The sequence below is a fragment of the Bombyx mori genome, chromosome 21 (assembly GCF_030269925.1).
Source record: "Bombyx mori chromosome 21, ASM3026992v2".
Lineage (NCBI taxonomy): Eukaryota > Metazoa > Arthropoda > Insecta > Lepidoptera > Bombycidae > Bombyx > Bombyx mori.
Window position 1 is genome coordinate 11,330,179 of NC_085127.1, and position 253,947 is coordinate 11,584,125.

Below are 253,947 nucleotides of genomic sequence, written 5' to 3' on the forward strand. Positions count from 1 at the left end.
TATCTTCGGTATTCTTAAAATTTTTGTTACTTCACGTACCGTAGTTTACTGTTGACTGTTGTAAGACTACTGGTGGTAGGGCCGCTTGTGAATCCGCGCGGGTGGGTACCACCACCCTGCCTATTTCTGCCGTGAAGCAGTAATGAGTTTCGGTTTGAAGGGTGGGGCAGCCGTTGTAACTAAACTTGAGACCTTAGAACTTATATCTCAATGTGGGTGACGCATTTACGTTGTAGATGTCTATGGGCTCCAGTAACCACTTAGCACCAGGTGGGCTGTGAGCTCATCCACCCATCTAAGCAATAAAAAAAAAGACTTATAGTGAACCCAGTGGCGTAGCGAGCTTAACGGTAGGCAGCGGCTTGGCTCTGCCCCTGGCATTGCTGAAGTCCATGGGCGACGGTAACCACTCACCATCAGGTGGGCCGTATGCTCGTCTGCCTACAAGGGCAATAAAAAAAAAATAAAAAAAAAACTCGCGCCGCGGCACAATACCTTTTTACCATTTCGACGTTCATGTAACTTCTTTATTTGTTGAATACATTTTACTCGTAAACAATATTGGAATAAACGATAGTCTTTAATTTGGAAAAAACCTACGTACGACGAAAGAAATTATTTAAAAATACACGCTGATTTGTTATCGTAAACGCGATAAAATAAATGTGTTTTTTAAATTTTTATTAAAATAATTTCTCCTCCAATCTTTTTTGTCACTCAACGTAATTTTTCGCTTAATCCTTGATAAGTGTATTTCAGATTTTTTTATCTGCACTAGATGTTTATGATGCTTGGCATTAAATAGTCACTGGCGTAGAAATATCATTACGTGTAATGCGACGAAGTGTCCAAATAGGAATGGTTATGACACTTATGGCACTCACTGTATTCGTGTTTTTTTTCTACCTATACTGATAGCCTTGATAGGCTATTTCAGCTTTACCCTAGCGTGAGCTCTCGAGGCAAAAACCGGGAGTGTTGCTAACACTGGCCCTAGCAAGAGCAGTGCTTCGCAGAATCTACCACCGGATCGGAAATGCGACCCACTGAGAAGATCCGGCGAGAAACTCAGTGGGCTGTGTCTGTGGGTTAATTTACTCGTCGAGCCCTTCGTCGCAAGCGACGGATACGGCTCCACCATCACTACAGTTCTGCCGACTCTATTATCTTGTTTGAATTTATATTAAACATCTCTATGCTTTTAGTAAGTATCTCTATCTCTCTCTGAAGAAATTATTGACGGACGATGAACGATTTGAGACCCGGACGAACTTACAATATCTTCCCGAGTTAAATAACTAGTCAGGTCATAAGTATTGTCACACAGTAAAAACTTTTCTTTTAGAATGCTGGCCACAAAAAAGTTTATTGAATTCGAATTTTGAATTGTTCATGAAAATAAAAATGTATACTTTTAGAATTTTACTCATTTTTAAATATGGAGTGGACGCTTAAAGAAGACCGTGTTGCAGTTATTGCGTTGCATCGTTGCGGTTACGCGCCAATTCAAATTTTCAACATACTGAAAAATTTGAATATAACCAAAAGATGCGTTTGTCGTACCATCAAACGATACAATGAAGACCCTAGTGTAGATGACAGGTCAAGAAGTGGTCGCCCTCGGTCTGTTAGGACTCCAGCAGTAATAAAAGCTGTGAAAGCGCGAATTCAAAGAAATCCCAAACGTAAGCAGAAACTGTTGGCCCTTCAGATGGGGTTAAGCAGAACCACGGTGAAAAGGGTGTTAAATGAAGACTTAGGGCTTCGGGCATATCGAAGAAAAACAGGACATCGTTTGAATGCTCGTCTAATGGACCTGAGACTGAAGAGATGCCGCGCTTTGTTGAAGCGGTACGCGGGAAAAAAATATCGGGAAATTCTTTTTTCGGATGAAAAATTTTTTACCCTAGAAGAGAGCTACAACAAACAAAATGATAAGGTATACGCACACAGTAGTGAAGAAGCGAGCTACCGTATTCCGCGTGTCCAACGAGGTCATTTTCCATCCTCGCTCATGGTATGGTTGGGAGTTTCTTATTGGGACTTAACAGAGGTACATTTTTGTGAGAAAGGTGTAAAAACGAATGCAGTTGTCTATCAAAATACAGTCCTGACGAACCTTGTGGAACCTGTTTCTCATACCATGTTCAATAACAGGCACTGGGTATTCCAACAAGATTCGGCGTCAGCTCATAGAGCGAAGAGCACACGAGACTGGCTGGCGGCGCGTGAAATCGACTTCATCCGGCACGAAGACTGTCCCTCCTCCAGTCCAGATTTGAATCCGTTAGATTACAAGATATGGCAACACTTGGAGGAAAAGGCGTGCTCAAAGCCTCATCCCAATTTGGAGTCACTCAAGACATCCTTGATTAAGGCAGCCGCCAATATTGACATGGACCTCGTTCGTGCTGCGATAGACGACTGGCCGCGCAGATTGAAGGCCTGTATTCAAAATCACGGAGGTCATTTTGAATAAACTTTAGTGTCATAAGAATCTATGTTTTGTTAAGTTCATTTTGGTATATGAATGGTTACATAATGAATAAACTTGTTTCAATTATTTTACATTAAACATGTGACAGAATTTATGACCTGACTAGGTATAAGTTTTCGCTTGGATTATTGGTAATCATAAATTAATAATGCGTAGTGTACTGGGAAATAATCGGGAACTGATACGTCCGGTCTATTTCATAATTATAGCGCAATCTTAACAAATTCTTACGAAAAAGTCTTATATACAAATTGAAATTATTGTTTCGAAGCCTCACTTTGTTTTACACTCTTGTGCAATACAATTTTAATGTGCATTTCATGATTTTCACATCGAATTGGAAACAAAATCGAATACTCTGTGTAACTTAGCTTCACTTAGCTCTACTAGTTCACATGGCTACGTTTACAAATTATGGTCTGCACAAAAGTATCAATAATTACTTCAACTATGCCAAGCTAAGCTAAACTAAGCATAGCATTTGAAATTAAAGCTTACAAATAAATTGAAATTTGATTTTTTTTTATTGCTTAGATGGGTGGACGAGCTCACAGCCCACCTGGTGTTAAGTGGTTACTGCAGCCCATAGACATCCACAACGTAAATGCGCCACCCATCTTGAGATATAAGTTCTAAGGTCTCAAGTATAGTTACAATGGCTGCCCCACCCTTCAAACCGAAATGCATTACTGCTTCACGGCAGAAATAGGCAGGGCGGTGGTACCCACCCGCGCGGACTCACAAGAGGTCCTACCACCAGTAATTACGCAAATTATAATTTTGCGGGTTTCATTTTTATTACACGATGTTGTTGATACTAACAGTGTTATTATTTAAGAATCCTTTGTATACATAATAACACCCTTTAGAGGCTAAGCCAGGAAATGTTGGAAAACTCAACTTGGAGTTCAATAAAACAACATTATTGTTATCAATTGTATATATTTGATATCAAATCTTATTATAGTATAACACAGCTAACAAAAAACATATACATACGTGTCTTTTATGATCGGTATTCTAGTTAATTTTTGAAACCGAGAAACTATACTTCTAATACATGGATGTCATATAAGTACTACATTTATTGAGGGATTTAACATACTCATTATTGAAAAACGATTCATTGTTGAAACATTCGATACAAAACGTGAATGCTTCTGAACGTTGTTTATTAAGATTACTCATAATAAATATTATTTTATTGCCTATTATTAATTTGTATAAAAAAAAATCATTTATTAGCAACACTTAATCATTGTTGAATTATATTTATTATGGGATTCCCCTGTGAATTTTATTACACATTATTTTATTATTACGCATTCAAATTTGGATAGGTGTAAAAGTACTGGATGTAGGTTGTAGGTGTTCTTGGAGGAGAATCCGATTCAAATAAAGTTACAAAAAAACGTGTCAATTTATCGTCACATAGTAGTTTCATTATTATTTCATTATATTGTATATATATATACTATATTTACGTGGAACATCAAAAATTCTAATCATTAACATTGTTAATACAACACACACATATACACATTAGTTTATCGTATTTAGACAAAAAAAAATCAACGCTACATAATTATATTGTCTTTTTTTAATAATACAATCCTTAGTTGGACGTCTTTTTTTATTAAAGATTACGATCTACCCGCGTTCCGCTTTATTCAACTAGAGATGTCAAAACAGTTTTACAACAGCGAAACTTTGATAATTCCATTTATTTTTAAAGATTTATTTGGTATTTTCGACAAGATTCCTTTTTGAAAGTGGACATTACGACAGGATTAGGATAACATTTTTAATATTCTTCATCACAATTCGATAAACAGAGAAGGGAGAACAAAGTCATCTCAGCCTAACCCCCAAAGAATTTCTGAATACAGATACAGTAACAAATCAGACAGAACTAAACGATAAACACAATCAGCATGTGTACAATTCAACTTGTTAGATTTTTTTTATTGCCCTTGTAGGCATAGGAGCATATGGCCCACCTGATGGTGAGTGGTTACCGTCGCCTATGGACTTCAACAATGCCAGGGGCAAGCCGCTGCCTACCGCTTAATACTCTCCACAAGTCTCTTTTAAAGAAGAACATGTCATAGCGCTCGGGAAACACCGTGGAGGGAAGCTCATTCCATAGCCGGATGGTACGTGGCAAAAAATACCTCTGGAAACGCACTGTCGATGAACGCAGCGGTTCCAGATGATATGGATGAACTCTGCTCTGGCGGGAGGTGCGATGATAAAAAGGAGATGTGGGTATCCAAATCCATCTCAAAAATCCATCTCAAACAATTCCTCAGAGTACTCCCCATGAAGCAAAATACAGAGGGAACCGAAGTCCCTCCGCAGACCCAGAGGTTCCAAACGATTCAAACAAGAACTTAGAATTGCGTTGTATGTATTTATTTATGTAGACGAACATTTTCCTATTGGGTACCCTTAACAAGTTTACAATTAACATTGAATTTACTCTTTACTTGTATTAGAACGTGATGTGTTACGCAACGGACTCGATGTGCTCGTGTCTTTGCTGATGTCCATGAGCGATAGTCACTACTGACCATCAGATAGGCCGTAAGCTCATCGTCTGCGAAACCAAATAAAAAACCCCGATTTTTCTGCAACATACAAGACTTACTGGTGGTAGGACCTGTTGTGAGTCCGCGCGGGTAGGTACCACCGCCCTGCCTATTTCTGCCGTGAAGCAGTAATGCGTTTCGGTTTGAAGGGTGGGGCAGCCGTTGTAACTATACTGAGACCTTACAACTTATATCTCAAGGTGGGTGGCGCATTTACGTTGTTGATGTCTATGGGCTCCAGTAACCACTTAACATCAGGTGGGCTGTGAGCTCGTCCATCCATCTAAGCAATAAAAAAAAATATATATATTGAAAAGGTGATACCAAGTTGATTAGTGATTTAACGTGATTCTTGAACACGAAACTCTTGGATAAGTAGTAGACACTAACAAAACGTTGCATAAGTTCCAGGAAAATTCATCAAGTTGTTTTATTTACAAACACACGCGCGTCTGTAAAAAGCAATTAACCCGTTTTGATCCTTGGAGACTGCGGACCGCCAGCGATAGTGGAGGTAACGCCCAGTAACAAGGTGGATGGAGACGAAAGAACCAAGTTTGGATCATGTCGCCAGCCTTTTTTTATTGCCGGATGCCTGATGGTGAGTGGTTACCATCGCTCATAGACGTCAGCAACGCAGCAGGGGCAGAGCCAAGCCGCTGCCTACCAAACAGAGGGCAGGGACAGGTCATGTCCGAGATTAGACTATAAGAGGCTGTTAATGATTGTGATGATGATCCTTCGAGCGAGTCTTCGTGATTGCCCAAAAATGGTTTTAAAATAAGGCATATCAAACGAATTGGGTACCAGCGAAAATACTTCAAAATAATTGCAAGAAATGAAACCTTATTTTTTATCGCCCTTGTAGGCAGACGAGCATACGGCCCAGCTATTGGTGAGTGGTTACCGTCGCCATATCAAACCTGTTTTAGAAACGGTCATAAAATTCACCATACGACTAAAGTGTAACGTGGTCCTTTTGAAGGTCTCTTTCGCACTTATTTTTAAACGCATATTGATATTGCGCGAAAAGGAGACAGCGTAAGTTTTACCTACACTAAAAATGTCTTCATGAATACAAGTTTTGTTCTTCGGCGTCTTTTATGACTGAGATTCTTTATTTACGCGCAAAAGACAAATGTCAATCATTAAAATTACATATTACTATGTCTAAACAAATATGTTTATTGCTAATAAAATGAAGATATGATCCAATATTCAGATATGTTTCAACCGATTCATTACATATAAAAGTTTTTGGTCCAAAGTTTTTAAGTTTTTTTTTTTTTAATTTAAGCGTTGACTAAGATTTCTTAAAAGTAAAAAAACTAAAAATTAAACGAAAAATGTAGGTTTCGATTTTATTGTCATTATGGCATTTGACTTGTATAATTAGGCTTTGGTTAATTTTTTATATACAAGTTTCCGAAACAATAAAAAAATATTGTAAAATTAAAAGCAGATTTTACACACACAAATACAAACAAAAGATCATAATATTATAAATAAAAAAAATAAGACTGATTATCTTACGGTAACTGTATTTGATACGAAAAAAAGATAATTCTAAAATAAACTAATCAAAATACATAATTACGTAAAATTCATAAATATTCCTAAATAACTTAATGTATTATTATATCGAATTTAATAGGCAAGATCCTTGAATCGACATACGATCTGTTTTTTTATAGATTAGGCAAGTTCGAATAGAATCAATACTCTGAAGAAAAATCTTCAAAAAAACAACGATATGAAGATAAAAGACAAACAAAACAGTCCAGAGCTTTTCTATCGGAACTGAACGTTTTTGATACTTGCTACGGGCTTACATGTACATTGATAAGATCATTAATTCTACTTAATAATACAACAATATATTATATACGAATTATCTACGGTTAGCCTTATAATTAGGATTATAGTTGAGTATCTACGTATAAGCGATCAGTGGTTTAGGACATCAAAATTACGAAAATTCGGTGTTACACAGTGTACTTAAACTTTAAATGAGTATAATAATATCTTATAAGTGTTATCTATGAAACGTGCCCGTGACATTGGCCCTTAACTATCCAACACAAACAATTTGTTGCATCGATAGATTCAATACCACCTTAAATATAAAGGACAAAAGAATTATGAGTTTTTTTTCAAACATTTCACAGCTACGTCATGGAAACGCGTATTCATTAAAGCTTCACACCGTAATAAATTTCGGTATACACAATCTACAAGTGACAAAAAATATTTAAGAAAAGCAAGTGAAATCTCCATTTGTGAAGATAACGATGTCTTGCAAGTGATCCCATTGTCAGTGCCTCAAGATTGGCCCAAATATTGGTGCGACGCTGGCCTCACAAGTAACGCTGGTATTGACAAGTGTGTGCTGCTTTGTGCGAGCTTTTTAACGTTCTCGATAGCGTGAAAGTTAACTCAAGTTTGTATGGAGTTGGAACAGCGCCCCTAGCGGCAAACATAGGCAAACATTCCAAGTCCATACAAATATGAGTTAACTTTTACGCTATCGAGAAAGTTAAAAAAAATCTCGTTCTAAGCACACTGCGGTTTGGAGTAGGACGGCACACGAGTTCCATATCGGTTGGATTAAAGCAGGCCCCGATCGAGTTCCTTGCGTAGCATCCTCGACAGTTTGAGGACGTCCTCGTCAACTTGGCCGGAGAAGAGCGAATCGAGCAACTCACCTCGGGATGCGAGAGCGAACACTCCAGCGAGCCTGGACACAGACTTGTCTGAGAGGTGACGTTCTACAACCGACCTGGAAATAATACGCGAGATAATTAATATTGACGGTATTTCTTTCTTTCTTTCTATGGGAAACCAACAGTAAATATATGAAGCACGGCATTCGTAAAAATCAATTATTATCATCGAATACAGCTACAGTTGTTTGTAACAAAAAAAAAAAAAAAAAATTTTTTTATACACCTATTAGGTTAAGTCAGCTAAATGTAATCTAAATAATAATATAAAAATAAATTGCTGTTCGTTAGTCTCACTAAAACTCGAGAACGGCTGGACCGATTTGGTTAATTTTGGTCTTGAATTATTTGTGGAAGTCCAGAGAAGGTTTAAAAGATAGATAAATATGAAAATGCTCTGAATTAAACAAAAATAACAATTTTTGGCCCCCGTCGGAAGGATTCCTTTTATTTGTTTTAAATTTATTTTATACAAAAGTATAAGTCTTTTATTTATCGATTGAGGCACTACGAAGTCTGCGGGTCAGCTAGTAAATATATAAATAATGTCGTTCTTAACATTAAATATTGGATCAGCCGAGTTCATTTAAAGTCGATCCTAACCGAATTTAGTGGCGTCGTTTTTTTTTTTTTTATTGCTAGATGGGTGGACGAACTCACAGCCCACCTGGTGTTAAGTGGTTACTGGAGCCCATAGACATCTACGACGTAAATGTGCCACCCACTTTGAGATATAAGTTCTAAGGTCTCAAGTATAGTTACAACGGCTGCCCCACCCTTCAAACCGAAACGCGTTACTGCTTCACGGCAGAAATAGGCAGGGCGGTGGTACCTACCCGCGGGACTCACAAGAGGTCCTACTACCAGTAGAAAACAAACAACACGTGTATTAATAAGTTTTAAGCTGCACATGAAATAGAACAGCTTACTTGAGCGATTGGTGTGAATCGCGCAGCGCGTCCTGCAGGAAGCCACGGTCGTACGAGAATTCCACTTCACAGAAAGACACCACCGCCATCAACACGGTCTGAAATAGTTACAACTCAAACTTCGGTACCTGTTTTATGTCTAAACTCAAAAACATTCCAATTTAGTTTAATTTTTCAGATTCTAATGATTTTAATTGAATATGCAATTTCGAAAAGGGCACACACTCTGAAAATGTAAAATGTTCAAGAAATGAAAAAAAAACTGATCATTTTCTATAGCGGTGTAAAATTTAAAATATTAACTTTTGAGATATATTTTAGTGTTAATTAGCAATTGAAAATTACTGGAATTATTATAAAATGGGTGTAGGTAAGCCTCAAAACTATATGTATATAAAAAACGTATTTGACAAAATATGCGACTTGTGCCCTTTTCGAAATTGCATATTCAATTGTAAAGGAATGTAATATAACACCTATGTACAATAAAAAAGCCTAAAGCGACCATTTGTTCCGGTTCGTATGGTAGGACAGTTATTGATCAAAGCAAACGCGGCCTTATGTCTTAAATCTCGAAAGTGCATTCCAGTAGTACTCAATAAATACATTCTTTTAAATAGCCAGTAAATTTAAAGAACACGATTTCCTATTTATGAAATAAAATCGAATAATACATATGCATTTGGGAAACTAAAGTACAAAACAAACATTTCTAATATAACTAAAACAAAAAACCAAATAAGCTTCCACAATCATAATCACATATAAGTAGAAAGTGAACAAAGAAAAGCAAATATAAGAAAATTTATAAATTTTAAGTATACTCGTTGTTGAGTTTGTTCTGTCTATATATGTATACATATAGCTTACGTGGAATTTGGATCTGAAAGCTTCAAGGGCTCGGTCGTCCGCTGCGGACAGCTGCGAGTGTCGCCGTAACACTCCCAGCTTAACTGCTGATTTGATGACGTGTTTTACCAGTTTTTCTGCTTCACGTTTTTCGACTCGCTCCCTCAGGACGATCAGAAACTAAAAAAAAAATTGTCTGCGGCTATTAAAGGAGTTACGTTTGGGTTTTAATCTATACATATAAATAAAATTGGAGTGTCTGTTTGTAATATTGAAATAACCGCTTTTTACTACATGCATATGAATATATATATGGTACATACTATAATATAATAAATAGCATATAGTATATAGCTCATAGCACAACAAATCAAATCAAATCAAAAATTTTTTTAATCAACATAAATGAAAGTACATGCTTGTTGAACGTCAAAAAGAACTACCGCCAATTCACAAAAACGAGCCTCAGTCCTGAGAGAACTGGCAAGAAACTCAGCGGACATGTTTTTTTTTTTAATACTATTATTATTATTATTTTAATTTTTTTTTAAATATTCATTTTTACAATAGCTATTATAACGTAACAATTATTGCAATACTGAAATGCCCGGAGCGAGCAACTCATTCCCAACAATGTCGCACACCATAATATATTGTTATAGACACGTTCACCCTGTACTGTACTATATATTATTGGCTAAGTATAGTCTGTCATACTATATGGCACTATAGTATAGCGTAGTCTGAGAGCAGCTTTAGGCAATATTGAATAGATAACCTTTTCTAACCTTCGTTACTTTTCTGTTCTTTTTTTAATTTTTGTATTTTATGATCGGAATAAATTATAATGATTATTATTATACTCGTGTACTCATAAAATTGCCGCATTGTGGATTTCAATAAATTATGTGAAACTGTTTAAAGATAATAACAATTTATTTCAACTAGAGGTCCCGCAGTAGTCGAAATTCGACTATAATTAATTGGAATTGTAAGTTTGTACACTATTATGATTGTGTTTTATACTTCTATAATCACAAATTTCGCCAAGACTACACTATAAAAAATATTAACAAAGACAAACAATATTTAATCTATTCTCAATTTGACAACAGACGCCAAGAACAAAAGTTTGACAATAAATAGTATGCATGCGTGTGTGCGTCAAATACATGGTATATAGTGTGTGTAATGTTTTCTTTATTGATTTAATGTATCTTTTATGCATTATTAAAAAAAAATATTAGCATTGTGCACTTCTTCTCCATATTCTCTATAAGTGTGGAAAATTTCACACTCCTCCGTCCGCGCAATTTTCGTAAAAAGGGATATAAAGTTTTTGCTTCACGTATTAATATATAGATAATCTTATTACATTAAATGAAACATAAGAAACGTCTCTATAATTAGTACGCAGTTACTTCTGTTTACGCGTCAGTAATTGTTGATGTGGTTGAAACATTATCCTGTTGTGTGTACGTTATTATTATATTTATATAAATATATATGTTATTTTATTATTATAACAGTTTTCTAAATTAAGAACGAGGAAAACTGTGCCAAGTTTCTAAAAGCAAATTATACTTGGTTAAATGTTACTAGTGAAGTCTTTTTCAATGAGAATCGTGCAATCGTGTGGCCACTTCAATTCTAAAATGAGCTACAAACATAATATCATCGCAATACATGTGTTGTCAGTCTCCTGTGAAGAACCGGCGAAACAAACTCAGCGGTTTTGTTTTCATAGTTTTTATTATTATTAATAAAATACAGTGCAACCTCTCTATGTAGCAAATCGGAAGGGGGCAAGTAAATATTCGTTGTATCAAGTAATACGGTAAACTGAGGTTTGTTATATTAAGTTTAGGTTAGTCTACCATTTGTTATAAGGAGGTAAATAAAATAGTTTTATTCACCTCAACATCACATACTCATCTTGTTATAGCGAACAACTTCTACTATTGTTTTTTTTATGTATTGCTTAGATGGGTGGACGAGCTCACAGCCCACCTGGTGTTAAGTGGTTACTGGAGCTCATAGACATCTACAACATAAATGCGCCACGCACCTTGAGATATACGTTATAAATGATAACACATTTTTATCAAATTAATGTATTGTATGTATTTTCTATTTAAAAACAATTTAGTAGTTGTAAATATTCGTTATATCAAGTAATTCGGTAAACTGAGGTGTTTTATATTAAGGTTAGGTTAGTCTACCATTTGTTATAAGGAGGTAAATAAAATAGTTTTATTCGCCTCAACATTACGTACTCATTTTGTTATAGCGAACAACTTCTACTAATAAATGATAACACATTTTTATCAAATTACTGTATGTATGTATTTTCTATTTAAAAATAATTAGATTGGTTACAATTTTTCTCAAATCTGTCGAGACTGATTCACATACTATGGGATTAGGGTCATATTAAGGGTCACAGTTACTGGTGGTAGGAGCTCTTGTAAGTCCGCACGGGTAAGTACCATAACCCTGCCTGTTTATGTCGTGAAGCAGTAATGGGTTTCGGTTTGAAGGGCGGGGCAGCTGTTGTAACTATACTGAGACCTTACAGTTTATATCTCAAGATGGGTGGCGCATTTACGTTGTAGATGTCTATGGGCTCCAATAACCACTTAACATCAGGTGGGCTGTGAGCTCGTCCACCCATATAAGGAATAAAAAAAATTTGGTGAGAACGTTATATAAAGGTTTTGGGTTGACAAAATTCGTTAATTGGAGATATTTACCTCTTTTTTTCATACCTAGTTAAAAATTCTTTACAAAGAGGTTGTTCGCAAAAATCTTCGCAATGTAAAGGTATATTTTACATTGACTCTTATGGACAATTCAAGGGGATAACGCAGAATTTGTTAAATCGAGGGCAACGGCCGTCTGGTGTAGTGGTAAGTGACATGGTCACTACACAAGGGGGTCGCGGGTTCGAATCCCGCCAAGGGAAGATATTTGTATGATAAATATAAATGTCTTTCCAGGGTTATGGGTGTATATTAAATATATGTATGTGTATAATAAAAATATTATATTTATTTCCGTTATCTGGTACTTTTAACACAAGTTCTTTACGAACTTAGCACGGGACCAGTTAACGTGGCGTGATTGTTAGTAAATATTTATATTTATATATTTATATTTATCGTTATATTGAGGTTCGTTATATTCAATAGCATTAATTTTATACGCTCTGAAGCAGACACACTGGTCCTATTAAGTAATTCATTTAGCGTATACATTTATGGTAATCACGTGTGTGGTAATCACGACCAAATAAACATAACCATTTGATATGTTACGAAGATAAGCTAAAGTTTGTTTACGCTAATAGGCGTGCAACTGTTTCGGAGGTTAGTTTAGGAACAGATTAGTAAACATAATGTATGTAAACATAATATATGTAATGAACCATTTAAATATTTATTTATACTTAGATAAAACTGATAACATATCGCTGCACATCCAATATTGAATCGTGCGACATCTACCATAATAATGTTGAATGACGATCCTTTTATCTGAATTTGTCATGTCAATTGAATTGTCAACTTCATGCAATTCGTTACTTACAAAATTAAGAAAAAAATATGTACGTAAATCGATATAATAATAATAATAAGGAACAAATCACGTACTGTCATCTGGCTTCAATTTAGAATAAACAAAAACACCCAGACAAAGAGCAAGCAAAGCTGTTCGGGAATCGAACCCACGACCCTCAGCACCACAGTCAGGAGCGCTAACTACAGCACCACCGAGTCAGTCAAAGAAAAACGATACGTTACGATAACCCTCAGACACAGCCCACTAAGTTTCGCGCCGGATCTTCTCAGTGGGTCGCGTTCCTATCCGGTGGTAGATGCGAAGCACGGCTCTTGCTCTTGCTAGGGTTCGTGTTAGCAACGTCGTCAAGTTTGAGCCCCGTGAGCTCACCTACTAGTCAAGGTTACGCTGAAATAGCCTCTCAAGGCTCTCAGCTAGGTAGGAAAAAAAAGAAGAAAAAAGCTACAATAAACATATTCATTATTTAAATATTTTCACGCACCTGATCGAGTAGTTTAGCGGCATGCTCGTCCAAGACCAGGGCACGCGCGCTGCTGTTCCCTCCGACCCTCGACAGGAACTTCTTCTGGGCGCGGAGGGAGATGTCGCGAGCGCACCACGCGCCGCCCTCCGTTGCTGAAACATAACAAATGACAAATGATAAGCCCATGAATAATACAACTACTACTACCGCGCTGGCGCTATAACCCTGAAGTGGGTGAACACCAATAAACTTTGTCATTCATCCCGGCGCTGCGCAGCTCCTTGCCAGTCCGACACCTGGAGCTCACGTAAATTTCCTTCCACAGCGTCAAACCAGCGGAACTTGGGCCTCCCTACGGGGCGGGGACCCTCCCGGTACACTCGTGTACAGTACCCGGCGATAAATATTGCACATCGATCGTGGGAAAAAGACGGTTAATTTTTGCTTCGTAGAGCGTTATATCTGTCGCACTAATTGACATTTAGTCTCCATAGATATCAGATCGTTGGTGTTTCGTCGCACACAGGTAACGCTCTACAACAAAAACAAAATTAGACAGACGACTGTCTCTTTCTAAATATCAATGTGCAATGTTTATTGTCTGGTACAGGTGTACAGTACAGCACCTGTTTCACAGCGTTTTGGTGAGCCAAATATTCTGGGGGAAATGAAAGGACGGAGGTCCGAATAGCTTGGGTATGTAGTGAGTATGAAGTAGGATCGGGCTGTGAAACTATGAATAATGCTAGCACTAAATCTAGAATAGCAGAAAGTGACGTTTTTAATGTCAATGGTTGTTTTCTAACGCTGATACAGTAAGTTTTTTTTTATTGCTTAGATGGGTGGACGAGCTCACAGCCCACCTGGTGTTAAGTGGTTACTGGAGCCCATAGACATCTACAACGCAAATGCGCCACCCACCTTGAGACATAAGTTCTAAGATCTCTGGTATAGTTACAACGGCTGCCCCCACCCTTCAAACCGAAACGCATTACTGCTTCACGGCAGAAATAAGCAGGGTGGTGGTGCCTACCCGCGCGGACTATCAAGAGGTCCTACCACCAGTAATTACGCAAATTATAAGTATAGAACAAAGACTTGGTTATACGTGTGAGAGAGAATATACCTTAAATCACTATACGGCTCCAACAATATCAATGTATTCTGTTTTTTTTTTTGTAAAACCTACGCTTTTTTGCACGTTCATAGTCGATTGCTATGCAAATGCTGTATCATGCTTAACATATTTACACACTAAATTTCTTTACTACATACGACTCACGACCAAGAGACTACACAAAGCAAGAAATATGTTTAATACGTAATGTTTTTAAACTATCTACTACTATCTAGTATAGTTTCAAGACGATATTTTCGTGTAAAACAGATGCAAAAGACACATGTTGGATTATTTTTCTTGTAATCAATTCATTTATTATATTATTTTATATATAATACTGTATTGTTTTGGATTATATTTAGGTATATTTATTTCACAACGGTAGATCAAATACATGGAAGGACTACCCTCGCTATGCCAAAATGAGGACTTATTAAAAGGACAATTATTATTATATTATAATACTTTGTATTAATTGTATATATATTTACGGAGATATGTATGTGTATATGTATGTGTACATATATGCATATGTATTTCACTGGAATGGTACACCGCGCGTAGTTCGTTTCCAAATGATTCTTGTCCACCTGATGGTTGTCTGGAAGAGATCGCTCTTAGCGATAAGACCGCCAATTGTACTTTTTTCTTTTTAATGTATCGCACTGTTTATTTGTTTTTTGGTGTACAATAAAGAATACTCTCTCTCTCTCTCACAAGTGTTTACTTCAGTAATTGAGTAATGTAAGCTTATTTTTTATTTATTGCTTAGATGGGTGGACGAGCTCACAGCCCACCTGATGTTAAGTGGTCACTGAAGCCCATAAACATCTACAACGTAAATGCGCCACCCACCTTGAGATATAAGTTCTAAGGTTTCAGTATAGTTACAACGGCTAACGGATACTAACGGCTTTTGTAGTTCCCTAGTTTTAGTAGTACCCTATCCTTATTCCAAAGCAGTCCTCTTTTACGCAGTCCCGGTTAGCGACACAATAAAAACACATATTCTATTCAAATGCGGAAAAAAAACACATCGAACACCGCCTAACATAGACTTAGATATACCTAGAATTCGCAATGAACTGAAATCCCTTAACGAGTAACCGAACCGGCACATAAAGCATTCAATACAGGATGGTCAAATTGATGTCGACGATATTTTTCCGTATTAGGTCTCTGTGCGAAGCGAGCTGAATTGATATGGCTAAAATTAAATGCTGTTTAATTGAAGTTAGCTTGGGAAAATAGACTTCTGAACTATCGTATGCTGTACGGAAAGGGTTTGATTTTTTTTTTATTGCTTAGATGGGTGGACGAGCTAACAGCCCACCTGGTGTTAAGTGGTTACTGGAGCCCATAGACATCTACGACGTAAATGCGCCACCCACCTTGAGATATAAGTTCTAAGATCTCAGTATAGTTACAACGGCTGCGCCACCCTTCAAAACGAAACGGATTACTGCTTCACGGCAGAAATAGGCAGGGTGGTGGTACCTACCCGTGCGAATTCCCAAGAGGTCCTACCACCAATTAAAAAAGTATCATCAAAATCGATTCACCCAGTCAACAGTTATGAGGTAAAATATGAAAAAAAGAAACATCCAGTCGAATTGAGAACCTCCTCCTTTTTTTAAGTCAAAAGTTATGAGGTACCAAATATAAAAAAAAACATACTGTCAAATTGAGAACCTCCTCCTTTATTGAAGTCGGTTAAAAATATAAAAATCTTAGCTTAAGAATCTAAATTCACAGATAAAAAGAAAACCGGCTTTTCTTAGCCACACGTAGTCAGTGCCATGTTTTGTTGTTGTTTACATTTTTTTTTTATTTATTTAATTTACTTCAGATTTTGCATCCATATTACACGTCTTAATTACATTGCATTAACATTTCATTTATACTACAATTAAATAAAAATAAAAACTAATCTCGGACTAAAACAAAAACAATAATAATAATAATAAAAACAAAAAATCAAATAATAATAATAATAATAAAAGGATGGGACGGTCGACATTTGTCGGGCATGCCACCGTCCGGGAGAGTCTATTAGACATATTGTTTCTGGCTGTTCTCGGTTTGCTAACGGCGAGTACTTGCATAGACATAACCAAGTGGCTAGGATTATCCATCAACAACTTGCTCTGAAATATGGTTTTCTTGATTCTGCTGTACCTTATTACCAATACCAACCTCAACTAGTTCTTGATAATGGTCATGTTACGCTCTACTGGGACCGATCTATTATCACGGATAGGTATATTGTTGCCAATAAACCTGATATTGTGATAATAGATCGATCTGCGCGTCGAGCAGTGTTGGTTGATGTCACCATTCCTCATGACGAGAACCTCGTGAAGGCAGAAAAGGACAAATTAATAAAATATTTAGACCTGGCCCACGAGACTACCGCCATGTGGCATGTTGATTCAACCATCATTGTTCCAATAGTTGTATCGGTACACGGCTTGATAGCGAAAAGTTTCGATCAACATCTTAAGAAACTTTCGTTATCCAGCTGGGTTAAGGGCCTAATACAGAAAGCAGTTATCCTCGATACTGCACGCATTGTGAGGAGGTTTCTCACTCTGGAGTCCTAACCACTGGTGGCTTGTGTCGTAGACACCGCCATCAGCGGCAATCTATTTTTATATAGTGTTTTTTAAAAATTGTATTTTTAATATATTTTTTAAAAAATATTATGTAATTAATAAGATTTTAAATAAATATAAATAAATAATAATAAAACAAAAACTCTAAATTAACATGTAAACTACCTTAACCTAAAGGCTGGTTTGGATCCAGAGTGCTCAAAATGCACACGTGTCCAGTGTTGCATTATTGGGCAGTCCAGATCCATCCGTGAGGCGAACAGCCGTAGGTAGCGGTTGCGACTGACCCGCACACGGCGAATTAGGGAAGCAATTCGCTTACGAATGATTGCTGCGAAGCTATCTATTCGCGCATCCGCAAACATCCCCGACGCACCGCAGTGACGCGGCAGCCACATCAGCGCTCTGAAAGCGTTATTATACTGGACACGCAGGGTGCTGTAGGATTTCTTGGTATACTTAACCCATAGGCTGCACGTGTAGAAAGACTGGCAGTATGCTCTAAAAAGAGTAGCTTTCACCTCTGCAGTACACCGCACGAACCTACGGGCCAGCATATTACCCCTGATTGACAACGCCCTGCGCTCCCTGTCCATGTCTACATCGTCTGCAAGCGTCTCAGTGACCCAGTGACCCAGATACTTGAATTGTGATACTTGTTTAAGGACACTGCCGTTGAGTATGACTGATGGGACATTTTCGTAGGTTTTTCTGCCTGATTTAAATACCATCAGTTCGCTTTTAACGGCATTATATCTGAGCCCATGTTCCTCCGCATAACACTCGCATATCCTAATCAGCTTTCTGAGAGCCCTGATCGATGGGCTCAGCAACACCATGTCGTCTGCATAACTGATATTATTAACACACACACCATCAATGGAACATCCGACATTGGAATTGCTGAGCCCACGAATCAGGCGGTCAATGTATAGGTTAAAAAGGCTTGGCGATGACAAGCCACCCTGTCTTACCCCACAATCCAGCCTATACATATCCGACTGCGACCCCGACCACTTCACAAAGTTGCTCTGATTACCATACCAGTATCTCAAGAGAGAAACAAACTCATGAGGCAAGTCTGTATCATTCGACAACTTATGCCACAACCTGTCATACGCCACCAGATCAAACGCTTTGGATAAGTCTAAAAAACAGGCGTATACAGGAGTGCCTCTGTCTGTGTAGTACCGGACGGTATGCTTGAGATTCAGTATAGCCGTTTCAGTCGAGAGTCCAGGTCGAAAGCCGAACTGGGCATCATGCAGCTTTACGTGTCTTCGTAACTGAATATCAATTATACCATCCAGTACCTTAGCGATGACTGTTGCGAGTGATATAGGTCTGTAGTTACCTAAACTGGATACATCCCCGGTTTTATTCTTAACTATCGGAACAACTACGGTCTTCATCATCGCTTTAGGCAAATATGAATGGCCTACACAGAAAGTGAAATATGAATGGCCTACACAGAAAGTGAACAACATGGCAAGCACTCTGGGCAAGTGAACACCTGCGTATTGTAGATGCTCAATACTCAATGAGTCATGACCAGGCGATTTTCCTCGCTTCATGTCACTCACCACCCGTGCAACCTGTTTCGCCGTGATTCGCGTAATTGTTTCTCCAAGCCGAATATCACTCGCACCAGCATTCGCTGTTACCGATGGAGACTTCACTCTAAAATGTTCCCTAAATGCATTGGCAATCTGACCGGAGTCGCTTATACCCTCAACGCTCCCTGGGACACTCGGCTTCGGATTCAACTTATTTGTTTCCTTCCAAAATTTCGAAAAATCTTTTTCTTCTTCAAAATTTTTTTCTTCTTCAATCAAAATCTTTCAGCTGAATGTTGTGTAGCAAGTATATCCATTTTAATTTGAGTCTGGTTCTTTTTGCACCACTTTACTTTGTCTTTAAAAGTTCTCCGTGCTTCCCGCATTTGCTGATACGCGTGACCAGATTTCGGTTTTCCAAGAGCGATCCAATTATGAAATCGAAGCCGAGCCTCCCTATGTGCATCTTTACAATGTTTGTTCCAACCCATAACATACATATTTCTCTTACGTCTGCGCTTCAAATTATAACTTGTGGAACATTCCGCAGCAGCACTACGAAGTATGCTTACTATTTTATCGTACATTTTATCGATAATCAGTCTATGTTCTAAGTTATTACAAGCTATATCTCCACACTTTTGCATATCGTTTGGAAAATCTATATCTCGCAAATTAGCCGAACATACTTCCCAATATTGATTAATCTGGGCCCTATCTCTGTCACCCCAAGTAGCACTATCAGGCACATAGCCTTGTTGTGCAAACTTGGGCACTAAAACTTGAAGATCACAGACCAATTCGACCGCGAAATGATCAGACCACGATACTTCGTATCTTATATTTACGCTGCTAACGCTTTTTGTAGCGACCTCAGTCGTGATTATGTGATCTAACCATGACGTAGTTCCCCACGCGTCACTCAAATAAGTGTATGAATTTGAAAGTACACCCAAACGTTCCACGTCAACGCATGTCCATTTTTGTTCAACACAAAAGTCAAGAAGTTCCGTACCAAACAGTGAACCCGGGTGGGCGTTAAAATCACCCAGTATATACGCAGAATCTACACTACAAGTTTCTATAACAGCATTTATCTCTGCAAGGCAGTCTATGAACTCGTCTAGATTATTCGCGCTGTCCGTCGGCATATAAACAGAAAAAACAAGAAACTCACGATCATCAAGAGCCACTTTAACTGCCGCAATACGTGAGTTTACACAGTCAATCACCGATACCGCGTGAAAAATATTTCTACGCCATAAAATTCCAAGTCCGCCGTGGCTTCGACCCTTCAGTGGTCCGGCTGTAACGTCTACTGAAGATTTTCCGATGTATGCGAAATCCTGATGAATATTTCCAAGATACGGGACTTCATCCGGAAGCAACCATGTCTCTTGCAGTGCTAAGAAGTCCGCCGTTTGACACAGTGTTCTCACGTAGTCAACGGCGCTTATTAGTGAGTGACAGTTAAAGCTAACAAATTTAATTTTATTTATTTTTCTGTGTGTGTTCAGATTCATAATTGTGTTTAAAGTTAACAAATTTTCTCACAGCCACTCCTTCTGGCCATAAGGCGTTGTCTAGAAACAGCGTTAATTTCGCATTAGGTACAAGCATTTTATATGCGCTGTACTGCCTCGGTACTTTAGATTTTATTTTGTGTAAGATGACACGAACTTGCGTTTTGTTATAAATATAATCTACAATGTCATTTTCTGATGTAGTCTTGTCCACATTATTGACAAACAAAGGCACGCGAATATCTGCCGCTTTAAATTTCTGATCTGCACTATTACGCGCCTTGCCCTCCACAGTACTAAATCGGTTTCTATATCTCTTTCGCTGTGCCAAAATCCACTGTTCGTTCGGTTCCTCAGCCTTCCATTCTCCTTCTGCAGTTACAACCTTCGCCAACAACTTATTTGTCGAACCGACGCCATTCGGCTCTGGCGTAGATGCCGCCTTATGCGAGTATTGCATGCACGAGCCGCGTTCTGCAGCGGGGTCCACCGTCTGCGCAGGCGCAAACTTATTCCCGTTCAAAGCCGCAGTACTGAAGTTTCCAACGACGAACTCCACGCGCCGATCGCCAGTATCGAGGCCAGTGGCGGCGACCGTGGCGGTGGCGGAGGAACGCTCATGCTCATGATTTGCAATGCTTACCTCCGCGTGTGAACAATAAGGTGGCTCGATCGGGCTACTGTCTAAGTAATAACTATTCGTTAGTATACCCCCGCCTCTCTTTGTATTAATGTGACCCTCGGTGTTATGTATATCGAAGTTATTATTCACTAAAAATGCACTTTTTAGATTATAAAGTTCATTTTTTATTTCATTTAACTTATCCTCCGTTACATATGATTCCTTAATTGTTTGTATCTCCTTTTGGATGACGAGTATGTCTTTTAAAAGCTTAGTCGCGTCAAGATGATCAAAATGTACAGGCGGTAACTTTTGCAAATCTCTAGCCACAAAAGTTGGAGTTAATTCCGGGTCAGTTTCTTTAAAAAGACTGGTAACATCAAAAAGATCGCGATGCATTCGGCCTTCCCTTCTACGTGTTCTCTTTCGTTTTGAAGTCGTCACAGATTCAAACAAAAGGCTTTTAGCATTTTCAATTTCTTCGACGGAGAAAGACGTTGAACATATACGCACCAAACTGTCTTCACTCATCACATCTATTTTATTTTGTATGAAAGCAAGCACTTCACAAATCACGATGTTGCAATTACTACATTTTAAAATGCGGGTCGTCATCTTTGTGCGATGAGTCACTAGACAACAACAACAACGATGCGTACACTCGCTGTCGCTAACGAGACCGGACTGTGAGACATTGATGTCTTCTTTAATGATAGCGTCTAATCTCGTTTCTGTGGGATTCGCATAGTATACGATTTTCTTGGGACATTGAACTAAAAAAATCCATAAATATAGGAAACTAAAAATATAGCATTCTAGAAATTGTACCTGAAGCTGCAACTTACGGTGAAGAAAAAATAAAAACAGTAATAATTATTGGAGCATCAGATCAGATATCGAAGACTTCAACTGTCCATATTGTAATTGATTGTATGTACATATATGCGATCAATAAAAAAGTGACTGATCTGAGAAAAAAAAATTTAATAATGTAAAATAAAGTTTTTTAGTTAGATTCAACATTGAGTTTCTGAGGTTCTCTTTAATTCAGTTGTTGCTCAGTTTAGCTTAGACTGAAGCAAAACCAAGAAGTTCACGTAAGATAGCCTTTTAACCGACCTCAAAAAATGAGGTTTTCATTTCGACTATACTGTTTTATCTGTTTAATATCGCAAATTTTTTTCAACGTAAACCGTTTCTGATGATTCTCTTTTATTTGTTGATAGAGTTCTTCTTGTGTGATCCTGTTTAAATTTCTATAGTTCTGACTAGTAGTTTTTGAGTTATTGAAATTTTTTGTATTATCCTTATACAAGTAAGTACATATAAGAACCTTAATGACTTTTTGGCGGGAACGCGAGGAGTGAAGTTGTTTTATTTCGTCTATTTAGAGTTTCTTCGGGTTTAAATGTGTAATAATAACCACCATTTTTAACTGTTTAATATCTGTGAAAGTGCACAAATGTGTGAAAATGAAACAAAGCCGCTGGACGTAACTTCTCGGGATCCTCCAAAAAGTCCACTGAAAAAATCTTAGTAAATGACCACCATTTTACTGAGATTATATTTTATCCCATTTCATTTCATTTAATTTCATCCCAGGTTGATTAATGTCTCAAATTAATCATCTTCATATCATCATTTCACTCCATAATATCATTTTTCATAAAAATATGAATATTAATTAAAATAAGACATGACTTAAAGGTCTCAGTTACCAGGTCATAAAATCCCTTAAAAAAAAAAAGAACCTTAATATCGTTATGACAAACGTGGCTTTATGCTAATGTAGAGTTGACGACAAACATAATAATAGTGTTTAAATTTTTGTACATTTTATCTTCTTTTTTTTCACTTAAGCGGCCAAAGATATCGAATACCCGTGTAATTTTTTTCTAACATAGATGCTTCTTCGCTACTAATCGATTATTAGTTTCAAAGTTTCTTGATATCTTTCGTTACGTGGATGAAAGAATACAAAGCGTAATTTTTTTTTTATATGATTCGTACTTTAGTAACTTAATGACTTTATGATTTTTTTTTATTGCTTAAATGGTTGGACGATCTCACGGTCCACCAGACTTTAATTGGTTACTAAAGCGCATAGACATCAACAAATGTCGCAGCCCACCTTGAGATATGAGTTCTAATCCTCATTTCTATATTACAATATCTGCCCCGCCCATCAAACCGAAACGAATTACTGCTTCATAGCAGAAATAGTCAGGATAGTGGTATCTATGCGTGCGGACCCACAAGACGTCCTACCAACAATATAATCAATGCTGACACACAGAAGATTACGATCGCATAACACATAACGCAAAAACAGCTTTACAAGAAGAAAATTTAGAACTGCATGCAAACTCGAGCGATTATCCTATCAAATTTTAAAGATCACCTATTATTCCAGTGCAATTCAAACATTGGTTCATCATCATCTTAGGCCTTACAGGCCAGGATAGGCCTTAGCCTGGTCTATATGTCGAGACGGCTCTGTTCAGGGCTTTCTTCTTCCAGTTCTTGACAACTATAACTTTGAGGTCGTGCTCTAGGCCATCTAATCATCGGAGTTTGAGTCTGCCACGACTTCTGCGGCGTTCTGGTTTGCGATAGAGCAGTTGTCTTGGCATTCTAGTCTCCTGCATTCCAACTACATGTCGTGCCCATCGTAGGCGTCCAATTTTTATATATTCAGATATTGATTACATAAAGTTAATATTGTATAGTGCCTACAGTTGTAGTTTATTGCTTTACACTAGGGGAGCGGTGAGAACGGTGCGCATCTACCCTTTAGCATCAACAGAAATCTTTATAGACAATTAAATATTTTCCGCACATTATTTAATTTAGTCAAATTTAACATTTTTCAATTCAGAGCGTATTATAAGCGCCCACGGTTGAATTGACCAACCGATAAATAATTATTTTTGCTGCTATACAATCATATACGATAAATTCTCAAATAAAGCAACTTACGATGGTTTCAAATATATATGTACATATTTATAATACAGTAAAAGGTCTTTATTCGCGGGATACATGTTCCGTGAATATGCCGCGAATACAGAAACCGTGACTATGGAAAAAGGCGTTTACAAAGAATATTCGGAATGACAAATTGAGAACCTTTTTATAAATGTGTAGTGTGTGTAGTGATGTATAATATTAGATCCGCGAATAAAGAAATCTTTGGCCGCGAATATAGGAATTGGGTCGCATTTTTTTTAATACGCGAATAATGAAAACGTGAAGGAACGAATAAGTATTATAGCTTTTACTATATTGTTTATTAATTGTTTATTCTCAAATGAGAATGCGTCAGCGGGAATGTCCACTGATGACTAAACAAGACATCAGCCCTACGCGTTCTCTGTACAGAATACAAAACGAGTTGGCTGAACTGAAATTGAAACTTTCCATTCGCAAGACACGAGCCAGCTAAGGTACCGTAGTCTATTGACTTGCTTAATTGATTAATGGCTCCGATAGATTCACTAGAAACAACTTTATTATTAAAATACTTTTGTTTCGAAGTGTTTCTGTATACTCACAGACGATTGATTAAGTCACTAAAGCGTAGGCTAAAAGGTACCACCACCCTGCCTATTTCAGCCGTGAAGCAGTAATGCGTTTCGGTTTGAAGGGCGGGGCAGCCGTTATAACTATACTTGAGACCTTAGAACTTATATCTCAAAGTGGGTGGCGACATTTACGTTGTAGATATCTATGGGCTCCATTAACCAGTTAACACCAGGTGGGCTTTGAGTTCGTTCACCCATCTAAGCAATAAATAAAAAAGTTAAAGATTACATTTTTATTACACGACGTTATTCCTTAATCATAGAAGTCAATTAGCATATAATAAGTAAGTAGTTCCTTAGAAATATTGGTACTTTTCTTGCTTGTGGGATTGGTGACAGCGGTGCGCACTTGCATTACTCAATACGAATATACCGGGCCTCTTACCTCTTGGAGCACGATGTAGACGACTTATATTAACGATACGTTACTTATTAGGGCTCTGTGTGCTTAGTGCGAGTTTTTTAACGTTCTCGATAGCGTAAAAGTTAATCCGACTTTGTATGCAGTTGGAACAGCGCCCCTAGCGGCAAACGTAGATAAACGATCCCATTCCATACAAATATGAGCTAACTTTTACGCTATCGAAAACGTTAAAAAACTCGCACTAAACACACTGATACCTTCCAAAGGACAATTAAATCGATGCTAAAACAAGGCCTGCCGTGTTAAAAAATTGGTCGACCAGGTAGCCGGTACTTTGCTAAAGTCAAATTAAACTACAACTTGGATAAGTGTTGACTGTACAGATATTAATACTTTAGTGGAGTCATTCCACAATTTTTCAATTAAAATAGGGCAAAACCCTTTTTTTGTAAATCTATATATATAAATAAAATTGGAGTGTCTGTTTGTAATATTGAAATAACCGCTTTTCACTACATGCATATGAATATATATACGGTACATACACCAAAATAATATTTTATACAATTTTTGTCTGTCTGTCTGTTTGTTCCGGCTAATTTCTGGAACGGCTGTACAGATTTTGACGAGACTTTCACTGATGGGTAGCTGATGATATAAGGAGCAAGTTAGGCTACTTTTTTTAGACTAGCTTCGCCCCACCTTCGCTCAGCTGTCATTAATAAAATTTAATGTTTCCGAAGCGAAGCGATGGCGGATCGCTAGTAATTAAATAAAATAGGGCGGTAAAGTCTCACATTATGTTTTCCGTTGACGCTATTTTCATATTCACCTTCGTTACATCAGTCGAAGGACGTTTGGGAAATCAGAACACTCTCCTCTCGTGTATAAATTTTCAGAGCGATCGGTCGGAAGTGAATTGCGTAAAACGAGCCCTTTTGATCATCGGCAAGTCATCGGTCGACTTGTTTAGGTTATTATTATAAATCGAATTTAAGGAAATGTGTGTTTTCGTTGCGTTTAAATATACTAGTGGTCGCCCGGTACTCGAAATTCGACTATAATCAAATTATTAATTTAAATTATAAGTTTGAACATTATCATGGTTCTATTGTCAAAGACTTTACTTCTATAATCACAGATTTCGCTGAGGCTACACTATAGACAAATAGTATTAAAGAAATCAATATTATTCTATTCTAAACTTGACCCCGGACTAACATTAAACAGAATATATAGTATATATGCGTGTGTGTGTGTGTGTGTCAAACACATGTTAGTGTGTGTAATATTTTCTTTATTGGTTTAATGTATTTTTTATGCATTATATAGAAAAAATATTAGAATTTTGCACTCCGTCTCTATGTTCTCTATGAGTGTGGGAAATTAAATACTCCTCCGTTCGCGCAATTTTCGTACAAAGGGATACAAAGTTTTTGCTTCACGTATTAATATATATAGATAGATTACGAAGAAAATGACTAAAATTTTTTATGATATAAAATAAAATCACTGCCGACTTGTTTTTTCTTCCAAACAACGCAACTAATATTTATACGATTGTTCACTAATTGAAAGAGAGATAGATACACGAGGAACATTTGAGTATATACATTTTTTAAGCGCTTTGGATCGAAAAGACTTTGGCGGTGTTCTATCAAAAAACTGTTTTCCTACGTTTACGTGGAGAACATTGGAAAAACCTTAAAGTGAAATCTACACAGACGAAACTGCAGGCTTAAATATACTAAAGTAATAAATAAAGAATAAAATGGAGTTAGTTTTTTCACAGTGAAAACGCCTAAGACCATTATATGCGTTCCTCACTGTATTGAAAGTTCTTTGTAATGCCATTTCATAGAAAATACAAGGTCGAAGGTCAAGGTAACAATTCAATATGTATTTATGAAACAGCTATAATAACTCTAACTAAATAGGAAGCCTAGTTTGACTAGGAAATGTAAAACATTCAAATAACTTTTGTGTTTAAAACAATCCGATACAATGTTTGTAGTAAAACAATAAGTTAAGGGTCAAACTTATTTAATTTGTTTCATCGACGTAATTACAAGTCGGGCTCAATTAACCAATTTAAAATTGGTATAATTGGTTATTATTTTATTTAATAACTAGCGACCCGCCCTCGCTTCGCTTCGGAAACATTGAAACACACATGAAACCAAAAAAATAAAATTAAAAAAAAATTAAAAAAAGTAGCCTATGTTCATCAGGGACAATGTCGGTTTCTAATGGAAAAATAATTTTTCAAATCGGTCCAGTAGTTTCGGAGCCTATTCGAAACAAATAAACAAACAAATCTTTCCTCTTTATAATATTAGTATAGATTTATCCCACTACATTTAAGGCCCAATTTGCTTGGTGTTCCATTTGTGTTTCTATCTCATTACTATTCGCAGTCAAACAATATTAAGAGCCAAAATATAATCTTTGTACCCATCGTAGACCTAGTCTATATTAGTGACTAGCTGACCCGGCAGTCTTCGTAGTGCCTCAATCGATAAATAAAAGATCTAAACTTTTGTATAAAATAAACTTAAAACAAACAAAAGGAATCGGTCCGACGGGGGGGACATCAAAGGGAAAACAAAATTGTACTGGTATTTTTATTGAATTCCGAGCATTTTCATATTTATGTACCTTTTAAACCTTCTCTGGACTTCCACAAATAATTCAAGACCAAAATTAGCCAAATCGGTCCAGCCGTTCTCGAGTTTTAGCGAGACTAACGAACGGCAATTCATTTTTATATATATGGATATGAAGATTCTGATGAGTGTTCTGCACAGATCATTAGTTAAATCATCAAATTCAAATTAACCGTGTCTGTTGCTCTAATTACGCTATTCAAATCTAGAAACGCAAAACATTTTTGTACGAGTTTGAATTTTAAAACAATCATTATCATTAACCTGTATGAGTCAGAGCATCAATTTACATACAACGTCAGCTAATATATCAAGTTTGGCCGGAATGAGATAACGGCGTATTACCGTGTAGCGTGCTGCCTTGAAGTTTGGAAGGACGCCAAATTGTACCAAAGCGGCCTCGGAGCTAGGGGCGCAATGTCAAGTTCCTAGGGTCGTGTCAATGATCTTGGATTTAGATTTCGATAAATCAACAATGGCCCAAATTGTTTTCATTTCAAGAAAGCCATTGTTATTACGTAATATACCTAAACCTGTGAAATGGCCAATAATTTCGGGCATAGATGCAAGAAGTAATGCGTTTCGGTTTGAAGGGTGTGGCAGCCGTTGTGACTATACTGAGACCTTAGAACTATATCTCAAGGTGTGTGGCGCATTTACGTTGTAGATGTCTATGGGCTCCAGTAACCACTTAACACCAGGTGGGCTGTGAGCTCGTCCACACATATAAGCAATAAAAAAAGCTGATTCAGATATTACGTTCAGATATTTTATTCTTATTTCCAATAGCCGCTTAATATTGGAGGAATCGTGCATTCGTCTTCTACTTCTACTTCTACTTTCCTTTAATTTCTTTCAAATTTAGTGTATTCATTATCCGCTGCTATAAAACTCGCCAACTTTCATTAATTACGTTAACTTAAGAGATGAAATAATTAAGAAAGTTCCCTCGTTGAAACGGTTAAAGAAAACTTTGTAACAAAAATAGATTAGCTACATTTCGTTGTTAATGCCTTTTGTTGTCTTTGAGATTCTTTCGAGTACTTATTTATTAATGCAATGCCTTTAGAAACCTTCAGACGTGAGTTTGAAAACTTTAAGCTAGAGATTCAAGTGAGGCATCCGCCGAAACACTTTACCCTCGGCTCATAACTTTCCGGTATGATTACATAGGTACGTGACAAAATATCGGCTGTCTGGATACTCGCAGGGCGTGTAGAACAGTCTGAGGCTCTTTTATAGATCATTTCAAAGATGTTGAACTGTCCCAATTTATTATCAACAGTAAGCGCGCTCAAGATAGAATTTTTCCCGTAATATGGAATCCGTTTGGATATAGAGCCCTTTTTTATTGCCCTTGTAGACAGACGAGCACACGGTCCACCTGATGGTGAGTGGTTACCGTCGCCCATGGACTTCAGCAATGCCAGGGGCAGAGCCAAGCCGCTGCCTACCGCTAAATATTTTTGGATATAGAGTTAGATAGAGATAGATAGTTTGGATATAGAGCCTACCCAAACCCTGTGGTACAGTATTCAGTATACCACCGACCAGACGAAAGCTACGATCAAATAAATCTGAATCTACGTTGCTACGTATACAATAAAAATCCTTAATGAAAATCTTAATAAGTCTAAAAATATTCTATTCAGTTAAGTGTTCTTTCAAATAAAATTTTTAATTTACTCTTTCTAGACGGCATCGTTATTGGCGATGTAGATAATAAATCGATGTACTGTATTTAACAAGTGTCTATACAACGATAGTTTAAAATCAGGTGTATCTGCATTTTTTTTTTATTTTTTTTTATTGCTTGGATTTTTTTTTTTATTGCTTTAGATTGGTGGACGAGCTCACATTATTAAAATGGTATAGACTAATAAGTTACACGGAGCGTTTGAGTGAAAGTTCATTGTGAACTTTCGTTTTTCATTATCATCTCTGTAATTATTTTTAGTGCGATTAACACACAATCCTCCACGAGAGCGGAACATAAAACACATTAATCGACCTACACTAACTAGACAAGGATCACACATATTAAGGAAATGAAACTTCGATGAGCCCTTTGTACAAAAAAAACTGTTAATTTTTGTGGCAAAATTTGATATTATTCATAGATTATAAGGAAACATAACATATACGTTAATCATTTGTGTTTTAAATATGTATGTACAATTAAAAACACTTTTACGATTTAATACTACGTTTTTATTGTCGTTTTATTATTTCCGAATTTCCGAATACTTTACGGCTTTCTTTACGGAATAGTTTACCTAAAGTGTGTAAGTTAATTTAAGACGTGTCCACGTCGTCCACGTGGTACGAGGTCGTTAGACGTAAAAATAGGTTTAATTATGTCCACTATTCGCGAAAATGTAAGAAAATACTATGGTAATTGTGAATCGGTTAATGAGACCGTTCCTGTACAATCTCAATTTGCAATAATGATGCGGGAATTCTCATTAGCAAAGTGAACTTGTGCAAAGAATCAACGTCGGATGTCTACCGAGTTATATTATTACTAGTGGTCAGAGTAGGTAGATTGATTTTATATACTTGCGTCAAGATATTATAATATGGACATGCCATTTTATACATAATGTGCGGGAAGTACCGGAAAAAGTTCCGGGATTTGAACTATGTTGAATAAAATAAAATAAAAAAACATACAGATAGGCTAACAAAATCCTTTTTTATTAATACAATGAACAATTATTATTATTATTTTTTTATTGCCTTTGTAGGCAGACGGGCATACGGCCCACCTGATGGTGAGTGGTTACCGTCGCCCATGGACTTCAGCAATGCCAGGGGCAGAGCCAAGCCGCTGCCTACCGCTTAATACTCTCCATAAGCCTCGTTTGAAGAAGGACATGTCATAGCGCTCGGGAAACACCGTGGAGGGGAGCTCATTCCATAGCCGGATGGTACGTGGCAAAAAAGATCTCTGGAAACGCACTGTGGATGACCGCAGTGGCTCCAGGTAGTATGGATGAACTCTACTCCGGTGGCGGGCGGGGCGATGGGCGATTATTTTTAATTAAACAAAAACAAATAAATTCTTTTTATCCTCATAGGATAAAATTTCTATATTTAAAAATGTTAGCATTATGCTTTAAAAAAAGGCCTAAAACATACTTACATAAGAAAATTATTAATATTGTATACCTGTATACAAATAGCTCAGAGAAAAAAAACATTTAGAGAGCAAAACTAGAAAGACCTTCAGAAATGTCAACAACTTCGTAGATTTAAATACCGTTAGATAGATCAAGTTGCCTGGACTTCATCATGCAGTGTGCCCCTGGCATTGCTGATGTCCATGAGCGATGGTGATGACTTACCGTCAATGCGGCGTATGATCGTGTGCCCAATAAAATTCCTTCTCTTTTCTACGGATTTTTCCTAAGGTTTGGATGTCTCAGTTCATCTTCAAACGTGGTTTAAAAAAATGTCTTTATATTCGACATTCCTCATTATTATGGACCGAAAGTTAGTTTTCATTCCATAGTAATAAAACATTTATTTTAATGAGCAAGTGTGACTAAGGTCGCTTTAGGCAGGCCACTATTTCTCTGTTGAAATGGTTTCGCTTCCCCGAATTTAGGACGATAGAAATCAAACAAATAAAACTTTAACAACACAAACTACCCTAAAGAAATATTTACAAACGGCGCACCGGTCTTTATTTAATACCGTTTATCGTAATGTTTTTATAATATTTTATAATCCAGTAGCCAAACAAACAAGCATATTTTTGTTAAGTTTAAATTTCCATATTATGTTTTTCGCATTGTGGATGGATATCGCTTTAGGAGGTAAATTCGCCAACCTTGTGTTTTCTGATAGTTTTTTTAGCTTTTTTATTAATAAAACACTTAAATGCTAAGTAGTGACGTTCGGGGTGGCGTAGAGATTTGCTCTCCGTTCGAAATGCCTTGTCCCCAAATCTGGCTCAGTATGCTTAGTGCGAGTTTTTTAACGTTCTCGATAGCGTAAAAGTTAACTCAAATTTGTATGGAGTTGGAACGTTTGCCTACGTTTGTCGCTAGGGGCGCTCTTCCAACTTTATACAAATTTCAGTTAACTTTTACGCTATTGAGAACGTTCATAAACTCGCACTAAGCACACTGATCAGTTCAGCGGACGCGAGTTCTTGAGCTCCATGGATTTTTAGTCGGTGCAACTCCGACATGATCCCTTTCCGTCCTCAACGTAAGGGCGAGATTCTTTTTTTATGATTAAGAGAGGTTGATTAGTATACGGCCCACGTGGTGCTAGATGGTTACTCAAGCACAGATACATTAACCATATAAATGCCGTCACCTACCTTGAGAGAGGTCAGGGGAATTTCTAAAGACAAAAAAAGTGACGTTAACAATTTTTTTTAAATATATAGATTGGTAAACGAACTCGCGCCACACTTATATAGGTATGACATAGTGACTATGTTCATTTTCAGATAGTTTCTTAATAGTGTACATACTTAAACTGCATTAGTTGATTTTCTAAAGTTATACTGCAATTAATAAAAAAACATACCACAGCAAAACTTAATAAAACCACCACGTCACTGTAAATAATAGTTCTCTCGTCTACTTACAAATTTTAGTTACTAGAATGTGGGTATTATGCGGCTCGCGGCCCGGCGTTCGTCGTCCGTTCAGGAAATTGCTCCCTAGGGGCGTCATTTACCCCATAATAACTCCACTATCTACCCAAATTGCTGTTACACCCTAGACAAAGGTCGGTTTTTTAACGTTTTACTTTAATTAAAAAACTTTTGTTCTGAATTGTATCGTATCATTCCACGGAGACTGCGTTTCTTTTGTCCCTGTAATGAGTTGAATATCAAGGGGTGGAATCTTTAATTCTAACTGAATCACATCATTACGAGTGCAACATATTCTAAATAGAGCCATTTCATTTGTTACAATATCTAGAATATTCTAGAATACCTTTTTTGTATTATACGATTTTTATTGAATAAAAAAAAAATCTCTAAATTGAACTTTTAGATCGCAAGAAACAGTGGGACACCAGAATATTTAAAATGAAAACAGAAACAAACAAATTTGACATCCGATCAATAGTTCTTCAATGACAAATTTCAATGTAATGTCACTAAGGTTTGTTCTAATCGACAAACAACACAAGTAAACATTCAATTAGATTGGAATATTTGTAATTGCATTCCAATCTCATATAGCCATATATGTAACGCTATAATAAAAGATAATTGTCGTCCCATTGCGGAAATTATGTGATTTAAACTTAGTCTCTGTGTAGGGCGGATGTTAAAACAAGATTTCCCGTGTGCGGGTTATAATTTTCCGAGTATAATCTCTACTAAAATTAGGGTTTACATCTTAATAAAAACAATTAAATTAAGTTTCCGATTTTATTTCTTATGTAGTCATATATAAAATTTAGAATGTAGGTGTTACTTCAGCGAGCTCTACATTGGAAGTTTAATTTGATAACTTCTAATAAACGTCCAGTATATTAGGGGTGACTCAACAAAATGGAACTGAAATAAGGAAATTAATAATGTACTAAAACATCAAAGCGTGTGTGATATGTTAAGATAGGAATTAATGATCTATTTAAATAAATTAAATTGTAATTGTATTTCGACAGTTCGTGAAATGTCCTATTCTAAATTAAAAAAACCGTTACCCTGTGATTTTCCTTATATCTAATTTAATATTTAATACGTGGCTGGATTTCGTCAACATTGCACGGAAATTATGCAAAAGATAAAAAATTAAAACCCTTACTCAATAGGTACGTGTGTAAAATTTAACTTCGTTCAGACAACCCTGAAGAATTGATTGCACTAGTGTGAGAAGCGGGGGCAACAACCTTGGCTTGCGTAAGACAATTAGGAGCGACTTTTGTTAATTGAAGTAAATAACAGTAAACTCCTGTCCTGATCCGAGGAATGAGCAATCAGATGAAACGGGTTCAATTGCTATTACCATTTAGCTGGTTTAGTTCGATTTCAATGTTCAGTTTATTTTTTTTATTTGCGGAAGATTTTTGGTATAAAATAAGCTAAATGGTATGGTAATTTTTGTAGCAGAACCAAAGAGTAGTCTACAGCTTGCTGATTATTGAATCTACATCTAGAATACTAAGTGTATATAGATAATAGAGGTTTGAAAAGGATAAGACGTCTGGTGCATTTGTATCTAGCGATGCACCGGTGTTCGACTCCCGCAGGCAAGTAGTACCAATTTCTCTAATGAAATACGTATTTGACAAATGTTCACGATTGACTTCCACGGTGAAGGAATAATAACATCGTGGAATAAAAATGAAACCCGCAAAATTATAATTTGCGTAATTACTGGCGGTAGGACCTCTTGTGAATCCGCACGGGTAGGTACCCCCATCCTGCCTATTTATAAAAAAAGAAAGTGTTTTAGATGGTTATATTGAAAATGCAATAGAAGGAAAACTTAAGTGTAAAATTTAACTATTCACAGAGAGCTAGTTTCAGTTGAAATCAAAAAGAAAAAACGAGAAACACTCGTTCGTGAACAGAAAAAGGTCTTATTCAATCGATTGGCGCGAAACAGAAAGCCTTTCTTTCAAGATAAGATGAGGAAGATAAACGAAATTGATTTTTTGTTTTTATATACACACAATAAGGTTTTCACACATAAAATAGGCCAAAAATAAGTTTTGCAATAAAGGAACACGCCTCAAGAATGGTTGCAATGCAACTAAGAGTTAGAGTTTAGTATGACCAATGCCTGCTAGTTTCTGCTATTACTAACGATATCCCTTGAATTTATTTTATAGCGAAATGCAAATTAGGTATATCGGATAAACAATATTACTTAAAATTAATTTATGAAATTTTAATTTTAATTTGGTATCAAAGATGGTTCGATTCAACAATTTGACTTATATATTATTATTATGTATTTTGACAACGATCAGCAATATTTTTTTAATTTTTAGTCCGACTTATAGTACTATTTAAGCGAGTTTTTCTTTAAGTTTTTACGCTACATTTATTATTAAAAACGCACTGTTGTTACACCCGCGTTAGATTTAAAAATAAATACGTTGAATTTTCCCTGCGATTAATTCCGTAAACTACCAGCCATGTTATATATCAGTTGTTACGTAAAATGCAAGGAACATGCAAAGACACTATCGTATTTATTATGACAAATAAGTACACAGCATTGCTCCGGTCGTGTCGTTTGTTATCTAAAAATGTTCTAAGTTCGTGAGAAATTTCATCCAAAAATGTTGAGCTGTTTTCGCGTGATCGAGTAACAAACATCTAAACATACAAATTTTCTTATTTATTATATTAATGTTGTTAATGAAATCAAGTAGCTTTTCCAATATGGACTATCAGTTTACCGTAAGCTTCGTTTGTACCTGTTTTCGACCTTCAAATAATAAACAACCTATAAACTACAAATATTCATAATCTAGTCTCCTATACATACGGTGACCATTCTTTTTGTATCAAAAAATAGGACAAAGAGCAAACAGAACCTAAAAAAATATCAATAAGTTTATTAAAACGAGATCGGTTATAACCAAACAATGACCATATAATATGGGATAAATGGTTAGTCCTTGTGCAATTCCGCATTGAACAAACATTTTCTTCTTGATATGGCCTAAAAATAAATATTATTAATGAAAAAATATTAGAATTTGTTTATAGAATGAGAAAGAAGAATGAAGTTTATTTAAGATCGATATTTACACTAGTCTACTAGCTTACTCTGTCGGAAAAAAGGTTGTGTTTCACGCTAAAGGTTCATCCAATATTTTTTTTAGTTACCTTGAGGAATTATTCTAGATTCACCGAACTAGTAGGTGAACTCACGGGGCTCAAACCGGGACTGTTGCTAGCACTGGCCCTAGCAAGAGCAGTGCTTCGCAGAATCTACCACCGGATCGGAAACGCGACCCACAGAGAAGATCCAGCGAGAAAGTCAGTGGGCTGTGTCTGTGGGTTAACTTACTCGTCGAGCTCTTCATCGCAAGCGACGGTTTCGACGAGGACGGTGACCGGTGCTAGTGGTGCTTAAAAGCACCGTTAATGTATCGGGAGGATCCGTAATGACGTGCTTAGGGCGACGTCGACTGTTTACCATTCGGTCCACCGGATCGGGTATGGTTCATCCAAAGTTACACATACACAGATTTTTTTTTTCTAAACGATTATATACTGTGGTGTCATCTCCCATGGGATGTTACCACAGTAATTCATAGTGATGTAAATATAACTACTAACATAGGTCTAAGTCTTATTAACAATTTATATGAGTCATGGTTACTTGAAATAAAAACATATTATTATTTATTTATATTTATTTAAATCTTATTAGTTACATAATATTTTTTAAAAAAGATATTAAAAATACAATTTAAAAAAAAAACTATATAAAAATAGATTGCCGCTGATGGCGGTGTCTATGACACAAGCCACCAGTGGTTAGGACTCCAGAGTTATTATTATTATTATTATGCTAACTTAATTCCATTCAAATATTAATTTGAATTTCATTAAAAACAAATAAAAATAGATAAAAAACAGGTCATTTATCTATACCTAAACAAAAGAGAACAGCGTCTTAAAAAAAATAATGTCCTGCCAAAAACAGTAATAATGGACACCCGCACCGTACCTATATAGTACCAATTCCTATTCGGATTTCAGTCAGAACATCAATAGTTACTACTCGACTTGTGGTACCATTCCGTTTGTATTATACCCGATGTTATGACATACGACGACGGCTACATACGGGAAAGTCAGGCAAAAGCAATGTATTCTTAAACTGTGACGTGTCGCGCACGACTTTTTATTATCTATTCACTATCGAAATGTGCGGTAGACACACCTCGTATCGCATTAAGGTCGTGAACTTTAATAATTTATGACCTACGAATCAATGACGTCTATTTTAGAACAGGCAGAACTTTCGAGAAAATATCGAATTACCACCGCCCTTGTATCGTTATCGAAGTGGACTTCATACTACCTGAAACATGTTATAAGAGTAGATCCAGAGGTGATTTTTGCCTCAGTCAGGCTTTGTCTCTTCCAAAATATTCCTGCTATTCATAGCATTGTTGAGGCTGTCAAATCGCGATTTAATGTAATTTTTGCTTTAACTGACTTTGACTTTTTTTATTGCTTAGATGGGTGGACGAGCTCACAGCCCACCTGGTGTTAAGTGGTTACGGGAGCCCATAGACATCTACAACGTAAATGCGCCACCCACCTTGAGATATAAGTTCTAAGGTCTCAAGTATAGTTACAACGGTTGTCCCACCCTTCAAACCGAAATGAATTACTGCTTCACGGCAGATATAGAAAGGGCGGTGGTACCTAACCGTGCAGACTCACCAGAGGTCCTACCACCAGTTAGGACATAAAGTTAAAATCCGCAAAACATATTTAATCTAATTATGTTGCAAAAAATAGTGTTAAAGAAACAAAGTTCACAATATTTAAATTTGAATAGCTACTTTGAAGTCGTAATTTTTTTTAAACGATTCTTGTTACAGACACGATCTCACTGCCTATCTGATACTACGTTAAATTATCTGATTTTTATTGCACAATTTTATTTATTTATCGTAAGGGTCGTTCGTAATTTCGTGTAATAAATAAGCTGGGACCTCAATATAAATTCACTCGATATAAAAATACCAGACGCCTTACTCATTGGGCTACGGACAATAAGACACGGGTAAAAAAGAATTTGAAAAAAATTTCAAAAAAGTTTAGCAATTTGGTTAAAGTAGATCGCTAGCTCGACTAAATTTATTGATGCATAAAATAAATTGTAGGGAGAAAATAGGAAAAAGTTTGAGAACGACTGGAGTTGTCGAGCCATGAATGATTCAGGCCTGTGTCCGTGACGTCCTCGCCCCCAGATGTTTATTATTCTCGGGTTCGACTACTAACACTTTTAGCTGCTTTTCGTTACAAATTACTTTTATTGAATTTCTTCTCGCCAAATAACAAGTATATTTGCGATGATCAGATATATATGTGTCGGGTTGAGCTCTTCCCGATCATCACCTGCGTCCTCGTGGTCAGTAGTTTGTAGGTTAGACTCTAAATAAGAACACTATTAAATAATAACAGACCGGACGCAGTGATCTCAGAGACGCGTGCGATCGCAATAGTGCTGCAAAGAGAATGCCTCCTCTCTCAAATTACTGTCTTTTTTTTTAAGGGATTTTATGACCTGGTAACTGAGACCTTTAAGTCATGAATTACTGTCTTGTAACCCCACCGTCATAGACTAACTTTTCAAATGTCACACGTCGATGTCATCCACAGATTCACTACATAGACCTATATAGTAGGAACACGACATATTGTTCTATACGTACAATTGCTTATATAAATAGCACCCCTTTTGAAGGCACATACATAAACATATATCTATCTCGTTCTTACTCAGCACTTTAACTCGCAGGAAAACAATATAACAGTATTTCAGTGCGTACATAAAATGAAACATGAATATACGTAAATATCTCCGTCTCCGTCTAATGAGGCCGAAAATCCGCCATGTTTAGCGCGCCAAATGTCATTGTCACGTCAGTTCGGCCGTCTGTTTTGGGTTGTACATTATTTATTGACTTTGATATCGATTTAATATGATTGATTATATAACATTTCATAATTTATCATGCTTAAAACATACAAAAATAATAATTAAATCGTATTTTATAGGATCTCAAGAAAGTCGATGCCCTAAAACTATTATCTATATGTATTTAAATTCATTATGGAGCCCTCATCCGAAAAATCCATTTTTCGGTCGGAATCTATTGATCATGACACTAATCATAAATACCACTTTAAAATATGTCATCAAAACATATTTAGACATTCTGTTTAGATATTTCGGGAAAAAGGCTACCGACAAAATCTCTTCGGAACTATTTAAATAAAATAGTTTTATTCCGCAGTGAGTAAAACACTACTGTAAATTTGTTAAATATTTAATAATTAAGTGATTTTAGAGAGGAAGTCACAAGGAATGACGTTCGTAATTAATGAATAAATGTTCTGTAGGTGTTTTTTTTTCACGCGGTCCCTTGATAAGTTTAAAATTTGAATCACTCTCAAGCGAAAGTGATTCAAATGGTGCGGCGCACCTTCCTTGGGGTGCGCTGCGGTAGTATGTTACGGACTTTAGAGTCAGCAAAACAATTAAAATAGATTGTTATAGTCTAAGAAAAACACGTACTCAAAATACGATAACATTTACCATGCTAGAAATGGGCTGATGGCTTTGAACTACGCCATATCTTTATGTTTTGCGACAAACGACAACTTTATAAAATCAGTGTAGCAACTTTTAAAAATCATCATATCGTTTACTTGGCAAATTCGAAGGACGAACTTGTCTTAGATTTCACCCATCTAAATCATATCATATTTGCACATAACAATATACCTACTTACTTCCCATTAAAGTATAAATTCTACAAATAAATAATACTCAACAATATTTAAAATAAAATGAGCCAAGAACGTTTATCGATAAAACCTGATAACATTGAAATCTTTTGTACAGCACTAAAGCCGCCATGTTTTGTGGCCAGATGACGTCACAGTGACACGAAATTATGGTTGACGTTTCATTTCCATAGGTTTCCTACTTCATTGATTCACTAACACTTGCCATAAGTCATTGTCTATTGAACGAGTCAATAACAAGTCTACCCATAAACAATTATGATCGCAGCGCCATCTCTGATTCCATCCAGGTAATTAACCTGACGTTTCCAATATTTCACAGCTATTTCCATTGATGCTCCCACATATATATCATAGAATCAAATTAAAATACATATTTTTCAAACAAATACTGGTACGAAAATCGCTGATTTTACATGTTACAGTTAACGAAGCATTGAATAGCATCAGCCTACTTTTGTCAGTGGGTGTCGTAAAGGCGATTAAGGGATTAACCGGAGAATAAGCAGCAGAGTTTTCGATTATTACACGAACATACTGCGATTTCCAACGAGACTTCAGTAACATTTTTGATGAATTAGACGATGCTAAGACTTTATCACGAATAAGAAACTGCAGTGTGAACGGTTTGTCTGTGTTATATTCGTACATAATAATAGTTGGTTAGATTATTATTATAAAAATACAAGTTTTGTGACCGGACGGACTGTGGACACGCATAGGTTGATACAACAGTTTTTACTACGATACAGTTGGAACTTCGATATTATCTCGAGGGTTATTTTTCTGACTTAAATGGGTGGACGAGCCCACGGCCCGCCGGAGCCCATAGACATCTACAACGTAAATACCGACCCACCTTGACACAAAAGTAAGGTTTTAGTTTCAACAGTGACTGCCCTACCTTGCTAACCGAAACGCATAACTGCTACACGGTCGATATAGGTAGGGTGGTGGTACCTACCTGTGCGGACTCACAAGACGTTCTACCACCAGTAACAATCGTGGCATCGTTTTGTAACTTTGAAGTTACGAGCCCATAAATCGTGTACATTAGAAATCCCAACAAACTGATTAACGTTGGCCGTTGCCTAGTGTAGTTAGAACGTTGCGTGACACACGCCACTATCGACCCGCGGCGGTCCTACTATAAACCTGTCTCCAGAATTTTTAAATGGTCTCTATTTTTTATTAGGTGCCCTCCGACTTACTGTAGTTTAAACGTAAAACTACTCACATAACAACGTGAATTGTTAATACATCCGACTTTCAAACTAGGGAAACGTATTATTTTAATTATATAGACTATAATTACATAGGACTTATGACAAGCCTGGTGTTAAGAGCCCATAAACTTCCCAACGTTAATTCCGCAACCCACTTTAAAGCATAGAACAGACCGTCTTTATTAAACTCTATAGTACTATTATTCCTAAACCTTAGAATCGGAACGCATGGTTGCTTCGTCGTAGGAAGGCAAGCTCCCAAAAATCTCTATTGCCCGTATCTTTAGACGTTTCGTAAAATAGTCCTCCACTCTTAACTCATCCGATGTTGCTCGAGAATTCCCTCCAAACTTACTCGAGTTTGGTATTTTTAGTCGACCATTACAATATTCCTCAACAGTCCTCGAGTGAGGTAATAATGATGAAAATTTGATCAAGCTAGCATCAAACCCATAGAGTTCTGTAGTCTATGGTCATTGTTTAATGTCAAACTTGTTTGGTTGCTGAGTTAATCGTAAATATGTGTGCGTGCGGGAAACCTGAAAGTGTATTATTTATTTTCTAACCTATTATTATTTTAGATTTCGGATCCGGCTTTGTATTTTTATTCGCCGCTTTTGTGTGATTTTGGTTGCATCGTGTTGTTGAAGTGCTTTTCCACAACCACCAGTTTATTATTATATAAATAAAACTTATAATCGCATTGACTTTATTTATCAGGTAGTAAGCAAAATATGTCTCTTATGTAGGTAAATAAAATAAAGAGTTTCAAATGTCTAACCTCGAACTATTTACTTTATTAATAAATATTATCAAACTTAAATTATCAAAATATGCGGGAATCATGCACAGATCTAGGCCATTGCACAACAATATCATATATTTCCATTTGCGGTCCACATACTATTTGGACATTGATAGAAAACCAGCCTTGAGGAACGTTCAAGGTACGTCGCGACGTACCTTGACTTAACAGTTCGCTTACTTCACTCCGGTTAGGAAATTTTTCCAAGGACGTTTGAGTGGAGTTTATTTTTACGACTAATCATACCAAAACGCGCGTTGGAGGTTGAGTCGAGTCGAGTTAAGCTCGTGTAAACGACTAAAGATACGGGTGTATATGTTAAAAAGATTCTATAAGAAACTATTTTGATTTATTTACACAATAACAAATTTGGTTTTGTTCAAGTATCCTCATCTTAAAATATATAAATTACGCGTCACGTTGTTTGTCCGCGATGGACACCTAAACTACTGAGCCGATTTTAACTTCTTTTTTAAATATGTGTTTTGTTCCAGCTTAGGCATAGCATGGTTTTTATTTCGATTAATGGTCGCAATATTTATTAATTAACAATAAAACGATTTATTATGTTGATTATTGTTATTAATTGTAATTTAAGTCTAAAACAGATGGCGTCTTAAATCAGTGCTTACAGATAATTGTAATACTGTCTGACATTAATATCTCATAATTGGCACTGTGTTAAAAATACCAACATTTCAGATAAGCTACAATTTAATAGCATAAACAGTAAACACCACATGTTGCTGAAGCTAAAGTATAAGTGAAATTCCGAAATAAGTTAAATGAAACGCAATACTGTTAAATTCAATTGTTATTTGGAAACAAAAATCTTAGCCACAGCAACGTGTGGCCGGCTCTGCTAATTGGAAATATAGCAAAAGCCTTTTTTAAATGATGCAACTCCGAAATTTCCAATTTTTTTATAGTTTAAGATTAGAATATTTAGACTGAAACCCTCACTGCCATCACTTAAGCCTACTAATAGCCATATGGCTCAAACACACTTAATTCGACAAGCCAAGAATCAGAATTACGTAAAATCGTTCTTGTACGATACAACATTTAACCTTATCCCAACAGATCTTCCATTAAGGCTTAGTTTATTATGATAGGATACGACGATAGTAATTGACCTTCTTAGGACTATCGTTTGAGATTCGTTTCATATATCGGCCTGTATAAAGCAAATATTTTAGAGGATCTTTAGGTAAAAGCGCAGATATTACCCATAGAAAAATAGATGAAAAAGTTCTAGGAACATTTTCCGTTTAGACCCTATAAGAATCTGTCAGAAAATAAATTTAAGTACTTCAATAGCATATATGAATATAGTCAGATTTCACCAAAATGCCTATGCTATAACCTTTTTTGCTATAGGTAAAGTAGCAACGACCACTTTTGAGCTGAATCATCATTAGCACAAGGCAGCTATATCTCGAAGTTAAATAAGTAATGCCCAATACAGCCATTGAGGGTCGTTTTCAAACCTTTGTGGAAGGTCGCACTCGACTCTTGGAGAACAAAAAGGAGGAGACTACATTTTGGGTCTGAATGGTATATGATATATGCAAATATGTACATAGTCTCTGGAAACGCAGTGAACATAGTTAGGAACAGGCTGTTGTTTTTCCAGTCCTAGGACTGGGACTAGGACCCCGCTGGTACATAAGGCCCTCACAAGTTGTCTCCATTTGACCCTGTCTTGCGCTTGCTTCTTGACATCACTCTAAGTCAGTCTTTCTCAAAGTGGGCGTTAACGCCCCCTTGGGGGCGTTTGAAACCTAGAGGGGGGCGTTAAGGGGCCTAGGAAAAAATGGGGGGCGTTGATGTGGGTTAGGGGGGCGCTGTAGAATTTGTAATTTCATTTACGTTATAGTATTTTAAATTTCACTAAAATTAAAACTCACCTACTACACAATAACGAATAATTAGTTCATATTTCTACCCTGTATGATGTTATAAAACTTAAAATAATTAACATAGATTTCGTAGGATAGCTCACACACCGTACGCAATCAAGTTGTAACAAGTTTCTGCTGATAAAGGAACATGATCGATGATAGTTAAGAAATTAGAGCAATTTTACCTTAATTACATTGCACCAGAAATTATTTTAAACATTAGAAAAAAAACTACCATGCAGAGTTTTGAAATATTACACATACGTAAACTAACACAAATTGAGGTTTTCTTTACTTTCTTTCTTGTTTTTAACATAAGGGCATTTTACAGCATTTTCCTAGCATTTTATAAGAAATTACTGATGTAAGAATCATAATTTTTATATAAAATGGAAATGCGTATATAATTATTGTTCAAAAAATTGTCTTAGATTATTATTTTTTACAATTTACCATTGCAGTCCAATGTCAAATAGTATAGTAAGCCTAAACAGTTCACTTATTGTAAACATTGTTTACTATTTTATTTCTATATAATAATAGGTTGGGGAAAAAGTTTCTTCGCATTTTTTAAGAAAATTCACAATTTTTTTTAATATAGTTTATTCACATTTAACTAAAGTATGTCGGTACCATTTTGTTCGATAACTTTTTGCCATCTTGTAGGTAGGGACATGATCCCATTGCTATAGAAATTTTGGGGCTTCTGATCAAAATACCGTGACAATCGGTTTTGGCAGTCCTCTCGTGATGTTAACCTGACACTGCCTAAAGAATTCTGAAGAGACCGAAACAGGTAGAAATCTGAAGGTGCAAAGTCAGGACTGTACGGCGGATGCATTAACACCTCCCAGCCAAGCTCTCTTAATTTTTGCTGAGTGGCTAAATATGTGTGAGGTCTAGCGTTATCGTGATGAAAAACCACACCCCTTCTGTTGATTAATTCCGGCCGCTTTCTCTCAACTTCTTGCTTTAATCTCATCAGTTGTTCGCAGTAGAGTTTAGAATCGATGGTCCTGCCTGGTGGTAACAGCTCATAATGTATAATGCCCTTCCAATCCCACCACACACACAGCATCACCTTGTTGCGAGTTAACCCGGGTTTCGCCAGAGTCTGTGAAGCATGACCGGCCTTTGACCACAACCTTTCTCATACGTTCTTGACGTACGTGATCCACTTTTTATCACCAGTTATCAGCTTCTTCAAAAATGGTTCGGTTTCATTACGTCGTAATAAAGAATCACAAATGAGTACACGGTTCATTAGGTTTCTTTCAGTGAGCTTTTTTGTGTACCCAGTTTTTTTCAAATGCGCCATAACTGTTTTGTGGTCAATTCCCAGTTCTTCAGTTACGTCGTAACTACTGATATGCCGATCTTGCCCCACTTTTTCAAAAATGGCATCGATTTTATCCGAAATAGCGCGACCAGAGCGACGTGCATTTTTGACATCAAAATTTACGGATTGAAAACGCTTAAACCAAAGTGCTACTCTCACAGACACTGCACTAGGTCCATAAGCATCGCAATTTTTTTTCACGGCTTGCGTTGCTTTTTTACCTTTTTTGTAGAAAATTTTTAAAATGTATCGAATGTCTTCATTAGGTTCACTCATCTTGATAATACGAAAAATAAATAAAAATCGCACATCTTCCTAATTTTAATTTGGAATTATCTGCTTTCGAATTTAAACTTTTAATGATACCAAAACCAGCCAGATACAAATAGTATAGCCAAAGAGATTTTATTACAAGTTCATACATTTTTAAGCTATTGCATAGCTTTTATCGCGGGCCTGGAGCGCGGCGGCGACCGAATCATGATATTACGTAACGGAAAAAACCTAACATCCCTCACTCCGCCTACCATGCAGCTCGCGTTCAACATATTCACACGTTGCGCTTGTGTAAAGTTTGAAAATAAGCGCGTGGCGTGACGTCACACTGCATGCGCATCATGAAAAGTCTGCCCATCTCTCTCTCGCGCGGTTTAGCTTATGAGTGTGAAGGGAACAGTTAAGGTTTTGCCTTTATTAAGGTTTAATATAGCGTGGTCTTGTTTTATTATTGTTTTAATATTAAGTTATCATTGTCTAATTATAATGTCATAAGTTGATAAAAAATGCTATGCAATAGCTTTACCGCCGCAGTTCCCGAGTTCCATAGGTTTTTTTTTTTTTGTCAGGAGGAAGTCGCCGGACTTTCGCCCTTCACTGGGGATGGAGGGCGGGGCATGTCGGAGTCGAACCGACTAAAACCTCCTGTCACTCAACAACCAGCATCCAAACCTCGCATGAGACAGAGCTCATGAAAAGGCAAAGGGGGGAAAGTGAAGCGATTAGTGCGGAGCACATCTCTCCCATCACCCTCCCCCTCGGGACGCCGGACTGGCGGTCGTCGGCGCCACGACCACAGGCCCTCTCGGTTGGCAGGCTGTCCGAAGCCCGCCTGGATGGCGCCGGTTAGAATGGTCTATCCTACGGAATATCCCGCTGGGTCAGAAACAGCGTGGGTTGAGGATAGCCGGTCTTCCATCACCCGGATGCTCATGCGTAAAACGTGTGCAGAGCAGCTTGCTCGTCGTCTTCTTAGGCCCCCTTCGCCGGTCCCCAGGCCGATATGTGAGGAAGACCCGAAACACTTAGAAGGCCAGGGCTTGGGCGAGATCCGCCTCCCTGGACCCCGCTCGACGGCGGCGGGCCTGTGCATCTCTCACACGCCCCGCCACTTTCTTTTGCGAGATGGTGCACTTGCAGAAATCGAGCATCGCCTTCCACGACTCGTCGTTACCGAGCATCGATGCCAGAACACTCGGCAACCACAAGTCGTTTCCTATTTTTGCGACGAGGACACGCCGCCACCCCTCCCATGCGGGACAGGCGACGAGCGTATGCTCTGCCGTGTCCAAATCGCAACCACAATGGTGGCACTCTGCCGTCGGCTCGGCTCCGATCCGGTGCAGGAACTCACCGAAGCAACCATGCCCAGTGAGTACCTGCGTGAACCGGAAAGTGAGGCGTCCTCTGTCACGATTCACCCAATTCACAAGAACCTGGCGAATCGCCTCGACGGTCCTACGACCAGCCGAAGGATCGGCCAGCCGCCTGGACCATGACTCCAGCACGGACCGCCGAGATTGGGCCCTCCACGCTCTGACCACACTGGGGCTGGAACGCGCCACGCCCCGGGCACGAAGGTTAGCCCGCCACTGATAGTCAGTGGCGAGCTAACCCAGTCATACCCGATATTCCACAAAAGGGGGCCGATCACCAACCCCTGTGGAACACCGCGCACGACTGGGAACCTGTGCACGATCCCACCGTGTCCAGTACACGTGACCGATCTGTCCTCCAAGTAGGAAGCCACCAGTCGGCGAAGGTAGGGAGGCACTCCGTGTTTTACCAGGGGAATTTTTTAAAATAAAAGAACACTTATTGCGGCATAACTATAATAATTCTTCTTCTTCTTTGTCGTTTCCTCATTACTGAGGGTCGTGACCACCTTGGTTCAGTTTTTGCACCAGCTTCCTCCAATGTTGCCTACATTCGGCCTGCTTAATGGCGCCCGGGACGCTGGTGTTTGTGGCCTCCTTGATAATGTCCGTCCACCTGGTTGGCAATCTTCCTCGACTTCTCTTTCCTTCCACGTGACCTACAACTATTATTTTTTCCAAGTTCTCAGGATTTTGTCGGGCCACGTGTCCGAAGTACTTGAAGAGACGCTGCATACAGATTGTAGATAGACGGGTCTTGACGTTTAGCTCCTCGAGAATTGACACATTTGTTCGGCGCTCCGTATAATAGTTGGACATATTATTATGCTGTCGCGATACTTTTTGTAAATAATAATGTTTTTTACAAAGTCGTAGTACATTATTTTATTCTATCATGAATAGTTTTCGTAGGGCACGCGACGTAAAGAATATTTTAGGTTATTTTTTTTACACCTTGGGTTAAATTATTGGAGTTTTAGTAAGGATACTTAATTTTTTTCAAAAAAGATTATAGCCTATGTCACTCGGAAATAGTGAAGCTTCCAAACAGTGAAAGAATTTTTCAAATCGGTTTAGTAGTTTCGGAGCCTATTGAATACAAACAAACAAACAAATCTTTCTTCTTTATAATATAGTATAGATATTAATTATTAAAAATAATAAAAACGCTGACTTAGGCGGCGGTTTTTATTTAAACCAGTTCTAAATTATAAACTAAAATTCTATGAAAAATTACCCATATTTTTCTATGATACGAAATGATATTAATTTATTTTTCGTAGTTTCCTTCCTTTGCGTCGATAATCCTCAGTGCTGAGGGTCGTGGCCTCCTCTAATAACTTTCTCCTGCATCATCTTGCCTCATTCCTGCCTGTCCTCGGCTGTGTGGATAGCAACGTGGACTGAGGTATTGAGAGTGGAGCGTATTTGGTCCGACCAGCGCATTGGATTTCTGCCTCTGTGCCTGCTCCCGCATACCTTGCCTGTTACCAGCAGCTTTTCCAGATTGTCACCTCTCTTTCTGGCGATATGTCCAAAGATCTCGAAACTCCTCCGCGCGCATGTAGTGCTGAAGCGCATTGGAATCTTGAGCTCGGTAAGAATGGATTCGTTGGTTCTGTGTTCTGTCCAACGAATCCCGAGCATTTTCCTCCAGCACCACATCTCAAACGCGTCGATGCGTAAGCGTTCGGCTTTCTTGAGGGTCCAAGTCTCTGCGCCGTAGAGAAAAATGGAAAAGACGAGGGAGGTGACGAGCTGCTTTTTGGTATTCCTCGAGATGTTTCTGTCCAGCCAAACACGGTCCATTTGGGACTTAGCTCATACTGATTCGCCTTCTGAGGTCCTTTTCGGAGGATCCATTACTAGCTATGACGGAGCCCAGATAAATGAAATCCTCTACAACTTCCAGGTTTAGCTTATTCGTGGTTAATAAATTATTATTGTTAGTAGTATTATTTACTAGTCGAAATATTAATTTTTAATTATCTTATGATGAGAATCTTATATTAATGAGAAAGATATTCAACAAAAATAGTTTCGTTCTAATAAATTAGCATAGTAATAGTACAGTGAACTAGCAATTTATTTTAGTAATTCTGAATTTAAACAAACATATTGATGAGAAGAATTCATTTTTACTTTGCAAATTTGTAAATACACGCTCTGTAGCAATGTACTGACATATGAAGAAACAATAATAGCATCTACAAATATATATTATGTACTACGTGGTACTACATTTACTAAAATAAATACAACATTTATTAATTAAATTAATGAAATTGTGGTTTTAAAGTTTTAGGGGTGTATAAAAAATGGGGGGCGCTGAAAAATAATTGATTTTCAAAGGGGGCGGTAAAAGAAATAAGTTTGATAATCACTGGTCTAAGTCATGCCGGCAGTCCTCAACGTGCTCTCCCCGGTACGTCGCCAAGTATGTACAGAAGAAGTTAGAAACAGGTAGACAAGAAAAACTATGCTCTTACGAAATAGTCTAAAGTTCTACACATTCAGAGCTCACGATTGTTTTTTCGTATATAATGAGTGTTAAACATGCCAAATATCTCTAACAAAATACTGACAAAACATTGAGTCTGGCTACCACTAGCAATTAAACTCATACCCCGAGTAACTGAACGTTAGACCAAAGTATAGTCCAAAGAAAACATATAATACACGGTTATTTTTCACATTGGCTATTTTTCAATGTAAATTATATTTTTGGTGTGCAACGAAATATACTCTGTGTATCTCTATTTATTCTCTTAAAAACAAACAAATATATTGTTATCTAGCCTTTGGTTAAAAATCAATATTAAAAAACTTGATAGAAAAATATTAAGTCAAACAGTTAAAATATTTTATTAAGTGACTACACAGTCCAATGAAGAATCCTTGAAGTCGTTGGAACCCAGAAACTTATTTTTCATAAAAGCCCTATAAAAAGGGAAAGTCGTTAAACAAAGTTCGGCGACAGCCCTAGAAAAAGCAGTAGTACTCGCCAATAAAACACCTGAAATACGTATTTTCATTCGAACAGAGGATCGTAAAAACGTAAACGAAGCTCGTATATAGGTCAGTTTTAATATTGAGACAAAAGGCTTTTTCTTTGTTCTTTCTTGAATCGCATCCCATGCAGGGTATACCATTTTAAGAATATCTATCTACTATATATATAAAAATGAATTGCTGTTCGTTAGTCTCGCTAAAACTTGAGAACGGCTGGAACGATTTGGCTAATTTTGGTCTTAAATTATTTGTGGAAGTCCAGAAGCTCGTATATAGGTCAGTTTTAATATTGAGACAAAAGGCTTTTTCTTTGTTCTTTCTTGAATCGCATCCCATGCAGGGTATACCATTTTAAGAATATCTATCTACTATATATATAAAAATGAATTGCTGTTCGTTAGTCTCGCTAAAACTTGAGAACGGCTGGAACGATTTGGCTAATTTTGGTCTTAAATTATTTGTGGAGTCCAGAGAAGGTTTAAAAGGTAGATAAATATGAAAATGCTCGGAATTAAATAAAAATAACAATTTTGTTTTTCCTTTCGTCCGTCGGATTCCTTTTGTTTGTTTTAAGTTTATTTTATACAAAAGTTTAGGTCTTTTATTTATCGATTCAGGCACTACGAAGTCTGCCGGGTCAGCTAGTATTCAATATAACCATTGAAATTGCAACACAACAGTCGTCTTCCCATTTAGACTAATAAAAATTTTGTTGTTCTGCTTTTAAAAATATTGTGGAATTAGTAACAATTTTCCGAGAATACTATTAATGTGGAAACATGATTCATAGGTAATAAAACCTGACGCACTCTTCAGTGTTGTGTAAATAAACGGTGTGTACAGCGTATCTAAGAATATATATCCATGTCCATGGATAATATTTGTACTCCTTATCAAGTTCAACAGGTGTAATCTTATTAAATATATTATTATTATTATAGTATTATGTGGTCAGGTTTAGGTTTTTTGTACTAAAGTAGAAGGACATTGATTAATTACAGTCTATCTAAAACTCCAAAAATTTTTTTTTTCTTTATTAAAGTCAACTTAAAAATAAGTTAAGAGGATTTTTCTCTTAAGAATTTGGAAGCTTTTTGTGAATATTATGTAAGTTCATCTATATACATATATAATCTTCAGATTTCCTGCTTTGAGGCTTCAAGGCGCTTTTCCTAGAGTAGCCTGGAAGGAATTACCAGGAAGCCCCAATTTTGCAAATTTAGAGTATTTACGTAATTAATTTGATACAGATGTATAAGTTAACCCGAAATGCTAAAGAACCGGTAATTGTATTACGGTCACGATGATTCATATGAATGTGACCAGTCTTGTATGCATGTTATTACTCATACAAGAAACTCAATAATTATTACTTGAGTGTTCACTATATATGCATAGTTTTTGCTTTACCGTCTCTATTATCTTACTTTGCAGATCATAGCTTTCTACATATGTCTATACTTTTTCTATACTAATATTATAAAGAGGAAAGATTTGTTTGTTTGTTTGTTTCGAATAGGCTCCGAAAATACTGGACCGATTTGAAAAATTATTTTTTCATTAGAAGCCGACATTGTCCCTGATGAACATAGGCTACTTTTTTTATTTATTTTTTTATTTTATTTTTTTGATTTCATGTGTTTTAATGTTTCCGAAGCGAAGCGAGGGCGGGTCGCTAGTAATATTATAAAGAGGAAAGATTTGTTTGTTTGTTTGTTTCGAATAGGCTCCGAAACTACTGGACCGATTTGAAAAATTATTTTTCCATTAGAAGCCGACATTGTCCCTGATGAACATAGGCTACTTTTTTTAATGTTTTTTTTATTATTATTTTTTGGTTTCATGTGTGTTTTAATGTTTCCGAAGCGAAGCGAGGACGGGTCGCTAGTATAATATAAGTAGGTACTACTAGTATGTAAGTAGCTCATGTTTTGTATATTCTTGTATTACATTTAATAAATTTTATTGCCCTCTTTTCTCTAATTGGAAGATTGTCTTTGATGTTTTTTGTTAGCACGTTAAAGGCGGTACTCAATTAAGCTCTCGAAATTTTTATTATTATTAAACCTCACAAGCCCAAAATTATTTGAAAACATTTTGTAATTAAATAGTTCGACCGCTGTTTATAAAAGACAATTACTTCGGAGCATGGACATATTAAATTTTAGTCCCGGACTGAGTTTATGTGAGGCGACTACATACGTGAGGTGATGTGACGAGGTCGTCATAAAACATTCAAACTACGATCTACCAACTGTCAGTATTCAAGGCTGTTTACCATAGTTCTTATATGGGCGACACGCTGTCTGGAATAGTATATTATTTTTTAAATTGTAACGAATAATGTTATATTTTTGTGATAAGCATTGAAATTTATTTATTAATTGACGAAGATGAATTGACAAGCTCAAATGAAATCACCCTATAGCAATAATGTAACCATCCAGCAAAGTTATGAAGAAATGTTTTCTAATTAACTAGGCCTAAACATTAGTCTCATTATTGCATTAATTATAATAATAATATTATTAATAATCATAATCTTATCATTAGTACGGGTACCGGCTAAGGCGAGACTTTCGGCGCGCACCGCGGTACCGTAAGTTTCGTCTAGTCGGTGTGGTGGAGCTCGATGGGGTTTAGTCGGTAGTCGTTCTGCGGGGCAAGTGCTTCGCGCGCCTTTTTCAAGGCGTAGTCTCTTGTGACAAATTGGGGGAGGTGAAGGACCTCGGCCCTTTTCTTCTCCCCTTCTTCGTCTCAGGAGTCGCCGGAGTCCGACATAACCCGGTCCGTTACCCCCCTCGACCGGGTATCCGTAAATGGATTCCCCAGCCTTAAAAAAAAAAGGCCTAAACATTAGTGTGATGAACAGGTTTGTTTGCTTTTCGGTTGAGTGTTTATGATTGTACATATTTAAACTAATATGAGTAGGTATGTATGTCAGTCTCTGGTATCTATAACAGAGGGATTCCTAATTTGGGACCGGACAACCAATCGTAAATTAAAAAAAATATTTCGACTAATAATATCATCACTAATCATCATCAATAATCTCATCGTAAACTTCTTAATAAATTGATAAAATTCAAAGAGATATTACTAATGTGTTATTTTTATATGAATATCGTTAAATCAGTGGCGAGATCTCCGTTGAGTATCTTTTATGAGATTTTAACGATCACCTTCCGACAATATACTGTAATAATATAAAATGCAATTTAATATATCCTCCTCAAACATTTATTATTATTCATATTTAATGTGTGCGGTACAGATTTTATTATCTTGCGTATTAAAGCGGACTCCGGTAATTAATGGTGGTAGGATGTAATAGCGTAACATCATCCTACCTATTTCTGCCGTGAAGCAGTAATGCGTTTCGGTGGGCGGCACTTACGTTGGACATGTCTATGAGTTCCGGTATGCGTACCAACATACCGCCCTATTTTGCTATAAAAAAATTTAAGCAATTAAAAAAAAGGTAATAACCCATCCCACCGGTCCATCCATGTAAGCAATAATAAAAAAAGTTAGTTACGGACGATACAACAAGAACAACAAACATGTCAACACAGTCCTCATTACCACGGGAACCTCTCGCTCCGCGCCTGGCCGGCACACCTGCGTGTTAACGAAGGACCTGACATTTACATCGCTACACCCGTCCAGTGTGCTTAGTGCGAGTTTTTTAACGTTCTCGATAACGTAAAAGTTAAGTCAAACTTGTATGCAGTTGGAACAGCGCCCCTAGCGGCAAATGTAGGAAATGTTAGAAGTTACGAGTTAACTTTTACGCTATCGAGAACGTTAAAAAACTCGCACTAAGCACACTGCTTGACCACTGTTTTTCTTTGTAGTAACACATTGAAAGAAACAAAAAAATGGACACTTTAAAAAAAAAAAAATCAAAGTTTTTTTGAGCAAATCGAATAGGGTTGTTGATGTTGTGTTAATATAGTTTGTTGTATTTTTTATTATTTTGGTAGGTTTACAAAACCGTAAGCCCCAATATGTAAGAACCGCTACCCTACCAATTTCTGCCGCGGAATCAGGAATTCGTTCCAGAAGGGTAGGAAGGTCGCTATACTGTAAAACAGAGAGTTCGACCTCATGTCTCATGACGGCTATCGCGTTTCGATGCCTATAAACTAAAACCACATAAAATTAGGCAAACTGTGAGGTCCTTTAACGATCAATGCAATAAATCATAATGTAATCACATCGGGCGAATGGCTAGGAAGAGAATGAATTTTTATTAATGTGGATTTGCGTCGTCTTTTATGAAATGAATTATTTTACAGCGCCATTCGGTAGTCCATTAGCTCGGCTAATGATATTAAAATCTATAAAACGGCAACAACGAAAATTTACTGCCTAATCCTTCCACGTTCATAAACCGGTTACAAACATACCCAAATTTATCACTCACGAATGGTGGTATACCAAGATGTTACTAAAATAAAGCATTACGAATATAACGTAAGAAAATATTGAGGTTTTAATTGATTCATATTGCTTCTCTCCTCCCTCCGGTAGAGAATGAAAGAGATAACCGTGGCACGGACAGAAAAGGTTTCAATTAAAGTCATAGTAATTTTGGGTTACAGCGCAAGTATCCGTAATAAAATGGAAGTAATTCCAATTTAAGAAGGTTCCCTCTTAGTACTTTTAATTTGTATTAAAAAAAAAACAAAGAGGCAGAGGTACTCATAATTAAAATTATTTTTACGATTTAATCTCGCTCTCTTTATAATATTAATTTTATTATTTCCGAAGTTGTGAATACTTTAAAGTTATTGTACAGTACTCGGCTATAAATATTGCACATCGATTTTTGTAACGATACAATCGGCTGATGTCGGTTCAGTAGAGCGCTATCTCTGTCGCACACTACGCACCGAAAGTTATCTCTGTCGCAAACATCAAAATTTCTACAAGAAATTATTAATTATGTCTCCGACTTGCGAAAGCCGGAGACTACACTAAACGATAAAATTTTAAATTTAGAATTTTTGAGCGGCTTATAATAATAATAATAATAATAATGTTTTTATGTTAGTAAGACTTAGACTTATGTTAGTAGTTATATTTACATCACAATGAATTACTGTCGTAACATCCCATGGGAGATGGCACCACAGCGACCCATGTATACATAGTCCAGCCTGCTTGCGATCATGCTCAGGATACTGTTGGAGCTGGCCCTCACTCTGCTTACCAGAGATGCACACCTCTTACGCATGGTAGCGTAAAAACAATCTATGTGCGCGTCTGCAAACATTCCTGATGCGCTACAAAAGTGGGGCAGCACCACCAGCACCCTAAACGCCATAATTATAATTAAACCATTTTTTTATTTAAACTCTAGCACTAGAGATTAATTTGAGACTTTTTTGAATGACACCATTTTACTAACAAACCCTATAAATTGAACGTTTGAATTCGTCTTTAGCTCGCACCATTTCCATAATGAATTTCAAAGTCTACGCTTGAAGAGTTCTATTTAATTTAATCAATAACGTACATATTACTGGTGGTAGGACAACGACTTTTGAGTCCGCACATGTAGATACCACCACCCCGCCTATTTCTGCCGTGAAGTAGTAATGCATTTCGCTTTGAAGGGTGGGGACCTTAGAACTCATGTATTAGGTGGGGGGCGGCTTTTACGTTGGAGTTGTCTATGGGTTCCGGTAACTACTCAAAACCAGGTAGTCCGTGGGCTCTTCCACCCATCTAAGCAATAAGTAAAAAATATAAAAAAAAAACATACGTGTAGATGCCCTTTTAAAATAGCAATGGTTGCAAAATGTAAATAAATGCCTTTATTGAGCAACCCTCGTCGGAGGCATTAGACTTTATATTGCAAATATTACTCATATTCATGTTGACTCATGTCTATTTTTAGAATCTTGTAGTCGTATAATAAAAGCTAATTTTGAAATGTTTTTTTTTTATATGGCGAATTAATACGCCGCAATTAGTACGTACAGGCAGATTTAAATTTTTGTATTTTAAATACAAATTAAGTAATGTAGCCAAACATTATGAGAGGTCAACCAATTACCGTATTTCCTGTTTGACTTCAGCCTAACTTATTCTTACTCTTAACGCATAAGGAGTATGAAATATGAACCCCATAAATATCTTTGAGTACACCGGTGTAATTACGTGACATTAAAAGTTTAAGCATACTGTGACTTAAGAAGATTTATTTAACGTAACAAAGCCGTAGGTAAAAACTTGAATGTTCCTATGGCGCCGCTGACGCCCATACAGCTGCTCTTGAGATGTTAGGTCTCCTTAGGAGGCGCTCGGGCAGCTGTTAGCAAATCCCACCCCTCCTGGCTGATCCTTTACTTGCCCACCTGTCCTGGTGAAACTAGAAAGGCCTCCGGGCCACTAGTAATCCTTCAATACTAAAATAAATAAAAAATATGGAGCCGCTGACGCCCATGATAAACGATGACTACCTACAATCAGCTGGGCCGTATGCTCGTGTGTCAATATAGAGGCATTACAAAAACTGTGTTTAACTGAGTGTAAAAGTATTTTATTTTCATGATTCATGAGTGTAACTTTGTATTTATTATTCGTTTTACTGACTGTCTCGACCTATAAACCCTTAGTAATTACTATCACCTAGCCTTAACACAATAACGTGGATAAATAATAAGCTGAACGAACCATCCTTGACACGATGCGACATGAGTGACCTGCCAAGCCTCGCCGCCATATGCGAGGGCCCATGGCAAACATTCTTTAATAAATATGTGGAAATTTTTGCACGAAACTGCTATGGCCCGAACAACTATTAATTGGCATACTTTTTGAGGATGTGATATACGGCTCATTTGTATTATGTAAATAAAAAGAGACTAGTTAGATGTAAATTGTTCAATAATAAATGAAACATTTTGTACTATTTTCAGAGTAACAGAAGTATGTATCTGTTTGTTGTTCATTCGAAGTTTAAATTAATATATGTATATATATTTTTTCTACCTAAGCTGATGGTTTTTTTTATGATTTAAGTATTACTGGTGGCTCGAAGGCCTTTCCAGTTTCACCAGGACAGGTGGGTGAGCAAAGGCTCAGCCAGCTAAGCTGATGGTATTGAGAGACCATTTCCACGTAACCCTAACAAGTAAGTGAGCTCACGGGGATTAAGCCTGACGTCGTTGCTAACACTAACCCTAGCAAGAGCAGTGCTTCGCAGAATCTACCACCGCATCGGAAACGCGAGCCACTGAGAAGATCCAGCGAGAAACTCAGTGAGCAGTAAATATACTGGACCAACGTACATTTATTAAGCAACTCGCCAACTATTTATTTGACGTTAATTTGTAAGAAATATTTTAAACTAGTACCTATAACTTGAAAGTAAATTGATTTAATGGCATGCGAATGCACCGAAGACACATATGCAAACAATATTTAAATTTGAAGACTGTTTAAACATAGCATGATACGACTGGATGTTCTATCATAACTATTAGTAGACAGGGGAGGTTTTGTTTTTGAAGCAAATAACCGCCATTGTTGAGTTAGCGTTCCAAACGTAGCATACGATTCAGAAGAGTGAACATAATTAAACTGTTCTTTTGGGAGAATAAATTGGGACGGCTTATCAAGTTATTTCATTAAAAATTCCCCGAATTTCCTAATAAAATCCTCATTCAGTCAACCCGTTTTTTTTTTTTGCAGAGTCAAAAGCTTCAGACTCTTTCTGAATTTATATTTGCCATTATATACTGGGCCGTACTGAGCCGAGTTTGTTTTAATTGAGAGAGGCAACGGAGGAGACCTTTAAAGCTCGTCTGAAAATTACATACAAAATTATTGAACAGATTTTCGTATTTCATGAAGCCATAAGAATTCATCGTAATTAATTTGGTAATAATCACTAATAATCATTAGCATTATTACTAACGGGATCGTTGTACTTATGGGGGCACGGAACGAGTCTCGGAGCGAACCCCACAACCTGGGCAGAAGCTCCCTGTCGCTCAGGCAGGGGGAGGGTAGCAATGGGGGAAGGAGGGGGGAGGTAATTATTAGTAAATAAACGGGTAACTTATAACCATGGACGCGAGTGCAGCTGACAAACCCGTATTATTATGAGTCAAGATATCAGCCGTCTGTTTCAAACCATCAACGGACAAACTTTTTATTTATGGCATAGATGGGTGGACGAGCTCACAGCCATCAGGTGGGCTGTGAGCTCGTCTACCCATATATTAAGTGGTTACTGGAACCCAAAGACATCTACAATGTAAATGCCGCCACCAACCTTGAGATATGAGTTCTAAGGTCTCAGTAAAGTTACAACGGCTGCCCCACCTTTCAAACCGAATCGCATTACTGCTTCACGGCAGAAATAGGCAGGATTGTGGCACCTACCCGTGTGGACTCGCAAGAGGTCCTACCACCAGTAAAGTTACTTATCAAAAAACTTACACTAAAAAAAAGTTGGCGAAACAAAACTCACGATATGTTGCACTTTTGAAAAACAAAACTCGCATTTCGTTTTTGATTGTCTGTCTGTAATCAAAGTAAAATCTTTAAAACCACAGAACCGATTCTACATTACGAAAACAAATTTAGCCTGGTAAGATTTAGGGTTTCCGCTTAAGCATTCTAAAACTAAAGGTCTGTAACAAGAGTCTTATAAGAAGTTACGATGTAACTTTTTTAATAAAAGAAGAAAAATTTAAATCAAAATAAATTTTCCCATTCGGGGTGTAGGTTTGTTATATTTCATACTAGTGGACCCGGCGAACTTTGTTCCGCCACACGGTTTGTTTCAAACACATCAACTGGTCAACTTTAAAATTCGACTCTAATTAACCATAGAATATATTACGTTTAGCTGTCAGTTGCGTTTTGTTATTCCATATCAGTTGCGTTTTGTTTTAACATGTTTTATGTAACGTCCCACGGGAACGTGATAAAAAGTATAGTAAGTAAATCCTATGTCCTTCTCCTGGTTCTAAGCTACCTCCTCACCAATTTTCAGCCAAATCAGTTCAGCCGTTCTTGAGTAATAAATAGTGTAACTAACACGACTTTCTTTTATATACCTAGTCAGGTCATAAATTCTGTCACATGTTTAATGTAAAATTCTAAAAGTATACATTTTTATTTTCATGAACAATTCGAAATTCGAATTCAATAAACTTTTTTGTGGCCAGCATTCTAAAAGAAAAGTTTTTACTGTGTGACAATACTTATGACCTGACTAGTTATATAAGATTGACAGCGGGGAACCTCTAGCCAATGACAATCAGTGTCGCCAAATTGCTTTCCAATGACATTCGTATCGCAATAAACGTTGAACGATCTCAATATTGCCAGCTGTTATCTTCTTCATGGATACAGGTGCGTACGTTGACACATACAATAAAAAATCATATTACTATGGCGTTCAGTTGTTGAAATATATTTTATGCTTGTTTTTTTTTAGCATAACGGCTTTAGGCGAAAGCGTCCGATGATTTGTCGCGAGTTACGTAATATACGATCAGTTTGGTTTGGTTTATGGTATTTTTTTCGGTTATCGCGAGTCATGAAAGAATAATAAAATTACTTTTACGCTTTAGTCTCTCGTTTTTTGGTTGGCGCTTTTGTAACATCTGGGAACTTCTTTATCTTCTTCATGTTTTAAGTATGGTAATTGGCTTCAGACCAAGTTCATGGTAGTTTCAAGAAACCCGGATTTGAGTTCAAGCGTATCTGTAGCTGGGAAACAACTAGAGCGGGTACGACAGTACAAGTATTTAGGAGCTTGGGTAAATGAAGCATGGGAATCTGATCAAGAAATCAAGACCCGGATAGAAACTGCTCAAGCCTCTTTTAATAAAATGAGGAAAGTTCTTTGCTGTCTTCAACTGAATATAAAGCTCCGAGTCAGGCTACTCATGTGCTATATCTGGCCTATCGTCATGTATGGTTGCGAAACGTGGACCCTGAAAGAGGACACTACAAGACGCCTACAGGCATTCGAGATGTGGTGCTACCGTCGCATGTTACGCATTAGTTGGACGCAGAGGGTCAGGAACGAAACCGTGCTTCAGCGCGTTCATATGTCCCGGAAAATGTTGCCTTCTATCAAAAAGCGCAAGACAGAGTATCTCGGCCACGTGCTCAGGAACGATCGATACATGCTGCTGCAGCTGATAATTATGGGCAAAATGGACGGAAAGAGACGTGCTGGGCGAAGAAAAAAGTCATGGCTCCGGAATATCCGGGAGTGGACCGGTATTGCATCCGTCGAACAGCTGTTCCAGCTGGCTGCTGACAGAAAAGAATACAGGAAGCTAACGGCCAACCTTCAGGATTGAAGAGGCACAGGAAGAAGAAGAAGAATTGGCTTCTTGCGATCTTGCGTTGCTACCAGTATCAAGTTCATAAAATCGATATTTTTGTTTTTTTTTTTCAAAATTAATTTTGGTGAACGAGCTCACTCAATAGCGCAAGGAGCTCTAGAATTTGTAATACTCGGTCTAGTTACGTTTTGCCTTAATTATCAACCAACGGTTTTTTATCGCATAACATATTATTTCCCACGATTCGAATACACAATTTTCGTGGTCACAGACAAATAATGTCGTGTTGTAAGTAATACGTCGACACTTGAATTGTATGTGCCAACCACCTATCTATACTTAATCTATACTAATATTATAAAAACGAAAGATTTGTTTGTTTGTTTGTATTGAATAGGCTCCGAAACTACTGAACCGATTTGAAAAATTCTCTCACTGTTTGGAAGCTACACTATTCCCGAGTGACATACATAATCTTTTTTGGAAAAAATTAGGGATCCTTACTAAAACTCAAATAATGTAACGCAAGGTGTAAAAAAAATACCTAAAATATTCTTTACATTGCGTGCCCTGCGAAAACGATTGATGATAGAATAAAATAAAGTACTACGACTTTGTAGAACAAATTATTATGTACAAAAAGTATCGCGACAGCGTATGCCGCAATAAGTGTTTTTTATTTAAAAAAATAAAACAACATCAAATATCGTTGAAATTTTTGTTAAAGACCCGAGCAGAGCCGGAGCGGGCCGCTAGTTTTTCTATAAAATGATTTCTAGATGTTTCTTTCATACTGTTCGAACTGATAGTACCTTGTGGTCTGACTGTTGGTTAGACTCTCGTTTTCATCTTAAAGACTTTTTGGCGGGTACACGAGGAGCGAAGTTGTGCAAATTGATTTATTTTGTTAATGTATTACTTGTACCACCGTTGCAGCATAGAAACTGAGACTTAGAACTCATGTCTCAAGGAGGTTGGCGGAATCAACGTTGTTGATGTCTATGGGCTCCAGTAACCACTTAACACCAGGTGGGCGTGAGCTCGTCCACCCATATAAGCAATAAAAAAACATAATAAAAATTATTTACTTTTCTCAAACGGACTGAAAAAAATACATTACTAAAAAGATATAATACGCCCGTCGTGTTCGGATTTCGTGTCGAGACAAGATATTTCGTAGTTGACAACCAATCCTGGGCATTTCTCAAATAAAAAAACGTCGTACAGAAAAAAACATAACAATATTATCTAAATAAGGTTTGTTGTATGTTCGTTTTGATTCTTAATCTTGTAATAAATATTACATTTATTTATTTATTTATGTACACATAGAAAAGAAGACATAGTACAGAGTAATAGGAAAATTATGTACAAAGGCGTACATCTTATTATTACGCAATTAAATACGATGGATCGATCAAATAAAAGCAGCTCTGAACGGTTCCGTCAAGGAGTGCACAAGAAGGGTGGCGATACGCGAGGAATGGCGTCGTCTGGTGAAGCGCACCAACACCCGAAATAATAACCACGACATACGACTAAGAAGAACAATTATTACGCAAGTTTACAAAGTTGGTTTTGATCTGAATTTTACAGATATTTAATGTGGTGCTGGCGAAAGATGCTAGGAATTCCCTGGACAGCACATCGCAACAACGTGTCGATCCTCCAAGAACTCCAGATAAAGACTAGGCTTTCTACCGTCTGCCTACGTAGAGTTCTGGAATACTTTGGCCACATTGCAAGAAAGGATCACGGCAGCTTGGAGAAGCTAATGGTGACTGGCAAGGTGAACGGAAGAAGACCACGAGGTAGAGGCCCGATACGTTGGACTGACCAGATCCGCACTACCCTCGACACCACGGTTTACGATGCTCTACACTCGGCGGCAGATAGGAGGCAAATGGCGTGGAATAGTCCGTAATAAACTCTTGTTGCGAGGAGGTGGTCACGACCCTCAGTATTGAGGAAACCGAAGCAAGAAGAAGAATGATGAGTGTCGCTGAGTCACGCGCGTCCTAAGCGAGGGTACTTAAGTATTTGAAAATCCCATGAAATTTTTATCAGTTTTCTGCGAAATAGGTACTTTTTACTGAGGGTAGAGCGTTTTGTGAGCCCGCATGGATTGGTACCACCAACCTGCCTGTTTCTGCCGTGAAATAGTAATGCTTTACGACTTTAAGGATGAGGCCGTTTCAAGTTTCAAGATGGGTGGAGGAATTTATGTTGTTGATGTCCATGGGCTCCGGTAACCATTTAGTACCATACCATTTAGTACCGTGGACCGTGAGCTCCTCGAGCCGTTAGACGGCAATAAAAAACAGAGTTCTAAAAATGAACACGTTAATTAAAGAAGATGACACTTTTATTGTTTATTTCCAAATGTAAGACTGATGATATAGCGGGGCCCACATTTAAGATTTACTAAGAATTTTCTCGTATTTTCGTGAACGCTAATGAAATAAACTCAACGCCACAACGTTTCGCACTATTCTGACAAATTGTCTTAACCCATCACAGGGTTCAATGTAATATAATTTATGATCTTTTCGAAACACGAGTTAGGTACCTCGCCGGTTTTGATGCGATGCCAATGATCTCTGATCGCGTTAACCTTACCATAGACAAACGATTTATGTTTATCACTGCTATAACAATGAATTATTGGATTATTTAATTCTATAATATGGAATTAGTATTAAAGCAGTAGCTTATTATTATATAAATCGGTAATCGATTTTGAAGCTTGCAGTACGGATAGCCTAACACGCAACTGTGTGCTTAGTGCGAGTTTTTTAACGTTCTCGATAGCGTAAAAGTTAACTCATATTGTCCGGGTTCTGACCTCGGAGGGGATCGGGCGTCGGGTGTAAGAGTTCAGGGGAGTCGTTTAGTGGGTGGGCCCTAAAATCCTTGGGCCCGCGGTCTGCTCACAACACCATGCACTTTTGCGCGGGGACCTCGTAGGAGATTCGGAAACCTACACGAAAAAAAAAAAAAAAAATTGTATAAAGTTGGATTAGCGGCAAACGTAGACAAACATTCCAACTCCATACAAATATGAGTTAACTTTTACGCTATCGAGAACGTTAAAAAACTCGCACTAAACACACTAAATGTACACATATCGTATGTCGAATTCGTTATAAAACTTGAATCGAATAAAAAAATTAAACTCGTTTCTTCACTTGCATAATATTACTGGAACAAATCCGGTTTTTTGGCATTTATATTTAGGTACATGACATTTCGATATTCGAAGTAATCGATTATTATAATGTTTCAATTTTAAAACGTTAATTGTTTAAAAGAGGCATTAACTCGCAGTCTTAATCGAGTTTTTTTAATGATTATTGAGAAAGAATGAAACATGATGCATTTTTCCGGGTCAATTAGTTGCTTGTGTTTACTCTCTGGCCCATAAACTACGAGTCAATGAATCAATCAATCAATCAAAAAAATTTTATTCAACATAAATGAAAGTACATACTTGTTGAACGTCAAAAGAACTACCACCAATTCACAAGAACTAGCCTCCGGCCTGAGAAGAATTGGCAAGAAACTCAGCGGGCATGCCTTTTTTTTTGTTTTTAATATTAGATTTTTTTTAAATATTCAGATATATCAGTCGATTTGTGGATCCGTTTGTATGTAAAATCACGAACAAGCGTATTCATTATCGTATTTATTAAAGTAGATACAATTACACAGCGTATTTTGTGTAAAATTTCATCGTATTTTCAGTATATTTTTTTTGTTATTTAATAACAAACATCCAATCATAAAAACTTTCATAGTATTAGTTTTGATAAAATGTTATTGTACTGAAAAGTAAGCGTTGAAGTGAATTCCTTACAGTGCCATTTCCCTTGCGTCATTTCCTCATTTCCGGGGATCGAGGCCGTATAATATAATCGCCTTTCATCTTATGATTTTTCTTCATTCATGTCGTTTGATTATCACGTAGGTTTTCGTGACGTCGCAATTGAGAGTGACAAGGTTTTATTTCTTAATATCATCCCCAGATACTCGGATAGAACAGGAAAATCTTAATTTAAATGGTTGGTCATCATGTGAGCATCGACAATTCCAAACCAAATATCAACCAACAGCTAAATCCTAAGTTACTTCATGAAATAAGGTAGCGTTATTATAATCTTCTATCTTCTTCTTCTATATATATAAAAATGAATTGCTATTCGTTAGTATCGCTAAAACTCGAGAACAGCTGGACCGATTTGGCTAATTTTGGTCTTGAATTATTTGTGGAAGTCCAGAGAAGGTTTAAAAGATGTAAATGCTCGGAATTAAATAAAAATAACAATTTTGTTTTTCCTTTGATGTGTCCCCCGTCGGACGGATTCCTTTTATTTGTTTTAAGTTTATTTTATACAAAAGTTTAGGTCTTTTATTTATCCATTGAGGCCATACGAAGTCTGCCGGGTCAGCTAGATTGTTATAAAAAAAATCAGACATAATTATGTTACTATTAACGTGATTGTACAACTGACGACTAATAACTGTCTGAGTAACTGTTTTAATCCCAAAGGTATTAGTTACGTTCACAATTGAATCAGGACAGTTCCATAACCGACGGTTCGTGCAGCTTAATTAGTTTAATCTCGTTATGGCGGTTATTTGAAATATTTAGCTTTTGGGAGGTACTAGTTTGTTACTAGTTTGTAAGTACTAGTTTGATTTATTATCGCATTTAAGAACTACTGTAATCTACTGTATCTGATGATCTTGAGAGACCATATCAGTGTCACCGTGCTTCGCAGAATCTACCACCGGATCGGAAACGCGACCCACTGAGAAGATCCGGCGAGAAACTCAGTGGACTGTGTCTGTGGGTTTACTCGCCGAGACCTTCGTCGCAAACGACGGGTTCGACGAGAACGATGACCGGTGCTTGAGGTACCTAAAAGCACCGTTAGTCGATCGGGAGGATCCGAAATGACGTGTTTGTAAACTGTATAGGTTCGTGTCAAGCAAAATGAGAATTTTTATTCTTGTGCCTCGTCTATTTGTTGATAAACGATTACAAGAGAAACTTGAATTCTAAATCCTAATTGATATTTCGGTGAACAATTACTGTCTATTATAACCGTAATTTCTAAAAACCGAATATATTCCAGAGATGACATATAAAGCTGAAAGCTAATAAGACATACAGTGAATGTCTTCTTACGCGAAACTTTATTACCGAGAGCATTCTTTCAAAAGAAATATTTTCTGCGTCCAAAGAAACAAAACTGACATAAAAGCTTTGTCTTAATCAAAAGGAAAATTACAAAAGGCCTTCATATTTCTGTTTGTTATGTCATATTAGAGTCGTAGTACCTTGAGTACAATATTTCCATATTGATTAAGGATTCAGGAACGCTCGTAAAATTTTTAGATTCAACGCCGATGAGAACAGAGCCGAACGTATAGTAAGGTAGCTAAATTATACTTAGTTCCGGAAGTGACGTGACGTCCACATTGACTGCCACGTAAGCCGCTAGTGTCCTACATGGCCGCGGCACACTGAAGTAATTATGTCGATCTCTTTTACCTGGATTGCCTAACTTTGCCTTATTTCGATTGTTAATGTATGTTTAGTCTTTTAGATCTCTTAGAAATAGATTAATTATCAGTATCTTCGGATTCGTCTACTCTTGAGTCTAATAGATGTACCGTTTGTTACCTTACTTAGTAAGAAGATCGAAAAATGTTTACAAAAGATATTCGGTTGGATATATTGATGGATGGTTGTTGGATCATATTGGTATCTTTTTTATCAATGTGTATTTACTGATGTACCGATTAAATTCGCGAATAAAGAAATCTCTAGCCGGGAATATAGGAATTGAGTTGCATTTTTTTAATCCGTGAATACTGAAAACCCGAATGAAGGAAGAACGAATAAGGAGGTTTTACTGCACTTTTTTTTTTTTAAATGATTACCTGAGCCCCTGGACGACATGAGCTCTAAGTATCAGTGTTAAATCTAGTACGGCGGTGGTCTCACCCTTAAATCCGAAATGCATTACTGGTGGTACTTATCCATGCGGTTCAGATCAGAAGGTTGCGTTCATATCACGTCGGGGTCACCAGTAGACTGACACCGGTCCGATTGTTGTTGTTCGGAACTTGTATATACGTAAGCTTATCTTGAAAATATCGTAAACAAGATTCAGGCATCTCTCAAATATCTTCGTATTCTGTGATGGCTACAACCACATCCCCTAAAACACCAATGATATATGAATAACCAAACCAACCTAATTTATTCTATTGAGAAGTTCGTATCGTGATTCTCCAGCCATAACAGAACGGATCGGCCAAGTGAGCGTTGAAGTTAATATCGGCATCAGAGCGTCGCGTTGCTCGGTATGTAAGGAACACGGTCGTTGTCTTGGCGACCGGTTTTTGAACGGAAGTATGAAGGTCGAGCCTTATTGCAATTTATACGACCTAGACTCGTTACTTTTATACGTATTACGGACAATGAGTCATTATTGTGTCTGCAGTAGAACAGTACATTTGAGTCGACTATTATCAAAGCCGGCAATGTGACTTTTGGACAATTATTGGTAAATCAGAAAAACTAATTATTGACTTTGTATTCCATTGGCAGTCACAAAACTCTTCTGAACGACATCTTAGATAAATAACAGGTTAAGTATTAACCTTTATTTAATGCAGGTTTTGAACCGTATTCTTTGAAGGAGACGATTATATTCAAATCAATCTGTATTGACATATCAATAACATTTTTTTTTCCAAATGCACAGATTGCCACCTTTGATAATAGACGACTCATTTGATTTAGTAAAAACGATATGTGTAATAGTACATGATCCGGCTGGAGGATTAGTGCGCTCATCGTTTTTTTTGCTAAAATCCAAATTTTTATTTATGTTTATAATTAGGGGAATAGATATCTACCAGATTGCCTATCAAAATTTGGCCGCTACTATATTTAATTAAAATATTTTAATTTTATTTTTGGGAATCAATTTAGTTCACTTGCTTTTTAAATAAAAGCTCGTCTACATCACGACAATTGATATAAAGATCCTAAAAAATCACGGTTGCCGTTACGCAACTGGCCGCACCTCTTCGCAGCCAGGTGTAAGCAGGTATGATTTCGATTCATTTATATGTTCATAACGTACATCTCTAAATTATATATCAAATTAAAGCTATTTTTTATTCATTATTAAATCATATATGGTTGCCTAATTAAATCCGGCCGCAAACAAGGGTTGTTGGCTGTTAAAGATGATAAATATTTTAGGTAGAGAGAAAGAGAGTTAGCGCGTAATATCATTTATCAGACGAAGACAGCGATTCCCAACTGTGCGACTCATAGACTGTAAGAGGGGAATGAGCGAAGTAATGGTAAATGATAGTGTAGTATTGGAAGGAGAAAATATGTTGCGCCGACTCCAGGTGATTGAGAGAAGGACATGAGAATGATGATGAGTAGAATAGTAAATTTCAATGATTTAGGGCCGGAGAAGTGAAATTATGTAATAATTGAGTATAGATGAGATTCCAAATAGATTAAAAACTTGGGGTTCACGAACCCGGAATTGTTTTATTTTGAACTAATCAAATGTAAAATGCTTCCATAATAACGATTCTTTCTTTCAATCATTTTATGTAGTATCGAATCTAAAATTATTTTTTGCCGAAAGATTGAATGATACGGCGAGTGACAAGTTCTACATTTCGTCTTCTCGCATTAAAACTGTATAATCTCAAAACTTACAAATTTTACAGGAGAGTGTTTTAAAGCTTTCACATGTAATATTTTTAATACTAATCATATCTGCAACATTTATTTTTTATTTTTTATCAGTTATATGATCTGTCTTTTAAAGTAAGATAAAATGATGTATTATATTAATTTTGTTAATAGTTGTCAAAACATAGGTAAACAAAATAAAACTAAACTAAGTACTTGACAGTATTTATGAGAAAAATACTGGTGATACCAAATGTTTACGCATATTAACTCAATTTCGAATATTTGTGTAAATTGTACACTTTTAATGCGAATAGGCGATTTTACCTTTTATAACAGCCATTAAATTTTACAATCAGCAAATATAGTACTTTTTTTATTACTTAATGGAGTCCACTGTCATCTGAAATAACTTACGTATTGTAAACACATTACTACACAGCGTAACGAACATGCTGACTCAATTTCTGTTTAATATAGATTACGACAGTTTACAATCAACTCTTACCTTGTTAGATCTGTGAAAGGAATAGAATTTATCCGACATATCGCATTTTCAGAATGGAAGCGGCTTAATCCAAAATTATTGTTTTTTGGTAAACGCCAAAAATGTAATTTTCCAGTTTTGATTTTAATACTTTAAGCCTTAAAGCGCATACCTTAAGGTTTAAGGTATATTTTAATACTTTAAGCCTTAAGGTAATAACCTTAAGGTATGCGATTGATTTTAAAAGTGACGGAAAGTGTACTTTGTCCTTTTCAAAACAAAATTTTAATTTCATTTTTAATGTAAAATAAATAAAGTTGTAAACTAATATAATACATGTTTATAAATCGTTCCAAGTAATAAAACACGTTTTGTAAAAAAAATTAGTTAAGCCATTTCAATTCTAAATGTACATACCCCGATAAATATTTTTCAATCAGCGCAGATTTCTTAAGATTCTTGTTATATTGAAGGTAGATGTTATTTACGATGGGATCATATCCGGAAAATATAGTCAGATTCAATTTCTATCGCCTACCGGTCGTGTTGATGTGATATACATATTTTATATTGAAGATTTACAAAATCCTAGGTGAGACATTACAAAATTTCTTCGTTTTTCATAACAGTGGCGAAGGTACACACAATTACGGTTTCCCTTTACAATTTAATCATGTCAATTAAAAGTCAGTAAAAATTAAAGAATTTTTTAAATTTCCGTTTTTCTAATCCTTCTCACACCCCGACCCACTCCCTCACCTGTTTTGTGTACAGTATCAAAATTTAATAAAAAAGAAAAAGAAAAGAAAGAAAAAGAAAAAGAAACAGAAAAGAAAAATAAAAAAGCACTTACAACTCGAAACCATGAAGATAACTTAAAATAAACTGGCAGTGCAAAAGTAACAAAGCGTCTCCGACTCCTGAAAAGAAACAAAATAAAAACTTAAATAAAAGATACAAAGGAATAAGAAATGTGCACAGTTATAATTTGTGAGTTATAAAACAAACAACGTTATGTGTATTTATAATTTGTGAGTTATTTAAAAAAAAAAAAAAAAAATTAACGGCAATAGTGGGTAACTTCACTAACTTCAAATGCTATCAATCGTGACCACTCCAACGCATTTCATGTTAACTACGTAAATAGGCTGCAGGAGAGCCTCATTCGAAGCCAGAACGCAAATAAACCAATAACCTAAGGTAAACAGTGAATACATATTACTTTAATTTTAATTATTTCATTCTTTGTGAATGCGTAATGTAAGAATGGGAGGCTTGGAAAGTCAATCAGTCAACCAGAGTCGTCGACACCGCGCACTTTTGATCTGTTTTTATTTATTGATTAGATGGGTGGACGAGCTCACAGTCTACCTGGTGTTAAGTGGTTACTGGAGCCCATATACATCTATGACGTAAATGCGCCAACCACCTTGAGTTCTAAGGTCTCAGTATAGTTACAATGATGTTACATGTACATAGATGTACATAGTTACAATATGATTATATTGTCAAAGACTACTTCTATAATCACAGATTTCTCCAAGACTACACTTTAGACAAATATTAATAAAGACAAACAATATTTAATCTATTATCAATTTCAAGCACAGACTATAAGCAATAAGAAAAATTTGACAATTAACAAATAGTATGCATGTGTTTGTGTCAAATACATGCTAGTGTAATGGTTTTATTTATTTATTTAATGTATATGCATAATTTAAAAAAATATTAACATTCTGCACTCCTTCTCTATATTCTCTATAAGTGTGGGAAATTTCATACTCCTCCGTCCGCGCAATTTTCGTAAAAAGGGGTACAAAGTTTTTGCTTCACATATTAATGTATAGATTTATCCAAAACCCAAAAAAAATATGACACCCCCGCAGTTCGAAACTCATCAAAAACTTCGTATATAAACAAACCCGTATTAAAATCTTCTCGTTTCGACTAACACGGACGTTCAAATATACCATTAAATTACCTTCAAATATTACGTTACTTACTAGAAATACAAATTTGAAATTGAAATATCGTGATTCGTTTACGCTGTAAAGTTAACATAGGACTAAACAAGAGCTAGTTGACTTTTTTTTTCCTACCTAAGCTGATAGCCTTGAGAGGCTATATCAGCGTCACCTTAACTAGTAGGTGAGCTCACGGGGCTCAAACCTGATGACGTTGCTAAAACGAACCCTAGCAAGAGCCGTGCTTCGCAGAATCTACCACCGGATCGGAAACGCGACCCACTGAGAAGATCCGGCGAGAAACTCAGTGGGCTGTGTCTGAGGGTTAATTTTCTCGTCGAGCCCTTTGTCGCAAGCGACAGGTTCGACGGGAACGATGACGGTGCTTGAGGTACCTAAAAGCACCGTTAGTGAATCGGGAGGAATTGACTTTATAAGATTTCAGTATAGGTATTATTTTTCCTCGTATACAAACAGTTTTATCTATAACCAATTGTGATTATGATTGCAGGGCTGTTTCGCGTGCGAGAGGTGATCGTTTTGAGATTGGGAAATGTGGCGTAATAAATCAGGATTTAAACGTAAAATTATTAAAATTACACACGTTTAGTGGTAGCCTCATTGGCTTGATGATTAGCAACCCTGACTAGTGTACTCCGGGATGCAGTCCGTATACCTAGTTAGACTCAGTGCCTTTGTTAAATATATCTAGTATTACATACCCATTCAATCATCCAGTTACGATTAAAACACAACAAACAAACGATGACAAAACGTGAACGCATGATTCATAGCTCGTTACAGTTCGTGAACAAAAATAGCCCAGAACTAATGATGATAAATAAATTCAGCTGTTACAATAATTGCCAGCGAAGTTTTAACTAAACAATTTCTCGACTATCGAATTTCCATGATTTAAACTTTACAGATTGAATATTTTGATGCCAATTTATCTATATAATATACAAAAATGAATTGCTGTTCGTTAGTATCGCTAAAACTCGAGAAGGCTGGACCGATTTGGCTAATTTTGGTTTTGAATTATTTGTGGAAGCCCAGAGAAGGTTTAAAAGGTAGATATCAACATAAAATTGCTCGAAATTAAATAAAATTTTTGTTTTTCTTTTGATGTGTCCCCCGTCGGACGAAATCCTTTTGTTTGTTTTAAGTTTATTTCATACAAAAGTTTAGGTCTTTTATTTATCGATTTAAGCATTACGAAATCTGCCGGGTCAGCTAGTTATAAATATTTATATACATACATATGTGACATAGGACAAAAAAAAAACTATCTATACTTCTGTTTTCAAACGACTGTAGCAACAAGTGGGTTTTATTGTAAAAGTTAAATGATAAGCCTATATAATATATGTTCGCAAGGTTTTATTTTAACGTTATTTAGGTACCCACTATAATTTCAATGAAGCCGTTGCTCACGGACGTGGCAATGCCAGGGACGCCTAGTTTTTACTATTACTTACTGTAAGTACAGTGGAGTACATTTAAAATCGTATCAACGACTTAATTACTTTGTTTTATTAGCTTAGCTTAGCTTGGCTAGCTGTATTCCGTAATGTCGTAACGCAACCGTTGTCGTTAACAATATAGCAATGTAATAAAATTGACAAACAACAAAGTGCTAACAAAGACTTTTATTGCTTAGATTGGTGAATTAAGGTAGTGAAGCCCGTATGTTGTTCAGTCGGTTTCAGAGTCTGTATGCTTTAGAAACTTTAGAAGTCCGAATTAGATAACGCTGTCTCCCTTCAAACCGAAACGCTTGGCCTTGTCATGGCAGACATGCATTTATGCAAGGTTATGGGTACCTATCCTTGCGTTTTTATATGACGCTCTGTTGTTGAACCACACGATTTTTCATTAATCTTTGTTTTTTATTGCTTAGATTGGTGTACGAGCTCACAGCCCTTCTGGTGGTGATTACCAGAATCTGTAGACATCTATAACGTCCATGAGTATCGTAGCGTTTATTTACAAATTGCGCTATTGAGTATGTTCGGGCCGACATATGTATGTTCGGTGATGTTCATCTTACATGTTTAATAATTTTTTTCCCGTGAAAAAAAATAATGGCATAAATTTCACATATCTACAACCAACTGTTTTTCTATGTGCAATAAAATACACATCGACAACATGTACTTTTGAATAATTATATTTAAAATAACACTTTTTTTAATTCGAACGCTTGATTAATTCGGCGGCACGATTTTTTATTTACAACAAAAAGAATGACCTTGCCTTTGCCCCATTTTGTCCTTGAATCACCAACAGTTACGGCTAAGTTAAACTATTGTTAATGCTAAAGCTATTTCCTTAATAATATTACCGCAATATCAATCATTGTTTTAATGGTGGCTTTTATAGCAAACACGTTTTGTTTTCGTGTTTGGCATTAGCAAAATACTATTGTTTTTTTTAAATTTTTTTATTGCTTAGATGTGTGGATGAGCTCACAGCCCACCTGGTGTTAAGTGGTTACTGGAGCCCATAGACATCTACAACGTAAATGCGCCACACACCTTGAGGTATGGTTCTAAGGTCTCAGTATAGTCACAACGGCTGCCCCACCCTTCAAACCGAAACGCATTACTGCTTCACGGCAAAAATAGGCGGGGCTGTGGTACCTACCCGCGCGGACTCACAAGAGGTCCTACAAATTATAATTTTGCGGGTTTGATTTTTATTGCACGATGTTATTCCTTCACCGTGGAAGTCAATCGTGAACATTTGTTAAGTACGTATTTCATTAGAAAAATTGGTACCCGCCTGCGGGATTCGAACACCGGTGCATCACTCGACACGAATGCACCGGACGTCTTGTCTGTGTCTTGGTGTATAATAACCATATGTGTAGGAAATTATAAATTACTAGCTGCTGTACCCGTCCGCTTCGCTGGGCATTTAAAATTAACATTATTATTTCTCACCCCCACAAAAATTCTTATCATTAACGCCCCCGCAACTGGTGTAGGGAGTCCAACACTCATATAAATATTTGCCTATCCATTAAGTACATGTATGTTCTACATGGATACCAAGTTTCAAGTCAATCGGATGCATAGCTCAGTAGTTATAACGGAACATAAAAACCACTGTAGATTTATATATTAGTATATACTAGAGGTCCCGCAGTAGTCGAAATTCGACTATAATTAATTGGAAATGTAAGTTTGTACACTATTATGATTGTATTTTATACTTCTATAATCACAAATTTCGCCAAGACTACACTATAAAAAATATTAACAAAGACACAATAATGAATCGCAATTTGACAACAGACGTCAAGAACAAAAGTTTGACAATAAAATAGTATGCATGCCTGTGTGTGCGTCAAATACATGGTATGTAGTGTGTGTAATGTTTTCTTTATTGATTTAATGTATCTTTTATGCATTACTTTAAAAAAATATTAGCATTGTGCACTTCTTCTGTATAGTCTCTTTAAGTGTGTGAAATTTCATACTCCTCCATCCGCGCAATTTTCGTAAAAAGGGATACAAAGTTTTTGCTTCACGTATTAATATATAGATGTAGAGGGAAAGGAGGTAAGTTAATACAAATTTGAATTAAAAACATGTAAATAGTGTTAATTTCGAGTGGACAAATGATAACGCGCGTACAAAATCACACAATACAGTGAGTATGTAGTTATGAACGATGAAACCGCAAGTTGACTCACGTATCGGCTGATGTTCTGTCCGTTGTTTACCCAACCCGCTTGGATTGAGGTCGGCTTAATAAATTAATTATTTAAACGTACAATATGTATTAATATGTCCCTAAGTCTGTCTACGTTGGTTCTATCTGGGTACTGTAAGTTAAATGGAGTTCGGTACCAGAAGTTGTTTGAGTTTATCCCGCCATTTTTACTGGTGGTAGGACCTCTTGTGAGTCCGCGCGGGTGGGTACCATCGCCCTGCCTATTTCTACCGTGAAGCAGTAATGCATTTCGGTTTCAAGGGTAGAGCAGCCGTTGTAACTATACTGAGATCTTAGAACTTATATCTCAAGGTGGGTGGCGCATTTACGTTGTAGATGTCTATGGGCTCCAGTAACCACTTAACACCAGGTGGACTGTGAGATCTTCCACTCAGCTAAGCAATAAAAAAATCCATGTATTAATATGTCCCTAAGTCTACGTTGGTTTTGTCTGCGTACTGTAAATTCAATGGAGTTCGCAACCAGAAATTCTCTGAGTTTATCCCGCTATCACCTTTTACCATTACATACCCGCCACGGTCGCGGAGTTCATCTCTATTACCGACATTCCCAGATTGTATGTTTGCAGCCGTATCCCTAGTTCATCATCAGCGGTAATCGATAACATAATAATGTTTTACACGTTATGTTTTCTAGTTACATCTATTTGACGTTAATTATGATGACGTTAAAATATGCATATAATTTTTTCTGCTGTGATCAGAGTCCGCGGACATCACAACGTAAGCTCCGTCGCCCAAGTTAATATCTCAATTGCTTTCAAATGAATTACCATGGATAAAGTGTAAAACAATAACTAAAGACCTGCAAAAACAAAGCAAGTTTGAATATAAATAAAAACAAATCAACTCGCTCTGAAACTAGAGGAAGAATCCTCGAAATGGCATATTACGTGCTTAGGAATCGGAAGGACGCGTCGGAATGAACCCTCGAGTCGTATTACCTTCATCTTACGATTCTTTTGTTCGCGTATTGCCTACTGTTTGACGCTTCGAATATGATTGAAGTGCATTCACGCCAATCAAAATCGTATAAACTATTAGGCGTTATAAAATTATACTAAACAGTCCCGTTATCTTCATTCGTAGTCGCTGAAATCAAAAAGCACTGGTAGAAATATAGAATTATCTTTTTTATGTGATGAGTATTCATTAGAAACTTAATACGTACATGAGACCAAAATACGTGGAATAAGAACAACAAAAATGCAGTAGGCACTGAGCCCGCCCGGATAGGTATCGCCACTGTACCTATTTCTACTGCGAAGCAATAATGTGTTCCGATTTGAAGGCTGGGATGGTCTGGAATTAGACCTCATGCCTCAAGGTGGATGACGGCATTTGCTTCGTTCTCTTTATAAGCTCCGATAACCACTTAATACTTGGCCTACCCCATGATTTGAAAGCGAAGTAAATTGTTCCTTTGTAATAATGTGACACTCAACAAAACTTGCATACGTTCCATCATGACCTATGCAATTGTAGTGGTACCTCACGCGGCCCGCACACACACAACTCTTCAGGTCACGAAATCCCGTATCTACAGGATATCCACCCATCGGAGCATCGTGGTACGTGAGGAATGTCGATCTTCACGACGACCTAAATATAAAAACGATTCATAAGTATCTCAAGGAAGCGTTAGAATGCTACTCTGAACAAGCGACGCTAAACGATAACAATTTTCACGTGACTGCCGCTAATTACATATCCGACACAGGCGACGGAATAACGCAAAGTCGCCGCCGCCGTGAACCTGTCTTGTCGAATCTCTCGGACCCGCTCTTGGAGCTTTTAAGCTCTTAAAGCACGGGCCACCGTCCTCGTCGAACTAGTCGATTACGACGAAGAGTTCGACATGCGAACTAGCCCACAGACACAACCCACCGAGTTTCTCGCCGGATGATCTCAGTAGATCGGGATTTCGTAGATTCTGCGAAACACTGCTCTTGCTAAGACCAATTTCTCTCAGATTGAGTCCCTGAGCTCACCTACCAGTCCGTCAATAGCTGGAATAGCCTGTTAAGCTACGCTACTGGCAGGCCGTGAGCTCGTTCCATGAATAACAAATAAATAGATTTTTTTATTGCCAACCACCATTTTACTGAGATTATATTTCATCCCATATCATCTCATCTCGTTTCATTTCATTCCAGTTGATTAATGTCTCAAATTAATCACCTTCATTTCATTTCATTTCACTCCAAACTATAATTTTTCATGAAAATAAGAATATAAATTAAAATAAGACATGACTTAAATAAGTTTTTTTTTATTGCCTTTGTAGGCAGACGGGCATACGGCCCACCTGATGGTGAGTGGTTACCGTCGCCCATGGACTTCAGCAATGCCAGGGGCAGAGCCAAGCCGCTGCCTACAACATGCCTAAGACATGGTCTTAGTTACCAAGTCATAAAATCCCTTAAAAAAACCATGTCGTTCGGTGAACCGAATAAAATATAGGGTGTGAAGTTGGGGTTGCCAGTTCATAGAAAATGATAAAAGAAAGATCTACCGGTTATGTTCTAGCTCGGTGAGTCGACGATTTGATTTTTTCCCCCCCCCATCTTGTAAATTTGAATTTGCCGTTGGAATCATTCAGAGAATTTAGCGAATGAATTCTATTTGGTTAACGACACCTATACAGAAGTATTATAAATGAACAGCTAATCTAAGGATAGTTGTTGTGTTATTTAGACAAAAAGCTTTGACAAATCTATATATTAATACGTGAAGCAAAAACTTTGTACTCCTTTTTACGAAAAATTTGCGTATAATAATATGCGTATAATTTGAGTATAAAATTTCTCACACTTATTAAGAATATAGAGAAGGAGTGCAGAACGTTATTTTTTTTTTATTATGCGTAAAAAAAGATTAAGCCAATAAAAACAACATTACACACACTGCCATTTATTTGACACACATACGCATGACACACATATATACAATATATATTATTTGTTTATTGTCAAACTTTTCTTATTGTTACAGTCTCTGGTCTAATTGAGAATAGATTAATATTGTTTGTCTTTAATATTTTTTGTTTATAGTGTGGTCTTGGTGAAATATTTGACAATAAATAATTATAATTTCAATTTACTATAGTCGAATTTCGACTACTGGGGGACTACTCTACTTAAATATCACTGCACATATGTATATGTACATAAATGCTACACATTTCTCAATTAGAATACTATAACAAACTTAATGTAATTTGTTATTTTAACGTTACCATCCGAAGTGTTTATCTATTATTATTTACTCACAATGAATACGCTCAAAATGATAATCATGTTATTTATTAAACATTTTATACACACAAAGTATTGTTATAGGTTTACTAAGCGACGATTTAAGTATCTACATATTTTATTGAAGTGAAACTTCCTTATCGGCGTTGGAAAAAAATTTACCGTCACATTTTTCGGTTACGCGTCACTTTTTTCCGTTACGCGCCATCTGTTTTGTATTCATGTCTATGATAATAAAATCCTTTTGTTTAAACTTTATCTAATTTAACTTTTTTGTATTCATGTCTATGATAATAAAATCCTTTTGTTTAAACTTTATCTAATTTAACTTTATTTAACCAATTTCTAGAAAGTTGCATGTAGATCATTTTTCGAAAAATAAGGCCATAAACAAGTTTCACTTCTTACGTGTGTACACTAGTACACGCACACATTTTTTTTTTGACTAGCGACCCGCCCTCGCTTCGCTTCGGAAACTGTAATTTATTATTGATTTCTTCACTATTTAATGTATGTTATTATACATATAAACCTTCCTCTTCAATCGCTCTATCTATTAAAAAAAACCGCATCAAAATCCGTTGCGTAGTTTTAAAGATTTAAGCATACATAGGGATGTAGGGACAGAGAAAGAGACTTTGTTTTATACTATGTAGTGAAGCGTGAGAAAATCGAACATCCCTCCGATCGGTCTAGAATAATTCCGGTTTGCGCCGTACACACATGTACCGATGTCACATATTGAAGGTGCAGTCGCTAGATTAAGCCGCATTCTTAATTAAAACATTAGTGCTCACAGCGGCATGCGGCAGCGAACCTCTTCGTTTAATTATCGTTTTCGTGTTATTTAACACAGTATGGATACAGTTTTACATTGTTATTCATTAAGTTATTCTATGGGTGAAAGGCTGTTTGGTTTAAGCAACATTTCGCTTATTAAATACTCGACGTTTATCTTTGTAATTAAAAGTCCGTTTTTTTAATTTTTTTTATTTTATTTTTTATTGCTTAGATGGTTGGACGAGCTCACAGCCCACCTGGTGTTAAGTGGTTACTGGAGCCCATAGACATCTACATCGTAGACGCGCCACCCGCCACGAGATACAAGTTCTAGTCTCAGTATAGTTACAACGCCTACTCCACCCTTTAAATCGAAACGCATTACTGCTTCACGGCAGAAATAGGCAGGGCGGTTGTACCTATCCGCGCGGACTCACAAGTGGTCCTACCACCAGTGCTCACAAGTGGTCCTACCACCAGTGCTCACAAGTGGTCCTACCACCAGTGCTCACAAGTGGTCCTACCACCAGTGGTTTGGTATTAGTAAGTATCAACAATTCAATGTTTTTAATTGAATTTCAATTAAGTTTACTCCGTTCAAATAGCCGCCGATGGTATGATATTTTTTCCAAATTTTAAACTTTAAAATGTCTCTCTTGTAAAGTTACAAAAATGATGCTTAAATAAAACATCCTTTCACCCCTCGATATAGTTTTATTGAACTATTTTTGACAGTCTTCCTATAACGTTCTCGTCAACTTTAGTTAATGGATAAACACCATCAACCTATTGAGCATTTTATTAAGATGCGAATTAACAAGCTAACAAATGGACTTTTGAGATCACGTAGTTTGACAAATGAGTTTTATTAACAAACAAATAAGTTTCGACTAAACAAACAATATTATCATAACTACACTGAGGCCTTAGAACTTATATCTCAAGGTGGGTGGCGCATTTACGTTATAGATGTCTATGGGCTCTAGTAACCACTTAACAACCAGCTGTGAGCTCGTCCACCCATCTAAGCAATAAAAAAAGGCACAACCAACGATAATCGCTGTACATGATTAAATAAAAAAAAACAATTAAATCAGCTAACAAACATCTGCATAAATCATAATGAATTCACCGACTTTCGCGGGGACAAGTAAAATCGTGAGAGAAACGGAACAATGAATGCTAATAAAGTTACTTATTGTATAGGTTACATTATACACAGTATTTTTTCTTTCTTTTCTTTGTAAACGTTTCATAAACCTAATCTTTTTTTTTTTATTGCCTCTGTAGGCAGACGAGCATACGGCCCACCTGATGGTGAGTGGTTACCGTCGCCCATGGACATCAGCAATGCCAGGGGCAGAGCCAAGCCGCTGCCTACCGGCTAATCATGCATTTAAGGTCACATTGCATGTATACTGTCTCGCGGTATTATTCAACTTCGTAAAATGAATTAACAAGGAACCGGTTATTAATTTAAATGTAGCTGGTAATAAAACTGTAATAAATGTTTATTTACATTCACTAAAAAAAATCGGTTGTCTGTAAAGTCGGTTTACTGACGATAGTTAAACGTGAGAACGTCATAAGAAAATACGGATGGAATGGTTTCATGTTTCAAAAGAATTTTTTTATTTTATTAGTTTGATAGATATTTTGTATGGACAATTGACACCACATTCACTTTTCACTGAATTTCATACTTGACGAAAACATGTAAATGTATTATTGTATAGCAGCTGTCCACGCGGACGCATCGCTTACTCAAGTAGGAGAGAGACAGATGTCGAACGCTGCCAAACGCAGAGGCCGATTGTGCCTCTTTGTCGCTCGTTGCGCGCTCTCGCTTGCACTTCCAAGCCTTAAATGGAACGCCTCAGAGCGAGGTAATGCCGCTTAAGTAATGTTTTTTCGTGCGTGCAGCCGGCTCCATGGAATTATAAGACGTTGTCACGTCAAAAATCGTAGGCGTGACAAAATATCTTTGGCACCAATAAAAGTATTATAGAAATTGCCGCGTTTAGTTAAATTAGGTTTTCAGATCTGTGGTACAAAAAAAAATGGTTTTTTAATTAATTTAAATTTTTAGTTTGTACGAACATCAATACGGGATGAATGAAAATAGTACTCGGGTATATAATAGTAATAGGGAGAGCTCCGAGGAAACATTTTCGCCCCAGCGATGTTATTGTTAGGAGAAAAATTGTTCAAAGAAAAACGTTTACTTTTGAGTGGACGGTTTGCTGTTGTTGCAACTGTAAATATTTTTTATTTTTTATTGCTTTGATGGGTGGACGAGCTCACAGTCCACCTGGTGTTAAGTGGTTACTGGAGCACATAGACATCTACGACGTAAATACGCCACCCACCTTGAGATATAAATTCTAAGGTCTCAAGTATAGTTAGAACGGCTGCCCCACCCCTCAAACCGAAACGCATTACTGCTTCACGGCAGAAATGGGCAGGGCGGTGGTACCCACCCGCGAGGACTCACAAGAGGTCCTACCACCAGTAATTACGCAAATTATAATTTTGCGGGTTTCATTTTTATTACACGATGTTATTCCTTCACCGTGGAAGTCAATCGTGAACATTTGTTGAGTACGTATTTCATTAGAATAATTGGTACCCGCCTGGTATTCGAACACCGGTGCATCGCTCAACACGAATTGACCGGACGTCTTAACCGTTAGGCCACGACGACTTCAATATCTATCTAAGATTGCTTTTTGGAATTGTTCGAAATGATCCCTCCGTCTTTTTCTACCAATACACCTCCAGCCACCGGGGCAGAGCTCATCGACGCTATCTGGACCGCTACGTTCATCCCCAGTACATTTCCAGATATCTTTTTTGCCATGTACCTTCCGGCTCTGGAATGAATTTCTCTTCAAAGTACTTTTGTAAGCGGTATGACATGTTCTTCTTCGAACGTGGTTTGTGAAGTGTATTCTGCGGCAGGCAGCGACTTAATTATGACCCTGGCATTGCTGACCTCCATGAGCGACGGTAAACATTCATCACTAGGTAGGGTGCATGTTGGTCTCTCTACAATGGTATCAAAGATTAGCCCCCTAAATATAGCAAATAGTGGCCATATTGACGATTTTCTATGGTACATTAAAAAAATAAAACTCTTTTCCTTCCTTTCCGTCTTGTAAAAAGATACCCTTCCGTAATTGGGATAACTTTAACGCCATATATAACAAAAAAGCGTCAAATTTATGCGTAAAATTGTAATTGAAGTGATTATACGTACGAAGATAGCGGCCAAGCTAAACATAAATTAATTTATATATTAAGACATTTCATCTAAAATCAACACGGAATTACTTTTTTATTTTTTTTATTTTATGATTGAAAGTTTACTGGTGGCCCGAAGGCCTTTCCAGTTTCACCAGGACAGGTGGGCGAGCAAAGGCTCAGCCAAGAGGGGTGGAATTTGCTAACAACTGCCCGAGCGCCTCCGAAGGAGACCTAACAACTCAAGAGCAATTGTTTCGCGAATGAATCTACTACCGGATCGGAATCGCGACCCGCTGAGAAGATCCGGCGAGAAACTCAGCGGGCTGATGCATGGGTTAGGTTGCACGTCGACCTCTTTGTCGAGTTCGACGAGTACGGTTACCGGGGTCCCTAAGCCTGCCCCTAGTATTAGAGCTGAAGGCATCTAATGCAAAGGTTATTGGATCTGATGGATCCGTAAGGACGTGTCTAGGGCGTCGACGGTGACTGGCTCCTGCATGATCAGGATTCGGGGAGTAGTCAGCGGCGGCAACGATAAGGCGATTATCATGACGCATAGCCTTATCGAAGTATCGTTCCGACGCTGACTTCATGTATTTCCGAATTGATTCGAGGCCCAGGTCGTCGTGTAGGTCAACGTTCCTCACGAACCACGGAGCCCCGACAGCTAACCTGCAAAAGCGGGATTGTAGGGATTGGAGGGTGTCTATGTGTGTGCGGGCCGCGTGAGCGAACACCACACTCGCGTAAGTCATGACGGGCCTTATGCAAGTTTTGTAAAGTGTCACCTTGTTCCGAAGGGACATTTTACTCCGCTTACAGATCATGGGGTAGAGTCTACCGAGAATAAACGCGGCACGGTCACGGACTGATTTTATATGCGGGCGGAATGTCATCGATGCATCCAGGGTAACGCCCAGGTACTTGACCTTCCTGGCCCAGGGTATGGGTTGTCTAAAGAGAGTAATCGGGGGTGTGAGATTCCTCCTCCTAATCCGGGAGGAAATCCGTGTGGAGCTTCCCCTCTGAAATAGCACCGCAGTACTTTTCGCTGGGTTGATGTCTATGCGCCATTTTCGGAACCACTGTCCTAGGGCTAGGGCTGCGCTCTGAAGCTTCTTCGCGATTAGGGACTTATTTCTACTAGAATAGTAAACAGTCGTGTCGTCGGCGAATAAAGCTAAATGGGTCGGCGGCGACCGGGGAATATCGTTGACGAATAAGCTAAATAGGAGGGGTGAGAGGACAGAGCCTTGCGGGACTCCAGCTGTGAGAGGTCGTGGGGAGGAGCGGGTTCCCTCGACTCGATATCGGAAAGAGCGGTTCGACAAGAAGTCCCGTATGATGAGCACGAGACTATCCGGCACGCCCATGTTGAATAGTTTGAAAATCAAACCATTGTGCCAGACTTTGTCGAACGCTTTTGCGACGTCGAAGAAGAGAGCTCCCGTGTATAACGGTTTTGGTCGATTAAGCCCCACAAGAATGTGCTCCGTGAGGCGGTGCACCTGTTGAACGCATGAGTGATTTGTACGGAATCCGAATTGTTCATCGATAAGAATGCCCTTGGATGAGACGAAGTCTCTGAGGCGTTTGTAGAGCAGACGCTCATACAGTTTGCCTAGAGACATGAGGAGGCTAATCGGGCGGTAGCTCGTCGGATGATTTTTTGGTTTACCGGGTTTATGTATGCCGATAACGTCCGCTTCTTTCCACACCGCGGGAAAGATACAGTTCGCCATAGCGGCATTGAAAATAGATGCCAACATCACGATGAGTTGGACGGGTAGAAGTTTAATAACGCGGTTGGATATACCGTCGGAACCGGGAGCCTTGCGAGGACGTAGGTCTTTGATCAAGTCTTTAACTTCCATCGGGGTGACGGGTGGTAACGCATCAGAGGGTGGCAAGGAGGCTCTGCGTTCTACCTCACAGTCTACTAATTCTACATGAACAGGGTCCACGGATTGAGTGCTGGGCGTGCACTGGGTTTGCAATGTATCGGCCAGCAGCTCTGCTTTTTCGTCATCATCGAACGCCGCGAGTCGGCCTGAGGGGCCTACGAGGGGGGGCATAGTTACTACCGTATCCGATTTGAGAGTACGAGCTAAGCGGTAGTAAGACCTTTGAGAGGGCGCGAGTCCTTCTAAGAAATCAGACCATCTGGCATCTCGGACTTCGGTGATGCGAGACTTTACGTCGCGTTGTAGGGCACGCATTCGAATACGATTTTCCGCGGTAGGATACCTATCGTACGCACGGATCGAGGCGTTCTTAGCTCTAAGGAGTTCCCTAATATCGTCGGGCAATTTGAAGCGGTGAAGGAAGTCCTCCGCTACAACTTGCTTCGATGACCTATCTAATGTCGAGGTGATGTGTGACGTTACGATGTCTATGGCTTCAGCGGTATCCTGAGGAGACGGGATAGAGTCCGGACTAAACGGAAGCGATGGTGGATCAGATTCAGCCAGGCTGATGCCCAGCGTGTGCCAATCCACCACAGTCCTCGTGACGGGAACGGAATCGGGAGCGCGACCGAGCTTCATAACGACGGGACGGTGGTCTGAATCTAACTCTGAAACTACTTCGATCGAGTGTAAGCGCAGAGTTACGTTTTTTAATAACGCTATGTCGAGTATATCCGGGCGATGCGCGATATTTAGCGGGTAGTGAGTCGGGGTTAGCGGAGCGACGATATCGAAGGCGAGATCATCGACTAACGCGTCAAGCCGCCTGCCATTCGGGGTTGTGGTGTGTGAGTTCCACCTGATGTGTTTACAATTTAGGTCGCCCGCCAGAATGACAGAGCTCCCCATACCGAGCAGCGCCTCGATATCACTGCTTAGAACGATCTTATCCGGTGGAAGATAAACGGACGCGATAACGATCGGCGCGTGTCCCGTCAGTGAGATTCGGCACACTGATGCTTCGATATTAGCGAGCGCGGGAGGATCGAGCGGGACGCAATGCAGGGCTCTTCTATAGTAAATGACGGTACCACCACCACGGGCAGAGAGCCTGTCGTTCCTGACCATGTTATAGTTCGCGATTTTAGGGTCACGGCGCGCGGGCTTAAGTAGGGTCTCCTGCACTAAAAATATATCAATTTGGTGGTCACGCAAAAAGTCAGAAACCTGATCACGTTGATTTGCGAGACCGTAAGCGTTAAAAAATCCTATCGTTACGGATAGGGGCTTTATTCTACTTATATACGCCATTGATTACCGGCGGAGTGAGGGGAGGACGTACGTATTTAATGACGCGTATACGTCGGCGTATTCCTGCACAACGGCGATAAAGTGTTGTGCAGTGGAGGCAGCGCGAATGGCGTCGCCCAAAGCGTTAACGCGCTCAAAGTTGATCGACTGAAAGAAGTCGATCGCTAAAGCGAGATTGTCGGACGCGGTCGGAGGGCAAGTCGCGGGAGAGGGACGAGTCGCGGGGGCGGGACGAATCGCGGAGGAGGGAGTTGTAGCCGTGTTCGTGTACGGCAGCGGTTTTGCCCAGGCCGAGACACTGGGCACCGCCGCCGGAACGAACGCTGGCTTAGCCTGCGACGCAGAGGGTGCCGAGGCTTTGATGTCTGGGCCGGAAGCTCGGAGGCGGTTTTGGCGGGCGACGCGGCGATTTATTTTAGGGGCTCGGGGGCAACCACGGTAATTCGCGGGGTGACCCTGTGTTCGACACAGGACGCAGCTAGGCGGTTCCGTCGCGGTTTTTTGGTCGCGAGCGCAGAGGGCCGTGGCGTGATCGCCCAAACACTTAACACATCGGGGGCGCGCGTGACAGTTACGGGAAGAGTGCCCGTACAATTGACAGTTATGGCACTGGCTAGGAGTGCCTTTTTTATGGGGGGCTTCGACAGCGATACCAGAGAGCCTACAGACGGTCTGTGTGTTAAAGATTTTCTTACCCTCGGGGGTAGGCTGGAGAGCGACTAGAACCATATTATATGGCTCCCTACCGCGACCGGTGTGCATACGGTGCACAGAATTCACTGGTAGGCCTTGTTCTAACAGGTCGGCTTTTACGAGCTCTACATCTAACTCTTTAGGGATTCCGCGTATTACAACGCGGAGTTCGCGCTCCTCCTGGAGCGTATACGTATGGAAACTTATACGCTCCTTACGGAGGTAAGAAGAGAGGGCCCTATGGTCGTCGGGTGTTTGAACCTTAATTTGAATGCCGTTCGCGAGGTTACGGGCATTCGTGAAATTTATATTTTTGGCCTTAAGGGCCAGGCAAACTCGATCCCAAGCTGCCTTCTCCTGAAGGATAACCGGGGGAGGGGTCTGGGTTTTATTTTGTGCCAACGGACGCGGCGACGGAGTGGCACGGGCTGGGGGCGCAACGGGAGTCTGAGGGCGGGGGCGCGACGCGTTCACGGCTTTGCTAATTTTAGCGGCCGCGGGAGCTCGAGACTCCGCGGCACGCTTCTTACCCTTCTGTACCAGGGTGAATCCATCCGTCGATGAGGCGGGGGCGAGGTCGACCTCCATGTCCGAGTCAGAGTCGGAGCACGAGGAGGCGGGTGCAGGCGACCTACGAGCAAGTGTAGGTGTTTTAGAGGGCGCGACGGAGGCCGCGGATGATCGCTCAGCTGAAACGATGGTCACGGCGGACGACGCAGCAGCTTTTCTCGCCAGTATAGGCGACACGGGAGCGGCAGGCACGACAGAGGCTGCGGTGCTCAATGCAGAAGCTCTGCACGCAGGTACAGGCGACGCAGGAGCAGCGAGCGCGGCGGAGTCCTCGAGAGGGCTCGCAGTGTGATTGGCCTTGAAGGCCAAAAACTCCGAGGCGAGCTGTGGGTGGCGAAGTCGGAGGAATTCCGCGAATACAGCGTCCATGATCGCTGAGTACCCAGGTGGGGCGGCCCCGGGTCTTGAAAACACTCGCCTTGCGGCGAGGCCCCAACTTCTCGGACCTGAGCGGTTCTATTGAACACAGGTGGCAATGCGGCGCGATTACTACAGGACAAAGAAAAAGCACAACAAAACAGAAATTACGAAAAGAAACAAAACAAATAAATACTTGCAGGAAACCACTTTGTCGGCAGATGTACCACAAACACAGAAACAACAAAAGGAAACAAAACAAATAAAAACTTCCAGAAAGAGCACTTAGTCGGCAGATGTACCACAAACACAGGCCGCGCGAACAATGGCCGGGCTAACAAAAGCCGGGCGAACAAAGACCGGGCGATCGAGTGGACGATGAGCACGTCCGCACGTGACGGGTGCCTCTATCGGAATCGACGGAATTACTATTAACTATTAACAATATCTCTTTTTGTAATATAAACCGGTGAGGCAAGGTAAACCTGTACTGTAGTTCGAAACCTCTTTGAATTTACGAGCTAAATGTATCATTTCGTGCCTCGATACAAATTGGAAACATAAGCCGGACTTGTGAACTGTCGCGTTGCGTCTAGTTCCCAGAACGTGTGAGAATACTCCGATTCTAGCACAGAATCTGTTAGTTTATTTACTAATCTTATTTAAATATACATTGTATTTAACTATATATTGATGTTTATAGTCGATTGCAAATGTATTACGCGGAGCAATTTTTTTATATTGTTTTTAATGCCTATTTACGTTGTAGATGTCTATGGGCTCCAGTAGCCACTTAGCACTAGGTGGGTTGTGAGCTCGTCCACCCATAAATAAGCTAAGCAATAAAATAAAAAAAATAAAATAAAAAACTATCTTTACTTCAAATGCGTGCAAGACTGCCCTTTCCACGCAATATACAAGCAGGCATACAAGCAAAACAAAACAAACCGTAAAGTCAAATCGTAAAGCATATTGTATAGTTGTCATGACGTGAAGGATAAGACGCCAATTGTACTCTCACCGAGCATTGCAACAATGCCGATGTTCTATGTTAACTTTTCAACTAAAACGTAACATTAACATTAAGAATCACCCGGAAAAGACTTGTTTAAAATATTAAATTACTTAATCATTTGAAAAGTGTCAATTAACAATTCTCATTTCCCGCTCATATTTCTTCATTTACGTACAACAACGGGCCACTGGAGAAGGGGACGTCGTTAAAGAAACGGAAACACTTTACGTTGAAGACAATTTAAAGAAATTTCCGACAAACAGAAGCGTCCTGTTGAATTAATTTTACTGGTGGTAGGACCTCTTGTGAGGACTCACGGGTAGGTGCCACCACCCTGCCTGTTTCTGCCGTGAAGCAGTAACGCGTTTCGGTTTGAAGGGCGGGGCAGCCGTTGTAACTATACTGAGACCTTAGAACTTATATCTCAAGGTGTGTGGCGCATTTACGTTGTAGATGTCTATGGGCTCCAGTAACCACTTAACACCAGGTGGACTGAGAGCTCTTCCACACATCTAAACAATAAAAAAATAAAAATAAAAATTGGGATGTAATAAAATCTGCCCGTAACAACCGTATTCACAACAAAACAAACCAGAGAAACGAAATACATACGTATAGAGCTCGACGGACTTTTTTTATCGGTCCGTGAGTTTGTGCAGATTAATCTCCAAAATGGCGGAACTAATTTGGATGTTGCTTCCAGTGATGTATTCGGATAATCTCCAAATAACGTTTACAATATTTCATTGGAAACCGTTAAAAAACGAATGCGCGTATGAAATCGCAGACGGTCGGTTCAAATAATGTATGACGTCATTTGAGTTCAACAGGAAAGAGCCACGGTGAAATATTTCTGCAAGCGTGCATCAAGAGTTCAATGCCCTCAAATATTAATTGCATTCAAACAAACTATTGATATTTTACGAATATGTTTATTAACTGATGCTCGTGAAAGAGCTAATTCTAAATTGCCCCGATGCTCTGGGAGGCTTAGTCTTGTTTTATTAGACATTTAAGAAAGAGTCGCCAAATTTATACGTTTATAACGTTACGAATATAGGCTAACTGTTTTGATGTTTTGAAATAGGTAACAAGCACTCAATAGCTGCGCGCATTAAGCCATGGCCATAATTCCTAAATTCGTTAAACCATTTACATTTTTAATTTTTTTTATTGCCATTGTAGGCAGACGAACATACGGCCCACATAATGGTGAGTGGTTACCATCGCCCATGGACGTCAACAATACCAGGGGCAGAGCCAAACCGCTGCCTACTGTTAAGTACTCTCCACAAGCCTCGTTTGAAGAAGGACATGTCATAGCGCTCGGGAAACACCGTGGAGGGGGGAGCTCATTCCAAAGCCGGATGGTACGTGGCAAAAAGATCTCTGGAAACGCACTGTGGATGAACGCAGTAACTCCAGGTAGTATGGATAAACTCTACACCGATGACGGGCAGTGCGATGGTAAAAACGAGATGATAGTATCATTTCAAATAATTCCTCAGAGCACACATGAAAATCCTTTTTCTGTTCTGGCTTGAAGGGTAAGACAGTTTTTAGTTATACCGATTTAATTGAAACGTCAGCTTTACGTCCTTAAATGACCTGAAATAGATCAACTAGGCAATCCATAAAAAAAAATTAAATGAATTTTGAATTCATGTCACAAAAGATCCCTATTCTAAATTCTAGTGATCAGGTTTGAAACACAATCTTCAGCGTAACAAAGGCCAACCTTGCGGTGACAATGGTCCTATCGAGTTTCTCACGCCGCCACGTAATATCGACTCCGGTTCAGTTGAATGATGCCTATAATACGCTTTTCATGAGAATCTCGAAAGGGTTGAACTCGCAACTGTTCCTACATAAAGCTATTTTATGACGGAACTCATATGAGCCGAGCCTTAGAATAAGTCGATCTTAGAACGGCGAAAGTTCGTGAAGAACATCATTGCAGATTAGTCTGAAAATTCTTTTGAAACATCCCTTGTTTTAGTTCTACGAAACCCAAGTTATTTGGCGGGAAGTTAGTTCAGTGCTGCACAACTTTAGTTCCAACTTTTACTGGTGGTAAGACCACCGACCCGCTGGACTGACCTAATAAAGAAGGCAACTGAGCCCACTATGGTCGAATGTACTCGAAACGCTTCGAACCGCTAGATCTGGAAGCGCATTGCCTGGAGGGCGGTCGTCGGGAGCCTGGGCGACCTAACAGGTCCTACTGCAAATACAGTGTCAGCGCAACCACGACACTCTGACAAGAGTGTACGACTGAGAAGAAGACCTCTTGCGAGTCCGCGCGGGTAGGTACCACCACTCTGTCTAATTCTGCCGTGAAGCAGTAATACATTTCGGTTTGAAGGGTGGGACAGCCGTTGTAACTATAATGAGACCTTAGAACTCATATCTCAAGGTGGGCGGCGCATTTACGTTGTAGATGTCTATGGGCTCCAGTAACCACTTAACACCAGGTGGGTTGTGAGCTCGTCCACCCATGTAAACAATAAAAAAAAAAAAAACGGCTATTACCGTAAATTTGAAAGAAACCGTCTGTCTGCCCATTCGACCAATGCCCGTTTAGAAGTGAAACGGTCAATTAAAAACGGCGCGCGCATCGCAAACCAAAAACGCATCGCCACCTACCGTTACTATTTACTGTTAACGCGCACATCTCGTTTATTACTGACACAATCGCGTTATCTTTGCTCTAATATGTGCGTAAACGAAAGGGAACTTCTAAATATTATTCATAACTTTTTTTTAATGCTTAGATAGGAAGGGAGGTAATTATTAGTAAACTAGCTGACCCGGCAGACTTCGTAGTGCCTCGATCAATAAATAAAATACTTAAACTTTTGTATTATCATATTTATCTACCTTTTAAACCTTCTCTGGACTTCCAGAAATAATTCAAGACCAAAATTAGCCAAATCGGTCCAGCCGTTCTCGAGTTTTAGCGAAACTTACGAACAGCAATTCGTTTTTATATATAGTAAATAAAGGGGTCTAACCACGGTCTAACTTATAACCAAGGACGCGAGCGCAGTTGACAAACCCGTATTATTTTGAATCAAGATATCAGCCATCTCTTTCAGACCATCAACGGACAAACTTTTTTGTTATTGCATAGATGGGTGGACGAGCTCACAGCCCACCTGGTGTTAAGTGGTTACTGGAGCCCATAGACATCTACAACGTAAATTCGCCACCCACCTTATAAGTTCTAAGGTCTCAAGTATTGTTACAACGGCTGCCTGTAATTGCATCAGAACATTTAAAGTATTTTAAAGTAACGGATAGTATAACACTTCATAATTAAAACCTACAATTCAATCCCACGGTCGATAGTGAAATAATATAATGACAACAATAAAAAAGCACTAGACAAAACCGCATGTAAACCACAATAACGCCAAAACCGAAGAAAATACTATAAGTGAGTCGACTATTATCAAAGCCGGCAATGTGACTTTCGGACAATTATTGGTAAATCAGAAAAACGAATTATTGACTTTGTATTCCATTGGCAGTCACAAAACTCTTCTGAACGACATCTTAGATAAAATACAGGTTAAGTATTAACCTTTATTTAATGCAGGTTTTGAACCGTATTCTTTGAAGGAGACGATTATATTCAAACCAATCTGTATTGACATATCAATAATTTTTTTTTATCCAAATGCACATATTGCCACCTTTGATAATAGACGACTCAAGTACTCTTTAGTGAATAATTATACTATATATGTATGTTGTGTATTTAGTTTTAAACTTTTGCTGCTTTTGTTGTTGCAAATATGTTTATACTAATTGAGTTTACGGCGCAAGCGTATCACAGGTATGATATTAAGAGCAGACCTGTCTGTCCTCTTTCTAGTGCACAGTTTTCACAGGTTGGTTTATAAAAACATCGATATTTCGACTTTATATACGGTTATTAGTTATTTAAATGTAAGCAATTGAAGGCTTAAAGGTCCTCTTACCAGCTTATAAAATTAATATACTAAATCCATTGATTTTACCATTGTAAGCTCGTGTATTTTCATAAGTTATCATTGAACAACATTCTCAATTTCTTCATCGTATCTGACTTCAACCCTTCATCAGAATCTGATTGTATACCCAGATCTGACTGACTATTACCGATACTATAAAACTATAAAAGACGGATTGCGAGAAATAGTAATAACAGTCCAAGAAACCAGATTAACTCTAATCTAATCCTGTGAATATTATCGTTTTAGGTAAACAGCACAAATTAATATTAAGTAAATCACGTCTCACGTCCGAATCACTTTTAAAGGTTTATTGAACATCGTGATTGAGCTGTGAAGTGTCTCTCAGATCTCACTTATCCGAATGTTCGGAACGTTATTACTTTTACGAGGTTTACACAGACCGACCGAATTACGTGAAGGGTTTTTGATCGGAAAAATATTTATATTCGTGACACGGTCTAAATATTCTTAAAGGGGGCGTTTATTTATTTTTGCGAATCACTTTAATAATAAAAACATCGTAAAAATATAGTGACACAAATCCGTAGATAGTCAGAGAGCACTTGTACCATTAGTAAGCTTTTGGCTTTCAAAGGCATTAAGTTGAAAGTCTTTGTAGTGGAAGTTCGGTCTGTCTTCAGTTCAGGGCAGTTAAATTTCAAGGTCAACTTAGTAATCTAGAAATTTTATACTCTAACGCATTTATCTGTATCTAGGCATTATTAAAGGCAAGCGACGCATAATTTAGTTTTGCTTGGGTAAATTCCGATGATATTTATAAAAAAAATATTATGTTACGTACATTTATTTGTTTGTTGTTATTAATCATTGCATTGAAAATATGCAGGGAAGGCGTACTGCGAGTATATTGTTCGGACGCATATGGATAACGCATTAATTACAATTGATATGTTAGTTAGTACATTAGGTGCTCGGTGGATTACGAATTGAAAGAACAATGCATTAATTTCATTTTGTTATAATGTACATCAGATTTACGTTTCGTCAATTTAAAAAAATCGAAGGTACGTGTAATTCCTATTACGAATTAGAAAGAAGCTGAAAGAAAGAAGAAATTAGCTACATTTCAAAATATCGGGTAGGGTCGATGATTTCAACAAGAAATGACTAAAACTCTATATTCAATCGTTGGTATTTGAGTTACGACGACCGAGCATGTGCCCGCGACAGCTGTCGTCACACCTGCCGTCTTGAGCCCTAAAGATAGGGGGAAATTTGAAACAGAATAACATTGTTGAACAACAAGTACACACACTAAGGAATAAACGACTTTTAATGTTTCGTGTTTTTTTTTGTTTTTTTATATAGAGTTCTGGAATACTTTGGCCACATTGCAAGAAAGGATCACGGCAGCTTGGAGAAGCTAATGGTGACTGGCAAGGTGAACGGAAGAAGACCTCGAGGTAGAGGCCTGACGCGTTGGAATGAACAGATCCGCGCTACCCTCGATACCACAGTTCACGATGCTCTACACTCGGCGGCAGATAGAGGCAAATGGCGTGGAATGATCCGTAATAAACTCTTGTTGCGAGGAGGTGGTCACGGCCCCCAATATTGAGGAAACCAAAGCAAGAAGAAGAATGTTTCGTGAACTATTTAAGGAGTTTAAAAGATATATAATCCCGAACACAAACCTTATTGGTGCCGATCACGAAAGAGTATTTTAAAATAGTTATCGTTCACAAAAAGGACTAACAATAAAGCCTTAAAACTCATTCTACACACGTTAATTATGAAGCCGTATTAGTCTTTCAAATTACCACAACGAAATTTTGGCCCTTCTATTAATCTGACCTTGGACTGCTTGAACTCACGTTCTTTCCTTTCAAGAATCCGTATTATGAAATAGCTCCGGATTATTGGAACCTCTATTATTAAAATAATCCCCAAATTGTAAGCACTCTTATATACCCAATCCCAGTAATAAAATTTGCTTTTGGCTTAAATTTGCCAGGAAAAACGGATTTTTTTGATAAAATCAAATTAAAAATTCATTTGAGTTAGCTTGACGATTAGATGGATCGCTAAAGATCCTATTAAGAGTTCGAAGAAAAATTTTAAAGCAAAATTAGGGATTACACTAAATGGGGAAAAAATATATTCTGTAACAAGGATGTGATGAGCGTTCATTATAAAACGAGGTCATCTTTCATGAAAGATTATTTTGGTCACATTAAAGACCACAGAATAGGTAACCAGAAGCGATTCAAACGATAATTATGAACATTTAAAAAAAAAAACGAATTTATCTCATAGCCGGGTTTCTTTCTATGAAACATATTTAATTAAATTTATTAGCACATGTTTTACATTACATTACTTTAAATTTTAGTTTAGTAGACGTGAAGACGATAATAAATTCATAACTGTGAAACTATAAAAACAACACAAAAGAATGTAGGTACATAGATAATTAAATTAAAACGCCTGGTAAAGTGTATTTATATAGTAACAAGATTATTTGAACGAACAAAATATTACCAGATTATTATTCAATATTTTTTCGGTAAATTTAGATCTCTTAAATCTTAAATCGCATAAATAGAAACCTAATACTGAACTGAATAACTTGATACACGAACACGCAGATATTGCTGTCAACTATAACGTAAATAACTTTGACTTCCTGTGGGATGGAGTTCCAACTGAACCGGGCAGACTTACGAGGCGAAATATCAAACGTGGGGAATGACGGTTTGCTCCTTTAGATACAAGGGTTCATTCAAACCAACATGTGTTCGAGAACGACTATCGCGATGAAGGAATAATACCGTGTTGTTGTTATATTTAACTCGCAAATTTTTTGTACTTGCACAGTGATTGGTGGACTTTTACAGATTGTATAGTGTAAAAATTAAATCGAATAGAATATCGATATAGAATATAATAGCGAACGTTGTAAATGGTTGGAACTGGACGAGTGCTTGTTGCACCCTAGCAATGTCGAATTTACTTACTAGGCATAGAGGACCAAAATCCAAATTCCAAAAATTATTCTTCCGTCTCCTACAATCAGAAATTTAAATAAATTAATTCATTTTTCCCCGCTTAACACGAATTCATGATGAAGTTTGCTTTAACCGTCTGCTTAAAGTCAATACAGCTTGAAAACTGTCGTCTGGGAACTGATAAATCGGTATATGATTTATCGGGTTATGCTAAAATGAATAGGGGGTTCTATTCTACGCTGCAAGCAGAACCTAATATCTGATACTAATATTAATATTCTAATGAAGAATAATGATCATCATGCAGAATTATCTTTCTTCTTTCAGCATGCGACATCCTGCGATGCCATTGTTGCCAAAATCAAGCTTATATGACTTGTACAGGTCTATTATACTTTGTTTTATGAGCAATGCAATAGAACGGAATGAAATGAATATTTATCTCCAACTGTAATAAATTGAGATGGAATTGAATAAAACGAGACGAGATGAAATTAGGTCTTTTAAATTTTTATATTACAGACATCATAAAATGGTTGAAATTTACTGAGACTTGAATGAACTTTTTTGAAGACTGCAGAGGCAATGTCGACCGTATGTTTCATTAACGCACGCTCGTGCAATTTCGTAGATCTTAAACGGTTAATAAAATACAATTGTTACATATAAGCCCGAAGATAATAAAACAAAGAAAACAATTGCCACTCCCCCTTGTTTTCGTCAAAAACCCTGGAAGTTTCTAAGATGAACAAAAAAAAAATCGTATTTTTTTCTAATTGGCATTGACAGAATAGAATCTCCCTCTTACTTTTCTTAACATTTGGATCGGATGGTCACGAATCAAGCTATTATTGTTACGCAAGACGCAAGTTTAGCTCTATTCGGTTTGAAATAGTTTCAAATTCGAAACGGTGACCCGAATGGATCAACTACTCCAACTTTAACTAGATTACAAGCTATGCTAACATAAATTGCTGACAAGAAGAGTTAGCTTGTCACAGAGGATAGAGACTCAGCTATACTTCGGAACTTGATTTATGAATCTTCAGCAGCATGTTTGTTTAACCGATTTCATCCTACTAAAAGGTATTATGTATTAGATATATTAAAAATATTTATAAAATTCATATATCTTATATCAATATGTATTTTAAATTTCTATGTATTTATTAACAAAATATTTTATCTATTTATATGCTTGTTTTATAAACGTAGTACATTATTTTGCCTATTTTTCCTTTAAGTAACTAGGTTTTTTTATCACTCTTGGTTAACTGGTAGATCATTTTTTAGAAATTTAATGTGCCAATTTATATCAATCGGTTTATAATAAATAAAATTAAGATACTATGTGTGTTTTTATTAAAGAGCCTTTCTCTACTTTACTGATCATCCTATTACGCCTTTTCTTAATCATCCTCCATCCATCCATCCTTATCCAACATCATGTGTGAAGATACTTGAATCTCTTTGGAATTGTTTTAGTATTCAAATTTGTGGATAGAACTTTTTGGTTTTGACAGCTTTCCGTATTTAAAATCAGACTCTTCGTCTTAGATATTAATAAAATCCACGAGCGACGCTAGGAGCCATTACGATCAGGAGTCCACAGGGTTATTGTCTGCCTTCCGTTCGTGGAATAAGGAAATTCTTTATAGCAATGAGTATTTTTTTCCTTATGTAGTATAATAATCGAATAAAAAACGAGATAAGAACGAAAAATCTAGTTAACCCGAAATATTATAATGGTTCTTTGCACGTGAAATTTATTTCAGCGGATTCGGTATTTGGATTATCATGCCAACGTATGCTACTACTGGTTGCCTAAGTTACATACACTGAAGATCTATGTTTTGTTTTTGTTTTTTAACCCAAAGAAATGGGCTTTGCAGCAAGCAATCCAACTGACTTTTTTAAAGGAAACGGACAAGTTAATATAAATTCATGCTGGTCAGGAGATCAGTACTTTACATAATGAAGTCAATGTTCAAATACTCGACGAACACTCTGTACTTAAACTCACATTATGGGAAAGGTACAGAGAATAAATAGTACCCTCTCAACTTCCAAAAAGGCGATCACAACTCACAAATTTAATAGCTGATTTCAATTATTTCTTCACTACATACTATTTCTTATTTCTTTATTTACTACGGCAATTTTTATAGTTTTTTAATTATATTCACTTAAAGACTTTTTGTTTAAATGAACACGTAATTAGTCAGTGACCTGCGTACAATCCACTTGATAATCATTCGCCAGACATCTATCAGACATCAATAAACCTCCAATCTGGATCAACGAAACAAAAATATATCATATCAGATTCAATTTGAAGTCTTAGCTTAATTTACCAAGCCAAACCTAGAATTCTCAAAAGATCTTTCTTAGATAGTTTGAAAATTGTCAAGATAAGCTTTCCTCTTAACAGCATTTGGTATCTAATGTAAAAAAACATGTCGCTTACAGAGCTTTGCACTTTAGTGCAGAAAAACTTTGAAAAATATTGTGTTTTCATTTAAAAGGGTTTTCGTGTCAGTTTTAAAATGCACTCTTTTTTCTTAGAAAAAAATAGCATTTAGCATTTAGTATCGGTACTTTAATATGTTTATTAAATGTCTTATTTACGATATAATCTTATTGTTCGTATAGATTGAAAATATCCATAGCATCTTAAGCCGATTTGGAAGGATTTACTTTCTGGACCTGTTTGTACAGAAATAGATACAGGCTGATAGCGGATTCCAATACCGTGGATCCAATTAAATCATAAGTATTTCATTTGCATATTTCTTATAACTGACTAAGTCTGCATTAATATTCCGATGAATTTGACAAATTATTAAATAGACCAAACTGAGATTAAAACGGATTACCAATAAAATAAAGACTGTGCATATTATGTATATGTGGAAGTAATAAATAGGAACCTTTATACCCGACATCGTGTTATTAAATGTAACTGTTTATAAACCAACAAAAAACAAAGCATATTTTGTATCAGTAAAACCTTAATTCTTCGTATAAAACGAATATTGGCAAATCATTTTCTGCTTACATAAATATATACTAAAATTTATAATCAAACCAAAAACTGACCATATAGTTTGGCATTGCCTTTTGCTGGGGTAATTTTAATTTTTTGGTAATTTATTTTCTCTGCTTTCTTCTAGACCGCGCCGTCATTAAGTTCACATCTACATGTATGTGTGGGACACATGTCTGATTTTAATTCAACAATTAATCTTTTTTCCTAAAAAAATTACATCTTTTGTATCCTTATATGAGTCGACTATTATCAAAGCCGGCAATGTGACTTTTGGACAATTATTGGTAAATCAGAAAGACGAATTATTGACTTTGTATTCCATTGGCAGTCACAAAACTCTTCTGAACGACATCTTAGATAAATAACAGGTTAAGTATTAACCTTTATTTAATGCAGGTTTTGAACCGTATTCTTTGAAGGAGACGGTTATATTCAAATCAATCTGTATTGACATATCAATAACTTTTTTTTGTCCAAATGCACAGATTGCCACCTTTGATAATAGACGACTCATATATTTGTTCGAATTCTGGACGAAAAACTTGCTCATGTTAAATTAACTTGGTAAGAGCTTTGTGTCGTGCTATAACTAAGTTTCCAGCTCTTTTAGCGACGTCCAATCGATCTATCTACCTTCCTACCTTTAATGTTGTTATGCGTCGCTAGCAAAACAACATTATAGGAAAGGAAATGCAATTAGTGAGCTTCGTCGAAGCAAATAGCAATTTAGCTCAATATTTTGTACGAATTTCTAGGAAATACACTACGTCGATAATAACGACGACAAGATGGTGAATGATAACACGGCCGTAACGATGAACTTCGATTGCTACTTGTTTCACGTGATATTGGGGGGTGAAGACGGTTTGTCGATTTGCAATGGTTCCGTATACAGAAATAATAATCAATCTTGATTTATTTCTGTGGTTCCGTAGCTTGGTGTCGGAATCGGAACCTTATAAGTTCGTACTGTTCATATGTCCTTGTGTTGTAACAGTTTTGCTCGGAGACTATTAGTTTTAGTACTATGTAAATACAATTTGAAAGATATGATATTGTACAAAGTGGCAATGAGCCGGTCACATCTGTCGAGCCAGCGACGCCAGGTGGGGGAGAAAAGTCCTCGAATGGAGGCCACGGATGGGTACCAGGAGCGTGGGGCGTCCTCTAACCAGGTGGACGACTTAGTGCGCACGGCGAAAAGTCGTTGGAAGCGGAAGGCGGAGGGCCGCATTCTGTGGAAGGCATTGGGAAAGGCCTATGTCCAGCAGTGGGTAGATAAAGGCTGATGATGATGATGATGATGATATTGTACAATGGATTTGGAGAATTGCAAAAAACAAAATGTATACAATGTAATTTAGGCACTGAAATAAAATCATGAGTTTTAACAAGAGTGATAATAGGTTTAAGTTTTGCCATAATATGGTTGTATTCACGTTTCGATCTGCACTAAGAAACCCCTCAATAATTTGTAGCATATAATGAAATGTTGTATATAACTTCAACTATGCTAGCCTATTCTAATGTTCACCAAGACAGTCGGAACCTTAAGATTTGATATTTTTTTAGGAGGATTTCTTATCTTTCGGGGGCCTTTTCAGCTTCACCAGGACAGGTGGGCGAGTACAGGCTCAACCAGGAGGGGTGAGATTTGCTAACAGCTCACGGAGCGCTTCCAAAGGAGATCTAACAGCTCAAGGACAACGGCTTCGCGACTGCATAAGATTGGATTCCGAGTGACGAAGGAAGCGTTTAACAATCAACACGGCCACAATATATAGTATTTTCAATCAATAGCCTTGATTAACTGCATGTATGATTTGTGTAATTTACATATCTAACTGTCGTCATTAAAATTAGTGTAATGTGTTCGGGAGCAGGAAATAATCCAAAATCAAGCCAGGTCCTGTTTTGAATAAATTTTAAGCAGAAATTCGTGACACATACCTCCTATTACCCAAGGTGAGACCGTGGCGAGGACTGGATGTCATCAAAGTATATCAAACCAGTTGTGGTGAACGCAACCACCTCAGAGTACTGAAGCGAATACTTCTTTATATTAACTCTTACGATTCTCAATGAAGATCGGGGATAGCAAAGACTTCGTCTCTATTCTGTGCTCTGGATTGTTTTAAATTAACGGGCAAACGATCATGCAACAGTGACGCATATCAATCGGAATATGTTGAATCGTATGTGTTGGAATTTCGATCCACTCGAACACTAGTACTCTACAGTAAACATAAACGAAAATAATAATTGATCAGTTTTTTTTTTTATTGCTTAGATGGGTGGACGAGCTCACAGCCCACCTGGTGTTAAGTGGTTACTGGAGCCCATAGACATCCATAACGTAAATGCGCCACCCACCTTGAGATATAAGTTTTAAGGTCTCAAGTATAGTTACAACGGCTGCCCCACCCTTCAAACCGAAACGCATTACTGCTTCACGGCAGAAATAGGCAGGGTGGTGGTACCCAACCGCGCGGACTCACAAGAGGTCCTACCACCAGTAAATTTATAAATTCATTATAAATATTCAGTTATAAATATTCAGTATTATAAATAAGAACATAAAAATATCTGAACGTCTTCATTCATGTTGAGATCTGGAAGATTCTGGTCTCCAATGACAATGGAAAAGCCGTGTGAGCTCCTTTCCCGTCTCACTTAATGTATACAACAATACAACTATATATTAAATTTAATACGACAAAATAACAACGTCAAGAACAAAAGATTGAGCTTCAAATTTTAAATGGCTCTTCGTTGTTATATTACTGGACTAATCATAAAGGCCTTGGACACATGTTCACTTATGAATAACGATGGTTATTAACATTAATTAACTGTGCACGAAATGTGTAAGTCTGGATGCATGTTATGTGATTCGAACCTAGCATAGAACAACTAATGCATTTGGTGAACGGAAGATTAAAGTTTTCATTGTATTTATTTATGAACTTTACAAAAAATCATAGAGTAATAACCGGTAATATAGTACTGCAAGGAGGCATAATAATATAACATCCTATTGCCGTTAGGATGTAAAAGTAGGTGTTTCTTTGCTTCCTGTTTTTTTTTTCTTGTTTTAAAATTGGGACAGCGGTTATTCTTATAAACCCATGTCTCAAGTTCATTATGTTTCGTATGTGTGTGTGTTTTTTTTCTACCAATCGTTGGTAGCCTAAGGGGCTATTCCAATTTGGCGCGGACCGGTAGGTGAGCTCACGGGCTTAACCTGAGAGCATTGCTAATACTAGCCCTAGCAAGAGCAGGGCTTCGCTGACTCTACTACCGGATCGGAATCGCGACCCACTGAGAAGATCCGGCGAGAAACTCAGTGGGTTCGTGTGTATGGGCTCTAAGTCCACCAGCCCAAATGCTAATAGAAGACTCCGATTAAAATTGCGAATCATTCATAAGCCTATTCCATTACTCACTCATACAGTATGTAAACACGAATTTCCAAGTTCAACCCTTGCTTCGAACACCCCATTGATCACGAAACTCATCAATAATAATTTGAGACTGATGTCCGGCAACTAATGAAATTGACTTTACATGTAGATAGTTTACAGGTGCACAGAATATTAAACTTTAAATGATGATACATACGTTATTTAGTTTGTCAAGCCAATTATATCTATTATTTACATACATATATCGTTGATGATGTTGGAGTACAATTGCTACGGCATGCGAAAAGAATAAAAAAAAGGGTGCGTGTACTTATGTACGCGCGTAAGAAATTATACTTTATTTTTATTAAATTTATTTCTTTTTTTTAATTGAAATTTTAATCAATTTGAAAAAAAATCGATTAAAAAACATCCTCAAACACGCATATCTTTTCCATCCCTTTTCTTGACATCGTATAAATTCGGTAATTCTCGGTACGGTTCGGAAAATTCACCTGCGGCTATATTCAGACTCGCCAAGTTACGTGGGTCGTATTGTAATGAGCGATTTAGTGGACAACTTCATTTCTGTTAATCTTGTGTCACGGTGCGCGCGCATCGTAAAGTTTCACTCTCATCAATTTTTCATAACGCGCCTAAAGAAGTATAACTTCAAAAATTGTTCACTCCTTTTGAAATCGTTTTGTGACGGATTTGAGAAATCTCGAATTTTGAGCATATAATATTTAAATACTTAACTCCGTGCGCGTTTCGTTTCTCAGTAACTTTGAAGTCGTCATCGTCGTCACCTAATGGGTTCCATTAGTTAATAGCAGATAAATAAAAATAACGGTAAATAAAAACTTACTCATCGTGATATTAGATGTGGGAATTTTGTCATTTTGCAATTGACTTTCAGGTGATTAAACGTGTTTTCGATTACAACTGTGATTTGAAATCTACATAATTGTAAAGAGTTGTAAATCCATTTGAACAGCAAGCGTTCGATTCATAATATCACTGTTATTATGATAAATGTATTGAATTTACACAAATTAATTGTTTCTTTCAATATTTATTTATTGGTGTTATTGTTAACAGAATAACAATGTCAAATTCGAATACAAAATTTAATAACACTAATAATTCCGGTATAGTTGATTCATTATTATTCTTCTAAAACATTAAGCATTGTTGTTGTAGATATATAATCGTATATAATCGTATATCGTCTAATAACTATAATACGTAATTAAAGAAATCGATCATTCTAGAGACACATTAGAGCTTTTAAAAATATCACTGTTGATACTAAAAAATATAGCAGTGGATGGGTAATTGGATACAGTAGGATACAAGTAGGTATTACGACGTGATTCAAAAAACGAAATAAAAATCGGCGTTTAATGTTATGGGTACCTACATATAGTTCCAAATTAGTACCTATATCGAAAATATAAATATGTTTTTTTTCCTAGATTTTGAACGTTTCTAAAGATATTAATTTTCCTAAAATTAGATACGTACATTAAGTACCCATTAGTGTTTCATTAACGTATTTTGTTGTTTGTTTAACGATATCGCGCATATTAATGATTATTATTATTATTGTTACCCACTATAGACTGAACAGGCTCTCACTCTTAATAAGCTTATAATAATTAAATTTTACTTACAGCTGCTGGATACATGACATTCATTCAGGACACATTGGTAAATTATCCACGATTCCAGTTCAATCATAGTGGACGCGGTCATTTTACACTAAATATTAATTAAAAACCAACAGTGCTCTTAAATTAGGTGTCTTGGATAATTACAGAAAATACTTGAGCTTTTTCACGTTCTATTTCGTAAAACCATGAGATTTTCATTCAATTTTTATACAACACACACGCAACTGTCCGTACATGCGAGTCTCTGTTGATAAATAACACCCACACAGAAGGCTGTCACGAATTGAATGATTTGATTGGGTCTGGCCGCTGAGCGGTACCGGTGCGCCCTCACAAGCGGGAATCCGGATATGCGTCCCAATGTTGCAAGCTTCTATTTAAATTTTACCAAGCTAAAATTTAAATTAAATTACAAAGAGGATGTTTACTTTTTCATATAGAAGTTCAATTCTGATAAATAATTTAATGTGGCAGTCTTATTTTTTACTGCTGACATTACATAGTGAAGCTGTGTGAAGCATAGTGTGTAATAAAAGTGAAACCCGCAAAATTATAATTTGCGTAATTACTGGTGGTAGGACCTCTAGTGAGTCCACGCGGGTAGGTACCACCGCCCTGCCTATTTCTGCCATGAAGCAGTAATGCGTTTCAGTTTGAAGGGTGGGGCAGCCGTTATAACTATACTGAGATCTTAGAACTTATATCTCAAGGTGGGTGGCGCATTTACGGTGTAGATGTCCATGGGCTCCAGAAACTACTTAACACCAGGTGGGCTGTGAGCTCGTCCACCCATCTGAGCAACAAAAAAAAAGTGATTCTGAACATTAACTAACTCATTCATAAAATAACTTGTGTCAACCTTGTTTACAAAGTAGGCGAACAATTTTAACAACTAAAAATGCTAATTAACGTCATGATCGAATTCTACAGTTTTCGTTTTTTTTTTTCTTAAAATCCCTTAAGTTTGCTGGTGTTTTTTAATTCTTGAAACATTGATATAGACAAAGTGAAGTGGTATAGAGTTTTTTATACAAGTATCGAATAAAAAATAATTTATCATCTCAGGTGGCATCATTGATGTTATGTCTATGGGATACAAACCTCGTCGTGAGCCGAGGCCGAGAGCTTGTATGTCAATAATCCTCAAGTGAAATTATATGTTCAATATTTTAATACCTGGGTGTAATATAAATTTTGTCAATTTTCATCAAGTTCCTAAGAGATTATCTCGTCAAACTCGTACTCTCTAACTTAAGAAGCAGAACGGATAAATGCACTGCCAAATATACTTTGATCAAACTTTCTACACAAAGTCAGCTTAAGGTAATCAAAATTTCCTTCAGGATCGCCTGTTAATCGAGTACCGACTGAACTTCGACAAGTTTTGAACTTAGCGATAGATAACAGTTGGCTGTGCTCTTTATATTACAAAAGTCTAGGAAAAATTTACCAAACACGGGTACTTAAATAAATTACTTAAATTTTCTTTCAAGTGAATAAAATTCGTTTAACTGTATCATTGTACCTTTAAACTGACGTTCGATAGTTCACAACTATAAATTCATAACTCGAATCGATACCACCACCTAACCATAGATGAATAAAATGGTGCAGGGCTTCACTATCTTATACACACTTCAGAGCGTAGTAGTTGTCAAAGTCTGTTTTGTCTACAGTTTTAGTATACAAAGTACTTCAGTTATTAGTGGACAGTGAATTATTTGTAAATATTGTTCAATATAAATAACTCTGAACACTGTGTTAAAATATTGAATGTTAAGTTTTTAAGGCTTTTTTGTGTTTGTTGTATCAAGTTATTCAAGAAAGCGACTATAGTTACTGAAAAGGTAATCTCTACTGTTTACGCTTGTACGCTTTTTATAAACACCTGTCGTGAAAATCAACATCAAACATATTATTCTCTCTGCCTAAATCAGTTAAGAATAAAAGATAGATGCTCGTAGCTTGTTATTTAGGTGCCGCGTGGTTTTTTTAATTTCGGAATATTTCGTGTTTTGATTTTATTCTGTAACTAGTAGTACTGCGCTATTTCGCCTAACCTTGAGTATAACGATGGAATGTCATCTTTTGATTTGGTATTACGTCCTTGCCTGCATACAAAGATAGAATTGTTCAATATTATAATTATTGATTTTAATATAACTTTTTCGAAATCAAACTACAAAATATATATTAAGTAGGGCTGTAATTTATAATGCTTTTGAAATTTGATACACATGTGTTGGTTTATATTTACACAGCAATTAACACTTAAAAGTTATAACACCTTCCTCACTTGTTGTTATATATTGCTATATATCATTACAATAGGCACATTATATAAATTTCTATTTTTCTATTATTCAAATTTCTATTAGTTTGAGGTTTAAATCTTACTATCTTTCTAATACTACATTTATACCTATGGTATAGCCAAACTTATAGTATTTTCTCTGTAAGGAAGATAATTCACAATAAATACATTGTGTTTTAATGCTATATAATTATTTTAGTATAGTTGTAGTCAATTTTATCTTTAAACGGAAATATATTTTAACAAATCTAATATGATAAGACACTGTAATCAGCCAATGATACCGTGAGTCATTTGTAAAAAAAACACAACAACCATTCAATATTGTGTGTGCACTGTATTATTGATCAAATTTATTTTAATTATAAAATGAAAAGTTTCATCTTTGTCTTGAATTATGCTGAACTATAGCATGCTTTTTTTGTTTCAATTCTCAAAAGATATTAATCCTCTTATACTGAAAATGATTAATTTAATTTAAAGGTAAAAAGGTCAATTAAATTTTTGACAAATAAAGCATTGAGTGATGTTTCCCAACTTTATTATTTAGTTTAGTTATTTGTATATTAATTGATAAGTCAAATATTGTAAGTATAATTGCAGGCAACATCATCACCATTAAAAAAACCATTACAATAAATATTAGAAAAAAATAAGAGAAAAAAATAATTTAAAATATCACTAAAACAATAATAAATGTTCCTAATTACAATCTGTAACGTATGTAGTATGTTAATCTAAAACTTAATAAAGGGGCTCCTGCCCAGTATGTATCTACAACTTATAATACATTATATATATATAAAAATGAATTGTTCGTTAGTCTCGCTAAAACTCGAGAACGGCTGGACCAATTTGGCTAATTTTGGTCTTGAATTATTTGTGAAAGTCCAGGGAAGGTTTCAAAGATTTAGATAAATATGAAAATGCTCGGAATTAAATAAAAATAACAATTTTGTTTTCCCTTTGATGTGTCCCCCGTCGAATGAATTCCTTTTGTTTGTTTTAAGTTTATTTTATACAAAAGTTTTTGTCTTTTATTTATCGATTGAGGCACTACGGAGTCTGCCGGGTCAGCTATTTCATCATAAAATTAACATACAAGCATGTTTGAATTTGAATTCTTAAATAATCTATTGGGCAGGCTTTATCCCATTATTATTTCAAATAAAATAATATTTTATAAACGTTGAAGCATCAGTGTAAGTATATAATATAAGATATATCAATTTCTCCTTTAAAAAAATCTGATGAATTGTGCACCTACAATTTTTTTTAATTAGCATCTTGTAGAACTATATGAAGGGACAATATCATGTGATAATTTAAAGTACAAAATTCTAAATGATTTGGTCAATTACCACTCTCCTACTTATTGCTATCATGAAGAAATCATAGCATTTCAGTTAGAAAGTTAGGATAGCCATGCTATTGAAAATTCATGAGACTGACTTCACATTGTTGTCACATTGTTGTAATCTAAATTACTTTAAACAACTTCTTGAATAGCATGTGGGTCTTGATGTAGTCCGCATAAGCATACCAACCCTACTTACTACCAAATATTATTAATACAAAAGTTGTGGGTCTTGATCTAGTCCGTATGAGCATACCAACCCTACTTACTACCAAATATTATAAATACAAAAGTTGAGGGTAGATCGAAATTTATTACACTAAGAATATGCAAAGATGGATTTTGATGAAACTTCACAATATCATACTTTATACATTAGGATATCACATAGACTATAATATAGCATGATCAACATATCATAGATTGCTCATGAATAGATCCAACAAATTGATGCTTTTCATATAATCAACAGTTGCAGAGATAACATATTAGTTAAGGTTAAAGTCTGGTACTGCTTATTTATTACTCCAATAATATTAATATAATACTCCTACAGAAATTAATCAAAATGAAAGCAACATATGTTTTCATAAATTATATGGTTCCAATATTATGAACAGACACGGGAAGTTCAATGAAGCATTGCATTTTACAACTTTCTCTTTTTAATGTCAACGACTACTGCATGGTGTGAATAGAATATCATCGACAGACTTAATGGCACTTTCTGTTGAACATAAATCAAGTTGTATATTAATTGAGCATTTCTGGTAGTGCAGATTATCATATTTTGTGTTGATGTGTAATAAACAAACAGAGGTAAACCATATTAACATTACTTTTGATTCATGTTGTGATCATATTTGACTTAATTAGTGATAAAATAATTGAAGAAAATTCTTTTAATGAAAAGCTATTAAAGATTTTTTATAGCAGTTTATTAGGTATTTAAATTCTAGTCAGCGAAAATAAATGTGATTGATTGATTTTTAACTGATGATAACACGGGTCAACGCCAAATTTGACTGATTGCAAAAAAATAAAAATAATAGAATTTCGATATTTTAGATCGTAATTAGACGAAAAAAAATACATGGCATGAAACAGTTTGCTTTTGAACTTTAATAAATTGACCACATATGAAACATATAAATCAGCATCGTATTTACACTTTCGTGACATTTTAAGTTTTTCTGGGCTTGTACAAAACACCTGACCGTTGTTTATGACTCGAGTGCCATCTAGTGGCACTGTGTAAACGTAAACACCCCACTCTCATAGCGCGGCTTTTTTGAAAGTATTAAAATTAATTAATTTTTTTAAAAAAATTGAAAAATGAGTATTATTACTATAACTATCACAAAAGCAAACTTTATACCAAAAAAAGATAATTTTCGTTTTTGTGAATAATTAACTGGGAAAACCTAGTAGAACAAATAACGAATTTTTTTTTGTAGAATTGCGTAATCTTAGTACATTAAATTTTAAATGTTATATATTTTATGATAATTCTAAAACTTTAATAAATGTACATCTCTTTTGACGTTTCACGCCCAAAGTTAATCTGTCTCCGGCCATGGCGTCTAACGACCTAGACCCCGCGCACCCTTCCAATATAACAAGGTTAAGGGTCGAAACGTTGCAGGTGCTCGGGGCGTAGCACTCCGTAAAGGTCATGTTGTTGACTATTAAATTTATTTAAAGGGTTTCCTTTAACGTAAATTGTCGTGAATAACACTCTTTAAAATAATATAACTCTATTTTGTACTATATGAATGGAAGGAGCTCACTGCCTGTCTCAGATATTAAATGGTTACCGCAAAGTACTTCACCACGTTAAAACCGCAATCCTTCTTGAGACTTGAGGTCTGTTGTAGTAATTGTATAGTAATTAAGCAATTTCCAATTTTCATTCCAATTTCGATCGTGGAAGTCATCATCATTCATGAACATGTATCAAGTACTTAATGTTTCAATATTAGTATCTGCCTACGGGATTTGAACGGTAGCACAGGCTTATCGCTCGATACGACTATTCCGGACGTCTTGCCCTTTAGGCTAAAACTTACGAGCGTGTTTTGATTTTTTCCTAAGCTGGTAGCCTTAAGAGGCTATGCCAACTTAACCTAACGAGTAGGTGAGCTCACGGCACTCAAACCTGAAAACGTTGCTAACACTAACCCTAGCAAGAGCAGCGCTTCGCAGAATCAACCACCGGATCGGACCCACTGAGAAGATTCGGCGAGAAACTCAGTGGGCTGTGTCTGTGGGTTAATTTACTTGCCGAGCCCTTCTTCGCAAGCGGCGGGCTCGACGAGGATGTCAGTTCAGATCCGGCCAACGTGGCCGGATCATACATATTAATATATGGAATTAAATCGGTTTTTTCATATTTTGTAACATAAAGTACATACAGGTACTAATAATAATGAAATTAAAAAAATACGAAGGAACTGGATTAAAACGTCGAAATAAAAACCTCATGAAAGTATTTCTTACACTTAATACTTGTAAAAATTAGAAAACTAACTAACTTGTGAAACACGTTAAATTGTATACAGGCTAATTAAAATTTATCAAAACTTTCAGTCAGATAAACCATCGCCTTTGTGTATTTAAAGAAAGCAGGACACAAAATCCCACAGATTATACAGATTAAATGACGTTTCATTAAATTTGGCGCCGAATCGCAAAATGGCTACGGCTGTCGCGTCGCAACCGTAAAAGGACAATGGTTATAACTCGTCGTTCGTCGGTTATGAGTTCTCAAGGCGATCGCCATTCAAGCAGAGCACTGCTTACGTATCCGTATGACACAAACTATAAACTTGTTCATTACGCAGAGAATATGAAGTACCATTACTATCTTGATATCGTATCGAGTGGAGGTTTTATTTTTGGATAAGTGGGTGAACGCACCGACGGCTTACCTGGCTCATTGAAGCTATAAACATAACTTTTACTATACTGCATATTTGGTGCAGTCCTGTGGGATAGTATGCTCTCGGACATGTGTTGACCGTCATAGCGTTCAATATGGTAATAAATTCGTACGTTTCATACAAATATAGGAACTACGATTTTCACAGAAACACACTCACGTTCTTACGGATCCATCAGATCCAATAACTTTTGCATTAGACGCCTTCAGCTCTGACACTGGGAGCAGGTTTATGGACTCCGGTAACCGTACTCGTCGAATTCGACAAAGAGTTCGACGTGCAACATAACTGATGCATCGGCTCGCTAAGTTTCTCGCCGGATCTTCTCAGCGGGTCGCGATTCCGATTCGGTAGTAGATTTATTCGCGAAGTAGCTGATCTTGAGTTGTTAGGCCTCCTTCGGAGGCGCTCGGGCAGCTGTTAGCAAATTCCACCCCTTCTGGCTGAGCCTTTGTGCCCACCTGTCCTGGTGAAACTGGAAAGGCCCCCGGGCCACCAGTAATCCTTCAATCCAAAAAGAAAAACAGCGTATCGACTAAGTGCCCACAACCCGTCTTGCTTATAGTAGGTACGTTGTTTGGAGCTTATATCGAACAAAAATTTAGAATATTTGTTAGATTAACTAAGTCATTAGTCGAGTTATTGACCTCAGTGTCTTGGCCTTTCATCGTCGATTTGCGGAAGATTCTTCTTCCTGCTGCTAAACAATTCATTTTTCGGATACTTAAAAACGCAATGTGTAACCTTTTGTCTTTTTGTGTAGTTTGTTTTTTTCTCAGAATTTAACCTTATTTACAGTTATTTATAGTTGCAAATCAGAGGTATTTACAAAAAAAACCTGATAATTTTGCTAGTGTTTATTTGTAGTCTATTCGAGTAGTACCAGACCAAATGTATTGGAAGCCTTTTGAGGTAAATATTTGTGTTTAGAAGTTAATGATTACATTCTTAAACACTATCTCGCTACTCAGTCTGGACCTGGTGGAACCGTTGGTATATAGATACTAATCTAAGTAATCTAAATAATAAATCAGATCTGAACAGATGTCTATTCTATTGATAGCGTGTGTTTGCCTACAGAAATCTTATCAAGCTGACTAATTATATTATTATTTTCATTTCTTCCTAATAATAAAGAGGCCATCGATTCTAGCGATTACCAATCAGTTTTTCTCAAACATTTATAGAGAACGCGGACTGTGTCCACGAATGTTCAATGTTCACGGCTGGCATCCCACGATGGAGGACCTTATAAATATTTACATTTATCTAAGTTACAGTCAATTAATTGTTAAAAGCTTAAAATTCGGTGATGGGTCCGACGCGGCGGAGATGGAGATTAGTATTGCGATTGCCAGAGCCTCTCGTGACATAAATGTCATTGTTTTGATGTAAAAAATATTTATTTGAATATCTATTAAGTGGTTCTAACAAAAACAGGCCGAATCCATTATGTATTCCGTAATTTCCGTTTTAAGACAAGCAAATAAAACCATTTGAAGTTATTTGCTTACTCGTGAATCATAATACTGTTTCGAGACAGTCTCGTACTGTTTTTGTTATCGGATCGTGTGGAATGCGACATTGAGGTAAATAATATGTTGATAATGTAACTCATAAAAACGCATACAAACAGATAAGGAGAGAACTCGTCGATATAATTAATAGAGTTGATGTGCATCAAAATATGTATCTCGCCCGCTGATTTTCTCGCCGGATCTTCTCAGTGGGTCGCGATTCCGAACCGTTAGCAGATGTATTCGCAAAGCAGTTGCCCTTGAGCTGTTAGGACTCCTTCGAAGGCACTCGGGCAACTGTTAGTACCTCTCACCCCTCCTGGCTGAGACCGTGCTCGCCCACCTGTCCTGGTGAAACTGGAAAGGCCCTCAGGTCACCAGTAATCCTTCCTTCGCAAAAACAACAATGTATCTCTTAAATGTATTATTTTCGAAGTATATTAGTAACACTTAAAATCGGTAGTGGTGAGGTTATAACAACCAAACCGATGATAAATTAAGTCAAATAATCATAACATGAAACTTCCTAACATTAATTTGATCATATTTATAATATACATACTGTTTTTAAAAAAACCAATATCAACATTTTTATGCAAATATAATTTTCGCGGTCATAATACGATACTGCGTAAATTTGTGACATATTTTTAGTATTCTCGTCGGATTTTTGCGAGTTGTGAGCATCAACTAAAAACTTACTGGTAGTAGGACCTCTTGTGAGTCCGTGCAGGTAGGTACCACCACCCTGCCTATTTCTGTCGTGAAGCAGTAATGCGTTTCGGTTTGAAGGGTGGGACAGTCGTTGTAACTAACTATATTTGAGACCTTAGAACTTATATCGCAATTAAGTATTATAGCGCATTTAAGTCGTAGATGTCTATGGGCTCCAGTAACCACTTAACACTAGGTGGGCTGCGAGCTCGTCCACCCATCTAAGCAATGAATTAAAAAACTTAAACAAAAAAAAAAACTAGGTAATTTTATGGTTTTATCACGCGTTTATTAATTTCATATTATTATTATTTCCGAACTGGCCACGGACGGTTAAGGTTCGAGGTTCGACGGTTGGTTTGTCGACTTCGACAAATTATGTCAATATTTTGGATAGGCGGTAGTTAACGTAATCTGTTTCTTGTTTTCACGTGAAAATAAATTTCATTTCTGCTATGAATATTTAGAAACGGTCAAGTGTTAGTCAACATTCCTTACCATTTTTATCATGCCTGTTACTATTTTAGTAAAAATTTGGTTGATTGAATATTGTTCTTAACGTTATATATAATGATATACAACTCAACTCAACTGACAATTAATTTGATAAAGCTAAAAATATAAATCCACATTTACAACTGCGCCAGAATTAGGAATATTAATTGCGTTTTATCAACAAGACGGACAGATTTTAGTAGAAAAAGCTTAAGAACGTATATAACACTCAGTAAACTTACTCATAAATATTTTTAATATTAATATAATATGACATATTAACGTTTTATAGAATTGTTAGAATAAGGATGCAAATTACTTTCGATTTGGTCACTTTGATCTGCTGTTTTTATATTTATTTCTGTGGAACATCCATCGGACTTAGCAGTTGACGCGAATTGATTCACTAGTGATGAAACAGAATATTGTTCTAATTGACTTTATTATCGTTCTGTCAGTAATAATTAACAGCCGGATAAAATGTTGAGCGACACAACGATTATCATCTAACTGAGAGATGTACATTCAGAATTTCTACATGTTCAAATTTATATGATAGAGAGTCTAAAGCTTAATTTGGTAATTTAAATTAAATATCCTTCCGGTACACACTGAGAAACTTTTCATTCTGATGACGAACATAGTCGAAACCTAAAAATGATATTCATTTCGTTTTATGAGTATGCCATCATGTAATGCGGTCATGTGAAAGACACAGCGAGCCTCTCTATTACCCACCCAATATAAAACGCTATATCAATCTACAGCTAATCTAGATTCTTCTTTTTTGCTATTTGGATACAGCGCGTTCCACTATTTTCTGTCTCTTATAATCGTTTGGTTACATTTGGCAGTGGGCCACACATTCGCAAGTTCAGTGATCTATAGGTCTCCTCCTGTGAACCCCGGTACCTTTCACATTTCCTAGCAGGAGTCGCTTGGTTGAACCACTTTGTGGCGAAAAATGCTCCAAAAACGCCTGATTTATTGGATAATGGAGACGAATTTTAGGCTGACTTGCCATATTTGGCCATTACCATTCATCAGATACAAAATATGTGGTGGTCCACCGACGACGAAGCTGGTTCATTTTCAATCACGATTCGCATAATCTATAACGCTTGCGTGTTGCATATAAAATGATGTACGAACGAAATATAGGAAGCAGCACCCCTATTCAGTTCACACATCGAATGCATACGGCAAGAACGTACCAGAAATATAAATGATGCACCAACTAATCAAGAACTTTATTTGCTTATGTGTTTGACTAAAATTCTATTGTGGTTTGTGTACAAATCGCGGACGATCACAGGTCCGCTGATTTTGGTCGTTCTAATGTTATTTCTGTTTTAAGAGATATGTGGGTGTTTATACGTATCATTATTGCTCATACAAGTATTCCTGATCTCAATTCGTCATTGCGAATGTTGGCAAGTCCCGCGTAAACAGTTTTCTTTTTGTGCAACGTAATTGAATATTGCGTTTTCACGTACATATTTAGAGATTATATGTAAATCTTTGGGAAGGATATGTATTTATATCATTCACGGTTATTCCAAATTTAGAATCACTACACAGTATAAAACAAAGTCGCTTTCTCTGTCCCTATATCTGTCTGTCCCTATGTATGCTTAAATCTTTAAAACTACGCAACGGATTTTGATGCGGTTTTTTTTTAATAGATAGAGTGATTGAAGAGGAAGGTTTATATGTATAATAACATCCATTAAATAGTGTAGAAATACTGTTATTTTTGAGGTTTCCAATGTGATGTCGTAAATAATCAACAATAAAATTTCATGTTTCCGAAGCGAAGCGAGGGCGGGTCGCTAGTAAGTAATAAGAAAAAGTGCACCTGAAAAACGCCCTTTGAGAAACGGCTTTCAAATTTTCGTGCAGGTTTCTTATATATCTTCTACTTATCATCAGCAGTCTATAGCAGTACACCGCTGGACATAGGCCTTTCCAATTGCACGCAATTGAGCACGATTTTCGGTTTCTCTCATCCAACTTTTGCCAGCCACCCTACATAGATCGTCACTTCACCGAGCCTGAGGGCTTCCCGCATTTCTATTTATAGACAGTTACAATTCATAACATATCATGCACCAGTTAAGCGGGCTCCAATCACAGTGTCACATCACCGCGACACATTGGTATGTCGCAAGCCCCTATCAGGTGTATCGCGAGATTTACAGAGACTATATTTTTTGTCTAAAGTGAGCCGGGGGAATTGCATCTCCAATTACACGTACCTTCAATCCATAATTATGCATGTAAGGCTACTGTGATGGTATCAAGGATCTAACGAAGCGCCGCTTAGTAAAAAAAGGTTGAGAGCCACTGCCCTATTAGAATTGCAATTTATAAATTACAATTTTGGTACCTACCTTCAAGAATATTACTATTGTCTTTGTTCGATATCTAGTGTAATATAATCTAATGTTCTAATGTCAAGTTTTCCCTACACTTAATACCCCCTTTAGTGAATAAACACTACAAGCATAATGTCATACAAAATGCATTTAATTTGATCTGTAATTAACGATGCTTATTGAATTGTTTCAGGTTAATTAATTCGTAATGGTGATGGAAGCAGATCCGATAGCCGAAAAACGAAATGACGGTAAGATAGACGCGTATATGTCTCTTATTATACCTAGTATAAACGTTTATTACGAAATTCAATATATTTTTTCTAGTTTTTTAGCCTCCGTGGACTGATAAGCACATAGTTCTCCGTATATTAAATCGTTACTTGAGTTATGTAGTTTTTTTTTTCTTCTTTTGGCAATAGCGTTTACTTTTTGCCAATGACGTAAATTAAAAGATTGGGAAACTAAGTTAAAAAAAGGATACGAAACACGGGAAACGATCAGATACGTAGGAAGAAGTTTGAAACGGATAATAACAATTTCATAAATATACATTTAAACACTTACAAATCAAATATTTAAACTTTAATATGGTTCTGAAGGATGAAAGATGACAATATTTTATAAAATATACATGGATACATAATTATACAGGATATACAGGTAGGAAAAGGAACATTAAGAGATATTAGATCATTCAGGAATGAGGAGCGGTCGTATAGAGGACATGAAAAGAAAATGTGATCTAGATCACATTTATCGGATTCACATTCACATATGCCAGTAGATACAATGCCTAATCTATTAAGATGAACAGCAGTGCAAACATGACCCAAACGCATTCTTATGATGGAAGAACATACTAGCTTATTGCATTTGGCACGAAAAAACCATGGTTGTGCGGTGTTAGAGTACGGGAAGTTAAATAGGGTTGTAAATGTTTTTCGATAAGTCCACGTTCTTATCGATAATCCCTTATACTATTATCATGCGATTCTGACCTGATATTATACAATCATTAAATAGGTAGGTACCTCAAAGCGATTTAACAGAAGGCCCTAAACGACGAATTTTTCGGGTGTTATGGAAAACAAACGAATAAAAGATTAGCTTAGATTAGCTTCCAAATGTATATATATATATATATATATATATCTTTAATAAAAATCGCCACATTCCTACTTCGTTCCGGCAATTGCAAACGAACCCTATGTGTCAATTTCGCAAGTCAGGTTCGCTAATCACAACGACTTTAGCAACAATGTACCCACGGAATGGTGTTTTCCATCTACCGTCAAATCTGTATAAATAAAATGTTAGAGGTATGTCTGCTTGTGTGCGTATATTTCGATCAAATTTTTATTTGCTTCTTCGTAAATTCGTCTTAATTTAAAAAAAAATACAATTGCGAGATCTTTGAAAAGTTAGTCTACCTTTTAGCTTATTACTTTTGAGATTATTATTAACATGGATTTTTACAAAAATTCAAAATTTTACAAAAACCAAATCTTTGTGTATTCGTCCTAATTAAAAAAATAACAATCTTTGAAAAGTAAGTCTACAAGAGCCTTTAGTTTATTACTTGTGAGATTATTATAAACATGGATTCATACAAAAATGCATTACCAAACGACCACCACTCAAGCGCACGCCGAGGAAATCTCGGTCGCGACTATTCTATTAATAATTACGATTATCGACTCGCAATAGTTGTGAATTTACGTGTGACATAATACTTTCTAGTTTTCGGTGGGTGATTGTCGTCTGCGACCACGAAGACTATAAATTAACTTTAGAAATAAGTTAATGGTAATAAAAAGGTTGCCCTTGCGATGTACCGACCAAATTAAAACGACAGTTGGCGGTTGTTTGCCTGAGTGTACTAGGCTCACCACAAACCGAGAGAAGTGGCGATTGCTCGTGAGCCGCATAACATCTGCCCACAGTAATGATACTGACCCCCGTATCTTTAGTCGTTCACACGAGCTTAACTCGACTCGACTCAACCTCCAACGCGCGTTTTGGTATGATTAGTCGTAAAAATAAACTCCACTCAAACGTCCTTGGAAAATTTTCCTAACCGGAGTGAAGTGATCGAACTGTCAAGTTAAGGTACGTCGCGACGTACCTTTAACGTTCCTCAAGGCTGGTTTTCTATCAATGTCCAAATAGTATGTGGACCGCAAATAGAAATATATGATATTGTTGTGCAATGGCCTGGATCTGTGCATGATTCCCGCATATTTTGATAATTTAATTTAGATAATATTTATTAATAAAGTAAATAGTTTGAGGTTAGACATTTGAAACTCTTTATTTTATTTACCTACATATGAGACATATTTTGCTTACTACCTGATAAATAAAGTCAATGCGATTATAAGTTTTATTTATATAATAATAAACTGGTGGTTGTGGAAAAGCACTTCAACAACACGATGCAACCAAAATCACACAAAAGCGGCGAATAAAAATACAAAGCCGGATCCGAAATCTAAAATAATAATAGGTTAGAAAATAAATAATACACTTTCAGATTTACCGCACGCACACATATTTATGATTAACTCAGCAACCAAAACATCAAACAAGTTCATCTAGTGTCAAACAGACAGCGGCAGCTTGACTTTGACATTAAACAATGACCATAGACTACAGAACTCTATGGGTTTGATGCTAGCTTGATCAAATTTTCATCATTATTACCTCACTCGAGGACAGTTGAGGAATATTGTAATGGTCGACTAAAAATACCAAACTCGAGTAAGTTTCGAGGGAATGCTCGAGCATCATCGGATGAGTTAAGAGTGGAGGACTATTTTACGAAACGTCTAAAGATACGGGCATGAATGACGATCACGACTGCTCTGACAAGAGTGATACGACAAAGGGAAGGAAAAAAAAAAAAAACGTGTAGCACTCGGGAACTGCCGCGGTAAAGCTATTGCATTGCATTTTTTATCAATTTATGCAATTATAATTAGACAATGATAATTTAATATTAAACCATTAATAAAATAAGACCACGCTATTTAAACGTTAATAAAAAAGCAAAACCTTAACTGTCCCCTTCACACTCATAAGTTAGACCGCGCGAGAGAGAGATGGGCAGACTTTTCATGATGCACATGCAGTGTGACGTCACGCCACGCGCTTATTCACAAACACTACACAAGCGCAACGTGTGAATGTGCTGAACGCGAGCTACATGGTAGGCGGAGTGAGGCGTGTAAGGTTTTTTTCGTTACGGAATTTCATGATTTCGGGCTCAAGGCCCGCGATAAAATCTATGCAATAGCTTAATAAATCTGAAAATCCGGATTAAATTTAGTAAAAACATTACGTGTCCAATCAATCATCAATTACCTTTTCTCAATACACATTTTACATCCAAATTCTTGACCTACTTAATTTCGAATACACGTAAACGAATTCGATTGTCTATGATACGGTTAATCGAGTGTGACGTCAGAATCCAATTTAGCGTGGTCGGTGCCTATATCGAATTGCTGAAAGCTGATTAAAACACTCCCAAAGGTCACTCTTCACTCACATTTGCCATTTCCGAAGTAATTGATTAGGATGAGGTTTTGGATTTTAGTAAATAATTTAAAAATGTCGTAAACGTAAATATTATACTACTAGTGGCCCGCCCCGGCTTCGCTTGGGAAGTACCGCACGCGATGTAAAGAATTTTAGGTACTTTTTTTACACATTGGGTTACATTATTGGAGTTTCAGTAAGAACCCTTAATTTTTTGGAAAATATAATAAATATAGCCTATGTCACCCGGGGATAGCGTAGCTTTCCAACAGTGAAATATTTTTTTAAATCGGTTCAGTAGTTTCGGAGCCTATTCAATACACACAAACAAACAAATCTTTCCTCTTTATAATATTAGTATAGATTAGTATAGATGTCACATTGGACATACTATTTCGACCCTAAAATTATAGTAGTACCGATCAAGGAATTTTCTAGAAAAGACATGCTTATCGTTTACTGCCTTGTTGAAGAATAGTCAAACAGACTAGTATTGTCTTTCTTGGCCAACTGCAGATCAAGACAAGACTGTCCACATTTTGCCTTCGCCGCGCATTCGAATAGGTACTTCGGTCATATTGCTCGGAAAACACCCGATAGCTTAGAGAGACTATTTGTGACCGGGAAGATCGAGGAAAAGAGACCACGCGGGCGCAGTTCACCTAGACGAATCGATTAAATCCGCAGATCCCTTTGCACAAAGCCCTTCATGTGGGCAATGATCGGAGGCGTTGGAGGGAGAGGACATTACAAGGAGTACAATCCTGTCGAAATATGACGGTCACGACCCTCAGCAGTGAGGAAACGACGCGAGGAGGAGTCAAACAGGCAGTATAGTACCTAAATCTGAATTCAAATTCAATACGATTTACCAATGTGTCCGCGAGCATTTTGCATAACATTCAAAACGAAACGGTCGGTAATTGTGATTGGGATTCAAAGAAACGTAACACTTATACTTGTAGGTGTAAAGCTGATTATTCCCCTTCCGCAAAATGACGCTTTCGATGTTCTGGTATTTGATTTCAAGATACAATACACTTTACGAGTATGTCATATACTACTAGTAACTGCTTTGTAACACAGTTCAATTTGTTATATTGCACTTTACAGTTTGTTAAATATACACTATTTTGTGATAAAGCACGTCTTTTCTTGCAACCTTGCTGGAACGAGAATTTCCTTAATTAAAAATAATAATTTTGATGGTAATCTTTAAGGTAATCTTAAAATATTTTATAGACGAATTCGTATATGTACATTTTTTACGGAATAATCTGGCTGAAATTTGATGTAGGTACCAACCAATAGCTGCAGAATACAATATGATATTTCCATACGTGATATTTTCCCGTGTTAGCTCTCATTTTTAACTAGACTAGCTACTGTTACATTAATTTGTAAAGCCAAATTTATTATTGAAATATTTGCATTTATTTAAAAATATGTTCTAGAAGATGAAAATAGATCAAACTTAACACATTACCGTTTACCTGTACTGACCCGCGTATTACATTAATGACCCATTTTCACTGCAAATGTTGTTCTTGCACTATTTTCTCAGAAATCATAAATTCTGTCCCATTCGTTATTTTAATAACGTGAATATTAGTATGTAGTTTTTATGGCATTAAAAAAAACAAGAACTTTAGTATATAAGAACTATACCTTCGATCAACTAATACATGCTTTCTAAAGTCAACATTCTTCGTGAGTATAGAGACCAGTATACACTTTGGAAAACATTTCGAAATCTAACTACAAAATCAGCTTCTCATTAACGCCTCAGTGAACACTAGAATTATAATTATCATAGCTACAATATGGTGCCTGTAACCTAAATAATTGTTTTTTTCTTTTCTTTTGGTGTATCGCTACCCGTAATGTCCCATATAACCCGCGGAGTCGTTGCCCTAATTTTAAACATGTAATGTTAATGTTGTGCTATAAATATTCCGGTCTGCTTTGCTTCAAGTTTCGGTACAAGTCATAGGAAATTATATCGACCAAAAGTATTTAAAGCGAATTTTATCTTGTAGTGGACTGTATGATTAGGATGGGCAAGGAACTTGATAAATAAAGTCGCGAGGATTGTACGTATAAAATTTGTATATTTTAGAAATTTTATAAATCGCGTACAATAGCACGGAAAAAAGAGAATGACAAAACTAAGACATTCCAAAATTCAAAATTCAAAATTCAAATGTAATGTCAAAAACCACAACCACAACAATAAAAAAGGTTTTAAACCAATTTGTTGGGTTTCCAACATATCTATCTCATTTATAGATTTTCGTAACTTTTCAATAAAACTTGAAAACTAAAACTATTATTGTTTCATTGAAATAAACATAAGAAATAAAATTAAATCGCTAATGAGATTGATTAATAAATATTAATTGTCGCGTATCGATGACGATTATCGCGACTCGCGAGTTATCGGCAAGCTTATCGCTATAATTATTATAACATAAAACAAAATTGATTATCATTACGGTTAGTGTATAAATAATCATGATCAGCGAAGTGGCACTTTGATGTTAGGACCAGACATTCTCTATTGACACCATATTATGAATAACAGTGTATCTTAAGAAATTCTTAGAATACTTATTTTCCGAGTGCAGTGCCCAATTTAAGCTCTTTAAACCGAAAATTTTATTATTGGATTTATACTAAAATTTTAACGAGGTAGGTGCCAACTCTTGCCAATTTTCTATGGGTTGGGATGACTATTGCTCGAATTAATAGCCCTTATAAATACTACAAAATTAGTTATTTAGTATTCTTTTAGATTAGTGTTTTCAGGGTCAAGTGTTGCTATGTTCCCCAATCTATAAATATAGTAAGTTATTAAAACCCAGTACATATGTATACAAATAGTATTCTATCTGATATATTTTATTAATTATATTCTATCTGATATATTTTATTAATTTATGTTCCTTTTCATAATGTAGTATTTTGTATTAGAAATAGTTTGTTATCCTGCTGATCCTATCTTTTATCCGATGTAAATTTCGTCCAATGTTAAATTCTTTTTCTTTACTATTCCGTTTCCTTACCTTTGTCTACGGCAATATACACTGCGTGATGCGATTTAAAAAAACACAGTTTTTTAATATTGTTTTTTATTTTTATTGCTTAGATGGATGGACGAGCTCACAGTCCACCTGATGTTAAGTGGTTACTGAAGTCCATAAACATCTACAACGTAAATGCGCCGCCCATCTTGAGATATAAGTTCTAAGGTCTCAGTATAGTTACAACGTCTACCCCACCCGAACCGAAACGCATCACGGCGAAAATAGGCGGGATGGTGGTACCTACCCGTGCGGACTCCCAAGAGGTCCTAGCACCAGTGAACCAATAGTGCAACCAATTCTTTTTTCCTAATTAATAAACTTAATTACAGAAATATATAATAATTGAATTCATAAATCATTGTACCAAACTGCAACATTTTAATGTATAGCATTGTACGAAGACAAATCGTCTGGACAAAATCACTGGACCGAAGCGATCTTGTTCGTTTGATGTTTTGATCACGTTTTAAATCTCCTCGTTCGCCTTTGAATGTTTCTTTCGTAAAAGAGGCTACAACAAATTATGTATTAGGTAGGAAAAACAACTCCTTTAAAAAACTCATGTTATGTTCATATTTAAAACAAAATGACACGCCGAGTTTACGTGATCTAGTTAATATTATGGGTTAAAGTATGAAATTGCCGATTTGTGCTTTTTCGTGTTTCGGTCAATTTTCTACGCGATAAAAAGTTTTCTTCCCAGGACGCAGTACAAAATGCTTTCACATAGTTTGTAGAATCTAAATCACCAGAGTTCTATCGCAAAGGCATAAATGACCTTCCTATTAGATGGCAGGAATGTATAGATGATAATGGTACATATTTTGATTAAATAAATATGTTATGAGAAAAAAAAACTACTTTCAGTTTTTCGGTACAAATCGGCAATTTCATACTTTAACCCCTAATATTACAAATTAACGTCAAAATCTCAAAAATATATTTTTAACAGTCCAACAGCTTTTTTTTACATTTATAAGTAAAGAATACAAACGGGCCTGATTAATACAATACGATCGGCAGGAAATCTATTCAATATTACCAATAGCGGCCATTGTCAATACCTCTGTCGTTGGAGCGTATCCAACGATGTCATTGTGTTGTTACGTTTTCATAACATTGCATGACTGACTGACGTTATTCTGTTTTGAATACCTTAAAATATTCTAGTAATATTAATACGTGAAGCAAAAACTTTGTATCCCTTTTTACGAAAATTGCGCGGACGGTGGAGTATGAAATGTCTCACACTTATAGAGAATATAGAGAAGAAGTGCACAATGATAAAAATTTTTTAAAAATAATGCATAAAATTTACATTAAATCAATAAAGAAAACATTACACACCCTGCCATGTATTTGACACACACACATATGTATATAATATACTCTTTGTTTATTGTCAAACTTTAGTTAATGCTTAAAGTCTGTGGTCAAATTGAAAATAGGTTTAATATTGTTTATCTTTAATATTATTTGTCTTAGCGAAATCTGTGATTATAGAAGTATAATAGTCTTCGACAATATAACCATAATAATGTTCAAACTTATAATTTCAATTAATTATGGTCGAATCTCGACTACTGCGGGACCTCTAGTTCTAGTAAATATAGATCTATGTAAATATTTCGTTATTCGGCAATTAGTTCGATATCTCAATGCTATATTCAGAAACAGTTGAATTTGTAGAGTGCAACCTTAATAATTCCGATGTCCTTAATCTGATTTTATTGTTCATTAAAATGTTAGAATAAGTATGTAAATATTAATAAATTAATACTAAAAAATTAAAACATGTACATTAATTAACGAAAGTTTTTGTTTTTTTTTCATTTTCTTTTGTACTGATATTTCTCATTGCAAACAATTCTTGAAATGCGTAATATACAAATTGTTTTAAACTTTCACGGTGCAGTAAATTATTATAAACACTATTAACTAACGGACTTTTAGCAATTTTTTTGTTTTAATAAGTGGCCAACATTTCGCGTTATGTCTTTAGGTGGAATCTAGTATTGAGTTTAGTTAAAAAAGGTTTTCTCAAAGTGTCCTGAAAAATTATTGATAGCTTAGCGCGTCATCGAGTTCCAACATTAAGATCCAAAAGCGGACTAGAAAGAGGGTAGACAGAATTTCCTATTCTTAGCAGCCTATCTTGCGTCATGGAACAGCGCCGAAATATCAGGAACTGATTGAAACTAAAATCGTGATAAGAACCCATAATCGTGTTTATACTGCACTAGTTTTCGCTCGCCACTTCGTCCGCGTGGAATAGTTACTTGAGCATAACGCTAAATTTTACCTGCGACTTCATTTGCGTGGAAAGAAAAAAAAACCCGATGCTGAAACATTCTTTATTGGTGCTCCGTTTGTATTGGTCTTAGCGTAATGTTATATAGTCTATAGCCTTCCTCAATAAATGGGCTATCTAACACTGAAAGAATTTTTCGAATCGAGCCAGTAGTTCCTGAGATTAGCGCGTTCAAAAAAACAAACTCTTCAGCTTTATAATATTAGTATAGATAGTATAGAAGTATAGATATGATAAATAAATCGAATTCTATTTATTACAAAAAAACACGCGAAGCATCATGTAAAACACTCTTAAAATATCACGGACATCTTTTAGCGAAGTCATAATTTATTTTAAGATATCAACGAATGTCGTATTAATATGAGTTCATCTTTTGTTCAGAGAGAGTGCACAGTGCGCCTTTGAAGGCAAGGGCGGGCGGTGACGTCATGGGAGAGCGTTCAGTCGATACTTTGGACATGGCCTTCACGGGACCTTCAAATTTAGTGCTCACACCAGCCCCGGAATGTAAGTGTGGCTTAAAGATATTTTTTCAAATGTAATCTCTGATAGTACTGAGCATTCCTGAACTGTCAGATTAAACGCTCATTTGTAGTCATCAAAAGCGACTAAAGTTGGATTGATTCGGAACAGAATTTTATTATATGTATATATTATTATATGTAATGTTTACTGTATGCACTAGGTTTGTGTTCCTAATTCTCCTTTCCTTTTGCGGGCCAACTGAAAGAGATTTCAACATGAAATAAGTAGTGCCCTTGTACTCTGTATCCTTATTGTCGTGTTTCTTCTAACAGCTATGTATACAAAATATATTAAATATATTAATTTTTTTATTATTTCGTAATATTTCAAATATTTTACGAATTCTTTTTTAATGTAACGCTTGTTACTTATTTCTTTACTGTTTCATTCTAACAGTGTTTGAAGTTTCGTTACAAATAAAATTTGCAATGTATGCGTATTCATATATTAATTTTATTTTTGTTAAAGGTCGGAAACTGTCCCGTGGCATTTCCCGGGCCACAGATAACGAAGGCCTGGTGTGGGCGTTACGTAACAACACAGACCCGGAGCCAAGCACGCTAAGCTCCGATCACATACTGCTCCTACCGGATATAACGGTTTACCCGCCGGATTTCAGGTATAAATCATCACTCGCACGGATGTTTTTATTTTATTTATTTATTAAACACCAATAACGCGGTGAATATGCTGTACTGATCTAAAATATTTTTATGGGTAATATAATATATTTATTTGAAGTAGCTGAGTATGCAGAATCATCCTCGGTCGTGAAACAGCATTCCGATCAGTAGAAAAGTCAGGGCGATATAAAAGCGCTTATAAAGGTTCAATTCAATGAAAAAAAAATTCAAATATCGAAGAGGTTGCTGGTTGTTTTTTTTTCTTTTTTCTCGAAAGCATTGGCAACATGGCCATCAGCTTAAACTAATTTTACAAAAAAATAGAAAATGAACTAGGATTAACAATAAAAACACAAATAAAAGAAACAAACCAAACCAAGAAACAATTACAAATCATTGAGAACAACAAATTAATTACAAAATGAATTAATTTAAAGAACTCACAATAAAAAATATTAACAAGTTTTCTTTCAACAAACAACGTATGCTATTTGACAGTGACAACACAGACCAACTTTTTTTATTAATAGATATGGCAATGTTTGTAGACTGTCAGTTTTAATGATACAAATAAGGACTGGCTAGTTTAAAATAATAATTTAATACAACGCTTACAAATATAGTTGGAGTATGAACGTTTAACGTTTTTGGCGATCTATATGCTTGCTCATTCGCTCAGAATATAAATTTCACCGTAGGTGGGGTAACATTTGAGTCGTCTATTATCAAAGGTGGCAATCTGTGCATTTGGACAAAAAAATTTTATTGATATGTCAATTCAGATTGATTTGAATATAATTGTCTCCTTCAAAGAATACGGTTCAAAACCTGCATTAAATAAAGGTTAATAGTTAACCTGTTATTTATCTAAGATGTCGTTTCGAAGAGTTTTGTAACTGCCAATGGAATACAAAGTCAATAATTCGTTTTTCTGATTTCCCATCATTGTCCAAAAATCAGATTGCCGGCTTTGATAATAGTCGACTCATTTGTTATATTTTTCCGTGCATAGTCGCACGTGCGGTTCGGGGTTTCGTGCCAACGTCTGCGGCACGCTACCTACGCTATTGCCGTTGAACCTTCTGTTGTGTTGTTTAGCGTACTTTAACCTTACGTCTGAACACGAATATTATTCCGTTTCGAATAATTGTGATATCACGTGTTTTCGTCGGTAAACGAATTAACTTTTCTGAAAAACGCAGACAACAGTTGCTTATAAATAAAATGTAAAAGTAAACAGGTTTTTTTTGATCGTCTGTATAAATTATATAATTTAGCAAGTTTTTTTTTAAATAATACGTGGTATTCGTCTCAAATTAAACTTAGATTGGCCTGCATGACCAGATAAGATGGTGACAATTTAGTAGGAGAGTATCAGATCGGAGTTGACTGAAAATCTGTGCATACACCTCAGATACCGTTAGCGTAGCTCTACGAATCCTCCCGATCCATAAACGGTGCTTTTTGGTACCACAAGCACCGTCCTCGTCGAACCTCGACGGCTCGACGAGCGAATTAACCCACAGACACAGCCCCCTGACTTTCTCGCCGGATCTTCTCAGTGGGTCGCGTTTCCGATCCGGTGGTAGATTCTGCGAAGCACTGCTCTTGCTAGGGTCAGTGTTAGCATCACTCCGGTTGAGCCCCGTGAACTCACCTACTAGTTAAGGTTACGCTGAAATAGCCTCTCAAGGCGATCAGCTTAAATAAAATAAAAAAAGCGTAGCTCCCTTGGTGTTTTCTTTTATTTATTTTTATTTACCTGTAAAATCCAAGTGTTTTCTGTGTGAAAACCAATAAATATCTTTTTTTATATTCTGATATTACACATTATTTTGCGGTGATTAACGATACCTTTGGGATCAGCCAGCCAGAACAAGTTCATATAAGGTCGTTTGCATTTGCGCAGTGATTTGAGCCAAGAAAGATTCAAAAAATATAGCTAAATCCGTTTTGAATTAAAATGAAAAGTAATATAACTGGAACGTTCGAAAAATGTATCGAATGCTGACGTCTAACAATAAAGATTTACTCCCCGAATCCTGATCACACAGGAGCCAGTCACCGTCGACGCCCTAGACACGTCCTTACGGATCCATCGATCCAATAACCTTTGCGTTAGACGCCTTCAGCTCTAACACTAAGAGCAGGCTTAGGGACCTCGGTAACCGTACTCGTCGAACTCGACAAAGAGTTCGACGTGCAACATAACCCATCCATCAGTTCGCTGAGTTTCTCGCCGGATCTTCTCAGCGGGTCGCGATTCCGATCCGGTAGTAGATTCATTCGCAAAGCAGCTGCTCTTGAGTTGTTAGGTCTCCTTCGGAGGCGCTCGGGTAGCTGTTAGCAAATCCCACCACTCCTGGCTGAGCCTTTGCTCGCCCACCTGTCCTGGTAAAACTGGAAAGAGCTCCGGGCCACCAGTAATCCTTCAATCATAAAAAAAAACAATAAAGATTATTGAATTCGTTCTAGAACATTCTTGGAGAAGGACTTACTAGAGACAGCCACTTTGGTCACATTAGAGACGGCAAATATATTGAACTGGTGGTGCCACGGCCGGGTGCCGGGTGCTCCTCGACTGCTGCCACTAGCGACGTCAGGAGACGGGAACTGCTTACCTCATGCGGCGTCATTAGCGGCCTACGGCTTCCACGACAGATTGCTCGCTTTGAGGACCAAAGTACAGGCTCTACTGTCCGGGGAATACGGCGAAACTATAACGAGTTAGTTGTTTTCAATTTGTAAATAGAACGGGAAAAAGTAAGAGACATAGTTCAATTTCTGAACTAATAAGGAATGATATAGTTATAGTTATTTCTTTTTCACGAAAATTGTTTCATAAGCTCATTTTGAGCCATCAATCCCGCCATTGACCTAGGATGACGGTACCTACCGTACTATCATTATTGTATTGGTTTAATTATAATCACACTCCTTTAAACCAAGAATCATGGTTGATCCAAAGCCGAATTGATTCCCCCTGAATTAAAGACTGTGACGTACGTTAGAATACGTATTTAGTATTTAGTTAGACATTGAGAAAGAATACACTGTTTCTCACAATACCGGTGTTGGTGTAGAATTTGGCCCACCTAGGGTTAAGCGGTTACCGGAGCCCATAGACATCTACAACGTAAATGCCGCCACCTACCTTAAGACACAAATTCTAAGGTCTCAGTATAGTTACAACGGCTGCCCCACCCTTCAAACCGAAACCCATTACTGCTTCACGGCAGAAATAGGCCGGGTGGTGGTACCTATCCGCGGTGGTCCTACCACCAGTAAAATTTAATTATTTTAATTGAGCTTTGAGATAGGAAATAATTAAAGATGAGACGCTGATCAGGTGACGCGGTATCGTTCCAGACGCGATCCGGCGTCGCTGGCGCTGGTCTGAGAGCGCGTCGCTGTGCGCGGCGGGGCTGGTCCCGTCGGAGGGCGAGTGGGCGCGCGAGTGGCGCGAGGCGGTGGCGGCGGCGGCCCCCACCCCCCGCGCCCCGCACCCGCAGCACGCGCCGCACTACACCGGGCTGGACGCGCTGCACGTGCTCGCGCTCGCGCACGTCATGCGGCGCCCGGTGCTCGTGTTCGCCGACGTCGCTCTCAGGGTACGTACGCGCACGCACTTACGACATGATCACCACAATGAAGCTACTTCTTACTAATATTATTAAAATTTGTGAGGTCTGATTTTTTCCGGTTTTACAATAAAAACATTTTTTCATACACTATTTTTAATTCAAATTTATTAAATTTTATTTTCTATTTTTTAGTTGGATTTTCTATAAAAGCGTATTTTGTTAGTTTCTTTAAACTATTACATTTATTTTTAATTTTTTTACTTTAATTTCAATTTTGTCAATATATTTTTTTAATATCAAATTGTCATCGGTCTTTAATAAGTATACCAAATTTCAAGTTAATCCGACGTTTTGAAGGGGGTCCAAATCATGTTCAAAGATTCCGTTTCAAACATACATACGTCTGAAGCTAATAAAAGCGTATTAAAAACCACATCTTGATACAGAACTACAAATCGCTCTTATTCAATTAACAAATCTTGAACAATTAATCAATAACTGGTGTGAGACTAGTACCTAGCAGCTTAGGGAACCTAAATAATTATTTACAACGAAGATCTGATACTAAATGAAGACCAAACAATTTATTTGGCCCAACCAACATTGACCAGGATTACCACGGTGACCCGATAGCGCCGATCCCGTTCGGGGGCGTCTATCTGCCGTTGGAACTGGACCCGGCGCAGTGCAGCCGCGCGCCCGTGCTGCTGGCCTACGACGCGGGACACTTCTCCGCGCTGGTCCCCTGCGAGCCCCTGCCCGCCGCCGGGGCCCGAGTGCCGCTCGAAGACAGCGCTGGCAACCCTATGCCGATCAGGTACCGCGACCCGACCACACCCGATTTCATTGACACTTCTGATAGACTTTTTGGCGGGAACGCGAGGAGCGAATTTGTATGATTTGTTTTATTTTGTGTATTTTCACTGGTGGTAGGACCTCTTGTGAGTCCGCGCGGGAGGTACTACCACCCTGCCTATTTCTGCCGTGAAACAGTAATGCGTTTCGGTTTGAAGGGTGGGGCAGCCGTTGTAACTATACTTGAGATCTTCGAACTTATATCTCAAGGTGGATGGCGCACTTACGTTGTAGATGTCTATGGGTTCCAGTAACCACTTAACACCATGTGGGCTGTGAGCTCGTCCATCCATCTAAGCCATAAAAAAAAAGTGTTTCTTCAGGTTTAAATGTGTAATAACGGTGGTTTATTAACTATTTAATATCTGTGAAAGTGCACATATGTGGGAAAATGAAACAAAGCCCCTGGACGTAACTTCTCGGGATCCTCCAAAAAGTCCACTGAAAAAAAAATCAGTAAACGACCACCATTTTACTGAGATTATATTTCATCCCATAACATCTCATCTGACTACATTTCATTTCACTCTATTTTATAATTTTTCATAAAAATAAAACTGTAAATTAAAATAAGACATGACCTAAATAAAGGTCAACCTTACCAGGTCATAAAATCCCTTTAAAAAAAAAGACACTTCTGATTTAAATTTAGAAGAAAAGTTTTCACTGCTTATCTTGTTACAGGTTCAGTGTAGATCCAGGCGAAGACTTCCGCTGGGACGTGGAGCACGATCAAAAAGTTATCAACAACCTCCTCCCGGATGAATACGAGAGATCCGCCATGCTGGCTGCTTATTTAGACCTCGAGAGGGTTGAATGCGTAACGCAGAATCAACCCCCCGAAGAGCTAAGACGATCGCTGGACGCACTGTCGACTAAAAGCTCGAAACAATTAAATTCTGTCGCCAAACAGTTTGGCAGCATCGGCAGGTCTATGAGCAGTAAGATAAAGAAGAATTTCGGGTCCATGGCCAAACTGACTGGCAAGAGCAGCGGCAGTCAAAGTAATCCTGAAGAGAGCTTGGTGCGGAGGCAGTCGACGTGCGAGGTGCTCTGTTGCAGGGTGCTAGCCGCAAGAGCACCTGTGCAAGAAGAAATGGTCAAAAACTATCTCAACGAAGCATGGACGGGGTGAGTTAGCTACTCGCAAGGCGGGTCTTTTCAATTTTACTACATATTCTTGTTTCACGGCACAAACAAAAGAAAAGATTAGAGAAATTTATTTGTGTGTCCTCTATGCGTTCCTAACCCACTGGTCCCATTGTGATCAAACTTAGTAAAATCTGTTATCGGTACAGTAGATTGGTGGGAATAGGGACATATCTGGGATGTCTTAATGCTTTTATCAGGTTGTTAGAGATTTCAGTTTGTTGAATTGAAAATGACTTAGTTTTTACGAATATTATTAGGTTGGGGAAAAAGTTTCTTCGCATTTTTTAAGAAAATTCACAATATTTTTTAATATAGTTTATTTACATTTAACTAAAGTATGTAGATACCATTTTGTTCGATAACTTTTTGCCATCTTGTAGATAGGGACATGATCTCCATGATTTTGTCTATTTAGTGTTTCTTCAGGTTTAAATGTGCAATAACGGTGGTTTATCAACTGTTTAATATCTGTGAAAGTGCACAAATGTGGGAAAATGAAACAAAACCCGCTGGACGTAACTTCTCGGGATCCTCCAAAAAGTTGACTGAAAAAATCGCAGTAAATGACCACCATTTTACTGAGATTATATATCATCCCATATCATCTCATTTCATTTAATTTCACTCCGTATTATCATTTTTCATAAAAATAAGAATATAAATTAAAAATAAGACATGACTTAAAGGTATTAGTTACCAGGTCATGAAATCTCTTTTAAAAAAAAAGTTTATTTAATTCAGGTACACCGCGGAAAAGAACCGCAAGGAAGCGTCGCCCTGCGAGCCCGGGCAGCCGCGGTACGGCACCGGCAAGTCGCAGTTCTACGCGGAGGCGGACCGCGCGGCGCACGAGCTGGCCCGCAGCCACGCCGCGCGCTCGGGCCGCCCCGCCGCCGACCGCACGCTCTACCTGTCCCGGTCAACGTTCTACGTCGACCGCCCGCCCTCCCCGCGCCCCTGCCGCGCGCCCCTCTGCGCCTACTACGGCAGCCCCGCCAACGACGACTACTGCTCGAGGTGTGCGAAACTGCAGTGAGCGCTTCCGAACTTCTACACTATCTTATTATTATTAGTCGATTAAGAGTCAAGCCGCTTTCAGACTACGCTATACTATAGTGCCATATAGTATAGCAGCGTATACTTAGCCAATAATATATATAGATGATGACCCAGCTTTGCTCGGTTTTTTTTTTATAACGCCATCTTGTGTCTTTAAAACGATTAGTTGCCCTCAATTAAGAAAAATAGTATTATTATTCGCCAATAGATGTCGGGAAGAGTTGATTATTGAAAACACGAATAAAACAACATTTTCTGAAAATAAATCGTAGCTAGATCGATTTATCGCCCCTGAAATTCCCTGTATACTAAATTTTATGAATATCGTTGGAGTCGTTTCCGAGATTCAAATTATATATATACAAGAATTACTCGTTTAAAGGTATAAGATAAGATATAAAATACAGTACAGACGTGTCCATAACAATGTATGGTATGCGATATTGCTGTGCTATGAGCTATATACTATAATATGCTATTATATTTTAGCGTAGTCTGAAAGCGGCTTAATATACTTAGTATTTAGTATATATATATGTAATTAGTCTATTAATAATTAATTAAAATTTGAGCGCGTTTGAATTTTTTTTTTCGATGCTGGCAACATTGTTTGCGTTGAGCGTAAGTTGGTTACACTCAAATTTTATGATCTGTTCCGATCTTTACTATAGATCTGTTTGCCAGCACGTTTGTTATACTTATCGTTATTCATTTAATTAAACTTTGGTTAATTTATGTCACTAATAAATATCATAAGTATTTAGATTGTTATTTAGTCGTAGCGTGTCACGGTTTGTGTTTTAACCCACCATTAACTTAACGTTTATAAAACTGCAGATGTGATCTGTGCGAACCGCGTACTTTACCTACTGAGCTTGTCCCTTTTGTCTTTGAAGGAACTTAAAAAGTGTGAAAGAAAAAAAAACGAAAGACTTTTGATTGTAAAAAAATCGATGTGTTCAAAATATGAAGTGCCAGGTGTATGTGGGGGCGTAAATTTTGGACAATTCCAAACGAGTTACAGAGCTATGATTGTATACATATAGTGTATGTATTTATGTATATAAAAAGTATTAAGTCGTAATATATCATTGGATACCTTACGTCAGGGTTTTGATAATAAATCATTGAATGATAAAAGAACGCTTTAGTTTTGTGAAGTTATTTCAAATAAAATTATGAAAGGCACGTTGGTAAGCGCTTTTAAAAGAACCAAAATATTTTATAGTTTCTCCCGACTACCCCCACAATGGAAGAATTTGTTAAACATTCATTATATATATATATATATAATTAAATTAATTGGTGTCAGGGTATGAATACACTAACATCAGTAATATAAATTTTCGTAAATCCTCATATCTATTATATTGAAATTATATTAAAAACGAGCTTAGAAGTTTTCGTCCTTGTTTTGCTTAAAATTTATGAAAAGATTAATGTTTTTATTATTCTAGTCCTAATATTGTAATAATCTATAATAGTTACTTAAACGAAATCAATGCAACATTGAGAATATGGTACTCTATTAAAATTATAACAGAACAGTTGTTTATTAAAGTTAAACTAATTTATTATAAAAAAAAGAAGAATTATTCCAATATTACATGTAATCTCATTGTTCACCATAGCTAGTATCAGACTAAGCAAGTACGAATGTATTTTTAGATATTCTACATACTGTTGGTAGTTAGAACTAAATTAACTTACAATTTCTCATGAGTCATTGCCACAATTAAATATCTCACGTTTGTGTTATTCAAAATTCATTATTAAATACAACCAGAATGTCGCAATGTCGTAAATTTTTTCAATAATCTATTGTATTATGACGTAAAATAACTGTCTACATCGTCTACATCTAACTGTCTACATATAGGTATAAATCGGCGTCCTATATTCAATTTCAGTTTAGTCGCTCATGATATTTTGTTTACCTTATGTTTTTCAGAACAGTTACTTATTTCTCAATGTTGCCTAAGATTTAGTATTTTAGTTTTTTTTTCTTAAATTAACCTAGATTTAGGTAAGTTGTTTAACTTTAGACCAGATATCTCTAGTAATTGATATTTGTCTTCTAAATAATCGGTCTTGAAAATAAATAAAAGGTTAGTGTGAAGATTGAGAAATATCACTGCACCGTTGAATCTGTTGCGGTCCAATGAATATTTTGTAAACTTGAAGCCTTTTATGTTATTACATTAAAATTATATAATTGTCTCCTCACACTTGCGTTCGTTTTCGCCAGGTTGAATGGGGATTAATAAATCACAGAGAACAGAAGAATATATTATCTTAATTAAAATTAAAATTAACAAAAGGCTATGTTCTTATGGTGATACTACTCATAGCTTGCTGCCACTCATATTCAGTACAAAATTTGTACGTTTGAAAACAGTTAATTAATTTTTGGAATTTAATGAATATTTTTTGTAAACTGACAAACTATGATAACACAAAATTGTTCCAAATAAATTAAACCAAATTTTAACTGGCATAAAGTTGATTTTGTATGGACGAACACAAGTAATACTTCTTTTTCTCCTACCTACGCCGAAAGTTCGGTTTTCCTCCCGCTGTACAGGGAAGAAAGTGTAACTTTTCCTCCCTGGGTACTGACAAGTGCGCATGCGCGTTAGTGTCTACGTCTGCTCTCACGCACCTAAAATTCTCCGCCATTGTTGTGCTCGGGTAATTTGCAATATTGTGTTTAGTGTAAAAGTGAAATAAACAAAAGGCAATAAAATTTAATAGTGAAGTATTAAATTTTATTGCATTAAACAAAGATGAGTTCATCAGACAGTTCTTATTCAATTAGTAGTAGTTTATTTCAAAATTAAAAAACAGTTAAATTGATTTTTTATGAGGGCTCCGCCCCCCGTGCCCCCCGCCAGGGCTTCGCCCCTGGTCCCCGGCTCGGTACTCCACGAACTTTCGGCCTAGTAGGAGAAAAATTAGTATGTGCACCGCGGGAAAAAAGTAGGACATCTCATTCCGCGTGTTTGTATGTTACACGCGGGAGGAAATGTTCTACTTTTCTCCCTTGGTGCACAATGTACTATTTTGTATATTTTTTGTTCTTTAATGTAGTAAAATATCTCTGCTTTAAATATACATACAATACTATATGTCACAAAAACTATTAGCTTTCTTTACTGGTCAGTGGAATAGAATTATTATAAATAACATTCTTTGTTCTCAGCTAAAATGAGCTAAATGCTTATACTATACTATACATATTTATTCAATAATAGATTCTAGTCCAATAAACAACATGAATGTCGTAACCCACTGATATTGAGCTTGGATATTTTAAAGAGAAATACTTGTCTATTACCCATGAGAGCTGAAAGTGATCGATATTATGTTAAAAAATATTCTTATACTTATTGTAATCCTAGTATACTTAGATACGTACATACCTAACAAAATACCTGTTACTTATAAAATAATTATGCCAAAAGCAAAAAGTTATTCATGTTTCTAATTTAATTAGTGACATGTATATAGATTTTAATGATCTGTGAGATAATATTTTTATAATTAAAAAAATATGCATGACAAAAATTTATTTTTTCAGGAAAAAATATTGGTAGATACCGCATATCATGTTTTATTTTATAGAAATACAAATGATTAATAATAAAAGGTTTTTTTTTAAAACGAGTACAGAAAGTATCTCCTTTTTTTAATGAACATGTAGGGGAATGATACCCCGCCCCGCTTAGCTTATTATGCAGTTATAGTAATAAGCAATCACTATTGTCAGCCCTACAGTTTTAGGGTGTGTGTCCACCGGAGCGGAGCGGAGAAGCGGAGAAATATTAACCAATAAGATGGCACAAAATGGTTTTGCAATCTTATGATTTTGATTTTGTGCAATCTTATTGGTTAATATTTCTCCGCTGCAGTTTTTTTCAAACATATCTACAGTTTTGCTCTATGCTGGGGTTGGCAACCCTGTAAGCAATATACGTTAGTCAGTGGATGACGTGCAGCGATCCACCGCGGTCGCTGTCGCGAATAAACATGTAATATTAAGTAGTGTTTTATAGACCGCACCAATGAGGTTTCTGGAGGACAACTCAACCAACGCACAACAAACCTCACACACTAAAATCTCACAAACATACATGACAACAATGAGATTGTGGTATATGTTGGATTAAGTATTCATTTGGCATACCAATGTAAACACAACCTTATGTACCTATACCTACGCACTAAGTTCGGTAAATGAATGACATTGGTTCAAAATTGATTATTCAACGACATTGCCGATGCTTTTAGCGAAAGTGACCTCTTTCCATGAGAATGGCAACACGGTCTGCTTTCGAAGACACAGCGTCAACCATGCAATAAGGTAAAATAATAGATACCTCGGACATGTGAGGATCGTGATATGCTAAATGCTAAACAAAATACATATTCCTATAAGTAATATAAGTAATCAAATTAAAATTAAAGTACTTAACGAGGAAGCGAAATTGACATGTACGAAATGCTTCAACATTCGCTGAACGAAACTTGTTATCACATACCACATCTATAGAACCTCAGGTTGTTTTTTTGCCAGAAAGTATGCAATCATAAGAAAATGATTTGCAGAACGTGGCTTCTCTAATTCTTTCAAAGGCTGCTGGCATAGCTATTACACTTAATACTTGTTGCTGCTGATGTACCACAATAGTGGTGCGAATTTCCTGATTCTTGTTTAGTTTCACTTAATTTAACCCCATAATCAATTTCAACTAAATTAACTAAACATTGCGCTTTACCTCACATCACAAACCTCAATAATTTTAAGTTACTTTAAAATAAAATTTATGTATCAGAATATTATGAAATATCAGGAACAGACTAATAAGAAATACCTAGAGTCGATTGGGATGTATAATTTCACACCTTCGTTTTTATGTATTTAAAAAAACTGTTATTGTCATTATTGTTACTGTCAGAACGGCTTGTCTCCAAACTACTAAATCTTTGGAAGATGCATTTTGTTATTGTATTGTTTATGAAGTGAAAAACCTCTAGGTTTCTTCATTAAATATGTCTGGTGGGCTCGTAGATAAAGTTTACATAGGCTTAGATAACGCACCTGCCGCATTTGACATAAAAGGAAGGATATTAGGTCCCGTAAGTTGAATAGTTCTTTAAACGTGATTTTCTCATTTCTAGTCCGTTTACACAATTACGTGAATTATTTTCAGAACGGGACTAATTTAGAGTACATAAGATCAGAAACTGGAGTAGTTGCGGTATTGAAAGGTGATAAACTTGAACCTTTACATTTGGCGCTACACCACACTAGATCAGATGCATTAGCTGCAGCGAGGTCATTGGCGCAAAATCTTATTGAGACGATACGAGCGGAACTGGCACAATGGAGCGCTGCGCAAGCTGGAGGGCCTCCGCAGGCCATGAATGTTCCACCACCGACATTAACAACAACATCGGCTCCTCAACCTGTACCACCACCAACTCCCACAGCCGCATTGGCCACTCCGCCTACTCTCACGTCTACGGTGCCTGCTGTGATTCCTCCAGTAGTCAGTGTAGCTCCTGCACCTACTCCTCTGATGACAGTTCGACAACCTACTGTTCTACAACTTTTACCCCAGCAGCAATATGTGTATAACCAAGAAAACGGGCAGCTAATACCCATTGTACAGCCAGGTGTACAGGTTTCAAATACTAATTTCACATCACTGCCCATAGCTCAACAATTAGGACTACAGCAACCAAATTATGGAGCAACACAAATAGTTGATATTTCAAGTATGCAACCTGTTAACGTGACACAATTGAGGTTAAGTGGAGTACCATCATCCATGTCAATGCTACTACCAAATGGATTTACGTTTCCTCAAGCAAGTTTATCGACAGCAGACACAACTGTCAGCTCAGCAACAGCAACTCCCGTGGTATGTGCAGCACAAGGAATAAATTCCTCACAGAAAATCCTATACAGCTCTGATAAAGATAAAGATGTAAAATATCACATACAAGGAACAGATACTGTACAATGGACCGTGCCGGGATCACAAACAATGCTAATACCATACCAACAGTTACAAGATCTCAGTTCTTGTCAACAGGGCTTATCAAATTTACAACCTCAACAGTTTGTCTCTGTGAGTAGAAAATTTTACATACTAATTATTAATACTGTTTTATCACCATGACCCTTATTTTTCTAAGTACAGGCTTTCAACCAATTATAATCCTCTAATTATAATACTTTGGCTTTGATCTTGACCTGGATCACTAGATAAAAAAGTGTTATTTTTATTTTGAGATATGCTTGCTTTGAATAGTTATTTTGTTGAATTGTTATAATAATTATGCAGCCTTGTCCTATTACCCTATCTTTTGTGATTTCTTATATGATGTAAAACACTAATTTCTGTTTCATTGGCAACCTCCTAATGTAAATCTGACTATGCCAATAATTTTCACACTAAGTTTTAACTGCTTAGAAAAAATAACAAAATTAGCGAATAAACATATTTATTGTAAATACTAAGTTTGGAATAAAATGAAGAACGTTTTATATACGTTTATTTGCAGATCGCACCAGCAGGTGGTCTTCAACAAACATTACCATTAACTGCTGCTCAATTACAGCAACTACAAACAGGAACTATAATGCAGCTAAATCAGAAGGTAAATTATACAACGTATACACCTTAAATGGTAACGTTAGAAGATATTATCTGTTGTAGAATATATGCTAGATAATTACAATAATAAAATTGTATTTTCTTAGATTTTCATGTGTCATATACATAATTAAAATTACTTTTATGATGCAGTAGAAGTCCCGTAAATAATGATAATGCAAAATGCGAGATTAAACTGTAAGCGTAGTTTTAATTACAAACAATTCAACAAAAAAATTATAATGTCTCTTTTGCATAAAACTTAATTTGAAGCTTGGTTTTAAGACCTAAAGAAAAAGACTCTTAAATGTAGTTGATGAATAAAAAATTTACTCTGTATTTTAATTAAGTCATGAATGCACCAAAAACTGTGTGCGATCTTGCATTTATTGCAAAATAAACCTAGGAAAGTAATATTAATCAAACTATAAGAGTTGTTTTATCCCAATATATCTGATTGTTATACTAGATATAATTATCTGTGAATCTACACCACAATCTGATAATATTTCAAAAGTACATTACATTGGATTTTTATTTATTTATATTGAACAGTCTTTTCATGATCAACAAATATTGGCAATCAAATCTAACTAAATCATGAAGACACTATGTAGTTTTGTATTATATATTGCTGCAAATATCTATTCTATTTTCAACAGCCGATTGTGAGCAGTGGATCTTTAATAAACATAATATCGACTGGACAAGCGTCATCACCACAAGTCTACTCTGTGAGCATTAGGTTTATGTTGTCGTCTTCCTACGCACTGTATAATGCTTTCAGTTCTGGCTTTGGTGTCACTGTTTCTGTTGCTGTTTAAAAAGGTTTTAGAGAAAACAAACATCCACAGATTGATTATTTTTTTACATAACGACTAGCTCTATGCAATTTTTTTTTTATTGCTTAGATTGGTGGACGAGTTCACAGCCCACCAGGTGTTAAGTGGTTACTGGAGCCCATAGATATCTACAACGTAAATGCGCCATCCACCCTGAGATATAAGTTCTAAGATCTCAGTATAGTTACAACGGCTGCCCCACCCTTCAAACCGAAACGCATTACTGCTTCACGGCCGAAATAGGCAGGGTGGTGGTACCTACCCGTGCGGACTCTCAAGAGGTCTTACCACCAATGATCATTGTGCTCATGATCCTATAATACCGATCAGAATACAGTTTCAGAAACGGTCATGTACTGTGTTGCAGTATTCTTGAAGGTCAGATTTATTAATAAAGTTAAGTGTGTATCTTCATGACTGCATTGAGTAGATTAGGGGTTGCCCCAATGATTTATCTGTTCCGATAATCTAGATTCAATGTTTCATAAAAACTTCATATCGTGGGATGCTTGTTTTCTGTAAATAAATGTTTGTTCATTTCAGTCACATTCACGTTTCCAGCTAACTTTAATATAAGTAATTAATTTAATTTAAAATTATTTATTGATTTAGCTTTACGATAAAAAGTATTCGTACAAAATGTATGTATTACTAATTCAACATTTTTTTCAGTATTTATTCTGGGTTTTTTTTTTATAAAGAATGCTAAATTACACCATGTAGCAATAACTAATGGTGTCGGTTTATTTGTTGTGTTGATCGGTGTATGAGCTCATAGCTGACCTAGTACTATATGGTCACTAGTAGCCAATAGAGATCACAACGTTAATTCCGTTATTCACTGTGAGATATATTGATAACGAATGCTCAATTGTATTGTGTAACGGTTATCCCACTCTTCAAACACGACACGTAGAATGCTTCGCGACATACAGAGACTGGTAGTTTCCGCACCGACTACCTATCCATATAAATTTTTGAGGTTAGATTTTATCGTCGATCGCGGAAGTCGTTCGTGAACGAATGATTAATAGATATTACATTCATCATTCATCATTATCCTGCCCTTCTCCCAGTCACCTGGGGTCGGCGCAACATGTTTTCTCCTTCCATACTCTTCTATCATATACCATTTCTTCGCTCACTCCCCTCCTACCCATATCGTCTTTCACACAATCCATCCATTTCTTCTTAGGTCTACCTATTCCTCTAATAGATATTACATTAGAATAAAAAAATTGGTACCTCCCTACGTGATTTGAACACCGGCACAGTCGTATTGCTTAATGTCACACATGATCACGAGCAAATACTGCAGGCACAAATAGTCACTGTTGGTGTATAGTGTTACATTTTTTTTTCAAAACTATAATTTTTAGTGCAAACGTTTTCTTCTAGATCATTCTTTCATATCATCTTTCAAAAAATGTTGCAAAACTAAACCATAGAATATCAACCATACCCTTTATGTATTTTTTTTCGTCAATATTCTAGAATTCTTCAACGCCCACGAAAAACGCGGGAAATCAAGAAAGCCGAGGTCAGAAGCGATTATCTGACGGTACACCTAGTCAACTGCAATTAAGACCTATAGCACCAGCGGGGTAAGCTACATTAAACCTTAAAACACAGAATTAAAACGTTTATTTCAGCGAACAAAATGTGCAAGACTACAAAGGAAAAAACCCTTCCGGTAACGTTAACAGAACAAATTTTTTTGTCCCCCCAGCGATTGGCGTGTTTCTATACGAAATTTGTCATATACGGAACGCTGATGACTTCAAAAGGAATGCTTTTAATTCGAAAACATGTTTTAAAATTTCAAAAATGATAAAAAAAGTAAAGATTTGATGAGATTAAATTTTTTTTAAACAATTTTAAATGATTACGATTAATAAAATTTAAATGAAATTTTAAAACGTGCATCTACAGAACTCATCGTATTATTTCTCTATAGTTCGACTGCTACGTTACGTTTACGACGTGTGTGTGTCTGTCTGTGTGTGTGACTGAACCGATATAATGCTACAGGTCGCATGTAAGCCTGGACAAGAGCACGACCAGAGAGACGCGCTCGTGGACGGCGGCCGCAGGTACCTACATTGAAGATATGCTGTTTAACATTGTTCGCATTTTACTTTGAGATCACTAGAAATTCTATGTACGCAAAAAAGTTTTAGGAGCCACACAAAACTCCCGTCCGTAGATTCCTGTCAATTCAAATACACTTCAGTCCATCAAAATTCATCTTGCGTGATATTAAAACGACGTTGCTTTTCTAGTTTTTAATTGCAAGGTAACCTAAGTCTGGAATTATAATTTCAAATGATCTCTAATGCTGTTTACTAATTAATTAGGTATAAGATCACTTCCAACACGCGTTTAGCGTAGCTAATATATAATATATTGTTTTATTTTTGCGTGAAGCGTACAGTTGCGGGCATCATCACTGATTAAAAGTGAAAGAATACAGCTTTTCAGATATGAAATCAGCGGATGAGATATTTTTTGTTTGCTACGCAGGTCTATTGTCTTTCGTCCCACAGATATCCAATTAGGAGATGCAAAAGAACAGTTCCAGAGATACGTTTTAGCTCAACACTAATCTTTATTTCGCTCGAATACGGTCGGTTTTCGCTCATTATTTCTAGAGCAGTTGTAAGCTAGGTATCCTTTTCAAAAGCATCCCCAGCTCAGGCGATTCGTGACTTGAACGTGACCTGCCCATCGGCCCAGTCTGGAGACATTTCAGAACTACTCTTCCCGATTTTACTGTTTCGAAACCCTAGCGTACTTACATCTGTTATGAGTGAACCGAATTGTTAAACCATAAAGCGATAGCGTCATGAACTGTTTAGTGCTATAAAGATTCATTAAGATCACAACCTTCAAGTTTGTCTAATGATATTGCCGTAACGCGACGACAACGCTTAAGCTATATAGCGTACAATGTATAGTATCCAGAATCAAAAACTAAATAGCGAATTGCGCTGGCGTAAATTGAATATTTTATTTTATTATTTATTTCTTTGTCTTCTCAGTCGGACACTGTTGTCAGAGTGGTCGTGGTTGTGCTGACGATGAATATTCAGAAGCACCTGTTAGGTCAACCATGCTTCCGAGGACCGCCCCATTTTTTCATCTGTTGGCATCGAAATATTTAACAAGCTATAAACGCGATCTATAAAATCCACGTACTACGATTAAAGAAGTCCAAAGATTTGGCGTAAATAGAGTGGCAGTAAACTTTTCCGTTAATTCTCTTGGCTTTCGTTTTGAAAATAAACAAGAATTTTGGAGAATAATTTTCTCGGATGTTTTCGCGTAATTAAAACCACTTCATATAATTAAAACTATTGTTTATGGTTTAATTTTGCATTTATATAAAATTGGACGGTAGTTACACCATTATTTTTCAAATGACGAGTGACGTGCCTTAGTCTTTCGGGAGTATTAAAACAGTTAACCATTTGAAACGTCACTAGTAATAAAATTAATAACAATGAACGTAAAATTAAACCGTATTAATTAAATAGGTTTCATTATTGTCAAATTTCTTCATTCCATCGGAGACCACTATTCCTGTAATTTTTTATCGTATTATAAGCGTAAATCAGCGACGCGTTCTGCGACTAAGGATTTCTGTAGCTTATTGTATTATCATCAGGAATTTGAAGAGGATTGGAGCGAGCGTTAATTTGACATGAACTTTTTGGGTACAGATTGCGTAAATACAGTCGCGTACAGAATATGTTTCTACCCGAATAGCTGGTGTGGAGCTTGACAGGGCTGACTTCACACCGACCGCGGCGAAGGCTGGACGGACACTTCTAGATATATTTTTTGCGGTATTAAATACCGCCCACCGATAAAACATCGAATGCTGTATGATTATCTTAAGTTTTTGCAACATTACAGAGTTCTCTCCAGTTTTTTTTTGTTTTTTACTAGCTCAACAAGAAATACTGATAAATACGCTGAACTTATGAGCAGTGGGCCCAAATTTATTTAAAAAACTTTTCTTTTATAGGTTACCAAAAGGTTTTGATTGAAAACAATCCGGCTACGATTCAAGTTGCATGGCTTCCAGTTTTATTTTTGTATATATGCGTAAATTTCATGCGTAAATTTTTAACTGCGCGCGGTAATCCAAAACTTTACCTTTTTGACTTTTGGCGTAGAAAGTTTTGACGGAGAGCGAAAGCGTAATGTACTATTAATTGAGAAAATAATAATTGCGTAGTTGCGTAGTTGCAAAACGTCCGAATGAATACACACAATTTGCATAATTTTTAAACTTCCATCAGGTAGAGAAAACACGGTGGTCAGCATGGGAATGAAAATCAACCCTACACACGGCACCATCATACACGTGTCTTCAGGACAGCAGACTAAGTACGTCGATTGTTTGTTCAATAATTTTTTTTGTGGCGTATGATTATCTGTTAGCGAAACTTGGTATTAAAACCTTCAAAAAACTTATTTTCCTTCTCAGCGTATCAGCAACGGGAACTCAAGACGGCACCGGAATGTATATACGTCAAATCGACAAAAACTCCATACAGATTCAATCAAGCAAAGATAATCAGAAACAAGATCTAACCAAAGTACAAAGTACAGCTCAGAACGTGCAAATGATTACAGTGCCACAGGGCATGACCGTTTTGCAAAACCCGCTGAACATAAGTCAAATGCCAACTATGCTTGGACAGCCAAACAATCAAGTTTACATGATTCCCGCTAACCAGTCGAATCTAGTCCAAGGAGCATTACAGCCTGGCTTACTTGGACAACAGGTCTTGCAGTCCAGTCCGAATGTTACTGTGGTACAGCCAAATCAATTAGGCGTACCCGGAGGCGTACAGTATAATGTTCCAATAATGCCAATGAACATGCCCGCCAATTCACAATACATGCCAACTGGTTTAAGCTTAAATAATCAGCTATCGGCGCATCAGTTGAATGCGGCCTTGAGTGGCCACCAATTAAACCCTAACTTGGCTGTATCAGGAACGATACCTATCGTTCAAGCACCGCCGTCTTCGCCTTTGACGAATCCACAAATAGCGGCCGGTCACGCACCTAGTATTCCGCAAATAATGCCGCAAAACTCCTTCATTAACCCCACTTCGCAATATGGGAGTGTACAACAGCAATATATGATGCAAAATTCAGGAGCTCTCACCGTACCCAACAATAATGTGCAATATACTATTCCAAATACAAGCCCTGCGTCTGCAAATAACGGCAATGGACAAACTGTGGTGGGTGATACTGACAATACAAATGGAAGTGGCAATCAGACGACCTACATCACGTCTTCTTCTCAAGACAATGGATATTCGGTACCTGCTGGTACATTACAAGGATCGCAACAGAATTTCTCCGCCGAAGGCTCGACCGCAACGCAAGGGACGTACACTCCTGTCACACAAGCTAGTACACCGGGCTATGGTTCTACGAACGGGAATCAGGCTGGCTATATCAGTCAGACGTCAACGACGCAACCCCCAAACTATCAAACGAACGGCTCGAATCCTCCAACGCCCAATCAAAACTACACCGGCGCAACGTCGAGTCCTCAAACATCGCAATCTAACTTTTCTCCGTCAACAACGCCCGCACCCAATCAATCGTATCCAGGGCAGAATTTACAGAGCATGCAGAACGTCGGTTTTGCGCCAAATCAAAATCCTCAGAATCCTTACCCGAATGCGACGGGACAAAATTTGGCAGCTTATGCGAGTAACCAATACCAGTACACGAGCAGGCCTTGGTTCAGGCCCCGGTATGGTTCCCCCCAGGGCTCCCCGTACAGCTCGGGAGCGGGCCCCCCGCCGAACGGAGCCCCGATGCCAGTGCCACCGCCCTCCACCAACTATAACTACTGGCCGGATAGTTGAGACTTGGAAAGTTTTATATTCTTGGAAGACGACCAGTGTTAGGCAGATATATTGTAAACGAGACTGTTTTAACTACATATTATATATAAAATTGAAAAAGATTTAAGAAACATTTATACATAAATTAACATTTATAAAATGTAAAAATAAATTTAGAAAGATTATAAATAGTACTTAAAAACTTTTTGTATCTTTTTTCTACTTTATGCTTAAAATGTGTTGCTTTTTTTTCTTACGTTCTGTCGTTGTGACAGTTTAATTACGGTTAAAACATTTTTAACTCGTTTTACTTAAACAAAATGAATATTGAAAATCGTTATCAAGTGACGGCTTCCCTGTTCATGTTAAAAGAAATAAAGCGCAGACAAGAACACGTAGATCGGGGCTATGAGCTTTTGAAAAGAAAAGCTGAGGGTCTACGAATTAAAGGTAGACAAGTGGCCTCGGAACTTATCGCAACTCATGGGCTGTTGAGCCATAAAATGAAAGAAGCTTACATGTCACTAGCGGCTATTAAGTTTACAAACGGAGAATCGAATGCATTGGTGCTTGAGAATGTCGAGCAGGTAGTTTTGTTATTATAGCATTTATATAAAACCGAAGTGTAGTCTTCTTTCGATTGGATAATTATTTTTGTTTAGCTTAAATAGGCAGACTAGTCCAAAGGAGCAATTGCGCGATTGCCACTGCCCCTGATTCCTTAGTGTGAATATGTTAGTTACAGTTCATATTTCAAAACCGCTCTGTGAATTCAAAACCATCGTTGTTTCGCGGTAGGTAGTAAAATAGAGTTCATCCATACTACCTGAAGCCACTGCGTTCATCCAAAGTGCGTTTCCAGAGATCTTTTTTGCTACGTACCATCCGGCTTTGGAACGAGCTCCCCTCCACGGTGTTTCCCGAGTGCTATTACATGTCCTTCATCAAACGAGACTTGTGAAGATTACTTAACGGTAGGCAGCGGCTTGGCTCTACCCCTGGATGATCATTGCATACAATAGATGCAGAGATTCGACGTAATTGGGCGTTGCAATAGCATTGATGTGATAGCAAAAAATTGACGATTTCGAACAATATTTTTCTAATTCATAACTGAATAGGCAATCCTCATTTATGTTTAATTATTCTTCTTCTCCATCGCTCCCTCATTGCTGAGGATCGTGACTCCGTTTTAGCTTGTCGACTGTCAGCCTCCATCGGTTCCGGTCAGTTGCCTGGTGTAGTGCAGCGCTAAGTGGTCCGCTGGTTTGCTCGGAGATCTGGTCGGACCAACGTTTGGGGCTCCGGCCTCTAGGACGTTTTCCTTCTACTTTCCCAGTGACTTAATTATAAACCCGCCAAAATTTTATTTAAAAGCAACATATTAATTTTGACACTAGGCTCAAATACGTGTTCAGCGAATCACTGAGAATGTCTCGGGTGTTACGACGACGTACTTAGAAGCCGTCGAAGAGACAGGTGTGACTAATGCTCTTCAATACGCTGGCTTGGGCGCTGGTGGTCACCGCACCAGTGAGGCAAAGAAATCATTCAGAGAGGCCGTGCATCTTGTATTGAAGCTGGCATCTTTGAGAAAGACCTGCGTGCTACTGGACGAAGCTATTAGGATCGCCTGGAGGTGAAACGGCATTTATTTTGTGCAGATATTAGAATGGGCTATAAACCATCGGCTCCATACGTGGTAACTTTAGAGTACAATTAAGGCGTCGGTTTCTTAACTGAAGGTAGGTGACGTCATTGATTTTATAATGGGCTACGATGGTCGCTATTAAGTGTTCGCCTCGACGACCCGTCGGTCGGGCGTCATCGGGGTGGCGCCGTGAGTCTGGTTGTAGTGTTGACCGCGGGAACCCCACTTCTCTGACCAGGCTCTGGCCGCGGGAGGAGATCCGACATCGGATGTGAGAGTACAACTATTAAGTACGCCCGACTATCTACTGCAACTGGATAAGTATCATCCATTACCTCATTGTTTTAAAACTACTCGTAGTTATCATAAATGGTGCTCACGACATATGTATATCATACGGTTCATATTAATGCCCGTGGTTTATTGACATTCTAAAGTATTTACGGCATGGATACAATTCATGTGAATTCTTTTTATTTATTTAGTTTTTAATGAAAACAATTTTATGCGTAATGTTGCAGAATGCTTTGGTCTCTTTGGCGTCGAACTCGCATTATTTTTCCGTGATGTACCTTCGGCTGCCAGACTTAAACTGGATATTTCTTGTTAAATTGTTTTTAATCATTTTAGTTCCTTCAGAGGTGATGAAGACAGCGAAGCAAACAATTCCAATTTAAAGACGCATTTAGAAAAAAATCTGTTGTCGACTCTAATCACCTGTTTTGTTTTATTTAGTTAATTTTTTCTTAATTATTGTTTTAATTATCACTTAGTAAATCCCCCCCCCTCCCTGAATCAGCGCTATACGAGTAGTACCTAATGGATTTTATAGTAAATTTTCGTTTTCATAGGAAAGTCAATGGAATAGAAAAGGTCATTATGCCTAAATTGCGTAACACAGAACACTATATACTAGTCGAGATAGACGAATGCGTGAGTTCAATTCGATATAAAGATTTTCATTTTAAAAATATTTGATTTACAATTATTGCTATTAAAACAACAGGAGAGGGAAGAATTTCATCGACTCAAGATGGTAAAAGCTAAAAAGTTAAAAAACAAAGCAATGGCTGTACATAAACCAATTAATCGACAAGGCGGTGGTGAGTCCAATCGTTTATGCTAGATTTAATTAAATTCCCATTCTTAGTATTAGATTCGAGCGAGGTCGGAGATTTTTTTAAAAGATTTTATCTTTATTTCAATGACAAAAATATTATACGACACAGAAAAGAAATGATTGTAGAGTAATATCGCCGATGAGAAACCTGCTATAATGCCAATATACCTTAGCCACCGGTGACGCCACAACTCCCCAAACGAAGTGACATTACAGTGGATCTGTGTGCTTAGTGCGAGTTTTTTAACGTTCTCGATAGCGTAAAAGTTAGCTCATATTTTTATGGAATGGGATCGTTTGCGTACGTTTGTCGCTAGGGGCGTTGTTCCAACTACATACAAAATTGGCTTAACTTTTACGCTATCGAGAACGTTAAGAAACTCGCACTAAGCACACTTATCTTTAATTGATAGTTACGCGATTTATACCTAAATGTAGGATTTGGTATTACAAAGCATTAGTTTTAAACGAAACGTGAAAAATATGTTTTCAAGCTTTAACCTCTTTTGGTTATATTTCGAAGATGTTGTATCTGTGTTGGATGGCAATTTAGTAGGTAATTGTGAACATACCTTTAGTTTGTTTTGATTGATCATAAGGGAAAAATAATTATTTTTGCAGATCACAGTGTATTGGATAGCAAGCCTTTGGTCCTGTCTTATGAAAAGTCTTCGGATGTTCTAATGAGCGTTTTACATCCGTGTCAGTCGTTGACCTCTTCGAGTGTATCTTTTGGAGACTGCAAGCCAATTTGCTACCCTCATAATTGGGATGACGATGATTTATTATTTTAGACATCATATCCACATATTACAATGAAACATCGTAGTGCACAATAGTATAAGTATTGACTTGTAATACTTAATGCATTATAATTATTAATTTCAACAAATATGTTTTTTTTTTATGATTGAGGGATTCTCACTGGTGGCCCGGAGGCCTTTCCAGTTTCACAAGGACAGGTGGGCGAGCAAGGGCTCTGCAGGAGGGGTGGGATTTGCTAACAGCTACCCGAGCGCCTCCAAGGAAGACCTAACAACTCAAGAGTAGCTGCTTCGCGAATTAATCTACTACCGGGTCGGAATCGCGACTCAGTGAGAATATCCGGCGAGAAACTCAAATGTTCTTTAGGTTAGGTTAGGAATTTTTTGCCGAGTTCGACGAGTACGGTTACAGGGGTCCCTAAGCCTACTCCTAGTATCTGAGCTAAAGGCGTCTAATGCAAGGGTTATTGGATCTGATGGATCCGTAAGTACATGAAAATATAACGTTCATTCATTATTGTTTTTTTAGTGTACTTACATATGAAATCGCCCCATTAGTAATTATAAGTACATACATATAACACAATTATGGGTATTTAGAGTACGTACTTGTCATTTATCTCTGTGATAAGCGTCTGAAAGCCTAGTTTTTAGTGTTTATCGGAGTTCTGATATTATGGAATTAATGACACAGCCTCCTTAAGAAAAAATAATTGCATTGAACGTTGCTATTCCTTTCGTTCGTCTGGAACCCTTGATTCGCGTCAAAGGAGATCAACACAGCCCTATGGGTTCACTATTTGCCTCACCATCAGTAATTAATACGTATATTTTTGGCGGTTTGATTTTATTAAACGATGTATCTCCTTCATTGTCTAACTCGCTTGAAGATTAGTCACAGATGAATTAAATGCTCTATTTAATTTCAAAGACGCCCTTTGAGAATTATTATAAGATTAATAGAAAAATACTTTATACGCTTTGTTGCCAATTGATTAGACTGATCGGTGAAGAACCACGATGTCGTTTGAGAGTACTCGCGAGATCTTTGTTTTGACTATTTCTTCAATTCTATGTATTGCATCCCTTTCAATATGTTATGTGGATTTCTTTTATAAAAAACATTACGAGGAATACGAAAGCTAAAAAGCTTTTTATGCTGAGCCATTTAAAAAAAAGTATAGTATACATAAAAGTAAAATATGCACATACGACAAATTTAATGTTAAATCTGTACAATATCGTAAATCTGTACAATTTTATAGGTAGGTAGGTACGCAAAAACTCGAATTCATTAAAAATAATCGTATACGTCACAAATTATTTTAATGCATAGTTAAGTAAGTTTATATTTGTAGAGCTCTTCCAAAAGAAAACAAAAATGAATGCGAACAAAAATTACAAAACCCAACCATTGTCGAGTCTTTCTTCCATTGGTTTAGTGAAATACTGACATCTTCGGAACTTTTCTAAGATTTCACCCTGAAAGAATTATTATTAAAGGATTATTATTCGTAATTCTAAGGCTTACCACACTAATTTTATTCATAAAATAGTGATTAAACAAACCGGGCCAGTCTTCTTGGCAGTTTCACTATAGAAAGTAATTGCGCTAGAGCCCGTACCGTAAAGTGGATATTTCAAGTGCATCTGTAAACAAAATTTCTTACAATGCATACTTAACGAAATATTGTTTAATTATATATTTTTTTCTTTATCGAAGTGTCGTTCGCAACCCTGCCATTTGCAACGTGTGTTAAAAAAGTTGTATTTAACTTGGCACAATAAGGTAAACTTGCATTGCGTACTTCTAAAAATAAATTTTAAATCTTCAAACTTAAACGTTCGAAGCCCTGATGTTCTCCTATTACGTTACGTATCTATTTAATATACAGGGTGGCCGGAACATTGACGTCCAAAAAAAAAATGTATGTCCCTCGTGTCGCGGGGTATCCAAATCACCCCTATGTGTATGTTCCGCGATTTTTGATAGTTTTCGAGTTACTTATGATTTTTTTTCAAATTTTTCGAGAATTTTCGGTTTTCGGAATAATTCGGTTTCTTATCCTCTGGGCTCATCTCGGCTCATTGTTATCGCAGGAAAAGTTGCGCCCACGTTTTTACATCTCAAGATCCGCAAGAACAGATCGCGCAAAAACTAAAAAAAATTACCTCAAAATGCTTAGATCTTAGCTTTCCTGCAGTTAATTTTGGTTATTTAACAAACAAATTAACCTTAAGAATGGGGGTGATTCGGATACCCCACGACACGAGGGGCCTAAATTTTGTTTTTGGACGTCACTTTTCCAGCCACTCTGTATAAGTTGGTAGGAAACGTATATAAATAAACCACTTCGCCCAGACACCGAATGATCGAACCAATGGCCTCAACTGAAACACCTGTGGCATCTATCATGAAGCCTTATAGCAGAGGTCAACTTTGACCGGAATTTGACCTGTCCTGCTATTTCGTACCATGAGCGCGGGAAATAACTAGCCAGCGATCGACCACGTGACCCAAGCCGGTCAAAGGTCACGTGAACCCTTGTAATATAGTAAAGGTCGGAAAATGTACCACCGACTGAAGGTAATCGAAATGTTAATCAAATTTAATTAGTGCACAATTAGATGTTGTCATTAAAATGTTAACATTCTTATCTGCAGCCACTTCCAAATTTCGAGGCTCGAACTCATCTTTGATGTAATTGGCATCGTATTCCGTGCAATATTCAGAAACGGGTTGTGAAGTAGCCAACTCTTCGATGACTTCATCTAGCATTTGTTCCCAAAAGAAGTCCGTGAGCATACGCTTACGTATACCTATAATAAATGTATAAAAAAAAGAATATTAAACAGTATAAATCAGATGAACAGTCAACTTAACGGATCCACTTCGATAAAGCGGCACGACACGAGAACCCTCTCATCGTGGCCGCCGGTAACTACATTCCCGATCCTGCAGAGAGAATGGAAAGCAGTCGACGTCTCCCCAAACACGTCATCTCGGATCCTCCCGATCCACTAACGGTGCTTTTAGGTACCTCAAGCACCGGTCACCGTTTTCGTCGAACCCATCGCTTGTGACGAAGGGCTCGACGAGTAAATTAACCCTCAGACACAGCCCACTGAGTTTCTCGCCGGATCTTCTCAGTGGGTCGCGTTTCCGATCCGGTGGTAGATTCTGCGAAACACTGCTCTTGCTAGGGCCAGTGTTATCAAGACTCCCGGTTTGAGCCCCGTGAGCTCACCTACAGTTAAGGTTACTCTGGAATAGCCTCTCAAGGCTAGCAGATTAGATAGGGAAAAAAAAACGGATTCTGTATTTTCGCCCTAAATTTAGTCTGTAATAGACCATAGGCATCACGGCGTGCATGACGATAACTTGAAACGCATCTAAGTATTGAACTCGAATTTAGATGCAATATTTAGTCTAAGTTCTACTATTTAAATTATAATGCGGCATTGCTTCGTAGCTGTCAGGAGCTATAAACGTTCATACCAAATTTAACGGGTATATCCAGTAACCACTCAGCACCGGGCTCGTTTGGTCAACTAGAGTTATAAGAAAAATGAAATTCTAAATAGGATTTCAGAGGACAGTTAAGCAAGTAAGATTATTTACCTTCTGTATGGGGAGGTCTTTTTGGTATTTGATAATTTTCCCGCATTTCGCTGCCAATTCCCGGAACTGTTCGTCCATCTTGTAATATCCAGGGTCGACTGAAGTTCTTTCCCTTTCCATAAGCAGATGGCTCTATGGGATATTTAGGGTGGAGCTTAATCCTTTCCAATGGTCTGATTCGAGGTTCACTATCTTCATTTTCTGGTTCAGGTAAATCGGCTTGAACACTTTCATGCGTAGCAGCCTCCATGGTTTTAGAAAAATGTGCCACTCTTTATTAAATTTTAATATTGCTGAACTCAATTACCATGGAGATTAATAACAAAGACAACGATGCCATGCACAGGATAATTAAAAATATATTCTGTGGATATACTGTGGTTAGACATTCCGTAGTAGTAGTATCTTATTCCTATCATATCTCATCTTACTTTTTAGGGGCTACAAATAATTACCCAACACTTCAATTCCAGGAATATATTGTTTCGTTTCCTCTGGTCAGCTCCTCATCTCGAACTAATCTTCGGGTTTTGTAATAGCGTTTGGAAATAAGAACCTATAGAAACCTTGGCTCGGATAAGTATTTTACAGCATGCTTATGCTTATCCTTGGTAGGTCGCGACACTTAAACTTATAACATATCTAAACATAGTTTCGTTTTAGATTGAAAACTTCTGGATGCTTTGGCCTAAAGCTGAGAGGTGATGGTGTATTTTAAGGTGAATTTGTTATTAAAGTAATTCCCTCTGGTGGATTGCAAGTGTATCTATAGCCACTGGCAGCTTTCTCTACATTATGCATTAGTACAGTCAAAATGCTCGCCAAAATAAATAATAATAATTAATTATTTCACGTTAAATATAATATGCTTATGAATTGCGTTGTTTAATCAAACATCGACATGTTACTTTTATTGCTTTTGTTGGCGAAATAGCATACGACCCACCTGACGGTGAGTGATTTCTCGTGCCCATGGGCGTTAGCAATCTCAGAGGCATAGCTAAGTCGCTGCCTACCGCTGAGTACTTTCAGCAAGTTTCGCTTGAACAAGAACTTGTTATAGTGCTCGGAAAACACCGTGGAGGGCAGCGAATTACAGAGCCGGATAGTATATGGCAAAAAAGATAAAGCGCTTCAATATAGTACAGATGGGCTCTTCTCCGGTGACGCGAGGTGTGAAGCTAAAAAGGGATCATCTCGAACAATTCCTCAAAGCACTTCTAGACCAGACCCAAAGGTTGAAACGATCCGCGAAAGAAGACGTGAACGTGGTCGGTCAACATTCCAGAAACCCCTAATGCATTAATGACTATTCTCACATTTTAATCATAGGCCTATTAGACTCTTTTCTTATTAAGTCGTTGTCATTTTCATTTTCCTCAACATCTTCTACCCAACATGTTCAGAAATTCAAAGTTATTGAATTAAATTCCATTGCCTATCCAAAGAGACAGTAAAAAGTTTTTAAGGACTTGTTTGACAGCGGTTGTCAAAAGTCAAAACTCAAAATCCAGCCAAAGATGGCTGAAGCTTTTCAGGTGGCTAAAAAACAAGATTTGCCCCCTCCGGGGGGCTACAAGCCAATTCCATTTAAAAGGATCCCCGCTAAATCTTATTTCAGCGGTAAGTAAAATAATAAAATCACAATAATTTGTTTGGAAACTAATTATGTAACCTAGTCATATAGGTTATAGTTTTGTTAATGCTAGAAAACTAATTGAAACACTGCTAGAATTGTGCCTCAGGACATATAAATAATTAATTTAAACTTTCATTGAAATAAAAAAAATATAGAAAGGGTAAATCTTCCTAAGGTTTTGTTTTGTTTACATAGTATACAGTATAAACCACAGAAGTCTAACTTTGATTCAATAAACAATATATATATATATATATATATACATAAAAAGAAGATATATTGAGAACATACTAGGAAGATGACCAAAAGATCCGTAGATAAAGTGCTCGGACATTAAATCTCTTAGATAAGAGATTTAATGTCTTCAACATCAATTTAACATTATTTAAATACACTACCTTAATTCCAATGCCCCTTTAGTCCTTTAGCCCCTTTAGTAGAATGAGTAGAACACTTGAAGGCTGTTATCATTATGCAGTATTCTTAAATAAAATCAGCTTTAAACTCGCATAGGTACACACAAATAGACAGTAATATTGAACTGTTAATAGACAAGAATTTAATTGTTTATTACAAAGTACTTCTTAAACCTGTATGGTACAATCCAGTCTATAATAAAAATAAAATTCTTAAAACACATATTAACTATGCATGGAGTAACTCAGAGAAACTATAATGTGATATAAGTCATCAGGTGTAAGTCAAAATATCCATTGGTTGCATCATCAGCTGTCTTATCAATTAAACTAAAATGAGTGTAGCAGCAGCAGAAACTGCTTGACTATGCAGCAGAACTGGGCGACGAAGAAATGAGTATTACACACTGCATAGCTTCCAAAGAATGTCATAATTTTTACACAAAGCAGCACACAATATAATTTTTAATAATTAAATTTGATTTAGTCTTCTTTAAATCAAAGTTGTGTAAGCACAAAATTAATAAAGTAAATAAGATGAACCAATTAAATATAACACTAATTATTAAAATGGCTTTTTAATTGAATACTTCTTGCTTACTGTTTACAGGATATACTATGTTTGCGGGGTTCATTGGAATGACAATTGGTTCTATATATCTCTATAACATAACTTACAAGAGAATTCTTAAGGATGAGATTGAGATGAGATCCGCTAAAATGGCGATATACCCTGCTCTACTGGCAGAAAGAGATAGGGAATACCTAAAGCAGCTCCGTAGGAACAGGGATGCTGAGGCAGAGCTGATGCGAGACGTTCCCGGGTGGGAGGTGATTGACATTATACTATCTTTCAGCTGACAGATGTCCATTGCTGGACTTAGCCTTGTTACAACAAATGGTCCTTGCGCTGCCTGTCTCTAATGGATCCCTGCAACTTTCAACAGGTTCTTGGACCACCTTTTGGGACCCACATAGACACGTGCACTATGTTATGTGACCTTATACTACTGATGAATAATTATTAATGGCACGGGGTAGTCCTTTCTTATTTATTACCATGAACAAGATGAGTTACGGAAATGACATGTACATGAATTGTGTATATCAATTGAAAAATTTGTATAGCATTCAGCAGACTAAATGGCATAAAAATGGAGATTCTACAGAATTTTCTAAAACTACTAGTAATTTATGCTTAGATATTTTTTCTTTCATTATATTAGTAGTTTTGTTTCATATTATATCAAATATTTTTATTATACTACTCTAATAATATTCTAAGTATTGTAAGTAAGACACGATAGAACAGGGTATCATCACTATTTATTTCAGCACAATGGTACGAACTTGCCTTCCGATTTGTAGTAGTAAAGCTATTCTACCAATGCAACTGAAAGTAATTCTTTATTACAAGATAATGATAGATAATGATAATAATATTGTGAACTCTATGTGCCTTGGTAACTTACTACAAGTGAAGTATCTGTATGTGGAAATTGTTGTAATTTTTTTTTTGAATATCTACAGGTCGGTACTTACTACGGAGAACGCGTCTACAAACTTATTCCCCCCGACCAGTTGGTCGAACCAATCTTCCAAGAGTACTATGCACACAGTGACATCAAAGAGTGGAACAAACGTGCTAACATCAAGCTTCTTTCATAAATTATCAAGATTTATTAAATACTGTTATGTAAAAAAAGGTATATGTATAGAAGCAATAATTGGAGAGCTTTTAGTTCAATTATAAAAAAATTAGAAATAAAATTAGTTTTATTTTTCTAAGGGAATGTTTATTGACAGACTTTTTAAAGCTACATACGGCCTTTAAAGTTGCCACCATTACGGGATTACAAGATACGCGAAACATATTACTAGACGCTAATTATTCCGGAATAGGGCATGATTCAAAAGGGAACGTATGAGTATGACAGCGACGCTGCAGAAATAGTGTGTTTTTATACTGATTAACGATCATAGTATGCCGGTGATTCCTTTAGTCGATTATTACGACACCCACGCGAAGAGACTCAGTAGTGTTATTCTAAGCCTACACAGCCAGTCATTTCGTAGACCTAGTCAAATAAGACACAGTTTACAACAAAAACATTTTAATTACCAGTTCCATACCAAAAATATAAAAATCATCAATTACAACACACCTATATAAATAAATCCACATTTAAACGTAACATGAAAAAATAATAACACAACACAGATCTTGTTCATTATAGACATGTCAGAGGTTCAGTAAAGTCCCGCAAGGCTCTGTCCTCTCACCCCTCCTATTTAGCTTATTCGTTAACGATATTCCCCGGTCGCCGCCGACCCATTTAGCTTTATTCGCCGACGACACGACTGTTTACTATTCCAGTAGAAACAAGTCCCTAATCGCGAAGAAGCTTCAGAGCGCAGCCCTAGCCCTAGGACAGTGGTTCCGAAAATGGCGCATAGACATCAACCCAGCGAAAAGTACTGCGGTGCTCTTTCAGAGGGGAAGCTCCACACGGATTTCCTCCCGTATTAGGAGGAGGAATTTCACACCCCCGATTACTCTCTTTAGTCAATCCATACCCTGGGCCAGGAAGGTCAAGTACCTGGGCGTTACCCTGGATGCATCGATGACATTCCGCCCGCATATAAAATCAGTCCGTGACCGTGCCGCGTTTATTCTCGGTAGACTCTACCCCATGATTTGTAAGCGGAGTAAAATGTCCCTTCGGAACAAGGTGACACTTTACAAAACTTGCATAAGGCCCGTCATGACTTACGCGAGTGTGGTGTTCGCTCACGCGGCCCGCACGCACATAGACACCCTTCAATCTCTACAATCCCGCTTTTGCAGGTTAGCCGTCGGAGCTCCGTGGTTCGTGAGGAACGTTGACCTACACGACGACCTGGGCCTCGAATCTATACAGAAATACATGAAGTCAGCGTCGGAACGGTACTTCGATAAGGCTATGCGTCATGATAATCGCCTTATCGTAGCCGCCGCTGACTACTCCCCGAATCCTGATCATGCAGGAGCCAGTCACCGTCGACGCCCTAGACACGTCCTTACGGATCCATCAGATGCAATAACCTTCGCACTAGACGCCTTCAGCTCTAGGAGCAGGCTTAGGGACCTCGGTAACCGTACTCGTCGAACTCGACAAAGAGTTCGCCGTGCAACCTAACCCATGAATCAGCTCGCTGAGTTTCTCGCCGGATCTTCTCAGCGGGTCGCGATTCCGATCCGGTAGTAGATTCATTCGCGAAGCAGCTGCTCTTGAGCTGTTAGGTCTCCTTCGGAGGCGCTCGGGTAGCTGTTAGCAAATCCCACCCCTCCTGGCTGAGCCTTTGCTCGCCCACCTGTCCTGGTGAAACTGGAAAGGCCTCCGGGCCACCAGTAATGCTTCAATCATATAAAAAGGTTCAGTAAATTATTTGAAAGTTTGTTCCTTCCTTACATCGATAGGTGTTTAACTTTTGCACCCCCACATCTTAATTAATATCAATGCTCGAGTATTTGAGCAAGGGTAAATTCGAGATCGACCTTGGGATGAAAACTTAGAGACCCGAAATTGGGACCAATAGTGATAAACTTGAATAAGTACGTCAAGTGGTATATATCCATGAGAAATCATTCAGTTGGGTTAAGTTATCTCATCCCACGTAAACCAGGATAAAGAAGCTGCTATACGCATCGAAAAGTCTGGAAGAGTGATGCGCAAGCATGGCTTTTGAGGACTTCAGTGATCGTTGAAAAATCTTAGAACACAGAATTCTTGTCATGTAAACATTAAAGTACCAATACATTATTGCAAACATGAGATGAAAAGTTAATGACGTGATTGTTAATAATATTTTCCTGACATCATCAGGTTTGAGCCCCGTGAGCTCACCTTCTAGTTAAGGTTACGCTAAAATAGCCTCTCAAGGCTATCAGCTTAGGTAGGAAAAAAAAACCTTAAGTAGAACTACACATGACATGTCAGTCGGGACAACACATGTTTGGTTCAGTACAAATCTTTATGGGCTCTACAATGTCAATATTATTGACCGAGGACGAGATATCGAGACAATATTAAAGCACACACGCAAGATTGGAACGTTATTTAGAATCTGAGTTGGACGCCCTACACTGTACAGTAGACATGTGTAAGTAATGCGAGTGATATTACTCGGGTAATATTACTCTACGATGTAATGCAACATCACACATTACGCGAAGGAAACAAACATCACACTATCACCCAACATGTTTCTTTCTTTGTCGTGTAATGTTGCTTAATACACGAACGGAACAGAGCGAGCGAGACAGACCGATCGACGCAAAATAAATGAGCAAGCGACACGGAATTATTCCTAGTGATTTTGAACCGTATGTCCTGGCCGCTAGGTACATTTTTATACCTATGGTACGTCTGAATTTTAATATAGGTATTTGTGTTTATATTTTTCATGCGCCCAGCCGGTAGTTCCCCGCAAGTACTTACTTAATTTTTTATTCGCAACTTTTGTAAAATCGCTAGTCGCTCGTAATTGTTTAGTAATATTTCATATTAATTTTTGGGTTTGATTTGAATTACTTAAGCACTTGTTTGAAGATAGTTTAATTATTTGTTTTAATGCGTGTTTAATAAGTGAAAGAAATAACGGCGTCTAAATGAAAGTACAGTCCTCCTTGGATGCACTTTGAGGATATCGCGTCGAAACAATGCATCTACTGCTCTCGTATATTAACATTATTGTCGAGCTCAATTTGCAGTCTAAGTCGCCATATGAAATCCGTTCATCCCACAATAAATTATATTAAGTAAAAAATAAAATTATTATATTATTAAGTAAGTCAATCTCTGTCAAGTAATATAACAGTGTATTACAATACAAAGTTCATACTTTGTATTGTAATACACTACTGTAATGACACACCCGAATCATTACCTAAGTGATGTGTTGATACACATCACTTAGGTAATGATTCGGGTGTATAGATACAATGTATTCGTCGTCACAGTATCTATTGAACGCACCGAGTAATGTTAAGAGTGATGTGTAATGTTTTCGAGTAATATCACCTGTCTGTAAAAGTGATGTCATATCACATTACATTGGGAAGTGATGTTTTGCGCAAGTCTACTGTACAGGGCCACCACAGATTAATAAATTAAAAAAAGTGTAAAATTCAAAATGTAACAAAAAGCTTAATGCTTGTAAAATTAACTAATATTTGGTAACTTTTTTTTTATTTTTTTTATTTCTTAGATGAATGGCCGAGCTCACAGCCCACCTGGTATTAAGTGGTTACTGGAGCCCATAGACATCTACAACGTAAATGCGCCACCCACCTTGAGATATAAGTTCTAAGGTCTCAATTATAGTTACAACGGCTGCCCCACCCTTCAAACCGAAACGCATTACTGCTTCACGGCAGAAATAGGCAGGGTGGTGGTACCTACCCGCGCGGACTCACAAGAGGTCCTACCACCAGTAATTACGCAAATTATAATTTCGCGGGTTTCATTTTTATTACACGATGTTATTCCTTCACCGTGGAAGTCAATCGTGAACATTTGTTGAGTACGTACTTCATTAGAAAAATTGGTACCCGCCTGCGGGATTCGAACACCGATGCATCGCTCAACTCGAATGCACCGGACGTCTTATCCATTAGGCCACGACGACTTCAAACAACTGCTGGTTTGCAAAACATTACTACAGCTAAATGTCTAAATAGCAATACAACTGTAACACAACAGATTTCACTCCATTTTACATTCAATGTATGGTTTCATTGAAAAATTCAATGTTGAAACACAAAAATGGTTCTTTGGGAATACAAAGAGTTTAAAATAATATGTGAAATGTTGTAATATAACATTTATATATGTTGATATTTCTAACTTGAAACCCAACACCGTGATAACTGTGACTATCACTTAAATATTATATGAAAACCACCCAGCTGATAAAACTACACATGCGCCACCTGCCGTACATTCCAGAGACGACAGAATCCTTCCCGGATATGCTAACCGTCACTATACCAACTATTAACACAATCTGTGTAGAAACACAGAGAACACAAGAACAAAAAATCTTCTTTTTTAATTTTTAAAAGTGGTAACCTAATAATGCTAGATTTAAAATAGTAATGGGCCATGCTTATGCTGATTTAAATAGCAAAGTTTCCCAGTCGCCAAGGATAATATCATATGTACAAAACATCTAAAAAAAAACTTTCTCCAGGTTTTTTTTTTTTATTTTGTATTTTTATTGAACAAACTTGTAGTTTTATCGTGAATTTTGATAAAAGATTGCAATTTTATAAGTGTTTCTGTTTTAAATAAATTGGTACATACGACATTATCTCCATTAAGGCATCCTAGATATAATAATTCAACAAATATTCTAATTAGATTTCTTAATGACAATTTTCGGTCTAAGTTTGATATTTCTAAGCCGATGCATATGTTTCATTACTAGAAACATACCGGGGAATGTTAGGACTAATAAATAAAATTTTAAGAAAGTTGGCATGTGGAAGGCGAAGTTCCAGGCGTTTGGCAGCGATACTGTGTATTTCTGAGTCTCTTCAAAGTATGGTATGTTGCGGAGTATTATTGTGGCTTCACATACTATACCCATTGGGTAAAGCGGTATCCACAATGTGTATCGCAGCCATGTTAACAAGGCAAATTCCTTCTTGTACAACTGGGACATGTAGTAAGGGTATCTGAAATGATTTTTAATCATAAGAATGTTAGTCATAGTTTTAGAGCATATGATCATATAGAGTATATTATTATGTATTTATAATATAAAGTTTTATTTTTAGAAATAAACTAGAGGAAGCCTGTAGGTTTTTATAATTTTGGACTAATTTTGATTTTGTCCGATGTAAAAATCAAACCTGCAACTGCATTTAGGAATGCTTATTACAGCGTCAGTAAAATATTTAAAGGGGGAACAACCCGAATGCTGCTTTTAAAAATAGGTTCAGTTCATATAATATTGCCATGCTCAGTAATCCTATGCATTATTTATTTTACTATTTATATCACAAATTTATTGGATGTTAAATGTTTTATTTTTATAGATTACAAATACTCACCTAACAATTTCAATGCATGTCCACACAACAAATAGATAGAAGACAACTGGTTTTGTCTGCATTCTTGGTTCAGCATCTATCATTATAAACAGTACAAAGGCTCTGCCCGTAACTTGTAGGAATGGTACTAGAACTCCACCCTAGAAATATGATATTAAAATTAATTTAAAATAGACTACCTATTAATGTATGTTTTGTTTTCAGATTATTATTTTGTTATTAATTTTCTTGTATTCGAGAAAACGGTGAACTTATCATCAGCAATTTGCATAAATTTAAGAATATCCCAACTATTAAACTAATTTTTTAGTAAAAAAACACAGACATGTCACAGTCTAGTCCAGTCATATATTATTACTAGTTCAGCTTTTGGAATAATTCCTATATAGCTCTGTATGCTGTAAGATGAAAAGTAACAAAAAAAATTGGAACGTCATTGAAAAAATCGTTAAAAATTAAATATTGGGTATTCTGATATATAATATGGTATATCTAACAGAGAAATCAAGTCTCTCACCTTCGTATAACCAAACATAGGATGTAGCACTTCAAGATATTGCATTAACTGTAAAAATTTCATGGCCGAACCAACATGTTCGTATGTATCAGTCACAGAATCATAATCAAGTTTGACATAACGCACTCCCATCACCGCCATTACATACATGTATCCAACAAATTGGAAAAGATTGTAGATAAACAGGTAAACTTTCTTGAGGTCTTCTAGAAAAGTCAAATTGAAATTATTCACAAAAATATATTTTAAATAGATTTGAATTTAGTTTTAAAGAACTAACGGTATCTGTAGTTAGTCAATATGTATATTAAGTCTAGTTTTCAAACCTAGTCTAGTCTAGTCAAAATGGCTAGTTGTTTTTTTTGACAGTGTGCAGTAGGGTATAGGAGCTAACAGCACGAGGTATTCCTAAGAAAAATTACGATAATGTTTTGTATTTATTACAATGATGAGTATAAAAAATGTTAAAATTTATGCTTTAGGATATATCTATGACATATTTGTCAACTCTTACAGATTTAACATACATCTCCTGGCAAAATTAAACTTTTGTTATTAATATAATAATTACCTTTCCTATATCCCATTTCTTCTTGGTGTAGCTGATCATACATTCCTGGGTAGTCTCTCATTACGTCACGCTTCTCTTCGTCACTTTCCTGGCCGTCTTCAGATTTCCACAAATCAAAATTTATCTGAAAACAACAGTAATCAAAACAATTTTTGTTATAATTTTATTCTTAAAATAAAATGAAGTGCTCTAATAAAGTGAGACTAAAATTTATTAACTTATATGTTAAAAGATAATCATTTTAATTAGAGAAATTATGCAAAAATATTATTATGTGAATTTTAAATGTACCAAAATTTATAGAATCAAATGTTTTAAACTAAATTCTTTGGTACAAAAAAAATGTATGCTTGATTAATTATGTGCTTTACTTAATTCAATTTTATCTAGAGATAAATGTTTATCACACCGTATATCTGTATACATATATAAGTATGAAAAAAGATAAAATATTATGGATTATCTCCATGCACAATATCAGTTCTCAAATTATATGAAAGATTTTGTAAGCATTACACAAGAACAAATCTTTGACCTTTCTTAATTCCATAGTTGAGGTCAGCATCATGTATCCAAAATGTAATTAGATATTGTCTTCAAAGGCAATAAAAAGTTTTATGATGAGCTTGAATCCAGCCTCAGGAAATAGTTACACTTATCTTTAAAAATACTACTATTGCCTTGAAGGATATGTTAGTAAATAGGTTGGGATGCTACAACGCCCAGTATGAGGATGTAGCTTTTTTTTATTGCTTACATGGGTGGATGAGCTCACAGCCTACCAGATGTCAAGTGGTTACTGGAGCCCATAGACATCTACAACGTAAATGCGCCACCCACCTTGAGATATACGTTCTAAGATTTCAGCATAGTTACAACAGCTGCCCTACACTTCAGACCGAAACACATTACTGCTTCACAGCAGAAATAGGCAGGGTGGTGCTACCTACTCACGTGGACTCACAAGAGGTCCTACCACCAGTAAGAAGAAATGTCTTTCTTTTAACATATTGCTCAGGAAACAAAGTGGAGGGAAGTTTCATTGCTGAGCTTGATGGCTCTTCAAGCTCTGGTTTAATGTCATGTGATGGTAAAAAACAAGATGAAAATTTCATCTTGAATATTTATTCTTAGTCTTTTGTTTGTTTTTAATACTCAGTGTTAACTAAATATCATATTATAATTAATTAATTAATGTACCTTCAACCAGGCAGGTTTTTGTGGCTGTGCTGTGAGACGAGGCCACCATACAGGTTTCACCTTTTGCAAGATCAGCTCGATTCTGTTTTCGAACACTCGAAGTGTGATATGTTCTCCACCGGGCTCAAGCTTGATGGAAAAAATGTTAATGTATTTTTAAATTCAATGTTTACTCAAAAAATAAAAAAGGCAAAAGGCAAACATGACTAAGCGACGATGCGTGAACTGTACAGTAGACCAATTAAAAGTTGAAATTAATCTAAAATATACATGAGAAATACCTGAAAAAAAATCTATTTTAACAAATCTAGCTGTAGGATTGAAATGATTTTAAGACCTAGAAATAATTTTTTTTGCACATTGAATATGGTTATTCCCTATCATTTATGTACAAAGCAGTTATTGTCGCTTAGTCACGTTTGCCTTTCTAGCGTCGATATACATAATTATTATAATTATAAAAAAAAAGATATGATTATATTAACACTAAAAAGGTTATTTTAAAATTCTCATATTTTTACCACTTTATCAACTGGTCTAAGTTGAGGCTGCCACTCAATAGGGCAAGCTTAGTTGAATGCGCGAATATTATTATAATTCATTGGGAGAGATTAGTATATGGCTACTAATAAAAACTGAATACTATTGATAGCTAAAATTAATAGTTAACGGCTGTTTTGTTATCAGTTGATAAAGTGTTAACTGGTTGTAGCCCGTGAGTTGAAATTTGGTGTTTTTCATTATTCTGATTTATTAATGCATGAATCTGAAAGTAGAACTTTATAGAAATTCATATATTTAAATTTAATAAAATTCAGAATAACCTTAGTCATGGAAAAACAAAGACTTATGTACATCTATTGACATAAATTTATTTCTATATTGTTTGTACATTTTCTATACCAAATTGTCATATTGTCATGTTTTCTTATAGCTCAATTACATATCTATCGAGGGGTGAAAGGTTATTTGGTTTAAGCGACATTTTTGCAGCCCTTTAAAGTTTAAAATTCGGAAAAAATATCATGACAAAAAACTTGTTCAGCTATTTGATGTAAAAATCATTTATTGGTGTGTATGTACATTAATTGATTAGTGATTGTACTTTTTCATGGAAAACATATTCTTTTAGGCAATTTTAGTAACTTACACTTTTAATATTTGAAAATAAATCCAGATTAAACTCATATTGACTCTCACCCCGGGCTCCTGTGCCCTTTGCGGTAAATATTACATTATTATCGAGAACTTTCACATCAGGTTTTAATGCATTTTTCAAATCAATTTTCAGTGAAATAGTACTTTCTGTTTGAGCCCAATACACAAATGGACTCGGTTTAACCATTTTTCTATATTATTTATTGATGGATCACAATTATACATAAAAATAATTGTATTTATTCGATTCCAAAAACCATAGATTATACACTTAATAAAACATAATTGATCATCATTTTTCAATCGTTTTTTAAGGGATTTTATGACCTGGTAACTAAGACCTTTAAGTCATGTCTTATTTTAATTTATATTCTTATTTTTATGAAAAATGATATGGAGTGAAATGAAATGAAGATGATTAATTTGAGACATTAATCAACTGGGATGAAATTAAATGAGATGTGATGATATGGGATGAAATATAATCTCAATAAAATGGTGGTCATTTACTGAAATTTTTTCAAAGGGCTTTTTAGAGGATCCCGAGATGTTACGTCCAGCGATTTTGTTTCATTTTCCCACATTTGTGCACTTACACAGATATTAAATAGCTAATAAACCACCGTTATAACACATTTAAACCTGAAGAAACACTAAATAGACAACATAAAATAAATCACACAACTTCACTACTCGGGTTCCCGCCAAAAGTCTTTTTTAATTTTTTTTAAGAGATTTTATGACCTGGTAACTAAGACCTTTAAGTCATGTCTTATTTTACTTTATTTTCTTAATTTTATGAAAAATGATAATATGGAGTGAAATGAAATGAAGATGATTAATTTGAGACATTAATCAACTGGGATGAAATTTAATGAAATGAGATGATATGGGATGAAATATAATCGCAGTAAAATGGTGGTCATTTACTGAGATTTTTTCAGTGGACTTTTTGGAGAAACCCGAGAAGTTACGTCCAGCAGCTTTGTTTCATTTTCCCACATTTGTGCACTTTCACAGATATTAAACAGTTAATAAACCACCATTATTACACATTTAAACCTGAAGAAACACTAAATAGACAAAATAAAACAAATCACACAACTTCACTCCTCGCGTTCCCGCCAAAAAGTCCTCTTTTTTAATCGCATTCCAGTCTCCACAGATTAGCACGTAGTTAAGTGCATTATCTATGGCATGTAGTTAGATAAAGTTCGATTCTCTTTCCTTTCCTTAGTTATTTACAAATCAAGCCACCGACAGGCAAGTAAATGATGATATAGTTTAATAAAATATGATATGTAGTGTATAGTATTTTAATATATTTAAGATATAGGACGTCTTGTTACAAACTGCAGCTTAGGGATAAAATAATGAATTAGATTTGAACTAAAACATATTTACAGTTCACAATTAAATCAAACTGAAAGGATTGTAAGTTGTATGTTGGTTGTAGTAGTTACATAGTACATACTTATTAAATATATATTCCTTTTTTTTAACGCTGGGGAATCCATTTACGGATACCCGGTCGGGGGGGGTAACAGACCGGGTTATGTTGGACTCCGGCGCCTTCAGAGAAAAAGAGGGAGAAGAGGAAGATTGGGGTCCTCCTCTTCTTCCAATTCCTTCCGGGAGACTACGCCTTGAGAAAGGCGCGTGAGACACTGCATGGTTTCAGCCACGCAAGAGCTACCCTTGGAAAACCAACTACCGACTAAGCCCCATCGAGCTCCACCACTCCGACTCCACGAAATGCACGGTACCGCAAAGTGCGCGCCAAGGGCTCGCCGTCGCCGGTACCCGTCCTGATAATAGGACGGGATTCCATCCCCGGACAGATCCCGCAGGACGTCCCGCATGGGAGATACACCGTGAGTGGTGCACAGGAGCCACCTTGCGCCGCCTCACCACTCCCACTAGATGGGAATCTGCTAATTACGAAATTGAATAAAAAGCTCATGAAGAATTCCTTACTCAATCGATAACTTTATTTTTACTTACTTATTAGATGAGCTTTCACGAAAATCTATCGTTAATTTGACAATACGAACATATTTTTTTACAATGGGTAAAGGTTCTTTCTTAAAGGGCCTAAATTTGAGACTTCCAAGTGCTATGATTTATTAAGGCCCAGTCTCGGCGGTCCGTGCTGGAGTCATGGTCCAGGCGGCTGACCGATCCTTCGGCTGGTCGTAGGACCGTCGAGGCGATTCGCCCGATTCTTGTGGATTGGGTGAATCGTGATAGAGGACGCCTCACTTTCCGGCTCACGCAGGTGCTCACTGGGCATGGTTGCTTCGATGAGTTCCTGCACCGGATCGGAGCCGAGCCGACGGCAGAGTGTTACCATTGTGGTTGCGACTTGGACACGGCGGAGCACACGCTCGTTGCCTGCCCTGCATGGGAGGGGTGGCGCCGTGTCCTCGTCGCAAAAATAGGAAACGACTTGTCGTTGCCGAGTGTTGTGGCATCGATGCTCGACAACGACGAGTCGTGGAAGGCGATGCTCGACTTCTGCGAGTGCACCATCTCGCAGAAGGAGGCAGCGGGGCGCGTGAGAGACGCACAAGCCCGCCGCCGTCGAGTGGGGGCCAGGGAGGCGGATCTCGCGGGGAAATGACCCAGCGGGGTATTTCGTAGGATAACCTATTCAAACCGGCGCCATCTAGGCGGGCTTCGGACAGCCTGCCGACCGAGAGGGCTGGTGGTCGTGGCGCCGACGATCGCTGGCCTGGCGTCGCGAGGGGGAGGGTGATGGGAGAGATGTGCTCCGCACTAAACGCTTCACTCTCCTCCCCTTGCCTTTTCATGAGTTCTGTCTCATGCGAGGGTTGGACGTTGGTTGTTGAGCGACAGGAGGTTTTAGTCGGTTCGACTCCGACATGCCCCACCCTCCATCCCAAGTGGAAGGTGGGAGTCCGGCGATTTCCTTCTGACAAAAAAAAAAAAGATTTATTAAAGCAAAAGTGTTGTTAACCATTCTATAAAGTGCATTGAAAATTAAATTAATCTAGAAGCCTATGTTGCGTGGTTTTAGAAATACGGGAATGTTACATGCTAGTTAGGGGTAAGCAACAGAAACTCACTGAAAATTTTTTATTTAGTTTGAAATTTAATCACATTAATCCAGACATTTTTGATACACATTTCGTGAGTCTTTTAATGTTCAATTTTGATGTTTGGAAATCGATAGGAAAAACTACATTTTTACGTTATTAACAGGTGTGATATATGAGTCGTCTATTATCAAAGGTGGCAATCTGTGCATTTGGACAAAAAAATGTTATTGATATGTCAATACAGATTGATTTGAATATAATTGTCTCCTTCAAAGAATACGGTTCAAAACCTGCATTAAATAAAGGTTAATACTTAACCTGTTATTTATCTAAGATGTCGTTCAGAAGAGTTTTGTGACTGCCAATGGAATACAAAGTCAATAATTCGTTTTTCTGATTTACCAGTAATTGTCCAAAAGTCACATTGCCGGCTTTGATACTAGTCGACTCATATCTACTTAATTCTACTTCAAAAAATAGTAACACGTAATACCATTACAAATCAAACAATAATAATTTTCTAGTTGAATCAATGATTTTATTATCATTATCAATTCATGTCTTACTATCGTAAATATCTTACTGAATATTATTATCTTCTGTCTGTGGTGTAATAGATTCTCCATAATTCACAATCACACAAATTATCGCATGGCATTATTTCATTTTTCGTTTTATGTTTGAGCGATCGTCGTGTTCTAAGCAAAGTGGCTTCTTTGATTAATTTAAGTTAAGAGTGAGCTGTTGGCGTTACCGAAAAATACAGTTTTGTTACAGTAGCTTAGTCCTAAATAACTTCATATTAACAAAAGGGATACGAGACGCGTTGTTGATTTTATTCGATTTTTCAGTATGGTAGTTTTCGATACCGCTAAAATAGATTGTCTATGCTCTAAGGTTTAAGCGTGTAGTGCCTACCTTACATTTCATTGGATTGATAAGTTACAGATTAATCAATCTGTCAAAGAACTGTTGTCTTTGTAGATGGCTGTTGAATTTCGTTATTAAAAATCTTTAAATTTTTAATTTTTTCGTAGTTTTTTAAATTTGCTGTGAAATCAAAATGGTTTGACTTGCCATTATCGAATTTAATTAGAGTATTACTTGTGTATTGACTGTCTTTTAAGTTGTAAACAAATCCAAAATGTCCGTTCCTACGACTGGACCGAGTAAATTGAAAAAGAAGCATATTCGTGTGAAACATCAAAAAGTGAAATTGTTTCGTGCGAATGAACCGTTACTGTCCGTTTTTATGTGGGGCGTTAATCACACGGTAGTATTTATTTTTCATTTCATTAATTAAATCGGTTGTTAATCCGATTTCATTTTTGGTGCATGTTCGCATTATGTCATTTCTCCAAATACAGGTTTGTTGTGGTTTCGCACTGTTTACTTCCACTACCTACTTCCATTCAATTTAAATTCCTGATTTCGTTGCCGAATTCGCCTTTTTAGTATGTATATTTGGCAGAGTTTCAATAATCGCAATCTGCCCCATTGCCATTGATTTAAAATAGAATAAACAGTTTTTTTTAGATTTAATAGATAAAAGTACTAAAATACGGTTGTTTCCGCTAGTCAATAGCTTTTTAAATATCATTACAATTCAAATTATTTACATCACTTAAAATACTTTTTATGTCAACGGAAACTACCCAGTTAACTCAGAAATAAAAAAGAAAAAACCTAGATGCATGAACTGAATTTATGCTTCCACTTCGTTTTCGGTCTCCGGACATTTGAACATGTGTTATTGTTAATCACAGAGAGATCGCGATATTTTCTTATCTATCTGTCGGGGTGGGCACTTTGATTATCTGGTCTGTAAAGACAAAAACGACTACAAACAACTTAATTTAAAAAAATCTAATAAAGCTCCCCGGATTGTTCAAGCTGCTCTAGAGGCTTTTCTACAATAGGAGATGTTCTTTTCTTATATCTTCCTGAGACTATACTTCCACTTTTTCTCTTTCACCACTTTTAATGACTATTCCTATAATCACAAGTGTATTGGAAGAGTTTTCTTAATGAAATACGCACTGTTTATGTACTTAAATTTTAATGAATTTTTTTTTTCATTTTTCTCTGCACCTACTTGTCTTAAGTTTTTGTCAAGGCTTAAACTACCACTGCTCTGTTGACGACTTCCGAAATTATATAAGCCAACTTGACTTTTTCTTCCTAATTACTGTAAAACTAAACATTTCTTGAAGTGTTGAACCCACAAATCTCAAAACACGCAGGGGCATTTATACTAACAAAGGTGTCATTCTTAGTACATAACTTGGCTAGACCTTTGTATATGTTTATATAGTTTAATAAATGTATAGTACAGATAAAATATATGTTTGTGTTAAGTAAATAATTTTTCATATAATTAAAATGTATTTGGTCATTATTTTTTTTTTTTTTTTTTTTTTTTTTTTTTTATTGCTTAGATGAATGGACGAGCTCACAGCCCACCTGGTGTTAAGTGGTTACTGGAGCCCATAGACATCTACAACGTAGATGCGCCACCCACCTCGAGATATAAGTTCTAAGATCTCAGTATAGTTACAACGGCTGCCCCACCCTTCGAACCGAAACGCATTACTGCTTCACGGCGGAAATAGGCGGGGTGGTGGTGCCTACCCGTGCGGACTCCCAAGAGGTCCTACCACCAGTTATTTTTTTAATCATATTTAATATTGTACACTTTTCCTCTCATACATATTCCATTTTACTATATACTGGGGCTATTCTGGAAGAATACTTATGATTTTTTAAAATTTAGATTTACCCTTTTTTAAATTAGTTAAAAATAATATTATTTTACGACAATGTATAATAGACAGTAAGAAAGATTTAGAACAATATTATAAGTTTTAATAATTAAAATTCATTAATATATTACGTACATTAAAAGAAACAAATTATCAATATAAAATTAATCTATTAGGTGAATCATAATTGATTTGTTCAATAAATTTGTTACAGATTAATGAACTGAGTCATGTTTCAATACCAGTTATGCTACTGCCTGATGATTTTAGGGCTTATTCCAAGCTCAAAGTCGACAACCACCTGTTCAACAAGTAAGATTATTGTAAAGTCATAGAAAATTGTTAATTTACGAAAAATACAAAGCGATACCGTAGTCCTGACACAAGTGTATGCACTTTATTCATAGATAAATGCCATGTCCCATTTGGTTTTAGGTCTATCTTTGCTCTGGTTTTTCCCGAATGTTGCTACAGTGATTCACTAGCTGTTGAAAGGAAAAAAAATCATCAATCCCTTTGTCTTCCTTATTTAAGACAATGAAAATTACTATGTTACCTTTTATGGAAATGTTAATCTAATCTAATCTAGTTTTAATGTCAATAATACGATAAAGTGATGAAACCTTTTAAACTATGTATTGTGTCGAATTTAAATAAACAAAGTACTTCTAAATAAAGATACAAAATTCAAATATAGATTAAACATGTCATTGTCAGTTTCAATTTTATTTTTATTAGTTTTAGACTGGTGGTGTTGCTGGGCCACCAGGGGTTAAATTGTTAATGTCAATTTTGTTGTTTCAGAGAGAACATGCCATCTCATTTCAAGGTCAAGGAGTACTGCCCGCTCGTATTCAGGAATCTGAGGGACAGATTCGCCATCGACGATTTGGACTACAAAGAATCCCTGACAAGGTAAGGAGACAAAATGATTCGGCACGCGTGTTTACACAGCTAATCGAAATGTCTTTATTATCATTTATGTATGAATTATTTATTTATATTTATTTTTGGTCCCGTATTATTGGCTCTGGCGTCCATCCCGGTCCCGTCCTTAGGTTTAGTCATCCAGATAACTACCTCCGCTCGAAGGCTCGGAAGAGAGCGATATCTTCGCTGCGGCGGTCCGCGACCGCGCCGACCGGCGTCGCTGACCTCCACCAGGACAGCATATTCCACGACGCAAGCGCCTTCGTCAAACGCGGTCTGACGATCAAACGACTGAGGTCAGCGGAGTTTAGTGTACGATTTTTTTCTTTTTTCTTTTTTTTGTTTTTGTTTTTTTTTTCAGTTATTTTTTTTTCGTTGACGTAACAGTATTTAGTTATGTTTCCGTACTGACACAGCCTCACCGATACACTGGTTCAAGGACCGTCGGCATTATTCCAGATTAACAGCTTGTTTTTTTTTTTTTTTTGAATTTTCTTGTCACGTGTTCAATTCATTCAATTTGTTGTTGGGTGCCAGCGGTAACGTAACGAATGGCGCCTGTTAATTGTCCGGGCGGTGTCTCTCGATCCCTAATTACGTGACCCTGATCTTTACTTACAAGCTCCCACGACTTACGTTGTTTGCCGCAAATAAAATGTACTACAGCATGTCAAAAAAAAATCGTCGCACGGCACATAGCTACGATCCGAACAGAATGTTCACAGTCACTACCGTACATACATACCTAACGTATTTTTGTGTTTTTTTTATTTGTAAATTTACATTATTTTGTTATTTATTTTAAACACTAACAGAAGCACAAACAATTAAATTAACACGAGAACGTTTCGCACGTAGGTAAGTGAGCATTGATGCGCATTAAACACGACTTATGAACTGTCTGTTTTGAACTCCATGCTAAAGTAAGTATAAAGAGAAATGTAAATTAATAATTTGCATATGGTTCGTATTATTATTGTAAAAGATGGAGACTTCTATATATAATATGTATGTATTAACACCTCAAGATTGATGATAAATTTATCATTATATTATCACCAGTATCTTTAAAGTACCCTGTGTAAGTACTACTTCAAAGCTACAACTAATGTTGTAACGACTTATGGAATGTGTTTTGTATTTTTTTTTCCCTACCTAAGCTGATGGTCTTGAGAGGCCATTTCAGCGTAGCCTTTACTAGTAGGTGAGCTCACGGGGCTCAAACCTGATGTCATTGGTAACACTAACCCTAGCAAGAGTAGTTCTTCACAGAATCTACCACCGGATCGGAAACGCGACTCACTGAGAAGATCTGGCGAGAACGGGTTCGACGAAAACGATGACCGGTGCTTGGGGTACCTAAAAGCACCTGTTTTGTAAGAGACATCATCATTCTCCTATCCTTCTCCCAGTCATCTGGGGTCGGCGCGAATACCTACCATTTCTTCGCTCTTACACATATCGTCTTTCACGCAATCCATCCATTTTTTCTTCGGCTACCTCTTCCTCTATATAACCTAAGCCCAACGTCAACAAAAGCATTCCCAAGGAGGGCTGATGTCAGGCAGGCGGCTGGCCATAAATATTTTGCCAAAACATAGAGCAACATTTTGTAAGAAACATGTTTGTGTTTAATTTTTAAAAAGTTGAAAAATTTATTCTAAATAGCAGTTGAATGATAAACGCATCTTTTTATCGTACATTTTCAATCTTGTAAAATAACGTGATGTGTTAATAGTTTTGCCAGATGAAAACGGTCGTCTGAAAGAGATCTCTTTATTGTACATATCGTCAGTATTCATAATTTTTTCTTGTGCAATAAAGTATGCTCTCTTTCTCTTTAAAACGAGATTTACTGTTATGCATGTAACATAAACAGAATTTGATACAGAGTACACTGATTTTACTCGCATAAAAAAAAGACAACTTATACCCTAAGAAGGAATGATTCGCTACAAGATTTACCGCTGATCTGTTTCATCAAGTCTGGAAGTCGTTTGCCAACATCGACAGCCTGAATAACTTTCGCGTCTGGATTGTTCTTATAAACCAGTCGTGGGCAACCTTACTAGCTAGCTCACTAAGTTTCTCGCTGGATTTTCTCAGTGGGTCGCGATTCCGACCCAGTGATAGATTCTGCGAAGCACTGCTCTTGCTAGGGCTAGTGTTAGCAAATTCTCTCAGGCTGACCCTGCGAGATCACCTACCCGTCTGGGCGTTGCTGGAATAACCTCTTAGGCTACCAATGAATAGGCAGGGAAAAGAAAACAGATTGGATTCCGTATCAAAACGCTATACGATCACTACTTACTGTTTACCAGAATGGAAAACTACTTACTGTTTACTGGTGGTAGGACCTTTTGTGAGTCCGCACGGGTAGGTACCACCAGCCTGCCTATTTCTGCCGTGAACCAGTAATGCGTTTCGGCTTGAAGGGTGGGGCAGCCGTTGTAACTATACTTGAGATCTTAGAACTTATCTCAAGGTGGGTGGCGCATTTACGTTGTAGATGTCTATGGGCTCCAGTAATAATCTGGTCGCGATGAATAAAGAAAGCACGCCCGCCTTTTGCTGCCTCCTACAACTTTTATAACCGCTCAGCTGACTTCACACATTACGCGCCTCATTGATATGTCAAACCTCATTATTGGTGTGCTCGCCTGTGTCTTCAATGTGCACGAACGTTTAGGAATAAGATCGGCTAGCTCAGCCGCACACGAGCACGCCGTGACAATTGGAAACTGAGTTGAAATGGTCGCCGCGGCCGAAATCGGCTAAGGAAAGCAATAATACAAAAGCAAATTTACATATACATAACGCATCAAAGTTTTATGTGTACGAGTTATTTGGCGTGTGAAGATTTTCGAATTGTGGTTTTTCGTAATATAACTATTATTATGTACATCAATATATCTATATATTTAAATAGTTTATATAAGAGGAAAGGTTGTTCAAGTAAAAATCTGTGTATGACATGTCGAAAGTACGTAGCTAATATTCACCATCTTGCTTTGTTGATACCAATTTAATTTCATGTAGAATAAATGGTTGATTAAAACATGATTATGTTTGCTCGTCAAACGATCTTTATCTTTGTAATTAATTACAAATGAATACTTTCAGATTGCTGTTTTGTAAATATCGCGGAAATTATATTTTTGTATGTCGGTTAAGCGAATGATTGTTGTCTGCAGGTCGCAGCCGATTCCCGACGATTCGTCCGGTAAGTCTGGTGCGAAGTTCTACCAGAGCTACGATCGCCTGTTCATCCTGAAGACCCTGACTTCTGAAGAGGTGGAGAGGATGCATTCGTTTCTGAAGCACTATCATCCAGTAAGCTGATTTTTTTTTTATCGGAGTCTCGTTTCTTCATTTTCGTCCCCGTCAATTTGTAAGTCCACTGAGTATCTTGATTGACGTCCGGTCTTTATTTCGGAAGACCAAAGCGTCAAACCTTTTTCAAAAGTTTCGGTAAAAATGCAAATCGTTTGCAGTCTTTATTCCCGATTATTTTAAAAGACTTTGACAGAGAATCTTTTGAAAGTTTCGTCTGCAAAATATATGCAGTTTTCTTACAAGAACCAATCAGTTCCGTGAAGTTTGTCACCAATCTATCAGTGCGGTAAATAGACGTGTGCTTACAGCTTTACGTTTGAACTAAACTTAAGAACGTTGATTACAAATGTACGTGTGTAACACTTGGGTCATGATGCGACACATAAAAGTTTGTGTTAATCAAAATCGCCTACGTTTTTGAACAGTGCTAGATTTAGAATTAAGACGAATCCCCATGCGTTGGACTGATCAGGTGAAAGACCTTACTGAAACCCCACTTAACGAGTGTGTGCGCCGGGCCTCGGTTCGCAAACTGTGGAAAATATGTGTCAAGGCTTTAATGAGCCAAGAATTCCACATGACCACGACTGTTCTGCCAAGAGCAACCGATTATGATGATGATGAGTTTTAGAATTTATCAGTTTGTACATATTTTGATTGTCATTTTATATCTAATCTTTAATTCGACAACAATACAACTTGGTTTTCGAGGTCAGTACCGGATATTACAAATACGAAAAGAATGTTCGATGCGTTATTCAAAATTTATTCGTTAATGCTGTAATTTGCAGAACTTTTAACGGGCTGCCAAGAGTACGAAGTAAAATGATCTCTAGATATAGGAGATGTAATGCGATTTTAGTAAAAAAAACCTAAAATCATGACCTTGAAATTGAGCCCTTGCACGCAGTAAGCACGCTTATGCAAAGTTAGATTATTTTAATCATAAACAGAATAAATTTGATGAATAAATTAACAAAATAAAACAATTCACATAACTTCGCTCCTCGTGTTCCCGCCAAAAGTCCTTTCCAATCTGCGGTTATATGTGCAGTAGTACCACTATGTCGTGTTTTTTTTAAATGGATTTATGACCTCGTAACTAAGACCTTTAAGTCATGTCTTATTTTAATTTATATTCTTATTTTTATGAAAAATGATAATATGGAGTAAAATAAAATGAAATGAAGATGATTAATTTGAGACATTAATCAACTGGGATGAAATGAGATGATATGGGATGAAATATAATCAGTAAAATGGTGGTCATTTCTGAGATTTTTTCAGTGAACTTTTTGGAGGATCCCGAGAAGTTACGTCCAGCGGCTTTGTTTCATTTTCCCACATTTGTGCATTTTCACAGATATTAAACAGTTAATAAACCACCGTTAGTACACATTTAAACCTGAAGAAACACTAAATAGACAAAATAAAACAAATCACACAACTTCACTCCTCGCGTTCCCGCTAAAAACTCATATGTCGTGATGAACAAAATAATAAGCACAGATAATATCGAACGAATGAATGGATGAACGAGTCACGTGAACGTTTTTGTTTTGGCAACAGTACATCGTGGAGAGGCACGGCAAGACCCTGCTCCCGCAGTACTTGGGCATGTACCGACTGACCGTCGACGGAATAGAGCATTACCTGGTCGCTACCAGGAACGTGTTCTCCAACCATCTCAATATACACAGGTAATCTGTAGTTTTCTTTTTTTTTTTTTTAATGGTTCTCAAAACACATCACACTACATTACATATTAACTAAGTCATACTTAAATCTATACTAATATATAAATTTACAGTGGTTTTTATGGATGCTCCGTTATAACTACTGAACCATGCATCCGATTGACTTGAAACTTGGTATACATGTAGAAAATACATGTACTTAACGGATAGGCTTGGATAGACGGATAGACAGGCTAATATTATATGAGTGTTGGACTCCCTACACCAGTTGCGAGGGCGTTAATGATGAGAATCTTTGTGGGGGTGAGAAATAATAATGTTAATTTTAAATGCAAAGCGAAGGGGACGGGTACAGCTGATAGTATCTAAATCTGATCTGGATTGCAACCTAAATGATATGTCTACTCAGAAAACCCATATCAGTGTACATAGCGAGCGAGCATCCAAACTAGTTATAGAAAATAAAATAACAAGTTCCAGAGCAATAGCAAAAAAAAAAAAAACTACAGGCCGTTGCGAAATAGTGATGGCTTAAAATGAATCCGCTCGGTTATTTGCTACCATCTCTGCCTATCGCCGCGGCGAAGGATGGGGCAGCCGATGACCTATAAACTTGAGACACGGAACTCGAAGTTTCAAGGGGGATATCGGTATTTGTTGTTGTCCACCGGCTCCGGTAACCACGTAACAGCAGGTGGGCCCTGAGCTCGTTATCAGGCTTAAGATTGTACTTTTCTTCCTAAGCTGATAGTCTTGAAAGGCTGTGTCAGCGTAATGCTAACGTGTAGGTAAGTTGCGGAAACCAAGATGCGTTACTAACACTGACCCTATCAAGAGCTTTGCTTCGCAGAATCTACCACCGGATCGGAAACGCGATCCACTTTTTTTTTTATTGTTTAGATGGTTGGACGAACTCACAGCCCACCTGGTGTTAAGTGGTTACTGGAGCCCATAGATATCTGAGAAGATCCGGCGAGAAACTCAATGGCCAAGATTGTATGCGGTTGTAGTAACACTAAAAACATACTCCGTTACAGAAAGTACGATTTGAAGGGGTCGACGGTGGATCGCGAGGCCTCCGAGAAGGAACTGGAGAAGGAGCTGCCCACGCTCAAGGACAACGACTTCCTGAAGCAGGGCGTGCGCATCGACATCGGCGAGGCCGCCAAGGAGAAGCTTCTCGAGACCCTCACCGCTGACGTCGAGGTATAGCAAGTGTTCCAATTAACTTCGAAGTCGTCGTGGCCTAAAAGATAAGACGTCCGGTGCATTCGTGTTGAGCGATGCACCGGTGTTCGAATCTCAGGCGTGTACCAATTTTTCTAATAAAATACGTAACTCAATAAATGTTCACGATTGACTTTCACGGTGAAGGAATAACATCGTGTAATAAAAATCAAACCCAAAAAATTATAATTTTGCGTAATTACTGGTGGTAGGACCTCTTGTGAGTCCGCGCGGATAGGTACCACCGCCCCGCCTATTTCTGCCGTGAAGCAGTTAATGCGTTTCGGTTTGAAGGGTAGGGCAGCCGTTGTAACTATACTAAGGTCTTAGAATTTATATCTCAAGGTGGGTGGCGCGTTTACGTTGTAGATGTCTATGGGCTCCAGTAACTACTTAACACCAGGTGGGCTGTGAGCTCGTCCACACATCTAAGCAATAAAAAAAGTATTCGAATTAATTACACACCTTGAATGTCGACAACCAGAATATCTGGTACAAAAACTATGATGCAGTTTAATAGAATCTGATTAGAAAATTTATAGAGACATTTTTAAAACATTTTTAGTTGTCATTGTAGACAGACGAACATAAGGCCCACCGCATGGTAAGTGGTTGCCGTCGCCCATGGACATCAGCAATGCGAGGGCCAGAGCCAAGCCGCAGCGTACGGGAAATATCGGACATAAAATCGAAGGGAAAAATAAAATAAAATTTTACATATCGTCATTGTCAAACCAAAATCTGCTACGTGCAAAAACTCTATTTTGAATTAACGAGTAAAAATATTTTCATATCAAATTTTATGAAAGTAAATTTTTAAGAACTATATCAAATGAAAGCTATAAAATATTAAAGCTTATTAAATATTAAGACACATAACAGTTTTTTTTTATACGGTAGATAGGGCTGTGAACTATACGAAAAGGTCAAAAAGTAAAAATCTCAAAAAGTGCACATAGCAGATTTTGGTTTGACAACGACTATATATATGTTTTACTTAATTGTGTTAGTCTTAATAAATTTATTGATTGAAGGGTCCGTTAAAATATTGATAAGTGAACGCATCGATATTACATACTGACCTATCTCTATCTAGAATCTGTTAGTCAAGTGAGATTCTCGGAGTGCGATAATGATAAGAGTGTAAATGATAGGGATAGTAAACAATCGCTTGCCAATTATGAGGAGGACTTTAATTGAGGAGGTATTTATAGGCGACTGATAAAAGACCACTTGTTATATTAACTATACTGAGAACTCATGTCTCAAGGTGGCTGGCGGCATTTACGTTGTAAATGTCTATGGGCTCCAGTAACCACTTCAAAACCAGGTGGGCTGTGACCTCGTCCACCCATCTAAGCATAATAAAAAAAGTATTAAATACACAGAATACAAGGAGTATATCTATATTATGTTAATACGTGAAGCAAAAACTATGTATCCCTTTTTTACAAAAATTGCGCGGACGGAGGAGTATCAAATTTCCCACACTTATAAAGAATATAGAAAAGGAGTGCAGAATGTTAATATATTTTTAAATTATGCATAATAAATACATTAAATCAATAAATAAAAACATTACACACACTACCGTGTATTTGATACACCCACGCATACATATTGTTTGTTTAATGTCATACTTTTTTTATTGCTTATAGTCTGTGGTCAGATTGAAAATAGATTAAATATGACTTTTTGGCGGGAACGCGAGGAGTGAAGTTGTGTGATTTGTTTTATTTTGTCTATTTAGTGTTTCTTCGGGTTAAATGTGTAATAATGGTGGTTTATTAACTGTTTAATATCTGTGAAAGTGCACAAATGTGGGAAAATGAAACAAAACCGCTGGACGTAACTTCTCGGGATCCTCCAAAAGTCCACTGAAAAAATCTTAGTAAATGATCAACATTTTACTGAGATTATATTTCATCCCATATCATCTCATTTCATTTCATTTAATTTCATCCCAGTTGATTAATGGCTCAAATTAATCATCTTCATATCATTTCACTCCATAATATCAATTTCATAAAAATATGAATCATAGTTTTCCAATTACAGCACAAGAGCGCTTTACAGCATAATGCTCAACTAAGCTTCAGCATAATTCGGCATTGTGCGTCACTGAGTCGCATTATGCTCTGTAATTGGAAAGCTACCTGTATTAGTTTTCCAATTACAGAGCATAATGCGAACTACCTGTATTAGTTTTCCAATATAAATTAAAATAAGACATGACTTAAAGGTCTCAGTTACCAGGTTATAAAATCCCTTAAAAAATAGATTAAATACTGTTTCGTCTTTATTAATGTTTTTCTAAAGTGTACAAGTCTTGGTGAAATCTGTGATTATAGAAATCTATTACAGAGGTCGGCAACCTTTTCAGTCGCAAGAGCCAAAAATTACAATTTGCAAAATGTCAAAGCTTTTAAAGAGCCACAAAAATATTCTTAGCAACAATAGTACTTTTGCATAATAATTTTTTTTTGATAAAAAACCAATATAATTAATTATTCATAAGCGTCTTTAGACCACGACGACTTCAAAATAATAATATATTAATTATTCATAATAATGATTGCGTTCAGTTCCTGACGAAGCTGCACCTAATGGACTACTCGCTGCTGCTGGGCGTGCACGAGTGCGGGCGCGGGGAGGCGGAGGCGGAGGCGGCGCGCGCCCGCCCGCCCGACGCCGACACCGACCGCGACACCGACTCCGACTCCGACACCGACAACCGGCACGCCGACGGGTACGTGCCGACACGCCGACACGCCGACAACTAGCCGCTACACGTTAACACTAATCGTTTAGCACACTGAGTTTCTCGCCGGATCTTCTTAATTACGCGATCCGGTGGTAGATTCTGCGAAGCACTGCTCTCTTGCTAGGGTCAGTGTTAGCAACATTCCGGTTTGAGCCCCGTGAGCTCACCTACTAGCTAAGGCGACGCTGACATAACCTCTCAAGCCTATCAGACTAGGTAGGAAAAATTACCTATTTTTACCACAGTGGGCAGATAACGGTATACGACAAGTTTTACTTAAAATAAACAAAACAAAATAGTATGATAACTGTATATTAATTGGTAAGAAGAAGCCATGAAGTCAAATGTACATAAAAATATACTCTTTGCTTAATGTCAATTGGGAAACTTTTGTTATTGTTTGTCTGTGGTCGAATTGAAAATAGATTAATATTGTTTGTCTTTATTATTATTGATCTATAGTGCAGTTTTAACGAATACTGTGGATTATATTATCGAATATATTATTTTTTGACAATCGAACCAATATAATTTCAATTAATTATAGTCGAGAATTTCGTCTACTGCGGGGTCACTAGTACAGTTTTAATGCGAGAAGACGCAGTTGTGTTTTGTGGAATAGTAAAGTGTACATTGTTTTAGATGGGGCTACAACACTCCACCGGACAGTCCTCGTGGTTTCGGCCGCCAGACCTCGCTGCGGTACGAGGGCATCATCCCCGAGCTGGACATCTACGCCATCCCCAGCCAGGAAGGTACGCTCTAGAGACAATTTACTGAACCATTCAGTTAGTCGTCGTCGTGGCCTAAAGGATAAGACGTCCGGTGCATTCGTATGTAGCGATGCACCGGTGTTCGAATCCCGCAGGTGGGTACCAATTTTTCTAATGAAATACGTACTTGACAAATGTTCACGATTGACTTCCACGGTGAAGGAATAACATCGTGTAATAAAAATCAAACCCGCAAAATTATAATTTGCGTAATTACTGGTGGTAGGACCTCTTGTGAGTCCGCGCGGGTAGGTACCACCGCCCTACCTGTTTCTGCCGTGAAGCAGTAATGCGTTTCGGCTTGAAGGGTGGGGCAGCCGGTGTAACTATACTGAGACCTTAGAACTGTATCTCAAGGTGGGTGGCGCATTTGCGTTGTAGATGTCTATGGGCTCCAGTAACCACTTAACATCAGGTGGGCTGTGAGCTCGTCCACATATCTAAGCAATAAAAAAAAAAAAACATAGATTCTATAATCACAGATTTCGCCAAGACTACACTTTAGACAAATATTAATAAAGACAAAGAATATTTAATCTATTCTCAATTTGACCAGTCTATAAGCTATAAGAAAAATTTGACAATAAACAAATAATATGCATATATGTGTGTGTAATGTTTTTTTTATTGATTTAATGTATTTTTTATACATAATTTAAAAAATATTAACATTCTGCATTCCTTTTCTATATTGTCTGTAAGTGCTGTAAGTGTGGGAAATTTCATACTCCTCCGTCCTCGCAATTTTCGTAAAAAGGGGTACAAAGTTTTTGCTTCATGTAATATAGATATTTTTTGTTTTTTTTCTAGGTGCCCCTAAAAAGGAGATATATTTTGTAGCTCTCATCGACGTTCTCACACACTACGGCGTCAAAAAGCAGGTAAATTTAAAAAGTAATTTTTGTTAGTTTCAATAGAAGTATCAACATTAGATATGAAAAAATGTTGTTTATAAACATAATTATTTCTTTCCAATACATTATACATACATACCAAAACGGTATCCGCTGCCGCCCGCCGGTCAGTAGGGGACCTGAACCCGGGTGTCTCTACTAAACTCCGCCCCGGGAAGCTGTCCCGCCAACCGGTGTAAAATCCTGTCGTGCGGTCGTCGTGCCGGAGTCGGAGACCGGAGTGGATCCCGGCGATCGTACGCAGGGTGGACTGGGGGCCCTTCCATGCCCTGCGTCAGTCTCTCGCGCAACCCGTGGTCGAGCACGTACTATGATCCGCGCTTCATTCAGGTGTTGCCTCGATCTCACCTCCAACATCCTACCTCTCCTAATCCTACTCTCCGGAAATATAATTTATGAAGTTTAAAAAAAAGAAAAGGGTTTTACAGGCGGTTCCCCATTCCACATTTAATGTGGATTTCAGCAATGTCAGGGGCCTACATAGCAACCTTGACGCCGTACACCACCACCTCGAGACGGCGCAGCCTGCCCTGCTTTTTTTTAACGGAGACGCAGATATCTGCTCCGGACGATACCTCATACCTTGAATACCCCGGCTACGTATTGGAGCACAACTTCCTACGTAAAGCCGGGGTGTGCGTATTCGTCCGGGCGGATGTCTGTTGTCGCCGTCTTCGGGGCCTCGAACAACGGGACCTGTCCCTCTTGTGGCTGCGCGTGGATCACGGGGGCTGTATCCGAATCTACGCGTGCCTGTACAGGTCCCACAGCAGTGATTCAGGTTCAACTCTGTTTGAGCATGTGCAAGAGGGGACTAACCGCGTGCTTGAGCAGTACCCATCTGCGGAGGTGGTGGTTCTTGGAGACTTTAACGCTCACCATCAAGAGTGGTTGGGGTCCAGAACCACTGACCTCCCGGGTCGGACTGCCTACGATTTCGCCTTGGCCTACGGCTTCTCCCAGCTGGTGACACAGCCCACCCGTGTCCCAGATATCGAGGGGCACGAACCTTCTTTGTTGGACCTTCTGTTGACCACGGATCCGGCCGGATACAGTGTGGTGGTCGACGCTCCGCTTGGATCGTCTGATCACTGCCTTATTCGTGCTGCCGTACCACTCTCTCGTCCTAGTCGTCGAACGACGACCGGGTATCGTAGAGTTTGGCGGTATATGTCAGCAGATTGGGATGGATTGCGTGAATTTTACGCATCCTACCCATGGGGGCGGTTCTGCTTTTCCTCTGCTGATCCTGACGTCTGTGCGGACCGTCTTAAAGACGTGGTGCTCCGGGGGATGGAATTGTTTATTCCCTCCTCTGAAGTGCCCGTTGGGGGTCGCAGCAGACCCTGGTATAACAATGCCAGTAGGGATGCTGCACACCTCAAGCGGTCCGCATACGTGGCATGGGATAATGCCAGGAGACGTCGGGATCCTAACATCTCAGGGGAAAGGCGGAAATATAACGCCGCTTCCAGGTCCTACAAGAAGGTAATTGCCAAGGCGAAGTCGGAGCACGTTGCTAGAGTTGGCGAGCGATTAAAGAGCTATCCCTCCGGGAGCCGTGCTTTTTGGTCGCTCGCCAAAGCTGCAGAAGGAAACTTTTGCAGGTCTAGTCTCCCACCACTGCGCAAGTCCGATGACACTCTGGCCCACAGCGCGAAAGAGAAGGCTGACCTTCTGGTCAAACTCTTCGCCTCGAACTCGACTGTGGACGACGGGGGTGCCACACCACCGAACATCCCCCGGTGTGATAGCTCCCTGCCGGATATCTGCTTCACACAGTGTGCAGTTAGGCGGGAGCTCCGACTCCTGGACGTCCATAAGTCGAGTGGGCCAGACGGCATCCCCGCAGTGGTTCTGAAAACGTGCTGACACCTGCGCTAACGCGTTTGTATCGCCTCTCTTATTGCGCTAACAGGGTTCCGTCTTCATGGAAGACCGCCCACGTCCACCCTATCCCCAAGAAGGGTGACCGGTCGGACCCGTCGAGCTATAGGCCTATCGCGATAACTTCCTTGCTTTCCATGGTGATGGAGCGAATAATAAATACACAACTCCTGAAGTATCTTGAGGATCGCCAGCTGATCAGTGACCGACAGTACGGTTTCCGTCACGGTCGCTCAGCTGGCGATCTTCTTGTATACCTTACTCACAGGTGGGCTGAAGCCTTGGAGAGCAAGGGCGAGGCTCTTGCTGTGAGCCTTGATATCGCGAAGGCCTTCGACAGGGTCTGGCATAGGGCACTTCTATCGAAGCTACCATCTTACGGAATCCCCGAGGGACTCTGCAAGTGGATCGCTAGCTTTTTGGATGGGCGGAGCATCACGGTCGTTGTAGACGGTGACTACTCTGATACCATGACCATTAACGCTGGCGTTCCACAAGGTTCGGTGCTCTCCCCCACGCTTTTCATCCTGTATATCAATGACATGCTGTCTATTGATGGCATGCATTGCTATGCGGATGACAGCACGGGGGATGCGCGATATATCGGCCATCAGAGTCTCTCTCGGAGCGCGGTGCAAGAGAGACGATCAAAACTTGTGTCTGAAGTGGAGAACTCTCTGGGGCGAGTCTCCGAATGGGGTGAATTGAACTTAGTTCAATTCAACCCGATAAAGACACAAGTTTGCGCGTTCACTGCGAAGAAGGACCCCTTTGTCATGGCGCCGCAATTCCAAGGAGTATCCCTGCAACCTTCCGAGAGTATCGGGATACTTGGGGTCGACATTTCGAGCGATGTCCAGTTTCGGAGTCATTTGGAAGGCAAAGCCAAGTTGGCGTCCAAAATGCTGGGAGTCCTCAACAGAGCAAAGCGGTACTTCACGCCTGGACAAAGACTTTTGCTTTATAAAGCACAAGTCCGGCCTCGCGTGGAGTACTGCTCCCATCTCTGGGCCGGGGCTCCCAAATACCAGCTTCTTCCATTTGACTCCATACAGAAGAGGGCCGTTCGGATTGTCGATAATCCCATTCTCACGGATCGTTTGGAGCCTCTGGGTCTGCGGAGGGACTTCGGTTCCCTCTGTATTCTGTACCGCATGTTCCATGGGGAGTGCTCTGAGGAATTGTTCGAGATGATACCGGCATCTCGTTTTTACCATCGCACCGCCCGCCACCGGAGTAGAGTTCATCCATACTACCTGGAGCCACTGCGGTCATCCACAGTGCGTTTCCAGAGATCTTTTTTGCTACGTACCATCCGGCTATGGAATGAGCTCCCCTCCACGGTGTTTCCCGAGCGCTATGACATGTCCTTCTTCAAACGAGGCTTGTGGAGAGTATTAAGCGGTAGGCAGCGGCTTGGCTCTGCCCCTGGCATTGCTGAAGTCCATGGGCGACGGTAACCACTCACCATCAGGTGGGCCGTATGCTCGTCTGCCTACAAGGGCAATAAAAAAAAAAAAAAAAAAAAAAAACATTGGCAAGTTTTTCCAACGAACGACTATTGTACATATCTTACATTGAGAGTGTAAGCCGGTTTGGATAGGTACAACCGGTCTGCGCATTTCTGCCGCGAAGCAGTCACGCGTTTCACTTTGAAGGATTGAACGGTTGTTACACATCGCAATTCGACACTTTGATCTCGCATTTCGATTATAGAATTCATTTATTTATTAGGCTCACACATAACAAGCTAAAAAGACACACAAAAAACACAAGTAAAAAGAAACAAAATCTGGCTTGCAATATAAGTTATGTGCGCACGATAAAACAAGGCATAGTGCTAAATTTGTACACAACGTTCCTTACAGTTATACGACAAGACAACACGATAACGAAAACTAATCTAACTTGTAATGTAAGGAAATAAATTTATTCACAATATACAATTAAACAAAACACTACTTAACCTACTATTAATTAACGCGGAGGATGCCCTTCAGCATTTTTATAAACGTAACGAATAATTTCAACTACAGTAAAAACTCTTTGTTCGCGCTTCCTTCATTCGCAGATTAAAAAAAAACAACCCAATTGTTATGTTCGTGGCTAAAGATTTCTTTATTCGTGTATCTAATCGATACATCGGTACATACACATTGATAATAAGGATTTCAATTTGTTTGTATGCAACTAAAAGTAATCGTCAAATGGACTAATAAAAAAGTAAAATAGACCTTATTACAACTTTGCTTAAAGTACGTTTTTATTTGGTCATCTAGAAATGTATCCTCTTATAATTACATATTCTTAGGCGTTGAAGTTCGAGGTAAATATACAATCTACCGAAATGCAAATTAAAACTCTATTTAACTTAAAACACTTAACGAGCGTTTTAAAATTCTCAATTCACTTCTTTCACTTCGTTCCATCTCTGCAACGCTTTTACAGTCGATACGGCACTCTTAGATTTGTCGAGAACATTCTGGGTAAGTCGAGTAGCTTCGATGTGTGCTTCCGCTATCTGACAATAAATGGCGTAGTATTTATCGATCGTTCTCGAGGTTACCAGTTCCTTTGATATTCTTTTCGGCTATTCGGCGATAGATGGCGTTACTCTTACCGGCGTAACAATATGTATGTAAATTACAATTTTATATTTACAGTATCTGTTTTCGGGGTATATTTACGGAATGTATATGTAGCGTGCAACGTTCGGTCGCACTCGGGCGTCATCGGACGCGATCGGGGTTCCCGAACGCGCAGGTGTCCCGTGACGTCATGCAAAGAGATTCGCGCGCGTCGATTTAAGTTGATTGTAAAAACATAATTTTAGTTTTTTATTTTGTACTTTGTAGTGCCCAGCGTTGCTTACTTTACTTTTGGTTTATACTTTAATATTGTACACAATATAGTTGTTGTTGAAATGGTGTGTTTGACTTTTATATGTTCGGAGTAAAGTATCCCGCGAATACGAACAGCAAATAACAAACCACATACACATACCTCGCGAATAAAGTGCTTTTGCTGTGGTCCACGAAGAACTGACACAGGTTGATTTTTAAGTGCTAACGTCAAAGGACAAACTACTGATGGGTCGTTCTGGTTGCAGGCCGCCAAAGCTGCGAAGACGGTGAAGTACGGGAGCAACGTGGATGGTATCTCCACGTGTGACCCCGAGCAGTACGGGAAGAGGTTCATCGAGTTCGTAGCCAAAGCCATCGAGGGCAACTAGCGGCGCCCCCCGGCGGGAACTCAACGAACTATCGCAATCCGCGCGCTGTGACGTGCCGGATCCGTTCTTTCCTTTATTTAGTTTATAAGGTTACAATTTTAAATCGCATAGAGTTAATTTGCGTTTCCCTTTGCTTTTGTTTTTTTTTCGTTAAATTCGTTTTCGTCTATGGTTGTAATGCCTTTGTTATATTTTCCTGCGTTCGGACGTAATGGCGGCGTAACGCAGATCCCTAATCAAAGGCGATGCTTCCTTCAACTCGATTAGTGGTTTGCACGTAGGAGATAGGTCTCGGATTGTCTATGGTCGATTGTTCGTTAATATAATCGAATTTTGATTATTCAATTCGTTGTAATTACTGTTTTTTTTTTGTAATTTCTATAAGTATACCGAATTCTCGTGTACATAACGATAGAATATTGCTTTTTCGTTTTATTTTCTGTTCGAAAGGAAATTCAATTGTTTGAGGTATAATTTAAATTGTTTTTCTTTTCGATTAGTTATAGTTTCATATTGGAGTTTACAGGGTGTCGTGTGTACGAAGGAACGTAGAGCCACTTTTAGAAATTCAACGAATTAGCGAAGATATTGAAGGAAGCATTGCGTTTTTTTTGTTTTTTTTTTAAAAAAAGAGATGTCTGTGTGAGAAGAAATCATTCGATCGTTTCAGTTTTTGGATTTAAATGTAGAAATTTAGTCCTAATTCTTAACATGTTGCTACAAATGATCATATAAATTCGATAGTTATCGATATATTAAACTGAGTCATAATGTCGATAGTAACGCAGGACATCTCTATAAATGTTATATTGTCAAAGACAAGTATTCTATGATAAATAATGGTAAGTTAATTTCGATTCGTAATTGAATAAAATAAAAATGTTAAATGGAAATTGTTCAATGCTGCGGTGTCGGTCAGCTCTGTTTCTGGTTCTCTAAAGTCTTCACTCGGCTTTGAGGCGATAAATTGAATGTCGCAAAATACTTTGACGCGACATTTTTAAAAGGTTCGTTTATTCCAACGTAGATTTTCGAAAATTATTTATCTTCAAAGAAAATTCGTCCAAATCTTAAGTTTCTTTCGAAGAGAAAGCGTGATCCTAACTATTGAATGAAGGATACTCGTTTTTTTGAGGAAAAATTTGGAGGAATTTTCATGTCTATATAAAATAATAATACATTGTCGAGAAAGATAAAAAAAAGCTACCTATTAAACTCGTAGTTTTCTATTGTGTAAACAAATTTGAAATTCAGAATGTTTACGTAAAAAAGTTAAATTTAACTGTAACTTTCAATTGTATGCGAATCGCGACGGTTTTTAATAAATAGTCAGCTTGGTATGACGTTCCGCTGTCGCCTAGCTTGAACATAAGTTGACGTTGATGTATCGATAAAAAAATAGTGTTCGTTTCAACTTATCGATATTAATGCAGATCGATACTTGAACTATGTACGAGCCTTATTAAATTTATATATTGTTGTATCTTTAACTCTTCTTATTTCGTGGATCAATTAAATTTACGACAAACGAGATATTTTATTGTAAGTCTTGTTGTTGAAATGGTCGAAAAAAAAATGTAACAAATTTCCCTGTTACCTCTTCTTATAATGTAAAGTTGTATAAAAATATGTTTAAAAAAAAAAAAGATTTCGTGTCAATGATAATATTTATAATATTGCAACTTTTGCCAATAATCCTTAGCATGCTTAGTTTCTGTCTAGAGGGTAGTGTTAAATTAGTAATTGTATTAAATAAGTTTTTGTTATTTATTATGATGTTGAATAAGACAATCGATGGTCTTGTGATTGAAAACTCTAAAATGTATTTATTCACTTTGATGTTTTTCGAAATTCCGTACGTAAATTTTCTAAATAATAAATAGTTATACTGCTTTTTGTCGCAAATATTTGGGTAGCTCTTTAATTAGCTCTTAAACTGAATGTTTCTCTCGATTGACAAAAATATGTCGATTACCGTAATATTAGATTTAAAAGTTGTTCTCATATAATCAGTATTTTAATTACGGAACAATTTGGAATCCGAGGATTTGTGATATGATAATTATATTATTAAACTTGAATCATGAAGTCGTCTTGCTAACGAAAAATGTTGTCCTGCTTTGTATACCTAAAAAAATAAATTTTAATACTTCACTTTAATAAAGCCTTAACTGGCTTATAGAAGACTGAAGTATGAGATCTACCTCAAAAATTAAATACCACGGTATAAACTAATATTCTTGTGGATTTATTTGAAAAAAGGAAAAATAATTAAATATTTTCTTTGCAAATAAAATATTTTTAAAACATTAGTTTAATACTCTATATATATAGTGCAGAGACGTGGACACTCAAAGCCGCAGATAGGCAGAGAATCGACGCTTTTGAGATGTGGTGCTGGCGACGTATGCTACGAATACCATGGACGGCTCGCCGCACCAACATATCTATTCTCAGGCAGTTAAAAATAGAAAAGATTCAACGTCTATCCACAATCTGCCTACAAAGAATATTGCGGTATTTTGGTCATTTTGCACGTAGGGACACCAGCAATTTGGAACGCCTTGTGGTGACCGGTAAAATAGAGGGAAAAAGGCCTAGGGGTAGAGGTCCCAAACGATGGTCGGACCAAATAGCGGAGGAACTGGGGATACCTATCAACGACGCACTCCACCGGGCTGCAGGGCGGGATCGATGGAGACAGTTGGTTGACGAAATCGGACGGAGTCACGATCCTCAGCAGTGAGGAACCGATCGAAGAGAGAGAGAGTTTAATACTCTCCTTAGATTGATTTAAACACAAATAATGTATCACTGATATATTAGTTTAAATAGATTTTTGGGATTTAAAAAAAATGAAATTGTCACGTGTTAGTTAGCAAGACGACGCGGCGATGTTAATAAATAATATATAACATTTTCGAATGATTTCTTATGATCCTGAACAATGTGTTTAGTCATGTCATTGTAATGGTCCGATGTCATATGTGTTGCCATTGTTTAGGTTGGTATTTAGGGATGGGCGAAATCTGCAAATCGTATTAATATTTTGCTCCCTCATATGATCGAGTTGGGTCAATAGAATTATTGAGACTGAACTTTTTTTGGCCATGAAAAGTATTAAAAACGTCGGACTGAGATCACGTATCATACGTATACAGGGTGTCTCTAGAAAGAATGGATAACCCTGAAACACCTCACAGTTGAGCAAACGGGCACTCAAATTTAAAAATAAAGAAATAATACCAAATTTCATGATATAAATTTTAAGTTCAGATTTACTTTTATAAAAAAATACACTAGCTACCTATACGATTTCCTGCATATTCCTTAGTATAGTCCATGTACAATATTATAACACCAAAAAGCCTATGGATTTCATTTATTTGTAGCTGTTGTATATTCCAGAAACGCACAACAGTATGGAAAATTTCAACTTTTTTTTAAAATACGTAATTTGGGTACTACTTGAGAACTTGATTTTAAATTTTTTGTTTTGTGTTCCCAATAGCTCTACTATGAGGTGTTTCAGGATTATCCATTATTTCTGGGAAACCCTGTATAATTTGAGTTAATCATGAACGCTCCTTGTCAGCAGCCAGCAATGTATTAGGTACAAAAATATTGGCCGTTTTCCTAATTTTTTTTATTTTCGATTTAAATTCAACAATTTTTTAAACTTCGACTTTATGAATGAGGATTTATTATAATACGATTTGTAGATTAACCTAATATTAGTTATATTTTGTTAAACGGTGAAGGTTGTATACAAGAATCGTCGTTGTCGGTTAAAAATCCAAATTAACTCCCATCCGGGTGTAACTAATTCTTAGCTTTACCGAAGTAGCGAATAAGTGAGTGATAAGACATCGTTTTGCTTATATTTCGTGAGGCCGCAATCTAAAGCGAAGTGAGTAGGTTACGGTCCTTCGTTACATGGAATAATCAGTCGATCTTTTATTGAATTACAGTGCAGTACATAAAGCGTGTTAAATGTAATTTATCGAATGTCATTCTTGTATGTTTAATTGTGCTTTGATTGCAAGCACTATCTAGTATTCCTGTATCGTCAATGTTTTTGAAAGCTGTTCACTACTGACAATACGTTCATTAATATTCAGAAAGGTATTTTCGATTGACAACGACGATGTAAAAAAAATGATAAAACAGAAAATAGCTTCGCTACGAAATTATTATTTTGAAATTCAAAGCGGTTAATATGTTATCTCTAGTCTAATAGTACTGCTCTTTTAAAGACGAATAATATGTGAATGAAAATATGAAACTTAATTTTTTTTAAATATTCGGTTATAAAGTTTCTGCATTGATATGTTGTTTTTTTTCAGTAAACACCCTATTTTTTGTGCACTTGAAAACTGTTAAAATTTATTCAGGAGATATATCCATATTTGGAAATTAATGACGTCATGTTGCTAAAACTCAGGCCATGTATGCTTATATGTATCTAAAGCACTGAAGTAGGAAACCTATGGAAATGAAACGTCAACAAAAAATTCGTGCCACTGTGACGTCATCTGGCCACAAAACATGGCGGTTTTAGTGCTGACCAGAAGATTTTAATGTTAGTAGGTTTTATCGATATACGTTCTTGGCTTATTTTATTTTAAATATTGTTGAGTATGAATGTATTTGTACTTATATTATATTATATAGAATTTATACTTTAATAGGAATTAAGCATATTGTTATGTGCAAAGATGATGTGATTTAGATATTATGTGAAATCTAAGACGAGTTCGTGCTTCAAATTTTCCAAGTAAACGATATGACGATTTTTAAAATTTGCTACACTGATTTTATAAAGTTGTCGTTTGCCGCAAAACATAAAGATATGGCATAGTACAGTGCCATCAGCCCATTTCTAGCATGCTGAATGTTATCGTATTTTGAGTACGCTTAGACTATTACAATCTATTTTAATTGTTTTGCTGACTCTAAAGTCCGTAACAGACTACCGCAGTGCACCTCAAGGAAGGTGCACCGCAAATTTTAAACTTATCAAGGGACCGCCTGATAAAAAAAAACACCTACAGAACATTTATTCGTTAATGAAATTACAAACGTCATTCCTTGTGACTTCCTCTCTAAAATCACATAATTAATAAATATTTAACGAATTTACAATAGTGTTTTACTCACTGCGGAATAAAACTATTTTATTTAAATAGTTCCGAAGAGATTTTGTTGGTAGCCTTTTTCCCGAAATATCTAAACAGAATGTCTAAATATGTTTTGATGACATATTTTAAAGAGGTATTTATGATTAGTGTCATGATGAATAGATTCCGACCGAAAAATGGTGTCCGATATTTCGGATTCAAATATATTATTAAGTGTATAATCTATGTTTCGGATGAGGGCTCCATAATGAATTTAAATATATATAGATAATAGTTTTGGGGCATCGACCTTCTTGAGATCCTATAAAATATGTTTTAATTATTATTTTTGTATGTTTTAAGCATGATAAAATTAGAAATTTTATTTATGCAATCATATTAAATCGATATCAAAGTCAATAAATAATGTACAACCCAAAACAGACGGCCGAACTGACGTGACAATGACATTTGGCGCGCTAAACATGGCGGATTTTCGGCCTCATTAGACGGAGACGGAGACATTTACGTATATTCATATTTCATTTTATGTACGCACTGAAATACTGTTATATTGTTTTCCTGCGAGTTAAAGTGCTGAGTAAGAACGAGATAGATATATGTTTATGTGTGTGCCTTCAAAATGGGTGCTATTTATATAAGCAATTGTACGTATAGAACAATATGTCGTGTCCCTACTATATAGGTCTATGATCTAAAGTGACAATTTAACATTTAGTGAATCAAAGTAAAGTCAATTTTAAGTAATTTTACATTTATTAATTTAGCTTAAGCAATACGCATACTCCTGAACTTTAGATATCAACCAGTCGATCATATTTTACTGGTGGTAGGACCTCTTATGAGTCCGCACGGATAGGTACCACCGCTATGCCTATTTCTGCCGTGAAGCAGTAATGCGTTTTGGTTTGAAGGGTTGTAACTATACTGAGACTTTAGAACTCTTATCTCAAGGTGGGTGGCGGCATTTACGTCGTAGATGTCTATGGGCTCCCGTAACTACTTATCACCAGGTGGGCTGCTGCTAGCTAGTCCACACGTCTATGCAATAAAAAAAAAAATATTTTTGAGAGAATTGAGTAAACAGCTGATAGTACCGAAGCCATAGATGAACACAAAATGAATTTCAAATAATTTTATTAGTAAACCTGGACAAAATACCACATAAATCTTAAAATAAATTAATCCATCCTAGTCTTGACGTGTTTCTCAGTGATCTTGTCTTTTTCAATGATGTAAACAACGGCACCCCAACCGGAGATGGCGTCACGATCTGCCGCATTCACCAGAGCCTTTGGAATTGAAATTACAAATAAAAATTCTGAGTACAATAATACACAAGTTTTAAGTTATTATATTTAGCTACACTGCCATGACAATGGTTGTATAGATAGATATCTTTTTGTAGCATTTATTCTTGAGGAGCTTTGAATTTTAATTGCAAACAGCAGACTTGAATGGGCATAGTCAAGAACTTGCTTAAAGTTAAGGGTCTTGAAAGAAAACTTAATTAAAAGGTGGAAATGTCAAAGTAATTACCTTTAAACCTAAATAAATATGACTGTACTGTACAGATTACTCATGTTGCAAGGTAGACAGAGTTATTTACACTGATATCTGTGGGCTCCTTTAATTACATCACCAGGTGAGCCATGTGCTCAATCACCATTTGTGCAACAAAAAAAGTGGATCATACCTGTGAGATTGTCTCAAAGAGTTCATCTGGCTTCAAGTTGGGCTCCCAGAGAGCTTCACACATACCATACAGCTGTTCAGAACAGGTGCCCGATACCACAAAATCTTCAGGTTCATTTGGGCAACCAATCTGTTAAAGGCATGTTTTGTTTATAATTAAATGTTTTGGGTAAATAATACAATTGAAAAGTTAATTTTAAAAATCTTTGTTTAAGAGCCTTTTGGTTTTCTATATTGCTTTTGTTTATAATTATTATTAATTTCTTTAATAAAATCTTTGGTATGCTGGAGGGGATTGTAAGCTTGCAAAGTGATAGAATTTTAAATATTTTCTATAATATTTTTATACCCATTGGAGTAAACACGTATTGAATAAAAGTAGTATTTAACTTATGATCACTAAAAATACAACTGTGATACACAATTTCATAGAGAAAATTAATCAATCCAGAACAGTGGAGATCAATACTTCGACATATTAAAGTTTCATTTTAAAAAAAAACTACTTATGAATCTTACCAAGTCCATGTTACAGACATAAGGTTGGTTATCATAGGGATCTAGACCAGCTATGACAGGTTCAATAAAGTAAGGGCCGAAACGTCGTTCATACAATAAGTTTGACAACATCGCTGAGAATGTTTTAGGCCGCATCATTCTGTTTTCTTTTAATTCATACAAGTTCATTCTGAAAAAATTAATTGATTCAAATATGTTTATAAATGCAACAATAAGATTACATAAAATAGGTATGAGATGGCTTGTCAGTTTTTGTTCTTTTTAAATTTTATCCTGTTCAAAGACACAAAAACAGGATTTAGTATATAATATAACAATAATAGTTTAAAATATTTTATTTAGGTTATAGATGCATATTATCAGTTTAAGAACTGTAACTACTTACCTAAATTTCAGTCTCTGAAATACAGTTTGGGTGTCAGTCGCGAGACCGGGAAGGCCTACATACAATGTGGGTCCCATTTGGAATACTTTTGGGAAGTTGGTTGATACTGTTTGAGCTTGTATACCAAACCGCTTGTCCGTAGCGATGGCCACACAGTCTTGGCCCTTCATGGCGACTACCGCACCCCCGTTATACGCTAGTATCGACTGTGAAATAAGTACATAAATGTGAACATACAAAAAAACTGAGGTTTAGGAAAAAATAAATCGGTTTCATAAATCTGTCTGATTGCTATTTGATAGTTTCAAAGAAGTATTGTTTCATATAACAAACAATTTAGATGCCGCATTTGCTTGTAACAAACGAATGCAAATTTTGCTTGTAATGTTCATGACGTGATCGTAGCTCGAATAGAAATAAAGGAAAAAATTATAAACTAATACAAAGTATTTACCATATTAGTGATATAGAAACTTAAGCACTTTTTGACTTGGAATTACTGTAAAGTGATTAACTCAAAATATTGAATGGCCCTTTAACATCATACACAGAGGTTACAGAAACCAAGAAATGTCAATTCATTCGATTTGACACGAGTTTGGCAGATGTAGAAAATTGTGTTGTCAATTCAAAACGCAAAAGGAACTTTGTGCCTAATGCCATTACACGTATTTTATAGCCAAAGTCATGACTTTTAGGTGATAACTAAAATAAAAGAACAAAGGATCACTGCCAATTTTAAGACTTTAGTGAAGTTTTTTGAAGTCCTCGTTGCTTAAACAATAACTAGCGATGCGACTGTGCCGGTGTTCGAATTCCGCAGGCAGGGACCAATTTTTCAATTTCTTAAGATAATTAGATTTTTGCATTAAATTAAATTCTTATAGTAATAAAACCTTTAATAAAATCCGTCTAGGGCTAATGGGTCTAGACGCTGTTAGCTGCCTAGAGTCTAGGTTATTGATTCTCAACCTGTTATTACGCGGAATAATTTTAACGATTTCAAAATTTTACGGTACACAAAGAAAAAGTTAAGTTGAATAGGTGTTAACTTATCTTTAATACATTGCGTAATAGATTTGGATGTAAAATTTGGCGGCATACCTACTAGGAATTTGGAAGCACACAAAAATACTACGGCATAGTGGTTGAGAGCCACTGCTCTAGAAAAAAACAACGTCCATACAACGGTGAAGAATCCGCGCTCTTATCTGTGTGCTTAGTGCGAGTTTTTAAAAGTTCTCGATAGCGTAAAAGCTAGCCCAATTTTGTATGTAGTTGGAACAGCTCCCCTAGCGGCAAACGTAGGCAAACGATCCCATTCCGTACAAATATGAGCTAACTTTTACGCTATCGAGAACGTTAAAAAACTCGCACTAAGCACACTGAAGTCAAGTTATATCGAGCGTGGCTAGTACTTCGATGGGTGACCGCCTGTGAACACCACATTATCTTTGTTTTTTTTGTAACTATGTAATCCTACAACAATTAGTTTTAAATTATGTCTTCGATCAGCAATAAGTAGCTATACAATTATCGATGTCTTTATTTTTACAAATCTGTTAAATGGGTTTGAGGGAGGGAGATTTAATAATAGCGCATATTATTATGCACTCAAAGTACGCAAACTCATTAATGGAAATTGGAATCGGAAAATAATACAACAATATTATAATTATCAACGTATGTACAGTAAGAACGAATTAATAAGATGTATCTCTAACGTGTGTTGATTGAGTAAGTGATACATTTAAATAATAATTTATGTAGATAAGGCTTAAGTTAAATTCTTATTCATAGCGTATGACTTCTTTGTGTTTCTTTGTAATTACCGAGAAACATCTATGTAGTTTATTTAACTACATTCCTAACCTAAAGTTTTGATAAACACAACGCGCTACACGCAATTATCTTGGTTGTGATAAAAATTAAAAAAGTTCGAATATCAATGTGTTCTGTAATTAAATTTAAATAAATTATCGGTACAATTTCGCTACAAATACAAAAGCATATAGTTGAAGAAGTGGAAAAAAAAGGAAATGCTTGAATACATTGGTTGATTTCATTTTCAGTTTGTCTAAAAACAGCTAAGCAGCTTTTTTTTTGCCTACCTAAGCTGAGAGCCTTGAGAGGCTATATCAGCGTAACCTTAACTAGTAGGTGAGCTCACGGGGCTCAAACCTGATGACGTTGCTAACACGAACCCTAGCAAGAGTCGTGCTTCGCAGAATCTACCACCGGATCGGAAACGCGACCCACTGAGAAGATCCGGCGAGAATCTCAGTGGGCAGCTAAGCAGTGTGGTTACACTCTCTAATATAGTCACTCTCCGAAACGTTGAATAATGTTTAGTTATTTTCTGCCAACTATCTAGCCTAAATATCTAGCCTAAATCCACCAAAGCTGGCGGTTCTTTTTGAATTATTCATTGAACGAAGCCGCGGTGTAGGTAATTCTATTTTAATTTTGAATCGAAATGGTTTTTTGAATTTATTGTTTCTGAACTTATATTTTCTGAATACATATTTGGAATAATTTGGATTATGGAAACCATACATTTCACTGTGTTTTGACTAGGCTAATTCTCGGTAAGGAAGTTTATATGCGTGAACTAAAGTCTAATAGCAACAATTAGTGTTGTATTTCTTAAGCGATTTCCAAGATAAGGATTTTTTTAATTTTTTTTAATTTTTTTTTATTAGGTTCACACAACTGGATTAAATCTGCACACATAAACATTGAACTTATTTACATAAAATAATACATTATAGAATTCACCCTTTTGGGTGTGAACACATCTTGCTTAAGAGCGTTTGTGCTTAAGATAAAAATATCGTTAACTAATATTAAATTAAGACAAAGAAAACAAAAACAAAAAATTGTGAAGTATATTTTTGTTCGTAGTAAGTAATCTTAGTGTTTTTTATTATTGTAATTGGCAAAATTGTTTCGGTTCTCTCCGTCTGTATTTTATTGCACTGTTTATTGATTAAATTGTATTTTCAGAAATAAATAATAATAGAAAGGTCACGAATACAATCGAAGTTTTGTTGTTTGTGTACATTTCGGTTGGTCATTCGGATGCTGCTATCTCAAAAGCAAACCAAACACAGCTTCACAACAACCCCAGTCACGTACGCAAGTTTACGATAACATCCATCATATTGTTGTCTCATTATGCCTCTAAATGTGATAACACGTTAGGTCGAAGGCCATAACTTGGAACACACAGATAAATACTATTCAATGCATCGACAATACTGAACGAGGCTATTTAAGCGCTGGCGATCTCAATAGCTCTCAGTCGGCAGTTGAGTTTACGCAAACAACGTTAGGCATCACTCGCAGTCATGGAGAATGAAACTCACAGCCTTGAATCTATAATAAACAACAACTTGACCGGGCGCGACTTGGAAGAGTTCAACAGAATTCATTTTGGGCGGCGGAATAACCTTGAAATCAAACTGAAAGAATCCTCGATCGCTGCAGCTAAGGAGGCTGACTTCGACGTCGCCGCATACGCTTTCCCGGCCAAGGACGAGCAGACCCGACCCCCGAGAATTGTGAAGGTAGGAATAGTTCAGCATTCCATCGCGGTGCCCACCGATCGTCCAGTCAACGAGCAAAAGAAAGCAATTTTCAATAAAGTCAAGAAAATCATCGATGTTGCCGGCCAAGAGGGTGTTAACATCATCTGTTTCCAAGAGTTGTGGAACATGCCCTTCGCGTTCTGCACAAGGGAGAAGCAGCCGTGGTGCGAGTTTGCCGAATCAGCTGAAGACGGGCCGACCACGACCTTCCTTCGGGAACTCGCCATCAAGTACGCAATGGTGATCGTGTCCTCGATATTAGAAAGGGACGAGAAGCATTCGGACATACTTTGGAACACTGCGGTTGTAATTAGTGACACCGGAAACGTGATCGGGAAACATCGCAAGAACCACATTCCGAGAGTCGGCGATTTTAACGAATCCAACTACTACATGGAAGGTAACACCGGCCATCCTGTATTTGCGACCAGATACGGCAAGATCGCGGTGAACATCTGCTTCGGACGGCACCACGTCTTGAACTGGATGATGTTCGGACAGAACGGAGCGGAGATCGTCTTCAATCCGTCAGCGACGATCGCCGGAGAAGGCGGCAGCGAGTACATGTGGAACGTTGAAGCTAGGAACGCAGCTATCACGAACTGCTACTTCACAGCGGCCATCAACCGAGTCGGCTACGAGGAGTTCCCGAACGAGTTCACTTCGGCTGACGGGAAACCGGCACACAAAGACTTGGGCCTGTTCTACGGATCGAGCTACTTCTGCGGCCCTGACGGCGTTAGGTGCCCCGGTCTGTCCCGCACCAGAGACGGCTTGTTGATCGCGGCCGTAGACTTGAACCTGAACAGACAGATCAAAGACAGACGCTGTTATTACATGACCCAACGCCTGGACATGTACGTGAACAGTCTCAGCAAAGTACTCGAGCTGGATTACAAGCCGCAGGTCGTACACGAAAATGAAAAGCAATTTTAAGCGATCCCGTTCCAACATTGACCACCGAAATCTATGTATTTTGCGACGAATCTCTATGTATTCTTAAATAAACTGCCTTTCTGCTTTTTATTCTGTTAATTTTCCTATGTATCTTATAGTACACAGATGTAGGCCATGTCTCGCTATGACTATCGTTAAATTAAAGACATGCAAAAACATTTTTTTTTATGTTTGAAAGATTACTGGTGGTTCGGAGACCTATCCAGTTTCACCAGGAGGTGGGCGAGCAAAGGCTCAGCCAGGAGGGGTGGGATTTGCTAACAGCTGTCTGAGCGCCTCTGAAGGAGACCTAACACCTCAAGAGCAACTGCTTCGCGAATGAATCTACTACCGGATCGGAATCGCAACCTGCTGAGAAGATCCGGCAGGAAACTCAGCAGGCTAATGCATGGGTTAGGTTGCACGTCGACCTCTTTGTCGAGTTCGACGAGTACGGTTATCGGGGTCCCTAAGCCTGCTTCTAGTGTTAGAGCTGAAGAGTTCTACTGCAAAGTTTATTGGATCGGATGGATTCCTAAGGACGTGTCGACGGTGACTGGCTCTTGCATGATCAGGAGTCGGGGAGTAGTTAGCGGTGGCAACGATAAGGCGATTATCATGACAAAGAAATATTAAGCTACTCGATCGTCACGTATCATAATATGCTCATGGAATTCTGAAAATCGTTCCCGAACTGACAAAAATAACTGTACTTAATAGGATGTTGAAGAGTAGATAACGAACAAATATTTACATTTTATTTTATTTTATTTTTATTGCTTAGATGCGTGGACGAGCTCACAGTCCACCGCTCACAGCCCTCCTGATCTTAAGTGGTCACTAGAGCCCAAAGACATCTACAACGTAAATGCGCCACCCACCTTGCGATATAAGTTCTAAGGTCTCAAGTATAGTTACAACGGCTGCCCCACCCTTCAAACCGAAACGCATTACTGCTTCACGGCAGAAATAGGCAGGGTAGTGGTACCTATCTGTGCGGACTCACAAGAGGTCTTACCACCAATAATTACGCAAATTACAATTATATAAATCAATCGTGAACATTTGTTAAGTACGTAAATATTTCATTAGAAAGACAGGTACTCGCCTATGGGATTCGAACACTAGTGCATCGCAAGATACGAATGCACTGGACGTCTCATCCTTTAGACCACGACGTCCTAAGTACTAAGTACGTATTTCATCAGAGAAATACGTAGGTACATCGGCATCGCTAGATACGAACGCACCGGGCGTCCTATTCTTTATGCCATGACGAATTCTACACTAAGCTACATTACAAACGCCGATACTTACTAAAAGAAATTCAATAATTTTCAACACAATTTCTTTATGTTTGAATCAGACTTGAAATATGTGATTGAAATCTTAACGGCTGTTCAAACTAAGAAACGGCCCGACTGGTTCGCAGCAGAAGTAGGCAGGATAGTGATACCTCGGTGGGAGCACCCGCGGCGAAACCTCGTCGCGGTGCTGGGACAGGACCTCTTTTTGCGGGCTGTCGTCGCCCGTATGGTAAAGAACCGGAGTTCGTGGGAGGCCATGGCCGGGTTCTGCGACTTGGTCATGGCGCTTCATGAGGCTGAGGAGCGCGAAAGGGAATGGAATCTCTTTTCGGCTCCTCAGCGCAGAAGGCGGGGTAGACAGCGTGTGCGAGAGGCCGCCGCTCAGCCCTCGAAGGGACTATCGAGTGCCAGGTGCGGAGCCGCCCGGCACTCGACTGTTGGTCCGATGTTGAAGCGGTACAAGGTGGCTCCTGTGCGCCGCTCACGGTGTGTCTCCCGAGATGACGTCCTTCGGGCGCGCATTGTGCGGTACCGTGGGTTTCGTGGAGTCGGAGTGGTGGGGCTTGATGGGGTTTAGCGGTAGTCGGTTTTGCGGGGTAGCTCTTGCGTGGCTGACGCCGCGCAGTGCCTCGCGCGCCTTTTTCAAGGCGTAGTCTCCTGTGAGAAATTGGGGGAGGTGAAGGACTTCGGCCCTTCTCTTCTCAGCTTCTTCCTCTCAGGAGGCGCCGGAGTCCGACATAACCCAGTCCGTTACCCCCCTCGACCGCGTATAAGTAAACGGATTCACCAGCGTTAAAAAAAAAAACGATAGTGATACCTACCCGTGTGAGCTCACATTTCACCCTACCATTAGCCAAGGTCCCTCTTATGAAGTCTTATGAAACATCAACTGGTACAACAATAATAGTATAAGTAATGAAATCAAATGTAATAAAATTTTATTGATAAACCAAAATATGCCACCCACAGTTGTTGACATTCATCGAGAGACAGATCGAGAACAAATCTAAATAATGTTAATTACCCGTGGAGGCGAATTAATTTAATCTAAACTTGGACGGAAAATTGTTAAATGCTGTTTACTTTACAGATAAACAAGTAATTATCTGTAGTGATTGAGACGACATAAGTGATTGTTTTAGAAAAATATGTTTTTGGTTATTAGTTTGACCTTTACTTATTAGTCTAGACATTTAGTTCAATAAAATTGAAATATAAAAATTTTTACCACTTCAAGATGATCTATTAACTTGGAAATTTTGCCACTAGGACCTCAAAATAATCCTTTTATGACTTTGCCAAATTTTTTGCGAGGGATAAACAGAATATAAAAATATTTTTAGTTAGTTTTAGTCTATTAATATATAGCATGTTTTTATAATACAGTTTAAATGTATGTGTACACTAAACACATTTTGCTGGTTCGATACTTACTCCACGATTTTGTTCCTTCATCGTGGAAAACGTTCGTGGACAAGATCTCCTTAGAACAATTTGTATTTGCTTACGGGATATCAATAGACAAATTCCTTACACCTGATAAATCTGGCGTCTTATACGTGGCTTCCGACGATTTCATCTTGTTTATTTGTGCCGCCAAGAAATTTATAACACTTTCCGGTTCGAAGGGTTCGAAGAAGTAATAGGACTGCATTTGAATATGATATGTGTAAATAAAAACCTTTTTTTATGTAAAACCTTCGAAACCGTTTCTTTAAAAAAATTATCTATATATTAATACGTGAAGCAAAAACTTTGTATCCCTTTTTACGAAAATTGCGCGGAGAAGTATGAAATTTTCCGCACTTATAGAGAATATAGAGAAGAAGTGCACAATGCTAATATTTTTTTAAGATAATGCATAAAACAGTGATTCTCGACCTTTTGTTGCGGCACATATTTAACGATTTCAAAATTTGGCGGCACACAAAGAAAAAGATAAAAATTATTTACTTACAACACACTGCATAAATAGTTTATGACAAAAAAAAATAATATACGAAATAAACTAATATATACTACAATAATAACTAAACGTTTATTAAGGGATTAATTACAAGCTAATAATAAAAATATTTTTAATGAGAAGTTTGAGCTTGATGTTTTTTGATAATTTAATTTATATTTGGTCGTAAAAATGACAATGCTACTCTCATATCGTCTTCTACATTTAACAATCTTGATCTTTTTTTAGTTTTAATGTTGGTTAATTCTGAAAATCCGAATTCACACAAATAAGATGTGGAAAATTGTAATGTATGTTTAAAGCTTTTTTGGCTATCATTCCTATCCTATCCTATCATCCTAACGTTATCATTATCACTATTATCATCATTAAACTTTCTTCTTTTTAACCATTTGTCCATTTTCAGAAGGATCTGATAAAATAAAAATAATATTGTCGAAACATTTAAAAAAAATGGTTCAAATATTACCTTTGAATTTATAATAATCTAAATTATGCACTCACTTGTAATTTATGAATATGGAAAATGAAACCTTTCTGAAATTGTGAAACTTTCACTCAAATACAATTTTCCGTAGATAAAACTTAAATTTTATGCTAAGAAATACAGACACAGTGTGCGTGTGCAGCAAGTCAGCACATAAGCTCGGGATTCCCCGTGAGATGTGTACACAGCGCACGTGTTCAATCACAGTAGCATTTAATAGAGTGCGATAAAAACAAAAAAAAACTTATTTGGAAAACCGTGTAAAAGCAAAAACGTGTAAAACAAGTACCGTGTAAATCGGGGGATAGGTGTACTGCAAAGTTTTTTTAAATTTTTTATTGCTTAGATGTGTGGACGAGCTCACAGCCCACCTGGTGTTAAGTGGTTACTGGAGCCCATAGACATCTACAACGTAAATGCGCCACACACCTTGAGATATAGTTCTAAGGTCTCAGTATAGTCACAACGGCTGCCCCACCCTTCAAACCGAAACGCATTACTGCTTCACGGCAGAAATAGGCGGGGCGGTGGTACCTACCCGTGCGGACTCGCAAGAGGTCCTACCACCAGTAATTACGCAAATTATAATTTTGCGGGTTTGTCTTTTATTACACGATGTTATCGTGGAAGTCAATCGTGAACATTTGTTGAGTACGTATTTCATTAGAAAAATTGGTACCCGCCAGCGGGATTCGAACACCGGTGCATCGCTCGATACGAATGCATCGGACGTCTTATCCTTTAGGCCACAACGAACTCAACTAGTTAACTTCCCTGGTGGCTCCTGATAACGATATCGAGGAAGCAGTTTCCTGTCCGTCTTAAAAAACAACATCTTCAACTTTTATGGGAAAATAATGGTCTATATAATAATATTCTTATGCTAGTACTGGTAACGCCATCTGTCGTTCAAGAGCAAGAACGGATATCGAAACAACTTGAAACGTCTCTCAAATGTTCCAGTTGTATTGTATTTCTATTGACCCCGAGAATGTTCTCGACATATGCGAGTCTAAAACGTTCTCGTACGTGTGCTTAAACTTTAGTTTACTAATAACTCCACGATGCCAGATGTATCAAAATTACCAATTTTTATGAAGATAATATATAAAACAGTTATAAGTAGGAGATTCCATTACACACACAAACACATCCATGCTGACTTCATACAAAGCTTATATTTCGGTGTCGGCCGCATCGCTTCCCGAATACTATTCGGTGAGGCGGTGTAGCTCATATAAGAACATTTACGCTACCTAGTAAAGTCGACGGCTTTATTATTGCCTTAGGGCAAGGTTAGAACAATAATAAAGCCGTCGACTAGGTAGGCAAGGCCTAGGTAGGCAAGGTAGGCAGCAGTCGACGGCTTTTGTTCCGATTGTAGCTGCGGTTGGTACTAGCGGTTGGTACTAGCGGCTGGAGCTAGCGGCTAGTGCTGGTGCTAGCGGCTAGTGCTGGTTGCTGGTGCTATCGGCTGGTGCGAGCGGCTGGTACGAGCGGCTGGTGCTAGCGGCTGGTGCTAGCAGCTGGTGCTAGCGGCTGGTGCAAGGAGCTGGTGCAAGCGGCTGGAGCTAGTTTCTGGTGCGAGTGGCTGGTGCTAGTTGCTGGTACGAGCGGCTAGTGTTAGCGGCTGGTGCTAGTTGCTGGTGCTAGTTGCTGGTGCTAGTTGCTGGTGCTAGTTGCTGGTGCTAGTTGCTGGTGCTAGTTGCTGGTGCTAGTTGCTGGTGCTAGCAGCTGGTGCAAGGGGCTGGTGCAAGGGGTTGGTGCAAGCGGCTGGAGCTAGTTTCTGGTGCTAGTTGCTGGTGCTACCGGCTGGTGCTAGTTTCTGGTGCGAGCGGCTGGTACGAGCGGCTGGTACGAGCGGCTGGTACGAGCGGCTGGTACGAGCGGCTGGTACGAGTGGCTGGTACGAGCGGCTGGTGCTTGCGGCTGGTGCTAGCGGCTGCTGCTAGCAGCTGGTACTAGCGGCTGGTACGAGCGGCTAGTGCTAGTGGCTGGTGCTAGCAGCTGGTGCTAGCGGCTGGTGCTAGCGGCTAGTGCTAGCGGCTGGTGCTAGCGGCTGGTGCTAGCGGCTGGTGCTAGCGGCTAGTGCTAGCGGCTGGTGCTAGCGGCTAGTGCTAGCGGCTGGTGCTAGCGGCTGGTGCTAGCGGCTGGTACGAGCGGCTGGTGCTAGCGGCTGGTGCTAGCGGCTGGTACGAGCGGCTGGTGCTAGCGGCTGGTGCTAGCGGCTGGTACGAGCGGCTGGTGCTAGCGGCTGGTGCTAGCGGCTGGTGCGAGTGGCTGGTGCTAGCGGCTGGTACTAGCGGCTGGTACGAGCGGCTAGTGCTAGCGGCTGGTGCTAGTTGCTGGTGCTAGCGGCTGGTGCTAGCGGCTGGTACGAGCGGCTGGTGCTAGCGGCTGGTGCTAGCGGCTGGTGCTAGCGGCTGGTGCGAGTGGCTGGTGCTAGCGGCTGGTGCTAGCGGCTGGTGCAAGCGGCTGGAGCTAGTTTCTGGTGCGAGTGGCTGGTGCTAGTTGCTGGTACGAGCGGCTAGTGTTAGCGGCTGGTGCTAGTTGCTGGTGCTAGTTGCTGGTGCTAGTTGCTGGTGCTAGCAGCTGGTGCAAGGGGCTGGTGCAAGCGGCTGGAGCTAGTTTCTGGTGCTAGTTGCTGGTGCTAGTTTCTGGTGCTAGCGGCTGGTGCTAGCGGCTGGTGCTAGCGGCTGGTACGAGCGGCTGGTGCTAGCGGCTGGTGCTAGCGGCTGGTGCTAGCGGCTGGTGCGAGCGGCTGGTGCTAGCGGCTGGTGCTAGCGGCTGGTGCTAGCGGCTGGTGCTAGCGGCTGGTGCAAGCGGCTGGAGCTAGTTTCTGGTGCTAGTTGCTGGTGCTAGTTTCTGGTGCGAGCGGCTGGTACGAGCGGCTGGTACGAGCGGCTGGTGCTAGCGGCTGCTACGAGCGGCTGGTGCTAGCGGCTGGTGCTAGCGGCTGGTGCTAGCAGCTGGTGCTAGCGGCTGGTACGAGCGGCTGGTGCTAGTTGCTGGTGCTAGCGGCTGGTGCTAGCGGCTGGTGCTAGCGGCTGGTGCTAGCGGCTGGTGCTAGCGGCTGGTGCTAGCGGCTGGTGCTAGCGGCTGGTGCTAGCGGCTGGTGCTAGCGGCTGGTGCTAGCGGCTGGTGCTAGCGGCTGGTGCTAGCGGCTGGTGCTAGCGGCTGGTGCTAGCGGCTGGTGCTAGCGGCTGGTGCTAGCGGCTGGTGCGAGCGGCTAGTGCTAGCGGCTGGTGCTAGTTGCTGGTGCTAGTTGCTGCTGCTAGTTATAAATTGACACTACATGCAAATAAATTAATATTAAACCGAATCACATACATTTGCCAATTTTAACGAAAGAAAAGGTGCAGTAACTGCTATGCAACACCTTGTGAATCCCAACTATCACTAAAACAACACTTGAGACATATTCCTATTGCTATGCACGCCGCTTCATCATAATTTGGCACTAAGAAAAAACGCGTTGCAAAGCAAATAATAAAATAATTAATTTTTTTGTGGATTTAAATATATATTCATGTTAAAAATATTTTTCTTTTTAAATGATATAATTTAATAATATTAACATTATTATATATTTGCAAAATTTGGCGGCACGCTTTTGAAATTTGGCGGCACACAAAAGTGCCGCGGCACAGTGGTTGAGAATCACTGGCATAAAAGATACATTAAATTAATAAAAGAAAACATTACACACACTACCATGTATTTGACGCACACACGCATGCATACTATTTATTTATTGTCAAAGTTTTGTTCTTGACGTCTTTTGTCAAATTAAGAATAAGTTAATTATAATAATGTTTGTCTTTATTAATATTTTTCTTGTGTATGTAGTCTTGGCGAAATTTGTGATTATATAAAAGAAGTACATATAATAGTCTTTGAAAATAGAATCATAATAGTCTACACACTTATAATTTCAATTAATTATAGTCGAATTTCGACTACCGGCCGACCACTAGTATTATATAGATTGACTGAACTCTATGTCATTGAGAAAAAAAGTTGAGTTCAGTTTTACTTAATTCAATAATACTGTGTAAAATAATAATTTGTCGAAAATAAAGGCTTTAAATTTTGTTTTGTTAATATTGTACAGAAAACGCAATTAAGTCTTTATTGTTCAACCATTATTTAATATATTCCATATCATATTATATTATTATATAGATGGTTACTGACTGCCAGAATTCCAATTGACGGAAAGTGTACTTTGTTCTTTTCTACCTAAAATACCAAAATTCGTTTTTAATTAAAAAAAAAAAAATTATAAACTGGCAGTTTACATGTTTGCAAGACGTTCAAAGTATAAAACACATTTTTTTTAACATTTTTAGTTAAGCCAGTTCAATTCAAAAGGCGCGATAAGCAAAATTAATTATGGATTAATAGTTTCTAGCATTCAAGTGTAGGTGCGCCCTAATTATTCAAAGCTAAAACAGCTAATAGCAAATGTAGAGCATGAATACTGGAATGTTTATTCCAATTAATATTCTCCACAATAACAACCTGTTTGTTTCTTGAGTTATGTTTTTATTGAAGTAGGTATATTATTGTTCACAGCAGTGTGTAATTATTGAAGTTTTTTTTTAAATGTATGTCATAGGAACTCACGCATGTTACGTCCATGTATTACAGTATTTGACTAAAAGAGAGATAGGTATAAAAATAAATGTATTGAAAGAAATTTCGAATAAGAATAAAAAACAGTTTACAAAAAGTATGGAAAATCAATTAAAAAAACAAATACTTAAAAAATACGGTCCTGGAAACGAAAAATACGAAGGCAACTTCGAACTCCCACCGACGAAAAACATAAAAATATTCAAGTTTGTTTTTATCTGGAAGGCGGGAACTATTTCGTTTGGGTAAGTTATTACCGCTGCTGCTCGGTACTCCTGCCCACCGAGCTTTTGGCCGGGTCTTCTCAGCGTGTTGCAGTTCCGAGCCGGTGGTAGATTCTTCGAAGCTGCTCTTGCGAGGGTTACTGTTAACAAACTGTCAGGTTGAGCCCGTGAACTCACCTACCCGTCCAACTGGAATAACCCCTTAGGCGATTAGGTAAGGAAAAAAGAGCTAAGCCGTAATAATTAGATTATAAATATATCGTTGTGCAGTCCGACTGATTGGCAATTCTCTACAAAAGTTACATAACCTTTTCAAAATCTATAGAGACAATGTTTAGTAGAACGCACACTTAGAATTGAAAGCCCCAACACTTGAAGCCGCCAGAATCGTAATTTCTGTGTAATTTTCTCACTCTCGCTAAGAGATGTCGCTAATGTGCCGCACTCGCGACGGTCGCACCATCTAGTTTCAGCAAAAGCAAGCCTGTACTTTCATTTTACTATGCTGTTATTGCCTAAGAGTTAAGGTTCAAAATCGTCGAGCTTTTAAATGGAAAAGTGTCAGAGATACTCTTTCTGGAGCACTTTGAGAGTTGCAGCCCGTGACATCCATTACTTTAATGATGTCTTTGTGTTAGGGTTGTCGTTTGCATTATTTCAGATTAGGCCATAGAGTTACTATTCTAACTGGAGTGCTTACTTCGTTTGACATAAAAACTAAAAATATACTTTATCTCTATGGCTTAAAGTTTATTTTTAAATAGCAAAAGATGTAAGGAAAAACGGTCTGAAAAGAGAATGATTATTAAGTGGTGGTGTCCCTCTCGCACATTTTACAAACAAAAAGCAGTGTTGCTAGCTTAGAGGATTTTCCATAAAATCTCGGAATTTGGACCCCGTCTTCGTTATCAAAAATGGCTTTTAGTGGTTAGTGGATTTTTTAGTAGCTTGGGTGTTGTTGAAAATTATCGAAAAGTTTAAAATCAATCCACTTTACAGGATTTTAAACATTTTATGACAATAATATATCTAAATACATATTATTTAAACGAAGTGACTTAAACTTAACTAGAAAATGTTGCGAGAATTTAGAATTTCCATCAACGTCAAAAATTAAATTGGTTCAAAATAAACGTACAAAGTTATGGTGAAATTAGTTTCTGATGATGACAATTTATTAAAATAAATTATATAAGAAGTATTGATTATATGATATATATTGATTTTTAATAGAACATCATATATTAATAAAGCTTATTAACAAAAAAATTATTGTTCTATGTTAATAAGAACTCTGTTTAATGGAAAATTTAATGGTAGGTACGTAGATTTCTGATGGTTTTCATGTTGAATTTGGTGGGAAGCCAGATTAATTGTTGGCATCACCGAAAAAGAGCTATGAATGGATTAAAAGAAAAATGGCGTCTATTTACGTTTGTAGTGCGAAGTTAAAATGGCACTGATACAGCTTGTGGCTTGTTTTTTTTTCGAAAATCGTGAAAGTTTCCGTGTAATCATGGTGAACACTTTTAATGTAAGTGGTTTTAAGCGAGAATCGTCTCCAGTTTTTGGAATATCCTTCCATATGTCAGATTCATTGATAAATTTTTACTAGTGTGAGCATATATTTTTAAAATGTGAGATATTTTTTCTCATTATAATATTTAATACCATTTGTCTTGTAAATTGTACTTAATCTATGTCATATACTAAATTTGAAAAAACAATCGTGAAAACTATAATTTTGCAATGTATTTTTCATATTATAAGAGCCATCACGTGGTATTTTTTGAACTTTTTTTATTGTATTGAATAGCGTCGCACGGAAGCATGTATATCATTTGCCTGACGTTAAGCGAACGAGTAGGATCTTCTAGTAAATATGACGTTGGAATTTCTGGAAAATGTCCTATATAAAGGTCAAACAAGAAGAATCAAGTACTCAAACGCAAGAAATAAAAAATACCCCGAGAAAAGCAAAATTACGACAAGATGTTAAGGTATTGAAACAAAAACTTAAAAGTCGCGAAATAGTGATTGTAAATATAAAGTCGATTTTAGATTTATTAAAGAAAAATGGCGATTTTTAATTGAATTGAAATTTAAATTGCGAAATTTTAATGATACTCATGGTCCACTTAGATATTGATTAAAATAAATTATGTATTTCGTTGAAAAAAAAGAATTTACTTAAAATAGAGGAAATGTTATATTATAAGACTACAGAAAATTAACTGAACTTAATAATAATAATATGTATAACCAATATTTTGTAAATAGAGATCAAGTACTATGTGTATCGTGTTATGTGTATTGACTTGTCATTTAAGAGTTATTTAATTGTCTACATATAACAAATAAATGAATTTCAGTTCATTTCATTTTATTACCCATTGTGTTTTATTTCCTAAAATGTAACTAGTAGACTTAATATACACGTGTCATTAAAATAGCACAGAAGTAAAAATACAAACAATTTTAAATCAATTGAAGATGTGAATGTAGGAAAAGAGCACCCGATACGCGCAGACCATGTGTGTTGCAGTGTCTCACTCAGTGTGTCAAATATTAATTTGCACGGCCCACTTAGCCAGTACATTAAAGTAGGAATTGCGTAATTAAGTTCAACATAATATATTATTTAAGTCGCGGTTGAGTATTCGGACGTTAAACACGAGTTTGAGGAAGTTTAAGTAATAGAACTGAGGTAATGATGTTTGTAATAAAACTCAGTGCTAGATTTTCGACAACGCAGCAATTTCCAAAAAAAACCGTCGAAAAAAAGTCACCATGACGACGAAGCAATGTTTAGAATTGAATTTACATAAATAAAAGGTTGCAAGCACGTGTTTTGTATTTACATAGGGTTACACAGAATTACTTAAGGTAAATTCAAAACTTATGCATGTGTATAATTTTGTCCTATAATTAAATTATATATGGTCACCACATTAGACAAGGACACCGCGACCAAAAAGTATTCTCTTTCGAGACCGATTTCTCGGCATTAGACAGCACTCCAGTTGTAGGTACTTATTAACTCCATGGATTAGGCAGTGTTTTATTGTAAAACCAAAGATAACACACATCGAAGACAATATACTCCCTCTTAGTCAACTTTTGTTAAGAAGTCACTCGTTCCGATAGGTTTCCCATGACCTCAAAGTTTTATGTTTGAGAGATAACTGGTGGCCTGGAAACCTTTTCAGTTTTACCAGGGCCGGTGGGCAAGCAAGGGCTTACCCGGGAATCAAAGTCTAACGTGACTACGATTCACCAATAATTTTCATTTGCAAAGATGATGGGTTTGGGTCTTTCAAACTGAAACTCACGTTTCCATTGCAGCAGAATCCGGCAAAACGTTTGTCACCATATTTATTAATACCATACCAGATTGGTTTGAGGTACTGAATTAATATGCAAATATTTTATGTCAACTTTTTTTTTTATGTTGTGACAACCCTGGCTAATAACTGGGTTGTATGTAGTGTCATCTCGGTCGCCGGATGTCACCGAAGCACTCATGACATTTATATAGAGATTGCACACTTAGAACACACACTCAAGGTAAATTTATGGTGAATAAATAATTTGCAACTATGGCAAATTGTATGAGTATTTTATTTTAAAGCACTCGCACGCCACCTGTCGTCCATTCATGGTATTACGACAGAGATCTTCCGCAGTGTGCAAAGAACAACTATAATGGTTCTTCGGAACAATATGAGTGGGTCCATACTCGATCCTGTAGACCGAATGGTAAATAGTGGACGTCGCCCTAAGCACGTCATTACGGATTCTCCTGATCTATTAACGGTGCTTTTAGGTACCACAAGCACCGGTCACCGTCCTTGTCGATGAGCCCGTAACCGACGTAACCCGTCGCTTGTGACGAAGGGCTCGACGAGCGAATTAACCCATAGACAGAGCCTACTGAGTTTCTCGCCAGATCTTCTCAGTGGGCCGCGTTTCCGATCCGGTGGGAGATTCTGTGAAGCAATGCTCTTGCTAGGGCCAGTGTTAGCAACACTTCCGGTTTGAGTCCCGTGAGCTTACCTAAGTGTTAGGGTGAAGCTGAAATAGCCTCTCAAGGCTATAGGCATATGTAGGAAAAAAATGAGTGGCTTAGAAACGCACAAAGCACACACAAATAAACGGAGATTGGTTTTTATTTAAAAATTAATATATCGTACTGTTAAAACTGAGACCTTAGAACTCATGTCGCAAGGTGGTGGTGGTGTTTACATTGTATATGTCTAAGCCTTAGAGTATACATAAGCAAGCTTATTAGTATTATTATTATTAATTATAATTATTATTAGTATTATGTATAGTCTGAGGTCTAAGCGATTCAGTGGTTACTAGCACTATAGCCATAACTCATCCCATCTAAGCAATAAAAAATATATCTGCAGATGATTGTGGTGTTTTGAGATAAAATATTTTGACCTATTTCGTTCGTGAGTTCGCGACTAGAATGTTCTCCTTATTTTAGAATAAATCACTGTTTAAAACAATTAAATCTTTAAAGCAATTGTGTAATGCAAATTTTGTTACATACACAAATCATGCTTAGTTATTAACCTACTTAATTAGAAAAAAATAATAATATTAGCAACGAGTATCGCAGTGTGACTCATTAAAAAGAAGAAAAAAAACGAATGAAAAAAAGGAATAGGAAGATAAGAAAACATTTCTCATTAACTGAAAACAAAGTAATCAGTTTAAGAAACATAAATATTTAGAGGTTGCTCGTTTTTTGCCTCTGGTAATTAGTGCGGCTGCGTTTTCTCGTTGAAACATGGCCGCGGTTCCGGTTCCGGCGCGACTTTATAATTCTTCATTTACGACCGGAGATATCTCGATTTTTTTCCACTAATTTTCCATTAAACTTAGTCGCAAGACAAACCCTTAGGACATTTTTTAAATTAAAATTACTTAGTTGAAATGCGCCTTTGATAAATGTGTACCGTTTTTAAATGGATTCTTTTTCTAGATCGTTTTATGAAAAATGTTTTAAATCTGTATCGACGTTGAAAAGCAGAAATGTCGTAACTTGCATTTCGTTCTAAATCACTATTCACCATATTTTTGTATTAAAAAATCAATCATCAAATTTCATACTCATTTTCAACTTTCTATTTCTATAATTATAATATGAGTTATGAATTTTTGAAATAGTTTTATGGCTCTGGTTGGGTTAAAGTTGGATTTTTGGAGTAACGACAATTCAACGGAATTGTTCTTCCGTATTTTCAGTTAATGGACAGTTTTAGAAAATAACACAAAAACCGAATAGTGATTACGTTCTAATTCAAAATGCACATGTTCAATTCAAATTGTAATGAAATTTAAAAATGCAGAGCAGTTGCGTAACAAGCCTTCGCACATGTACGTGATTCGAATATTTTTTTCTGGAACGTTCGACCATGGAGTTTTGACAATAGTTGCGATTACATCGACACACGTTCCGTTTCATTTCCGTCTGCACTCTGTACGGAGCGTGGTTTTTCAACGGACCATTGTAGAAAAAAAGTTTCACTATTACGCGAACTTGATTTGCCCAAGAACAGAGAAATTTGTGGAGTACGTGACTGTTTTAATATTTTAATAAAAATGTATAATTATGGAAAAACTCGAGAGTTCTATATTACTCCATATAGAAGAGAATCGTATTTAAGCGCTTAAATATATTTATGGGTTGGATGATCTGGATAATTTAACTGGCTATTAATTAGGTAGATAAATGCTTACCAATTCCTTGATCTAAAACTTTTATAGTTTTATTTTATAGTTCTATGTTATTGTCCAATTTTTTTAAAACTCCTGGTGATCATATTGAAATATCACATGTGACTATCTAGTGACGCCTGTTTGGGGAAATCCGAAGAACATTACTAACTTTTAGTGCTCAGGTATTTTTTTTATCGCGTGAACTGCATGCATATTTTATTTCTCGTACCTACACCACCTTCTAATGCCTAAATGGCATTAGTGGTAGTACAAGACGTGTTGACAGTAGGGCTAGTTGTCATTCACATACCGGAGATGTCGTGTTTATTACGATGTGATCACAGTTCGTCGTATATTGTTTTCGTCCATATTCAAATAAATAATAGCACATTAAAGTCGATTCCACTCATTCATTGTTCTATTCCGGCGAGGCAAATTGAAAAGCACACTTCGAAACCCCTTTAGTGTCATGTGAAGTCTGTACAATGGAGCACCGACACCCTCGCCGAACACACGTATTTGCAGACAAACAACGGATTTTTATCGCTTTAAAAATTGACATTACGGAAACGCTCAACGCGCAGACATGAAAAAAATCGAGTTTATTTTAGGATGAGTACAGTATATATTATTAATGTTGCCTTACATACCCGATCCTGTGGACCGAATGGTACATGGTCGACGTCGCCTTAAACACGTCATTACGGATCCTCCCGATCCATTAACAGTGCTTTTAGGTACCACAAGCACCGGTCACCGTCCTCATTGAACCCGTCGCTTGCGACGAAGGGCTCGACGAGTAAATTAACCCATAAACACAGCCCACTGAGTTTCTCGCCGGATCTTCTCAGTGGGTCGCGTTTCCGATCTGGTGGTAGATTTTGTGAAGCACTGCTCTTGCTAGAGCCAGTGTTATCAACACTCCCGTTTTGAGCCCCGTGAGCTCACCTACACGTCAAGGGAAGCTAAAATAGTCTATCAAGGCTACCGGCATAGGTAGCGAAAAAAAAATTGTTGCCGCGCGTTTTTTATTCTGCACTGTAAAAAAAATATTTAATCACTTTTGGCGGGAACACAATATGTCAAGATATACAGATTCGGTTGTAAACAAATTGACTAAGAGTATGGTAACCCCGTTGCCTGTTCAATACACATATGAAATAAATAACAATAAAATTTAGGTTAATCTTATAAAGCTGAAGAGTTAATTTGTTTGTTTGAACGCGCTAATATCAGAAACTATTGGTCCGATTTGAAAAAATCTTTCAGTGTAGATAGCCCATTTACTTAGGAAGGCTACAGGCTATATAAAATCACACTAAGATAAAAGCACCAATAAAGAATGTTTTCAAATCGGGGCTATTTTCCCTTTTGAGAGCTTCCGCTGCGTGCGCTGCAGAAACGGTTACCGTTTCGCTAAAATAATGTGTGAATAATGTATGTATGATGTTTTATGTATTTTTTAATTATATATAACTCAACGCTAAATGATCATATATGTGAACTTTTTTTAAAAATGAATAAACACTATGTTATAATTTGTTTTTCTTATTTAGTTGTTCTCAATATAAAACGAACTAGTTGCAATTAAGAATATAATAAATTCATGTTTTTTGTAGGCAAAGATGACCGTTTTCTATTTAATGAATAAAAACAACAAAAATATTTATCAAATACTTTCTGATACTTCCGCGTGAAAAGAAATATTTTTTCTAGAAAAATGGACGGCAGTTTACGGTAGCATTATTCAAATGTGGAAGCATCACTAAAACTGTAGCATTTGTAGAATCGGAATTATTATAATGGCAATAAAAACCCAATATTAAACCGTAAAGGTAGTTTTGATTATGTCGCTCACGAAATCAAAAGAATAGAATATTAAAAACAACTAATGGCGGTTTTTATGTGATATTTATTAATTTCCAAATTGTCCTCCGACATAAACTCCGGGCATGTTTCGCGGGCGCGATCCATCATGAGCTTTTATTGAATTATGGCAACCCTCCGTCACATATACCAGCTCATATCTATTCCAATTAACATGATTATAATTATTGCAATTCTCTTTTCGCGTTTGTCGCTTCACAGTGTCCAATATAATATGTGTAATTGTTTTATTTGTGCAAAGCAAAAACTAAATAAATTATAACGGCTTATGACGAGTTATTCGTCTTGTTTATGATTTTGGTGGTATCTTTTGTTCTGTTATTGAGGTTTTTATGCCTGCGGAATAAAGTTTATATTGGTGCGAATGAATAATTTCGTAATATTGTATCATTGTTTAGAGTTGATCACTCTCGCGGGGCCCATTCGTCATACGAGCGGGGGACGCATTGGACAGTTTAAATTTCGCACTGCACGCAATCCATTTCGGAAATTTTGCGGTCCCAACTAAAAAAAAAAGGTTCTCAATAGATCTAAGAGAAACAAACAAGAAAAAAAGTGTTTTCTAATTTTTTTTTATATATATTTTTGTAATGTAGTACTTTGGGAGGTGTTAAAGGAAAACGTCTTCTTGCGTGTATTCCATGTTTAATAATCATCTTGATTCTAGTTTACAATTATGAAGAAACCTATGTTTCTGGGTCCGCCTTATCAGGGGGACATACGAGATTACACCTATTAATTATGTTATATACTAAATGCTATGCTAATACTATGCTATGCTATAATATATAAGTATACACGCTTCATTTTATTGTTGACTGTTTAAGTTTGTAAAAGTAACCGTGAAGTTTGAGTATGAGAACTTTCTATGGATTTTAAGTGAGCTAAAGTGATAGCAGGCTGAAAATCCAGAAGGCGCAATTTAAAAAAAAAACTCATTTAAGACATGTCGATGAGCGACATCTACTTTAAAGAAACCATTTCGTGTTACAACCAATCCCTTGACATTTGTAGTTAAGCTTTTTTTTCCTACCTAGGCTGAGAGCCTTGAGAGGCTACGTGAGCATTTTTTAGGTAAAACGCATTTGATGATTCCTTTTTATTCTGAAAGCTGATCGTTTGATTGATTATGGTCGAAATCGGTCTAGCAATTTCGAAGTTTATAGAAAACAAAATTACACACACACACACATCATATTTCAAAGAGATAGAGATAGAGAGAGGTGTGTTCAGGTAGCGATTTTTTTATCCTGCCTAAGCTGGTAAGCGGATTTCGCCGGCGTAACCGGGCTCTAACCTGAGGACGTTGCTAATACTAACTCTAACAAAAGCAGTGTTTCACAGAATCTACCACCGGATCGGAAACGCGATCCACTGAGAAGATCCGGCGAGAAACTCGGTGGGCTGTGTCTTTGGATTAGTTTGCTCGTCGAACGTAAGTAAGCAAAGTCATGCGTTTCTTTTTGAAAGAGACAGTAGTTGATATAAAACATTTAATTTTCAACTTCTCGATATCCTTTGCCTTTTCCTTTCTTTCTGGTTGTTCTCTCAATGCTGAGGATCGTGACTGTATGTCAATCTTCTCCACTCGGTCCGGTTCTGCGCCATATGTACCGCTCCCTGTATCTGGCCTCCAGTCACCTCCTTGAGTTGGTCCACCCATCTAGCTGGCGCTCTTCCTCTAGCGCGCTTCCCCTCCATTTGTCCGAGAATGATGAATTTCTCCAGGCTGTGCAATGGGGATCGCATTATGTGCCCAAAGAAACTCCGGAACCTTTCCTGGCACGTAGTCAGCAGGCGCTTGGTGAGCTTCAGCTCTTCGAGGATGGAGACATTGGTTCTCATAGCTGTCCAAGGAATGCGTATATTGCTATAATTGCCTACGTAGCAATAAAACCACAAAAAGGAATTCACGTTGTTTTCGTTCATAGATTATATATTTGATACCTAATTACCTTACAAAATATGTCGTTCAATGATAATGTATTTTAATGGCGGTTTCGCCCTTTGCTGAATCGTCGCAAAGGTCACGACCCCATAACCAAATGTCGTGCTCTTTGCCTTTGTCACACCCGCGGGAATAGCACGAGACATCCAGTCTTTGTGCCACTAAAAGTGCCTTATTATTTTAATGGGGTCATTGTTTGCAACCGGAGGATAGGACATTTTAGTTTTCCGATTCACTCGAATTTGGCAGGGCTTCCGTTGTACATTTTACATTTACTGGTGTTAGGACCTCTTGTGAGTCCGCGCGGGTAGGTACCACCACCCTGCCCATTTCTACCGTGAAGCAGTAATGCGTTTCGGCATATCTCAAGGTAGGTGGCGCATTTACGTCATAGATGTCTATGGGCTCCAGTAACCATTTAACAACCAGGTGGGCTGTGAGCTCATCCAACCATCTAGGCAATAAATAAAAAAATGTCTAGAGACATTTCGGATCGGTTTCAACTCTTTCGAAAGAGCAGGATTCATTTTTGACGATTCGTTACTTGATTTGCCTTTGTCAAAGACGCCCTAAATCTGAAAGGGTTTTAAAACGAGAACACCAAAGTACAAGAGTAATAAAACCACCCTTTTATTGTAGTGAGCAGATAATTTCGCGCACCTGCGACAGACAGAGGAAGGAATTAAACCTTAGATCCTCTGCACTTAAACGAAAATATTTTCACGACTTCTGAGCTGAGTTTAATTATAGTATAACCGATCTTTGTGTTCTTACAGTCCTGACGAAAGCGTAATTATTATAATACACTATTCATTTATCAAACATACAATTAAGAAAGAGTTCAGGATAGTTTAGTATTAGTTATTGACGCATTTAGGATGCGGTCGTCTATTTCTTAGTCCGTTTCTCGATTGAGGTTTTTTTCAAAGGATTTTATTTTATTGCTTAGATGGGTTTACGAGCTCACAGCCAACCTGGTGTTAAGTGGTTACTGGAGCCCATAGACATCAACATACATGCATGCTATCAGACTACAACGTAAATATAATAAAGATCTCAAGTATAGTTACAACGGCTGCCCCACCCTTCAAACTGAAACGCATTACTGCTTCACGGCAGAAATAGGCAGGGTGGTGGTACCTACCCGTGCGAACTCACAAGACATCTTACCACAAGTAAGTATCGGAGCTCATAGACATCTACAACGTTAATTCCGACGAAGGAAGACTAATGACACAGGTGATGCGTTCAACTCCCTCTATTCTCCAAAAGCAAACAGATGAATAAAAATAAGATGCAAGAAATTTACAGAGCGCACGATACAGACAGAGCTATGTTCTTATCCGATTTAACACAAAGGGGTTGGGTGCTCTAAGAATCGTCAACTCGTCCGTGAATATCTTCAAGCGAAAATACGAAATAATAAGTCCTACGTAGGGGAGATACCAATGAATTCGGCGGTTAAAAATGTAAATATAAAGTGTTGTCGTTAAAATTTTGTGCCGTAACAAAATTAGTATGTTTTTAATCGTATAATTTGTTGCCAATATTTGGACAGACATTCCCACTTTATTAACTTTATTTAGAGGTCCCGCAGTAGCCGAAAATCGACTATAATTAATTGGAATTGTAAGTTTGTACACTATTATGATTGTATTTTATACTTCTATAATCACAAATTTCGCCAAGGCTACTCTATAAAAAAATATTAATAAAGACAAACAATATTTAATCTATTCTCAATTTGACCACAGACGTCAAGAAGAAAAGTTTGACAATAAATAGTATGCATGCGTGTGTGCGTCAAATACATGGTATGTAGTGTGTGTAATGTTTTCTTTATTGATTTAATGTATGTTTTATGCATTATTTTAAAAAATATATTGGCATTGTGCACTTCTTCTCTATATAAAATTTCATATTCCTCCGTCCGCGCAATTTTCGTAAAAAGGGATACAAAGTTTTTGCTTCACGTATTAATATATAGATTATTATTAACTTCGATCAACGATAGTAACTTAGTAATGTAAGAGTAAGTAAAGAGAAACGCAGCAAATCAATATATTCTTCTAATGATACATGTACGAATGTGATGGCTAATAGATATAAATTATCTTCTAGACATCTTTAAGACGTAAATTATTACTTAATATGTACATAAATTATGGCGAATGTACTTTTTATTATCATGCTTGCGTAGATGAGTGGACGAGATTTCGGCCTAATTTGTGTTAAGTGGTCACAGGAGGTCATCGACATCACTATGTGATTGCCGCCACTGCCTTTGAGACGTGAAGACAAAGTGACTTTTTTATTGCTTAAATGCGTGGACGAGCTCACAGTCCACTTGGTTTTTAAGTGGTTACTGGAGCCCATAGACTAAATGCGCCACCCACCTTGTGATATGGTCTCAGTTTCAGCAGTACAACAGCTGCCCCACACTTCAAGTCGAAACGCATAACTGCTTCACAGCAGAAATAGGCAGGGTGGTGGTACTTACCCGCGCGGTCACAAATCAATGCGAACAGTGTTCATAATAGAGTTGTTTTTAAAACAAATCTCTTTATAAACGTCAACACTGAAGACATAATAAAAGCTCGTCAAATTGGCGTAAGTAAAAGAATACCGAAATCACAATGAAGAGTGACAGAGCAGAGGAGTACAAACACGGGCCGAATAAAAATAAATAAAAAAGTCACTTCCTGTTTTCGTTACGGTGTTTCTTGACGTTTTTTCTCCTGTCGAGATTTCGGCGGGAAATGCGATGAAATGTCACTTTTAATATGTGACTTAACGTAGTTGATACTTGATTTTTTTTAATGGTTATTAACTCCCTCTACTTTTTACTATTCTAGTGTTTTTTAAAAAGAATCGTGCGAATTTCATATTTTAAATAAAGAAGCATAAAATTAAATTTCGGTTCGGTTCTAGCGGAATAAATTTTAATTTACTGTTATTCGTTGTTTATGAAGAAACAAAAAATTAGAATATGTTTTTTTAGGAGCATATGGCCTTCCTCAGAATTCGCTACCTACTAAACAACTTTATTATATTACATAATTTTTCCAATTCTTCACTGTAACTCAAAGCTCTAGGAACGCAGTAGATTGAGTTTTTTAAAATCAATATAAAATTCTTGTTCGTAATTTGATTTTAATTGTACATTGTAATGTGTGACGTATGTCAAATGCGTCACCACAGCGACGTCAACGTTTCATACTTAGTTTTGCAACTTCAATGGATTCCATGACCTTCAAACGTAACAAATAAAGACACGAGAATAAAAATTAGCGAATACAGCACAAATAGATTAATGAAAATAAAAAAAGTCTGCTTTTTTTAAACCTAAGCTGATAGCCTTGAGAGGCTATTTCAACGTAACCTTAACTAGTAGGTGAGCTCACGGGGCTCAAACCTGATGACGTTGCTAGCACGAACCTTAGCAAGAGCAGTGCTTCGCAGAATCTACCACCGAATCAGAAACGCGACCCACTGAGAAAATCCGGCGAGAAACTCAGACCAGCAGCGTGAAAGTATCAAAATTTTCAAATCCCGACCACGCCGAGTGTAATGCAAATGGCGCCCGAACAATAATCACGAAAGTAAGCGATACGAATAAAAATATCTTGGTAACACCTCCCGGCCCCCTGTGGGCTCGGATTTAACATATCTAATGCGATTTACGTGTCGCCACAGAGCACCCCCGTCTTCATCTGTAATCGTTTTAAGACGTAGACTACTTTACCGTTGTGGGTTTTTTTTTCTTTAAATACAGTACCGGGGACTTTATCAGCTTAATCTTTTGTGTAAACGTTTTATTCACGCTATTTATTTAGATCGAGGGCTTTGTGTATTGCGCGGGTTTTTATCTACATGGAGCTATCGTTATTTCCCGATGTTGTAATTGAGTAATGCACTTCGGAGTCTGGGTTCAGTTCCCGGAAATAGTGTCATTGTTGAATAGAATTAGGCTGCGGAGTCTGGATGTACTTATTTTAGTCTCACAAATGTTTTACGGTACCTACCCATAACACCGGAGAAAATTCTAGTTTGTAGTTTCTGAATGTGAGATGTCACGTTCTGTTGTGGTTATCAATGTTTTTAAGAAAATCATTTGGTTTCTTAAAACTATTCGCCTACTACGTTTTAATTTGATGGGACTATGATAAAACGTTGTCTTGAAGTGCCAGAAAAAACTAGAAAGTGTTATATAACTCCGATCGATGACTTACGAACGCATATAACGTACGATAGGTATGATATTGGTACAGATTATTTACTTTAAAATTTGAACTCACTAAATATTGGTATATGTGTCAAAAAGTAAAATTAAAGACAAAGAGAGAGCGAGAAAGTGAAAATTTAAATTTAAGATATAATAACGTTATCAAAAACTATTTGTTAATATTTTATGTAATACGATAATTTTCGTAGAAAAAAGTTCACTGACATTATCGGTAGGTACATGAAAATGTAAATCATTAAAATAAATTAAATAATCATGAAATATTCAATGGGATCCTATACAATAGGTGTAAGTAATTTTTCACATGCAACCTAGAAAAATTACACCCTATATATAATACAATATGAAATCTTTCTATAATCCCACACCCTGTATATATGTATTTGGAGATAAGCACCGTCACACCGGAGACAAATACCGAAGAGTGAATCAATAGACAGAACAAAAAACTATGTCTAAATTACTTGGTAATGTTCAAAGTGATGGTATAAAAAACAGCAGACGCATTGAGGAGTTTGTAATGTTTGAGGATGCCAGGAATTAAGTGATACATTCAGCTACGGACAATGCTGGGTTTACTCGCACTGCACACTGCCTAAGTAATTGGCCCTACGTTTAGGGCTGATCTAAAGCTTCATTTACAACTGAATGTTTTTCAATAGTGACATAAAACACAAGCGGTTTATAGATGAGAAGTCATGACAAAGTTACGAAGTTTATTTCAAACATTTATTGTGAGTTTTCGTCAATGAAATATTGAGTAAATCATCCGAGGTTCAACCTTAAATAAAAATCATAGATAATGTAGCGATTGGATATACATTGGTCTCTATTAGTCTATATTGGACCACTAAGCCTTTTAATAGGGTAGGCAAAATATTTCACCCGTAAAAAAAACAAAACATAATATATTTTAATGTTTGAGGTAAGTTAGACAGCCTTGCGCTGCAAGGTGTGGTTAGGTCCCCATCAATGGGACTTCCATCACAATGAGTGGCGCCTTCATTATTTACAAATAAGAGCATAAATCTTTCGCGAACGATCAGAAACCTCGGGCTGCTTTAAATGACTGTCGCGTCTTCCTTTCTGTCTTCGCTAGGATTTCAGAAGGAGGACAGAGATAGGTTGATAGATTATCTGTTATGAGTTGTAAGTGTTTCTTGTGTGTGATCACAGTGTTTGAACTGTAATCTGGCTGTTTATTCATGACACGTTGATATCATGAATTCGCGTTCAAATATGATGTTGAATTCAAATGATGTACGGTATCGCATTGTCAAATGTGTAAATGTTATTTGACACTGCTCTTTCAGTACAGGCGATATATTTAATATTTAAAATCTTTCAATAAACTATTTAAACGAATATCATTTTTAAATTCAATTTAAAATGAATGGCACGTCTATGGAGACTTTTTTCAAGGATACTCTGTAGCTGAGGAAGTTAAAAAAAAGAAAATCGATTAGTCCGCCCGTACACCATAGATAATAAACTTAATATTTAAAGCGTACGCGACCGCCATTTTATTTGACATTACTCGCGCTACACAGATAAAAAGGAAGTTAAGTTTATCGTACAAAAAGTTACGCTACGTTGGAATAAGGAAAAACAAGCAAATTAAGGATGACACTTTTTATCTAGATTCAGAAAGAGCCCTTGCGTTATCGACAATGTGAATGCCACCCACATTGAAACAAAATCGTAAAGTTTTTTATGCAAGTAAAAGTTCACCGGCTTTTTGAAATTATTTTATTATAGTTTCGGATTGAGAATGAGGTTGGTAAGAGAGTGTTAACTATGAATGTGGAAAGATATAGAGGAAGAGGTAGACTTAAGAAGAAATGGATGGACAATCCAGGGTAAGAGGGGAGTGAGCAAAGAAATGGTATATGATAGAAGAGTATGGAAGGAGAAAACATGTTGCGCCGACCCCAGGTGACTGGGAGAAGGGCAGGAGAATGATGATGATGAGTTTAGGATTATGGTATCACTAGTTATAAGACATTCGGACACTTTTAAACAAATTCTCAATTGTAATATATAAATTACGACGGCCCTATCATTGCAACGCATGATTTCCCTGAGTTACAAAATATACGTATACATTTTACTGTCTAGACAATTTTGAACACCTTCTTCTTAGTCGTTTGCATTCTTGGTAGAGTGGTCGTGGTCATCAGATCGCGTACTGTTGCCCTTCTTGTGCACTCGTTGATGGAACCGTTTAGATCTGCCTTTATTTGGTCCTGTCCGTCATAACGGTAATCTGCTAGGCGTGGTCTTGTACCCTCAATCATGCTTTTAACCACAAGGCTTTCCATTGAGTCGTCACCCCGTCGCACATGAACGAAAAAAAAAAAAAAAAAAAAAAACAAGATGTGTGGTGTCGTGGGACACTGAATAGGAACGAAGTTCCTTATTATAAAAATATTAATTTTAAGTTCTATTCGAGATATAAAGAAAATAAAACTGGAGATTTCGCAACAACCCACGGTCATTCGGTAACGTGTGAACTTATTGTGGTACACTTCATTCACGGTTGTTTGCATAAGAGTTATGCCGGTCACTTACATTCGCATGAATACGCAAACCCACAAGTGTAGGACGACATTTGCAAATGATTATGCAAAGTTTTCGCTGCATTCGCGGTTTTCCAAGCTGTGTCGGTTTTTTAACGGACATCAAAGCGCCCGAACCGCGATTTTCGCGCAGTCTCCCACACATTCGTGTGACCAGTTGCGCCCACGATTGCGAAGGTAACGGACGTTTCGCCATTTTCATAGTTCGTGACGTCTACTGTGTAGCGTACCTTCATCATGGATTGGAACAACACCAAGGTGATGGAGTTCATTGAACTCCTGCAAAATGAATCGACCATATGGGATCCTCAAAAGAAATCCCATAAAAACAGAATGGCTGTTAATGACGCCTGGGAAAGAATTAAAAACTCTTTTTCTTTTCAATGTTCTATTGACGAATTAAAAAAAAAGAGAAATTCGTGAGACATTCGTAAACAAGTGCAGGAGGAAGCGCAAACGGGTTCGCAAATTGAATACCGAACCCATTTGCACAGCCGCTAAGTTTGCGAATGAATGTCTGAGAGTCATGCCATTCGCGCGCATGTGAGTGGCCGGCATTAGTGTATTGCGCAAACGAATGCTCTGAGGTCGTGGTCAATGAATGATAAAAAAAAATGTTATTTTTTGTACGTTATTACAAAATTAAGTCGTACACTGTGTGCATTACTAATAAAAATCTTACGTTACGGACGTTTTTTCCCGGTTAGGGTACCTCTCCGCATCGTCCCATAAGGAACTTCGTTCCAAAAACCTTATTCTGAAACACGGAACGCATACTTCAAACATATTTTATCTAATACGCTACGGTGAATGTCGAAACTGAGTCATTTCGTATAGTGTAATGAATCCGGACAACGCATAATTTGTTGTGATGACAACGTGGCCGTCTGCCCGGGGGCCGTAACCCGGGAATTTCATTACGCTCGTGCCGACAGGGGCAGGCCTGGATTAGAATGCTTCGACCATTGTTCATTGAGTTATGGTCGAGCACTGGACCGAAGCTATTGCTGTAATAAATGTTACGGGAGAAGTTTGAAACGAGACGAAATACGAGGAGGGATCAAAAAGTAGCGAGAACGACATACTGCTTAGTAAGAAAGAAAAAAACTGGCAGGCATAGCTCAGATACATATTTGTAATATTAATAAAGAAAAAAATCATCGATTCTCTTTTGTTTTTTTCTGAAATGTAGTCATTTGTTTACTTCGTGTCGGAACGTGGTTTTCGAAAATGGAGAAAAACGAAGTGCGAGCCGTTATTAAATACCTCTGTTTAAAAAAGTTAACGATGCAAGATATTCATTGCGATGTGGAGGCAACATTAGGAGAGTCTGCTACGCCGTACACCACTGTCGCAGGGTGGGCTTCTCAATTTCGAGTAGGGAGAACGAGCACGGAAGACGAACATCGTTGCGGCCGTCCATCGACGTCAGTCAGTCACCCAAGAAAGTGTTGCGAAAGTCGAGAAAATTGTATTGAGCGATCGAAGAGTTACCATCCGATACTTATACAAGAAACGGGCATTTCATATGGAAGTATTCAATCCATATTAAAACAATCTTTGAATATCAGGAAAGTCTCCGCAAGATGGGTGCCGAGAATGTTAGCCGACAGTCAGAAACAAAATCGATTTGACATTTCAAAGATATTGTTGGATAAGTTTGACAGTGGGAATGAACTCACTACTTTTTGATCCTCCTAGTAGTAAGTGGTGTGCCATATTATAATATAAGCGAAGCACCCGGCGTATCTTTTTAAAGTGAATAGGTATTAAATGTGTTCTCACGAGCGACTTCCGCGAAGAAGGAATAGCATAGTGAAGTTAAAATATATATCGCCCTATTACGAGTAACTTACGCAGGCATTTCGTAAATCGACCAGTATTTTTTTGATCTTCCGCGACATGACGACGGTCGTGCGAAGCGCAAATTGGCCGCGATTGGATCGTCTACTTGTGCGGAATATCTCGATTCTGCAATTAATAGTTAAATGACCAGCTATTAACACTATTATGATGCATGAGTTTTTAGGCTTACTTAACTGAATTGTAAATACTTTGACATAGACAGCGACTTGGCTGTGCCCTAGGCGTTGCTGATGTTAACGGGCGACGGTAACCTCATACGAACCGCTGTACTAAAAAATAATTCATAATTTTTAGGTTGGCGTTTTGGGAAACCACCAGCTTCCGAGATCATTTCCATTACGTTCGGTGTTTTAGTTAATTTTGCTACATAGTTATTCAATTATTTAATTTTGTCCAGCAGACGATATTCGAAAATAATCAACGAGACGTCAAAATTTCAATTCGCTTTATGAATTACATTTTCTCTGTATACTTACTATTTTTTTTTGTCTGACATTATAAAAAGAAATAAAGTTTTTCATTACTATTATTAAGGACAATAAAGCTTCTCAATGGCTAATAAATAAAACAAAACACACCGAACTATTTTGTGTTTGCTTAAATTTTTTGTTCCAACAGTGACTTCCGAAATTTGACAGTTAATAACGGCCATCTTGTTGAAACTACATCTGTCAAATTGATTGTCATAATATAATCATAGACCTTTTATACTTCAGTGCATATAATCAATTTGGTTTTAGAAAATAACCATGGATGGCTCTAGCATTCAAAGGCACGTGCAAATATGTAATAAAATTGTTTTATCGAAATGGGTGTTTTGTTCGGGGAAGGTACCTCGCGTTTCGCCCATTTTACGTTTTTAAAGAACTCTTAAAAGCAAACGATTCATTCATAGATTTCGGCTTAGAACATCGACAAGAACACTTACGACGGAGCACACTTTTATTTATATAGTTCATTTTGTTGTTATCTAAAGTAATATATTATGACGGCTGCAGTCCACGTCTTATCAGTATTAATTTGTTTATCAGTACACAGAGTGCCGGAGAAAATTTATGGGCACTGTACGATCTACTAAAGTACTTTGATGTTTCTGATAAAACCGTAGTTTTCGAAGACGAAAGCATATTTCAGTAATCTACGATCATTTTATTTTTATTTTAAGCTTATTTTTCGGGACACGTGTTCTTTAAATATATTTTTTCGAACTTCCTCTTAGATTACGATAATCGGCACTTCTAAAGAGACAAGTACTGATAACTGCACAAGATTTCTATTCGTTTAACTTTAATCAACTTTGGTTTTTGATTTACACTTTATAATTTTATATCGTCCACACGTATACAGAATTGCTCTTATTTAATTTAAGGCGTTTAGATAACTAAATATTAGGAAGTTGATTTATAACTTCCGTCAATAAAGAAATATATACCAAACTGATAAAAATATTGATCACACGCACACCTGGCGGAACAATCGTAACCAATGCCGTAATTAAAAAAAAAACGCCGGATGTGCTCGCAGTACTTCCGGCGGCCGCCATTGGCCGACGTAACCTTTGAACCCACCCTTTGTGGCCACGGGATATATGGAGCAAATACGCAGGAAACGTTTCCCTGTATATACCAAATAATTATCTACGGTGTATTTAAGGGTAAATACACCCTTCTCTGATGTTTTTTTTTGTAATTTAATTGGTAGGTATTAATAAAATTTATTAATATAAAATTTGTAATTATTATTTCTTCTTCCTATTCGTACACTTTTGACAGAGTGGTCGTGGTCATGCATCAGTCGGATCCTGCGATACCGATGCTCTCGCGGTGCGACGCCATTTATTATTATTATTATTTTTATTGCTTAGATGAGTGGACGAGCTCACAGCCCACCTGGTGTTAAGTGGTTACTGGAGCCCATATACATCTACAACGTAAATGCGCCACCCACCTTGAGATATAAGTTCTAAGGTCTCAGTATAGTTACAACGGCTGCCCCACCCTTCAAACCGAAACGCATTACTGCTTCACGGCTGAAATAGGCAGGGAGGTGGTACCTACCCGTGCGGACTCACCAGAGGTCCTACCACCAGTAAATTTCTACTTACAACAATTTTTCGGCATTAGAAGAAGTATGGTGTCGAATTTGGTTTTTAATCGATCTCAAATAAAAGGGAGAACCGAAACTGCAATTTTTACTGGTGGCAGGTCGTCCTGTGAGGCCGCACGAATAGGTCACGACCCTGGCTATTTCTGCCGCGAAGCAGTAATGCGTTTCGGTTTGACGGGTAAGGCAACCGTTGTATTGTTAAACTCAGACTTAGAAGTCATGTCTCAAGGTGGCGGAATTTTCCATCTATGGACTCCGATAACTACTTAACATGAATGTATTTACTGCAAAGTTTGTTTGTAGTTTTTTTTTTAATTTTCTCTTCGATAAGATTCTTTATAATCATCGCAACATCTGTCGCGCAAGTTACATTACCGACACACAGTCGCTGTAGTCTTAGATATGATATTTCGAATCTTCTCGGAGTTATTAGGAATTCCAAGAACCGGACAGTATTTGCCTCGAGAAGTTTGACGTTAAATTTAGTTGCCGGATCTTCTCAGTGGGTCGCGATTCCAATCTAGATGTAGATTTTGCGTAGCACGGATCTTGCTAGGACATAGGGCTGGGAATTCTTTCAGAATGAGCCCCGTGAGCTCGCTTACAAATCAAGGTGAAGCCAGAATAAACCTTCAAAATTACCGGCAGATAGGTAGGTTTTAAGAAATTCGTCCACTATTAACTACTACGAATATAGTTGTAAAATAGTATCCGTGCCTCTCATACTTCGCCCCCGCATTGTTTTCCGCTAAATTGGAGACCCTGATTAATTTGTTCAACTCCCCTAACGTGTAATTTGTCATCGCCTACTGTACCCTGGAATCCCCCGCCGCCCGTACCTCGTTAATAATGCACCGTAATAGGAGTAGAATGAATAAAGCGAGGGGCCCAGAAAGAATGGGCGGCTTTTCGTCTAAAATTCCTCACTTATTTGGTTAGTTGACATCGCGAGCTCAATAAATAGTGGGATTCCTTGAGATGTTTGCTCCGAAATCATTGTTTGGGTTTCCTATTTCGCTCGAGTGTATTTAAACTGGTGTATTTTCAGTGTAATCTCATTATATTACCAGTAATTTTCGTACAAACATACTTAAACAGTGGTTATTAGGAATTTTATCATTATTCGGTTTGATTAGAAAAATAATGGTTCCGGCCTTAAGACTGTAATGCGTGGTACGTTTACATCAGAAATAAGAAGATTCGTGCTGAGATAAAAACGTGCTCACAAATTTCTCTCACCTCAAAACTTGAGGTCGGAATCTCGAACGTGATGCGTAACGGCTATTCCACCCTAAAAGCGAGTGAAATACCCGTGTGAGTTACCATCAGTAATTACTCGTTCTAAATTCCATTATATCAGAAGTCAATCTTGAACGCGTATTAATTATGCATTTCTTTAAAAAAAATTGTACCTGCTCGCGAGATTTGAACATCGGTACAGTCGCATCGCTTGTTCAAAGTTAGCCGGGCGTCTTATCTCTTAGGCCGCGACGTTGTCGAATGACCGGGCGCATCGAACGTATTTAACATCGATAATATTTTAATAACAGCTTAACTTGTAGATCTTTGGTTTCTTAATTACATTAGTACCTCGGTCGGTCTCAAGAGACCTCGTTACATCCATAAATACGGTACACCTATCGCTACAATTAGCGAGGAGTTATTTGTTCGTTCGCAAACCGTTGTTGAATCACACCGTACGTATTCTGCTGTGTCTTTGATTCAAATGAAACTGGATTGGATTTTGTTTAAACGCACACAAAACATGTAATATATGTTATTTTAGTACAAAATTATGTTATTAGCTGGAATACGTTCAGCGTTACGTATTACTAAATTTTTAAATTTAATTTTGAGTTCCAAAAAAATTTGTCTGATATAACGAAGGCATCGCTTCCATGTCTTAACGTATATTGCGATATTTATGACCCTTTATTATCATTTATCACTAGGTGACGTTGGTAACGTTAGACAGCGACTTGGTTCTGCCCCTGGCATTGCTGAAGTCCATGGGCGACGGTAACTACTGACCATCAAGAGCTCGTCTGCCTATATGGGCAATGAAAAAAATAATAAGGAAGGGAAAGGCATCGAAAAAATCTGTTGATCTTATCTTATCTAAATAAAAAACGTAGTATTTATTAATCGTATTAAATTAATTCGCTAGGAAGACGCATCCAGAATACGTCGTATCGAAGACTCGAGGTAAGATAAGGGGTTACGAATGGATATCTGCGGTGAAATCTTGGGTTTCACGGCAAACAGGGGGAAAGGGATTGTTTAAATTACAGCTTTACAAGCCGCCGACTAGGGGACGGGCTCAGCCAATTTCTCTACCGTCGCCAAGACACACACAAAAACATCGCCTAGTCCATAATTCCTAAACTGATCGCTTATTTTGGCATTATAGTGAATTGTATTTCGTTTCCATATTGTTACACGCTGGAAATCGGTATAAATAAAAATTCTGCCGAAGTACAAATTAAGACTGTATTAACATTTAAAACAGTTAACGAACACTTTAAAATTCTTAATTCACTTCTTCTGCTTTGCTTCAGGTGATCCGTTCGATGTTTCGCTTCCAGTAGATCCGATTACTAACTGCCTTCGTGTTTTTTTTTTCCTACCTAAGCTGATAGCCTTGAGAGGCTATATCAGCGTCGCCTTAACTAGTAGGTGAGCTCACGGGGCTCAAACTTGATGACGTTGCTAACACGAACCCTAGCGAAGAGCGGTGCTTCGCAGAATCTACTACCGGATCGGAAACGCGACCCACTGAGAAGATCCGGCGAGAAACTCAGTGGGCTGTGTCTGAGGGTTAATTTACTCGTCGAGCCCTTCGTCGCAAGCGACAGGTTCGACGAGAACGATGACCGGTGCTTGAGGTACCTAAAAGCACCGTTAGTGGATCGGGAGGATCCGAAATGACGTGTTTGGGGCGACGTCGACTGCTTTCTATTGTCCGCAGGATCGGGATGCCTTCGTGCCATTTCTGCAACGCTTTTATAGTCGATACATCCCTAGATTTATCGAGAACATTCTGGGCAAGTCGAGTAGTTTCGATGTGTATTTTCGCTATCTGACAATAGATGGCGTTGTATTTCTCGAGCGTTCTCGATGTTACTAGTTCCTAAGATATTCGTTTCTGCTATTTGGCGATAGATGGCGTTGCTCTTGCCGGTGTAACAATATGAATAATTATTTGATATTGATTGGTTTGTTCGTAGCCTAAAAGATAAGTAGGGCGGTGTGCAAATCCCAAAAATAAGTACCAATTTTTATAATGATACTACTTCAGAAATGATTTCCACGATGAAGGAATAAGGTGATAAATATCAAACCCGAAATAATTCTAATATTGTATACCAATTGTATGCCGGATCTTCTCAGTGCGTCGCGTTTCCGTTCCGGTGTGAGAGTTTGAGAAGCACTGCTTTTGCTTGGGCTAGTTTCAGCAACGTCCTCATGTTTGACCTACATGTTATCGTTACGTTGACATAGCCTCTCTAGGTTACCAGCTTAGGAAGGGTAAAAAAAATCGCTGTCTGAACACATCTATCTCTATCTCTATCTCTTTGAAGTATGATGTGTGCGTATGTTTCCTATAGACTTCGAAAAGCCTGGACCGCCTTCGACCATCGTCAATCAAACTATCAGCTTTTAGAATAAAAAAGAATCACAAATACGTTTCACCTAAAAAAAATACTGTCGAATTGAGGAACTCCTCTTTCGAAGTTGGTTAATAAATTATTATAAATTTCGAGTACTTTATCATTGGGATTTCGTAGACAATTTAAACCGTTGGCTCGCAGTGTATAAATCACCGGTGAACTCCAGATGGGGGTCTCAACTGACCCCCGATTAAAGCATATATGAGTACACGAATTAATTCCTTCCTTGTACTGTGATTGAATTGCATAAATACGGTCAACTGACCTGTCTTATCGGTGAAAAGTGTCTTTTTTTAATTTTTTTTATTGCTTAGATGGATGGACGAGCTCACAGCCCACCTGGTGTTAAGTGGTTACTGGAGCCCATAGACATCTACAACGTAAATGCGCCACCCACCGCGAGATACAAGTTCTAAGGTCTCAAGTATAGTTACAACGGCTACCCCACCCTTCGAACCGAAACGCATTGCTGCTTCACGGCGGAAATAGGCGGGGTGGTGGTACCTACCCGTGCGGACTCCCAAAAGGTCCTACCACCAGTGAGGTGTCCTCTTATATTGTTTTATTTTGAATTCTAAAAGCGACGATAATTAACCGCATCACTTTGCCATTGCTAGTCGCAAGACGTTTTTACGTGATATTGGAATTAAAAAAATCTCTGAAATTTGAAATCCGAAATTTGTGTAATAAATAGTTTAGTTAACTCAAATTAATTTTGATTGAACAAATATGAAATGAAACAAACAAGTCTATACGAGATTTTTTATGGCACAGATGGCTGGACGACGGCACGGTATATTATTTGTTAAGTTGTGATGCTATACCTTGAGGTACACAATAATCTTAGGTATATTGTATAAATTGAAACCATAAATTCCGGGTGCAAATATTTTTTTTTTTTTTGGAGTTTATGTCCTGGTATCTAGACCTTTAGGCCAAAACCCGGGCGTCAATTGCTTAATGCAAAACACAGACAAAAATCACTGAATAAAATTTAAGGAACGTTATTCTTTCAATGCTATCATGAACTGCATACATAAGTGCTCATGCACTTTGATGCACAAAGGAATTTACGTAAATTGCTTTAATTACAAGCAACCAGAACTAAAACCACTAAACGACCGAATCAATTACGGCAAAATTTCCTAAGACTGATCGACTAGGGTGACCAGCCCTCAATAAATAGTAGCCCTCTCCGACCAATGTTGTGGTATTACCGGCAATCGTACGGGATAATCCCCGATTGACGTGGGATTAGCGGGGATTGTCCTCGTTTTCAGTTAATTTATAGATACCGTAGTGAACAATCGTTGTCAAATTCTGGACATCTGGTCGGAGAACTCCCGGGGAAAATTATTCGTTCGATCTAATGGTGGAAGAGTTTTGCGGCTAATGACCTTATAGTGGCGATTTTTTATAGTGTGTAGTCGCTAATTGTATGACTCTGACTTTCGCTGGGTCTGTAGTGATACAGGACAAAATATTAGCTTGGGACATTGAGTATACAACAACTTATATGTAAAACTGTTTGTTTCTTTTATTGCTTAGATGGGTGGACGAGCTCACAGCCCACCTGTTGTTAAGAGGTTACTGGAGTCCATAGACATCTACAACGTAAATTTTATTTTTATTTTATTTTATTTTATTAGGAAGACAAACAGTGAACTTAAACTATATAAACTCTAAACTTACAACTAAACACCATTTAAATGTCTCCGCATTTAAATAACTACAAACGATTGGGGCGTCGCATCGCCTAGAATTAAATAATTAAAGTAAAACGTAAAACAAAAACAAAAATAAAACAGTTTGAGAAAGAAAAAAAAAAACAGAAAAACGTAGTAAATAGAAAATAATTAATTAAATATTTGCATTCAACCATCGACTGACTAATGTTCTCCTAATATTCTTAGTAGAAGTGTTGAAAATGTCCAGTTCAGGGAAGTCAGCTAGAGCATTGAAACTGTTAGCAGCTCTTATAAAGAATGCATTACGTCTGTAATTTGTACCACCACGAGTTACTCCGAGACGAGATGATTGACGGCTCTCGCGCATTATGGATCCCGGGGGCACCCTTAAACATAACAACGATAGAAGATAAGACGAGTCCACCTCAGACTGAGCTATTTTGCTATTAAGAACAGTATCAGCTAAATGGCACCCACCTTGAGATATGAGTTCTAAGGTCTCAGTATAGTTACATAAAGTCTGTAGTAGTAGATTGGGTTTAAATTACAAGTTGACCTAAGGATAAAACTAGAAAGTTGCTGCATTCAATCAGCTAATAGCCGCGTAGAAATGACAGATTATTACGATTGCCGCCACCTGAGTTTGCCGGTTGTCCGGGCGTAGCACGCAATAACTCACCACAATCCACCCGACCCGGTACGTAATTCACCCGGATCTCAGCCAATAAATTCGTCACTGTGATTAGTGCGTACACGGGGTGATTTCTGCAAGCACGTTTGGTTTTAGGGAAACGACTTTTACATATAACAATTAGATGCAAAGCTCTATTGAAATATTCATACTTACTAGTGGTAGGACCTCTTGTGTGTACGCGCGGGTGGGTGCCACCACCCTGCCTATTTCTGAAGTGAAGAAGTAATGCGTTTCGGTTTGAAAGGTGGGGTAGCCGTTGTAACTATACTGAGACCTTAGAACTCATATCTGTAGGTGGGTGGCGCATTTACGCTGTAGACGTCTATGGACTCCAGTAACCACTTAACACCAGGTGGGCTGTGAGCTCGTTTAAAACGTGTATACGTACTCATATATCAATCATGATCCACTATTTCCACGTTAATGGAAGATAGATTTCAATTTTATTTTCACTTGACTTCCGCCCCGGGAGGTCTATCATGATGTCTATCAAATTATTTTATTTGATTTAATTAGGTTATTTGTCTATTGTTTGAAATTACAATTTTACTTTGTTAATCAAAGACCTAGTAATTTTTTTTTGCTAACTATAGCCGTAGCAAGAGCAGATCTTCGTGCTACCATCGGATTGGAAGCCCTAGTGTTAGTCCGGTCCTCTGTGACTATTACTAAATGTATGAAACAGATATGGCACCTTTAGAATTTAAGTGACCTATTCCAAAACTATTGTTTATCGGTAAACGCCGAAAATATAATTGAAGAATTTTAGTTTTCCAATTTAGATTTTAATATTTTAATCCGTAAGGCGCACACTTTAAAGTTTAAAGTAAGCGCCTGATTTAAAAGAAACGGTAAGTGTACTTTTGTCCTGTTTTAGACAAAAATATAAAGAAGAATGGCAATTTTTTACCTGAATGTTTTAAAAGGCGTCTTAGATTGAGACATAAACGAAACTTAATTATTTTATTTGCTCGTTTTTTATACGATGTCAGGTTTATGTGGCAAAGCCACGAAAAAATATTAATTTAATAAGCATTTAATGCGTTTTTTGGTTTTTAAAAATTTATATTTATGAACTGATAGAATCTTATACCTTTAAACGAGCAATTCTTGTATATTCCTCCTCCGTGCGTCGTATTCCTCAGTTCTGAGGGTCGTGACCTTTACTGAGCACTTTTGTCAGGACTATGTTCTTCCATTCACTTCTGTCCTCCGCGCAATGGATAGCGACATTGATGCTGGATTCCAAAGTCGTCTTGATCTGATCGGACCAGCGCATGGGACTACGCCCCCTAGGCCTCTTTCCTTCCACTTTGCCGGTGATGAGAAGTCTTTCGAGATTGTCACCCTTTTTTCTCGCAACGTGACCGAAAAACTCTAAAATCCTACGTAGGCAAATGGTGGAGAGTCTTAAGGAGACGCCTAGTTCTTCCAGGATTGATGCGTTTGTCCGATGCGCCGTCCAGGGAATCCGCAGCATTTTCCTCCAGCACCACATCTCAAACGCGTCGATCCGACTTCGATCAGCCTTCTTCAGAGTCCATGTCTCCGCCCCATATAAGAAAATAGAAAACACAAGACTTGTTACAAGTTTACGCTTGGTTTTTATGGAGATGTTTCTATCGGACCAGATGCTATCAAGCTGAGACATGGCAGTTTTTGCTATCCCGATACGTCTTCGAATCTCAGGCTCGCACGATCCAGTATTCGCAATCATGGAGCCCAGGTATATGAATCTTTCTGTTGTTTCAAGATGCAGTGACCCCGTGTGCTCCAGTTTGTTCATGCGGTCTATTACCATCACTTTTGTTTTGGATCGGTTAATGGCAAGACCAAGTTCGAGGCTAATTTTTTCAAGCTTGCTCATGAGAGCAGCCATCTCGCTTTCATTAGCCGCGAGAAGAGTGGTGTCGTCGGCGTATCGGAGGTTGGACAATTTTACTCCACCAATGGTAACTCCACCATCCCAGCCTTCACAAGTCCGTCTCATGATATACTCTCCATAGATATTGAAAAGGACTGGAGATAATATGCAGCCTTGCCTTACGCCCTTTCTAAATTTAAAGGGGGCAGAGATTGTTTCCTCCACTCTAATGATTCCCTGGTTATTAATGTACAGGTTATGTAGCAGTAGGACCAGATGTTGCGGTACTCCCAATTCTGCTAGTATTTTCCACAGGTGATCCCATTCGACGCAATCAAAGGCTTTACTGTAGTCAACAAAACACATGATCATCGGAGTGCCGAACTCATACGACCTCTCGATAAGCTGCCTGATATTGAGGATTTGTTCACGCGTTCCCTTCCCCTTAACGAAACCGGCTTGCTCCTGGGGGATTTGCCAATCTAGGAAGTAGCGCAAGCGGGTGTTGAGAATGTACAGCAGAACCTTGCTGCAATGGGAGACAAGGGCCAGCGTGCGGTAATTGTCGCACTTCCTAGTTGATCCTTTTTTATGAAGCGGCAAGATGATCGACTTAGTCCAGTCATTGGGCCACTCGCCATGTTGCCATACGTAATTGCAGATACTATGCACTGCATTCACACCCCTCTCTCCCAGTGATTTGATTATTTCTGCCGTGATGTGATCCGGTCCTGGAGCTTTATTACTCTTTAGTCGAGAGATGGCTTCTGTTACTTCTGATCGTATTATTGAAGGTTCTAAGGTTATTTCGTCCCAGACTGGGAGCTGTGTACTCATTGACTCAGGCTGATCATATAGTCCTTCACAGTATTTACGCCACCTTTCGACAACGGCATTTAAATCAGTGATAGGCTTGCCATTGTGATCTTCAATTATCCAGGATCTTGGTTTAAATTTCCGAGACAAAAGGCGAACTTTCTTGAACAAATCAGACGGTTGGTATTTTTGCGAGTGTTTTTCGATATCAGTGCAAATGTCTGCAATGAAACAGTTTTTATCCCGGCGGCACGCTTTTTTAATTTCCTTGCAAAGGTCAGAATAAGTCTTCCTGACGTCATCATCCTGTAATCCCTTCCCTTTGATGTATTTCCTCTTGCTTATAAGCTTCCATGTTTGCTCCGAAATCCATACTTTCGTTTTTGTTTTGCGACCTGCATTTCCCTCTCTGCGGGAAGCCTTGATTTCTTTAAGGGATTCGCAGAGATGAGATTTTACGGTTTGCCATTGGGTGTTAGCATCGCCTGTAGGAGGTTCTAGGGCTAGTTTTTTCTCCACAGCATCGCATAGGTATGTCCTTTCTTTCGGTTCCAGTGCACGTGGACCTCTGGTGGTTCTACTGCTGGCGGCTTTGAGTCGTAATGTAAATCTTGCGACCAACAGGTTATGGTCAGTACCGCACTCTGCTCCAGGAAATGTCTTGACGTTTCTGATAGCGGATTTCCATCTGCTGTTTATTAAAATATAATCAATTTGGTTGCGGTATCGAGCCCCGGGTGATGTCCACGTATATAAACGCCTAGGATGGTGCTGAAAGCATGTGTTTGCTATGCAGAATTTCCTTTCAATGCAGTAGTCAAGCAATCTCTGACCTCGTTCATTTCTGACGCCAAGTCCGAAATTGCCCACTATCGACGGGAGATCATCATTACAGGTATTGCCAATCTTAGCATTCCAGTCACCCAAGATTATTGTGATTTCACGGTTGGATATGGTGTTTAAAGTAGCTTCTAAAGACTCGTAAAAACAGTCAATGTCTTCTTCTTTAGCTTTTTCGGTGGGGGCGTACACTTGGACTATATTCAGTATATTGGGTTTAGCATTAAGCCGGATGGTGATGATTCGGTCAGATATGGGGTTGTAGCCCAGAACATGCTTGACAATATCTCTTGGAAGTAGTATTCCCACTCCATTTGCACTTTTATTTTCACTTCCCGAGATATACAAGGTGCCACCCGATGGTGTTGTAAAATGTCCGTTTCCGCGCATATGAGTTTCGCTAAGACCAAGGACAGAGATGTTATGATTGTTTGATTCCGCGTCAACAATGGATAACTTCCCCGGCTGCAGCAATCCGCGAACATTCCACGTAGCAATGAGGTGTTCTTTCCGAATGGGTAATTTGTTCATGATGGCTTGGTCCTGGCCAGTAGCATTCCTTCCATATGAGGCCTGGCTAGAAACCTCAATGGAAGCTTCGGTAGCATACTTCACACCAGTCGGCCCGGGTACCAACTGGCGCCGGGTGTTAATCGGATCGTCCAACGTCCTCACATCAATATTAGAGCTCATTCATACGTAAAGGTTTTCTTGGGAAAATTACTAGTGGTGGGTTCCCGCGTCCTTCCACAGCAGAATTTTAGAGGCGATTTAGTTCCTCTGGGCTACTGAAGCCCTAGTTCGGGTTAGTTGACCGCCGCCCGTAGCTCGGCGTTATATTTTTTACGACTAGGTAGGTGGCATACCGACGCCAACCCTCCTCTTTTCTCATCCGGGCTTGGGACCGGCAATGGCAGAGTTAATATCTTGTATATTAATATACATATATATATAATCTGAATCTAGGAAACGGCTCCAATGATTTTTATAAAATTTAGTATACAGGGGATTTCGGGGGCGATAAATCGATCTAGCTACGATTTATTTTCAGAAAATGTTGTTTTATTCGTGTTTTCAATAATCAACTCTTCCCGACATCTATTGGCCAATAATAATACTATTTTTCTTAATTGAGGGCAACTAACCGCTTTAAAGACACAACAAGATGGCGTTATCAAAAAAAAACCGAGCAAAGCTGAGTCATCATCTGGTACATGTTTATAAGTCGTTCAAAGTACAAAAGTAATTTTCTTAAAATTTTCCAACTCTAAAGGTGCGATATATTGAAATCAATTACACGCCTTTACAGTCCATCAAAGGTTGTATACATTCCCTGATGTACTAACAACAATTAGTGTACTAGGTTTTAAATCAATCAGATCAATGGGTATAACATTTGCGAGTCCATATATTGGGAACAAACAAACACAGGCATTGAATTGTAAATATTTGAAGACTTCACTATACACCTTGGCCATTTGTGGTGGAAACGTGTTTGGGTACGTCAATCGGCTGTACTTTATACATAATAATATATTGATAGCATTTTTTTTTCTTAGATGGGCGATTGAGCTCACAGCCTACCCAGTGTTAAGTGGTTACTGGAGCCCATAGACATCTACAACGTACATGCGCCACCCACCTTGAGATATTAGTTCTAAGTTCTCAGTATAGTTACAACGGCTGCCCCGCCCTTCAAGCCGAAACGCATTTACTGCTTCACGGCGGAAATAGGCAGGGTGGTGGTACCTACCCGTGCGGACTCATAAGAGGTCCTACCACCAGTAAACCAGTAATATGCCGTAACAATTGCATAACTTTTAACTTGAATGAATAAACTTGACTTTAAACTCTTCTTTTCAAAGTATGTACTAAAAAATTAAAGAAAGACAATCCTTAGAAAATAATGTAATGGCATCTTCAAATAAATGTTAAAGCTAAAAAGTGTCTATAAAGTTACATTTAGTTTTTTTTCTTTCATAGACGTACCTCTATTTTTAAGTACGATATCATCAGCAACTACCAGGGCCTGTTTCTTTGGCTGTGGTATAAAGCTCTTTCTTTGGAATCTATCTTCAGGAGAAGCAGGGGGTTTACAAGTTAATTTGGCTTCACCAGCGGCTGTCACAGATCTTTTTGGTATTTTACTTGGTCTATGACTGTTTGGTCCTTGATTTCTAGTCACAGTACTGATGCCTACTGATATTTCGTTTTGAGGTCTCTCAATTGTTATCTCAACGTAGGGCTTTGTATTGCTTAATTTTATACCTTTGATTTTGTTTTGTTTTTTCTCTTTTTGTATTCGGAATCTTGTCGATTTTGAAGTCCTATTTTTCGATTCAATAGTTGAACATATGTTTGTATTAACATCAGATTGTGATACTTTATTGTTGCTGCAATCAATAGGAGTTTTGGATGAGCTGTCAAAACAAGGTTGACACGTGCACTCACCTACATTGTTATTCTTCAGCGTGTCTATAGAGCTTACTTGTTCAGAGCAGCAACAAGCTTTGTGCTTGGTGTCATACTCAACGCCAGGTACGGTGCCCCCATTGAGTAGGGTCACCGTCTTAGATGGTTCTAAACCCTGATTCGTGCTGTAGCTTTGCTCAACTTCGAACGGGGTTGATTTTGAGTAAAATTTTCGATAAATCTCGGGGAGTATGATGTCTCGGGCATCCAAAACGTTAGCGTCGCTTTTCTGTGTTATAATTTGTTTTAATGGTCGTTTATTTGTCACGCTCGGACCTTCGTATATGATTTTGGCAAGATCGGCCGAACAAAACTTCGAGCTAAAAAACGACTGCGTACATGTTCCTACTGAGTTTCTCGAAACTGATGAACACATGGTTCCAACGTTGTGAACGTCTTCAGCTATAAATAAACCTTCATAATCGCTAGTATTAATTTGTACTCTGGAAGCTGTCTGAGTTTTCCCACTTCTTCCATATTTACCTTTTTTACCATACTTCTGAACTTTGAAACCATCTATGTAACGTCTTCTTTTACTACTATCTGATGAATCGACGCAAGTGTCATCATTTTTACTTTTCTTGCATAGCAATAAAATCAATGTTGGTATACACCAAACTATCTCTAAAAATATTATCAGACATATGACAATAGTTTTCTTTGACGAAAAATCTATGTTGCAAAGGTTATGAAAATACGCGCAGGTATTGATTTTGAAATAGTCCTTGAAAGTTTCTTCGTAGCCATCATCGTTATTTGAAGTGTTGAGCAGTGTCAAAACACTTCCTAGAGCAGTGTAAAGTTTATCATCGTTTAGATGGGGCACGATGTCATCTGATAGCCATGTTTGGAATCTCTCATCGAAATTATCTTGATCGCCCTGACCGGACGTTTCTATACAGTTTTTGGCCACATCGTAATATTTGAACAGCGCGCTCGATGCCGATTCGGATTCCAGAGCAACTAGCGAGTCGTTCTTGAGCGGCAAAAACATTGTACTACCTTGATCATTCCATTTCACATACGGCGTTGGTACTACGAAACCAACAGGTGTTTTAATGAAGTAAGCTAAAGATTCGCAAGGGTTATCCAGACTTCTCGTTTTGAAGACATGCTTTGGCGATTCTATATTGACTTCGATTGAATTTAGTAGTTGCGGATCGGGATCGCTCCAAGACTTTCCGTCTGTGCCTAAATACCGTTTAACTTCTTTGTAAAAGTTGAATATATTTAGCGCATTCTCTTGGGATATTGAACCCCCATAATAAGCGAATTTTGTTACTGGTAGTACCCAAGATTTTAAGTAACCACCTATAACATCTGAAAGGGCTACAGTCATTGTTTTGTCTGTCACTGGATCTCCTGCTTCCCTCTTAATGGCTGAGTAGCCAGTTTTAAAATAATCTAGTAAATTATCAACAAAATGTTCGTCTACCCTGTACAAGATCCTCTGAGGTGGAATCGCATGTTGAAAGTATTCACGTGCTCTTAGTAATCCAATTTCGTTTGTGGTCCATTTCTTATTTCTGATGTCTGAATTTAGAAACAACACTGTTCCAACATTCAATGACTCTCTTGATTCGAATGTACCGTCTGATTGATGGCATACGAACAAAATTACTATCACGGTAATCGTGCACATTATTTGTAAATGTTTACAAAATAAACGATTAAAAAATACATTCAAGATAATAATGTATTATTGTCAATGAGTCGAATGTCAAGATACTCGTAAAGAGGATTATATGTATCTTGCAACGATGATTTCCCAGTCTTAGATAGAAAGCGGTAAAGGGTGACCAAGGGATTTAAAAGAATATAATATCATTTATTGCAATTACAATCTGCAATTTGAATGATATATTTTTAAAAATATCTGGTGTAAATTAATTTTAGGAAAGCCTTTTAATTTCAATAGCAATAGAGCATGATAAAAACAAACAACATTAGCATTAGAAACGAAAGTGAATCTATCCTCGTTGTCCACTACCAAAAAATGTATACAGAACTTTATTAGCTGATACCAATTTTTCCTGAACTACATGGACTCACATAGCGTCTTTATAGCCTTACGTGAACATAACTACGTTACGTTTATTTAAATAGAGAGAGAGAGAGAGAGAGAATGCACTTTATTGCACACCAAAACACAATTTACATTACATTCAAAAACAATCAAAAAAAGCAGATACATTTGTACAATAGGCGGTCTTATCGCTAAAAGCGATCTCTTCCAGACAACCGTTTAATTTATAGAGATTCTGGAAAATATAAAAAAATATAGCAGGTATGTTACGGTGTACTATAGATTATTATAGAAAATATATACATACAATAAACAAAATATATATCCGTACCCGTAAACAGCCGTTTTACTATTCAGCTATTTAGTTCGATTTCGTTATAAGCTTTCGTTTAAAAATCAGTCTCACTCCATATTAGTCCAACAGTATCGATTGACTACTCATGACGGTTATCACACATGTCATTTGTCGGTGAATCTTCGCTACACCTCCCACACCTGACGCAGAGCACTCATAAATAAAGAGAGCAACGCGATTTTGCTTTAATTAAAACAAATTCAGTAACTAATTAGAGGATTATACTACAGATCCAAAGGTTTGCTTTTGTAAAAAAAAGTATGATTACTGAATACATATTTCCTTTTTTTTGGACAATGGAGGTGCTCCTATAACTTTTATTTTTATGTGATACCCCTTAATGTGAGATTGTAGCAGAAAGAGAGTAAGACAATAGAAGTCGGACGATGGCACCAGTCCTTGCGGTCTTAGGACTCATCCACCCTATGGGACAATAGGACTTTTTTTATTAAAGACTTGTTTGCGAATGTAACTACCTTTTTTCTATAATAATTGATTATATGCATAAAAATCTTCTTGTTTTATTATTGCCGTGGATGGCAGTTTATGGAGCAGCGCCTTTTTTACAAAAAATCTGTTTAATTCAAATTTATTAAAATTTATTTTCTATTTTTTAGTTGGATTTTCTATAAAAGCGTATTTTTTTGTTTTTTTAAACTATTATTTAATTTTCATTTTTTAGTTGAAATTCAATTTTTACAATATTTTTATTTATTATAATTGTCATCGGTCCTTAATAAGTATACCAAATTTCGAGTTAAACAGGCGTTTTGAAGGCGGTCAAAATCATGTTCAAAGATTCCGTGACATACCAACATGCATACGTCTGAAGCTAACAAAAGCGTATTAATAATAATAAAGGCCTTTTGTTTGGTTTCTGATCTAACATGTCGGTGCCGTTAGCAAATTTGCTTTGATAGAATTGAACTATGTATATTTATATACTACCTATATGCTTATATATACAAAAAAACGACTTTCCAACATTAAATAAAAATCTCAGCGTGACAATCTCCCAATAATATAGGGTGCGTGTAAGCGGTATGATTGACAGCTAATAACCAGTGATTTCCCATGGGCTAGTGCAATTTGCGGTGTGCTCACCCCAATGTACCGAAACCATGGTTTCCTTACAGATATTGACAAGCCGTGGAGCAAAAATGGCGAATTATCTTACGACTATATGCTGAATTTATCAATCAATTATTGTGTTTGTAAAATACTTATCTTAATCTTAAGATTTACAGGACTTTTTGGCGGGAAAGCGAGGACAGAAGTTGTGTGATTTGTTTTATTTTGTCTATTTAGTGTTTCTTAAGGTTTAAATGTGTAACAACGGTGGTTTATTAACTGTTTAGTATCTGTGAAAGTGCAAAATGTGGGAAAATGAAACAAAGCCGCTGAACGTAACTTCTCGGGATCCTCCAAAAAGTCCACTGGAAAAGTTTCAGTTAATGACCACCATTTTACTGAGATTATATTTCATCCCATATCATCTCATCTCATTTCGTTTCATTTCGTTTCATTTCGTTTTTATTTCATTTCATGTAAAAAAAGTTTTCATTAAAATTAAAATAAGACTTGACCTAAAGGTCTTAGTTACCAGGTCATAAAATCCATTTTAAAAAAAGGTTTCAAATTATTACGTTATTAATAAGTATGCATTAATAGAATTTTGAGAAAATAATACTTTATTTAATTTAGCTTTGTTTTATTTATATAATTTCAAATGTTAGTTCGCGAAATTTTCTGGGAAAAGTTCCTATGGGAAAAAGTTCCAATTATTATCTTTAACAATATTGGAACTTATCGATAGCCACTAAACAAAACACAAATGCGTTGTCGAATACAAAAAAAAACGTCACTTAAATGTCTCGCCTTTGTACTTTACGTACGTATTTACGCACGTATTACGTTAGATGTTTTCAAATTCAATAATATCGCATAAGATTTAACACGAAAATTTCTTGTACACACGTTCGATTCGATACGGTCGCTTTAGATTTCCGTTCGGATTACCGCCGTGGAAATGAAAACTCAGATTCATTTCCGCATACGTTCAATACTTTAGGTTTACCGATGCTTCTTCGATTCTTTTTTCACTTTTTTTAGAAAAGTCTAGTTGAAAATGAAAAAAAAAACCAAAGTCCTGGTGAAGACCTCTTGTGAGTCCGCACGGGTAGGTGCCACCGCCCTGCCTATTTCTGTCGTGAAGCAGTAATGCGTTTCGGTTTGAAGGCTGGGGCAGCCGTTGTAACTATACTGAGACCTTAGAACTTATATCTCAAAGTGGGTGGCGCATTTACGTTGTAGATGTCTATGGGCTCCAGTAACCGCTTAAGACCAGGTGGGCTGTGAGCTCGCTCATCCATCTAAGCAATTAAAAAAAAATTGAGTCAATAAATGAGCTCACGGTTCACCGCCACAGATAGAACGGCGCGATACCTTAAGACATGAGGTCGAACTCTTAATTAAATTATGTAATGGCTGTCCCAGCCTTTAGGCCGAAACGCATGATTCGTTTGCAGCAGAAATAGTCGTGATTGTGGAACCTACCCGTGCAGGCTTGGCGTTGTAACAGACAGTACGTGCCGAATTGTCAGATAACATGGCTATTGTTACTCTGGTGAATGCGTTAGTGGCTTTTTAAGACACAAGAAGAGATGGAAGAAGTCATCGTGGCCTAAAGGATAAGACTCCCGGTGCATTCGCATAGAACGATGCGACTGTGCCGATGTTCGAATCTCGCAGACAGGTAAAAAAATTTTTAATCAAATATGTACTTAGCACATGTTCACAATTCCACGGTGAAGGGATAAGATCATGTATTAAAAATCAAATCCAATTTTTTTTTTATTTGCGTTACTAGTGGTAGGAGACTAAGTGAGGCCAAACGGGTGGATACCACCACCCTATCCATTTCTGCCGTGAAGCAGTAATGCTTTTCAACTTGATGGGTGGGACAGCTGTTTTACTGTAGAAACCGAGACATAGAATTCATATATCAATATTGGCGACACTGACGTGGTTAAAGTCTCCAAGACCTTGAAGGTCAAAGTCTAAATTGGATCCTACGAAGCATTCACCTGCGTATTAACAGAACCTCATCAAAATGAAATATTGATCTTCTAGTTCTATAGGAACCTGAAGTCAGTACAGTCTTCGTTCCTCATTGTATATTCCATTTAGACTGACATTTTTGGTATTGAATCAAACATTCATTTCGACTGCCCCTCACAAATTAGGTTTACATTTCGCTGGTATAGAAGCAAAAGATCGCATATCTTAAAAGTCGAAGATTAATCGCCTCTATCGGCTTCGGTATAAAGACGGTGATTTGTTATGTCATCCGACCTTTTGGATTTCGGATATTGGTAATGCCCACCTGTGCCAGATTGCCCTTTCGCGGTAAATGACTTCCCAATGATGCTTCCTTTCGATTAACAAAGCACATTGTACTTTTATGCTTCTTTGATTATCCTGAATATTAATTCAGTTATAACGAATTGAAAATGTAATGGGGCCGAAAAGTTGTCGAGTTGCGGCCGCATACCGGAAGGCGTTTAAGGACCGTGTGGCCTAATGGAAAAGGCGTCGGACTTCGGATCCGAAGATTACAGGTTCGAGTCCTGTCACGGTCGTGCAGCCCTTTCAGCTCACTGAGTTTCTCGGCGGATCTTGCCAGTGGGTCGCGTTTCCGATCCGGTGGTAGATTCTGAGAAGCACTGCTCTTGCTAGGGCCAGTGTTAGCAACACACGGGTTTGAGCCCCGTGAGCTCACTTACACGTCAAGGCGAAGCTGAAATAGCCTTTTAAGGCTATCAGCATAGGTAGAAAAAAAAAGGAAGGCGCAGCGTGGGCATGCCTCCCATAACCTACGATCTATTGAGATCTACAGGGATCCATTGGATGTAAGCAGCGCAGGACTGATCTTTGTGGCGAAGCTTGAGGAGGCCTATCCCCAGCAGTAGATGTCTCTGGGCTGAAAGATAAATAGAAGAATTTATGGCTATTTTTTTTTCGTTTTCGTTCACTTAACGGAAACAGCGTGCTTAGTGCGAGATTGTACTCAAATTTGTATGGAGTTGGAACAACTTCCCTTCGTTTGCCGCTAGGGGCGCTGTTGCAACTCCATACAAATTTGAGTTAACGTTTACGCGATCGAGAAGTTAAAAACTCGCACTACACTAAGCACACAGGTGACTTTAATAGATTTTCGTTTAAGTTATTATTACTCAAGACTCAATTTAAAGTGATTCGGGGCAAAAAAACATAATGTAATATAATGTGTGAAGTGGACGAAACAATAATATTGGTGAGAGTATTAATTGTAAGATTAATCTATATACATATATAAAAATGAATTGCTGTTCGTTAGTCTCGCTAAAACTCGAGAACGGCTGGACCGATTTGGCTAATTTTGGTCTTGAATTATTTGTGGAAGTCTAGGGAAGGTTTAAAAGGTAGATAAATACGAAAATTCTCAGAATTAAATAAAGTTTAGGTCTTTATTTTATCGATTGAGGCACTACGAAGTCTGTCGGGTCAGCTAGTTATTAATAAAATTCGGTGTAGTGCTGGCATATACTTTGTTAATGTGAACGGACGCTGGTCACCGTTTAACATCAGACGGACCGTGAACTCGTTTACCCCTCTGGGCACTAAACAATGTTATTTTGAATCCCGAAATTGCAGTTTCAATTTTATTTACGGTTGTGTGACCACAATGTCTGACCAGGTGCAAATCAATCAAAATAGGTAATGGCCGGACACAAATACAAAGAAATCATTTTATTTATTAATTTGTGTTTAATGCATGCATGCTCCCGTAATGGCACGTGCGCTATTCGCTCTGCTGATTCGAAAAAGCGATCATTTTTGTCTTTTTTAAATTCTGTTTATTTTGGTAGGTATAGCATCGTAAGTTTCGTGTAGTCGGTGTGGTGGAGCTCGATGGGGTTTAGTCGGTAGCCGGTTCTGCGGGGCAAGTGCTTCGCGCGTCTTTTTCAAAGCGTAGTCTCCTGTGAGAAATTGAGGAAGGTGAAGGTGAATGTGAAGGTCCTACTCTTCTCCCCTTGTTCCTCTCAGGAGGCGCCGGAGTCCGACATAACCAGGTCCGTTACCCCTCTCGACCGGGTATCCGTAAATGGATTCCGCAGCGTTAAAAAAAATTATATAGCATCGTTATCATAGGTGTATTAAAATTTAAGCTCTAAATACCAATTTCTCCTCTGTTTTTCACGCGATTTTATTTTCTTTCTTTTTGTTCAGTACCTATTAGTTTCAATTGCTTTTTTGATATCATCCGTTTTTTTTTCTCAAAAAAAAAATACAATTGAATTGAGAACTTTGTTGAAATCGGTTAAAAAGCTACACGCATAGCGTGATTTGTCTGGTTTATGCAATCGCATCGGTCGGTATGAGTAGGTACTCGTAGGATATGAGTAATCGGACAAAATACACTATTACTATAAGCTTAGAAAAGGTATTGGCAGCTGCTCGGTGTCTGAGGTGACGTATGGGAATTGTCTCATGCACAGGCCAAAATTATTTATTAGCAATGTAAGATCCTTTAAATTAGTTTTTTTTTGGCATAAAAATAAGTTGCTTTGGAGGTGCTGGGATTTGAACCCAGGACTTTCAGCATGCGAAGCAGACACTCTACCACTGAGTTACACCCCCTGACGCTTGATGTTATGAAATAATACAATACATATTCTTTATTCTTTTAAAAATGATTCAACTCAACTTATCGCCTACGTCATGAGTGAATCACTGAAATTGAATTCAACCATCATTGAAAGTAAACAATCCTTATTTGAAATAGATTTGACGAGAGAGCTTATCAAAAGGCAGCGGCTATGATTTGCCCCTGGCGTTGACAATGTCCATCAGCAACGGTGACCGTTCACTATCAGATTAATTAAAAGCTTTGGCAGACGTAACCACTTGGAGTGAGTGATGAACTCCCCAGTGATTAATAGTGGAACGAACCATTCCTGTAACCCCAAGGGCGAGAAGCATCCATTCGTAAATCTCATATTTCTTTTATCATGTATCACTAAGCATGATAAAAAATATTGCATTGCGAAAATGATGAAATGGTTTTTGCGAAATAGCGCGAAAATTCACAAATTAATACTATTATTATACAACAGATGGCGTTTTATTCAATTAATTTTTCAGTGTACAAAAACGCGCTGTTTGGAATTAAAACAAACGCATCCATCCCATCAGATTATCGGAGCCAATGTTTTTACAGTCTCTGTGTTTTAATTAAGTAGTTGAAATATTTAAATCGCATTGTGCTTTCAATCGGAATAATATCGACTTTCTCGGATTTGTAATAAGGGTTATTTTAAAATTGCTATTTCACAGCTTTGTTGCCAGTTAACGGGAAAGTTTTTGTTTGCAGGAAATTATTCTTAACGATCGCTTAAATTTTGTGATGTTCGAGGAAGTGTTTATTGAAATATGTTTTTCGTTTTGTGTACATCGATTGAAAACATCAATGTGAAATGACAAAAGTCTCTTTCTGCCTGGCTTCTGCCTATTCCTTTATTTATTACTGTACATGAGTGGATGAGCTCACGGCCCATGTGATGTTACCCTAAGACCCCTAAGTGGTTGCAGAAGCCTATAGATCTATGTGATTACTGCCATTTTAAGACATGAGTTCGAAATGTAATCTGTATCATCTTTAAAGACGGAACGCATGAGAACTTCACAGCAGAAATATGCAAAATTTTGGTACCACTCACAATACATTAACAACCAGTAAAATACACGATAAAACTGTTTTTTTTTAAATAATAAACACACTCATTCATATTCTATTGATACGGAATTCTAAAAATTGAACCGAAAAACCGAAGTAGACCTAAATCTATATATTAATACGTGAAGCAAAAACTTTGTATCCCTTTTTACGAAAATTGCGCGGACGGAGGAGTACAAAATTTTCCACACTTATAGAGAATATAGAGAAGAAGTGCACAATGCTAATATCTTTTTAAACTAATGCATAAAAGATACATTAAATCAATAAAGAAAAACTTACACACACTACATACCATGTATTTGACGCACACACGCATGCATACTATTTATTGTCAAACTTTTGTTCTTGACGTCTGTTGTCAAATTGAGAATAGATTAAATATTGTTTGTCTTTGTTAATATTTTTATAGTGTAGTCTTAGCGAAATTTGTGATTATAGAAGTATAAAATACAATCATAATAGTGTACAAACTTACAATTCCAATTAATTATAGTCGAATTTCGACTACTGCGGGACCTTAAATTCATATAATTACGTCGCAACGTTGCAAAGGGGTTGTCGATAAGTGCTCAGGGAAGCACAACAAAAGAATCGCTTTAATGATTTCCATTTGATTTTCACGCGTCGCCGCCCGCGTGCTATGCGAATAAGCACTTGGGGGTTGTGGCACCACATAATAAAATACATATCAATTCTATTGGTGGACTAATTTAGTTTTTATCTTCAACTGCGTCATGATTTTAGTCATTTAGAAGTCGTCGTGGCCTAAAGGATAAGACGTCCGGTGCATTCGTTGTTGCGATGCACCGGTGTTCGAATCCCGTAAGCGGTTGGGTACCAATTTTTTCTAATGAAATACGTACTTAACCAATGTTCACGATTGACTTCCACGGTGAAGGAATAACATCGTGTAATAAAAATCAAACCCGCAAAATTATAATTTGCGTAATCACTGGTAGTAGGACCTCTTGTGAGTCTGCACGGGTAGGTACCACCACCCCGCCTATTTCTGCCGTGAAGCACTAATGCGGTTCGGTTTGAAGGGTGGGGTAGCCGTTGTAACTATACTGAGACCTTAGAACTTATATCTCAAGGTGTGTGGCGCATTTACGTTACTGAATTTCGAAGTCAGGGTTATTCGAATTTCGGATGTTTAACGACAGAGGGAAAATCTTCCACCGAGCGGGTGATATGGCTCGGTAGACCGACGGTCCGAATGTTGTTGTTCGGAACTTGTATATATGCGAGCTTAACTTAAAAATGTCGTAAGCGAGATTCAGGCATCTGTCAAATATCTTGCGTTGTATGATGGCCACATCAAACATTTCATTCATCTTCCATGAAACCGACCATAAATAGTTTGACTAGCAGTTTTGTGAAGGCATACGTACCATACTGAGTTTGTAATGAAAGTATGTGAAGGTACAACTCTACGGAACATACAGGCGTCTCCGATTTATAGCGCGGTACAAGAATAGTGAAAACTTTTGAAAGTAACTACGAAATTAATAAATATTATATGAAATTAATCCGGCCAAGAATGGAACTGAAAAATAACATAATTGTAATTTAATCATTAATTCATTAAAGTTAATTGTAATCATTTGGTATTTAATGAATTGATTAATCAATTTGAGTGAGGATTTTTTTAAATTTAGTTTTATTTGTTTTGTGGTACTTGAATTTGTGAACGAACTATGGTGGTTAAATTTCGCTTTGCTTGATTTTACGTATTATTATGATAATTGAAACCTTAGGATAAAGTAATCAATCTTCTTAAAAACTTAAACCAAACTTAGGGAGCGTTGCATAACAGACAGAGGTAATTGCTATTCTTGAGTTACAGAAGTTGGACTATAGGTACCTTTCATTTTCAGTGTGTAGACGAGCGTCTTATGGATTCAATAAAAGAAATTAAAACATTTACAGCAATCCGTTAGCTGGTTTCCGACTAACAGATATTTCCCCATAGACACAACCTACCGGATATACTTCGCTGGATCTTCTCAGAGAAACATAATGAACTTTAATGAAAAAGAAAACTGAGTTCAATAAAATAAAATAAGATTATATCATCAACGTAGCTGAAGGCAGTTAAATAGGTATTATTATCAGGGTAAACTCAAAAATATAGGTCAGATCCTGTTAACGCCTACTAAGTTTTAAAGAGCAATATTGAAATTTTTACTTATGTTTACCTACACCATTACACTTTAATTGATCGCCGTGCCAAGCTAACTTGTGCGACATAAAAATTAAGAAAAAAAGCTGTATAAAGAAAATACAAGCTCAAGATCGATTTGGCAGTTTTATTCAATAAACCTAAGCATCCAACAGATCCTCATACATTTTATATGGGATAACTTGAAACTAGCTGCTAGTTAGTTAAGAAGAGTAGTAGTAAAGAAATACCAATATCCGTTTCCCTGAAAAAAGTTACACATAAAAAAATACGGTGAAATCGATAATCTCCTCCTTTTTTTAAATCGGTTAATAAGAGTCTCTTAACAGTCTTAACAATAAGGTATTAAGTCTGATTTAAGTAGTGCATTTTGGGCACATGGACGTCCGAAATGCCAGAGACACAGGCGAACTGCTGCCTGCTTAGGTATACAATGGATTTTTTTTTAAGTTTTGACGGTGAAAGATCGGACATTTTCACGTTATTAAATAATTATAAATAGATTTTATAAAAGTTATGATATTTGAATTCATTTTCGCATCTTTTAAATACAATTAAGAAAAAAACGATTTTTGAACGAACCATCAGTTCATTAAAAAAATTAACAATATTCTTAAAAAAAAGAACATATTTTTTGAACCGTGCAATAAAGTGCAATTCTCTGAGGATACCCGGATCCACACGGATCGGATCGTGCACCCAAAGACAAGGATGCACTTATACACAAACAAATCAACGAGAACGAGATACGAGACGTCTCGCGATGACCAACGCCAGTTAGAGGTCAGGGGTGAATGATCTCGGGTGAGATGTTATGTTACTGGTTCTAAACGTATAAAGCCGACGTGACTTTGCCGGCGGCTGTGGGATGCTCTATCAAATATGCATTCCTCTTTTTGTTCTAGATGACATTACACCTGTTTAAGTTCATTGAACTGAGCTTGTCAGTCACAAATGAGAAAAACCACAAAGTCATTAAAAAAAAACGTTTTGTTTTTGTTCTTGACGGGCAGATATGCTCACGACCCGACTGGTTTTAGGCGGTTACGAGTTCATAGTCATCACCATGTGATTTTAAACGTGCTATCAAAGTGACTAGATCTTGTAGTATGAGAGTGATATTGTCCGCTTTGAGATACAAAATTGAGTGGTACAACTTTTTATTTTTTTATTGCTTAGATGGTTGGACGAGCTCACAGCCCACCTGATGTTAAGTGGTTACCGGAGCCCATAGACATCTACAACGTAAATGCGCCACCCACCTTGATATATAAGTTCTAAGGACTCACTATAGTTACAACGGCTGCCCCCACCCTTCAAACCGAAACGCATTACTGCTTCACGGCAGAAATAGGCAAGGCGGTGGTACCTACCCGTCCGGACTCACACGAGGTCCTACTGCCAGTAATTACGCAAATTATAATTTTGCGGGTTTGATTTTTATTACACGACTTCATTTACTTACATCTTGCCTTTAACGTCAGAAAAATTTACGGCTCATCTCACAGTGAACTCTTTTTATTTGCAGACGTGAAGCACGCTTCCGCACATACCGAAAGCTTCCGAATCTCATTTGAAGAATAACAGTTTGGGAAGGATTAGACGACAAAGGGAAGATCTTCCACCGAGCGGGTGATATTGCTCGGTAGACCGACGTGCCGAATGTTGTTGTTCGGATCTTGTATATATGCAAGCCCATCTTGAAAATGTCGTAAGCGAGATTCAGGCATCTGTCAATTATCTTGCGTTGTATGATGGCTACCGCCACAACAGAAGGCCTTGTCATAGTATTTACGAATTATCGTGAATTATTTTTAGTTAACCTAAAAATTCAATGTTTGTTTGCTTCCTTAGGAATTCACACAACGTTTAATCTCAAGACTAATTTCGTCCGTTCTCATTTATAGCCGAATTCCAATAAGAAAACTACAAACAGTATTACATCGAGAACCAGACATAAGTTCGGCAACATTAACAACTGTATCGGAGCGTGAAATTCGCTCTTAGTTCCACGACATTAGTGGCTTTGTGATTTACGACGTCTCAGATTCGATTAAGGCTCGTTCTAATTGAATTATTGCTGATTTTTGTATTCGTCAGCGTGATTAAATTTTTGACTGACTCGAAAAAAAAACAAAAAAAAAACTTTTTTCAGATGTTTCGTTTGAGAATTACAACCACGAAATATGTATTCAATCTTTTTAATAGCTTTTAATGTTTATTATTGTTAATATAATTTACATGAGGTTTAGGATTGTGTAATTTTTTCCTTTTATTATTCATGATGAGTTAGTTAATTTAACAATTGAATATACTTGAATGTAGCTTTGAATTAAATTAATTCTTTAGAAACATAATTATAATTGAGGTTAGATGAAATACGTAAAAATGAATTAATTGAAGTTAAATAAATAAAATGTTGAATGCGCTAGATACATGAGCATTACCTTTTTTAACGTCACGGTACAAATCTATTGCCGTTTGGCCATTGGTAACAGTTTCTTTGCACTTCCAAACAAAAAGTACCCTCAACTGCTGCGATAGATGTGAAGAAGCGAGCTGCAGAAGTCCAAGAAGTAGTGGCATAGATAAACTAGGACTCAAAGACAAGTACTACAAGATCTTACTAAATCAGACCTACAACAAAATAACTCCGCTAAAGTAAATTGTCATAAACTCGCAAATTCCAACTCTTCCCCCACACAGACACGCGAGAGGGTTCTTTTGTTTATTTTCTTAGTAGATTTGCCCGTTACAACAGATACTGATGCCCATTTGTTCAAAGAAAATGATATACTACCAATCCGTGCGTGTGACGACGCGTATGCATAAAACCAACTTACATCAACGCTTGAAAACGCAAAAGAACTATCACGAACGCTTCTATTACCACGAAATACAGTTCGAATTTAAGAACCGTTGATTTTTTCGTTAGTAATTTTACGCCGGTTAATGGTAAAGAAAGCCACAGTGAACTACGTAAAGAGAATAAAATATGACGGAAAAGTGGACCCCGGACGCAATAAAATATCAATTTTTTTTTCAGACCCTCCCCTCGTGCGATAGTTCTGAGAGCGCTTCGAAATTCCGCTGACTGAATTCTGAATACGATGAAATTGTTATTCAATTGAATTTTTCTAAGAACAATGTTCCATAGACGGCGGTATCAGATTTTTGGTATTTATTTATTTGGGAAACCAACGGTACAATAAAAACATATAATATTTAAAAAAATAGCTAAAACAAGAACCAAACATGTTTCCACCATTAAAATCACATATAAGTAGAAAGTGAACAGATTAGAGAAATTTAGAAGTTTAAGTTTACACAAAAAAACAAAAGCAACACAATACGCATATATTATTAATATGTACACTAATAAACTTACACTATGAAACTAAATAATACTCATCGGACTAAAAAACCTTACAAATATTCTAAAATAGCTTCTCTATATGCTACAAGTGACAAGCAAAAGATGTCAGCATTACAGAACTTGGTGG

At 37.5% G+C, this 253,947-nt stretch overlaps 10 protein-coding genes, 3 long non-coding RNA genes and 2 other non-coding genes across 21 annotated transcripts; 8 read left to right on the forward strand and 7 right to left on the reverse strand.

Annotated features, from left to right (window-relative positions):
• Positions 1-3,419: 3,419 nt before the first annotated feature.
• On the reverse strand, positions 3,420-101,997 carry LOC101745578 (tumor necrosis factor, alpha-induced protein 8-like protein 2 A). The gene is made up of 6 exons (XM_012693411.4): positions 101,615-101,997; positions 68,523-68,589; positions 13,653-13,786; positions 9,611-9,769; positions 8,741-8,838; positions 3,420-7,867 (listed from the first exon to the last, which is right to left on the reverse strand). Exons 2-6 carry the CDS (start codon positions 68,533-68,535, stop codon positions 7,696-7,698), a joined length of 576 nt encoding a protein of 191 aa, XP_012548865.1. The 5' UTR covers positions 68,536-68,589; positions 101,615-101,997; the 3' UTR covers positions 3,420-7,695.
• Positions 101,998-103,249: 1,252 nt separating this feature from the next.
• LOC101745728 (OTU domain-containing protein 7B) lies at positions 103,250-133,720 on the forward strand. The gene is made up of 9 exons (XM_038018474.2): positions 103,250-103,461; positions 113,525-113,582; positions 122,656-122,781; positions 123,268-123,418; positions 125,898-126,148; positions 126,792-127,033; positions 127,618-127,823; positions 128,546-128,992; positions 129,755-133,720. The coding sequence occupies exons 2-9, from the start codon at positions 113,540-113,542 to the stop codon at positions 130,047-130,049; spliced, it is 1,761 nt and encodes a 586-aa protein (XP_037874402.1). The 5' UTR covers positions 103,250-103,461; positions 113,525-113,539; the 3' UTR covers positions 130,050-133,720.
• On the reverse strand, positions 119,989-121,319 carry LOC105842147 (uncharacterized). The gene is made up of 2 exons (XR_002431046.3): positions 121,025-121,319; positions 119,989-120,471 (listed from the first exon to the last, which is right to left on the reverse strand). It is a non-coding gene; the product is annotated as an uncharacterized LOC105842147 (long non-coding RNA).
• Positions 133,721-134,631: 911 nt separating the features above from the next.
• LOC101745727 (mucin-5AC) lies at positions 134,632-143,663 on the forward strand. Of its 2 annotated transcripts, XM_004929661.4 has the most exons (8): positions 134,632-135,211; positions 135,286-136,209; positions 136,646-136,741; positions 137,400-137,471; positions 139,074-139,183; positions 139,611-139,672; positions 141,887-141,974; positions 142,075-143,663. In XM_004929661.4, the coding sequence occupies exons 1-8, from the start codon at positions 135,125-135,127 to the stop codon at positions 143,480-143,482; spliced, it is 2,847 nt and encodes a 948-aa protein (XP_004929718.1). In that variant the 5' UTR covers positions 134,632-135,124; the 3' UTR covers positions 143,483-143,663. The 2 variants fall into 2 exon arrangements, with proteins under 2 accessions (XP_004929718.1, XP_004929719.1); XM_004929662.4 differs by lacking the exon at positions 137,400-137,471.
• An 83-nt stretch (positions 143,664-143,746) lies between these two features.
• On the forward strand, positions 143,747-147,072 carry LOC733120 (vacuolar ATP synthase subunit D). The gene is given in 5 exon segments (NM_001047067.1): positions 143,747-144,048; positions 144,862-145,100; positions 145,964-146,045; positions 146,119-146,215; positions 146,854-147,072. Coding segments are annotated over 5 exon segments (858 nt in total). The 5' UTR covers positions 143,747-143,781; the 3' UTR covers positions 147,027-147,072.
• A 1,233-nt stretch (positions 147,073-148,305) lies between these two features.
• On the reverse strand, positions 148,306-150,974 carry LOC101745971 (uncharacterized). Its single transcript, XM_004929663.5, has 4 exons — positions 150,619-150,974; positions 149,647-149,816; positions 148,566-148,646; positions 148,306-148,478 (listed from the first exon to the last, which is right to left on the reverse strand). The coding sequence occupies exons 1-4, from the start codon at positions 150,866-150,868 to the stop codon at positions 148,395-148,397; spliced, it is 585 nt and encodes a 194-aa protein (XP_004929720.1). The 5' UTR covers positions 150,869-150,974; the 3' UTR covers positions 148,306-148,394.
• Positions 150,975-152,124: 1,150 nt separating this feature from the next.
• Positions 152,125-154,443, forward strand: Ndufa13 (NADH dehydrogenase (ubiquinone) 1 alpha subcomplex, 13; the record flags this gene model as incomplete). The annotated part of the gene is given in 3 exon segments (NM_001046711.1): positions 152,125-152,241; positions 153,284-153,504; positions 154,204-154,443. Coding segments are annotated over 3 exon segments (462 nt in total). The 3' UTR covers positions 154,342-154,443.
• A 2,446-nt stretch (positions 154,444-156,889) lies between these two features.
• Positions 156,890-164,348, reverse strand: LOC101746115 (very-long-chain (3R)-3-hydroxyacyl-CoA dehydratase). Its single transcript, XM_004929664.5, has 6 exons — positions 163,211-164,348; positions 162,061-162,189; positions 160,861-160,984; positions 160,290-160,495; positions 159,773-159,912; positions 156,890-159,394 (listed from the first exon to the last, which is right to left on the reverse strand). The coding sequence occupies exons 1-6, from the start codon at positions 163,403-163,405 to the stop codon at positions 159,070-159,072; spliced, it is 1,119 nt and encodes a 372-aa protein (XP_004929721.1). The 5' UTR covers positions 163,406-164,348; the 3' UTR covers positions 156,890-159,069.
• A 2,867-nt stretch (positions 164,349-167,215) lies between these two features.
• Positions 167,216-190,130, forward strand: LOC101745875 (phosphatidylinositol 5-phosphate 4-kinase type-2 alpha). 4 transcript variants are annotated; one of them, XM_038018381.2, is made up of 11 exons: positions 167,216-167,553; positions 169,257-169,354; positions 169,847-169,957; positions 170,101-170,268; positions 173,167-173,305; positions 174,878-175,008; positions 176,043-176,211; positions 178,818-178,981; positions 179,666-179,751; positions 180,580-180,650; positions 185,680-190,130. In XM_038018381.2, the coding sequence occupies exons 1-11, from the start codon at positions 167,425-167,427 to the stop codon at positions 185,800-185,802; spliced, it is 1,389 nt and encodes a 462-aa protein (XP_037874309.1). In that variant the 5' UTR covers positions 167,216-167,424; the 3' UTR covers positions 185,803-190,130. The 4 variants fall into 4 exon arrangements, with proteins under 4 accessions (XP_037874309.1, XP_037874308.1, XP_037874311.1 ...); XM_038018380.2 differs by having other exon boundaries at positions 167,218-167,553; positions 179,639-179,751; XM_038018383.2 differs by lacking the exon at positions 170,101-170,268 and having other exon boundaries at positions 167,219-167,553.
• Positions 190,131-192,063: 1,933 nt separating this feature from the next.
• LOC732999 (proteasome beta 3 subunit) lies at positions 192,064-194,082 on the reverse strand. The gene is given in 5 exon segments (NM_001046995.3): positions 192,064-192,235; positions 192,640-192,768; positions 193,158-193,326; positions 193,543-193,748; positions 193,997-194,082. Coding segments are annotated over 5 exon segments (618 nt in total). The 5' UTR covers positions 194,000-194,082; the 3' UTR covers positions 192,064-192,124.
• A 970-nt stretch (positions 194,083-195,052) lies between these two features.
• On the forward strand, positions 195,053-198,158 carry LOC100329149 (aliphatic nitrilase). Of its 3 annotated transcripts, none has more exons than XM_062674552.1 (2): positions 195,053-195,279; positions 196,549-198,158. In XM_062674552.1, the coding sequence occupies exon 2, from the start codon at positions 196,893-196,895 to the stop codon at positions 198,066-198,068; it is 1,176 nt and encodes a 391-aa protein (XP_062530536.1). In that variant the 5' UTR covers positions 195,053-195,279; positions 196,549-196,892; the 3' UTR covers positions 198,069-198,158.
• An 8,344-nt stretch (positions 198,159-206,502) lies between these two features.
• On the reverse strand, positions 206,503-225,599 carry LOC134200877 (uncharacterized). Its single transcript, XR_009975973.1, has 3 exons — positions 225,426-225,599; positions 224,940-225,054; positions 206,503-206,830 (listed from the first exon to the last, which is right to left on the reverse strand). It is a non-coding gene; the product is annotated as an uncharacterized LOC134200877 (long non-coding RNA).
• Positions 207,241-209,079, forward strand: LOC134200878 (uncharacterized). Its single transcript, XR_009975974.1, has 2 exons — positions 207,241-208,224; positions 208,507-209,079. It is a non-coding gene; the product is annotated as an uncharacterized LOC134200878 (long non-coding RNA).
• A 19,450-nt stretch (positions 225,600-245,049) lies between the features above and the next one.
• TRNAR-UCG (transfer RNA arginine (anticodon UCG)) lies at positions 245,050-245,122 on the forward strand. The gene has a single exon. It is a non-coding gene; the product is annotated as a tRNA-Arg (tRNA).
• Positions 245,123-247,091: 1,969 nt separating this feature from the next.
• TRNAA-CGC (transfer RNA alanine (anticodon CGC)) lies at positions 247,092-247,163 on the reverse strand. Its single transcript has one exon. It is a non-coding gene; the product is annotated as a tRNA-Ala (tRNA).
• Positions 247,164-253,947: the final 6,784 nt, after the last annotated feature.

Excerpts from the sequence above, each read along its gene's own strand:
- LOC101745578 (XM_012693411.4), bottom strand. Across the intron at positions 9,770-13,652 it reads CCGCTAAACTACTCGATCAG|TTTCTGATCGTCCTGAGGGA; the intron begins GTGCGTGAAAAT and ends TTTTTTTTTTAG. Across the intron at positions 8,839-9,610 it reads CTTTCAGATCCAAATTCCAC|ACCGTGTTGATGGCGGTGGT; the intron begins GTAAGCTATATG and ends TAACTATTTCAG.
- LOC101745728 (XM_038018474.2), top strand. The coding sequence starts at position 113,540 with ATGGTGATGGAAGCAGATCCGATAGCCGAAAAACGAAATGACG. Across the intron at positions 127,034-127,617 it reads TCGCCGACGTCGCTCTCAGG|GATTACCACGGTGACCCGAT; the intron begins GTACGTACGCGC and ends AACATTGACCAG. Across the intron at positions 127,824-128,545 it reads GGCAACCCTATGCCGATCAG|GTTCAGTGTAGATCCAGGCG; the intron begins GTACCGCGACCC and ends ATCTTGTTACAG.
- LOC101745727 (XM_004929661.4), top strand. The coding sequence starts at position 135,125 with ATGTCTGGTGGGCTCGTAGATAAAGTTTACATAGGCTTAGATAACGCA. Across the intron at positions 137,472-139,073 it reads CATCACCACAAGTCTACTCT|AATTCTTCAACGCCCACGAA; the intron begins GTGAGCATTAGG and ends TCAATATTCTAG. Across the intron at positions 139,184-139,610 it reads AGACCTATAGCACCAGCGGG|GTCGCATGTAAGCCTGGACA; the intron begins GTAAGCTACATT and ends ATAATGCTACAG.
- LOC101745971 (XM_004929663.5), bottom strand. The coding sequence starts at position 150,868 with ATGGAGGCTGCTACGCATGAAAGTGTTCAAGCCGATTTACCTGAACCA. Across the intron at positions 149,817-150,618 it reads AAGACCTCCCCATACAGAAG|GTATACGTAAGCGTATGCTC; the intron begins GTAAATAATCTT and ends CATTTATTATAG. Across the intron at positions 148,479-148,565 it reads CTGCCAAGAAGACTGGCCCG|GGTGAAATCTTAGAAAAGTT; the intron begins GTTTGTTTAATC and ends TAATTCTTTCAG.
- LOC101746115 (XM_004929664.5), bottom strand. The coding sequence starts at position 163,405 with ATGGTTAAACCGAGTCCATTTGTGTATTGGGCTCAAACAGAAAGTACT. Across the intron at positions 162,190-163,210 it reads TATTTTCAAATATTAAAAGT|CTTGAGCCCGGTGGAGAACA; the intron begins GTAAGTTACTAA and ends TTTTCCATCAAG. Across the intron at positions 160,985-162,060 it reads AAAAACCTGCCTGGTTGAAG|ATAAATTTTGATTTGTGGAA; the intron begins GTACATTAATTA and ends TGTTGTTTTCAG.
- LOC101745875 (XM_038018380.2), top strand. The coding sequence starts at position 167,425 with ATGTCCGTTCCTACGACTGGACCGAGTAAATTGAAAAAGAAGCATATT. Across the intron at positions 169,958-170,100 it reads TACAAAGAATCCCTGACAAG|GTTTAGTCATCCAGATAACT; the intron begins GTAAGGAGACAA and ends TCCCGTCCTTAG. Across the intron at positions 175,009-176,042 it reads AACCATCTCAATATACACAG|AAAGTACGATTTGAAGGGGT; the intron begins GTAATCTGTAGT and ends ACTCCGTTACAG.
- LOC100329149 (XM_062674552.1), top strand. The coding sequence starts at position 196,893 with ATGGAGAATGAAACTCACAGCCTTGAATCTATAATAAACAACAACTTG.